The sequence below is a fragment of the Amphiura filiformis genome, chromosome 8, assembly GCF_039555335.1.
Source record: "Amphiura filiformis chromosome 8, Afil_fr2py, whole genome shotgun sequence".
Lineage (NCBI taxonomy): Eukaryota > Metazoa > Echinodermata > Ophiuroidea > Amphilepidida > Amphiuridae > Amphiura > Amphiura filiformis.
In genome coordinates this window covers 30972205-31218654 of record NC_092635.1, presented here as the reverse complement: position 1 = coordinate 31218654, position 246450 = coordinate 30972205, and the positions used below count along the sequence as shown (strand labels likewise).

General features: G+C 36.8%; 4 protein-coding genes across 4 annotated transcripts; 3 read left to right on the top strand and 1 right to left on the bottom strand.

Annotated features, from left to right (window-relative positions):
- Nucleotides 1-9031: 9031 nt before the first annotated feature.
- LOC140158948 (echinoidin-like) lies at nt 9032-10376 on the top strand. Its single transcript, XM_072182238.1, has one exon. It carries the CDS (start codon nt 9173-9175, stop codon nt 9791-9793), a length of 621 nt encoding a protein of 206 aa, XP_072038339.1. The 5' UTR covers nt 9032-9172; the 3' UTR covers nt 9794-10376.
- A 9390-nt stretch (nt 10377-19766) lies between these two features.
- Nucleotides 19767-21365, top strand: LOC140159484 (uncharacterized). The gene has a single exon (XM_072182973.1). The coding sequence runs from the start codon at nt 19767-19769 to the stop codon at nt 21363-21365; it is 1599 nt and encodes a 532-aa protein (XP_072039074.1).
- Nucleotides 21366-41563: 20198 nt separating this feature from the next.
- Nucleotides 41564-186790, top strand: LOC140158947 (sodium/calcium exchanger 1-like). The gene is given in 21 exon segments (XM_072182237.1): nt 41564-42162; nt 48598-48879; nt 48882-49360; nt 115980-116077; nt 125188-125247; nt 136091-136189; nt 137752-137766; nt 154907-155046; nt 158772-158871; nt 172383-172413; nt 177008-177157; nt 178319-178481; nt 178704-178827; nt 179031-179160; nt 179700-179790; nt 180352-180427; nt 180572-180694; nt 181642-181717; nt 182259-182412; nt 182801-182982; nt 183703-186790. Coding segments are annotated over 20 exon segments (2673 nt in total). The 5' UTR covers nt 41564-42162; nt 48598-48623; the 3' UTR covers nt 183829-186790.
- A 24514-nt stretch (nt 186791-211304) lies between these two features.
- On the bottom strand, nt 211305-233200 carry LOC140158946 (uncharacterized). Its single transcript, XM_072182236.1, is given in 8 exon segments — nt 211305-212263; nt 212266-212926; nt 212928-213449; nt 214747-214860; nt 226143-226369; nt 230106-230181; nt 230184-230285; nt 233023-233200. Coding segments are annotated over 8 exon segments (1824 nt in total). The 5' UTR covers nt 233035-233200; the 3' UTR covers nt 211305-212153.
- Nucleotides 233201-246450: the final 13250 nt, after the last annotated feature.

Here is a 246450-nt window from a genome sequence, read left to right as displayed (position 1 = left end):
ATCAAATAATTTAGATTTTTTTAAATTGGCGATATAATACAAAATTATTTGATATCAGAAGGACAATATTCGTATTCAGAATGTAATTCTAAATATCTGATGTGCTCTTATGCCCCACAAAAAATACTGTGCAAACGTTGTTCCCCGCAGCCCCTAAACCTTTTCCTAACATCCCAACCGTCACTTGAGCTACAATCCTCGCAAAATGTAATTGAGACATGCATAATGGCCTTACGAGAGGCAGTCAGTATGTTTTAAGAGTTGACTCGTGACGTCATTTGTGGATCGTTTTCATGGCATTTCTCAATGATTACATAAACACTGTACCTTTGTCTTTCAAACAACACATGTAAAAATTCTATCACACACACGATTACGTAACAGCATTAGCATAAAATCAATGGTCTAGAGTCACCTGGTGAAATTGAGGCGTTTTTGTTAAGGGAAATAAGAGGCTGAAATGAGGTATTGTTGTATTTTCTATATTTTCTCGGGAATTAAAGAATGGAGAATGCTGCCTTTTGGAACAGTAATAGAACACAAACTACCAGTTCATTAGACCATGTTTGTTGGGCTGTAAAGGTTTTAGTTTATTTAAAATGCGTGGTCAAATATGTCTTATTTTTGACAAAAACAAGGCTTTTCTTTCTTTAAAAATCTTGATATTGCCAAAAATAGCAAACGTGGAAATTTAAATTTTTTGCCAGTTCTGTTGACTAATCTCCAAACATTTAAACGGGAGTCTCCTAGAAAATATTTGAATCCGTGATTAAAATATAACTGTTATTGTACCATTGTTACATTTATACAAAAAGTAGTGGTACAAAGAGAGAGGCCATCGTTTGAATGAGAAATTTATTTTTAAAACTTTTCTGTTCATTTCAGGTTGAGATCATCCATAAAAATTCATATGAATATTAAATTACAATTTTCATAGCATTTTGTAATATTTTAGGCCCTATATACATGGAATTTAGCAATTTTCGTGCATTTCCACCAATTGTATCAGTCATCCCACCTGCGCATGCCCAGATTGTTGTTTCATTTGCACCAGTTATCATCGCACTGAGTCCCAGCTTTCACACGTGACCAGTCATTATATTTTAGTCTGTTTCATTTTGGAGATAATTAATGTCATTTGTAATAACTGCTTTTTCATTTTCGCCATTTTTGCAGAATAATTTTGCTTCCATTAAAGCCCTAAAATTGTTGACGTTTCCAGACATCCCATTTCCACCCAACTTTAATGGCAAGTCTCATATTTTACCAAATGCAAACGGAGGACCTAGTGTTTATTCCTGCCCAAAACTAGCCATATGCACCTTGTACTTTTGCTGTTTTCGGACATTGTAAACACGTGTTTTTTCTGTAATTTAAAAGGCCCGCCTTTTTGCGTGATTTGGCAGTGTCCCTAGTATATTGATTTTATGCTAATGCTGTTACGTAATCATGTGTATGATATATTTTTTACATGTGTTGTTTGAAAGACAAAGGTACAGTGTTTATGTAATCATTGAGAAATGCCATGAAAACAATCCACATATGACGTCACGAGTCAACTCTTAAAACATACTGACTGCCCCTCGTACTTCCGATATTTCCTTACTTCCGATATTGTTTAATGCTGAAGATTTCTTTGGTGTCAAACTTAAACCTTTTCCTAATGTCCCAACCGTCCTCATTTTCCACCTATCAATATTGGGTGCCACTAGGCTAGGTTACGTGTTTTTTGACGAGCATGTGCATGGGCGTCAATCCCATAGGACAGGGGGACGTGTCCCCCACCTTTCGGCAAATTTACCAATTTTTTCCTTTCAGCCACTTTTTGACAATTTAGGCCGATTGCCCCCCCCCTCACACATTTGAATCCGGATTAGCGCTTATGATTGTGGGTACAATTTATGAGAGTCATAACTTACCTTGCATAAGGGTGAATATTTTTCCATACTGCGGTATAAGCTTATCTGCAATCGTTCTGAGAAACACTTCATTACGAATGGACAGAATAGTACCTATGAAAGGCCAACCAGTTGGTCCTGGAGGAAAGTTAGCAACTGGCCATCGGCGTTTGTAATACTGAATAAACAAAACAGCTACGGATAGAAGCACCAACAGGCCCAGTAACTGCAGATTATCCATGACGAATTAAGAGGGAAATAGCAAGTGAAGTTGTTAAATATCAATACAGCTGAGCTAAGTGTATTTATTATATTATTGTATTATTGACATTGTCGAGCAAATCATCATACACTCAGAACGATTTTTGAATATACCGCGCTGCACTGATATGTTCACGCGGTACCTCTTCATTGAACCATATCATGCTGCTTACATGCACCTGTAAGATTACTATCTTTGAAAAGACCAGTATTGTATTCAATCTATGATTGCAGACATACACAGGTGATGAGTGTAACCTGCTTGTAGTGCAGCGTGATATGTTCAAAATTGTTTTCACCTATTGCTATGGTAAGTAATCCGATTAATTACGTAACTTCGCCAGCGTATTGAGCATCCTTTTTTGTTCTACATAGTCGTCCTGGAAGTCGATCGATACATGTTGAAATCAGCCAATTCTGAGATACACCTTTTTACAAACGGACTGCAACATCTATTCATATATTTAAATTATTCCGATTAGACCGTAGAAGTTATGTAATAATCGGATTAACTACCATAACAATAGGTTAAACTATTTTTGAATATACGCTGGCGAAGTGATGTAATAATCGGATTAATTACACAGCAGGTTGCACTCATCACCTGTGTATGTCTGCAATCATAGATTGAATACAATACCGGTCTTTTCAAAGACATTAATCTAACAGGTGCGAGTGATCAGCATGATATGGTTCAATGCAGAGGTACCACGTGAACGTACCAGTGCAGCGCAGTATATTCAAAAATGATCCATGACTGAAAATAAGCTCTACAAAAATAAACATTTAAAATAAACCCGAGTCTTGCATATAGGCCCATCTAATTATCAGATTAGCTTGCCATTGTTTTAATGAATAGAATAAATTATCTTTGCTCCAATGCAATTCTTTTGTATATAAAACATGATTACCAAATCGCCACTTGTACGCGCCTCATTGGGAGATATTTGGCTATTTCAGACGCTCGTTTCATCGCCAATATGAAAGACTTTTGCTTATAACTTGGCAACATGGTTAGTATATATTTCAATGCAAGACTATTTTTACGAGCTACTTACGCCTAGGCGTAAGTGCGTATACACCAAACACAAGTCAATTGAAGCAGCACAATTTACCGCGAATTTAGGACCGTAAAATTTAGACTTTTCTTTTGTCTAGATTAGCACCCAACCTCTCGTCTCAAGGTTTTATGTCAAAAATTAACATAACTTACCAAAACGAAAACTGAAATTCACGAGCTTCAAATTATTAGTAACTAACAAAAGGCTAGAATAAAAGATTGGTCACACCTGGGAGGCTACCACTTCAGAATAACAATGACTTACAAAAAACAGATACGGATACGGAAACAGAAACTGAAAAGATAAAACGACGGCATGTATATCGCACTACTCTACGAGCGTGTTTATAGTGAGCCATATTATCCGGTATTTAGCAGTATAATCTTTCCGTATACAGCTAACACGCTCAATGAGCAGGATGCACTCATCACATGTATGCCTGCAATCATAGATTGAATACAATACCGCTCTTTTCAAAGATTCTAGATTCTAATCTACAAGTGCAAGTGATCAGCATATGGTTCAATGCAGAGGTACCGCGCACACCGTCATCGTTCCTATATCTTCGTGTCAAAAATTGCCGTGATAGTACGATGAATCCTCACGTTTTTCAACAGCTACGCATGGTGATTTTGTTCGAGATAGGCCGAGCGACTCAGGCTAAGCATACAATTTTGAGATTTTGAGAGCCTGCCACATATTGTTCCTATTCTATGTTTTTACGATTTTCGCATGATCAGTATATGGCTGGCCGTAACCGCCACAACGTGATGGAGCTGCTACGCGTAGCTTACTTTTCGCTTCGCGGAGCTAAATTGACCAATCATGTTAGATCTTTTCATTACGCGGAGCCAGTGGATGCATCCTCGTTCCAGAGAGAGAAAACTCTTGCCAAAATTAATATTTACTATGGGGATTTTAAATGAATCGAATGTAAATAAACCACGACCAGTTGTACAGGATCAATACCATTGTTTGATTAGTGTAGGCCTATAGCCAATGTTACCTTGCATGCATGTGTCATGTGTGTGGCGTGTTTGTTTGTCTACTGTGTCAGGCCAGGATCACTGACACACGGTACTGATACTGTCATACTATCACGGTGATCATATTGTTGAATGTTGTTGACATTAAAATAATCATGATGCAGTCATGTCTACAGTAGAATTCACCACGACCTTTGAAGGACTTAAACCCCATTAAAAGCTATTAAACCAAGATAACACTCGATAAAAACAGCTCAACTATGTTACATCAGATCTTCTCTGGTTAAATACACACTGCACTTGTGTCTGTTTTACCTGTGCAATGAGCAATGAGCTGGTATTATAGTTTCAGTTGGGTGCACGATTATAAAGCGAACGCAAGGTAACAATACTGTGTGGGCGTTTGTTTACGAAATGAGATAATAGTCTGCTTATTGTTAACCAACGTTCTTGAAAATGAGAAGCACAATGGTTTGCAGACTTAACACGGTTTAGAAGTAATTTCTTCATATTTTTTGGTGTTATCTGTCGTTTACATATCCTTCCTTAAACACAAAGTACCAATATTTCCAAACACCTAAATTAGCTAAAAATTTAGGACATGTTATCAAAACTATATTTTCTAGAATTTCAGAGAATACTTTAAATATTGGCCGGTTATTTTTTACACAGTGACGTCAACTAGGCAATGGCCTATACTTCTTACATACACTATTTGTAGAGGTCACGCGTCAATGGTGAGCGCACTGAGTATTGTGTATAGGAAAACGGACAGTAACTACAGTATGTATGGCCTACTACTAGTATATAAATTAAATCCGCTTCAGTCTGGTAGTGTTTTAGAGCGAGTGAGTTTCTGGTGGATTATAAGGGAGAGTGAGGGTCTGGGGAGTGTGGTCCAGTCTGGTGGTGTTTTAGAGCGAGTGAGGGTCTAATAGGTATTTGAGAAAGTGAAGGCTTGGTAGGGTATTAGAGAGAGTGTGGATCAGTCTGGTGGTGTTTCAGAGAGAGTGAGGGTCTGGTGGCGTATAAAAGAGAGTGAAGGCTTCGTGGGGTTATTAGAGAGAGTATGGGCCAGCCTGTATTAGAGCGAGTGAGTGTATGGTGGAGTATAAGAGAGAGTGAGGGTTTGGTGGGGTATTAGAGAGAGTGTGGTCCAGTCTGGTGGTGTTGAGAGTGATTGTCTACTGGGGTATAAGAGACTCAGGCTTGGTAGGGTATTATGTGTTATGAATATTAGGCCTACATGTATATCAATGGAAAGCTTAAAACGTGCTTTCACATGGTGCTCACTGCTCACCAAGTTTTCGTTTGTGAATAGGGAAAGGATTATAGGTGTGGTCACGGGCATAGATATTCGTGTTTGGTAAAACACACAACTGTGCCATCTAGTTCATGTTGTTTTACAAGAATCGTGTACCGTTTTGGAGCCAGAGGTTTTGGACTAGTGTTCCAGTAAATGGAAGCTTCCTGCTTGACTCTCCGATGTATGGTATGAAAATCTGAACATGCAATTTTGTAAACTGTTCCCGACTGTTTCGACCTTGTCTTTGTAGAAACAAAGGTCTGACGTAATGTCTGATGAGGTCTATAGGCAGTTGGAACGCCTGCTGTGTTGAACGCTCTACGCAGTCGTTCAGAGGTACCTTCAATGTATAAGGCAAGGTAAGGGTTAAGGCCCTACTCGGACACAATTTTCTGCGAGTTGGATTTCAAGAAGGTCCAATCTCTGTATCCACAACTACGGAGCGCTGACTTGATGTGCGATACCTCCTCCACTTTATCTGAAGGATTCGTTACTATGTCTCTTCTGTGCAACAGCGTTCTGATAACGTATGAGAGTACTGGAGAATGCAACAAATGACCTTCCCAGGAGGGTCCTGGAAGCTATCCAGATCAAGAAGTAAGGACCTTCATTGAATTAAGACACAGGTCAGATTTGGAACTAGATCCTGTGTGGGACAACCAGATCAAACCCAACGGCACCAGGAGCAGAAATTGTCCGACTTCGGTGACGTCATCTAGTGTGTTGCCATCTGATCAGGTTGGTCTCTAACCGTTTCCAAGAAAAATATCAGAACTAACAACATCGGCTGATGACGAGGAAGTTCCTCGAAAGCGTTCCCGGTAAGCGAAATAAACAAGTAGTGTTGAATTCAATTTAAATTGTTCTCATTTAATTACCACTACTAGTATGGTCGTTGAAGATAAAAAACAGGTACTACCCGGAAAAAAATGTTAACAAGCTGATTTTTGCACCAGATAAGTAGAATGCATTATAGAATAACATATCCAAAATCCGCAAAAATCCGCCATGGGGAATTTGTTTTATCCAAGATGGCCGCCAAAATGACCGCCATAACATATAATTTGTTGTATCTCAGCTTCTGAAGCAGATATGATGATGCTATTAGTGTCTTTGAATAGGTGTAAGAGGTCAGAGAATTCATATGTGAACATATCTAGAACACTGATGTCTTCATTCACACTAAAATCCAAGATGGCCACCAAAATGGCCGCCATACCATATAAGCTCTGTACCTCACCTTCTGAAGCAGATATGATGATGAATTTAGTGAGTTTGAATATGTTTTGGAGGTCATGTATTCAAAAATGCAATTATCTATAACACTGATGTCTTCATTCACACAGCAATCCAAGATGGCTGCCAAAATGGCCGCCACCAAATGATATAATTGGCTATATTTTTGCTTCTGAAGCATACATGAAAATGACTTGCTGTGTCTTTGTTTAGGTTTTAGGGACAAAAAAAATTATTTATTACGTATATAACGCACTGAGTCTTCCCTCACACTTGAATCCAAGATGGAAAACCAAAATGAATATAATTATACATAATTAGCTCTCGCTATATACTCGTATACTCTGAAGATGATTTTAATCTATCGTAGAATAGGTTCTGGGGGAATAGGTTTTAGGGGTCATAGATTATAATTTTGCTATTACTTAAACACTGCAAGTATAATCTCCTCAGCATTTCAGCAATTTTCTCCCCTGCAATCCCCACAAGCTGTAAGACACTTAAGTCCATTTTTGCGACATCAACATCCGTTACTTCCACAAGGATTAATGTACTGAAGGAGAGTTTACACTTGTATCGAACAAACTGAAGCAAGCTTTGAGGTGCTGAATCCAAATCTGTCATGACTGGTGTACATGTACTCTCTGATGCAGAGAGTTTCCAACCCTATTGCTCTTGATCATCAAAGTCATTGGTTGTGAGCTTAACCCAAAGTACTGCTCACCCGCTCCGCTTGCAAATGATTCTGCAGGCTGTGCAAGTATGCCGCTCTTTCAAGCTTCTGTGCATTAAGAGATGCCTTGTTTGAGGATACCACAGTGATGAATTTAGCGAAGCGTGGACCGTTTAGAGAATCATCTTACTTGGCACCATATAAGATAACAAACAATCTGATTCCGGCTTCACCAATTTTGTTCTACTGTCGCCTCAAGATAGCTGCTGTTCCTCTGTTTGATCTAGATTGCATGATACTATCAATGGCTTTCAAGTATCCACCCAGCAACGAGATGAACTGACTTTTGTTCTTCTCAATTCGACATATAGAGGTAAATCTGCTGGTTGTGGTGAGCCTTCATAGATTCTGTGAGCTGGATATCTGCACATGTTTCCCCCACTCTTCTCTGGTGCTCATCATCGGGTCTTTTATTGACGGACCCTGCAGTGCATAGCCATCAAAAACAACGCAACAGTTTCCATATCTTGAACACACATGATTGACATATTGCATTGCTACATCTTTTTTTACTCCATTTTACTCCAAGGGCGCGCTGCCATCAAGAACATGCATAAGTTGCTCCCTTTGCTAAGACGATTTCACAACATTCAGGCTTTGCTAGTTGCGCTTTCACTGGTTTACGCATATAGCATTCTCCTTCAATAGAGAAGTGGGAATTGTGGCAAGATCATAGTCAGAATATGGAGTCACGCTGTCTTTCCGCTGTACTATAGCTACAAGGCATGAAAACAGATGATTTAATATGAATTTTCTGTTTATCAACCTGAATTACTGAAAGCAGATGATCTAAAGACCGCACTTGGTCACTTCTTTTAACTGACGCTTTATTTGCGGATTTTGGATATGTTGATCTATAATGCATTCTGATTGTCTGGTGCAAAAATCAGCTTGTTAACAATTTTTTCCACGTCAAAATGTTCAATGACCAACTATACGTATGAATCTGCAATTCTACATGATCATGAACAACTCTGATGAACAACAGTGTCCACAGAACCAGCATAACTTACCCAGGATAGATAATTAACCTTGTCAAACAATAGAAGAAATTAAAAAAATTGGAGTAGATATTATTTTCATGATGCCCCTCGACTTCCAGAAAGCTTTTGATTCTGTGTCACACGAGGCATATGAGACTGCTGCGAAGCCTTTAGCATTTTGAAGACATTTCCGATCGTTGCATCTTGGCAATTGATGTCCATTTGACTAACTTAGATACCGATAGATAATACTTTTGATAAATTTGTAACATTCAAAAGATTATTCAATGGACATAAACCCTTTTCACGATGTCACCAAGGTAATAAAACACCCTGGCGTAGCAAACTATTTCGTCACTTGAACTGTTTATGGAAGACGACGCGACGGACAACTAGAAACTATTTTTATGAAAATAGGGGACTTTTCAAGTTTTAACTTAAAAATTCACGAAGTGGAAACACAACAATTATCTTATTTGGCCCTTTTATAGTCACGTGTGACTTTGTTTGTCTTGTCACACAGGGCCTGCATTGTCATTGATTGTACCATTGTTTGATTAACCGTATGCCTTAAGAACCCAAAACTACCGCACTGAGCAAGTGGAAGATTTGGTGCGGCGTAACGCTTATCGCTAAAACGCATCCATTTAGCTGAACTAGCCGTTATTTTACAATCACAGGGAGATCTGTATTACGTTTTCTGCCAAAATGACAAGTTTACTAACAGTACTAACACTTGCAATCGTAATTGCAATCTTAGGTCTATCTGAGATTGCTAGTGAGGAGAAAATGAGAAAGGGTGCCAGTGCGACCGCTAACGATTCAGAGCAAACCAGTGTTGGAACCTGTCCACCACTTTGGACGCGATTCCAGAACAATTGCTATCGTTTCTACGGTGGACCTGCGGACTGGGAATCTGCTGAGCGACAATGTCGTGAAACCTACCACTGTAGTGGGGAATTCAGTGCACACCTGGGGTCTATTCATGACTTTGAGGAGAACAATTTAATTTACAATCTCTGGCAATCTTCTTTAGTGGCAGGCTTGAATGAATCTGCGTTTGAGCCATTGGCGAATAGAGCGAATGGAGTGTGGCTTGGTATGGAGGATCGTGAGAGTGAAGGTAATTATACATGGTCTGACGGTAGCTCCGTTAATTTATATTACTGGGTACCGGGGCAACCAACGAATAGAATGATTGATGATACCGGCAATGGAGAAGACTGCATTATGATGTGGAAGACAGAGATGTTCAATACTGTGGACAAATGGAATGATGCTCCGTGTTACTACCTCTTTCCTTTCATTTGCAAAATGCCCACCGAATAACGCAGTATCGCAGTATACTAAAATAACACCATAAGTTATGGATGTTACAGAATTGAGCTTTGACTAACTTTATACTGATTGGAGCTGTAGCCTATTTAGTTATGGGTGTTACAGAATTGAACTTAATCTAACTTTGTACTGACCATGCTGACTGTGGAGTGGTAGCCTATTAAGTTATAGATGTTATACCGAATTGAACTTGGACCTTCTGACTGGAGTGAAACAGAATTGAACTTGGACTAACTTTATACTGATTGGAGTTGTAGTCTATTTAGTTATGGATGTTACAGAATTGAACTTTGGCTAACTATATACTGACTGGAGTTGTAGCCTATTTAGTTATGGGTGTTACAGAATTGAACTTGGCCTAACTTTATCCTGACTGAAGCGGTAGCTTATGGAGTCGTGTCGAACGTGTTACACATACAACTATATAATAAATCTACAAAATATAGTTTTGAAAAAGCTGTCACTTCTGAATAATTTTGGCCTGTGTACTGCCACATAAAATAACAACTTGATTCAGGTCCATGAGTGGTTACAAATTGGCTATGTGGTTGTCAGAAGGAATGCAAATCAATAAATGTGACGTGTCATATCAAAAGGAGACACTTTTGGGCAGGAATGTAAATGGAGAAATATCCAAAAATCTGCCGGTGGGAGATTTTTTCACAATTTGAGTTTGTTGCGAATTTGTGATGTTATTAATGTTAAAAATATTGTCTGGTAGTTTCAGACCGGAATATAACTGGCATCTCGTAGTTTTTGAGACATTTTTCAAATTAATTCCTATTCTCAACATTGTCAATAATATTTTTAAAGGCCGATATCTCAATTTCCAATTTTATAATACCATAACTTCCGAACTCAATATCTTCGCTTAGGTATGTCCGAGTTCATTGGAGGAAACGGCGTTGTGGAGCAAAATATCTCTATATTTAAGATATGTAAAAAACTCAAAATTCATAACCTGCCCAAAAGTGTCTCCTTTTGACATGACACGTCACAAATATGAAATAAAATGCAGTGGATGTAGCAGTAGCAAACTTGGTTTAGTATTTTATTAAAGGGTGAAATGGAGAAAATGAAATGCTTATGAGCTTATAATTATCATGTAAATTTATATCAGAATTTATTTTTGAAAAAAAACTTACAAGTGGCCGAGTTTATGTAATACATTCGCACAATGCGCACCGTAAAACGAATTAAAACTTTATCACAGAAAGATAGTTAACTGTTGTGGTTAAATGTGTTCAGATAATGAATGGCAACGGGGAAGTATATGCATATGGGCAAGAACACCGGTTAATGAAGTACCGTAGAATTCCGTCTAGAAGCATATATGCCTCTAAGCGAGGTTTTTTTTTAACGAAAGATATGAAAGGCCAATACCCTTCTCAAAAAACATTGCAATAGATTGGTCTTACAAATATGTGACGTGTCATGTCAAAAGGAGACACTTTTGGGCAGGATCGTGAATGGAGATATAGCCAAAAATCTGCCCGGGGTGATTTTTTCACAATTTGGGATTGTTGCGAATTTGTAATGTTATTAATGTTAAAAATATTGTCTGATAATTTCAGACCGGAATATAACCGGCATCTTGTATTTTTTGAGACATTTTTCAAGGTAATTCCTACTCTCATCATTGTCAATAATATTTTTAAAGACCGATATCTCAGTTTCCAATTTTATAATACCATAACTTATGAACTCAATATCTTCACTTAGGAATGTCCGATTTCATTGGAAAAAACGGCGATGTGGAGCAAAATATCTCTTTATTTAAGATATGTAGAAACCTCAAAATTGATAACCTGCTCAAAAGTGTCTCCTTTTGACATGACACGTCACATATACATGTTTGTACAGCCGCCTTTATCAGTAATATAGTTGTTCAAACTCCAAATAACGTTTTTGTTGAGAGTGTCTGCCTCTTGTCTCTTGTGTCAAAAAAACCTCGTTTAGAGGCATATATATGCTTGTAGACGGGATTTTACGGTATTATTAATTGTCCTACTCGACATGAAGGCATGTCGAAAGTGCACGTAGCAATCAACGAAATAATACAATGGGTTGATTGATAGTGCTGCCGCAGCGCTTCACTGCTGAAAAATAAAGCACATAAACTTTGAACTTTATTATTTCCATAACATAATATTTACTTGCAAAATTAGTTAAAGCTTGGTAAGGCATGCTTCATAGAAATAAAACTGTGCGTCTGCAGTGCATTGTCCATCTTGACTGTGACAATAAAACTTTATTTTGGAGCACTTCAGTAACGAAAAATCAAGTTTGTCGCCAAAGTGCGTTTTCCAAATCGAGCAATTTCAACGAAAAATATTTTCGTCTGCCGATGACGCTACCAAGGGCGCTTACTATCACTTATACCGCTTTTAGGGAGTGTTCATAAATACTATGGTGGGGTGGAAATATGGGGGATCATAAAATTTTGGGTCCTAAAAATGGGGGATCAAAAAAAATTCAGTCCTTAATAGGGGGGATAAAAAATAATTGAGGGTAAAAGTCCAGGCTAAAATGTATGAGAAGGCATGCACATTGCAAATCTTTTAAGCTTTGCGCGCATTTGTACCATAAACTAAATTTGAAATTAGACTTTAAGAATTTTTCTCTAACCCCATCCCCCAATGTCAAAAAGAAATCTGAAGAAAAGTATTGAGGGCGCTATACCCTTCGAAGCAGCTTAAAAGTATTTACTTGTGTACTCTTAAGCTTCAAATCAACAAAATGTGCGCGCTTTACTGTTTGAGTGTTTATGACTCCAAACGGTAATGTTTAGCTAATGAGTTAATGACCATAGGCGTAGATCCGGGGGAGGGTACCCCCCCCCCCCCAATACTTGATAGGGGGATGGTCCATACAATTAATCACCCCCCCCCCCCCATTGTTGATGTCTGTATTCTGAACCAAATTAATCGCATATTTGGACATATCAACCTAAAAAGTCCCAATATTTTTGCGCTTCGCACGAATTCATTCCAGTTTAGTACCATAGTTCATCAGTTAAAGGGGCATTTCGTGATCCACAGCCTCATCCCCCCACTTTTCCCAACAAAAGTTGAGATTTTTACACCACTGGATACCTCTGGCTACATAATGTTTATGTACCAAATATTTCTTGCAGATTAATTCGTTTAGCAAAAATATCGCCAAATTTGAATTTCGTTCTGGTGCACCAGAACGAAATTACAACACATTGTCTATGGAGCAGTGTAATACACATAATCATGCATAACTCGCAAACGCAAAATCGGAATCAACTGAAATTTTGGAAATAAGCTTTTTTCGTGGATATCTACTGAAAAATGTCATAAAAAGAGGATGCTAGGATCACGAAATCCTCCTTTAAGCTTCAATATGGCAATTTTTTGCGCGCGAGGCTTTGCGCGCATTTGTACCATAAACTAAATTTGAAATTAGACTTTAAGAATTTTCTCTAACCCCATCCCCCAATGTCAAAAAGAAATCTGAAGAAAAGTATTGAGGGCGCTATACCCTTCGAAGCAGCTCGGGGCTGTGTCATGGTGTGGGTAGGTATTGTATATTATAGCCCGGGATTATAGCTAAGCCCAATATATCAACAACAGTAACAAATATGCCAAAACCTGGATTTTGAAGATTTTTACGATCCATCCTGATATGAGCAAATCACTGAATGGTCCTTCGTTTAACTGCAATCAGTACAGAGAAGACCCTGGAGAGAAGATCTTCTCAGATCAGATCTACGGAAGTAACTAAGAGCCATGCGGTTCACTTTGTAACTCAGGAAGTCAGGATCTTGTGATCACGAATCCCGACTTCTTGTGTTCCTGACTTAGCCAGTTTGAAATAAAGAAAAAGTAAAGATATAAAAAATCAACTTTTAATTGACGTCTCTAGATCAAAACAAATGCGTAGAAAACGACAAGCTATGTTTTAAACGAAAACAAAAAAGCCTCGGGGGGCAACAGTGGTCAAATTTCATACAACAGGGTTCAAATTTAAAAATTGCTTCAGATTTTGTCCAAAACAACAACAAAATATTCCTCTGGTCATAACGATTTAGAGAAAGTATAGTTTGAACTATCTGCGACTGCGATATAGGTCTACCGCCTTTGCAAACAGGTTTGGCCGCACATACAGAGGTCAGAAAACAAAAGCGGCATGGCATTTTTATTTCAAAACATATTATTTAAATCTTGGTCAAATGATGACTTCCAGATAACTTGTGCATAATTTATTAGCTAGCCGCAATACATTGCACAATTAATGGGCATTTATGCAAATTAGCTCATTAATTATGCAAATATGCCAATTAGATGGCGACTAGACAGTATAATATTATAACACATTAGAAACACTTTGACCAAGTTACATGTAAGGCACAATTTTTGCACAGCGACGTAGGGTTGTGGTGCAAGGGGGCAAGGATACAGATTGGCACACACCCCCAATTCGCCAAGGGTGACATGGCAACATGGCAGTAAAGATTCTTCAGACTCGCGAAAAAAATGGGATTGAAAATGAATACTTTGTATTTAGGCCTACCGATTTGTCATCTAGCAAGGGCGACAACATACGTACATAGGCCTATAATGTGAAATCGGGTTACACCAAATTACCTTTTTCATTCAATCCAGCATTCGCCCGAGGTAATTGGTTATCAGTACGGGCGGGAAAAAAACAACATTACTATATGAATCATGAGGAAAAATAATTAATTGAATGGGAAAATCCAAAATAAGATACCATAGTTTCAAAAGTTACACAATAAACTGAATCTAAACCAAAAATTGCGGAATTTCAGATTTGGGGATATGTGTGTTGGTATTAAAGTTAAGATATTGTGTGCATTTGCGTGAGGCATTTTTGATGCTCGTCATTAGATATACATACACCAGCTGTAAGCAAAACCTCATTGAAGCAGGTTATAAATCAGGTTTGATAATTAAGAATTGAGATTTTTAATTTGTCAAAACCAATTGAAGAAACTTTCTTGTTGATAGTTTCGTCAGTGAACCACCTGTCATTAGTGGATCATCACAACAACAACATTAATAATAACAACAACAAGCTTCGAAAAAGTCAGTGTTTCAGTGCCGAACTTCCGGAAAAAAGTTAAAAAGCAAGTTAAATTAAAGGTGGGTAACCTGATTGACAACCACATCCCCCACTTTACCCCATCAAAATGCAGATTTTGGTATCAGGTGAAAACTCATATTTTTCTCATTAACATACTGAAATTAGGCATTCCAAATCGGTGTATTTGTGAAGAAATCCTTAAAAAACTGTCGAATTAGTCTTAATTGCGGTATACCACGTTTGTGACTAATTCAACAGTTTTTTGATGATATCTTCGGAAATACGCCGATTTGGAACTCCTAATTTCAATATGTCAATGAGAAAAATAGGATCTTTCATTTGATATCAATTTATTACAGGATCATGATGGTTATCATTAATAAAAACACCATAGACTACCAGTATCATGCCGTATAAATGTCAGCAATTCCATAAGGAATTAGTCACATTTACAAGGAATATTTAAATGTTCTTTTTGCATCATCGACATTTTATGTCACAGGCCTACATAAAGTGTAAAGAATTTGATTTTCCAAATATATCAGGTCACCTTCCTTTAAGTTAAAAACTTTCCAATGTATAACCCCTGAGTTGGATTAATTTGTGCACAATTAAAGGAGTATTTCGTGATCCTAGCATCCTCTATTTATGTCATTTTTCATTAGATATCCACGAAAAAACCTATTCCCAAAATTTCAGTTGATTCCGATTTTGCGTTCGCGAGTTATGCATGATTATGTGTATTACACTGCTCCATAGACAATGCGTTGTAATTTCGTTCTGGTATACTAGAACGAAATTCAAAATTCACGATATCTTTGCTAAACGAATTAATCTGCAAGAAATATTTTGTACATTAACATTATGTAGCCAGAGGTTTCCAGTGATGTAAAAATCTCAACTTTTTTTGAGAAAAGTGGGGGGATGAGGCTGTGGATCACGAAATGCCCTTTTAACTTTTGTCCACATCCCAATATTTTCGGTGACCATACTCTCTCGGTCTGTTACCATGGTTACTCGCGGGGGGGGGGCGATTACTAAGCAGGCATAAATCCCAAAATCCATGCATAGTAAACTTTCATTATGCCGAGATATGTTGCATTCAAGATCATACGTTATTTATTGAATACTTTACTTGTGATAATCATAGCTGTAATTTCCAGAGTTCATCATGACTTCAACTGACAATGCCTTCATCATAATAATATATTTGTTATTGTTCAAAATTCGACAATAACGTAGTTTTAGGAAATTCCCAATTCAGCGTCAGTTTGCCACAGCTGATTGAACAAGTATGGTTCATTATATAATTTGGTCTGACGTCTGTAATAGTCTCAATGTCAGAGGCACCTTTTCATAATGAATACCAGTGTCACCCGGTCCCACACACCCCCTGTCACAATGCCATATGGGGATGAGTTTCTGAATTTGGGTTCCAGGATATGCACCTTATATCCATACAATAGGTACGAATTGCCAAGGTCATGTCTTTGTCACCATTTTGCCGACACAATATTATTATTACAGGACAGCACTACTTTCTGTATGAAAGGGCAATGCGTCAGCTTGGCTAAGTTTAGACTGGGACTATATATTTTCAGCAGTGTGTTTTATGAAGGAAGTAAAACATGTTTTACATTGGAATCAACTTCAAGTACTAGTTACAGGTGAGTGTTTACAAAACTTTGCATGCGAAATGAGATTTAAAATGACGGATGCTGACTGAATATGCAAAGGATCCACCAAAAGTATGGTTTTGTTGTTGTTGTTACTGTTGTTGTTGTTGTTACTGTTGTTGTTGTTGATGTTGTTGTTTTAATATTCTCTCAATATTTGCACTTATAAAGCATACTTGGAAGTGCCATCATTCATTGCATGTACCGTCAAATTAGTGGAAACAATCAATTTTTGCTAAAGAATTTTGGGGCAAATGTTCAGGCAGGTTGAATATACTACTAAATGGAAAAAATGTCCACCTAGCTAACCTGTTGTTTACCTCACTGCAACCGTGACCACCATAACGATTCAACATAAACATACAGTATCAGCAGTAAAGATAGTAACTTCAATACCAGTATATGCCCGATTTTGAGTGAAATCTGCCGAGAAACATCAGGTGAGATCTTATTACTAGAAACATCAGGTGAGATCTTATTACTAGAAACATCAGCTGAGATCTTATTACTAGAAACATCAGCTGAGATCTTATTACTAGAAACATCAGGTGAGATCTTATTACTAGAAACATCAGGTGAGATCTTATTACTAGAAACATCAGGTTAGATCTTATTACTAGAAACATCAGCTGAGATCTTATTACTAGAAACATCAGCTGAGATCTTATTACTAGAAACATCAGCTGAGATCTTATTACTAAAAACATCAGCTGAGATCTTATCACTAGAAACATCAGCTGAGATCTTATCACTAGAAACATCAGCTGAGATCTTATCACTAGAAACATCAGCTGAGATCTTATCACTAGAAACATCAGCTGAGATCTTATCACTAGAAACATCAGGTGAGATCTTATTACTAGAAACATCAGCTGAGATCTTATTACTAGAAACATCAGCTGAGATTTTATTACTAGAAACATCAGGTGAGATCTTATTACTAGAAACATCAGCTGAGAATTGATTAGACCTTTGAAGTATAATTATTATAATTATAGTTACTGCTTTCTTCAAAGTCAGCATCACCGGGCAACCATGCCACTACGCTAACAACATCAGTATTCTTTATCAGCAGTAAATAAAGTATATAGTAGTTTCATTAACATCAGTATTAACAGTAAATGTAGTTACTTCATCTACGCCAGAATCGACAGTAAATGGTTGCTCTATTAACATCAGTATTAACAGTAAAGATAGTTACTTCATCAACGCCAGTATCGGCAGTAGACAGTGCTTCATTAACATCAGTATACAGTAAAGATAGTTACTTCATCAACGCCAGTATCGGCAGTAGATAGTTGCTTCATTAACATCAGTATTAACAGTAAAGATATATATTTCATCAGTGCCAGTATCGGCAGTAGATAGTTGCTTCATTAACATCAGTATTAACAGTAAATATAGTTACTTCATCAACGCAAGAATCGACAGTAGATAGTTGCTTCATTAACATCAGTATCAACAGTAAATATAGTTACTTCATCAACGCCAGTATCGGCAGTAGATAGTGCTTCATTAACATCAGTATTAACAGTAAAAATAGTTACTTCATCAACGCCAGTATCAGCAGTAGATAGTTGCTTCATTAACATCAGTATTAACCAATGTTAACAGTAAAGATAGTTACTTCATCAACGCCAGTATCGGCAGTAGATAGTTGCCTAATTAACATCGGTATTAACAGTAAAGATAGTTACTTCATCAACGCCAGTATCGGCAGTAGATAAGTGCCTCATTAACAACAGTATTAAACAGTATTAAAGATAGTTACTTCATCAACGCCAGTATCGGCAGTAGATAGTTGCTTCATTAACATCAGTATTAACCATGTTAACAGTAAAGATAGTTACTTCATCAACGCCAGTATCGGCAGTAGATAGTTGCTTCATTAACATCAGTATTAACCATGTTAACAGTAAAGATAGTTACTTCATCAACGCCAGCATCGGCAGTAGATAGTTGCCTAATTAACATCGGTATTAACAGTAAAGATAGTTACTTCATCAACGCCAGTATCAGCAGTAGATAGTTGCCTAATTAACATCAGCATCGGTAGTAGATAGTTGCCTAATTAACATCGGTATTAACAGTACTAAGGGGAGGCAGTGTTAGCACTGCCGAGGAGCTTAAAGTTACCCTTACCAGTACCTTTTGGTGCTGGGTTTCCCATGGGTGTTTCTATCTATCCCAATGGGTGCTCCATTTAAGGGTGGAAGGCAATGGCAAACCACCACCTTTCACTTTTTTTTTTTTTTTTGCCATGTGGAGAGGGCTGGTTCTTTACCAGAGTGAGGATGCGAGCTTCCTCTGCCTCCCTAGCTCATTCCTCTCTGTCACTCTTTCTGCAACTTTCTTCTGACTAATTTTATTTGTTCTTCTTTTTCGTAAGTCAGTTTGCCAGGATAGGTAAGCCAATTTAGTTGGCTTTGTTAGTTGTTCCATCATTCATTCCTCGGTTTGTCTGGGATACCAGGCTTTATCCTACTGCTAGGGTTAGAGGCGCCTGATCCTTGGGATAATCATGACTCAATTATTGATTTCATTCTGGGGTACAGGATACAGATCCCCAGTCTGAAGGTGACGGCGCATCCCCACATGGACGACACCCTATTTCTTTGTGTTGTCAGGTCAAAGCTAGTGTGGGCGCAAACTGGTATTGTGACTATCTCTCCTCTCTTTTTTGTATATATATTTATTTATCCTATTATACCACTTCTCCCCAGCTATGGGTTAAATAGACGTTGTTTAAAGCGTGTCAACGACATGGCAGATGAAACATGTGGATACAACACATGGTACAATGGCTTTCACGTTTTCGTGAACAGAGGCGCCTTGTAATATAGTGACAAGAAGCGGCTGCTGACCAAACTGCCTAACAAGCAGTACCGGAGTCCCAGCTATGGGTTAAATAGACGTTGGTTAAAGCGTGCCAACGACATGGCAGATGAAACCTGTGGATACAACACATGGTACAATGGCTTTCACGCTTTCGTGGACAGAGGCGCCTTGTAATATAGTGACAAGAAGTGGCTGCTGACCAAAGTGCCTAACAAGCAGAAATAATATCGGAGTCCCGAGGACTGCGGTGAAGCTGCGACTGGCCCAGCAAGCCGGCAGTGGATTTAAATCTCGCTCAAAGTAACTCAAGGAAATGTAAACGGACAGATTCAAACGGACAACGACCTGGAAACGGAAAACGACCTCGGACTAGAACAATGGAAAGAATAGCCACTTGGAATGTCAGTGGCTTAGGTGACAAAGAACCAGAACTTGTTGAAACAATGGAAAGATACAGAATCAACATCATGGGAATATCAGACACCCGACGAAAGGAATATGGGATGAAAGAAATCCACAACAATTATGTCCTCATATGGTCAGGAGTTGAAAAGAACAAAAGAGCCAAGCATGGAGTTGGTTTTGTTCTGCACCCAGAAGTTGCAAAGAACATCACAGAGACAGAATATATTTCAGAGAGAATCATGAAACTGCAGATAAGACAGGATGGTAAAAATACAACATATATCCAAATCTATGCACCATGCAATGATTCATACACTGATGAGGAAAAGGATGACTTTTATGATCAGTTATCAGACATAATCCAAGGGGTAAATTTGGATGACAACCTATTGGTTATGGGAGATTTCACCGGAAGAGTTGGAAACCAGAGGACACCATGGGAAGCACACCTCGGCCCACACAGTGACCACAATACCAACAGAAATTACAACGGTCAACTAACACTGGAGCTATGTGCTCAGCATGGACTGTTCATCACAAATACATTCTTCCAACACAGAAAAAGTCAAATTTACACCTGGTATAGGTGGAACGACCTAGAGCAGGCATCACAGATAGACTTTATTCTTGCTAGGAAATCACACCAAAGACATGTAATAGACTCCAAAGCCATGCCCAACATACAGGTGGACACTGACCATCGTCCAGTGATGTTGGAAACCAGGGCACCACACCAAATAAGAAACAGGAAGCTGAAACCAGTGACAACCACTATCAACTGGAAGAAACTCAGAGAGGAAGACACCTGTCAAGAAATAGAATTGGAGATGGCACAGAAAATGTGTGACAATCTTTCAGACCGGAAAGGTACAGCAGAGGAGGAGTGGAACTTGTTCAAAACCTCACTAACAGATACGCTGAAAGCAAAGTGTGGGATAAAGAAGGCAGGAAAAGGTGATAAGAAAGGAACTGCATGGTGGAATGACACAGTGAAGGAAGCCATCAAAGTAAAGAAGAAACTCTTTAAGCAGTGGTCCAGAACGAAGTCTCAGAGTGATTATGACAAGTATAAAGCAGCAAGAAAAGAATGTAAGAAAGTAGTTAAAACAGCTAAGAATGCATCTTGGCAGGAATATGGAGAAAACCTAGCAGAGAAATGTGAGAAATCACCCAGAGAATTCTACAAGGCTGTGAAAGCTGTCAGACAAAGGGACGAACCTTTTGACCCCACATCACTGATAAATGATGAAGCTGGAAATCCACTCACTGACCAAGAAGACATAAACAACAGATGGGAGGAATATTTTGATGGTCTCCTCAACTTCAGGGGTAGTCAACGCTCCCAGGAACCCTTCAATCCAGGTTTTCCTGATGAAGAGGAACCCTCTATCTTGGAAGATGAAGTTCGAGCTGTTGTGAAAGAAAGTGCCAAAAATAAAGCAGCCGGTACTGACGATATAACAACAGAAGCCATCCAAGCATGTGGGGATGTTGGAATCAAGTGGCTTACTAGAGTCTTCAATGCAGCATGGGAGGAGAGAGCAGCACCTGATGACTGGCAAAGGCGATAGTGATTCCTATCTGGAAAAAGAAAGGAAGCAAGAGAGATTGTGAAAAATACAGGGGCATCTCCTTGCTGAGTCACGCCGGCAAGATGTTTGCAAAGATCATAGAGAGAAGAATTCGACCCCTTGTGGAGCTGCAACTAAGTGAAACACAATTTGGCTTCAGAAAAACAGGGGATGTACAGATGCCATTTTTGCGCTACGACAGTTGTGTGAAAAGTGTATCGAGTTCAACCAGGAGCTGCACATGGTGTTTGTAGACCAAGAAAAGGCTTTTGATCGGGTGGATAGAGAACAGTTGTGGGCTGTAATGGAGGGCTATGGTATAAGAGGTCAACTGCTAGATAATGTCAGAGCTCTATATAAAGACAGCAAATGCATGGTGAGAACCAGAAGTGGGCAGTCAAAGTGGTTCCCAGTAACATCAGGGGTACGTCAAGGCTGTGTGCTGTCGCCACTGCTCTTCTTGATTTATATGGACAAGATCGCCAAGGAAGCAAATCCAACTAGTGGAGAAATAAATGAGCTTCTCTTTGCAGATGACCAGAGTCTCATCCACAAGGATTCAGCAGGACTTCAAGACCATACCAACAAACTAAATGCAGCTTGTGAGAAATATGGCATGAAAGTCAGCATAGCCAAAACAGAGACTATGGTGGTTAGTCGATTACCCAAGGATACTGACATCACCATCAACAACAGCAAGCTTAAACAGACAAAGGAGTTTAAGTACTTGGGAAGTATATTTTCTGAGGATGGAAGTATCACCAGAGAAATAGAGACACGATGTCAAAAGGCCAATAATATTATCTACCAACTAGGCCCGCTTCTCACACATCCTGCAATACCGATGGATACAAAAGCAAAACTCATCAATGCCATATTTTTCCCAACTCTCTGCTACCAGTGCCAAACGTGAACTCTCAACAAAAGAACAACCCAAAAGCTCATCACCTGTGAAATGAGATGCCTAAGAAGAGCAGCTAATAAGTCAAGGAGGGATAAAATCAGGAATGAGGATATCAGGAAGATGGTGGGCACCACACCAATCACAGAATATGTTGCAAAACAACAAGTTAGATGGTTCGGTCACCTTATGCGAATGGCCCTAGCTAACCTGTTTAAAGAAAATAAAACAGCAAAACAACAGGAACTAGGGCTAGAGGAAGACCAAGGAAGAGGTGGGCAGATGGAGTAAAGGAAGTACTCGCAAGTTATGGGATTCCCATGAGTGAGGCTACCCGACTCGCCCAGGAAAGAAAGTTACATTTCCCCACGACGCTATGAAAGGCAAAAGTGGTGGATTAAAGTAAAGTAAGTATTAACAGTAAAGATAGTTACTTCATCAACGCCAGTATCGGCAGTAGATAGTTGCTTCATTAACATCAGTATTAACAGTAAAGATAGTTACTTCATAAACGCCAGCATCGGCAGTAGATAGTTGCTTCATTAACATCAGTATTAACAGTAAATATAGTTACTTCATCAACGCCAGTATCGGCAGTAGATAGGTGCTTCATTAACATCAGTATTAACAGTAAATATAGTTACTTCATCAACGCCAGTATCGGCAGTAGATAGTTGCTTCAATAACATCAGTATTAACAGTAAAGATAGTTAATTCATCAACGCCAGCATTGGCAGTAGATAGTTGCTTCATTAACATCAGTATTAACAGTAAATATAGTTACTTCATCAACGCCAGTATCGGCAGTAGATAAGTGCTTCATTAACATCAGTATTAACAGTAAATATAGTTACTTCATCAACGCCAGTATCGGCAGTAGATAGTTGCTTCATTAACATCAGTATTAACAGTAAAGATAGTTACTTCATAAACGCCAGCATCGGCAGTAGATAGTTGCTTCATTAACATCAGTATTAACAGTAAATATAGTTACTTCATCAACGCCAGTATCGGCAGTAGATAAGTGCTTCATTAACATCAGTATTAACAGTAAATATAGTTACTTCATCAACGCCAGTATCGGCAGTAGATAGTTGCTTCATTAACATCAGTATTAACAGTAAAGATAGTTACTTCATCAACGCCAGTATCAGCAGTAGATAATTGCTTCATTAACATCAGTATTAACAGTAAAGATAGTTACTTCATCAACGCCAGTATCGGCAGTAGATAATTGCTTCATTAACATCAGTATTAACAGTAAACATAGTTACTTCATCAACGCCAGTATCAGCAGTAGATAATTGCTTCATTAACATCAGTATTAACAGTAAAGATAGTTACTTCATCAACGCCAGTATCAGCAGTAGATAATTGCTTCATTAACATCAGTATTAACAGTAAACATAGTTACTTCATCAACGCCAGTATCAGCAGTAGATAATTGCTTCATTAACATCAGTATTAACAGTAAAGATAGTTACTTCATCAACGCCAGTATCGGCATTAGATAGTTGCTTCATTAACATCAGTATTAACAGTAAAGATAGTTACTTCATCAACGCCAGTATCGGCAGTAGATAATTGCTTCATTAACATCAGTATTAACAGTAAAGATAGTTACTTCATCAACGCCAGTATCGGCAGTAGATAATTGCTTCATTAACATCAGTATTAACAGTAAAGATAGTTACTTCATCAACGCCAGTATCGGCAGTAGATAATTGCTTCATTAACATCACGGCCCTGATTTGGTAAAACGATCTAACTTGAAATTTGGACATTTTGAGATAAATGAGGACGCTCTTTCCATTGGTGATATCCTCAAATCACCACCGTGCTTCATTTTATGAGATGTGTTTAATAGTTTATTTTATTCAAAAAGAAAAACTTCAAGTATTCAAACTTAAAAGCTCTTTTTCTCGATACATCGATTTTCAAGTTAGATCATTTTACCAAATCAGGGCCGATCAGTATCAACAGTAAAGACAGTTACTTCATCAACGCCAGTATCGGCAGTATAATAGTTGTCTACAGTTACTTCATCAACGCCAGTATCGGCAGTAGATAATTGCTTCATTAACATCAGTATTAACAGTAAAGATAGTTACTTCATCAACGCCAGTATCGGCAGTAGATAATTGCTTCATTAACATCAGTATTAACAGTAAAGATAGTTACTTCATCAACGCCAGTATCGGCATTAGATAGTTGCTTCATTAACATCAGTATTAACAGTAAAGATAGTTACTTCATCAACGCCAGTATCGGCAGTAGATAAGTGCTTCATTAACATCAGTATTAACAGTAAAGATAGTTACTTCATCAACGCCAGTATCGGCAGTAGATAGTTGCTTCATTAACATCAGTATTAACAGTAAAGATAGTTACTTCATCAACGCCAGTATCGGCGGTAGATGGTTGCTTCATTAACATCAGTATTAACAGTAAAGATAGTTACTTCATCAACGCCAGTATCGGCAGTAGATAATTGCTTCATTAACATCAGTATTAACAGTAAAGATAGTTACTTCATCAACGCCAGTATCGGCAGTAGATAATTGCTTCATTAACATCAGTATTAACAGTAAAGATAGTTACTTCATCAACGCCAGTATCAGCAGTAGATAATTGCTTCATTAACATCAGTATTAACAGTAAAGATAGTTACTTCATCAACGCCAGTATCAGCAGTAGATAATTGCTTCATTAACATCAGTATTAACAGTAAACATAGTTACTTCATCAACGCCAGTATCGGCAGTAGATAATTGCTTCATTAACATCAGTATTAACAGTAAAGATAGTTACTTCATCAACGCCAGTATCGGCAGTAGATAATTGCTTCATTAACATCAGTATTAACAGTAAAGATAGTTACTTCATCAACGCCAGTATCGGCAGTAGATATTTGCTTCATTAACATCAGTATTAACAGTAAAGATAGTTACTTCATCAACGCCAGTATCGGCAGTAGATAATTGCTTCATTAACATCAGTATTAACAGTAAAGATAGTTACTTCATCAACGCCAGTATCGGCAGTAGATAATTGCTTCATTAACATCAGTATTAACAGTAAAGATAGTTACTTCATCAACGCCAGTATCAGCAGTAGATAATTGCTTCATTAACATCAGTATTAACAGTAAAGATAGTTACTTCATCAACGCCAGTATCAGCAGTAGATAATTGCTTCATTAACATCAGTATTAACAGTAAACATAGTTACTTCATCAACGCCAGTATCAGCAGTAGATAATTGCTTCATTAACATCAGTATTAACAGTAAAGATAGTTACTTCATCAACGCCAGTATCAGCAGTAGATAATTGCTTCATTAACATCAGTATTAACAGTAAACATAGTTACTTCATCAACGCCAGTATCGGCAGTAGATAATTGCTTCATTAACATCAGTATTAACAGTAAAGATAGTTACTTCATCAACGCCAGTATCGGCAGTAGATAATTGCTTCATTAACATCAGTATTAACAGTAAAGATAGTTACTTCATCAACGCCAGTATCGGCAGTAGATAGTTGCTTCATTAACATCAGTATTAACAGTAAATATAGTTACTTCATCAACGCCAGTATCAGCAGTAGATAATTGCTTCATTAACATCAGTATTAACAGTAAAGATAGTTACTTCATCAACGCCAGTATCAGCAGTAGATAATTGCTTCATTAACATCAGTATTAACAGTAAACATAGTTACTTCATCAACGCCAGTATCAGCAGTAGATAATTGCTTCATTAACATCAGTATTAACAGTAAAGATAGTTACTTCATCAACGCCAGTATCGGCATTAGATAGTTGCTTCATTAACATCAGTATTAACAGTAAAGATAGTTACTTCATCAACGCCAGTATCGGCAGTAGATAATTGCTTCATTAACATCAGTATTAACAGTAAAGATAGTTACTTCATCAACGCCAGTATCGGCAGTAGATAATTGCTTCATTAACATCAGTATTAACAGTAAAGATAGTCACTTCATCAACGCCAGTATCGGCAGTAGATAATTGCTTCATTAACATCACGGCCCTGATTTGGTAAAACGATCTAACTTGAAATTTGGACATTTTGAGATAAATGAGGACGCTCTTTCCATTGGTGATATCCTCAAATCACCACCGTGCTTCATTTTATGAGATGTGTTTAATAGTTTATTTTATTCAAAAGAAAAACTTCAAGTATTCAAACTTAAAAGCTCTTTTTCTCGATACATCGATTTTCAAGTAGATCATTTTACCAAATCAGGGCCGATCAGTATCAACAGTAAAGACAGTTACTTCATCAACGCCAGTATCGGCAGTATAATAGTTGTCTACAGTTACTTCATCAACGCCAGTATCGGCAGTAGATAATTGCTTCATTAACATCAGTATTAACAGTAAAGATAGTTACTTCATCAACGCCAGTATCGGCAGTAGATAATTGCTTCATTAACATCAGTATTAACAGTAAAGATAGTTACTTCATCAACGCCAGTATCGGCAGTAGATAGTTGCTTCATTAACATCAGTATTAACAGTAAAGATAGTTACTTCATCAACGCCAGTATCGGCAGTAGATAAGTGCTTCATTAACATCAGTATTAACAGTAAAGATAGTTACTTCATCAACGCCAGTATCGGCAGTAGATAGTTGCTTCATTAACATCAGTATTAACAGTAAAGATAGTTACTTCATCAACGCCAGTATCGGCAGTAGATAGTTGCTTCATTAACATCAGTATTAACAGTAAAGATAGTTACTTCATCAACGCCAGTATCGGCAGTAGATAATTGCTTCATTAACATCAGTATTAACAGTAAAGATAGTTACTTCATCAACGCCAGTATCGGCAGTAGATAATTGCTTCATTAACATCAGTATTAACAGTAAAGATAGTTACTTCATCAACGCCAGTATCAGCAGTAGATAATTGCTTCATTAACATCAGTATTAACAGTAAAGATAGTTACTTCATCAACGCCAGTATCAGCAGTAGATAATTGCTTCATTAACATCAGTATTAACAGTAAAGATAGTTACTTCATCAACGCCAGTATCGGCAGTAGATAATTGCTTCATTAACATCAGTATTAACAGTAAAGATAGTTACTTCATCAACGCCAGTATCGGCAGTAGATAATTGCTTCATTAACATCAGTATTAACAGTAAAGATAGTTACTTCATCAACGCCAGTATCGGCAGTAGATAATTGCTTCATTAACATCAGTATTAACAGTAAAGATAGTTACTTCATCAACGCCAGTATCGACAGTAGATGGTTGCTTCATTAACATCAGTATTAACAGTAAAGATAGTTACTTCATCAACGCCAGTATCGGCAGTAGATAGTTGCTTCATTAACATCAGTATTAACAGTAAAGATAGTTACTTCATCAACGCCAGTATCGGCAGTAGATAATTGCTTCATTAACATCAGTATTAACAGTAAAGATAGTTACTTCATCAACGCCAGTATCGGCAGTAGATAATTGCTTCATTAACATCAGTATTAACAGTAAAGATAGTTACTTCATCAACGCCAGTATCAGCAGTAGATAATTGCTTCATTAACATCAGTATTAACAGTAAAGATAGTTACTTCATCAACGCCAGTATCAGCAGTAGATAATTGCTTCATTAACATCAGTATTAACAGTAAACATAGTTACTTCATCAACGCCAGTATCGGCAGTAGATAATTGCTTCATTAACATCAGTATTAACAGTAAAGATAGTTACTTCATCAACGCCAGTATCGGCAGTAGATAATTGCTTCATTAACATCAGTATTAACAGTAAAGATAGTTACTTCATCAACGCCAGTATCGGCAGTAGATAGTTGCTTCATTAACATCAGTATTAACAGTAAATATAGTTACTTCATCAACGCCAGTATCGGCAGTAGATAATTGCTTCATTAACATCAGTATTAACAGTAAATATAGTTACTTCATCAACGCCAGTATCAGCAGTAGATAATTGCTGCTTTAACATTAGTATTAACAGTAAAGATATAGTTACTTAACAACGCGAGTATGTTGGCAGTAGATAGTTACTTCGTTAACATCAGAATCAACAGTAAAGATAGATATTTCATCAGCGCCAGTATCGGCAGTAGATATTTGCTTCATTAACATCAGTATTAACAGTAAAGAGAGTTACTTCATCAGTATCGGCAGTAGATAGTCGCTTCATTTAATAAAAATGTCACAAAGAAATCAAATCATTTGAAAACTTTCGACAAAAATACAAATTGCATCTTATCTCATCTTACGATTAATTATTGGAGCTGGTCTTATGTGTCCTGAGTCTCTTGTTTTGTTTTGTTTTTGTTTTTTCTGTCTTATAAAGGGGGGTAGTCAATGCTGGCCTTATTTGCTTTTCGATCATTCTCTCCATACTCGTTCCATTTTATATTTTTGTAGTGTGTATGTATATTTAATAAGTTTTTTTTATTTTATTAAGATGGTAACTTCCTCAACACCAGTATTGGCAGATAGTTGCTTCTTCCATATCTATCTGTATCAGCAGTTGTTACGAGTCGTTAATGACTCGTGGCCCAAAACAACCTTTACCCAAATTCACTTCAGAATGTACATCACAACGTACTGTTTGATTAAGTTAACAATATCTGAATCTTTAATCAAAAGTAAAGTATGATTTAACATTAATTTTGGTGAGTGAACATAAATACATACAACCAGTCTGAATCAATCAAATACACTGTTGAGTAATGTTACTTAACCAGCGAAGATGTTCAGGGAAGTTCTTTATATTCTTTGCATGTAAAATCCTCGCACAGATGACAATCTCCAAAATGGTGGTTTTTCACCTTTCATGCAATTTCTAATGGAAAACATGCCTGCCTCCATACAGTCCCCTTGTTTCCACTTACATTGACAATATAATTATTCCTTTCATAGACGCACTTTGACGTATTTTTGATCTTCTCCGTTATTACTGGAGGGCATAAAAAAGAAAATTGTTTGATTGGCGTAACATAAAAAAAATTAGGGTAGGTCGGTCGGCAATTAAAAAAAAATTCTACACACATTTTAAGCGGTAAATTGCGTATGATAAAGGCCTTGAAACTTTTTTGTTTCTTTTCTTTTTAATTGAACTTTCTTTTTTAATTTGTTTAAATGTTTTTGCAAAAAACAAATCTAGGGTCGGGCCTATTTTTAGGGTCGGTCGGGTTACGCCAATCAAAATAATTTCTTTTTTAGGCCTGGGCCTAGTACATTGACTACATTAGATATGCCTGGTTCGCAATTCAAATCATCCACACATGTATCACAACCCTCTATGTCTCCCACAAATTGATTTGCCATTCTCTGGAAAGTTGCTGGCGCATTTTTCAAGCCGAATGGCATCTGGTGTACAAAAAGCCGAAATATTTAAGCACGGTCTGTGCATGGAGGTATATATACCTCCATGGTCTGTGAGTGAAATTTGCCAGTACCCTTTTAAAAGATCACATTTTGCATTCCCAATTTTGTCTCTGCAATCATCAGTTCTTGGAATGGGATACGAGTCTGTCTTTGAATCTTTGAATGAACATTTGTAGCTGTATGAACCATCAGGCTTAGGAACAAGGATACACATGGTGAACTCTATTCACTACTACTTGGTTCTATAATATCATTCTCTAGCATATAATATTAATCTCATTTTTGAGATGTTCATTTTCAATGGATTGACTCTGTAAGGATGTTGCTTGATTGGTATTGTATCATAAACATCTTCTGCATCTGCTCTACTTGGCCTATCAGGAAATATAATTATTGTCAAATTTGTAAATCAAATTTGCAATTTGACTTTGTTGGTCTTGAGAAAGATGACCTAACCTTTGGTCTAAGTTAGTAAGCACATCAGAATTGTTAAATTTTACATTATACTCTTTGCGCCCCAGCTCATTATTCTGGTCAAATGTGACATCTCTAACTTTGTCTACATTGGCGAGTTTGACTGCATCGGCATGTTTGTCTACATTATCGGCATGTTTTACTGTACACACAAGTTTTGAAATGCCACTGTTACTTCTTTCAACATACTCTTTGAGCATAATGTGGCATAAATCCCCGCTCTTAAGTCTACCAGGAGTCTTGATAACATAATCTACTTCACCCATTTTTGACTCTACCTCACATGGGCCATGATATCTGGCTTGTAATGAGTGTCCTGAAATTGGAAAAAGTACCAGAACTTTGTCCCCTGATTTGAACACTCTCTAGCATGTTTATCATACCATTGTTTAATTTTGGCCTGACCTTGTTTCAAGTTTTCTTTGGCGATATCAGTGGCTCTGTTAAGCCTATGCTTAAAATTTGAGACGTAATCCATTATAAAGTTGATATTTGATTACTCATTGAGCAACTTGTCTTTCAACAACTTTTTAAGGGTCCGCGTACTGTGTGTCCAAACACTAACTCAAAAGGACTAAATCCCAAAGTTTCCTGAAAAGCTTCCCTAGCAGCAAATAATAACTGAGACTAGTAAACTAGTCTCAGATAATAACAGGTGTTCTTCCTTATCCCAGTCCCTCTGAAATTCCAAACAGTATGTCTTGATCATGTTTTTCAAAGTTTGGTGGAACCTTTCTTGTGCACCTTGTGATTCTGGATGGTAAGCACTTGAGGTATACTGCTGTATACCTAATACATGACCTTCCGGAGTAAAGTTTGATCCTTGATCAGACTGTATGGACTTGGGGTGCCCCACAAATGTGAAGAACTTGTTTTTTCACTATAGTGACTGCTTTAATGTGTCTCAAGGGTGTGGCTTCAGGAAAGCGTGTTGACGCGGACATAATTGTCAGAAGGTATTGGTTACCTGACTTAGTTTTTGGTGGCCAACACAATCAATTTGTTTTGTTTCTTCTAGTTTCAATGCCCTTTAACTAATCTCTTTGAGCTCTGGGTCATTTTGTTGCTACAGAATTAGCTTGTCATGACTTAATGGGTATTTTATGGTTTCCCCAAATTGTTCAAAAAGCTATGTCATTTTAGGGGTCTTTTTATCTCCTGGAGAAGAGGGAAGTTATTCTCATTCAACTTTGACACAATCCCTCATTTCAAATATATAGTTTTGGTTTCTCTTTTGTTCAGAAACCAAAAATCAAGGGATTAAAAAGTAGAGCTGATCTGATCTGCAATCATAACACTATTATGCTGGGAGGACACAGTATAGGGTATATAACCAGAAGTATACAATAGCCTATTGTGCTAACATAATTATTATCATGATTGATATCGGAAATCTATCCCGCGGACGACAGTTGATGCTCTCTGTCGAAGGTAGGTGGCATATTACACTCACGAGTTCTAGGCCTAGAAATCATATACATGCGCGTATACTGAAGGATGGGGTGGGGTGGGGGAATTTGTTTGTTTGTATGAAACATAAACGATGCATGGAGATGATTTGATTATGAATTAGTTTATTATCCCCAGGAAGCACAACCCATACCTCTTTAAGAGGGGCTCCTCTCCCTATATAACCACCTCTTTCCTAAATTACCCCTTTCCCCCTCCTCCTCCCCTACATTCGATATCTTCATCTCGAGCTCTCCTCCCCCTTCTCTTTCACTTCCAATGCTCTCTCTCATATGTTTCTCTCTCTCCCGGCCCATATCCCCTTGCCCTCCAACCCCCCCCCCCCCACACACACACCCCAATCTTCTCCCCTCTATCTTCTACTTTTTGCAGTAAAAATTGCTTCAGTAAAAGTCATTAGGTTATTAGAGGTCATATAATGGCCTTCCATCGATTCTGGTACATGGGATTAAGGACATGAATCGATTTTGTTTATAGCACCTATACAATTACAGTAGTGGCTCCTTTTGTAATGTCGAATGCAAATATTTCGATGGTCTATATATTTTCACAGTGAAATCAGCTTAGGCTATTTGGTAGTCTCAAGCCAATGCCTTCAAACTAAATCAATGCTTTCAAATGTAGACTGTTTTGTTCGACTTCTCTGCTCGTGAATATTGCACTGCGAAATTTAAACATTTCTTTTGTATACTTAGATCAGGTAACTCGAAAATCCTGTAATTTTATTCGTCACACCACTTATAAGAAACTGAAACCAAAACCGAAACTACCTGTCACAAATGTTTAGTTTTAAACAAAAGGTAGAAACAAAGAGTTCGATATCTTGTGATTCAAGTGGTTAGGCAGGACAATAGGAAACCACGTGACCAAAACCAAAACCAAAACTAAAACTATATATTTGAAATGAGGCAATGCGTCTTCCAAAATGTAGCCTATCATCAATTTGGTTTTCACTGTCCTGAATTGTTTGTACGGAGGCATTCTACTCATTGCCCGTGTAACTGCACATGCAGGAAACAATCTTTATGGGCGGTGGACTATTATATTATCACCAAGGGATACAACTCCCTGTAACACAAAAGGTTCAAATTCTTCACACACTTTGTCTGTGTCACTTCCCTTTTGTGAGGATTCTTGTTTCTTGATTTTACTGACTATTTGTTTCTTTGACCCAAGTGACACTGCACATGGCTGCTGTTTTTGTTTAGCTTGTAAATTCCGACACTGGGTCACTGTATGTCCTGATTGATTTCTTACAGTAATTGCAAGTTACTTGGATTTCAATTCAGTCCCAGCTTTTGTTTTGGTACCTGAACCCCATAAGGTCCCTCTACCACCAGTACTATGCTGTGAATTAGACGGAGGTTTCCCTTCTTGTGCACACCATGATTTGCCTTAGGATGGATATGCTTCTTTGAATAACTTCTGTTATGGCTAAAATTACTTGTATCTTTAAATACAAACTTGTGAGTTAAGGGATGTGGCTATAGGAACAAAGACCAAACAAACATATTCTTGTTTACGCCGTAATATTGTAGTATTTCAACCATTTTACAACTTCAGCTGTGTAACTTGCAAAAATTCCCGCTAAAAGTGGTTCTTTGAATTTTTTAAAATACATTAAAAATCGCATTGGACTTTTCGTACTGATTATACTATAATGATTACCTGCCTATAATGTTCTGATCACACTATAGACTGGGATTATATGTGACCCCATTGCCAGGCAATTTGTTCCTATTGTTCCTTGTCTGGAAAAATTCAGGGACTGTGCTTTTAAATAACCCGCCAGAACACAATAAGGCCATTGACCTGTGTAGTGGTCATACGTTGTTCATTCGACCATAAAAGATTTCTAGTCCCTCAGCAACTCATTAAAAATGCGTTGCATCAGGTCAGGGATTCTATTATAATAATTCTAATCCTTTCTTTGAGGTGAATAGATAAAAGAGAGTTCTTGAAAAACAGGTGTGATGTTGTAGATAATATATTATCATCAAAGTTGCTGGCATATAGGACATTTCGTGGAAGTGGCGCTTACTATATATTTCTTGTAAACACAATCTAATGTGGTACTCGCTACATGGAGAAGGTCGGTCTGCAAATGTCCAGTGCATGAAGCTATATAGTAGAGATATTATAGCTTCATGTTCAGTGTAAATCAATTAAAATACTATAGCTGGATATCAAAAAATCGTGATGCATTCCTTCTTGTTATGGACGATATTAATTTTGATATTATTGTGACAAAATCCATTCCCTTCTCAATTGATTAGGCTCCAGTCTTAGGCTTTCTTTTCTAAAAAATAAATCCTAGGGCCTAAAGGCAATTAAATATGGGCTAAACCCATATTCGGTATGCGGAAAGTTTTCATAGTCATCTATTACCTATACCAGGGGTCCGCAAATAGCGTGGCTTCCCGAGTGGCGCGAGGCGCCGTTTAGATTTAAAATAAATAAATAAATAAATAAATAAATTCCCATGTTCTCCGTGTAAAGACAGGCTAAAATAGTGCAAAATATTGCACCAAATGGCGTCATTTGCACCTCAACTTAAAAAACAAAACGATAACTTCACAGGGGGCACCCTCTGACTCCCCGGCCGTGCTAAAGCACCGCGAAAGCTGCTTCGCAGCCATTGAGTGGCGCTTTTCAGTCTTTATTTCATGTGGCGCTTCAACAAACCTATTTGAGGAAGCCTGACCTATACCAGTTTTCACCCCGATGTGGCAGTGACGTCAACACGTTGAAGCAGCTGTTTCGCTCGCGCATCTATGCGGCGTCTTTAAGCGTGTGCGAGTGTACATCAGCGCTTTGATCGAACGCTAGGGAGTGTAATGAAATTCATACAGTGCTGATGTCACTGCCATATCAGTAGCCTGAATCCTTCTGGCCTCTAATGACGGCGTCTTTTATTTACCCACAATCCGTCACGTTGCCTTATTCACCAACAGCACAACCCGATGACCGTGCGTAGTTGTTGAAAAACTGAAGGATCCAGTCTACCACATCAGGGTGAAAATGGTATAGCTTATCGCAAACCAGCCAAATTTGTATATGTTTGAATAGCTATAGAATACCCGTGAATATAGTGTCAGAAACTCTCACACATCTTGGGATAACCTTGTCATTAATGTGAGACTGAAAGCAACGCCATTTTGGGGATATATTTGAACATTGCGAGGGAAAACATTGCGGTAAAAGTAAGTTAATCATGAAAATCGTTTAATTCTAATAATATCAACCAGTAACGGACACTTAGCCAAGACTATGTGAGAAGTTTGGGGTATGTAAAGCATTTTCTTGTTATAAAAAACAAGGAAAAAGCAGTCCAAAATTAAACAACTCGATATTTAAAGAAAGTACATTTTGAGAAGGCCTACGCTGGTTCTTTTAATTCTAGTTCAAAATCTGTTCATCACCTGCAGTCCGATTTGGTATCTATGGTTTCATAAAAGTATTGGGAACTCTTTTTATGATATTTTGGTTTAAAAAACGATACTGTTAAAAATATCGGTATTTATGCCAGCGACATTTCTATTATGTAAAATGCATTGAAAATTGTCGGCTAAAAAGTGCATAAATTAAAATCGCGAACAGTAATAGAAACAACAACTATCTACATTCCAAGCGGAAACGCTTTTCAAAAAACATACCACCTTTTTCGGGCAATCGCTGAAACCGAAATATGAAATTCTAGGCCATCTGTAAAAAAGTGCGTGAGCAGAAATGACCATGAACTTGGGTCACCGAAATAAGTGTTTATATTGGTGTCAGGCCTTTCATAGTGATACAACAATTAGCCCCCAATAATGGCTTTCATTTGAACCGTTATTTGTTAAACTGTGATTTTTACTTTTTGAGAAATCAATGAATGTATCAAAAAACTTTTCGAAAGTCGATTAAAAATGGCCTAACCCGTTAAGCCATAGTCATCTGCCATTGTTGTTGCTTCATGTGAAGTTCTAATTTTGCAAGCACTTTCATCCAGATGAGTTTTAATGTCAGCGTGTACACATCTTTTGAATTGTTCTACAAGAACCAATTGCCTAAGTTGGACGAAATCATCTTTGAATACTGTTGAGCCAATCCACCTGTCTCGTATATGAGTTTGGTCTGCTTGCTTTCTTGTTTCTCTAAACTTTTGTCTGTATTCTTCAGGCACCAGCTCATAGACCTACAAGGGCTGCCTGATTGACTTCTTCATAATTATTTAACACTTCTCTGTTGTTATAAACTCTGTTGTTATACTCTCCCTAGCCGTCCCTACAAAACTTACTTTATAACAGTAGGGTCCACTGCTCTTTAGGCCATTTCAAATTTGTAACTATCTTTTCAGAGAGTTGAAAATACTTGTCTACTTCTTTTTCTTGGAATTTAGTCACAAGCTTAACATACTTTGTAACATCAAATCCTGAATTTGAGGAGAAACTTGATGAGTATTTGTCACCTTGTTTTGCTAACTTCTCTTTTTTAAACTTGCATTTTTTTTTTAATTTCTTGTTCTTTCAAAATATGTGCTTCCATTTGCAATTTCTGTGCAGCCAAATCCATCTTTTGTTTTTCCAAGTTCCAATTCCCAAGTTCCAATTTTGCTACTTTTCCTTTTCTTCCGTTTTTAATTTATGCTGCTTTTTGTTTTCCATGTCTACTTTTCTTTGTTGTTTAAGAGCTATCTTTTCTTGCTTTTCAATATCTAATTTTTTGCATATATAACTGCAATTGCATTTTCATTTTTTCCATTTCCAACTGAATTTCTAGTTCTTACAATTTTACTGCATCCCGACCGGTTTCAGTTTGAACCTCTTTTTTTCTAGTTCAAAAGAGATTCCTCGAAAACCTCTTCATCAACCAAAACATCAATCGGGCATTTTTGATCCCTCGTTTTTCTGTTTAATTGCTTTACTTTCAAATTAAAGTGTTTTGCAAATTCTAGTAATGCAGGCTTTTTCAACTCATCAAACTTCTCCCAAGTTATTTATAGTTTCAAGAAAAATTTTCAATGCAGTAGTTGTAGTCCTTGCCCCTATAATATACTTATTATATCTTACTTGTCACCAATGAGCTATAATTTTTGAGAAAAATGCAAAAATAGGCACAAAATTGGCCAGGGGTGTAGTACCCCCTTAAGTTAACAAATTATATATGAATATTTAATCAAAAGTGATTGTGAACCTGAGATTATAATCTGATCTACAGGCCAACTTGAAAATTTCACGCCCCCCCCCCCTCCCCCTCCAGGTAAATCCGGCCCTGGTTGTGTCACAGGTCGAAGATGAGCAAGAGATGATGCATCAGAGATAGGGTGTGAAATATTGCCACTCATAAAACGTAAGATTATAATTTCAATTTCATAGTTATTAATACCTGGATGAATGATAATGATTAAACAATAATTTTGGTAAGTGAACATTAATGCCTACAATCAGTCAGAATCATACACTGTTTAGTAATGTGGCTTAACCTGCAGCCTTCTTGTTGTCGACAACTACGTTCTGATGTATTCACTTGTCCTGTGAAGATCACTATTCAGCGAAGTCCACTGAAGACCTTTATATCCTTTTCATATAAAACCCTTGCACAGATGACAATCTCCAAAATGGTGCTCTTTTCACCTTTCACACAATTTCTAATGGAAAACAGGCCTGCCTCCATACAGTCCCCCTGTTTCCACTTACATTGACAGATGTTTTGTTTCATAAACCAGACTTCAGCAAGTCGACAGAAGAAAATATTCCTATCTTGGAAGAGGTACGCACTTTGACGTATTCTAAATCTTCTCCGTTATTACTGGATAGTAGTACATCGACTACATTAGATATTCTGGTTCGCAATTTCCTTTCTTTGAAAATATATGGACTGTAGGCTCATTAACTAGCCAACAACAACACTGTCATAAACTCTGACAAAAATCATATAGGACATTTTCTTACATACTAAACACCAACAATGCCCCCATTCTATTAATAGCCCATTACTTCATTCACATCTTCACAACATATGACGTAATCTGGAAATTCCCAAGACTAATTATAAACATTAACCTTTCACATTACAACACTTCCTGGGGAATGCCAAAATGATGTCATATCCACTTTACATTCTCGAGGATTCCCAATCCATAAATAGTCCTGACTTTGTTTACTGTGATGACCTGACAAGGTGATTCCCAACTTGTAAACAAAGACAAATGATCAAATTAAATTACTCAGGGCACATCACTTAGTATAGTTACTTCATCAACGTCAGTATCGGCAGTTATCTACTGTAGATAGTTGCGTTATACTCAAAATAGTTACTTGTCAAAATAGTCACCAAGTTCAGTATCGACAGACAGTACAGTAGTTGCAGCATCAGTCATGTCAGTAGCAAAGATAGGTACTTCATCAATGTCAGTACCAGCAGTAGATAGTTGCTTCATCAACACCAGCATCAGTAGTAAAGATAGTTACTTCATCCACAACATTATCGGCAGGAGTTTGTTGCTTCATCAGTATAGCTACTTCATCAACGACAGTATCGGCAGTATACACTCATAGAAATGACATTCGCCTTGTTGGCGCAATTCAAAAGGAGTAAGTTTGGACAACTCAAAAATAGTGTAAAAGTTGCCAAAACAAAATTCATTTTAGTTATCCGAACTTAAAAAATGCTGAAAAAGCTCAAAAAGTTCCGTCAACTAATCAACTTTGTTGGCATTACTTAAAAAGTTGATGTAAGTCGTTGCGTCAACTTGTTAAGTAATGCCAACTTCTGAATTCAAGTTCAGGGAACTTAGAAAAATAAACAAGGTTCAAAGAACTAATTAGTTGAGTTATTGTAACTCAACATGTAAGTTGATGTAACTCGTTCATATAAAGTTACTGGTACTTATTGTTTTGAGTTATTCCAATTTGGTACTTTGGTACTTAATTCACGTAATTGGATCATTTTCTGCACAATTAGCAGTATTCAAATATTTATTTTTGTAATCAGTGCAAAATTTTGTATACTATAGCACACCTCTAGAAAATTATGCTAACCTAGGCTAGTTTCATTTTCTGAGTTGTAACAACTCAATAAAAGTAAGTGCAAATAAGTGCGACCAACATAATGATATCGAGTCAGCGTTACTCAAAATTGTACGCGTTGGCATTACTCGGAAAGTTGACGCAACGACTTACATCAACTTACTGAGTAATGCCAACGAACAATTTCTATGAGTGTATAGGTGTTTCATCAACATCAGCATCAGCAGTAAAGATAGTTACTTCATCAATGCAAATATCGGCAGTAGATAGTTGACTTATCAGCAGTAAAGATAGTCACTTGATCAACGTCAGTATACGGTATGCAGGAGATAGTTGATTTATCAACATCAGCATCACTAGTATAGAGATAGGTATTTCATCAACGAGAGTATCGGCAGTATTGCTTCATCAACATCAGATCAATAGTAAAGATAGTTACTTCATCAATGACATTATCGGTAGTAGATAGTTGCTTCCTCAACATCAGCAGTAACGATAGTTACTTTATCATTGCTTTGGGGGGACCACAGGGTAAAATTGCACAATTTTGTGCGCTTCACAGTGAAAACTTTTTAAGGACGCACGCAAAACCCATCACAACATCGACATCAGTATCGAGAGTATTGATGGATGGTCCTTACTATTTACTCTGACTATTTCCGTGGAATACGTCGCTTTGTACGTGCAAATGATGACAACAATAACGCGAAAAACTAATTAACCATTACAAGAGAAATAAAGAGACGGCGAAAAACACGTGCAAATAAATGAGCCGTTGCATAAAGGTTTATTTTACGTTAAGGCGTATCGGAGAGGAGCGTGACCTAACGGTGAGACAAATAAAGCTGACACACAAGAGGAATGATATAGTTTTTTTTTATAAAGGAGATCACAAGGCTTGATATAAGGGGTACATTTGATTTCCGCCACATTTGCATGATTTTTCTTGGTAGGGGTAAAACGCCAATACATTCGTTTTGATATTATCTGAAGAACCACAAGACCTGTGGAAATATAAATGCGATTATCGCCTTCTTCGACTCGTTTCCTAGAGATCAATGTTTTAATATTAAGAAGTAAAACTGCAGCTGTGTGCAGTCAAATGGCTAACTAGATAAATATGGCTCGAGCCATCCCACTCGCCTTAAAGTTACCGTTATGCATAGGTGACACCTATTAGTGAACTTTTGATTTTGAATATAATAATTGCTGTTACCTAGAAACGGAAAATTAAAGTGGTTTTAGTCAATCAATCGGTTCTAGTCGATCTCCTTGCCCGGGTCTCCTTGATTGTGGTTGTTTTATACCACTTTTCAGCGAACTTTTCATGTGTCTGTCTGAATTCAGACTTTTTCATAGTTATTTATTTTCAGCCCGTTTTTGTACTTTTTACCCAAAGTTTACGCGCTATTTCAGATTTTTTTTCACGGTTTCGTGCTTGTTGAGTGTTAATAAGTGGCATAGCTGTATTACTATACTTGAAATAATTATGTAACGATGTAACCTTATAGATCTAGAGTTCTAGACGACACGTTCTGTTATGAATCATGCATGCATACAGGGTGTCCCAAAATAATAACGGGTGAATGGATTTGGACACAAGTCGAGAAATTCTAGGCGTCAAAATCCAAAAATTTTAAAAACAGCGTAAAGCCCATCTTATTATGCATCTTATACGCTCATTTGACTTGAATCGGTTGACTGATTTGCGAAGAAATGAGCGATTAGGCCTAATAACGCATACGTCAACTCACTTCATTCCAATTAGCTTAGATTATTGGTTTTTCTAAAGATATTTGAAAAAAAAATGTGGTCAAAGTCATCAAAGAAAAGTGTTAATACAAAAGGCTCAAAATATGCTCGTACCCCCTAAATTTTAATGCTCCGACGCGCCGCCACTGATAGCCAGAGAGTTGATATTAATTGCCATAAAGCCGACACTGATATCCTAAAGGGTTCGAGTTATCTACGGTAGATAGCAATAATTCGTCCTAATGTCCCAAATGCACCGGAATTAATACTCTACCGTGACTTAGGTTTCAAGTTAACTTCTTGGAAAATAGTAAGATAAGAGTTTGTTTTCTGTAGGGGCCTGAAAACTCAAATGCAAAATGCGGGTTTTTTTTCCTCTCTCCTTTTTTCATGTTTTTAGAGTTAGGATGTACGATCATGCCTCAAATCACTAGAAAAATACGAAAATTGAAAGTTTTAGGAAAATTATATATTTTTTTATACCGATGTTTAGTGATTTTATATTGCTTATAAACACACTGTATGAGAAAAAAAAACCTTTCGAATCTTTTATCGTAATTTTTTCTTACAAATATAAATACAAGCATTTTTTTCTGGATTTCTCAACAACAACAAAATAATAAAAAAATAAAGAAATTCGGTAGAAATAACAAAGACGAAATGCGCGGGGCATTTTTTGTTTTGTATAGCCTTATCCTTATGAAATAGTTTTAAATACCGGGTATGACAAAACCAATAGGCCTGTAGGGGTAAAACAAATAGGGCTATGCATTGCTATTATTAGTGTTATTATTTTATTATTATTAGTATTATTATTATTATTATTATTATTATTATTATTATTATTATTATTATTATTATTATTATTATTATTATTAGTGTTATTTGTTTATTATTATTACATTATTATTATTATTATTATTATTATTAGTGTTATTATTATTATTATTATTATTATTATTATTATTATTATTATTATTATTATTATTATTATTATTATTATTATTATTATTATTATTATTATTATTATTATTATTATTATGCCTATTATTATTATTATTATTGGCCCCCGGTATTAATATTTTATTATACAACGCAGCATTTAATATCGTTGCATTATTGTAGTTGCGGTGGCGCACGGACATGCTGCTTGCAGGCTATGCAGCAAAAAAGGTTTGAATTTCACAGTCAGTGTGCAATGTGCTTCTCGTCCAGCTTGAAGTTCCTCGATGAAGCAGCCAGGTCCAACATCACTTACATGACGTCACAACTCCTTGGCGACCACAAGATTGTATGCCAACAATATTTCACTTCATCTATGTTGATCGCGCTATTGTAATCAAGATATTGCTAATCGATGACTATTGGACCGGCCTTTTCAGTGTCATTTACTGATGGATTCGCGTGTATGTCTGCATGTATATTGGAAGAAAAATAAACTCATAGGGAAACTGCAGCTTGTACGCCATGGTTGAATGTGAGAGCTTACGGCGTTTCGCTCCACTCGTCTTATTTACGGCGTGAACAGTTTTGCCAGGAGTTATTCATTCCAAAAACAGGGTGACTGGTAATTTTATTTACAAGCCGTATAAAAAACATCGAACAATACATCTTTTATCATGTCTCAAAACGGATTATCATGGTATTCGGATCTAACGAGTCTAACCTACATTTTACGTGGATTAAAGGATGATACGCGGATGATACTAACTTCAAGATAGTGCCGTCTACTCAAGTGGGTTTTACAATTACAAAGTGTTCTTGAAAAGGACCAAATTAACGTTTGGACAAGGTATGTTTATAACAGACATTTGTCATTATTTCCCCATCAGAAATCTTCCAGTCCAAAATATTGAGAACCCAAAATACTGACAGAGATAAACAGCACGAATCATGGATTGATCATCAGAAAATGTTTGGTTGTGGGATGCCACATTTAAACCAAAAGTGGGGCAATGGCAGTGATACTAGTACAGTAGCCCCCCCCCCCCCTTACCAGGTAAAATAATGCCCCATATGTGGCACAGTGGTTTAGGATTTGCCTCTTGTACATGAGGTCCTGGGTTTAATCCACAGCAATGGTAACTTGCTGGGGTACTGGTTTGGGAAATATTTGAATTGGCAACATCTATAGATTTATAAATCAGACATCCTCTCTTTATAGAATGTGTGTACTCCATCCACCTTGGAATGGGGGGGGGGGGGGGCATCAGAAACAGTCTAGTTAAAGAGGCATTTCGTGATCCACAGTCTCATCCCCCCACTTTTCTCAAAAAAGTTGAGATTTTTATACGGTACCACAGGAAAGCTCTGACTGCATAATGTTTATGTACAAAAAATTTCTTGCAGATTTAAATCCGTTTTGCAAAAATATCGTAAAAAATTTGAAATTGCACACAGTGTCCTATGCACATAAATCATGAATAACTCGCAAACGCAAAATCGGAATCAACTGAAATGTTGGAAATAAGCTTTTTTCGTGGATATCTACTGAAAAATGTCATAAAAAGAGGAAGCTAGGATCACAAAATACTCCTTTTACAAAGAGCCATGCCATGTCCGTGCATGTAGCTCACAGTCCGTTTCAAAAAGAGTAAGGCATTAAACCCTGTCCCAATCCCATGTGTTGTTCGGATATTCACACATGTGCACTGTTGATAGGTTGCTATCCTGAACGAAGTGATCTGATTTGGATATTTATAATGGAATTGGGCAGGGTTTGAATTGGTTTAAAAATTTTGCGTAGCAGTTTTTGGCTAATTCCTCATAATCAAGATACTTACATATACTAAAGCACTATAAAAAGTGCTATACAAATGCAAAATTGGGTAGCAGTTACTTCAAAATATGGAGCAAACTGCTATGCGATACAGCCAAATTCGAACCCTGGAATTGGGTTCTCCTGGATTGTCAGCAATCCAAACAAACTGAAACAAAACTGAAATCATTCATTTGGTATATCCCCATCCAGTCATCCCCATCTAGCCCATGTTTCAATCAATTTTGAGATCAATGCAAAAATTACATTACACAATGACCAATTTTTGACCAAAAGTGGCCTAAAATAAGGTGACTATTTTATGCCAGAGACCAAAACACAAGACCCCTATTTACAGCACGTCCCTGTATGGTAATGTGTATTAAGGGGGTACTACACCCCTGCCCAATTTTGTGCCTATTTTTGCATTTGTCTCAAAAATTATAGCACATTGGTGACAAGTAAAATATGTATATTATAGGGGCAAAGACTGCAACTACTGTACTGAAAATTCAGCAACTCAAAGCAGGTAGTTATTGATTTATTGATCAAATATTGGTTTTCCCTCATTTTTGACTGTAACTCCACAACTATTATCTGTGCTGAAATTCCTGTGCAGTAGTTGCAGTCCTTGCCCTTATAATATACATATCTTACTTGTTATAATATACATATCTTACTTGTCCCCAATGTACTATAATTTGTGAGAAAAATGCAAAATGTGCACAAAATTGGGCAGGGGTGTAGTACACCCTTAAATATGAATCTAGACATTGTCAACTCTTGCTAAGATGTTTTAAAACCTTTTGCTCATATGTTATTAGATCTGTTTATCAGTATCACAAATGCTAGTTTTGCTGGCAGTGTAAATTACCTTCTTTAAGAAACATGTTTGCATACATTTTGTTCAGTATCCCTAGGAAAGCTGAGTACACATACATTTTGCACTCTGTACTATTCATCTTCCCTAAGATTGGCAAGATGCATCAATAATTTTCCCCTTTATCATATTTAATCACAAAGGGATTCAAGTTACAGTAAAATGATTTTTGCACAAGCCCGTTTTTTATTTCATACATTTTAAAGTTACATAGGAGCAAAATCAAATGTTTCAAATGCTTGTAATTATAATAATCATCATAATTATTGCTAATTATAATACTAGTATAAGCAGTTTCCTTATGAAATATATTCCTAATTTATAAAAAATGACCCTTTTTTGGCCTTGTGATTGAAATGGTGTGATTCTCTCCAGAATCTGTCATCTAATGATGTCTTAAATTTAGCTGCTGAATTTTTTCTTGCTTTTGTCTTAATTTTAATTACATTATATGCTGTAAAATAATGCTAATTCTACCAGCAAAATGAATGATAATGTCTGCAAATGTTTCAGTAAATGTTTCAGCAATAAATGAGCTGTTGATAAAGGAGCTGTTAAAATGGCCATGCACTGCTCCTTGTCCATTGCTACAAAAAAAATATCTAGTACTATTATATTGTATATTAAATGTGTATTTTTTGCAACAAATTTTGAGTTGCTTTGCTTGCAAGTGGAGCTGAGAGCTAGGAATTTCTGCTAAATTGTTCACAAGCTTGTGACAAATGATCCTCCTGCAGGATAATAAGATTAGAAGACCTTTTGAAGGATCAGAGTGTTTAAAATGATTAGCATGATTGTCAAGCCTTTTACAACGCAAGGACCATGCCCATTATGACAAGTAAATTTTGTATCATACCAAGAAATGCAGCCTTGATACACTTTTCTAAACCAGTCACATAACTATCATATTTGATGAAAATTGTACACTTTCTTCCGGGACTTTCTTTAAGGTGGTACTACGACTACACTCCTGATAAATTTTGTGACTAATTTAGCATTTTTCTCAAAAAATAACTACACACTGCAAAGAAAAGTTATGTATATTTTACGTCTCTTTGGTCAAAAAAGGTCCAAATTTTGGAAAAAAAGTCCACTTTTTCAAAATCCACCCCTAGTCCAAAAAGGTTCAAATTTTGAAAAAAAGGTCCACTTTTTCAAAATCAGCCCCCCCCCCAAAAATAAATCCTGGTTACGGGCCTGTCCATAAGATGAAAGTTCATGGTCCATAGATATTAATATGTATAGCACATAATGTATTGTGAATTTGGTTTAGAAGAAATGAGAATAAATCCTTGTTGCTATTGCTGAGCATGTTGTGATGTTGTTAATATAGCTTCAAGCAAGTAATTGATCAAGCTAAAAAAAGTTGTCATCAATTAATAATGTTTGATGGTTGATGCATCATTACTGATGGCCCTTCCATTTGTTTGCCTACCAATCTTCATAGATTTTGACCTGATTGCATCATTAAATCAAATTACCACACCACCATTGAAGATAGCAGCAAATATTTCCTATACTGAATCACATAAGGTGGTACATATGTGTGGACTGTGATAGCTGTACAGCTAAGCTTATTTGACTGATTTGAAATGATTAATTGTTGGCCCCAATTTGTTTGCCCAGGGCACTCAAGAATCTAAAAAGTGGAGGGAATGGATATCATTTTGTTTCCAAAATTTAAATTTTTTTAAATTTAAACTTAAAAAGCCAAAGGGAAGAAGCTTATTGCACATTTTGGCCAATTTTAGTATGTTACATCCCTAATCATGCATTTCATAGTCCAGCCAGGACTGGTCAAGTAATGATTATAATATCTAGAATCACTTGTCATGATGTCAATGTGGTAAAAACACTGCATTAATTTATCTCTACATTTGTTCATTAGTGGTGTGTCAAATCATTTCCACATCAAGCAACTATAAGTGACCTTGAGTATTTCTTTTCCGTTTTTTAATATAAAATTGTACAAATGTATGAGATTTTGTGGCACTGGGGAGTGAATCACACTGGCTGTGTTATAGATTCAAGTGTCTTTTGCATTAGGTGATGCTAGGTGAAAATTTGAATAATAATTTGTAATCTTGTCAAAGGGATGTAGTTTGATTGTTTTCTACATTAACCCCCTGAGCACTACCTGCTGATCTAACATTGCCTCTGATTGGTCAGTTACATTACATCTTCACTTTATTCACCAATCAGAATGGAGCTTTGCAAATAATTCACCCCAATTTTTTTGTGTGGTGAAATTATTGTAACAATATTGCTGATTGGTCCAATTGTTTTATCAAATTTATGGAACTCATTTTAAAAGATTGTACATTAGGCCTAGTATAGCTTTAATGAGAAAATCACATTCACAAAATATTGTGGGATGATCATCTTCATTTTGATTTAATGACATGATACATAAAACACCAAAGAAAAGTGGTGTTGTTTTTCATATTTGATTTAAATGACTGCATTGGCTTGATGGTATCATATCTAGTTCAACAGCTTAAGGAGTGAAGTGATTTGTGCCAGTTCTTTAATTTCCCCATATAAGAAGGCTTATTCTGACCCTCCAGAGGTATTAAAGTATCTCTAACCTTATTACCACACTCTAATCTATTAGTATTAAATATTTAAAATGTAGGGGATGGCTTTTTGCAGAGCTTAATTAGGGTAGATAAATGAACTATGTATTATTCATGACTATTATTATACTGTATAAAATGTGAGCATGCAAAGTGGAGTGGTTGCAATATACACTCGTAAAATATTGTAGGTCATTTCATGCTACAACTTGTGAACATTATTACTTATACAGTCTTGTATATGGACAATATGGACAATTTTTAATGATTATATTTATTACACCCATTAATAAAACTCATCATCAAGTTAAGGCAAATTGGATGGCAGACTCCATGTTTGTGCAGTTTTTTTAGCCATTTAACTAAAAAACTGCAGTGTACATTGTACTTATATTAATACAGTTAAAATTAAATAGGAAATGAGTCTAGGTTGCCAATAACCTCATTCATAATGTCCATGCACCTTGGAAGTTCTTGAGTTAGAACCAATAATATATCAAAACAAAATGTTTAGGGCATTCCCCCCTCTGGAAGTGACACCACTTATCAAGCCTTCTCTTTTATAGCCCCCACCACATATATTTCTCTTGTGTGGCAGCTTTATTTGTCTCAATAATTGATTGTAAATTCTGCTAGGTCATGCTTCTCACAACAAAAGACACACCCTCATTAATCTCCTACACGGGGGTGTGAATTTCAAATTTATTGCCCTAAAAACAATTTAGGTCATGTCTACATAACGGGGTGTATGGATTTGATCTGGAATGGCCATTGTTTTGTTACTCTTATTTCCCAAATTTGATGTCTTCAAATTAGAAGTTTTCATTGATTTGTATGGGTCCCTCCCTGCCTGAACATTTAAAAAAAACACTATTCAGTGATGTTCTCTAGAGGTATCTTATGCATCATACAAAATTACTGTCTACTGTATGATAGCATGCACAACACAGCTAATTGGCCAAGATAGGAAGTGGGGTTTCTGTCATTTTACATCATTATTTCAGTTTGAAGTGACCATAAAACTTTCCTGGCAGTTGTTACTAATATCATTTTGTAGTTTTTGGCAAAGAATAACAAAATTATAATTGTATATCATGGCTTCAAGGCTTAGATCTGCACCTACAGTATCATAGCTATCTACAGAAGATAGCAATTTCTGTTTTGTGTGGTAGGATAATAGTATCAGCATACACATTGATACACAGTGTCATATTTTCCCAACCACTATTCTTGTTTGGTTGACTGAATTGCTTTAATTTTGATAAATCAAACAGATCTCACCTTTATCTTGTTTACAAAATATCTACACTTGAAATTCAAGACAAAAATGTTGCTAGCTGACCAATGTGCAGATATATGGAGCAGACACTCCATTGATTGAAATGTAATGAAACCATACAATGCCTATGGGCAGTGAAGCCTATATCATCATCATTACTCCCCGCATCTCTTCGGGGATGTGGAGGAATTCCTGTTTAGCTTCCCATGAAATATTAATGTATCACTTTGATAGAGTGAGGCACATCACAGGTGCACAAGCTGAATGTGTGGAGGGACAACATCCAAGGACAACATGTCCTACTTTTATCAAAAATACCTGGACAAAATTCTGGCACAAAATTAGCCAAGTTGCTGTGTACTGTGTATAATATCTTTCTTTAAGGTGGTACTACTACACCCCTAGCAAATGTTTTGCCTATTTTTGCATTTTTCTCAAAAATTATAGCCAGTGCAGTAGTTGTAGTCCTTTGCCCCTATAACATACATATCTTACTTGTTTGTCACCAATACGGTATAATTTTTGAGAAAAATGAAAAGATAGGCACAGAATTTGCCAGGGGTGTAGTACCCCCTTAAGTAAATTTTGTTGCAACCATTTTAACCTTGTTGTGTGCCATTTAAATCACATCAATGAGAATTGCAAATTCCAGATTCTATAATTATTCATTGTAAAAAAAATATGTGTTATTTTTATGATAGTTTTATTTTTTATTTTTGTTTTTATCTCAACAGATTGGTAAACTACCATATCCAAGACGATGGCAAACAGAGTCTACCATTACAGCAATTTTTCTCGTGGCCAAGTTATTGAGTGGACCACAGGTAGCATTGAACCATGCAAAAGTTGGCTTCTACTGCCCGCAGAAAACCTCTGGCCAGAATGGTTGAGAGGAATTTTATACCTTGCAGCGATGTTGTATTTATTTGTAGGAATCGCTATTGTAAGTGACGTTTTTATGTGTAGCATAGAAGTAATCACAAGCAAAAAGAAAAAAGTCGTCCGATGGGATCCGGAGAGAAATCAAAAGTGGAAAGAGAAGTACTGGTTTGGAACGAAACCGTTGCTAATCTGACTCTGATGGCGCTGGGAAGCAGCGCACCGGAGATCTTACTGGCCGTCATGGAGACGTCCTTACACATTACAGAAGAACCATCAAAGAAAGATAGTCTGGGAACGTTCACCATTATTGGGAGTGCAGCATTCAATTTGCTCATGATAACTGCCCTATGTATTCTAAGTGTGCCTTCACCTCAAGTAAAAAGAATTAAAGAATTTGGTGTGTTTATGCTAACTGCTGCATGGTCCATATTTGCCTACCTTTGGATCTTAGTTGTAACTCTGTGGATCTCACCAGGACAAGTAGAAATTTGGGAAGCATGGCTCACATTAGGGTTTGCTGCACTTCTAGTACTTACTGCATATGCTCAGGACAGTGGCTGGTGGATTAAACGCACCAAAGTGAACGGGACTCCACTTGAATCAACTAGTCACGCGGTAAGTAATTTTATCTTCAGCAAGACAAAAGCTCCTGCAACCCAATACCCAGATAAACCTTTCACAGTTTCAAATCAAGCCAACTGACCATTAAGCACAAAAACACAAAATGTGAATAGCATTTTTTTACTGGCAAAGCATTTTTAGTCAAAGTCATATGGTTGAGGAATATGTCTCAAGAACCACATTCAAGGGTTCAATCAATCAATCAATCAATCAATCTTTTATTTTTCATCAATCTCATAAAGCATACAATGTAACAACAGAGGTAAATTAAATTATTGCACATTAACAAGTATTGATGAAGGCAGGTACATCACAAGGCCAAGAGGCCTGAAAACGATGTACCACCTTATAACATATAATTATAATTGTACATTAAATAATCAAAACATTAATTATACACAAAAACATAAAAAAACATACAAAGAACCCATCTTAAGTTATAAAAATACAAATTAAAGCAACAAATAATTTAGCAGTGTTTGTGTGATAATACATTATGGTGAATTGTATACAGAGTCGGCAAAAACAAGATATTATGAGATTTCTAGACAAGAAGGCCACATACGCAGTAGCTGCCAGGTGTTAGATTTGGCATGTTAAAGCACTTGAAAGAAAACATGTAGCATAGGGCAGCTATTGCGAGGTCTTTTGGCCCTGAACCCTCTAATCGTTGAATTTTGTAAAAATCTCTGTAATGAGGTCTATGTGCTTCTTTTCACGCTGCTATACCATAGCTATGACTGCAAATTTTGATAGCAAATTTGTGCTATTCCAGTTGAAATATATATACCCCCTATGGAAGACAAGCCTTAATCTCTCACACAGAGGATGTAGATTTCAAATGGAGGCACCCATTCAGGTAAACCCATTTGAAATTCATGCTTGTGTGGATGAAATGCTTTGAGCATGTTTTAAACAGATTAATTGAGTAGGGTAAAGTACACGGATCACTATGCCCTTTGTTTGGAGCAAATCGACCATACGGTTTCCATAATACATCAATTTATATTTTCTTTGTATCCTATTGTTTTTGTCAATAATCAATATAGTTAATGAGCTAAAAGGACTGGGAAGGCTCATTAATATGTAATTGCTAAAAATCAATGCATAAATGTTCAGGGTACTTTTATTTTGCATACTTTTGCCTTGAAACTTGGTCAAAGTATTTCTAATATGTTCTAATGTATTATAAAGTGAAGCCACCCTCTAATTTGCATATTTGCATAATTAATGAGCTAATTTGCATAATTGCTAATTAATTATGCAAATATGCAAATTAGGGGTGGCTTCACTATATAATACATTAGAACATATTAGAAACACTTTGACCAAGTTTCAGGGCAAATGTATGTAACATAAAAGTACCCTGAACATTTATGCATTGTTTTTTAGCAAAATATTGGCAAAAATTATATGTTAATGAACTTCTCCAGTCATTTTAGCTCATTACTTTATTGATTATTGATAAAAACAATAAGATACAAAGAAAATATAAATTGATATATTTTGAAAACCGGATGTCCGATTTGCTTCAAGCAAAAGGCATAAGTGTGCTTTGCTCTACTCAATTAATCTGTTTAAAACATGCTTAGAACACTTCCATAATGCCTCCAATACCACAATAGGTCTTCCATATGGGTGTACATGTACAAAATGTATGGATTTCAAATGGAATAGCCTAGCAATTCAGAAAACTGTCAGGCAGATTTATCCCTAAGAGCTCCTAAGTGCCACCTTCTCTTTCAAATAATTTAGCTGAATAGCCTCTGGTTTCTCCCTGTAATTGCTTCTGATTTTGACATGAAACTTGACCACAAGATCTAAAATTACACAAACTATCTATAGATGCAAATAATGTACATTGTAGAGTGTGTTTTAAAGGCCCATTCAGTGATTTGCAAAGAAAAAAGGATCGTAAAAATCATCAAAATCATCAAAATCTAGGCTTTGGTATCTTTGTTAGTGCTAACATAGCCTGCTTGTGGTTAAGCTGAAAGTGGTATACTAAATACAGTCAAAGATCTGTAATTTCTCTACTTCAGTAGAGAAATTATCTACATGTATAATATTTGAATTGGACTTCGTTTGTTTGCTAAATTTTCATTTCAAAAATGCCTAATGACAATTGTAATGACTTATCCTTCACTTTTAGGAAAATATACACAATTTTTTACACTTTCGATAAAATCACTGAATGGACATTTAAGACTTTGCGACATCCACACACATACATATAAGTATAAATTGTTAAGCATAACAATGTTAACTCTCTAAAAGTATCTTGGTTGATCAGAAGAAACCTATCAACATATTAAGCCAATCCATCATATAATGATCAATAGCATGAAAATGCATTGCGTACGAATGCCATTATAGCGAGTTTCCCGCACACAATACATTGCCATTCTGTGAGAGGAAATTAATTGTGGCACATTATTATTATGGAGGCATTAGCGGTAGTTTGCATAGGATTACCTAGCCATTCATTACCAATCATTTATTGCATGTTAGACTGATTAAATGAAGTAATGTCTACTTGAAGGCCTGGCAACTCACTAGTTCATTAAAAAATAAATATGCGTAAAAGAGTTAATTTGATGAATAATATACAGCAGTAACAGCATATTTCTATTTTATATCATGAACTCATACAGGCCTTTAGCCAGAATATATTTGAAGGGGTAGGGCAGGCTCAAAGGTAACCTTTTGTGAAATTTTCCTTTAAAAAAGAGCTAATTTCAATGTTTTATCAAGAAAAGTGTACATTTTGTGAATTTTTCCTTTTTTTCAATTCCATTTTTTACAGATTAAGTTTTTGGTTTAACTTTCAGGTTAAGTTTTTGGATAAAAAATACGATATATTGGTTGAATCTCAATAGCTTGCCCATTGATTTTCCAGTGACCTGACAATGCATGTGCATTGAACGGTAAATAACCATGTGCAAGAGCAACACACAAACACCCTGATCAGCTCAATGATTTAATGCGAAAAAATAGGGCAAATGTTTTCATATGTTGGTCTGATCACTTCCAGGCTATGTATATTATCACTATCAGCACACCCAGATATATCATACTCTTTACAAATCTAATTTTTGAGGATTTTGTAGATTTTCTAATTTAGCACTAGCAAATCACCCTTTAAACACATTGTGCATTAGCTACTTGTTTCCACTTAAAAACTTGCTAAGTTGGTTTACAAAATTGCAAAAATCCGATTTTTGGTGATTTTGACTAAATTTTAATGATGTTGTAGATTTTCTAATTTAGCAAATCACCGAAAAAATCCAAACCGGCCCCTTAATTAAACATATTATGAATTAGCTGCTTGTTTGCACTTAAAAACGTGCTAATATGTTGGTTGGCAAGGAGCACCACTTCAGAAATCTTGTCAAGGAGGTGTACAAGTGGGCAACGCCAATATGAAATAAAGTTGTCGTCAATTTCCTTTGTATTTTCATGATGGTAAATGGTATTCACTGGTGAATAGGACACTTTAAATGTTTGATGTATCAATTATACTATACATAAGTTCTTCATGGACATGAATAATTTTTTGTAGGTAATAAATTTTGTTCACAACATCATAATTCAAGTTGCTTCAGAATATTGATAATAAACACACATTACATATGGTTTCTGCTGTATAACATACATGTATTATTAGAAATAAGAACACATTAGAATTGATTTCTCCTATTATTGATGTTGTGTTGGTGCTCCAGTTGATAAATATAACACAGACTCAAATAAATTTTTACTACTTTCCAAGTTTTTTTTGGTCAATTATTTGACGTCATCTAATGATTTTGTTATATAACAATTAAATTCTTCGAAATAGCAATCAAACCAGGTACAATGTTGAATATATATCTCAACAATTGCACGTAGCCCTACATGGAGTAATAGACCTTTTCATATCAAAGTTTTTCGCAGCTGTTGGGCGCAGCATTTACGCTATCTAGTCACGTGGTTGTGCTTTGTGTAATGCATGTCACCGGTGTTCGCTTATGTGCATCTACGCGAGCGTATTATGATGCGTACATACCTGGTGCATGTGACCTGGTTTCCAAACATTACCGAAGTTGATTGGAAAAAAATCCTTAGAAATAGCAACTTCACTACTTTTGTCTTGGGAAACACTCAAAAGACCTGTGACATCCTACAAAACTAGTTTTGGTAGAAGGCTGATCCCGTCCTTCCTGCTTGCATGTAATCATTGGTAATTGTAAAATGTAATTTTGTGAAATTGACAATTCATTCAAATATTTTACCAACCTACTTTTTACATAAATCATGTTTGTCGACAACTATCCCATGATGCATAGCAAACTAGTTTAAATTAAATAATGCCACTGTTTTGGTTGTTTTTCAACACTGGCATAGCGTGGGTAATCATATTTTGGGGGGCACTGACCATGATTGGGGGGCTCCAGGTCTGATGGGCGGGGGCACAAGCCATTTTTTGGCACTTTAAAAAAACTGAATTTGACACAAACAACACCAGAGGTGCCTAATCAAGCATACGATATGATATTGAAATAATATCTATAATATAATATTATATGAAAAGCCTCTGTGACATTTGATGTTGAATTAGTAATTTTCATTCTGTAGAAAAAGTGGTTGTCAAGAGTAATTTGTTGTGAAAGGCTTCTCAGATCTGTGTTCTTATTTGAACGCTAGTAAGAGTAACGAGTTATTTAATATTCCCGTACTTGAAACACTAAATTAGCATTTGTATCTTGCTTTTTTTTTCTGCATGAATGTAGCCCTATTCACATACTACTACATGTATACTGTGTATATACATGTATGTGCCACATATTGAAATGGGCTATTCCTGTTGAAATCTATAGACCCCTATGGAAGACATGACCTTAAACATGTTAAATCTCTCACACAGTGGGTGTAGTTCACTCCCTGTGTGAGAGATTAAGGTCATGTCTTCTGGTGGGGGTGTATGGATTTCATCTGGAATCGCACAATGTACCCAATGCCCTTGAAGTGTACAATGTACTCTGAAGAAACTACGGTTTCTTGTACTTATTACTTGAAAACTCTATAGACTGAAATCATAGATTATCAAAATGCTGAAATGAACATTTTTGATTTTATTGAAAATGGGGAATTGTCAAGATTTCACAATATATTGTAATCCTTTTAAAGCCTAAGTTGAGCAATTGGTTACCATGGTTACAGCCTTTTCCCAGTAGGCAGGGGCATAGCCAGCTTTCTTGGTCAGGGGGGGCAAAATAAAAATTTTGGGGCACAGACAAAAAAATATGCAGTTGCATCATACAATACATAGAGACTGCATGTCTTCGAGCTTCCCGAAAAGGGCCTTATTGGGATGATGTGCGCGCGTAGCACGAAAAAAATGGTATTTTACACTATTTTCGCCCATTATCCGGATAAAAAAAGGGCTTTATTGTTACAATGTGCGCGCGTAGCGCGGAAAAATTTTGTATTCTACACTATTTTGGCCCTGAATTTTGCTAGAAAAGGGGCTCCTTGCCCTTTTTCTTTTCCTTTGCCCTCTTTTTTTTTTGTCAGAGGGGCACTTTTTCTTTCATTTTTTGTCAGGGGGGCACTCTGCCCCCCCTGCCCCCCCGCTGGCTACGCTACTGCCAGTAGGACCAAAGTGTGTTTCTGACTTTTTAACACACAATTATATAGAATCATTCAGGCCCCAAAAAAAGAAGAATGTCTGTCTCAGTAGGGAAGTGATCTATCTCACTTCCCTGGTCTCAGACACCAGCGTGTACGTGTTTGCCGGCAAACGAGGACACACACAAGATTGTTCACTCTTAACTGCGGACTTAGCTCCAACCGAGGACCGTCCTCAGTCTCAAACTGCTGCAAAAGACCTCAAATGCATGCTAAATGCATTTGAGCGATATTTGCTCAAAACCGCGGACCATACGGGTAAAAACTATAGTTCGCAGTTGATAGCTAAAATTCCATTTCGTATCATAAAAAACACCATACACACGTCCGCGGTTAGATAGCAATACAGTGTCCGCACACTGGGGTGCGCATTGCTATGTGAACTCCAATTAGCATATGTCCCGGGCGTATGTATATATGTATGCAAATTTTACTAAGTTTCTGTTTTTGAATATCAAAAAGTACATAAACATTGTGCCTTGACTGCAAAAAAAAAAAAGAATAACTAAATATCGCATACATCGTATAGCTCATTTTCAAAAGCATAGCACTTCGCTTTTTATATGTGTCAGAGACAGACTTTCTTTTTTTGGTCCATCTTGTCCTTGAATATTAATTTCCATACAAATAATACAAGATGTGTTGTTTTGTTTACTCATTATCTCTTAATTTAGCTAATTAAGAACTAATCAATTACAGAATGTCTTTTGTGTTCTTCACAAACAAATGCTAATGACAAACTGATAATTGGACAAGACGGTTAAATCAGCTCCGTATCCTTGACAGTTGGATTTTACCATGGCAACAGATCACTTGTCTTTAACAATATGTTGACAGTTGCTATGACAATATTTGTTCATCAGTGGATTATAATGAACCTTTAATAGAACATCTTGTTTCTGCTTATTTGCTAAAATATGCTGTCCAATTTCATCCGTGTATGTGATGTATAATACCCAGCAATGTTTTGAAACGTTAAAATCTTGTTAAAAACACATTTTAGGTTTGGTCAAAACGTTTTAACATTTTAAAAACATTTTATATGAAAAACACTACAACAACATTTTAAAAATATTGTCAAAGTGTTATTGCAAAATATTTCATCAACAATTTTTAATGACATTATGTTAGAATTTTTTTCATCAAGTTTAAAAAAAATTATGAATATTATTAAATAAAGAAATGGAGCTCAAGCAAACTAGTATTATATTAAGGAGAGAAAAATCAGAACTGTTTGGATTCGAACCAGCGTGCACTCACAATTACATAGGCCGCCCTATATACATGCAATATTTTTGTTGCAACAAAACATACCTTGGTGTTTATTATGTTTACTGCTTGACTCTTTAATCGTTAAGAGAATGCGATACCATAGGTGACGATAAATAAGAAATAAACATCCTGTTCTACAGACCCGACAAACTTGCTTTTTGCATTTTGCACATTTTTTTAATTGGACAATATTTAAAATATGTTTGCAAAGAAAAAAAATTAGGGTCATTTAGCCTCTTTCAGATAAAAAAATCCCAACTGACCGACAGAGAGTACTTGGCAAGTCCGTCCACCCGTAGAACACTAGAACAGAGGTTTTGTCACCGTATCTTGCTTCTGGCAGGCCTGGCACATTGGAGCACTCTGTATATTTATATTGTACTGAACCTGATTTGTTTGTTTTTTCATTTTAGCCTTTTGGTTGGCCCCCACTGCAGGTAATTTCACCAGTTTTCAAATCTTGGATACACCCATGTGATTGATGAATAAAGTAATCAAAATATATTTTATATCATTATTAAAAGGAAGCAAAATCATTTCCATTGGCTTTATGCATGATTATTGTCTTATGCAAGCATTAATCAAATTTGTTTGATGTTTTATGTGTACACAATTACCCATCTTGGATAATTTTGCATTTTACTACATGGTATGAAAACAAATCAGGGGTCTGTTTTTTCTTCGCTTTAGAGGAAACAATGTTAAAAGCTTGCAATGGTTATTGACATGGAAATAAGTACTTCCTTTATGATGACCACTTAACATTGACATGAAATCAATAGATAATTATCTCAAACATATACAACTAAAGTACTTCTTGTTTGGTGCTTTTAAAACAATTTCTATAAATAATGATATGTGTCCTTGATTGACAAGTATGAGATCTCTTCCTAAATATTGCAGATAATGATCATGATGATGAGGCAAAATATTATTTTTTGCCGGTAAATTTTTTTTACCCTCTGTTACTGACCAAAATTCTGAAAATTTGCAAAAATGTTTTTGGAAATTTTACAAATGAGAATATTTTAAGCCCTACCAACTGTACAAATGAGAATACCAACCCTAATTTTTGAATTTCAGGGAAATGGATGCTTTTTCACTTGTTTTATCTTATAAATGTGTTATGCTAAAATGCAAATTGACAATTCAAAACAATTTAGAACACAAATGTCTGAAATATTACAGTACATGCATACCATGGAAGTAATCCTCTACTTACATGCCCATACCAACCTCTCTTTGTAGTGGTGAGAATGAATGATTGCTCTGAGAAGAAAAAATCCATCATTTTACCATTGGGAACACATACATTTTTCGCAATGCCTGATATTAATGATATTAAATGTAACTAAAAAATTGAAAAGAGCATGACAAAAACTGTCAATTAGTATTTTAGGATTTTTTCCAGTTGGGCCTAAAAATAATTGTTTGATTTGTGTAACTCGACCGACCCTAACATTACTGACCCGACCTTTTTTTTTTTTTTTTTTTTTTGCAAAATAAATAGAAAATAAATAAATAAGTTCCAAGGCTTTCATCAAATGCAATTTACAGCTTTAAAAGTAAACACAAAATTAATCCCTACCTACCTACCTTTTTTTAATGTTATGCCAATCATATAATTTTTTAGGCCTTATCTGGATATCACAGTATATCAGGATGTCAATTTGGTCCACTCTTGTTGACAAAGAGTAAATATTAAAATTAATGTATTTTTTACACCAACACACAGACATTGTTATTTCAAGTTCATTAGGCCGTATGCAGACTTTTTATTAGACATAAAATATTGGATGTAACATATCTACGTTATTTAATCTATTGCCATTCTATTTCCAGTAATGTTTAAGTTCTAACGAATGTTTGATGACGTAAAATCGATAATATATTTCTACCAGATATTATACGTAACATATTATCGATTTTACGTCATCAAACATTCGTTAGAACTTAAGCATAACTGTAAATAGAATGGGACTAGATTAAATAATGCACGGAGTCTGCATACTGCCTTAGCCTGAAATCATGTGTTGAGCATGTAGGTGTAAATCTAAGTGTTTGATTGATTTTCAATTTGTTGAAGACATCATTTCACAATTTTATTTAGATCATATTTTTATTGAAAATATATAGCTGTTGAGAAGAGAAAGGTCAGGTTGCACATTTTATATAAGCAAAAAAGAAGGAAGGTTTGCCTCTACTATGGTTTCAAAGGAGATTGGAAACGTAATGCGATATGTGGTTTTTTCCCCGAATGATTTTCGGACTTCTTTACTTCGCTGGGTAATTTATTTAAAACAGCCTAAAAAAGGAAAAATGAGAAGAAGTTTGATTGAATCTGACTAAGGGCGATGATCCAGCCAGGGGCATTAATCTGCAAGCTTTACTCACTAGGCTATCTCTCTTAATTTTCTGAAAAAGGAAAAATAAGAAGAAGTTTGATTGAATCAGAAAATTAAGAGAGATGGCCAAGTGAGTAAAGCTTGCAGCTTAAATGCCCCTGGCTGGATCACCGCCCTTAGTCATACTAATAAAAGTAATTGCCATTTTGAGCAATTACATTACTTATTAAAATATACCTTAAACTTTTATTCTGATGCCTGAAACTTTATTTATATTAAACATCTTATTTTTGAGTTTTACTGTTTTACATTATTTTTGGATATCCTAAATAAGAATTTTTTTTACACAGATGATTTACATATCGAAATACAGTACCCCCATCACTAAAGTCAGTCTTGGCATCATGGTTGTGTTTGTTCTGGGTTCTGTTGAGCAACTAAGTAGCATTCTCTTTTCAACCTTAGATGCCATGTTATTTAATAAACTGAAGAAAAAACAAATAAAAGTAATTAAATTATAGCAGTGTTTGAAAAGCCAAAAGGCCATATGATGTCAAACTGCTGTTATGTGCTGTAGCCTGGGGATACTCAGTACAAATAAAGCATACAGGGATGTGCCATAAACATGGTTTGTATTGTCTGCCATTTGGTTTACCAATATGACCCCTGTTTCTATGCCCAGGCCCGTACGCAGGATTTTTTTGGGGGGGGTGCTGATTTTGAAAAAGTGGACTTTTTTCCAAGGGGGGGGCGATTTTGTAAAAGTGGACTTTTCCCCAAAATGTGGACCTTTTTATGCACGGGCCTGTCTATGCCAATTATGTTATATGGATGGGCCATTTTTCAAAATGTCCTCAATTTTTTTCAGAAATTAGACTCATTTTTGTCTCATACATAGCCAAAATGTTCAAAATTTACGAAAGATTTTGGGTAAAGTTGTAAATGTTGGTAAATTTGGTTTAAAGTGACCACTAATTTGGACTTTTGGAATATAAATGGGTCCAAATTTCTTTGAAAATTGGTATAACCAGCTATGGGTCCTCTGCGGCACATCCCATCCCAAACTTGAGTATTGGCACCTTCCCTGGGGCTATAATAGCTTGCCACCCATTTAATTCTACAACACACTGATATGTACAATTATGGACTGTATAAATTTACAGTACAATGTACATCATTTGCTGATTTTAATTGAAAAATAAAATTGCTTGAGCCTTGTAGAATAGGGAAAACGTATTGGATTTGTTTAAAGCAAATAAGGTATATGTTTGCTTAATAGCAATGTAGCCAATAAAATGCTCATGTTGATACTTTGGTGTGTCAATCATGCATTGCTACCTATCACATCAAAATGTCAGTGATGGTTAGGCCAATTTTCGTTACAATACTGGTATATTTTTAAATTTTGGTAGTCATTTAACATAACATAACTTAACATAACAACGGTGCTTAATATAGCGCAATACCAAAAATATGAACATTGCGCTTTACAAACATACAAAAATAACAACAGCAAAATACATTAGAAAATATATGTTTTAAGACCCTTTTTGAAAGATTCAACTGTGAGAGCAGTCCGTAGGGTAGCCGCTAACTGGTTCCAGAGGGTTGGACCAGACACACTAAATGAACCATCACCAATTTTTCTGTTACACCTGGGGATGACAATTTAACAATGTTTTGTACATGTGCACACAAAAAGCAAATTTTACAATAGGTCTTAGTAAAACTACTAAAATTTGCTAAGACTATCCCACAATGCATTAGGAAGACCAATGATATACAATTCATAGGACAGGCAAGGACATTGTTTCATATTATATTATTAATATCATGAAACATTAATGTACTAGTCTATACTCTGAATATTGATTAGGTCTGTGATGTCAGATATTGATTGCGACTTACCGAGATGTCACTCACTGCTTGCCATTCGGGACATGCAGGCCTTGTTTGTTGTAAAGTTTGATACGTTTTATTGGCTTGGAATACCTTACTGGAGAACTCTAGCTTTGAATTTGCACAGGAAAATTATGCTTTTGAAGCTAGAGTTCAAAGCTATTTTTTTTAGTAGATCATATTGACATTTTTTGCAATGCATGTTATATTTTGATGATATTAAAATTTGGATGATAGTTATTTTGACGAGTCTGTAGTAAAGGATTCCCATTTTGAACAGGCTAACATTAAAGTTGGAGTGTAAATTTAACAACATGATTTTTGATGCGATCACCCATGTTGAATTTCAGTGGGGTAAACAATTGCATCATTTCTGTGAACTTGCTGTGAAAATTGTAAATTTTGTTGTTGTTTTTTGTGGGGGCAACTGGGAAGAAAGATCTGACTGGGAAGCATTTCCCCCATGCCCCTCCCCTCTGGCACCATCATTGCTTATAAGGCCAATGATTCATCTCTTACTTGTGTCCAACAAAATCAAAACTCTGTATCTGCAATTGTGTTACTTTATAGATACTTCATTTTTTTGTGGGAGGCATACCCACCCCAGCAAACACACATTTTACAGAAAAGGTTTAAATGTCGAGTTATATAAAGGGTATAACATGATGCAAAACATTCTAATAGAATGCTATTTAACTGTTAACAAAATATTTTACAAAAAATCTTTATATAACCCGACATTTAAATCTTATTAAACCGTGTATTTGCTGAGGACTTATTCATTGAGTTCACTTCAGTTTTATAATATACCTGAGTCTCTAGTGATCCGAATAATGGGCTATTCCATTTAAAATCCACTACCTCTGTGGAAGATTTTGGAAATGTCTTCCACAGGGGGTCAGGGTTAATCATTTTGCAACCCATACTCCCCCTGTATTATGGCTTTACCTATATCTTTTACAACAGGAGTGAGTATTTCAAATGGAAGTTACCCAATTGTCTCTTCTATTCAAAACTCATACTCCCTCTGTGGAAGACTTTAGCTAAATCTTCCACAGGGGTAGTGTGGATTTTAAATGGAATAGCCCAATTACGGCACCAAAGTATTGAGAATGAAACAATGATCTGTCAGTGTAATCATTCCTTGGCTATTTATTTCTACTTCATTTCCCTAAAAGCCTGCATCCATTTGCCATCCAGTGTCAGCTGGCCGGAACTTGAGTTAATTACCGTACTTATTACCAAGCATAGCCACGCTGCATGCAACGACTCGCGTCTCAACATCTTTATTAAATGTTATGGTTTCGTGTGGTGTCAAGGTTCGGGCGTATCTGTATCAACCTGTCGTGAATTCTAAGAAAACAAAATACAAGATCAAGGTTAGCTTCTGGTTAGGTTAAGATTTAAAAATAAAATAAGATGCTGGCAGTGATCTTATCAATTTTAATGATTTTCTTGGATTTTCTTTGGAACTAAATTTTACTGTTTTTCTTGGAATTTTAATGATTTTTTTTACTAAATTTTACTGTTTTCTTGGAAATTTACTTGGTAAGAAGTAGTGAAATCAAAAGTTGGTACATTTAAAAAAATAAGAAGTAGCAAAATCAAAAGTTGACGAAAATCTTTTTTTTTAATATTCTACCTTCAAACCTCAATGTTTGTTATTGATGTGTTCAAGGTAAACCTATCGTGATGTATTATAAGTTTTGTGAAATTTGTTGTTTACTATATGGTGGTGTCTACATTTTTGATAAATAAGTCTAGAGGTACTTTAGTGCAAACACCACCAGGTCATGCTCCGCCAGTGGCGGCACCGCAGGGGTGGGGGCATGGGGAAATCCCCCCAGTCAGAACTCTTGCCTCCCTGTTTCCCCCAGTAAAATCCCAAAATTAGAAAATTTCCACTTTCTGCTTCAACCTGTCTTAAGTTGAATGGAATCATATCCAAAGAAGCATGAAAATTGATGAAACTGTCAGTCCTTGAGTGTCAGGTCATTTAATAAAAAACAACAATAAATAAATAAACAGGAATAAATATGGAAATTACTTTTCCTACTTGATGATACTTGATTTTTAAAGGAAACATAGAAATATTTTGTTTTTATTTTGTACATCTGGGTATTTTGTTTGATTGGTTAATATCAGTATTACTGTTATTTGTATATTAATATGTCACTGTTGATGAAAAAAGTGAGATCACTGTTTACTGACAACCATACAGAGAAAGGAGCTTGTGACTGTATAGCTAGCTGTGTGTGCATACACATGCGTTTGTGGGCATACATGCACACCAAGCATCTGCAAGCATTGGGCTCTCAATCTTAGACATGCTTTAAGGCATCTGTGCCTGACTACATAGGTGGTTGTCATGACAACAGCAAGCTATACCTGTAATAGACCAGGTATAATCCATATTGAATTCGAGAATGATAGATTTGTCTTGGTCGCTTGTTGATAATGCTTTAACAATTGCAATTGCAATATTAACATGATTAAGTGCCTGGAAAAAAAAGAGTCTTGGATCAGTTTGCAAAATAACTAAAATTGGTGTAACAAGCAGAACAAATATATAATAAAATTGGCATTTATTAGTGCACAATTAGATTGAATATATAAGAATTTTGCACTAATGAAAATTTTGGCTGCGTTTTTTTTTTTTTTTTTTTAGGCCCTGGGAGTTAGACAGTATAAAATAAGATGTTTGTGATTTATGCAGATGATAATTTGATGTAATTTGAGTTATAATTAGGGCCAATTATAAATCAAATTGTCATCATTATTTTCATGAAATGAGATTAGACCTATTATTGAAGCCAGAGATAAAAAATACTACACCACTGGCTAGCTATACTGCACCCAGTATACCTAGAGTCCATTTGGCTTCCTAATATCAGTACTTTGTCAGAGTTGCAGACAGGGATACAAAATCCCCGGTATCGTGGTACCGGCGTTCCCAACAAAAAAATCAAGAGTCGCAGAAAAAATCAAGACGGGAAAAATTATTTAAAACATCCTAATCTTTAATATCATTTTTCTGAAGCTCTAAAAATATTCTGTGAACACTACCACTCGTGAAACATTTTCTGCGAACTTGGATGATACCTGATAAATAAAAACTAAACGCCATTGACAGGAATGAATATGTAAACAAAGTAAAACAGATATACCGTGTGTTGATTTTAATTGCGTATGACTCGATTTACTGCAGTCTCTAACGCTGCTGCGTCAATATGAACTCCAGACCAGACTATCGTACACTCCGCTGGAATCCCAGAAAGTAACATCAGGTAGATTGATGGAATCATTATAGAAAACTGAAAATTAAATATGCCTGACTTCAGACTGAGTTTGCTTGATCACACCACATATAAAATGGTCACTCAACTTAAGTAAATCATAGTTAAATGGTATTATCTGAAGATGTTTACCCACAATGTGACATAAATGTTGTTAAAAAGTAAAAAAGTAGTGAACTGCAACAAGGAGAGATTGTAAGTTTTGAAAATAGTCACTCATTGGGATGGTCAACCAATTCATTCAATTTTTATTATTTCAATAATTACTAGTACTGTAACAAACACCACAGGAGCTAACTGTTTAAGGAATTGAAAATGCAAATAGTCTCCACTCTTCAGAATGCTGATTTTTGCCCATAACAAATCCACTAACCCCTGGCTGGACGGCACTGGGGCGTCGCTCCTGGACCCCACCTGTTCAATAATTGTGTTCAATAATTGTGTTCATACTCGCGCTCCGGCTCCACGCTCGCAGAAAATATTTCAAACAACAGTTCACGTTCCCAGAAAGGAAATTATTTTTCGCTGCCCTGGTTGCAGATGTGCTACCTTTGATCGCACATGTAACATCCCATGACAGTTTTTTAATTTAATACTGCACAACTGAAACATGCACATGACTTCACTCTCTCGAGGAAGCCAAATGGCTAGTAGCTTAGTTATATCAAGTATAAAGTGCCATAAAGGCACAAGCAAAAGCTGAGAAGAGTGACCCACCACCAGGGTTGCCAAAAATGTTTAGCTTGATTCACCAAATATTTGCCCAATTTGGTTCCCATTGGACAGGAAACTATCAATTATTGTGGGGGAATGTTCATATTTGGTACAAATTTTATGGACAAGTAAACTGCCCACACCAGAAATTTCTTCAGGAGAGTGGTGTTTGGGGTTAAAAATCAATCAATCAATTTTGCACAAAATTATTTCAAATAGTGGTAATTTTTCTAATTTTGTGTTTTTACTTCCGGGCATGAGTTCTGATCGGGGGATTTTCCTTTCCAAGCCCCATAGTATCGCCACTGGTTGTGCAGTAAATGGTCAAAAGTCAAAGGGGAAAATATCTAAAGTCACCTTATTGAGATACCAAATAAATGGTGGGTATTGTAACCCTGGTGATTACACACAGCTACCATGAGCCACATTATTGTTAATACTGTAATTAACAAATGTTATATAGGCTATATATATGTAAATGTTCAATGGGTAGAATTATGTCTTAACACTCCTCTGTATCTCCTTATGTTATATACATCACCAAAACAAACAGGTGCCAAATAGTCCATATTTGCCCACTTGAAGTCAAACTTTTGTTCCTGGTATTTGTTCTGTAACTTCTCATATTTGTTCTCTGACTTCTCCTATTTGATTAGTGTGTTATAGAGTGCTTCAAGGATGGAGAAGGAACAGTTTATAACAAATATCACTTGCCCCTTGATAGTACCCTTAATAACATCTGCAGACTTTAAGGGATCTGGAATGAGCGTAAAGCGTTTCGACAGTATTTTTGTGGGACATGAGAGCACATCAGACATATCGAATTGCATTCTGAATACGAAGAATGTCTTTCTGATATTAGATAATTTTCATTTTTTGAAATTCACTATATTATACAAATTTTATGACAAATTATTAAAATTTGATATTTTTCACATTTTTGATATATAACAGTCCTCGAAGTAAATTTGATAAATCTAATGACATATTCTTAAAGTGTATGTAGCTGGGAGGAAAAGCCGACGATCAATTGAAAATTTTGACCTTTCATATTGAAGATATGGATTTTTTTTCCCACAAAGACCTAATTTTTTTTGTGTGTTTTGGGAAAAAAATCCATATCTTCAATAAGAAAGGTCAAAATTTTCAATTGATCATCGGCTTTTCATCCCACCTACATACACTTCAAGTATAAATCATCAGATTTATAAAGTTTACTTTGAGTACTGTTAAATATCAAAAATATCAATTTTTAGTCATTTGCCATAAAATGTGTATTACATTGCTAATTTCAAAAAATCAAAATTATTTGATATCAGAAGGACATTCTTTCATATTCAGAATGCAATTCGATATGTCTGATGTGCTCTAATGTCCCACAATAAATACTGTCCAAACCTTCATACCCCATCCCTTAAGACCTTCATATAGCACAATTTGTATCACTGTCTTTTATCAACATAATTCATTCCAGGCAATGGAATCAATACAATGGTTGTGCTCATTTGAATGAATTTGTGTAGATGGTTGGTGAGTGTATTCATGAAGATGTGCGCTTCAAAATCTGTAAGATGCAGATATTTTTTGTGGGATATCAAATTTTGGCAGAAAGTGGAAATTACAAGTGCTTCACACACACACCCCTGCACACTTCCCTATCATATCAGTGGATACACACACATTTAAGTTACCATGGTTACTGCAGACTTTTAGTACTTTAGATTTACCCATCACTCCACTTGACTCGACATTATTAATAATCTCAGCTCTACACCACTGATCAGCACACTTGCAGATATTACAAGGGTGGATGACCGCAGTTTGCATGTGTCAACTGTCAGTGTTATATAATGCAAATAACAACAACAACAATGCACTTATAAACATGGTGCCTAATGCCAAAAACATCCTCTAGGCGCTTTACAGGAATTTGAAACTACAAATTCGCTGTCGTAGTGCACATTAGAATATGACCGTTGCTAGATCAACTGGCTCACGCTTTGATACGAACCACTGATCGAAATGATCACAACACAAAGCCTATGGCAAATATCAAAATTCGCAACAGATGTATGAGCCCAGGCTTGGAGTAGTAACCAATGGTAACTAACATGCACTACGACAGCAAATGGAAATAATATACAGATTTAACAACCAATAGAAGTCTTAAAAACTTCAAGTACGCAACATGCGCAAGAGTAGGTGTACATCCCATCCCACAAGTCAACCCAAGAGGGTCATATAAAAAGAAAAGGCAACGCAATCAAAAGCATGAACATCACAAAGGCTCATTGACTCAGATCAGGACAACTCTGAGCGCAAAAATTGCATTAAAACTGTACACCACACAGATGCAGTAACTATAGACTTTAGACATCACGTTTTATTTCTTGGTGATATTTATATGATAAAGAAACATGACCTTGTGAAATAACAAAAAAACATTGGTAATGTACTATTGGGATTAATACATGATTGACTATATTTTTTTGAATTTTGGAAGATTACAATAAGCATGTCATCAAATCCTCTTAAGTTCCAATTGAAGATATACATATATTGGAAATAATAATGACATATGAAACATTGAGACTAGGGACTTATTCTTAATTCAGGTAGCCTTGATGCATAGTCGCTTTGTTGTGTGTGAAAATAAAATGTATTTCATTAAATTTGATTGATCTGGGGTGGGTGGTGATGTTGGCTGATTGTATTCATAATATACAGTACTGTATCAGAGGTTGTTTAAATGTAACCCCAGAATACATTGCAGCCACTGACAGCATATCACACTGGGCTCCTGCTGTGCATGGTCAAGGTTGTTATACAACAAGATAAGCTATGTGTCTGCATGCATGCATGTGTAAGAAAACTTTGCTGGTTTCATCCTCTTTTCCCAAGCATTTAAAATATCTAAAATTGTTTTAAAAACACACGACTTTTTAACTTTCTTGGTGGCAATGTATCCACAAACATTAGCCGTACCCAATTATCAATTCAAAACATAAAAGTCGCGGTGAATATTCCATCAAAACTACTGGTTCTTATTTTGTACATAAATTCGAATGTGAAATGGTGTTGAAATGGCTCCTTTATTACATTGCACATAAAACCATACTGCATGCTGGGATTACATTGAATCAACCTCTGGTACTGTATAATTTCTCTTCAGTTTAGTGCTTACATTAGAGTCAACCATAATAGTGCCTAAGAAGAATATTTTAAATACGTTTTAATTCTTATTACGTACTACATGTATAGGTAGCAGGATATGAAGTGATGAAATTCTTCTTTGGTTACATAAGACGTGTGGGAGAATTTTGTTTACACAAAAGAGATGCAACCTTTCACAGTTTCTAGCTGTTTTAATAATGCATAGTGGTGTAATAACTTTGCTAAAGTTATACAATTTCAAAGCTTAAATGCATAATGTACAAATGCTTTAAAATGAATTTGGGAATTTGTTTTTTTTATACCTGATTGTTTGATACATTTGTTATGTTTACACATGTCCCAAATTACAGCTATTTGTAATCGGCCAAATTTTGTTGTGATTTTTCGAAAACAGAGCAATTTTGAAGTACTTCCCAATTGGAATTGTAGCAAGATTGGGCCATATTTAAGAATAAAATCTTCACTCTGTGCATTACAATGCAAGAAAGAGCGACACTATTAAATCATGTCAAAGACCTTTAGATGTTTTGCTCACATACAATATGGTTTTAGATACACATATCCTAAAGCTTGAGCAAATTTACACCTCCCTTTCAGGTGTGTAATTTGGGGCAATTTGGAGGCTAATTATCTTCCTCTAGGCAGAGTTCTTGTTGGCTACCAAAACAAACGGAGCACATTGTGTTAATATGTTATCTACTAAAGATATAGCTCTTATGTTAGTTGTCATTCATGAGGTTACTATAAGATACAGCATTGTGTTTGTGCACACATATCGACTGCTCAGTGCCAGAGGTGGGTAAGTACAATAGCTGCCCAGTGGACAATTTACACACAGTATATTGTACTTATCTGCAAGGCAGATACCCACGGCAGTCGATATGCTATCTACTGAAGATAGCTCTTATGTCAGTTGCCATTCATGAGGTTATTAAAAGATAGCCCATTGTCTTTGTGCTCATATGATATTTGCTAATGATAGCACTTACACCAGTAGCCCATTGTTTTTGTGCTAATGTGCTATTTACTGAAGATAGCACTTACCACACTTTACATTTATGAGGTTAATATAAGATAGCCTACTGTATTTGTGATAAGATAAGATAACCCATTGTGAATGTGCTTATTATGCTATCTACTGAAGATAGGTCTTACATAAGTCTTCATTCATAAGGTTACTATAAGATAACCCATTGTCTTTGTGCTTATATGCTATCTACTGAAGATAGATCTTACACAAGTCTTCATTCATAAGGTTACTATAAGATAACCCATTGTCAGTGTGCTTAGCTATCTTTAGCATAGCTCTTACATAAGTCTTCGTTCATTAGGTTACTATAAGTTATACCATTGTGAGTGTGCTTATATGCTATCTACTGAAGATAGCTCTTACACAAGTCTTCATTCATGAGGTTAATATAAAAGAGTCCATTGTATTTTTCTCATGTGCTATCTACTCAATATAGTTCTTATGTCAGTTGTCATTCATGAGGCTAATATTATTATCAAGTTAGCCTGCAGTGGCGGCGCTACGGGGTGTGGGGGGGACAAGGGGGCAATCCCGCTCCCCCCAAATATTTTTCTTGCCCCCCCCCCCCCCCACTTTTGAGGCAAAACCCTCAAAATTACGTAAATTTCCATTTACGTTTGGTGCCGCCACTGTTAGCCTCTTGTATTTTTTATCATACATGAATGTTATCAACTGAAGATATATAGATATCATGTCAGTCATTCACAAGGCAACTATAGACTTAAATAGGAAAAAAATTGTTTGTTTTTTAGTTTTGTTTGCTTTTTTATTAAATGTTGCATTTTCTTTGCCTAATTTATAGGAAATCTCTGAAACAAGTATGATGGATCGCAATAGACATCAATTTAATTTTTTTTAAATCAATCCAGTTAATGCAAATAAGTTCTATCTTTAAAGCGTACAATGTACATATTGTATACATAATGGGAGCAAGTCTAAGTAGGCTTGATGTTTGATTAACCGATATAATATGACACTTGATGATAATAGTGGAATTATCTTACCATAATATTAATATAACTTTGATTACATACAATAATGTATTTGTAATATCTCAATTTTAATGACACAAAATTGTTAAGTTATCCAAGTACAGCAGGTGGGTTTGTAGTACTGACTAGTATTATAAATTACATTTTCAGCTGCCCTTATTTGGCACAACTAAGAACAAATTACAACAAATTATTTAACCATGCTTTCACAATTGATGAGGTAGGGGGAGGATGAACACATATTTGAGTGGGATGGGGGAAATCTTAACTTTAAGACACCTACATGTATATACAAATTGCCAGATTGTTGCAATCATGAGGGGTTCTGATTTATTAATAATCCACCCTTTCCTCCAACTTATTATTAGAAGTGCCCAAAAAACCTATAAAGGTTCTCTGTCTTAGGTTTTGACATAATTCTGGGAACAGAATACGCTATAATTTTACAGGGTGAATCATTATCTTAGAGCTTACATATCAACTGCTCAGTGCCAGAAGTGGGTAAGTGCAAAAGCTGCCCTATGAGTGTGAACATTTGGCAATTTACACACAGTATATTGTACTCATCCACATGGCAGCTAGCTACACATGGCAGCTATTTCATTTCAGGCACTATATGTGTGACAAGTGGCAGTCACTGGGTGAACTGTGTGGCAAACTGCTTCTTAAGATATGGATGACATCTTGCATGAAAAAATAAAGAACATAAAAGAAATTATGACTTATTTGTGCTTATATCAGTTTCAACAAGCGATCAATTTCAACAAGCGATGACTCAAAATAAAGGTGATCAAATTACATTCTACTTGAAAATATTATCTCATGTTTGATTTTTCCTGCAAAATCCACCCTATTTTCTTACAATTGTTATATGAAACAGCGAAGACTCATGAATTTGAACACAATGATAGTCTGCAATCAGATGTTATCATGTTGCTGCATTTTGTTTACAATACGGGCTGAATTATTGAAAAGTGCAGCGTTACTTGTGCTAAAATACTACACAAATATCTGATAACTACGCATTTACATTTTAGCAGCATATGGAACACATTTGAGACGCTATAAATTCAATGATTATTGAAATAAATACCACACAAAAAGTCCTCGCTTACGTTTCCTAAAATGAAAATAAACCTGCGCATGTTGTAACAATTTGATTGAAACAGTCAAAAAAGTTTGTTAGCTCCAATTTGATACCACATTTGCTGCCAAAAGCTAAATAGACAAATATTGATAGCAGTATATGGAATCAGTGGCTCCGGAACCGGGGGTAATTACCATTGGGGCCTCCCCAATCATTTTGACCAGGCACCATTGGGCCCCCCAATATTTAACATCTTCCGGAGCCCCTGTGAATGGGTTGCAAATTAAAAGGAGCATGCTGCAGAGGTAAATTGTAGAGCGTGGCCAAGTCTACTCCCCATTCCAGAAAAATACAGCACTAATTTTTTGGGATTAAAAAAATATTTTCCAAGTTCTTGTAAATGAAACATAGCTCAATTCTAATCTTTCATTTAGTTCTAACTGGAGATAAAAGAAAAAGTTCTCTATTTTACTAATTTCTTGAAAAAAGAGCCAAAAACACACATTTTCGGGTCACAGAAATCACAGACTTGGAACAAGTCTAAGCATTCCAAATCTTGAGTATATGTCGAAATTTTGCTCTAAGTTTCACTTTTTTGTGTTACTTTAATTAAATGGTTGGTTATAAGAATGTCTTTTCCAAACTTTAGAATGCATAAACTAAAATTAGTCTTAGTACAAGTCTTTGGGCTTGATTGGCACAGCATACGAAAAACACACTAAAAACACATGTTTTTGGCCCTTATTTCCAAATTCCCCCAGTCAGAACTCTTGCTCCCTGTTTCCCCCAGTAGAAACCCAAAATTATGAAAATGTCCACTTTTTGCTGATTGTTGTTGATTGATTGTTGTTGATTTTCCCCCCTGAATCTCACTTCCCCCTCCCATGCCCCCCTCCCCGAAAAAATATTCCTGGTGCCGCCACTGCATCACATACACATGCAAAAATCTAATATACTGTGGAGCACGGCCTCTCTTCAATCCCAATCTCAAGCAGATATAGCTGGGTGAGGAAGTTAGGCCCCCATAACAATGTGATGCGTGGGAATGGGTTGCATCCTGCCGACATGGGGTGCAAAGAAGGAAAGTGTTTGCAGACTATATAAAATCAATGGCACTGAATTTAATACAAAATACAATAAAGAAATATAATGTGTGTCTATGAATCAGTTCACTGTAGGTTATTTGGCACAGTATAGAACTGGCTCAGTTTGTAAGATCGTTACGCAATTGAACAGCCACCGAGCCTGTCAGGGAGGGTCCGCCACATTTGCACAGGACCAGTGCTACATGTAGCATTAAGATTATTTGACTGCATAAAAGGTGTTTTTTTAATTCTCACAAATTATTTGTTGACAAAAACAAATTTCTTCTGGTCCTAACATGCTGTATATAGAAGTAATATAGCTTTTCATGTTTGATTAATTTTATCCTATTTTTGCATGGAAGATGATTTTTCAGAGCAGTTTGATCCCTCAATTTGGTACATTGAGGACTGTCATGTCATTTACCATCCCATTACAATCAGAACTGTTACCTAACAGTATGTATGCATATACACTGTATATGCATTGTACTCCTGCTTAAACATACTCATGACAATACTGTGTTAATTAATATTCAAGCACATGACTATTTTAAAACTATTTTATCGTAAATCAAAAGATTATCAGTTATACATCCGATGAATACATTGAAGATCTAGGACAAGTTGATGATGAGGAGGATTATATTGGTGAATAAAATATTCAAAGCTTGTATTATGCTCTACAATTTCATATTTGCAGATTTAAAATTGTAATGCAAGTATGAGAGCCTCATGTATCTCTGTGATATCTATGTGTGCCGGTTACCTCAAAATCAGAGAAGATGTCTTACCCTTCCCAGAATCCTTTGCAACATGATGCATCGCCTCATTTCATCAAATGTCACACATTTTACTTCGTACACATTCCTCTTGTTTTCATGTTGAGAATAAACTGGCTAAACATGGGTTGTTAACAGGTGCATAAGCAAGAGCCTCAGGGGCCCATGAACAAGGAGCAGAGAAGGGCCCTTTTAATATCTCTTTTATCAGCTCTTATATCATTTTTGCTTTTGCTTGGGGCCTCTGAACCTTTGGGCCCCTCGGCTTCGTCCACCCTGTCCACCCGGTTGCTATGCCCTTGGTTGATAGTGATGAAATAAACATAATTTGCAAGCTCTGGATGCGCTCTCTTCGTGGAGGTACGTTTTGTCACTATCAACCCATGTTGCACTGGATAGCTCAGTTACAGATTATTGAAACGGAAGAAATGCATTGTGGGAGGTGTAAGATTCTTCTTTGCCACAAAATATTGAGAATGATAAAATGTGACAAAATACCTGCCAGGCTCCGATAATGACAATTTGTGCTAAAATATGGGAGGCTCTGACAATCATTTAATAGGTGTCTGTTTAAATAATATCATGTCCTGCCTTTCTTCCATGACGTCAGTTAACCTGCATCGGGTATTTGAAAATTGATCTGCAGTTCATGTAACTAGTTAAAACTATTGACATCTACAGGAGTTGTATTGAATAATGCCACAGATGAATAAAAGGAGGGGTTAAAGGCATATATTGGAATGTCATCTTTCCCTGGGTAAGATCTGATACCAGGCCAGCCCATGGCCAGAGGGTAACATGAGTAGGTTTGTTTCACCTTGAAGGCAAGGATAGTCTTGCTAATATGGGCTAACTTTCCCCTTGGCCATCCAATATGCCATGAATTAGTAGGACTACAACTGGATCTATTGGTCAGTTTATACTCCTATTTCCAAATCTGTTAATTTTATATGGGCCTTTAAGGTATTCCAGTTGAAATCCATACACCCCCTAGATGGAAGACATGACCTTAATCTTCCACACAGTGCGTGTATATTTCAGATGGGTTAAATGAGTGTTGAAAGCTATACCCCCTGTGTGGGAGATTAAGGTTATGTTTTCCATGGGGAGGAGTGATTTCAACTGGAATAGCCTGTTATTAGTTAGCAAAGAGTATGTAAAATGTTACTATGATTGTTGTATGGATAGAATAAGGTTAACATGTAACGCCAGGATTGATAAAACTTAAGCTTACTTTGGAAAAAGTTCATTATGGAAAATCTTCTTTTTAATAGTGAGGTTTTTTTTCTGAATGTTTCAAATAAAAATAGAACTGTGGAATAAATGCCCCTGAAAATGAGATGTGTGTACATTTATCATACTGGAAATACACAGGTTTCCCCCATTTAACCTAAAAAAGTGTTGTTATACCTTTTGGGGCTAGTTCAAGAGCTGCAAGACTCAGCCGATTGTTTTTGCTTTACAAGATTTTCTTTAAAAGCAAAAGGTACTTTTATGCAATTAAAATTCTTTCTCTTGTTCAAAAAGTGAAATAAATAATGGAAGAGAAAGCTTTTATAGGTAAATTGACATGTGGCAATTTGAGAGAATTAAAAAAATCATGCATGGTTAGCAGGAGCGTACCTGGGCCACCGAGCCAGTGGGGAGGGGGGAGGTAAAATTTCCAAAATGCTCCAGTGACATGCTACTAAAATGACTTGACTGTGACAAATGCATGCATAATTCGCAATAATTTGCAATTTTAATGCTAAAATTTGTCAAAATCAGGACAATTGTGATCTAAAACTAAGCCAAAAGAAGATATACATTACAACTTTTGGTAAAGTTTGTCACAGTATTTCGAGTCAAAGCGGGCAACTTGCACCCCTGCCCCACCCCCAGTTGGTGTGCCTCTGGTGGTTAGCATTTGTACTATTTACTCAGAATCATCTTTTATTTGTGCTTGTGTCCAGTGGCGGCACCAGGAAATTTTTTTCGGGGGCATTAGGGGGGAAAAGTGAATTTCAGGGGGGCAAAATCAACAAATTTTGTGCAAAATTACCGCTAAAAGTGGAAATTTTCGTAAGACTCAGTACACCGGTCAATCTTACCGCTTCCGATGTTGATTAAGATACTTCTTGCATCGATCCCGAGATGCGGAAAAACCAATAGTCCTTTTGTCCCACATAAATGAATAAATAACAAAACCCCCGATCCCCGAGTGGACTCACCCATTCGGTGACGCACACACGATAATCATCCCTTATCCTCCTTGGTTTCTAGATGAGATAGACGTGTGGATTTTTCTTTACCAACGCTAAGTATCAGTACGAACCAAAGGACGAGATATACAGTTTGTTTGTTACACTGAGGTAAAAACCAACCAGTATAGTCGCTAGGGAGATAGTTTTGACGACATTTTTCGGCTACGAATGTGACAACATCGCTCCAAAAACTTAGCTTGTATGTGTGTTTCCGCTCATATACGGGGACACGTTTTCAAAATGGCCGCCTTAGGACGCCATTTTATTTTTGTTCTCACGTAAAACAACTATAGCAGACTAGTAAGTTACAATAGATGTTTGTACAGTACTGTGTATACATGTATGGTGAGTGATTATCGCTATGTTTATGGTGTGCTCTATCGTTATATCTTTCAGTACGCGTCTGATGACGAGTTACTGCTAAGAGTTCGGTGGGTTTCAAGGACCAGCCTGACAAATCTTCCCCAAAAGGTTTTCAGTTTTTCATCCCTTTGTATATATATTTTTATATCATACCACTACATCAGCGCCAGCCACTGTGCGTGTGGGTCTGTTTATTGGGCTTGAGCTTGTGTTCGGGGGTAGTGCTGTACGCCCCGATTACTACAATGTCTAGGCCTTGTCAATCATGCCCTTCCTTGTGGCAGAGTGGGACCGCATCCACTCTGCTACACCCACAGGGATTGCTCTAAATCAAATAAGTGTGCTTCCTTTTGCATAGGCTTATCGGACATCCACGTCGAGGATTTAGAAAGGAGCGCGCGTGTAGGTCTTCGACACAGACAGAAGGCGAAGACTAAGAAACAGAAGCCTACAGGTAAGATTGATATGGTAGGTACTAGCGCGGACGGCAAGGGCCACGCTAAGGTAACCTCTGGGGCTCCGGTCCCGGCAAGCAGGCGGACCCTCCGGGACTGCTAGCGAGCCCGAAGGCCTAGCAGCCAGCGTAAAGCACTGACTTAACGCCTAAGCTAGTAGCAGGCAGCAGGGCGGTACTTGCCCCTAACAGGCGAGTACCAGTCTACCAGTGAGATCTCTAGCGAGCTTCTTGCAGGTGGACACCCGCTTATTGCTGGCTAACAGCGGGTCTAGCACCCATGAAGTAGCCGGCACGGACAGTATGCCAAGGGTACCCCGGACTTGCCTGGGTTGCATCCTAGCATACAGCGTGCAGCGGACTTGCCTCGGCCGGTTCTGTAGCACGCAGCGTGCCAGTGGAACCCCGGCTTGCCTGGGTTGATCCACGGCACGCAGCACGCTTTCGTTCCCCGCAAGGGTCGTAATGAAACGCGATGCATGGGTTTAGCAGAGACGATACCGGGCTAACGCTTCAGGTGTAGTCTTAGCAGAACCAACTGGGGTTGTCACACGGCAGCGTTCCATGGTGGGACCGCCGAGTGATTCCCTGGGCCTTGGAATGGCTGCCGGCTGTCCTCCGGGACTGGCTAGCGGCTATACCGGGGTTGGGCTCGCAGTCTCTCACGGGACAGCGACCCAAGTGCAAACAGTGGCAGCTACCGAGACGAGCCACGGCTTGACTTCAGTGGTAGCCACTATGCACGCGCCCATAGCTGCCGTGAGTGGTCCGCCACACACAGCGACCTTGGGCGAGGCTCAAGAGGTTAGGGTAGGTAGTTTGAACAGCCTGGCTGATCAACAACCCACTTATGTCCTCGAGAGCCAGCAGAGCGTGGTGATCCATTACAGTCAATGGGTCAATTACCCTCTTATGATCGATCACTATCTATTCAGCGGAGCATGGCTCCATTGATTGATACTGCCTATTCAGGTAGCGAGGTGACGGAGCGAGGGTATGCGCGCTCAGCTACCCGAGATACTTGGCAAGCTCCTTTTAGCCAAGGGACAGCCAGTATAGCGGGTACCCATACACACGGCTTGATCCTCTAGCGGGAACGCTGTGAGGCATGGGTACAGTGGTACGCAGCCGGGAGCCCTACCGGGCACCTACGCTACAACCACGCAGGTACCGCAGTATTGCGTCCTGGTTACCACAGTCTCTGTGGCAACAGGGGAGGCGGTACTGGTACTGCTGCTCCATGGGGTTTCCCTGGTGGCGGATCCTTTCAGGGTCAGCTACCAACAGGGTATGCCCGTGGTATCCGCCGCAGGGTGGTTTCTTCCACGGTCTACCACCGTGGCAAGTGCCGCCTAGCGTTGGGCAAGCAGTACCACCAGTTGTTACCCAACCCGGGCGGCGAGTGGCTAACCCTGATACAGCTCAGGGTAGGCCGCACACTGCTATGGCTAGGGCGACAGCAGCGAGAGCGCGGCGGATCCCGGGTGCTATAGCTAGCATCTCGGGGTCTAGCGGAGTACTCCTCTTCTGCTGGTGTTCAGTTGGCTAGCCACACGGTGGCGACACCTCCCTGTCCACCTTCAGATGCCGTCGTCAGATCTCTTCCTCATCAGAGAGTGAGTCAGAGTCTGAAGGCGAGGGAAAGGAGTCGGAAGATGAAACCAGTAGCGACTCACAGTCTGATGAGACTGTGCAGCTAGCTTCAGGTATCCTTCCCCGCTTCCCGTGAGGAACTCGCTAGCAATGGTCTGCCTGCGGACACCGCTGAGGTGATGAGCCGTGTGGCCCAAGGTTTGGGCCTGGCTTTCTCTCAGGAGGAGTCCGTTCAGGCGGACCAGGGCATCTTTTCAGTAGGATGCCCAGCTAGCGCGCCCACACAAGGGTCGCCTGCACTTGCATTCCCCGGCGGACCTCAAGGGTAGGTTTCAGAGGGCTGTCAGGCTCGCTGGAGCTTCGACGCCCGCGTGCTTGCACGCTTCCACCGCGTGTTTCGCAGGAGGACTACGAAACCTACCTCAGGGTCCCTGACATGGATCCAGACGCGTTGCTAAGCGCCTGCCGCTAGCTGCCAAGGCGCACGGGTCGTTCTCCCCCAGTGGGAGGAGGAGCTAAAGCTCATCGATAAGCGAGCACGCCGCTATCAGAGTCTCTAGCGCCGCTACCACGCTTGCCGAGCACCTCGGTAGGAAGGTAGCGAACCACCACGGGCAACGCCGAACTCTTCCGCATGAGGTTAATCTGTTAGCGGTGCTAACAGCTAACCTCAACGAGAGTTCTATGGGCCTAGCCCATAGGATGTCATCTCGCCGCCGGAGAATGCCTGTCTGTCCCTCCAGTCAACTTACGGCTCCGACTTTGCTGAAGCAATGAAGAAGTCAGACTCGGTGGGACAGGGGCTACTTTGGACAGGCCTTTGCGCCACGGTGGAGGACCGGGCTAAAAAGGCCACCAATGAGAGCACTCTGAAGAAGTCAGAGGCTGCCCTGACCAAGGGAAGGGCAGTAAGGCGAAGAAGAAGCACAAGAAGAAGAAGTCTTCTAAGCGCTCTTCAGCGCCAGCTCCGCTTCAGCAGGACGCGCACCACAGACTACACCCGAGCTCGAGGCTACTCCAGCACCTCCCAAAAAATCTGGGAAGCGCAAGAGTAGTGCTGGATCAGATGGCAAGCCCCCTAAGAAGAGCCGTTCTTCTAAGGGTGGCAAACCAGATCGGTCCTGAGGGCACGGCGGTCGACAGTCCATGCCGGCAGGTTTGGACTTCCCACAGGGATTCCCCTGTGGGCGGCCGCTGTGACACGCCCAGAGATGGCATGCCATCTCACCGGGCGCCTGGGTATTGTCAGTGGTCAGTGGGGTTACAGACTGGAATTTACCAGCCACCCCTCGTGCGCCTGCACGATTCAGAGGTCCACGGTAGTGCCGCCAGACGGCCCCCAGCGCCGGGCACTACTGTCAGAGATCACTCAGCTTCTCACGAAGCAAGCGATTGTCCCGGTCCACCCCCTTTCACCAAGGGTTTTGGAGCACTTTTTCTGGCTCCAAAGAAGACCGGCGATTGAGGTTCATTCTGAACCTCAAGCCGCTGAACGAGTTCATCAGGCCCAAGAGGTTCAGAATGGAGACTCTCGCCGGTGCTAGCCTGCCCCATCAAGGGTATGTGGGCGGCATCGCTAGATCTCTCGGACGCATATCTGCATGTTCGATCGCACCTCAAGATCAGAGGTTTCTACGCTTCAAGGTACAGGGTCAAACTTACCAGTTTCGATGCCTGCCATTCGGCTTGTCCACCTCCCCAGAGTGTTTACACTCCTGGTCAGGGCGGTGGCAGCGCATCTGAAGCGCAGGGGAGTCAACATGTGTTGCTACCTGGACGATTGGTTCATTTACGGACGCACTTCCCCACTGGAGACACAGTGTCTCGTGGAGTTAGTAGTCCGTGACGGTGCGGGACCTGGGATTTCTGATCAACGCCAAGAAATCCAATTTGGTCCCGACGCAGACACCACTATTCTTAGGGGCCCAGATCAACCTCAAGGAGGGGAGCGCGGCGCCCTCACCCGAGAGGGTGACGAACATGGCGAGGTGTGCCCGACTCTTGGCCGAGTCAGAGGGAGCACCCGCTGTGGCATGGATGAAGGTTTTGGGCCTTATGGCCAGTATGGTAGACCTCGCACTGCACGTGCCGCTTTCACATGAGGCCTATACAACTACACCTTCTAGCCTTTTACAGGCCCAGTCGTCACCCAATATCCCTCGCGGTTCGATGTCGGAGATCGCGCGAGAGGAACTCTTGTGGTGGATCCATCAGCCCAATTTGACTCAAGGTGTCAGGTTCCTGCACCAGCGGAAAAGGCCACGTAGTGACGACCGACGCGCCAAAACTGGGCTGGGGGGCCACATCCACGGGACTCAGTCTCGGCCTATGGTCGGCCACGGAGACGGAGTTCCATATCAACCTTCTCGAACTTTGGGCAGTGGAGAGAACTCTCCAGCATTTCGAGAAGGTGATCGTGGATCTCATATCGTTGTCCAACGGACAACACAACCGCGGTGGCCTACCTCAACAGACAAGGGGGCACAAGGTCACCACGGTTGTGCCTGCACGCACTACGCCTGATAGGGTGGTGCAAGGCCAGGCAGATTACGTTGAGAGCGATGCACATAGCGGGAGTCACCAACATCCTCGCGGACGATCTATCACGAGGAAAGGTGTCGGGACCTACAGAATGGTCCCTTGCTCCGCAGGTCGCCCAGACGATCTTCGAGGTGATGTACCACCCCTCGATAGATTTGTTCGCATCTCATCGCAATCATCAGCTGCCGGTGTACTGCTCGAGGGTCGCAGACCCACAGGCATTCGCCGTGGACGCACTATCCGTAGACTGGGCGGAATGACTGCTTACGCTTTCCCCCTGATCTCACTACTCGCAAGGGTGGTGACCAAGATCGGGAGGGAGGATTGCAACGTCATTCTGATAGCACCGTTCTGGCCGAAACACCTGTGGTTTCGACCGATGGTGGATCTACTAGCGGCACAGCCGCGAGTACTCCCCGAAAGTTATTAAATCTACTCCGGATGCCCGGAGGAGAGGTACCAAGTCTACCACTAGAGCACCTGCAGTTAGCTGCATGGCCCTTATCAGGGAACGTGCGGCGGAGGGAGGCTTTTCATCAGAAGCTGCTTCTCTCATCGCCGGGGTAGACGAGAGTCTACCCTCCGTGACGTATAGTCAGCGCTTTGGCTCCCTACTACGCATGGTGCGATGAGAGAAATACAGCTCCCACTAGAGCCTCTGTGCCTCTAGTGGCAGATTTTCTGACAGAAAAGTTCAGGTCAGGACTTCAGCAGGCAACGATAGCCAACTATAAGTCAGCCATTCTCTCGATTCATCGGGATTTGAAGACGGGTCGACTATCAATTCAGATGGGTCCCTAAGTCTTCTTCTCGACGGTATGTTCAACGAGCGCTACCGAAAGGAAGGTGGTCCCTCCATGGGACCTCAACACAGTCTTGGAGTATATTAAGGGTCCCCTTTGAGCCCCTGTCAAAAGCGACCCTTAAATACGCCACTCTTAAGGCGGCCTTTCTTCTGGCGTTTTCGGGACGGCGCTGCTCAGAGTTGCACGCAGTCTCAAGTCAGCCTCCGTGATTACTAACAACGGAGCGACGCTGTTTCTTCGCCCGGATTTCCTTGCAAAAATGAGCGGTACATTCCGACACTCGCCCTCTTCCTCCCCAGTATTGGGCAGGGTTCGTCAATAGCCGAAGACAGGTTGTGGTGCCCGGTGAGGGCGCTTACAACACTACCTTGGCCGAACACAAACCTTAAGAGGGGCTCATGACCGCTTATTTATCACTCACGCAGAACCGCACGGTCCAGCCGCTAAACAGACTCTGGCACGGTGGCTGGTCCAGGTGTTGAGTGGACTCGGGGCGGCAAAAGACGCCGCCCCAAGGCCCACTCAACCAGATCTATCTCATCTTCGTGGGCCTACCATAGGGGGGCCCCCATAGAAGAGATTTGTCAGGCTGTGTCTTGGAAGAACCCGTCGTCCTTTTCCACGGTTTACTACAAAAACGTAAACCAACCACCAGGCGTATAAGTTCTCCAGGGCTATTCTATGGAGATAATATGGTGGTTGGGTATCAGGTGTTTTATGGACAATCAGAATTCCAACATGGTAAGAACCAGTGTTTCTATTTCTAACCACTGAACTTTCAGTTCAGGGGTTTTTGTCTGTTCACGTAGTCTTTCTGTTTCCCGGCCGTTCGGGGGGGAAATGGTTTGACCTCGCGACTACCATGCTACCCACTCTCCCGATCCTTATCAGATGCTGGCCTAATCTTGTACCTCCATCCGTCGGTTACTTGCTAGATCGATCTTTCAGATGTTGATGCAAGAAGTATCTTAATCAACATCGGAACGGTAAGATCGACCGTGTACTGAGTCTAGTCCCAAACAAAAATGTTTGGTAGACTCATAACCGTGCGATCTTACCTTTCCGATGTTGATTATCTCGACCCGCCGCCCCTACAAGTTTGGCCGAGTAGGGGCTGCCCAAGTCGGATAAGGGATGATTATCGTAGGTGACGTCACCGAATGGGTGAGTCCACTCGGGGATCGGGGTTTTTGTTATTTATTCATTTATGTGGGACAAAATGACTATTGGTTTTTTTCCGCATCTCGGGATCGATGCAAGAAGTATCTTAATCAACATCGGAAAGGTAAGATCGCACCGGTTATGAGTCTACCAAACATTTTTGTTTGGGACTATTTTGGGTTTTTTCTGGGGGCAACAGGGGGAGGCAAGAGTTCTGCAAATGCCCCCATGCTCCTCCCCCCCTGTCTGCATTTTCTTTAAAGTATGCTGTTACACTGTAGATTGAAGCATAGCATAATATGCTTGTGTGTCAAGGCGACACAATGGTAACACTCTCTCACCTACAGAGAAGCAATTTGACGTCACTACCAATATTAAGGTGAGAACCAACCAGTGTACATTAAAAATTGAAGAAAAAACACCAATAACTGTCAAAGGCTTGAACTGTCACCTTCATGCATCATTCATGGCTTATAATAGTATAGAAAACCAATTTTTCCAGTGTATTAATGTGCTGGAAATATAAGGCAATTTGCGTGCCACAGTGCACCAAGCCGCTTTGATAAAGCCATGAGATGTGTGCGTCAAGTGTTATCTCAGAAAGTCTTAAAGCTTAATTGTTATTTAAAGGATAAAATCACAACTGTATAATGTGCTTTAAGATTCTATGCAAATTATTATATCTATAACAAATAAAGCAAATTGATCAAGCAACAGCAAAGAAATGATGAGACGTCCTAGTTGATTTACAGTCATCAAGTTCTTTTAAAAATTCGCCTAATGGTGCATATGGGCTCCCTTGACATAACTGGAATTTTAGGCACCACTAAAATTACCCTACTGTAAAATTCCTACCAGCTAATAAGGGCACAAACCCTTAGTTCTTGTTGAGATTTTCAAAGTGCTCTCTATCATTTTGTATGTGATATAATCTCCTACGGCAATGAAACCCATTTGCGCCATTAGGCGTTTCTTTAGTAAGTTATTCCATTGTCCAGCATGCATGCCCAAATAATGCTGCATTGTTCGTGGGTTTGGGAGAAAGAGATCCCTTTCTTCCAAGGTGTCAGTGAATTGAAATTGAGTAGTATGCAACGAGAAACAGAGGAGTGAAAGTGTATAGTGACAGATCTAAGATTTGAATGGGCGTAAGGTTCTTTCTTTTCCTACTTCATTTTCAGATATGAGATATGGCTAATTGGTGTATTTCAAAATTAAAACAGGGAAAATATGACACAACATCCAATGGGGGAGTAACACAAAATATATAAACAGAGTTAAAAAATTATATATTTTGTATTACTCCCCCCTTGGATGTTGTGTCATATTTTCCTGTTTTTAATTTTATCCATTGCTAGTGTGACACTGTTGTATCCTTTTGGATCCATCCTTTGGTTCCCTGCTGGTCAGTTGGAACAGATTTTCCCTGTTTTTATATAATTGGTGTATATCAATATAATTTATTATTAGCAAGTTTTGAAATAACTTTTAAAAGTCACCCTTATTTGCAAGCAGTATAGTATATGTGACACGATCTGGTCCATGGGGGCCAAATTTGAAATTGAGATAAAGGCAAAATATGGAGTAAAAAACAATAAAATACATAAGAAAATAGACACCATAAACCTTCATACTTTGGAACCAAGTATGCTAGACCTTTGGTGTTTTCAGTATATGATAGCCTAATGTTTGTATAAGGTAATAATGCAAGTAACTCAATTTTCAAAAATGCCTCCTTTGGCCCCCATGGACCAAATCATGTCACATATTACAATTTGAAATTACTTGGTACTCTAAGTCGGTAAACATGAGTAGGATTTAATCTTTCCCTTATGAAGTCTTTTTCCCTAGAATAGACCCTTTTTAAAGAAAAGACTCCGGTGTATCCTGTCTAATAATGATTAAATGTCATAGCGTAGGAGTAGTATGAAGATCCACATGCCATATGGAAGTGTTACTTCCAGGAACTACCAAAAATACATGAAGTATGCAATAACAAACTCTTTAAATAATTTTTTTGGTACATAATTGTTTTATTACCTCCATTTACCATCTATCAGAGTTGTACAAAAAAAAAACTTTTTTAGTTTAGTACATTTGTAGTATATGAGCATTTGTGTTTCTTCTTTCTGCTATCTACTGCAGACAGCACATTTCTTCCAGGCATCCACTGAGAGGGGCCATTCAAGTATGATAGTGTAAACATGCATGCAGGACAAATTTGTTTCAAAACACCCATGAAAAGGCTTTCGCCCTTCCAGCAAAATACCCCTAAACAAGAAATTTTTGCCCCTTGAGCAAGTTTATGGTCAAAGTGGGAGCACATTATACACAACACATTTGACATGATTTGTTGCAACTCATACTGTCAACATAACCACATTTTATGTAGCATACGATTGGCCCCATCGATCTTGATACTTCGCAAGTGTTTATGCACAGTGTTCGAAATATGCCTGTCCGTGCACCCCATCACTTAAAGTTGAGTCCCCGCCCGTGGGTTCACACTTTCTAAAATGCTATGCTAAGGATACCTCCAATAGCTGCGAAATCAGCCTTATCATACATTTTACATTGCATATTTTACATCTTGTGAAAGTCTTCTAGGTTTTCTGGTGGAGTAACTTATGTTGTCACACAGAGGTTGAATTAAAGCTATTAACCCAGGACAACCAAATCTAATACTGAACTGAACAAACAAAAATACTCTCAGTGCCATTAATTATTTGGAGAACAACCAATATGTACAATTCATTGAATTCAGAAAGCTTTACATAAAAATACACATTTCACAGTCTTGACACGGCCAATACATAAATAAATAAATCCCTCGTTAGTTATAAAACCAGCTCAAGAGTAGCAACTGGGAATTCCCCATGCCATAATATCATATAAACAACAGCTCAAAGCGCACGTAAACACATCGCAATAGCTAGCATATCGCACTTTGTCGTAGTCTTTGTCTTGTATCATTTTTGAACTACACCATTGTATCATTTATAAATTACACCATTGTCACATTACAATGAAATTTTCAGATAGTGGTAAAATTTTGTAATATGATTCGATAGGTTTGTACTTTTTCTCCTCCTGAAATATTGTGTAACAAATTTGACATTGTATTTTATCACGTACAAATGTATGTTAATTTCCTAAAATATTATGTAACAAATTTGACATTGTATTTTATCACGTATGTTAATTTCCTAAAATATTATGTAACAAATTTAAAATCATTATATTTATCAAAGTTTTGTGAAGAAGTTGGTGGCTGTCTGCCTGGTTATATATTATGAGCTGTCAATCTTCAATACGCGGATTTAGGGTTTCTATACCGGAAGTCAATTTGTGCCGAAATTCCTTCCCACAATGCTATAAGCGTTTTGCATAACAATACAGTTCAGAGGTTAATCCATCTCCTTTGTTATGCAATACACATATGGCATTGTGGGAAGGAATTTCGGCACAAATTGACTTCCGGTAGAGAAACCCTAAATCTGTGTATTTGTTTTTGCGGAGTTTTGTAAAACACTCAAAATACAGACAAGCAAAAAATCTGACAACCACTTTCCCCCCTTTAATTCGAACATGTGGTGTCATGCCCGACAAAACCATTTTTATGTTAATAATTCTCATCAAAAACAATCTATTTTAGATTTTGAAGGAAAAAAGAGAATTATTTTGAGGTAGCATAAGAGATTTTTCATTCAAAATAACATTATAAATCTAATTTAGTTATGATTTGGATAAGTTTGTTAGCGTTCAAACTGATGTTTTATAATGTGTTTATAATTTTATTATGTACATCCAATCGTGAAAATCTATAGCACAACCCCTAAAGCATTAGCTAAACTGGCTACATGTAACTATGAACCAGTAAGCAATCAATTAGATATCTTTCCCGTTGATTTGTAAATTATTATATAGCAGATTAAACTTCCCTTGGAGCTGTCTGCCGAAGAGCTTTGGGAGCTAGAACACACACATTATAAACAGACGTGAAGTCACCTGATTTCTGAGCCTTTCTAGTTTATGATTGAATTACTGAGGAATACTGAATCGTTTCCTGTATCCAGGGCCCCTGATAAGCGTGCATTTCATTGTTGATATTGTTCATCTTGCAGTAAATTTGCTTCTAGCTACAAAAGCTATGCTCCAATTTTTTGAAAACTTTCTCTTAATTATCTTGATTAAAAATAGTGGTGAGTTAATGTGTGCAGGGCAAGGTTCATAAACAGGAGTTTGTGAATTTGTAATAGTTTAAGCTTAAAAGAAGAAATAAGACGTGGTATGGAAAAAATGTTGAGAAGGATAGCGATGGAGGATGTGAGTGAAGACTTCTTATATTATGAGATTGATTTTCAGTACAAGAATTTGATGATCATGATCAACATTTTCGTATTGCCACCCATAGGCTATCTTATAATTTAGATTTTAGATTAAAATATCGAGACTGGAAATTTGAATGTTTTTTTTGTCCTTTTAACCCTCCCCACAAGTGTTGACTGCAGACGACAAGTTCCAAATTTTCTTTAAAAATTCAAAAATTTCAGAATTGCATGACTTCATGACCGTATTTGGAATCAACATGAAAAATGCATTTAAATGAGTACAAACAAGCCCAGTATTGGTTCAGCGATTCTTGAGATAGCTCTTGATATCATGTTGAGAACATTTTCAAAACTTAGGACTTTTTATGTTGAAGCCTATGGCCAGCATGCAGAGTATTACAGTAGCATCACCTGTTGCCTGTGGTGGGTTCACTATGCTTCAGTTTGTCACTAATGCCTAGCATCCAGCATTCTGCATATGCGGTGAATAATTTGTGCATGACATCTTTTAGTGCACTGACTCGTAGAATGACACACAACCCCAGGCTTACAGGGTCCACAACAAAAATAGTCCGTAAAAGCGACTGGTTACTTCAAAGCTACATTTTTTCAAGACCGAGACCTATAGGTATAGTCGTAAAAGATGAAAAAAAGGCATATGGTCAAGGCTAAAATTTTGAGATGCAAGCCATCAAATGGGATCAATGTTTGAAATCGCATGAATTATTATTGACCAAGTTAATATATCTAAAACTAAAAAGCCTCAGACATTTTCCAATGTGATGCAAAGAATTTCAGCTCAAATAGTCCATGTATAGGCCCTTCGTTATCATTTGATAACAAATTTGGCCGAGACATGATTTTTCATAGGACTTATTTTTCGCAATTTGGAGTGGGGCACTGCTCAGTCTGCTGCCATTTCAACAGGAATGATTGCTATTGCATCATCTGCTAGATTTTCAGTGGACTCTGTAAGCTGCAAAGGTGTGATTTTAAACTGTAAGACCTATACAGCAAAAACAGTGTTTAGAAATTGAGGAAAGATTTTAAAAAGTTTAAACTGTTTAAAACCTGTCCCCGATTTAAAAATGTTTAACACTTTAATCTTTACGTCGCGGACTTCGCGTTCACATCACGTAGGCGAACCAATAGGGAACCAATAAAAATTAATACCAGTATGTGGCATGCTATAATTTATATAATGTATGCTTTTCTTATTAATTTTGCAATGAAATATGTTTCTTTATATTTTGCTTCTAACTTTGACAAGAAAACTGGTCAAATTAGGTTTCAAAACAATTGTACAACTTTCTGCTTTGCGATAATCTATTTATATTGTTCATAAAATACTTTATATATAAGAGATGTAGCATTTTAAAATGGTAAAGGAAGTTTGAGGCACCCTGTAAAAAGGTACATTTTGAAAGCCAAAAATCTTTGCTCATCCTATTGACACTCCAAATTAAAGCGTCCATTTGTCCCCCAAACCAATGCACGATTTGAAGGCTTATAGCACTACCCCTAGTGTCCCCTTCACTATTCTACCTGACATAGTTTGACATCACACATCAATTTATTTATCAAGTAGGAACAATGTGTATGTCAGACACTTATCAAGGATAAATGCCATCAATTTAGCCAATGTTTCCGACAGGAAGGAGGATCCTTCACTTCTATGCCAGATTCTTTATACTGTCAGTCTGGTATCTCTTATATTAAAAAAAGCATAAGAGGCACGGTATAGAAACTTTTAAAGGAAAATCATAAGGTAGTGCCGGCAGATTACCTTATTCCTAGAATTAAGTAGTCCTCTAAGATTTTTGGCAGTCGGCAGATATAAAATAAGATTTTAATGGTGCCCACAGAATGCAGTGATGCACTCTTGAGCCAACAAGATTCTCCCCTTTGAGTAGATATATATGAAGTTATTTAGTTAATGATAAATTGCTATTAGAGTAGCATTGCAACTTTAAATGTATCCACACAGTGAGTATTACATGGAAAACACATTTTTGTGAGGAAAAAAATAAACATTTCTTGCTGGGCATGAAAATTCGGACAACTTGGGCTATTCCATTTCATACCCCCACATGGATGGGGGAAGACATGACTGTAATAAAATAGTGAATATTCTCAGTCATCCAGTCGTTAAAATCACAAAGTTTTGAATTAAATCAAATACTGGAACTTACAACTTGCTACGTTGCGTCTGAAACCATCAGACTTCATCAGGCAACTGACCCGCTGGGCTGGTCATGTGACACTTTGAGACTGTGTCACATGACTGTAATCATCCACACAGTGAAAGGTGAATTTAAAACGGGGTTACCTGAGTAAGTGACTCTTTTTTTTAAATCTACAGGGAGATTAAGAACATTTCTTCCATAGGGGTGTATGGATTTTGACTGGTATAGCCCATTATGAGTGACTTTTAGTGGAAAGTTACAAGATAATGAATGTGCTTGCCTTTAAAGAAGAGAAAATAAAAAAATGATTCTAAGATTTCACATGGATAGTTAAGTGTATTTTTTCCTAAAAATTTAAACTTCCTATAAAAATCTCACAATATTCTGATGATATTTGCATTAGATGATGTCATGAATAGCAGTGGTGAGTGGTTGCTATCTACTGAAGATAGCATATCTGAAATACCTGGCTGCTACCCCAATAAATCTGTAAAAGACTTCTCACTGTAAAAGATTCATCCGTGTGTGTTCAGAAATTGACAGTGACTGTAATAGAGTATTTTGATGGATGTTGATAGCACAGGCTGTGTGATGGGACTCTGTTATATGTATGAGGACTAAGATATTCCAACAATGGCTCATTTTGCTCATTGCTCGCTTCACTTGCTATTCGAGGGGCATCACGGTTTGTGAACAGGGCTAGTTCTAGGATGTTGGTTGGCAAATATGGCTCAACATGCTTGCAAACAGGAGGAGGAATGGGTGGGCAAGAGCCAAAGACACTATTGCTTCTTAGGTGCTGTGTTTAACAACCAACATGCTTTAAAAATACTTCAAATATAGATTATTTATAATTATTTTTCTCATTGTTGTTTTTTAGTGTGTGATGACCCATCCATAACTTAGGGGAAATAAGGGAAATGATTACTTTTTTTGGTAAAACTAACTAATTACAAAATCGTGTAAAATTGGAAAAAGTGAAAAAAAGTTGCAAAAACCATGGATTCTTGCAGGCTTAAAATCCTATTCAGTGATCACAGTGAAGGTGTAAAGAAATTAAAATTGTTTATAAATTGCCTAACAGTGGAGAATAAGTCATTCAAATTGTCATTAGATAATTTTTGCTATGAAAAAATTGACTAAAAAACGAGGAAAACTAAGTTGAAGTTACAAATTCATGTAAAATGTGTCACTTTATAATACATGGCTTTCAGCTCAACCACTATAGCAGGCTATGTTAGCACATCTATAATGACACTTATAAAGGTGCCAAAATCTGATTTTGATGATTTTTACAATCCTCCAAATGAGCAAATCATGAATAGGCCTTTAAGGGTACACAATGTATACAGGGTGGGCCATTAAAAAGTTCACACTTTTTTGATGGCTTATTTCTCAAAAGTGCAAACACATATTGAAATAAGTTGAACATATTTGTAAACCTCTATGTCTGGACTGTCATTGCTGAAAAGGGCATTAACATCCATGGTCTAATTACAAAATGGCGACCATTTAAAGCAGAGAAGTCAAAAACCACTTTGCACACACGTAAGTCAAATGGAGCGGATGATCACGCGATATATGGTGGTCGCTGGTTCACACCACAATGGATTAGGAACAAAGGAAGAAAAATAACAGTACGCATGAAAGTTCTGTCAATATTTCTCTTGTAAATTAACCATATTTAAATAAATATTTCTTTTTCAAACAGAATATGTAGCCTTCCAGTTGAACAGAATATGTAACAGTAGCTTTAAATAATCTGCGCAGGTAACGCTTGTTTGCAGTCGCATTCTAGATAATGTGCATAATTTTATACCCGAGTCTTCATGATGGTTATTGCACTATAACATAAATCTTATATAGAGATATAACAAGATAAATTTATAAATAGGTGTCAGGAATGTCTCTCCTTCTCTTCGGAAATTATTTCTTCATATAGACACATGTAAACCGTAGCAGTGCTTCAATGGAAACGAAGTTATTTGTCTCAAATTGTCATGAAATTAAAAATATTGCACTAGAAAAGTAAGAATACAAGTAAAATCATATTTGACTCTGATAAAAATAGTTCTGTTCTTCATTACTGCTTATCATGGTTCCATAAAGTCACGATTTATGCATGCCACAGTGAAAATGCTTCTGTCTTTAAAGTGTTCTTATCGCCCTTCAACGTGGCCTACTTGCTCGCTGAATACAAATCATCGCACGATCGCACATATGGTGAACTGCTCTTGAAGTAACCCTGGTGCGCCGGATCCTTGTGAACGATCTGTAATACGTCTCCTCAGCTCCCGCAAATTCCTTGGCGGACCTTCGGCATACACAGACGCCTTGACATCACCCCAAAGCCAGAAGTCCAAAGGCGTCAGATCAGGACTCCTCGGAGGCCACTCCACATAATGTCCAAGGCCGACAACACGATGCGGAAACAACTCCTGCAATCTGTCTCTAACAGCGATAAGCGATAAGACGGTGGGCTGGCGCTCCGTCTTGAAAGAACCACGCCCTGCGGATGGCCCTGTTTTCGCTTGCTGTCCAAATATTTGGACCAGTTGAGGCTCTAGTTGATCATTGATTATGTCGAGGTAAACGCTTTCCATTTATGTTCTGGTCAACGAATATCGGTCCTATCAACCGGTTGTTTCCTGTGACGTCTGCGAGAACACTAACTTTGCGCTTTGTCATGTGGAACGTTAAAAGTAAAGTCTCTCGGAGGATTGCCTTTCGTGCATACATCCGCACGCTTTTGAGAAGAGACAGACCGGCCCATTTGAAAGTTTGCCTCGTCAACAACAACAGCGGTATCAAGAAAGCGACGTGTTTCTGTTAACTAACCAGTTACAAAACTGAAGTCGCCGATTTGGATCTCCTGGTTGCAGTCCATGACGCTTTAAGGATCTTGTAAGGGTGCCATTCGATATCATGAGTGATGAGTCGTCTGAACGTTGTCCTTGGAATATGGGGACAATTGTTCCGTCGAGTACTCAATCTTGGGTTAGCTTGCAAATCCCTTCTAACATCGGCAATGTGATTGGCTGATCTTCCTGTTCGTGGTCTCCCACTGTTAGATTTGTTCCGATTGAGAACAGTTCCATGTAAGTGAAACTTTTGTTTAATATTATAGATGTGTCGGCGACTAGGAAGTCTGGTATTCGGAAACTGGTTCGGCCATGCATTCAGGACAGAGCGCACCTTTCCGGTTCTAGAAATTTCTTCCTCGATAAAAATTTGTTCCTCCTTTGTAAACTGTCGCATTTTGAACAGCACGAATCACCTCAAAGTACTTACACGGGTATCTCTAACATGAATGACAAAAACGCACGCAAGGCATTTTAAATTTGAAGTTCCCTCCAAAACTAGTGTATTTGTTATGTAAATGAGCATGTCCAATCAGCCTTTTGTGTCAATTTCACAGGTGAATGATTTTCAAACAGTAAACAACTCATACACGCATGAGTCCGATGACCCCGCAATGACACTCAAGTAAATGCATATAGAGTCATCAAACTTTTTTAAACTTGCTTAAGCCTAAAAACTTAATATGCATGATCATTGTCTATAGTCTTACGTGTGCAAAGTGGTTTTGACTTCTCTGCTTTAAATGGTCGCCATTTTGTAATTAGACCATGGATGTTAATGCCCTTTTCAGCAATGACAGTCCAGACATAGAGGTTTACAAATATGTTCAACTTATTTCAATATGTGTTTTCATTTCTGAGACATAAGCCATCGAAAAAGTGTGAACTTTTTAATGGCCCACCCTGTATTGTTGGTCGAAACAGCCAAAAAATTGATTTTCATTATCTTAATCAATATATTATTGAAAAATAACACTTTGATGTTTTGCAATAGTTCATTCTACAAATGATATACTTGCTTGATTTATTGTTGTTAATGAGTTATGTATGTTTTACAAAAGTGTTGTTGTTTCAGCCCTCTTTACAACATCACTCAAGAACCACAGGACCTACAAAACTATATCTGTGATATTTGAATTCTTCTACACACTCGCTATGAAATGATCAATGCAATTTTTGTCAAAGTGCACTACTATTCGCAAGATGCTGTGAACTACCAAATCGCAACAGTTTAAAATAGTTGATAACCTTAAGTAATAACCCACCCAATAGTCAAATAAAGCACTTACTGGATTAAAAAAAATTCTACAAAAATAAATCTTTCAGTACCATTACCACTTTAGAGACTCAGGAGTATAAATAAGATTTAAAAAAAAAGTGATATCTCTATAGATACAGTTAAACTACTAGATTAAGTTGAGTCAAATTAGAAATCAATTAAAGGTCAGATTTGTATTGTTTTTGATACAACTGAATTCAGAGAATTTGCTGTAGGTTATGAAAATATCTTTGATGTATTAACTTTGAAAATATTAAGGGATTTATGCAAGATTTATGCTATCTGCAATAGCTGCCCTACAGACATTTCACACTTTCTGCATTCGATATTGTACACAATCTGTAAAATATGACACATAGCAGCTATTTCAGATAGGGTCTTTCTGCATAAAACCCCTGGGATATTTTAGAAATAAATTCACTTGTGATGCAGTCAATCAATTTAGTCAGATTCCTACTTATTCAATTTTAACTTTTCTCTACGTTGATTAAATTACACATGGTAAGTTTGTTCTATTCAATTGCACATCATTATTTTGCTAAAATTGACATCAAAATTGAATAAAAAGCACTAACCAAGAGAAAGTGGGGGTCAGTGCTTGTATGTATATATATGAGTTTGACTGTGATTAGGAAATAGAAAGTCTCAAAGCTTACAAAGATTTTAAAATCTAATGCAAAATGTATTTTTTTCCTACTCAAACACAGTTAAAATAAGATTCGCTTTTTTGATTCTGGTAAATAAAGTCTGCATTAAAAATAGTAGTTGTTAAATCATGCTTATAGCTTCAGAACTAATATTTGTTTTTACAATATTTCAACATAATAAGAAGGATGATTTATTTACGCTCATTTTGATACCAATTTGTCCAATTTTGTTCAATATTAACAATACAGCAGGGTTTTGAAGGAAAATTACCCGAATTTAAAAGTTAATGTCAGAAGATAATGGCAGGCTTATGTGCTACAGTGCTGGCATAATAACCATTGATCGCTGAAACGACAACTTTTAAATTCGGATATTTTTCTTTAAAAGCACTACTGTGTTGTTAATATTGAACAAAATTTGATAAATGGGGTATCAAAATGCGCATAAATAAATCATTCTCCTCTCTATGTTGAAATATTGTGAAAACAATAATTAGTTCTGAAGCTATAGGCGTATTTATAACAGCTGCGTTACTTTTTGTGCAGACTTTATATGAAATGTGATCTTCATAATTATATGGTGTTGTCTTTTTAAAGACAGTTCTTGTTTTTTGTCAAACTCAGTTAAAATAAGCTTGAGATGCTTGGAACTTTCAAACTTGCATTCTATATACATAATGAAATATTTTCACTTATCTTATGTCAAAATTAAGCAAAATTAGGATTTCTGTTAACTTTCATTTAAAATTTTCTTCACATATAAAATGGTGAAATAATGCTAGTGTTTGGAAGGTTTGCATTTCAATCATGTGTTAAATTCACAAGAAGCAACTGCGCAATCCTAGCTCAGCCTCATTATAATATTAGTCGTTTAGTATCTGATGATTGGCAAATTTACTTAAAAAAAGATGACCCTTTTTACTGTTACAGTGTTTTTCTTTAGTCCACACCCAGACCGGGGTTGTGAACAAACCTTACAATATGCACATCAACAATTTTCAGTGAATTTTCCTTTTATTTGCCACTTGTGTACTACAAAAAAAAAGTTACATAATTTTATAAGGATTGAATTGTATACTACACATGAAAAGAAGTAAGCGCTTCTTTAAACCTTTTCTGAATAATTGTTAAACTCTGTGTTCTGTAAATAAAGGTGTAGCGGAATTTTACATATTATTGATCTGATAATTGAATTGAATTTGTGTAGATTGCAGATATAATGCAATTCCAATAATCTATATATTTCATTCTTTACGTCTGCTGTTGTAACAATGTAAGTCATTAGAAATAGTTGCTCAGAAATAGCCCTCTTCCTTACCCCAGCAACAAGAAACATGCTATATTTAGTTTTATTTACTCTATTTATTTTCACACCTTTTGGACATGTTCCGCTAAAATCCATACTCCCCCTATGTAAGGCACTAAAACCTTATTCTTCCAAATTGGGAGTGTGAATTAATGGGGTTACTTGAATAGGTGACTGGCTTTATTCTTGTTGTAGTATGTGCATTGTTATACATATATGAAACATAATATTAGACATATATAAATAATTGTTGCATATAAATAAAAGTTGCATGTGTAAAGATGCTTCACATGTGTATAGTGTCTGAATGTAAAGATGGTCATACTGGGGCATAGACCTATATATTAGCAGTTTCATGCATAGTGGCACGACGCATGATAATTCAAATTGCTGTCGTAATGATTATGTAATAACTTGTTCACACTTAGAAGTGCACTCCTGTGCATTTGTATCAACATCATTTTGATTGTGGTTAGCATAAACCCGGGGTCACTCAGCATACCAAGTGGTATGCATGCTCGCCCCAGCACCTCAAAAATGGACCCTAAATGGCATAATCAGTGTAGAAAAATTTCACCCCTTATTGGCGTAAGATTCTGTAAATCTTACCCCTAAAATATGGCGTAATTCAGCGTAAGAAACTAAAATAGGCCCCTAAATGGCGGAAATTCTAAAACAAACCCACTGAAGTTGAAAAAATATACCCTAAACGTCGAAACTTTACCTGAAAAGCACCCATTTTTCTAAAAACGTTGACGCCACCAAAAGGCCAAAAATCAACCCTTTTTTGACGTTTTTGGGGACGAGCATGCGTACCACTTTGGTATATGAGTTACCCCCTGGGGCATAAACCAGGTAATCTGTGAACCAAGTTATAACATCAATATTGCCAAAAAATTGAAAAAGTTACAGATAAATGACAGTATCCACCAAATATCTACATACACCAAACAGGTGACTCCCTGAAGGAATATGGGATGTTCCACCCAAATGGGTTGTCCTTTTACAGGATATTCCTAAACATGTGTTCACATTTTCACATGAAAATCTTTAGAAATTCAGTACAGAATGCCAATGGGAAGCCCCGATTTCTTATACTATTATTATTATTATTATTATTATTAATCAACACTTATATGGCGCTCTAAACAATGAGCACAGCACCTTACAAAATAAAATACAGGCAAAAAATGAAGCAAGAAACAAATAGGCCTACATGTACAACCAACATTAAGGATACGATACATGATTTACCGACAAGTGACTCATTTTGGAATGCGATCGTGAATTTTGAAGAAAAAAAAAGTTCCCACAGGCTTCGTTGGGATTCGAACCAGCGATTCGGAACTTCCTTTGATTACGCGTCTAGCGCTTTACCGCTCAGCCACTCTGCCACGGTGGCAGTTGAGTGGAGGAGTGTAATGACAAATGATAAATCTCATAATGCCATCTTTAGCCTTTTGTTTACTAAAAAAGACGCGTTTTGTAAAGATAGATTAGCCGTTTTATGCATAAAGAGCACGAATGTTTGGGAAAGGTTTCAAACAAATAGTAAAGACACTGATGTGATGATGAAATTGCGTAAGTCGGGAAATATTCTGCGTCGCAATGTTTTGTTTTGGTTTTAGGAATTTGACCTTAAAATTTACGACTTCATGACATTATCATTAGAAATCAACAAAAGATATTTCAACTTCTCTAGAATGTTTTGTACATGTATGTGAAATAGCTTCAACAATGGTTCACTGCATAATGGTAAAAACATCCTTGACCTAAAAAAGGGCAAGAGGTACCATATTAATACCGATTCAGGCTAAATTTAAAATTGATATAACACGTTTGTTTTTTGTCGATTACAAAAATTAATTTTTGTCATATAAAGAAATTGTGTCTGGCGTGAATTACACTACAGTTTTTTATTCTTAGGGCTCTTTAACTTCTTCAAATAATTTTTTAAATGATAGAGTGAATCACCTGGCCCTCTATAATTACGCACAAAAGATTGAGTCCCCTTAACATACTATGAAATCAGTGGTTTTAATTCAAGTTATTCCTTATTTTAGTGACAGTCTAGCAATGTGTTTGTGTGTCCCATATGGAACCAAACATTTCATTAAATTTGGAAAAAATAATTTTCATTTTTGTTATGAAATGTCTGCAATGATTTGTTTACATTTATACAACAACATGACCCATTTCAATCAGCAGTTTAACTTGGTGGGGAAATATAAATATTCCGGTCTGAAATTAGATTTGTATCTTGATTTTGTGATGCCTTGGATGCCATCCCTATAAATAATAATAAAAATCATATCCTCATGCAACATAAATCACTGTGTGGTGTTATTTGATCAAATTGGTCTTGTTTTGGTCATGTTTGTGTGTTTGTAAGTATATTATCTGTACATATAGCCATATTATGTACTAAGATTCTCATCTTCCCAGATGGACCTTTGTCCAGTGGCGGCGCCAGGAATTTTTTTCCGGGGGGGGCATTGAGGGGGCAAAGTGAATTTCAGGGGGGGGGGGCAAAATCAACCAATTTTGCGCCACCACTGCCTTTGTCAAGAGACAAATGGCAGGGTGGATCTACTTGTACATAGGAGCAAATACAGCTCATATCCACCACTAAAAAATGCAAAACAAGAAGGAAATAGACAACAAAGAGGAGGAAAAAGAAAAAGAGAAACGAAATAATGTATAGCGGCAAATTATCATGAGAATTGTCTTTTTGCAGTTAATTTGAGAATCCCAAATTTAACCCCATGAGAACTACCTGCCGATTGGCCAAAATAAAAATTGTGTCCAATTTTGAACCAATCAAGGAGGGTATTAATAAGGTCATCTGCAAATGCAAGTTTGACCGTAAATAGTTTAAAGCCTAGTTATAATTTGCAATTGAAATGAGCATTTCAATGAGCATTTCAAGTTATAAACCAATCTGAAATGCTGTTAGATGATCAGTAGTGTCCATGGGGGTTAAAAGCCTGCAAAATAATACCTTTACCCATAGGCTTTAATGTGTAGCTGTTTGTAATCCTGAATATAAGAAACCGCAAAACTGCTCCTTAACTTCGAAGTGCTGGGCGCACACTGGGCCTGGATCAACCCCTGAAGGCAGCATTTTACCAATTTAAAAATGAGAGCCAGACTCATCTCATGGTTGCTATGCAATAGTTTAACAATTAGATTTTCTAGTCCTTGATGAAATAATGACCATTGCCACTTCCTCCATTTTTAAGGTTTGAGGGGTTTGAGTTCAGAGATAATGGTTTCATTGACCCTGATGATGATGATGACACCCTGAAGCAAAGTGAACAGTGTAACAATGTTCAACAATTTTTTTGAAAAATATGTTTGAACACTTGTCGTAATGTGCATGTTCGTCTTACCACAGTGTGTATACCTGGGCTGAAGCAAGAGGGCAGCCAGAGAGGCTATGGCCACCCAAAATCACGGGATGGTCATAACACATCAAAAGGACTGACCTCAGACACGATTGACAGAGTGACACACATTGGCAACATAGGCATTGGAATTAAAGTCATAATGTACGATCTTATAATATGAATTTGGTTAATTTTTTTCAAACCTGATTTTTTTGCATATTTGTAATGTTTACACATGTCACAACTTGCACCTAAATGGAATCAGCCAAATTTGTTGTGTTTGTAGGTAAACAGCAAAGTTCGACATAAAGTCATAATTCAAGAAATTATGACTTTATATCCGCCCATAAAACTGCGTGTTAAACGGCCAAAATAACAAGCAGTGTTTCTTTCACGTTACCTCGTTATTTCAGCTCAAAATGAACAGAAACCATTCCCGATCATTATTACTAGTATTATTTTAGCATTTTGAATATATAATGACAAATTAAAAATTTGAAGGAAATCGTACATTAAGCCTTTAAATAGTAACTTTATTTTGCCTCATATCATTTATTCGGCACAAAATTAAAGGTGGATATATTTGAAAGTGAAAACTAACATTTTGTGAAAAAGAAATATATTAATTAAATCTAATTCTTGTTGAAATGTCACAATATGATATTAATATACTGGTCAATAAAATTTGCAGCACTTGAGACTTGTAATAAGTTATTGTCTAGCGGAAACATGTCTATTCTATGTATGTTTAACTCTCTCCAAGCGGGTGTCAACTGCAGACGACAAGTTGAAAAAAAATTCAAAAATTTCAGAATTGTAAATTTTCATGCCCATATTTGGAATCAGCATGAAAAATGCATTAAAATGAGTACAAACAAGTCTAGTATGGGTTCAGTGGTACTTAGGATAGCTCTTGATATTTTGAGAAAATATCTCAAAAAATTCGGACTTTTTATGTTGAAGCCTATGGCTAGCATGCAGAGCCTTGTTTCCGTATGTCCTACAGCCATTTATAGACACACATGCCTTCAAATGCGTTATTACAATTGTCTTCACATAGTAACGAAATACAAATTATGTTTGCTCAGTAGGATGTTGAGACTCGCTCTAATAACACTCAAAGTCAACACAGCTAAAGCAAGTTTGTTTTCTAATATTTTGATGGAAGTAAAAGCATCCTAAAAATAGACACCGCTTCTACACAACGTCATTGGAAGTACAGGATATAATGTGCTTCACAGGTTTTTTACAACATTTTATTGTTTGTGTTTCTTTAAGAATAGATCGATGTGTCAATCATAGAAATGTCAAGTAATTTCTACTTTTCACAGGTAAAAGAGTGAATTTCCACTCTTTTAAGTTGTTGAACGAAGGACAACCCGTTTTTGAGTGGAAAATACTCGAAACTGAAATAAAGTACATTTTATTTAGGCAATATTCACTCTTTTGAGAATATACTACTTTTTTCAAGTGACATTTTTCCACTTAAAAAGAGGTTGTCCTCCTTTTCACTCTTTCACTCTTTTTTTCCACTTGGTGTACATTTAGAGAGTACAGTGCAGTTATTAAAATAGGCAAAAATTTTTATGTAACAACATTTTTTTTTCAAATCTTATGAATTCAAAGAATTGATCAATTCATGGTAGGTGTTTCTTGTTATTAGTTGTTTTAAAAGGTTTCATAATTTTAAGTAACAAAATGTTCAATAAGATTTTGATTTATACTATAATCAAAGTTGTCACTTAAAAAATATAAATAAAAATCTTATTGAACATTTCGCAGAAAAAAAAACTATAATGTCCAGTATGAAGCTTTATCTTAGTGCAACCTTCCCCTATTCTCTGCAAATCAAAGTTGTTACTTAAAAATATGAAACCATTTAAAACATCTATTTCAGAAAAAAAACTATAATGTCCAGTATGAAGCTTTGTCTTAGTGCAACCTTCCCCTATTCTCTGCAAATCAAAGTTGTTACTTAAAAATATGAAACCATTTAAAACAACTATAAAAAGAAACGCCTACCATGAATTGATCAATTCTTTGAAATCATAACATTTTAAAGATGTTTTTTGACGTATTCATACTGATCAATCATTTTGTGTTTATTTCACTCAATTAAGTATTCTATGGAGGCGTTGTACAAAGTTACAATCAGAAATATTTATCAGAATTTCAGAAGTGAAATTTCACTTAATATGCGTGAAAATGATGTAAGTGGCCCAGCTTGTTTTATTCACGATTTAAGTAATCGGGCAAATTTTTTAAATGAGAGCAATAAATCAAAAACTGAAATACTTTGGGTTACAATTACTTATTTCTAAAGCCATGATTTTTCTGTGTTACAAAATTTAAATTCCGTGTTACAAATTGGACGATTCCGTGATTTTCCGTTTTACATTATAAAGAACTGAAAAGTGCATACATTCCCATACAAGCATGTTTTTAAAAGTGTACTTTGTCTTATATAATTATATGTACCTTTTACTGTAGTCTCCCCTCAACATCCCCATTAAAATTAAGCATCATCAATTGTCTTGTGTGTACTTCCGATAGCTGTATCGGACAGAATCTTGCATCGTAGGCCTAGAATAAATGCTAGAATGGATTGTTTAAATGGTTGATTACTGCTAAATTATTCTTTTTTTTCTTCTTTTTTTGCAAATTAACACAAAAGTTAGACATTTTACACAGATTTTTACTACTTTCTGGCATTTTCAAATTTCCGTGAGCAAACCCCGAATTCCGTGAAATTTTCTGTTTTTCCGTATCACAGAGAAATCATGGCTTTACTTATTTCTATATATCTCGTCACTCTGCTATGATAATTGCCTACCTCATTTTTTATAGTTTTGAGAAAAAGTACAAAATTTGGTTCAAACATGACTATAAACATATTTATTCACCAATCTTTGGACAAGAACAAATGGTAATGAGACAAAAGGAATTATCAGAAGCAACTAGGCCTACATATCTAAATTCAAGCATCTTTTAAGATTCAAATCATCAACAAATTTGAATTAAAGGAGTATTTCTTGATCCTAGCATCCTCAGTTGATTCCGATATTGCGTTTTCGAGTTATGCATGATTATGTGTATTACACTGCTCCATAGACAATACGTTGTAATTTCGTTCTGGTGCACCAGAACGAAATTCAAATTTCACGATATCTTTGCTAAACGAATTAATCTGCAAGAAATATTTTGTACATAAACATTATGTAGCCAGAGGTTTCCAGTGATATAAAAATCTCAACTTTTTTTGAGAAAAGTGGGGGATGATGCTGTGGATCACGAAATGCCCTTTTAAGGTTGGTCTGAACCATGGCATGTTTTTAAAATGCCAAATTCCAGTTTTCTTGAATTCTATATTTATTAGTCTGTGTACTTTAAGTTACAACTGAAAAATTTTGGCTTTTTAATTTTTTACCAAATTTCTATCAATTTTTAATTATGATGTTTCCATCCCCCTTTTCCATCTGATATCGTCCACATGGTCAATGGCGGGAAATCTTGCTAATCTCGTTGCTAACGAGTGCGTATTTTTGCCTCGCGCCCGATGCAAAAACGCAACAAGCCGGGTGCATTTCCCTGTGCGCTCCACCCTGACAGTGTATCTCGCGCAGAGCCTCACAACAAAACATGATCGAAAACATGGCCTACTCAAATGCATTCAACAAAAGCATGATTGCAATCTACCACGATAGTTGTCTCAACACACATAACAAATTATGATCAAATAGGTTGATGACAAGATTTGAATGAATGGACTGCACTGCACCATGATTACGGCAAAGGACACCGGTTCAAATCCTTTGTTTGGAGCCAATCAATAATTTCAAGCACAACATATACATATGTCATTGTGTCTGTGAATGTCAATGTAATGATGTTACGTATGAATGCAGACTAAAACAGCAATTAAGATCCATTTTCTAAATCCTTCAAACTTTGTGGAACCGTTTTCAATATTTTCCAGTGGTGGCTAACGGCTATGTTGACCCAGGAGGTCAAAAAATTGGCCATTTAGAGCAACCTAGAGCAATTAGAGCAATCATTATTAATCATGAGGATTTAGAAATAATGTTATAAAATGCCTATTGGATTGTAAATAAAATTACATTATGGGATAGGAGTTTTACAAAGGAATCTTATCTCAAATAAAAACTTTTGTTTTCATTGTGTAGCCTAACATTAGCTTTGTCTTGTGGAAACACATACTTAGAATTCAAGTGTCTGGCTGATTAAGTCGTTGCTTACGGAAAGGAGAGCTATAAATAATGTTATATAATAATAAAATGTCTGTTTTCTTAATTCATTTAAGAAAATCAGGTGTTAAATAAAAATGGCGTTGTGGGAATCTTTTGGGAATCTTTTCTAGAAATTATTTGGCTGAAAATCAAAGCTTTTGTTTTCAGGAACATTGACTTTAAGTCTTATGGGAACCCACACACATATATTTAGAATTCAGGTCTTGAAAAGTGTCTGGCTAATTAAATCGTTGTTTACAGAAGGGGCAGCTAATATCACTAGGATCCACAACATGCTCATCTGTCAGGGGAACAGTTCTTAAACCCCAATACATTTGTACATTCATTGAATGACCTTTGAAGATTTGGGTACAAAAACTCATACTCTGCAACTTGAGGTCAAATTTTGCACTATGATTATGTATTTGAGGTTATTGGACTATGCCATTGGGATGAGGCTCTTGTGGTCCATAGTGTATGCAGCATGGATACAGCTAAGAGATAATACGTGAGCAGAAAGTATTTTACGTAACGTAATTACCCTCCTCCAGTTATATCTTTATTTTCATTCAAATCCAAACATTGCCCTTATTATTACATTATATACCAATGTTCTTTTATATTCTGTCAACTATGAGACACACCCTTTGTGTGTCCCACCGGTACATCCCCACCCTGTCCTCTGTTACCCACAATCCCCCAGTCTACCTATAAGTATAACATGTGATTCAATCAAGCAATATGAGTCACTTTCAAGTAAAAAGCTTTTATATTTTTCACTTAATATGCTTTGCCATGCTGCAAATTCCCTTAAAAATTTGACATACCATTTCTAAGATGTAATCTATTATCTTTAAATTGCTCAAAACAATATAATGCATAAATATGTTGAGAGGTTTAGGGCAAGAAGGTTCTATCAGCAATATAGCTGCCATGTGTCACATGTATACATGTGTACAGTATCAAATACAGAATTGTCAAATGACCTATAAAGCAGCTATTGCAGGTAGTGCCTTCTTTTGCCCACATCTCAATCAATTACAAGCTATCAGCAATAGCTGCCATGTGTCTTATGTTTACATGTGTACAGTATCAAATACAGAAATTGTCAAATGACCTATAAAGCAGCTATTGCAGGTAGTGCCTTCTTTTGCCCACATCTCAATCAATTACAAGCTATCAGCAATAGCTGCCATGTGTCTTATGTTTACATGTGTACAGTATCAAATACAGAAATTGTCAAATGACCTATAAAGCAGCTATTGCAGGTAGTGCCTTCTTTTGCCCACATCTCAATCAAATTACAAGCTATCAGCAATAGCTGCCATGTGTCATATGTTTACATGTGTACAGTATCAAATACAGAAATTGTCAAATGACCTGTAAAGCAGCTATTGCAGGTAGTGCCTTTTGTTGTCCACATCTCAATCAATTACAAGCTATCAACAATAGCTGCCATGTGTCATATGTTTACATGTGTACAGTATCAAATACAGAAATTGTCAAATGACCTATAAAGCAGCTATTGCCTTCTTTTGCTCACATCTCAATCAATTACAAGTCAAAAGACTGACCCCTCTTTCTTGATTATATGCCATTATGCACATCACAGTCATGACCATAAAATAACAGCACAATAATACAAAATCACTAGTACATGTATGTTGGGTGGAGTAATTTCTTAATTGAAAATGCGTTTTATAGAGTATACATCTCTATTTGAAAGTTTTTACGTACACGCAATCAAATCATAGACAGTGCACGATTTGAGGTTGACATGCGAGGTACTTTATTTCAACACAGTCATGTTCAATCAGTGATAGGGGACCTATTCCTAGATTGCAAATGTGCTTGGAAGAATATGTGACATGATCAAAGGGAATGAGTCACATGTCGGCAATTTTCAATTAGAAATTTCTTACATCATTTTCTGGCAGGTTATAAATGCTACATTTTGATGCAAACCCCATCAAAATCGAACATATAGTAACCGAGTTATGAGCAATTTATCAATGACTGAAAACAATATAAAACAGAAGAATATGAACACTGTTTTTGCCAATATCTCAAAAACAATATTGGCGACATCCTACTCATTCCCCTTGATCATGTCACATATGTTTCAGGCCTTGCAGTTTGAGGCGAGCGATCGCTCTCGCTCGCCCAAACTCGATTTCTAGCGAGCGATTTTCCACTTGCCATATACATTTAATATCACTTGCCGCGCATCTCCCAAAATCTACCATCGAATCAACCAATTTAGTATTTAATCGATTTTGTTCCCCCTCCAAGCGGAGAAAGTCAAAAATTTTACCGCGCTTCACACGCATTTCAACATAAATACATAGATACTGTTTTAAGACCAAAGCTTTACTTGATCATACCCAAATAAGTGATATTTGTGAAAATTCGACCACTCGCCTAGCATCATGCTAGCGAGTGATTAACCACTCGCCTTTAAAATCTAGACGGCAAGGCCTGATGTTTTGTATCTTCCATCTGCTCAATGTTGTGGATGCAGACATTATTTCTACTCAAACATCAAGCGAAATTATTTTGTTTTGTGTTGATTTGTTGTTTTCAAATTCATTTTCCATTATGCTATCTTCAGTAGACAGCAACTTCCCTCAGGTGGTGATCCAGATTGGGCTATTCCAGTTGGAATCCATACACCCCTATGGAAGACATGAGCTTAATCTCTCACACGGGGGTGTAGATTTCAAATGGAGCCAGCTATCCAGGTAACCCCACTTGAAACTCTCACTCAGTAGCTGTGACTTCTTCAGGACAAAGTACCTAAGACTGAGACATGTAGGTTGCCCCTTGCCTACTGGTGGCTCTTGAAAGAGCTGTTCACTGAAGGCTGCCCCTTGTCAACAGAGAACAAGCAGACCTCACCTATCTGCTAATGCAAAAGGTTTCGTGGCTCATCATCAGCCTACTTCAGGGAGAAGACGTCCTCAAGTTGGTGCCATAGATATAACTAAAACATTATGATTTAACAGAAACCCATTGCAACATTCAATGACCACAAACAATCCATCAAGAATCTGGAGTAAAAGGAGATTTTTTCTCTAATGCATTAAAATAAATCAGAAGTTATTTTATAATATTAACAAGTGATGGATTTATTCCTTGATGCAGTGAGTAAACATTTTTCATATAGATCCTGACTGTAAATGACTTGTGTAATAAATATAGAATATAAAATGAAACTCCTTTCAATCAATTGAAATAATCTTCTGGTAATTGATATAACTTGATTTTGTTTCATGAATCTACTTGCCGGAATAAAACAGTTCAGTTCACTATTATAAAAAACTGAAATTTGAAAGACACTGCTGCTGCCAGCAACACCACCAACGCATCCCTAGGACACCCATTTATTGATTGTCTTGATGAACTATAAATCGGGAACATTAAACAAATTATGAATTAATTAAGGCAAAAATTAGGTGACCTAATAGAAAACTAAAACCAATATCCAGATTAGTGATAGATGATAAAAATATACAACAAAGACAACATTAGTGAATCAAATGGAATTATGATGTGTTTTGCAAGTCATGGAAATAATAACTTGAATTTTTCTAAGTGACATCAGTGTAGCTGTAATGCTCTACATGCTGGCCATAGCAGTCAGCCGCCTGCACAACCAATTCTTTAGAAATGCTTAGTCGCGCTAAAAGTCGATCGATACATGTTAAAATCAGCACAATTCAGAGATACACCTTTTTGCTATGAAATTAATTTTCTCGGTCAAATATAAAGCAATATATTTTTTTTCTTTATTAATGTCAGTTAAAAACTTGGTGCTTGGATATATATTTTTTTTAAAATCCTGGTATTAAAATTAAGCATCAAATTGTGTCTTTTAGTGTGATATTTTTGATTTTTATAGGGCTTGAGTTCACCTGCGAGATTTTTACGGAATTGGTTTTTTAGAGTTTCAAACTAATATAGTTTGCTAAAGAAAGATATTTCCCACCTCTGTAACGCATACGTGTGGGTCTATATATTATAGTTTTGTCAGAATTTCCGCTTTTATTCTACCTTTTTCCCTTCATGATGCGAAAATGTCAAACTCAGTACTTTTATCTCGTGAGCAACCAGCTGAAATAGTCGATATTTTCATTGTTGTCATCCAGGGCAATTTTCCATTGAAAAGCAAATATTGCCCGACCAGCGATTTAGTAGCCCAAATCCCCAATTGGGTTTTCTGGTAAATGAGGTGAATTTTAAAATTTTGCTCCCGTGATAGCCTGCAATTTCAATTTATATGGATTCCATGATTATGAAAACCATTTTGTCTGTCTGTTTGTTTGTTTACCTAGGTTAGTCCGTATTTTCTCTTAAAAGAGACGCACGCTTGAGGTCCATGGGAAAATCCACGGTCCAAACCTAGAAAAATTAGCGTGTTATTATACGGGATTTTAATCTTCTGTCCTCCAGGTGAATTTTGTATGACCTACCCCCCGCCCCCATCGCGGGTTGCCATTTTCATTACACCCTTCAGACTTGTGTTCGGGTTTGTTTTTAATTTGACATGTAGGCGATACCTAAATGTATAGCTATGCTATATGTTATTATGTAATATCATGTACATGTAGGCCTATGGGGTGGGGTGGGTGCACAGGTGTGGAAGTTTATAAAACCTATTAAATAACCTTAAGGGAAAAAAACATTTGTGGCAACAATAAGCCTTGCATTGAAGTCATATGGTTAAAGTGTGTTGAGTACCACCCCAAAGTTTCCTACATACACCCCACTACCTATTTGGGCCCCGCCTCTAGTGCAAGGAAAAAAGAGGAAAAGGAGGAGAAAGAAGAAAACAGAGAGAGAGAGAGAGGGAAGAGAGGGAGAAGAGGGGCTGAGAGATGGAGAATCCATACGATATGCAATACCATACGATTATATTCAATAAGCCTGGCAAAAATTGTCTATTTGGGCCCCGCCCCCTCTCCCCCCCCCCCCCCCCAAGTGCAGGGAAATTTGGTGGATTTGGGCCACCGCCCATACAGACTTGCCCCCTTGGAAAAAATCCCAGCTCCGCCGCTGTGATCAGTTGGAGCGCTATATTAGGCCTGGGAATTTCGTTGCTATATTGAAGTTCTGGCAACACTGTACCCATGCCGGTATTCCTATTAAACCCAGGGATATCGATCCACAATGCTAGTATCAGCCTTAGATTCCAGCGTTGATTTTGAAAAACTTTTCAGGCGGGAGTGAAAAGTGGTGAAATCAAAACGGAAATTCTGACAAAACTATGATATATCGCTAACGGGGATGTGCGTTAGAAAGTTGGGAAAAATCCTTCATTAGCTTAACTATATTACTTTGAAAAGCTAAAAGGTTGATCCAAAAAAGGCTCATGGACAGAGTTTAAGCCTATCAAAATCGAAAATCTTACACGAAATGACTGAATTTCACGCCTAAGTTTAACACTAGGATTTGAAAAAAAAATACAGTATCAAGCGCTACAATTTGACCTGACATTTACTGAAAAAATGAAAATGATTGCATTTTATTTGGCCGAGAAAATTAATTTTACATTGAAAAGGTGTAACTCAAAATTTAGCTCATTTCAACACCAAATTCGATCGTTTGTATTGCCTCATTAAATGACTGAGTGAGCCTTGCAGAACAAAAGAATCGGTTGTCCAGGCTGCTAACTGATAGGCTGCAACATAAAAAGTTTGGGGATATTCTTCCAAAATCCCAAAAGCTATCTCAAGAGCCACTGCACCAATACTAGGCTTGTTTGTACTCATTTTAATGCATTTTTCATGCTGATTCCAAATATGGTAATTATGCATTTGTACAATTCTGAAATTTTTGAATTTTTCAACAAAAATTGGAATTTGTCGTCTGCAGTCGACACCCGTGTGGAGAGGGTTAAGCATGCAGAGATATAGAGCTCAATTTAGATAGAGCGTGTTTTCCAAATTGGACTTCCTTGCTTCAACAGTTTCTTGTCACTTGGGACAGGCAACAATCAAGTTCTAATATTCCTCTCTCTCTTAACAAGAAAAAGCAGGTCCTGACTAATTCTTATGTCAAGGGGTTGGTTACATTAGTACACTTTGTAAATATGCAACAAATCCTGGCATCAGTGCGTAGCTGGGATTTTTGTTGAGGAGTCCCATGAGGGGCAGGCCATGCTTAAGAAAAAAGATAAGGTCACACATATAAGATAATTCTATAATACAATCGTTGTTGGGCCCGGTCGTTGGGCAGGAAGAACCTCCTATGTGTCATTGGCCCCTGAACATGTTTAAAGCAAAACTTCCTATGTAACCTTTTGGCAGTTTTGTTTTAAACATGTTCAGGGGCCACAATCACATAGGGTTTTTTCCTGCCCAGTGATGCAATATTGCATGATTTTTTTAAAACAAATTCCCCTTTGTACAAATACACAAGTTGCAAAGAAACAGCTCTACTCCATGCATGCCTGGCATTTGGGTTCAGCCGTGACGACGGTCGTCTGAGTGTGGCTTTTGAAAGGGCAGCTGGGAAAGATTTAAAATATACACAACTATGAATTAAACAATATAAAAGCTGTAATGTATGATTTGTCAAATATTTATAGTTCTTTACCCAAAATGCTGAAATGATAATAATAACTGTCAGAAAACTTGTCTGTCCAGTTTTAGCTGAAATTGTGAGATGATAAAATGAAAGAAACCCCACTTGCTGTTTTGACCATTTTACATGGAGTGTTCTGTGGGGGACTTCCATGTTGTTATACAACTTTATATCAAAATTGCTTTGTTGACCTACGATTACAACAAATTTACTACTTCCATTTAGGTGTAAGTTGGGACATGCGCAAGCAATTTTGTAAGGTTGTACATTATGGCTCGGCATTATGGCTTTAAAGTAACCTGTTTTTGAAAGATCACAACAAAAGACACAAACTGAAACTCTGTATACTGCCCATCTAGCACCACCTTTAAAGAAAGTAAACATACTTAGGCCTATGAGACCATTTTTGGACCATAATGTACAAAAGGACCAGTGATTACACTGACAAAATTTCATCGATATAGCTCTTTCAGTTCTGGGTGATTTCAAAACTTTTGGATACCCCTCGTAGGGCCTAATCTGCACATTTTAATTTCATAGCCCCAATATTATTAGAATATTACTGCCATGTTGACCTTTTGAATACTCCAGTCAATGCTACATTACATTCTTCACATGACTGGTTTTGGATGACAAGGTATTACAAGAATGCAACAATTTCAATTAGTTTAAGTGCATCTTTTTGGTCTTCATCTCTTTTCATTCAAAACGTCACCATGACAGCATTGTTTATACCAAAGTTAAAAATAATGCACATAATGCAGTTTCTTTTTAATCTATTTCAGCATTTCAGATTGAGCATTTGATTCACAGCATTTGAGATGTGGCACAAAATAGTGTTATTAAAACGGCAATTTAGAGAATTTGAGAGAAATAGCCAATTCCACGGGGTAATAGCCAATTGCGAAGAAACTTTGGGGAATTTTGTGGAAACGGACTAATTTTTGCTGGAAAAGAATAGTGCAAGGTTTACAGATCATTTTTTGTAAACAAAATGGTAGAAAGCAAGTATTTCAGTTTGCAAAGATCAAATCTTATTTCGCAGAAAAGGGCAAATTACCTGGCGCAAAAATCATTGGGCCTTGGGCATAAAAATAGAATGAATACCAATAACACCATGTGATAAGGCGTAAGGGTTCAGTATATTCTATAGTTATTCTGAGATGTGGTATTTTGAAAAAGAGGAAAGTTGTTACATGTTGTCACTGGGCGGGAAAAACCTCATAATGTACTTTTGGCCCTTGAACATGAATAGAGCCTCAGGGGCGGATCCAGGAATTTTTGATAGAGTGGGCGCCTTTTGGTCAACGACAAAAAAATGGTGTTAAGGGGGTTACCCCCTCGAAAACTCAACGGTTTTGGCCCAATGTTTGCTGCTCATGGCCGAATTTGTTCATTTTTTATTTTTCTTTTCATTTTTTAAATTTTAAGTTGGGCGGCGCCTTTGCTAGGCAAAAATAGAGGAAGCGCGCGGCCGCGCCCCTAAATCCGCCCCTGAGCCTTGTACGTGTAGAATTTATATTGAAGAGTTTGCTTCATCCATGTTCAAGGGCCAAAGTACATGCAGGAAAAAACTCATTTACTTTTAGCCCTTGAACATGGATAAAGCCTTGTGAAGGTGTAGACTTTATATTGAAGGGTTTGCTTCATCCATATTCAAGGGCCAAATGTACATACAAGGTTTTCCCCATGCAGTAACGATGTCATAATATACATAATTATATAATTTCAACATGCTGCATGTTTCTACTGGGAAAAGGTTGGCGGGTAGGTCTAATACTGTTTAGTTTAGGGTGTTACTGGTTAATGTGCTCAGTAGAAGCAGATTGGTTTGGAGTGATGCGGTGTTGACACTCGGCAACCGTGATCTACCTCTGGAGGTAGACCGGGTATTTTCCTCAGTGGAAACACGTTCAGTGTGATGGATAACGGGTTTACCGGATGTCAACTTTGCAAGGTGACAGTAAATAAATGCAATATGTGTGACACAGGATGACCCAAGGTCATGAAAACAAAATACAGTACTTCCGCCCTACACCAGATCACACGATCATTTACCGGGTATCAGTAGAAACGTGGTGGTTGGTCATCAAACAGTTAATCGGTTGACGGGTGTTAACCGGAAAGAAATACTGTGTGCCCAGTGGAAACACGCAGATTGTTAGTGGGAAAAATACATGGTTTCAATCTACAAATCAGATATATAGGCCTCCCTACAATGTACACAAAAATATTACAACAAATATAATTATTATTGAAGGATATTCATTATGTATACAAAGTAATCACGCCTTGCGGAATTGATGCACGCTGCTCATAATTCCATTTGCCATTTTAGAAATAGGTGGGATGATTCGGAAAGCAATTAGTCAGTGGACACTAATGTTTATTATAGATATTCTGGGAAGTGAAATTTTAATATTACCATATTTATTTTTGCAATGTTTTGGATTTCCCCTTGGTGACAAATGAAAATTGTACAAGGCTTCATTAGACAAGGACAATTATATTGTATTTGCTTGACATTTTGTGTCAGTATTAAATGGAGGTGGATAGTTAAGGAAGGTACAGTGGGAGGGAGGGGCAGGCAGTGGAAGCAGGACCACAGCCAGGATTTATTTTGGGGGTGCAGGGAGCTAAAACATGACCTTTTTTTTTGTGAATTTGTCCTTTAAAAAAAAAAAAAATTTTGAGGGTTTCTCTAAAACTTTGGACCTTCTGTGAACTTTTCTTTAAAAAAAGAGCTGATTTTCAAAGATTTTACAGAAAAATTATTTTGACATTTGTCTGTTATTTACAATGAATATCAGACACTTCCTGGAACTCCTGAAAGTAGTCCCCTTTTTTACCAGTGACATTTTCATTTCTCACTTGTAACATTATGCAATCTGAAAGTAGTCCCCTTTTTTACCGGTTACTTCTTCATTTCTCACTTGTAACATTATGAAATCAAAGATGACAGACATCTGATTGAACAGATTCATCAGGATCGGTATAGTAAACTGGTTAACAAAGTTCTTTGTATCTGATCCAGAATGTTCACTTACTTGTGTACGTTTCAACAACAGCTGTTGTCTTTATCAACACTTGATGGGTAGTGACTGCTATTGGCAACCAGCATGAACAGTTCAGAGATGATCTTGACAGTACCAACTCTCTTTTTTTGATGAGTTCCTGACCAGGGATCAAGAAACTCCTCGAAAAAAACAGACTGGTAACTCCAAGATCAACGCTGGAACTACTTTCTAGCGCCGGTTGCCAATAGCAGTCACTACCCATCAAGTGTTGATAAAGACAACAGCTGTTGTTGAAACGTACACAAGTAAGTGAACATTCTGGATCAGATACAAAGAACTTTGTTAACCATGACAGACATCTTCTTTCATGTGGCATTGACTTATAAATGCCAATTTCCATAAGTCAGTGGCATGTCAAGGTACGCAGCAGTCATTGCCGGTCATCCATGTTCTTTTGAATTTGAGCTGGATTCTTGGCATCCATTAGTTTCCTTGTATCACTAGGATGATAGGATCTACAACATGCTCATCAGACACTTCCTGGAACTTACAATGACAAGTTGTGATTTGAATCTCTTTCCAGTAGTCCCCTTTTTTTACCGGTTACTTCTTCATTTCTCACTTGTAACATTATGAAATCAAAGATGACAGACAGTTCTTTCATGTGGCATTGACTTATAAATGCCACTTCCCATAAGTCAGTGGCATGTCAAGGTAGCAGTCATTGCCGGTCATCCAATGTTCTTTTGAATTTGAGCTGATTTCTTGGCATCCGTTATTTTTCCTGTATGGGGGAGGAATAGCAGACTTTTAGACAGATTGACAGTTTATTGGCCGTCCTTCAGGGCTGTTGTTACTTGTTATGAAATCATGAACCTCATTATGTAGTACATAAGTAAATGTATGAGTGGGAGGGTATCCCGGGGAGGGTATAGATTCTGAGAAAATTTGAAAACAAAATTAGTGTCTTCAATAAGATGAAAATAATGTGATATATTGAGTATAGTAAAGAGAATGTTGGGTTTCTTTATTGCTCAAATTTCATGGCGCACTGTTGCAATATTTCAAAATTGTTTCCCCAGCATTGGTTGAACATTGAGCAGTTTTACTGTTAACTAGGCTAATATGCCCTTTAATCCTCTGCGTGCTAGCCATGCGCTTCAACAAGAAAAGTTCAAGTTTTGAAATATTTTCTCAAAATATCAAGAGCTATCTTAATAACTACTGAACCAATACTAGGCTTGTTTGTACTCATTTTAATGCATCTTTCATACTGATTCCAAATATGGTCATGAAAATTTACATTTCTGAAATTTTTGAATTTTTGAAAAAATTTTTAAACATGTCGACTGCAGTCGACACCCGCGTGAAGAGAATTTACCTCTTTGCCCGGGCTCTTTGCAAGTAGTATCAAGTAGGGAAAGATTTTTGTGTGTAGATAATGAAATACAAAGAGAAGTTTACAAATAATGGGTCTCATGACCACAATGCATTAGTGAAAGCTAAGTGGCTGTTGAGACTGTTTTTATTATTCTAAGTTTTGTTTTCCTGCAAAGAATGGGCAATTCCAGTTGAAATCCATACTCCCACTATGGAAGACATGAATAATCTCCTACACATGTAGGTGTGTGTATGTCAACTGGAATAGCCACATAATCTGTATTTTTTACAAAAATGGATTTAACGTAAGTGTTCTTAAATGGATGTAAGTTAACTACATGTAGATATGCCATTGGAGGCAAGGGAGTTAGGGATGGACATCATTTATTGGGTCATTTTAAGCCCAAAGATGTTTTTTTGTATGTTTATTTGGGTTTTTTTTACTGGAGATGGCAATGCTTGATTTAGCAATAAGTGATGGAGAGTAGTCTAGGTCCTACCATTGGTATGGACTTTAATTTATCTAAACTTGCATTCAAAAATAAATCCCATTACAACTTCTGATTGCTTTTACATATTTGACATTCATTTTTGTGTGAGTTGTGTAGCAGTGCCAATGTATGAGTAAAAGGTTGTGCAATAATTATGAGCCCGGGGGAATGCTGCCACTATACATATGATTTTTGGCATTTTTTGTACTTTTAAGACCATTTCTGACAATCCCCCCCTACCGCGCGCCTTGAAAGTTGTTTTGCCCCCCTGAAAAAGTCCGGGCTATGCCCCTATTATTATGGACAACCACCTCAATCAATATTGCCACCTTATCAATACCAAGTGCCTCCATCCATGTGTTACTATTATTACCAGTAAGCAAAGACTTATACTTGATTCCGGAAGCACTTACAAATCACTGGGCGTGCTCTGCATAACGCCTGCTTGTTTCTTGTTCTGTTTGCTGCATGCAATATGGCAAAATTCAATTATCTTTCACTCAATTTAGCCGTGCATGACTCGGACTTCTTTTCATAGGAACATTGCAGTCACGTAACTGTTCAGGTCAATAAGAATTGGTACACAGAATGATACGATGAGACAATTAAATTTGTATTTGAATGTTCTTTATATCAATACCAAACATTAAAGTGATGGTGTGGGTGTTTTTTCAGTTGCCATGACGATGTAGCTTATTTGGTAAAAATGTGTCCGTTTTTGCATGTCACATTTGAAATATCGTGCAGTAGTACTCAAGAAAAGGTTAAAGATGTACATATTGTTGGAATTATTATCTCCAGTGGCTCACTTGATGGCGATCAAATTAATGAAGATGTTTCTATGTTGTCATGGCAACTTGCAGTGTTTATTTATGATGTTAGATGAATTTTGATGAATTATTTGAAATTTGTTGGCCATTAGTGGTTTTAAGTATTAAAAAGGTTGTATAACCTTGAGACTGGCCAGAGAAAAATATCTTGAAGAAAATATACTCCTGTTTAAAAAAAAACCCTTCTCTTCCTATTGATGAATTTATGACTGTTCTCACAACAAAAATGTTCACTTACGTGAGCTTTCGGCTTGCGGTCGCTAAGCCTTTTTCAAACTGATGTTATTGATCTTGATGAGTGTCACATGACGAGTTGTTGTCAACAACGCCATGTGACAGGATGTTCCGCAGACGGGTGCCAGGTCGTGGTCGTCCCTTGTCCTTGTTCAGGTTGCTGGGGTGTCTGTGAATATTAATAGCTTCCCTCACTCCTCTGTTGTACCAGTTGGAGTCTTGATCCAAAACTTTGACATTGTTCCAGTCGATGGTGTGTTTGGACGCTTTGACATGTTGGGCCACAGGGAGGAGGTACTACTAGGTCTTGGTGCTCAGCTAACCTAGCTTTAAGTGAACGTTCGACTCTCCGACATAGGCAGCGTCGCAGTCAGTCATCACAAGTTATGTGATAGACTGTACCAGATCTTTGATCTGTTTTGGTCTTGTCCTTTGGCGCTACCACGTGTTGCCGGATGGAGTTCACGGGTTTGTAATGAGTCCTGATGCCTTTAGCTTGGAACAAGCGAGCCATTGTCTCCGACACCCCTGGATGTAAGGGAGGACTACATTACCCTTGGCAGGTGGTCTATTTTTGTTCTTCGCTTTCTGAAGGTCTTGTTGCTTATTGTCACTTACATTAAACACCCAAGGCTCGTACCCACATTTCTGGAGGCTTTCTTGAATGTGATTGAGTTCTTGTTGTTTGTCTTCGTCCCAGCGTGATGATGGTATTGGCTCTGTGCGTGAGTGTTCTCAACGACACCCAATTTATGCTGGAGGGGTGGTGGGATCTAAAGTTTAAATATTGATCCGTGTGGGTCGGTTTCCTGTACACACACACACGACAATGAGCCATCCGGATGTCTACGGATCTTGGTGTCCAACATAGCTAAGGAACAGTTCTCCTCTCTTTCAATGGTGAACTTTATGGCTTTGTTCACACTGTTGATGTGTTCGGTGAACTCATTCACGTGATCTTGATGCATTACCGTGAGGGTATCATCAACATAACGATACCAGATCTTCGGCTTATGAGGAGCGGTGTTAATGGCCCGTTGCTCAAAGTCCTCCATGAATAGGTTTGCCACGATAGGCGAAACCGGGGAGCCCTTCTCTTCCTCTTAGTCCAAACTTCAGTTTATACATGTATGTATGAATGTGATAATGATTGGTTGCAAGATTCATAAACTTTCATTCTCTTTAATTATTTTTTAATCATTTTTAATCATTATTAATGATTATTTTCTCAGTATATGATACTTGTGAGTGTAAACATATTTCAATTTTGAACATTAGACCAACTTTTACTGACATTTTGTTTTTCTTCTTCTTCCCTTCTTTCAGAATATTCGTGTAATTAATGGGAATTTAAAACATCACGGTTCAGTGATACATGGTGTATCAAAAGAACTAGAAACACTAGAAGCAGAAAAGACAGCAAGGTAGGTGCACTTACAAAAATGTTTTTGTTTGTTTGTTTGTTTGTTTGTTTGTTTATGGTACACCCACTGACTCAAATACCATGTTATTCGGTATGATGACTCCTTGGTTTAATTTGTGCCACCTCATAGTAAAATAGCTATTTGAGATTGTTGATATGCTGATATTGCTATTGATGAAGTTGCTATCGACTACTGATGCCAGTATTTAGTAACTATCTACTGCTGATATTACTATTGATGAAGTAGACATCAGTTGCTGATGCCAACATTTGGTAACTATCTACTGCTGATATTGTTATTGATAAAAAAAAGCCACCAAATGCTGATGCCATCTACTGCTGATATTGTTATTGATGAAGAAGCAATCGACTGCTGATGCTAACATTTAGTAACTATCTACTGCTGATATTGTTATTGATGAAGTAGCCACAGACTGCTGGTGCCATCTACTGCTGACATTGTTATTGATGAAGTAGACATCAACTGCTGATGCCAACATTTAGTAACTATCTACTGCTGATATTACTATTGTTGAAGTAGCAATCAACTGCTGGTGTGATCATTTAGAAAAATTGGGTGGGGTTTTGATGATTTGACCTGCGATTCCATCCGTAAATTTGGGCAACCCAAGAAGTGAAGACACATCAGGCACTAATCACTTTTCCCCTGAACTTTTTTTTTGTTTGTGGCTAGAGATAAATTAGGCAATCAGACAAATTAAGCAATCAGCATCAGAGAAAGTATCCATAAAAGGAGTGACAAGTAAAATTTATGACCGCAATTTAACCTAATTTTATGAGGCTATACTCTGAAAAAAATGTAAAAGTTGATATAATATTACCAAATTTGAAAGATTGGATAAGCAGGTTTGACAGGAAGCCCTGGATTTTCTACCCAACGCTGCATGGATTTCATTTCAGGAAATGGATGTTAATCATTAAATTTTATTATGCATAAAATATTATATGAAATATACATCGCACAAAAAAATGGTGCTGCCAATTTTCTGCTTCGGTAATTTTACAATGGCGTTGGCCCATAAATTGCACCTGGCGTTCGTTATGCTGTCTGCCTAGGGTTATACAAGGCAGGTACGGGATTAGCATCGACATTTTATTTGAAGCAACTTGATTTGAATAACGGATCCTATGATTGCAGACATGCACAGGTGATGAGTGCAACCTGCTTGTAGTGCAGCGCGATATATTAAAATATTGTTATACCCTATTCCCGGACCCTATTGCTATGGTAGTTATCCGATTATTACATCACTTCGCAATTGAACTACCTATTCCTATTTTAAGAGCCCCCTGAAGTCTTTTTTCTCTGCTCCCCCTTGTTGGCAGTACTGCTGCAAAGATGTCCTGGTAGACTTTTTATACTAAGGATGCTTTGGAAGACTGTCCCTGCCTTTGATGAACATTTTGAGATAAACATGTACATGTGGAGATAAATTGTGATGTGTCATGTCAAAAGGAGACACTTTTGGGCAGGATCGTATATGGAGAAATAGCGACAAATCTGCCCGGAGGTGATTTTTTCACAATTTGGGATTCTTGTGAATTTGTGATATTATTAATGTTAAAAATATTGTCTGATAGTTTCAGACCAGAATATAACTGGCATCTTGTATTTTTTGAGAAATTTTCAAGGTAATTCCTACTCTCAACATTGTCAGTAATATTTTTAAAGGCCGATATCTCAATTTCTAATTTTATAATACCATAACTTACGAACTCCATATCTTCGCTTAGGAATGTCCGATTTCATTGGGGAAAATGGCATTGTGGAGCAAAATATCTCTATATTTAAGGTAAAAACCTCAAAATTGATAACCTGCCCAAAAGTGTGTCCTTTTGACATGACACGTCACAATTATACAGCACTATTTGAGCTGGTCATGACCGGTTATAATTAGATGTTAAATACAACTCTAACAAATGAATCCATCTACCTGTCCTTGCATTCCAGGTATTCATAGCCATGCAGGCAATAGTGACCGATGTCCATTAATTAGCTTTTGCCACATCGTTATGTACACTCAACGTTGTTAAACTTCGCATTCAATCTAAAATTACATTATTTGCTCATTAACATTACATCATTGAGCACCCCACAATAGCTAGTATATAAATAGCTAATGTAATTTAGTTATTGTTATTTTTTTTACAAGAATGATGATGATAAACTTGCACTGGTTATTTCCAAGGTTATTGTGTATTTTATTTGTATGACAAGAAGTGCAGTGTACATTATTACAACATTATAACAAATACATCACAGTGGTAAAAGGTGTGGGGAAAATGGTATAATTTAGGGGTTTTACAGGGGTGTGTCCAGAAAACGTCAACCCAGAGGAACTCCGCCCACCCAGAGGCAGTGGTCACAGGTGGTGTACTTAGGATATTTCCAGAGGGGAAGGTGACAAAATTGGACTAAAATGGTTCAAAAAGGCCAAAAAATCTAATTATCGCAGCAACCACATCTCACAGTGGCGAAAGATGTTTCATAGTCGCTTGCCACGGTGACAGCTTCCCTCCCCACTAGGCTATACCACTGCACAGAAGACAAGTGAATGCAATGTGCCCAAAATAGGCTGATTTTGCATAATGGTATTTAAAAAAAAATCATAACCACCCTTCTGGGCACATCACTGATCATTCTGATTATATACTTTCAACTAAACGTAAATCTTTGTCCAAAAAAAAGACGATTAAAAAACAATGATTTACAATATTATTGTATGTCTCTATGTGAATGAAAGTTAAATACAGGGTAATCAAAAGATTTGTTGCTAAGCTGTTGTTTTTAAACTAAAATTAGGTAGACCTACATTCCCATTGTATATGACTGTAACGGAAATGAATCAGATCATTGTGACAAATTAATTCTGCAACCTTCTTTGTTGGATTTCCATCCATCAGCCTCCAGTTGGATATCAGGCATGTGATCAGTTGCGACAGATAGGGAGTAAAGTTTGAAGAAAAAAAGTTTTGATCTAGGCAGGTGATAGCTGCAGCATCTCTGATCACAAACTGACAATAACTTAATCCTGTCTGGCTTCAACCAGTTTAATCAATGTCATATCACCAATTGACATTTAATCCGATAACTATGAGAACTAGCTGCTGATTGGTTATAAGAAGACTATTACAATTTATTGAGCCAATCAGCAACATGGTAAGAGTGGTGGTAGGGCTGAAGAGGAATTTTAGAAGCTGTACTTTAATTGGTCACTCAGATGAATGTGTTACATAATGAACCAATTAGATAAGCTGTAAGAGAGGCAGTAGTTGTCAGGGGTTAACATAGAATGTCTTCTGCACATGATAACATGATTACTAAATTGAATGTCACTATTCATGTAGCAGTATTATAGAACTACATCCGCTTTTAGCCAATGTGACATTTGAATATGAAAGGTAGCCAGAAACAATATCCGGACTGCTAGGAGGAAAATAGCTTTCACTTTATAATCATCTTGTCTGTCAGAGAGGAACATTTCCAGATTAAATACCCTTGTTTAGATATTTAATCCATTAATGAATAAGCTAGAAGTAAATCTTGGAAATTGTTTTTTTTTTCTCAGTACCTTGAATTCTTTGGTATAATACTATCTTTAGTACATATTTATGAGCATATTGTACTATTCCAGTTGAAATCCATACCCCTATGGAAGATACAGCCTTAAACTTCTACACAGGGAGTGTGAATTTCAAATAGGGTTACCTGAATGGGTGACTGCATTTGTAGACACACATTGCCCTATGTAGGAGAGTAAGGTTATGTCTTCCAAAGGGGGTGTATGATTTTCAACTGGAATAGCCCATTGCTATCTTCAGTAGATCATCAACAGTTTATCCTGATAATATTGATATCTTCAGTAGATAGCTCATAATAATATTATCATGAATTATTGCACTTATTTCTATCTTCAGTAGATGACTCATTGTGATCACATATAGTCATTTTCAGTAGGTAATTGCTATCTTCAGTAGAAAGCACCCAGGATATCATGAACTCATTCTCTTCAGTAGATAACTCAGTGTTCAAAATGAGCACTTATTCTCTTGTCCTCTTGTCCAAAAATCACTGGTACACCATATTGAGCTATGTACTTATCCCCTGGACAACCACTATTTGGATTCTTTGCACTCAAAAACATGACATAGGGTAGGACTACCAATTATCGGACAATGCCAGTTATCGGACGATTACATGGTTTGGACCATGTGGAGTTGTTTCTTCAAGTCAACGTGAATTTATATCGCATCAAATGAAAGAACGGATACTTACTGCATTTAAATGGCTGCCTTGCAGCTGGTTCCGTTTATTATTATTTCGCAAATACGAGCGAGAATGGACTGAGTATGCCTCTTTATTACCGTATTAAAAACATGTTACTTATGAGGTAGCGTAATTCGGCATGACCAATTTGTGTGGGTCTTGAGCTTTTCATAATTTACTAAAACTGATATATTTTTATTATTATGTTTGTAAAACTGTGTAGTTTCTGCAGCAACATCTGACATAACCGGTTGCTAATAACGCTTCGGCTGAATGAAGTGTCCGATAATTGGCTTGTAAAATCTCGCGCATGCCCATTACGGACACCCTCTGGCCTTCATATATAAACAGTTGCCAGCCAGCCGGCGCTGTATGTCAATTAACATGTTGCACTATGTTAGGTGTATTTTAGTTTATTTTAGCTTAGTTGAGAACGCAAATAGGGTTTGATGTTAAGTTTAAGTTATATTATAATGTTATGATTAAAATAGTTGATGCGCCTACATTATACCTAAATGTAGTTTGCGGTGGGGAAAATGCCACCGTGAAGTATCAGACAATGTCCAAATATAACCCACAATCATGAAGGAATAGACACAAGCTTAACTGCATTTGGTTGAGTTGAAAAAATAGATGTGTGCCGTTAGTTTTTGCGGGTGTCCGGTAACTGGCTGCGTAGTGTCCGATAACTGGCATAGGCGTCCGATAACTGGCAAGATGCCTCAATGTGGTTTTCAATCCATATATCTATAATGGCTTGTCTCATCAATTCAAATTTTATGTTACATTTAGGGCTGTCTTTGGTCATTACGTGGATGTTCTATAGTTGGGAAAATATTCTTCAGTTTTTTAAATATTGAGCAAATTGCTTAAGTGTCCGATAATTGGTAGTCCTACCCTATATATTTTTGGGGACAACCAAAATGTTTTGAGGAAAAGCAGAATTCATGCTTTAGTTGTCCTCGGAACAACCTCCATATTTTCCTTATTTCGGACACTGAGATAACTCATAACAAACATGAATGTGTTATTTTGTTATTTACTGCTATCATCAGTTGCTAGCATATAACAAATCAGAGATTTCTTGCTATCAGCAGATAGCTCATAACTTATAATGTATCATGCACCCATTGTTATCTTCAGTAGATAACTCATAATGATCATGAACACATTGCTATCTTCAGTAGATAACTCATATTAATCATGAACATATGATTTTATAGTGTATGTGCAGAATTTTTTTAAACAATATAATTATGTGCATGCTTGTAGCAAAATTCTTAAAATGACAGTAACATAAATTTATTTCTCTAGTTGTTTGGCCTTGGAACATCAAATAAAATGATTAAAACATATTTGTAATCAGTTGCAACAATTATTTAAAGCAATATTATAACATTTTCAAACAAAATAGATTAGCATTTCTTTGCCATAAAATGTTAGCTTTTACTGTCAGATATATCCCCTTTTATTTTTGAGCCGAACAACTACGGCAAAGCAAAGAAAATTGGAATTTACTACCAGCGCACATGTCGCCAATACGTACCACTCCTTCGGTCATGTTGTGGTACGACCCTTTGTTGTGTATATCATCGTCCCTCACGCCGTGTATGTACTGTGTGTTATGAACATCGTGTATGCGTTCGACTAATAATTCCATCGTAATAATAAAGCGCCCGGTTCGGCGTTTTATTCAAAATCTCGGATTTTGACAAAACTACAGCACCTAGAGTCTTGATTTTTGCAGGGTATATTGGTTTAATAAAGTACAATTTAATCGTGTAAAAAAAGGAATTTTAAAAATTCAGTGAGGGCGTCTTCCTCAGCAAATGTTATAATATGGCTTTAATATAGGTCAATTTTATCATAATGGCTTATTCTTTTTATAAAACATGTCAAGTATACATTGGCCTCTCTGCTCATGTTTCTGGATTCCCCTGCCTTGCTTGTATATTTTTTGTTCACACAGATGATAAATAAATGTGTATTAGTTACAAGGTCTGTAGAACACAAAAACATTACTTTTTAACGTATTCATGACAATGATGAAAAACGATATACCATAGTAAACCAATATGAGTTTAAAAACAACACAAAGCAACTGCGAAGTGAGGAAAATGTGTGGCTCCATAGCAACGAATCCCTTTCAAAAATGGAAAAGTGCAGAAAAAGTACAGCTCCACAGCAACGAATCCCCACATATAAGTTTAAGTCACACATACATTCTTACTACATATGTTATCTTATACGGAGTGAGTTAATAGAATATAATGTAATCAATCCGTGTTTTCAATTCATCTGAAGAGTAGCGGTCCTTTGTGACCAAAAAAAACTAGGGCTTGTCACATCGCTATGCAACATTAACAACTAAATCTGCCAATTCACAAGAGGTGGGTACATTTCAGCGGTTGCTTCAATACCATATCCCAGAATGCAATGCAAGTTATGATTGCAGCCATCAAGCACAAGTTTGAAAAGGCAGAGAATTATGTTCAGTGTGTTTCTACTGAGTATATGGTTGATGGGTAATTCGGGGTGATATGAGGAATACGTGGTGACAGCCCCAGTAGAAACAGATCAGGTTCCGCAAATAAGTTCATAAGGATGGTCGGTAAAATTTGGGTTGATTTTACGTACCTTAATGACAGTTTCGTGCTAAGACTTATATAGCACTTTCTCAAATTGACTAACCAATTCCTGTGCATCGTCAGCTGCTTCTGGATGGAGCTGGCATAGATGGCGCTGTTAGGACTTGGTTGTAAATATGCAGAAGGAAGTAGTTCCCCTCATCTCTGTTGAGTGTTTTGGCCCCCTCTTTATTATACAGATGGCTTCTTTTATGTGTCTCCTCTTCCTGTTTTGTTCTCTGTCTTTGATTTGTGACTCCTCCCCACCAATTACAGGTTCACCGTCAACTGCAGGGTTTTCTTTAAGCATTTTGCTGAAGGGGTATTTTCAAATTTGTTGGACCCTTTCAATTGTGAATTTTTACTCTGAAGGGGTCCAAAACATTGCCCAAGGGGTATTTTTTTATTTTGGAAAACCGTTTTTACCAATATTGGGTGTTTCTATATTCAAATCTTGTAATATTTGAACGTGTACGTTTTCAAGATTTTGCAACCGTTGGATTTTGAACGGTTGGGATTTGAAGGGGTCTGCAAAGTGTGTGAACGCGTAAATACACGTGTTTTGTGCGTTAAAGTAAACCCTGGTCAACTGTCAACCACATTTTGAGGTGGTTAGTAGTGCGTAATACACGGTGATGTGCCCAGTACAAACAGTATAGTCATGATAGTATGGGTGATAGTGATAATAATAGTGACAATGACAAAAATCTTGATTAATGTATCTTCTAAATGATCATTTTCATGTTGGCATGTTGGGAAGACATTGAATTAATCACTTGGTAAATTTAATTACACTTTGATGAAAATTACCTACATTTAGTGAGAATTTTGTGTGGATAAAGGCTGCAAGGTAAATATGGATGTATGATTTTGCAATAAGCTGTATGAACTCTTTGGTTCTGGTCCCGGGAGCAAATTTTCACATAACCAAATTGCACCCCTTAATGGCGAAACACATGCAAAATCCTACCCTAAATGGCATAGCACATGCAAAAACCATACCCTAAATGGCATCAACTGAGGAATATTAAATTTATACCCTAAAATGGCGTAAACAGGGAAATGAGCTAATTTGATACCTAAGGGGTCTTTTTGATGTTGCAGACCTATACTAATGACAACATGCACAAAGGAAACAAGAATCAATTAAAAAGTGGTGATTTTTATCAAATTAGTGCAAACTCACTCATACAATAATATTACCAACCCTAAACGTCTAAAGATTTGGCTGAAAAAGGACCCCTAAATGGCGATGCCTTCTGAAAAAAGTACCCCTTTTTCAAAAAGATGTCGACGATGCTGTGCGGTGAAAAACATACCCTTTTAGATGTTTTTCCTGGACGCAGGTGCATAGTAAGTCAAGTAGTGAGTGACCTCCCGGTTCTCGTCCAGAAGATTTTCATGAATTGATGTGAATATCACAATAATTGCAATTTAGAGAGCACGATTTTTGTATAAGAAATTTGTAATTTAGAATACAACTGCATCCTAAAAAGGTCAAACACTATAGTGATTTTTAGAATCGCTTTGTTAAATTACATTGTGCTGATTACTTCAACTATTTCACAAAAATTGTGAGCTTATAATTCAAATTGAAAATGCTTTTTGATTAATGTGTCGAGCAGTTAACATAACCTTTGAAAGTGCGATCACAGGCCAACAGATATTTTACTGGAATTATTGGAGCTGGTTATCATGTGTTTATGACAAATATGACCTATTATTATCAAATTATGTTCTATTTATGTACACTGATCAATACTATCGGGAGCACTTAGCACAAACCAGCACAATAATCAGTATTATCAATAAACTCATTTTTTAGAGTTTTTATAATAAAATAATTATGCTATAGATTTTTTGTTAACGATTTTCTTTGCAGAGTGTCAGGCCCATGCGCAGGATTTCATTTGGGGGTGTTGATTTTGACAAAGTGGACTTTTTTCCAAGGGGGGGTGGGGCGATTTTATGAAAAGTGGACTTACATCCCAAACGCTCGCAAATTCTGAAATTTTGGAACTTTTTGTATTCTTTTCCAAATTTGGGGGCTGCATCGCACCCCCGCACCCACTCCCTCCCCTCCTGCGTACAGGCCTGCAGAGTGTATACCTTTCAGCTGCGATGCCAGGTCAAATAATATTATTTTGTAATACATATTAAATTTGTAACATTAATTATATTTTTATGTTTTTACAGTACCATCAATCTTAAACATGCAGCTACCACAGAAGAGATGAATGGTCATGGCAATGACATGTAAGTTGAATATATATGTGACCAGATCTGATCCATGGGGGCCAAAGGTGGCAAATTTGAAATTGAGATAAAGGCAAAAATATGGAGTAAAAAACAATAAAATACATAAGAAAATAGACATCACGAAACTTCATAAGTTTAGAACCAAGTATGCTAGACCTTGGGTGTTTTCAGTATATGATAGCCTAATGTTTGTATAAGGTAATAGTTATAGTAACTCAATTTTCAAAAATGCCTCCTTTGGCCCCCATGGATCAGATCGTGTCACATATGTGACCAGATCTGATCCAATCAGGCTAAAGTTGGCAATAATGAAACCAAGATGAGGTGGAAAAACCCAATAAGAAACATAAGAAAATGATCATATAAAAGGCAGGATAAAAGGAAACCAAGTATTCAAGAGACCTGGGAATTCAACATCAATATTAAAGTGTAGGGATTTCGCAAGTTAATAATGGTAGTAGTAAGTCAATTTTCAAAATTGCCGACTTTGGCCTGAGTGGATCTGATTGGGTTTGTGTGTTTTCAGTTAACCAACTCATAATTACCATTCAAACCTGTTTGTCATCCTGTTCTGATTTTGTTGTGCATGTAAGAATAGCGTTCTTATTTTACAGCTGCTCAAGTGAACAAACCAAAAGTATGATGAAGTTCTAAAACAAAAGTGCTTTCATTAGGAGCCTGACCCCCTTCCTCCCTCCCTGTAACATAAGTGTGAAATATTGAAAATTCCAACCCCAAAAGCCCTGTAGACTAAAATTAATGAACCCATCACAAGCTTGTTAATAACTTTAGGAAGTCTTACGCACAACTCAAAAAATATTGCATTTTCAGTGCGAAATCACACATCTAGTGCAAGTCACAATATTGTAGCATGATGGCAGCCATCTTGATTATCCAGGTTAGGGAAAATGTCGTAGATGATATTTACACAATACTGAGGCCTAAATTAAGAATTATTTCGGAAGTATAGAAAATTTGTCCTAATCTCCATTCCTGGTGCTTCTTGTTTACTGAGTATCATTGGGCTATTGAAGTTGAAATCCATACACCCTTTGTGAAAAACGTAACCTTAATCTTAATTTTAAATGCGGTTACCTGAATGGGAGATTAAGGCGATATGTCTTCCATGGGGGTGCATAGATTTAAACTGGAATAGCCCGTTGACATTATATCATCAACTAATGAAAGACAAATATTTGAATAGATTCCCTGCTGTCTGACCATAGCTCATGAAGAACTATTTATATAAAACACCTGTTAGATTTCATTGAATAGATTCATTAGGTTTGAAACGATCCTCTTTTAAAGACTGGAAAAGAGACTAAGAAGCACCGGAAATCAGTTTCCTGGGAAAGTGGATCAGATGATCATATTTAGTCGTACCTGATGAAGTCCTCCGAAGTGAAGGACGAAATATTGTAGTGAGTAATAAATTCACTTGGTTTTGTCAAGTAAAATGAAAATATTTATTTTAGATTTCAGTTGGGCCATTTCGATTGGGTCACTAAATGGCCCAACAGCATAAATTCAACATAACTACACATGATAACTTATTATCGATTTTACATTGTCAAACATTCGTTAGAACATTACTGGAAATAGAATGGGAATAGATTAATTAATGAAGACATGTATCATATATCTAATATTCCATGCCAAATATACTCAAGAGTCTGCAGCAGCCCTTATGAGTTAACATCAAAATCAGATGCCTGATGAAGTCCAAAGTTTTAGATGCCTTGAACATAGCAAAGTGAGTTTCAAATTTTAGTTCTAGACGCAAAGTTCCCGGAACCACCGCTAGGTGGCAGCACACAACGAAAGCTTTGATGGAACACCTCAATTACTTTCATATGGAAAAACCAGGTAATGCTCTGAGATGCCTGAGATATCTATGATGTAGCCACAATTTTGACATTGTAGCGCATGGAATGCCTTAGGATGGTTTCAAAAGGGTTGGAATCGCTGATACATATACGAAACAGCATAGATCTGGGCCAAAAAAGTGCATTTAATCAACAGCCGGGTATACCCCCCTTTATCTGGCCTGATGCCACCAACGGCATCTATCTCTAGTTCCGAAAAACTCTGGATGAACACCAAGATATCAAAAGAAGTAATTAAACAGACTATTCCAGTTGATCCATACATCCCCATGGCAAGATGACCATAATCTCACACACAGTGGGTATAGATTTTAAATGGACCCCCCCCCCCCATTCAGGTAACCCAATTTAAAATTCATGCTCCCTGTGTGGAAGATTAAGTTCATGTCTTCCATAGGGGGTATGGATTTCAGCTGGAATTGCCCAATTCTGTATTTCATTGCTCTCTGTGGTGTGAAAACAGCCGAGTCTCGATCACAAATCATAACTACAATTATATTTTTGTGAAAGTTTCAACACACAATATGACCAAGAATATTGGAAGTGAACAAAATACTTCCTTCCATATCCCATGCCATTTTGAAAATAGATATTGACTAAAATTTCTCCTCCCTCCCACACACTGAATGTGGGATGTAAAGGCCTTATAGCCTACTGTAACAGGGTGCTCCCATGGGTTAATTCCAAGTAAAATAAAACCTGCACAAATGGCTGGCCTAGCTCAGGGGCCTAGCATAAAGTGTAGAAATGTGTGGTGCTGTCTGCTAGCTTGCTGCCCATGTTCTGATATGATAAAAGAGATGTAGGATTTCTGTCAAATTTAAATTTTGTTATTCTGTACCAAAAATGAAGCAATTATTTTATAATTAATTATATGGGGTTTCTGTCCATTAAAGCTGAAATAATAAGATAAAATGAGGAATCCTCACTGGCTATAAATATAAAGGTCATTTAAAGCTATTTAACATGGAGCTCTATGGGGATGATTTAATGCTGTAATTACAACATTAATTCAAAATCACTCTGTTTTCTTACAAACACAATCAATTTGGCTGATTCCATTTCTAAGGTGTATGTTGGGACATGGTCTGGTTAAACAAATCAGATTAAAAAACCAAAACGTTTCATTTTAACAGATCGTGCCTTATGGCTTGAAGGACTTGCTATCTGCGCAAGACATCTCAATTGACTATATGTTTTAATCCTGACCTTGGTTATTGTTGCTTAAGTCTGTGATGCACTTAAAGGGATTCTTTAATTTTGATTAAGCAATAGAGTTGAATGTATTGTAATCGTTTTGTCATAAAGCAGCAGTATGGAACTAAAAGTGACCTGGTGCCATCAATTTCTTTATTTAAGATGAGCTTACTGGCATTGTTGGTAATGAAAAAGTGAAGACATTTGTTAGCAGCACAAGCAATAATATTCTATAGATTTGTATCATCATGCCCTCTGAATCTTGGTTTTTGTAAAAGAAAAAGGCAAAGGTTAGTACACTTGACCGTGGCTTGGTAAAGGCCAGGAGGAACTATTGATGTGGAGGAGATGACCAGTAGTTTCATCTAGAACTGGACATAAACTGGGAAAAAATCATCCATTTATGGAAGTTTTATGGGAATTTACCATGCTCAGGAATAGGACCTGATAGAAACATCTGAGAAGATGGCTGGCCTGGGATTAGAAAACAACAACATACATAAAACAAAAACATAACAACATGAGCATTTTGTTTGAGCCTGGTCCCATCAGGACCCAAGCATGTCTCCACACGGAGTGACCGTTTAAACAAACAAACAAACAAACAAACAACAAAACAACGGGACACTAGGACACTAGTGTGATGAGGGGCCAAGCCACTTATTCCTAGAACTGAAAAGGGAATTCCCCTTTTGACAATCCCAGGCCCTGTTCCTGACTATGGAAAATTTGTTTTGTTGCCACTACGCTGAATGAATATGCTGTAGTGGTGTCACAAGCTATGTCACTGCTAAACCAAGACTCTAAAAAGTTAACTTTTTATGTCAAAAATGACACTATTATTTTACACGCTAGTCTCGGATGTGTTGTCATCCCCAACAGGAGCCTGGCTAGCTAACAAAAGTTACCCTCTGCAACCTCTTGGGAAGTCTAGAGATGTACTAGTACCTCATTCACCTTGAGGAGGCCCACATTGCAAAATCTGTGAATGCTACTTTAAGATCCCCAGGCTGAAACCGGAGAAGACACATTGTGCGTGGGACAAGAAATATGAAGACAACGGTGCCAAATTAGGTCACTTATGAGTTGTTTGTTTGAAGAAAATGCATGATGATCTGAAAACCTGAATCCATTAAATTGAGCAAGGCATAAATAAGGCTCACCAGAAATTAGTCTGTGTTATTATAAACCAGCATTCATAATAATCTCATATCAGATGGTGAAGTTCAACAACCTCAACTCAACAAACAGAGCTCGAAAGTTGACTTCAAGTTGTGGAGTATGAGTTTCTGTACCCAATACAATCAAAGGTCATTCTATGGATGTAGAAGCCTGTTAGGGTTAAAGAACTGTGTACCAGTGGATGAGCATGTTAGATCCTAGTGAATGGTGAATAATTTGAAAAGGAAAGTAGGTTGCCAAACCCAGTTCCATGATTAGATGATGTAATTTATTAGGTTAAAAGCTTATTGAAATCACAATTGACTTGTGTTGCTTACTAATTATGTTAACCTCTCTGTGGATGGCACTTGCAGTTGGTGATATTTGATTTTATAATAATTTTGTAAAAAAATAGTTAAGGTTGTAATAAAATTATTATAAAAAGAAAATTAGAATGTTAGAGGCAATGTGCAATTTCACAAGGTTAACATTACAATGGACTCAGTGGATCTTCAAAATAACCCTTAAAGTTTGGATCTAAAAGTATCTATATATAACCTGGTAATTCTTTATTCTTATACCGTAAGTCTTTAAGGCCCATGCCTAATTTCCCTTAGCAATGCTAAACTCTTGAAAGGATTTATAAGGTAGAATATGGGCTTGAGAGAGCTCAATAGATATAACACTGTGAAATCCATAAAATTGGCTTGTCATGATGCATTGAGACCTAAATACAATGTACCCTTGACATTTATTTTACAAAATCTGAAATGGAGTGATATTTGGTGTCTTTTAACTTAAAAGGGCATTTTGTGATCCACAGCCTCATCCCCCACTTTTCTCAAAAAAAGTTGAGATTTTTATATCACTGGAAACCTCTGGCTACATAATGTTTATGTACAAAATATTTCTTGCAGATTAATTCGTTTGGCAAAGATATCGTGAAATTTGAATTTCGTTCTGGTGCACCAGAACGAAATTACAACGCATTGTCTATGGAGCAGTGTAATACACATAATCATGCATAACTCATGAACGCATAAAATCGGAATCAACTGAAATTTTGGGAATAGGTTTTTTTCGTGGATATCTAATGAAAAATGACATAAATAGAGGATGCTAGGATCAGGAAATACTCCTTTAAGTAGTATGCAACAAAACAGTGTTGGTATATTTATCATTTAAACTGTAAGCTGATCAATAATTCCAACAGTTCTTATACCTTTAATCCAAAATGCATGTGGCTTACAAAGTAACTTGAAGACAGTATATTTTCACACACATTGCTATTTGAATTCTACATTGTTAAGGTGATAAATGACGGCCACTAAAGTACTAACATTTTTATGTTAAAATGACCCAGACTGTGGTTGATTTAACTATGAATATGGTTAAATAAAACTGACCCATAAAAGGGTTAATATTTTGGCCACATCGTTTTAAGTGTGAAGGCTCAGGCACAGGACATTCCTATCAGGAGTTTAATAATCCGAGGCTCTACCACTGTGCCACACAAATGATGCATACTATGGAGAACCGTTTAGACATCTACGCTTTCTTTTTCAAATAAATAATTATTTTGTGGCTTGTATTTGCACCATTTATCTGAAATCCTTGCATAATTTATCGTAATGTCTTAAGCCTGATTACGGTAAAGCACTTAGTGTCATTATATAGAATGAAGGAAAACGTTAGGAGCAGAGATATACAATGACATTCTACATGAGCATGTGATTTGCAGATGGGAATAGTTTTACCATCCACACAGATGCTGGGCTATTCCGTTGAAATACGCACACCCACTACGGAAGACATGACCTTAATCTTCCCCACAGGAGGTAAAGATTTCAAATGGAGTCGCCTTTTCAAGTAACCCCTTAGAAATTCACACTGTTTGATTAAGGTCATATCTTTTATAGGGGGTATGCACATCAACTGGAAGATCCCATTATTGGCTCATGTTATGAAGTAATTATTGAAGTGATTGGAAGGGTTTAATATACTTTTCTCAACTTAATAATTGACGAGCTGAGGTGCACAATGCAAATACAGGATGTGCCATCTTATTTGTGTGTGTGCGTTTTCTCCTGTTGTTATCGATAGTGTTATTGATGGGAAGGAGTGCAATGCAGGGGGCGAGAACCCACAAATATTGACAAAAAGGTCCACTTTTTAGAGGGAAAATGTAACAATTTGTAAATTATAAAGAGAAATTAACAAAGGGACCCCTTATAATGATAAACCACCTGTACAAAAATAAAGGTTCCTCCAAAAGATTGTGGAACATAATATCTGCTATCTGTTGTGAAGATTGCATGATACAAGTATTAGTTGCTATCTACTGAAGATAGCATGATACATATATTACCTGCTATCTACTGAAGATAGCATGATACAAGCATTAGCTGCTATCTACTGAAGATAGCATAATACAAGTATTAGTTGCTATCTACTGAAGATAGCATGATACAAGTATTAGTTGCTATCTACTGAAGATAGCATGATACAAGTATTAGTTGCTATCTACTGAAGATAGCATGATACAAATATTAGCTGTTTTCTACTGAAGATAACATGATACAAGTATTTGCTGCTATCTACTGAAGATAGCATGATACAAGTATTAGCTGCTATCTACTGAAGATAGCATGATGCAAGTATTAGTTGCTATCTACTGAAGATAGCATGATACAAGTATTATTTGCTATCTACTGAAGATGGCATGATATAAATATTAGCTGCTATCTACTGAAGATAGCATGATGCATGTATTAGCTGCTATCTACTGAAGATAGCATGATACAAATATTAGCAGCTATCTACTGAAGATAGTCCATTTTTTGCTTGTAAGCAAATTTATTTTAGAAATTCTGCACAGCAACCTGGCTATGCTTCTGCTCAGAAGTAAGCATTTTGAAAAAGAGTGAAAATAGGTTGTGTACACAAATGACTGACTTTGTATAATTGTGTGCATGGATGTTATCTGTTTTTGTGCCATGGTAACCAAGATCACAATGACCTTTTTTTGAATTAAGTACTGGTTTAAACTGATGGTAAAACATTCATGTAGTCTTGTTAAATATGCTAAAGCTCTAAATCCTCAACAATGACAAACTGTTATGTTACCCAAGGCAAATAGATAAGGCTGAATATAGAAAATATTAAACTGGAGATATTATGTATCTTTGCACAATATGTCAACTCTAAACCACTCTGATCTTACGCAGAGAAGGTATTGTACATTTCCCACAATGCATTTCTTCCCTTACTGATTTGCTATGCAGTGCAAAATGGGTCGATAGTGACAAGAAATACCTGAATAGAGGGTGTGCAATTTGATGTCACTCATGACAGAGTCATCCTCATTTTAAAAAAATGCAGTCCTCAATAAGGTGTCACAGGGCAATTTGCACGATAATACAATAAAACAGGTGATAGGTGTGGAATCGATCTAGAGACCTGTCCCTCTGTGCTGCCATTTGTTATACCATTCCGGTTGGTTTATTGCATACACTCTATTGCAAGATTTGGATAAGCTCTGAGGTATTTTTGTCACTCTCAATCAACCCATTGCACTGAATAGCAAATCAGCACAGAAAAGAAATGCATTATGGGAAGTGCAAGATATCTTCCCAGGATCTTACGATTAAGCTAAATATATCTGAAATTGGTAGCAATAGGTTAAATGTGAAGCATAAGCCTCGGAAATTCTCAGTTGGGCATTGTCACATTTACGATACATAACAATACAAGATTTGTACCACACACATATCCACCCTGCAGGGCACTCAAGGCACAAACTAGACAAGAACAAGACAGTTGTCTTTGCCATCAATATATCAAAGAGAAAAACTTACAGAAAGGCAGAAAATATAAGTGATGAAACAATGTTAAGCTCCATTCAATCATTTGTTGCTGTAACTGCATACATACAGACACCCCAACATTTATTTAAATATCAAATCTAATCCTTATTAGGTACCTCTTTATCTTATTACTTTTAGTACATCTAGAAGTAAAAATCTAATTTTTGATGATTTTTGTGATTTCTTGCTTTTAGTGAATGTAACATAACCTTTCAAACACTGGTAATATTATCGAAACAACTTTTAAGTTGTTTCGATTAAGTTGTTGTTGACTTTTAAGTTATTGTTGACTTCTCCATAGTTCACTTGTAGGCCAGTAAAAATCAGCCCCAAAATCTCCACAAAGGTCAAAATAATTGCAACATGATTAAAATTCTTGGTCAGGACACCAAAAGCTTTTCAATATTAAATAGATATGTTGGTTACATGATTATTGAAACAAGGTTACCCTTACTGAAGCTCTTCCAACTTAAAAAAAATATGCTCTTAATTTATACTTCTTGCTTTGTTATTAATTTTTGGAATCATCTTAGGGGGGAAGATATTGTCATAATAAGGCCTGCTGCACACTATAACCCCAACCCGACTCATGTTTTTTTTGTTATCGGAAGGGAAAGAAGAAAAGAAAAAGAAGAGAAGGTGATGAAAAATTCACTTGGTATGCTCGGGATTCAAACCTGGGACCCCTAGCATGCCATGCAGAAGATCACCGATATGTAGCCGAAGAGGTTACGCTGCCCGAGCAGCAATCCCTGGGTATATATGACTTGGGCTGATTGCGTCATCAAGTCATGTGGAATACATGTACGCATAGTGGTTTTAATAGTGAGCTTTAGTGAGACCTGGTTGGGTTAGGGTTAATACGTAATAGAAATTGTCAGGGAGTTTTCCCCCACTCTAATTAGAGATACTTATTAGCACAGGGGGTGTGTCCTCTGAGCCTCAAGTAAGTTTTCTTCTCTTGACAATAGATCAATTTTTTGTAATTTTAAATGTTCATCATCATACTTAGGCAAAAAAAAAATTGTTTGGTTGCCCTTCCAAGACAAAAATTGGAGGGTTGGTAGGTAGATCCTTTTTTTTTTCTTCTTTTTTTTCATGAGCTCTTCCTCCATTTTTCCTCCATTTTGAAAATGCTAGTATTGACAGAGTTTTTGGACAGGATTTAAATGGAAATACTTCTTATTTTTAATCAAATATGCATTTAATAAATGAAATGAGTGAATAACAAATATAAAATGTCCTTGATACTGTCCAAATTTAAAGTTTCTTTTAAAAAAGTGATTGAAAAAAACAAACAAAAACACACCCAAGATATCTGATATTTTGGGTCGGTCTCTAAGGGCAACCAAACATTTTTTTTGGCCTTATTATCTAGATGAAAAATGTTTTAAATCAACACAAACATGCAGACCTGTTTAGCCAGTAGTTTTTTGCAGAGGGTGCTGAATTTCCAAAATGTGGTCCTTCTTCCCAAAACAATTCACTTTACAGGCACAAAGTGGACTTCAACCCCCCTAAAATGGTCTTTTGTGGCTATTTTGGAACAGTATAATATCACAAATTAGTCCCTTTGTTAATTCAAATGAACCTTTTTGTCGATTAGGGGGATGTGTTGCACCCACACGCCATAGCCACAGATCTGCAAACATGTCTTTCATTGATTCAGTGGTTCTTGTGATAGGCCTTCATAATGCACATTGCATGCAGTGAAACTTTACTCTAAATGATCATCATGATCTGATTCCTTAATAATATCATCAAACCAGTTTACTTGCTCAAGTGGGGTATTATTGGTAATAAATTATAACTAATGTTGATGTATTATGCAGGTGGTGATTTACCATTATAGTGCAGCAGGATATGATTGTATCTGCATAATGAACTTATATTTAACATTAAGGTTGGAACTAATTCCATGCCTACTTGTCGTCTGCATTCGTAAATATCCAAACATGTATCGTGCTATCTTCCGTAGATAGCAACTAATACTTGTATCATGTTATCTTCAGTAGATAGCAGCTAATACTTGAATCATGCTATCTTCAGTAGATAGCAGCTAATACTTGTATCCTGCTATCTTCAGTAGATAGCAGCTAATATGTGTGTCCTGCTATCTTCAATAGATATGGCAGACACAATAGGATGGCGCTGCACGAAGTGGGTATAGGCTTTTGAATTTGCCGGGTTTTACCCAGATTGAATACTGCCCTCCTATTGTGTACGCCATATTTCGGAAAGGCTAATAGATAGAAATTAATGAGCTAATATTTAGGTGTTATTACACTGTATTCAGTAGATAGCACCAATAATTTTGTATAATGCTATCTTCAGTAGATAACAAGTAGACAACTGATATATTTATCATGCTATCTTCAGTAGATAGCAGCTAACATTTGTACATTATTATTTTGTTAGTGCCACCTCTGCATATCCGCAGGATTGCTATGAAATACTTTTCATTTACACACAAAATCTGTGATTGTACTTTTCTGTCTCTTAAGAGATATTAAAGAGTAAATATATTTTCTACTTACAATAGTGATTTATCATACCCATTAGGCAACCTCATAAATCACATAGATAACTGTTTAGAAGATAGTATCAAGGGACGTCATTTTTTAATCAGAAATACGTACGATTCATCTGAACAGAAAATAGTCCAATTGAACTATGATTAAAGCAAGGTTGAATATTAACAATATGTTTTTGTTTTTGTCTATTCCCCAGTGTTCTAAGGGATTTGGAGGCAGGAGAAGTTGGAGACAGGCCTGGGTCGGCAAATGCAACATCACTATTAGAAGAAAAATCACAATTTGCAAGAGCAAGGTAGGGTGCAATCTTTAAAATTAGAAGTTACAAAATACTTGTGTTTTTGCAAAACGAAAGATTTGAACATGATATTCAGTGATATGAAGATGATATTTTTTATCTTAAATATTTTATTCATATTATTCCACAGGGAATTAACTCCTTGAGCATTACCTGCCGATCTAACATTGCTTCTGATTGGTCAATTACATGATATTTTCACTTTAATCACCAATCAGAACAGAGCTTTGCAAATAATTCACCCCAATTTTTTTGGCTTGGTGAAATTATTCTAACAATGTTGCTGATTGGGCCATTTGATAATGAAAACTTCTTTTTGGCCAATCAGCAGGTAGCTCTCATAATGGATTATGTATTGCAAAATACCTGAATACACAAGTTACAAGCATGGTACAGCAAACATAAAGAAAAAGGCAACTAAATATGTTCTCTGTTCTCAAGAGAGAGATACAAATCCACTAGTACAGGCATTCTCAATTACTTTATCCCAGGGCCCAAATAATATTATTAAGAAGTGCCCAAATGGCCCGGCCAAATGGTGCAGGTGCAGCACAGAAGCTCCCAAGTATAGGCATTTTATCACTAAGTAACTTAGCATGATAGCATTAATAGCATGATTAGACCAGGTAGATACATAGTTCTCTTATGTTCAGCAAAGAATAATTTCAAAGTTAATTGTACAAATATTAATGCTTTGTTAAGGGAGCGGTCATTATTTACTCTGGGGGAATGGAGGTATTTAGGGTGAAACACAATTTTGTTTTTTAGAAAGAGGGTGAATATAAAATAAATTTCCTGGAAATAATCAGCCCAAAATTTTTTGTCTTGTAAGTCATGAAAGGGGGACATGATTATTTTTTGTTGAAAATATTTGAAGTTCCTCCATTCACCCCTTGGCATAAATTGTGACTGCTCCGTAATTGATAATGAATGATAAAAAGAGAGCACAATAGTGAACTCAATGTGGTTTTAACCTCCAGGATTATATCCCCAGTTGGTTCAAAGTATGGCTAGAATACTTTGATTGGTCAATGGCAAAAATGTGATTTAAAATGATTTGATTTAAAATGATTTTGTAAGATATTTGTTGCAATGTTCATGGGCTGCATGATAAGTTGTTGTGTGCCAGACCTGGCCCATGTGCTGCCTATGAAGAATCCCTGCACTAGTAAAACAAATTCTATTTGTGCCATCTGATATCAAAAGCCTGATTTTGAGAATCATTCATAAAGATACAAAATCATCTAATTGTTTTATTTTTGAAGTTAAAAATTTTAGGGAAAGAATGGAGAATGGATATCACTGAAAAAATAATTCATTCAAAGTTGTTTTGAGTTAACATATTTTCTAGAATCAAGGTGGTAAAACTGATAAAACTGACAAATGTCATTTTGTTCCAAGGTTCATTGGTACATAATTGCTTTGAGTAAAATTTTACCTTATGTTTTATGGTGTATGTAATACTTTTCCCTCCCTTGTTGGCACGTTCTTAACTGAAAACTTGTTTCTTCTTCTCTTTTATTGTCATACTGTTTCAAACTTTCCTTTTGACAATAAAGCATCCATAGAAACAGGTAAACCTATTGCATGTGTACACAGCAAAAACAGTTGTGTAAAATTTACACATTCTATGTATAACATGATCTTTGCTATATGAAATGGGCTGTTCCATTTAAAATTCACACTACACCTGTGAAAGATGTTAGAAATATCTTCCACAGAGGGAGTATGAATTACAAATGGAATGAACACATTAGGCAGTTCCATTTGAATTTCATACATCCTCTAAAAAAGATTCAACCTGAATCTTCCACAGAGAGGGTGGGTTTCAAATAGAGTTGGTTAATGTGCTAATTTTATTTGAAATTCATACTCCTGCTGTGGAATGTATTTCCAAAATCTTCCACAGGGGGGGTGTGGTCTTTAAATGAATCAGCCTCATTAATCTCATACATTGATGCAAAATTACTGGTTCTATATGTATATTACATAGTATTGTTGAATTTTATGCAACATTTATACACAACCAAACAAGAACTAAGCCCCTTAGTATAGAGCATGCAGAGACACTGTGGAATACAAAATAACTGCATGATGCATGGACCTTGAGATTGCTCACTCTTGTAGTAACATTTGACACTGTTGGTTTGTTGACAACATCCTGCTTTATTTGTATGTTTTAATTGTTTTAACAAGATCAATATGGATAATCAAAATGTTGTGACAGTCATTTTGTATGTGGGTGTGTGACATGTGGTCGGTAACTTTTTTAGAATTGCAGCCCACCCATCAAACATAAGAACGTACAAGAAACCCAATGGTGACTGCACTGAACCCTGCTCACTACTACACTACCCCAAGTATATTCAATGTGTACAAGTCCGATACCAGCCACCTGATCAACATGGGAATCCAGCATGTTGTTTTTTACCATTTTGGCGTAAAGTTGTGCTGATAATTACTGGCAAATTAGTACTCCGCTAACCTCTGGACTCATAATATTGAGTAATTTAATTCCTGAACCAATCAAGAGTACACTGTAAAAACAGTGTTTAGAAAGTGGTGGCAAGAATGTGTTTAGAAATGTTATGTTTAGAGTAAGGATGTCAGATGTTTAGAAATTAAACACCATCACTGACCAATGTTGAGAAACTTGACACATGATGTTTAGCTTTTAAACATGTTTACAAAGTGGTGGCAAAATTGTGTTTAGAAAAGTGTTTAATCGCTAAACACTGTTTTTACAGTGTAATCTATTCAGTAGATAGCAGCTAATACTTGTATCATGCTATCTTCAGTAGATAGCAACTGACATGATATCTTCAGCAGATAGCAGCTCATACTGGTATCATGCTATCTTCAGTAGATAGCAACTAACATGTTATCTTCAGTAGATAGCAGCTAATACTTGTATCATGCTATCTTCAGTAGATAGCAACTAACATGTTATCTTCAGTAGATAGCAGCTAATACTTATATCATGTTATCTTCAGTAGATAGCAACTAACATGATATCTTCAGTAGATAGCAGCTAATACTTGTATCATGCTATCTTCAGTAGATAGCAACTAACATGTTATCTTCAGTAGATAGCCGCTAATACTTGTATCATGTTATGTTAAGTAGAATATTGAATAATATAATTGCATTAATAAGAAAGCATTCAAAAACCTCTTGGAATTTAAAAATGGACCCATTTGATTATATCACATTTACGATGCAATTCATAGTTGTTACAAATGTGACAATTTGGTTGATACAAATTCACATAATTTCATTCTTGTGTGCTAAATAAACAAATGATTTTGAAATCAGACAATTATGGGATGCTCAAAATAATGATATAGGTCAACTCACAGGGGTGAACTTCAGTGACACAGATTAGTGTTAAGATCAGAACTGTGCATCCAAGGATGAGAGTAGGTAATTTTATTATTATTAACAGGAAGTCCATTAGGTAAACCAAAGTGAATGAACACCAAGGTCAGTGCAATGCTAAGAAATATATTATTTTTGTTGTAACGGAAAATTGGCAAATTAATGGACTCTCTGTCAGGAAATGGCCATGCCCCAACAGTTGCATAATATTATTTAATGGGCTCTCTCTCAGGAAATGGCCATGCCCTAACAGTTGCCTAACCGTAGTATTTGAATTCACCCAAATCATTCCCCAACCAGTTAACCAGTTGTGCCAGGACATTTTGTGAGGGTGGAGGGCAGAAATTTGCTTTCCATGTGAGAATTAGTTTGGCCCATTATTACCGGGATATCTGCACATGCAGTGCACAAAAATGTTGAGTTTCATATTTGAAGTGCAAGTTGGTACAATTGGGTTCATTTCACGCAAAGTGTATGTGTGAAAATGTGTTGCCTAAATCAAGGTGCTTACCAATTGTGTGTTAAACAGTACTAAGGATGAGGAATATTCCTTATTATTTTTTTCTTAGAGTTATCAGGTACCCCCTGCCCCTTCAGGCACACCACTGTCCATAACCTAATGTTAAGGGTTTGGTGATGAAGTATTATTTTGTCAGTCATTTTGGATTGGTGGATGTGATCTCTAATTTGAGCTTTTTAATACAATTATGAATTAAGTGAATTTAGCACACATTTTAAAAAGTAATTTTAGCTTTCAACATGAAAATTATTTAAGTATTTCCAAGTATGTCATTAGTGGTATTTATCAATAAACATCTGTATTTCTCACCCAGTAAATTATTCCACACATAAACAAATTACAGGTATTCTAGGCACTTATCAATGCAAAATTATGAAACATGATCTTCATCTGTGTCGTTGTCTTTTTAAAGACAGTTCTTGTTTGTATTTCTGTGAATACCCTCCCATAAAACCCTCCTTGCCAAGTTTGTCTGTATACTAAACCTGAATTTGATTGAGCCATAAAATGTAAATAAACATACTACAATGGACTGCAAAAAGTTTGAAACTTGTGCACACACACCCCCACACCCCTGTTTGTAAATACCTTGACTTTAGGAGGATCTAACCGAGGACATACACACCCGTTCTTAATCGACACACCGTAGACCTCACACAAAAACACCAGACAACTTACTATCCAACCGAGACCCGTCCTATACCGCCTATGGGGGACCTATCTTATATGCTATCTTATATGCATATTTGCATCATTTACGTCATCCTGGTCATAGTTTCAAACTGAGGACGTCCTCGTTTGGAGGTGTGTCCTCGTTTTACGGTGTGTATCCATATGTAGGTCCTCGTTTGACAGCATTTACAAACACCAATGCACACCCACCGTGCACTCCCCTACCTACCACCAACTTATGCAACTTGTGGCTTTAGCATGAAATTAACAGTATGATGATATAAACCCTAAAGTTCACCCTTGTGGAATTAAGGCATGTTTTAATTGCTTGATCTCAACTCACTAATTCTTGTATAATAAGCATTCTTGACTTCTCAATAATAATGTTCAAATGGAGTCATAGATGCTTGGTAATTCCGCAGAGATAGATGTTTAACCTGCTGAAACTAACTGTTTAAACTAACTGTTTAAACAAACCGTTTTAAAACACAATTATTTTCCTCTGTGTTGAAAGTACCTCTTGAGTGATCATGGTGATGAAATTAGTATTTATGACCACATTCATTTCCAGAGCCACCATTCCACCAGGGGTTATTTTAATAACATGAAATATTCAGATCTTGGTATTCATTGAGATATCGATTATCGATCAAGAGATTGAAATTTCATCAGCTCAGAGTTGAGACCATGTTTGCATATGTTGTGTTAACATTGGCAATGTTTAGTCATACTCGCTGAGTAAATACATCACATGGTCATCCTACGTTGCCCAGCTTTACCTTCGTCTAGTCTCCTCCACAGTCAGTTTGATTCCACTCACTCCACACAAACTGTCTGCAGACAATAACATTGCGAAAAGGCCTTTTTGGTGGCTGAAATCTTTCCTACAGCGTCATCAAGCATGACTTGAAACGAAGGCTTTCATTACTCGGCTGCTTGGTGCTACAAGTCACAGTTTCTTGAAGCATATTGAATCCAGCACCTTTTGGAGACAGAATAAGTTATGGTACAAATGAGCGTGTAAAATTTTGCCATATTGAAGCTAACTTGGTGAAATGTTGCAAAAGTGGAACAAATTTGTGTCAAGAGCACTTTTTTTAGCTAAAATGGCCAAATATGAGTGTATTTGGTCAGAAACCCCCACACAGGCATCACCATCCCCCTTAATAAAATATTATCCCCTCCCCTATCCCCCGGGATGAGTCATGACCATCAGTAACCATAGTCACATGTTATGATTATATCCCATGATAGAGTCCTGTTTTTTAGTGTTGAACTTAGAGAAAAGTTCCTGGATATATCTTCATCATGTTAGATCTCTATAGCCAATCAGAAACAGTGTTATACATTCAAATTGGCAGACATTTTGTGTGGAGAGCAAGCAGTATCAAACTGGCGACTAAGGAGACTATCCCTCATCTTGGTAACGATTTTAGCATCAGTATACCGCACATACCCTAACCAGCATCATTCATCCATCAATAAAAGTATGTCAAGACAGTCCAGTAATTGATCATCATGCTTCCAATGTCAACAATGTTGTATTTTTTTCTTCTTCTACATGCTTAGATTTTTTTCTTATTCATGCATGTCTCTGCTAATCGAGTAACATAAAAATCATGCTTTTCATTTTCATCCCTTTCTTACCACAATTTGCTGCATGTGCATTTTATAAAATTTCGCCATGCAGAGCATTAGCTAGGTGAGTCATTAGGACTTTAATTCTGTGGATTTTTACGCAACCTCCTCCTTTGATCCTTCTTGCATCTAGAGATGATAATTTGGTAGTTTGTTTTACTTTGCTTTTAAGGCAATATGGAGGATTTTCCTGAACAGTTTTGTTACCCATTTAATAAAAACAGGTTTGTGGACAGATAGTGTTTGAGTCTTTTGAGGAACAACCCATTATAAATTGAAACTTTCTGAAATTAGTTGCTAGAATGTAATAAAATTTTGTTTGCTTTTTGTTAGGCAAAAAAAAAAAAAGCTTTGTCTCAAAGCTTGCGCGCACGTTGGTAAAATCCCACAATTTGATCTCAAAATACCATGAAAAAAAGTCGGGAATAAAAAAAAAATAAAAAAAATCGCATTTCGCATTTGTTTTTAAATTTCTTGTGAGCTTTGAGACAAACCTTTTTTTTTTTTGCCTTATAATAATTGCTGCAAAGAGACCTTTTCTTCAATTTTGTTGTAAAAAAAACAACTTTTGTAGATGGAATCACCAACTGTTTATTGCAATTACAAAATTAATTTGAAGCTTGAAAAACCAAAACTCTAAACCTATATTATGAGCAAATCATTTTCAAAAAAATGCATTTTTTTTCCTTTTAAAGAGGCTATTCACTATTGATTAGTTCAAATATCATGAAACAGTTTGATCATTCAGCACATTTTAATGAATACATGATTTGGAATTGTTTCTCAAAAGATTTTAAATGCGACTATCTTCAAATTTGCGTTTACGTAACGTGGTACATGGATATTGTCAAACTTCTTAATTGCCTTAAAGCACCTGTACTAATGACCCCTCCTTGTTTTAACCATGCTAATTGCCATATCTTAGAAATTGAGTTTGTATGCAAGGCAGGCAGAAAAGAATGAAAATTCCCTTTAAAAGGGAAAGGTTGCAAACATGTATAATTTCTTGTTTCAATTCATGTTAATTATAATTTCCTTATGGGAGTACTATTGTTCATTACCTTGAACCAAAGCATTTATTTGATTAAAAGAAATACACTCTTAAAACTCTGGGTAAATTTACTTACACTGTTAAAAATGTGGTTTAAAAGTCAGTTAAACAACCATACATGTATTTAACAGGTGAACTAAACAGCATTCAAAAAAAAAAATTAAACAGTTGGTTTAAAGTTCTTAAACAACCTGTTTAAATATGTTAAACAACTGATTGGTCAGTTTACCCATTAAACAAGATTGCTTGAACTTTTAATGGGAGATTTAAAGTCATAATATGACTTTAATTAAAACGTGCTCTGTTGTCCTAAAAATACAATGCATTTGGCCGAATCTGATCAAGTATGAAACCAGTCTGGGTTCTGTGTCAAATGCCACATGGATGAAATTATTTCTTGGTTTATTTTACCCAATTTTTAAAGGGTGTATTATAGTAGCTTATAGTACCTAACATCTAGTAGTAGACCAAGAGTATTATACTGAATGATTTAAACCCTAGTGAAATCTCTTTTTTTTATTATTAAAAGATTTGTGTGTATACCTTAATAAACTAACCTGCATTTTGTGTAGCCTATAATCTGTAGATATTATACATATACGTTCCAGCTATGGTGACACCTCTTATGTCACGCTGGACAGATTCCATTTACTATCAGAGGAGGTTCTTGTGTGTGACTGCAATTTTATAGCAGTTAAGTAAATCTGCAATCCCAGCCTTGATTTGCTAAGAATTAAATCAAATCACTCAAATACCTCTTCAAAAGTGGCAGAGGTGTCCTCCAAGCTGGACAGAATAATAACAACAATCATCAGTGATAGTGCTACAAAAATTGCCCATTTGGGAACCAAATCCCCCCCCCCCCCCCTGTAACATTTATTTTGTGTTCAGATAGCCCTGCCAATGTTTATAATATTATTTTGATTTATGTAAGTTTTTAATATGTACTGATTCAGTACAGTTATACCCTGCTTACAGTAAGTTTGTTTTGAAAGAAATATACTGGGGTGTCCTACCTTAAGATTATGTTTTATTTGGGTAACCATGGTAACCTTCTGCATTTTCTTTCATTGTTCATAATCATTTTCATAGAAAAATGTTGCAGAGAAATTAAAATAAATAGATACAATTTTATGCTGTTACAGAGAAATTGAAATAAATTGATAGATGAAAGTAATTTAAATTAAACTTCAACACAACTTGTTTATTTTGCTTACCTGGAGCACTTTTGAGGAACTCCACGGCCAAAACAAACAACTTCATTGGGTTTTTTTCTCTCTTTATTCCTTCATTTTCCCCTTCCAATTGTCAAAAAGCACTTGGGCATTAGGGTTTAAGCTTTTTTGCTTGCAATAAATCATTTTAAAAATGCATCAAGAGTATATTTTCATTAATGGTTTTCAATATAAAGCAGGAAAATTGCTTTCAGAATCATAGAATTAGTAGAATCTTTCTTTTTTCAATTTAATGAGTTTTCTATGAATTGCTCATTAACTGTGCTTTCAATCGATCATTCAATCAATCGATAAGCTTGTATAACTGCCAATATCTATGGAAACATAACAAACAATGAAAAGATAAATATAGGTAAAACTGGAAAGTAAAAGAGCAAAGTACACTAAATCTTTTTTTAATGTAATGAGTTAGAATTTCTATGAATTGCTCATTAACGGGGTTTTCAATCAATCATTCAATCAATCGACAAGTTTGTATAACTGCCAATATCTATGGAAACATAACAAACAATGAAAAGATAAATATAGGTAAACTGGAAAGGAAAAGAGTGGGGAAACAGGTAAAAATACAGACTAGACCAGGGCGGATCCAGGAATTTTTTGATAGAGGGGCCTTTTGGTCGATTTGACGAAAAAAAAATGGTGCTAAGGGGTTACCCTCGAAAACTCAACGGTTTTGGCCCATTGTTTGCTGTTCATGGCGAATTTGTTCATTTTTTAAATTTCTTTCATTTTTGTATTTTTAAATTAGGCCGGCGCCCTTTGCTAGTCAAAAAATAGAGGGGGCGCGTGCCGGCTGCGCCCTCCCCCCCCCTAAATCCGCCCCTGGACTAGACGGTACACAGAGGGGAACAAAACAGCAAATGTAGGCAATTAGAAGTAGGTAACGGTCGATAGCCAAAAATCCAGGTCAAAAATTACTATAGTTCCACAGAAGTGCTAAACCTGCAGTATACTTGTCAAATACAAGAAAAGTTCAGGGAGTCAGGTGTATAGTAGGCCCCTAATTTGTTCTAACTTTCATACAAAAGGAACTAGTCGTTTGTATTATCCTTCAAACAAATATCACTATCATATTCAATATAAATATCATGTAGGGGGGCCTACTCCTTGCCCTCACCGATTTTGGGAGATTTTCAAATATTTTTCTTTTTCTTATTTGCTCCCTTACTTTGTTTCTAAAATTGTTACGATTAAAAGACATGTTAAGAAGTTTTTGGTTATCATTTATAAACATATTGCAAACACTTTCTTCCAGCTAGGGGTAGGGCTTTGGAGAAATAACAAAAATATTAGAGGCCTCCCCATTTTTATGATGTGTTGACAAAGTGTTTGCAGTTGCAATATTACACAGAAATGAATAGTAAATTTCTAACAAATTAACAAATAATAAGGGCCTCCCTCGCCAAATTTTGAAAAAGTCTGGATGATATGGGCCTCCATGTTATTTATTTTACTTGGCCTTATACCATGCAGATAAGGCCTTGATAAGATGCCTACTCATATCACTATCATTCAATTATACCATGCAGATAAATTCATACAATAATACTGAAGACGTGTCCAAAAATGGCTTTAATTAGGTTCTAATTTCACAAATTTTTGGCTTTTTCAAACTAAAATTTGACATAATCATAGTGCCAAAATGGTCCACCAAATGGCTTCAATTAGGCCTTCATTTTTCAAAAGTTTCTCACTTCTCAGGAGGGGCACATCCCCCAGGCACCCCCTACAAGCTGCTGTCGTGTTGTAGTATCAGTGACAATATAATTGTCTTTGTGTCCCTCCCCCCACTTTCAAAAACGGATTTAGTCCAAACTTGTCCAAGATGAACTCCTGTCATTATAAAAAAGTCTATCCCACTATTTTTTTTATCAAGATGTGAAAAGTAAAAAAGGTGATTCGCCCAGCATTGCCAGATGTAGTTTTGTAAACACACTGAGGAGATTGTATAGGTATTATTGTTTTCATTGCGTCACTAAACAATTATTTGGGTGTAGTAGTTTATGCACGTAATACGACTTCCTTTTGGCAATTTTCAACTACAATGTACATCAAAACTGTTTATTTTCATTTTATAATCAAATAAAAATGTTATTATTAGAATTGTGAACCTTGTCAGCAATGTGTTTTTACTTGAAACATTTTGTGTTTGTTGGCTGATTAGTCCATCAACGCTGAAAGGCAATGATAAAGTTATACAGAGTTTTCTTTGGGTATGCTCACGCCAAAGCAGGATACCCGGAGCAATGTGAATTAAATCCTGAATGAGTTTTTTCTGTTCAAGCTGTCATCAATGTATACAGGGTAAAACTATCTTGAAACTGCACACACAAAGTATCATTGCACATAAATAAAAAGACTTTCTTTACAAAATAATAAGATAATTAATTAATTTACAACACTTTTAAGTTGAAATTGTCTTATTAAAATAAGGCAATTTCAGAGCTCATAGGATGGATAAATTTGTTCTTCACATTTTGATACCTTAATTGTAACTAATTTACAAAAGGTAGAGTTTCAAAATTGACAAATTTTGCATTGACTTTCCCAGGCCCGTACGCAGAATTTCAATTGGGGGTGCTGATTTTGAAAAAGTGGGCTTTTTTTTTTTTCCAAGAGGGGAGGCCAATTTTGTGATAACTGGACAAAATTTGGACCTTTTTTGTCCAAAAAAAAGCGTAAAAAACCTGATTTTTTGCTCACTACACTCGCATATTCTGAAATTTTGGGACTTTTTGTATACTTTTCCAAATTCCTGAGAAGTTAGAAACCTTTGGAAAATGAAGACCCAATTGAAGCCATTTGGTGGACCATTTTGTCACTATTATTGTGTAAAAGTTTAGTTTGAAAAAGCCGAAAATATCAAATTTGCGAAAAGACGGCCCAATTGAAGCCAATTTTTTGGACAAGTTTTGATGTATAAATTTGTCTGAATTATTGCTTTATAATTATGTACCCATAAAGTTGTGCACGCAGGGGGTGTTTGAGGGGGATGTGCCCCCTCAAAAGTGAGTTGAAAAATATTATCTACACAAAATGGAAAATACACAGGGTTTGTGGCAGCAAATCTCTGCTGTACCTTTAAGCACCTTAAGACATTGTGGGCATTTGTATATTGTTTCAATAGTAACCATTCAATATGTAGTTTAAATATACATGTTAGTCCTCAATCATTTGGACAGTCTTATTTCAGAACCATCACACTTATAAATAGGCATGTTCACAGGAGTATGAACCTCAGGGGTAACCACCAAATGACTTTGAGTTGTGTCCACATGGTGGTTGTGCCAGTAGAAACCCTGAGCTACACCTACAAGCTACACCCCAAGTGTGCTTGAGGTGTAGTAGAAACAGAAATTAGCCAATCACTAAGCACACTTAAGTGAACCTTTGAATGAAACCCACAAAATAATGTGTCCACATGGCAACACCTCCAAGTATCCTCTGAGTGAGCTTAGAGGTTCACCCAACTTCCTAAATATCTTGGGGTTTCCCTTGGAGTGTCAAACCTCTAAGTACATCCACACATCCAATACCCCTGAATCTGATTGAGCCTTTAAGGGTTCTGATCCTTACCCTGTTTACCCTGACTGTCTGCCTTCCATGTACCCAACCCCCTAAATATCTTGGGGTTTTCCCTTGGAGTGTAAAACCTCAGACCTCTAAGTACATTAACGGGTGAAACCCCTGACTGATTTATTTATTTAATCTTTCTTTATTCTGGATAGCTCTTTCAATACATATGTACTGGTCTCCCAAGAGGTCCAGATAACTGTTACATACAAAATGTTAACAAAAATAAGTATACAAAATTACAAATAATACATATAACATATTGAAAAACAATCATGCGATTATGAATCTTACTTAAACAATAGCATTTTTAAACATGTGCAGACTCAAAGTGTCATAATCTAAGCGCACACCAACTGGAAGGTTATTCCACAACTTAGTTCCTCTATAGTGAAAGATACGTTTACCCAGAGTGTTCTTCCAAAGTGGAACAACTAAAGTTTTTGAAGATTGACTACGGGTACCTTTTGTATGCATACATTCGGTAAAAATAAATTGAGAACTCAAATAAGACGGTGCTGAACCTTGAAGGCACTTAAACACTACAACAAGAAGCTGATTTTTCCACCTTTCATCCAGTTTTGTCCAATTTAAAGATTTCATTAAGTCATTTATTGGAGTTCTTATGTCAGCAGCCAGCAGAATCCTTGCTAATCTATTATGCAGTATCTGAAGAGAATTGGATAAATGAGCACTACAATTTGACCAAACAGTACTGCAATAATCAAAGTGTGGCATTACAAGTGCATTGGCGAGCATGTTAAGTGTTCTTGGAGGAAGATAATATTTAACTCTGCGAATAATACCAATGCGTTTGGAAATATTGGATGATATACGATTAACGTGACTGTCCCAACTTAGTTGTGGATCAAACACTACACCTAAATACTTAAATGAATCTACTCTATCCACAACATTATTTGCATATGAAAGTGAAATATTATCAAAGTTACCAAGTAAATGACTAGTACCAAATACCATAAGCTTAGTTTTTTTGAGCCTTAAGAGTTCTAACCCTCCGAGTTTCCTCAGAGTGTCTGCATCCCATGTGGACACTATGGCAGGTGCTAGATAATTATTGTCTTTGTATACACAAAATAAATTACAGCAAAATATTTTTCAAAAAGGTCGTTGGTATTACTTTTTGTGAAATTTAGACAGTAAAATGTTGAAACTCCCATCAACAGCGGTGGTACATTTAGATTTTTTCTTTAAATCTCTACTCAGGGGATGACTTGAGCAAATTCAAATGTAATGTGATTTGATAAATAAATAAGTATAGAAATTCATTTTTACGTTTTTATTCTTTAAGGGATCTAAAATGAGCGTTTATTGCGTTTCGACAGTATTTTTTGTGGGACATGAGAGCACCTCAGACCTATCGAATTGCATTCTGAATGCGAAGCATGTCTTTCTGATATCAAATAATTTTCATTTTTTGAAAATCACAATATAATATAAATTTTATGACAAATTATAAAAATTTGATATTTTTCAAATTTTGATATATAACAGTCCTCAAAGTAAATTATATAAATCTAATGACATATTCTTAAAGTGTATGTAGCAGGTAGGAAAAGCCGACGGTCAATTGAAAATTTTGACTTTTCATATTGAAGATATGGATTTTATTCCCAAAAGACCTAATTTTTTTTGGTGTTTGGGGGAAAAAATCCATATCTTCAATACGAAAGGTCAAAATTTTCAATTGATCGTCGGCTTTTCATCCCACCTACATACACTGTAAGTATAAATCATCAGATTTATTAAGTTTACTTCAAGTACTGTTAAATATCAAAAATATCAATTTTTAATGATTTGCCATAAAATGTGTATTAAATTGCGAATTTCAAAAAATCAAAATTATTTGATATCAGAATGATATTCTTCGTATTCAGAATGCAATTCGATATGTCTGATGTGCTCTAATGTCCCACAATAAATACTGTCCAAACGTTCATACCCCAGCCCTTAAGGATTCATTTTGTTCTATTTCACTCTTTCAATTTAACTTATTTAATTTAACACTGTGTGGGCACTTTATATCATATAATAAAATTGTTTTGAGAGAGGCAGATCCCCTGGCCTCCTTTCCAAAAAAAATAGATTTGAATAAAATCAGGAAAAATGAATAAAAAACTGTTCAACAGTGAACTAGCAACCTTATTTAATTCAACTTTTAAAAATTGTATGATAGTAGGTGAAATGTTCTATGAAAACTTAAAGCCTATCTAAAATTAGGTGCATAAAGTGCATCCAACTGTATTAAATGATGAAATTGAAATTTCTTTCCAATTTATCAAAAATCACATGCAACAGTGTATAAAGTCCATAAATTGTTAGTAATGAATGAAAGGTTCTGTGAAGAAATATAAAATTAGATGCAAAGAGCCACAAGAACCTGCAAGCTAAATGATGAAAACAAAATGTGGGATGCTAGGTGAAAGCTTTTAAGGAAAATTATAAATTATCTGCTGTCAAGAACCTCCAAGAAATTTGCTTCAAGTGAGCCTCCAATATGGTGAAATGAATTTCCCCCACAAAATATATGAAGTGTCACATAAGACAGTCATGTCTAAGAGTATGTGTACTAATATCTACATTTTTTAATTTTTTTTTTTTTTACAGTGTGATGCAACCAAAAAATTATAAGTTGAAGGTTCTAGCATTCAGGTGTACTTTAGTACCATAAAACCTTGTCGACAAGCATATAGAGTGCTTTTGGTTAATCCTGGTGCCATCCATTGACAAAATTATACACTGCAAAAAGCGTGTTTAGGAATTAAACACTTTTCTTGCACCACATTTCTAAACATGCTTGATTCCTAAACCCTATAGTGGCAGCCAGCCCTGATATATAGCTACTAACCGCTCCATCTCGGGGCACTTGACGTGATGGGGGTGTGCAGACAGTGCACTGCAAAAAGTGTGTTTAGGAATTAAACACTTTTCTAAACACTATCTTGCACCATGTTTTAAACATGTTTAAATGCTACACATGTTTAGGAATTTGATGGGTATGTGTTTTGGAATTTGACATTGGTTTTTAGGAATAAAACACTTTTCTTGCACCATGTTTCTAAACATGTTTGATTCCTAAACACCAATGTCAAATTTCCTAAACACAGCCCATCAAATTCCTAAACATGTGTAGCATTTAAACATGTTTAAAAACATGGTGCAAGATAGTGTTTAGAAAAGTGTTTAATTCCTAAACACACTTTTTGCAGTGTAACATTATGGAGATTGAGCAAATAAAGTACCGATACAAACAAGTGCTATTGTACGACCAATCTATTGTATTGGCATATTCATGTCTGTTTCATTTTAATTTAGCTTTCATCAAATGCTTGTAGACGGTATACAGTTTTTTGAACTCAATTTTGAATTGATTTTGCCCCTACCCTCCAAAATATATAAAGTGTCACATGCAGGGGACCTGAGTGGCAGTGCCAAAGGGGGTATGGGGTCATATTCCCCCACCCCATTCTTGGGCTTTTCACCCACCTGCCCCTCCCTCGTCAAAATAAGAAGTTTGAAAATTTTAAACTTTTTAAGTCAAAAATGCCACATCTTAAGCAAATTGGGACAATTTTTGTCCCCTTCCCTTAAATGATCCTGTTCCCCTCCCCCCACAAAAAAAAAAACCCAAAACAAAATCATGGTACCAGCACTCAATGCCCACAAATTCAGAAATAATAATAAGTAACAAAGATTCTTTGAACTAAAATCTAAAATAGATAAAGTAAAGAGCTAAGTATATATACTTGAAGTATGAGCCGCCAAGTATAAATCTAAAATTAGATGTAAAGAGCTTCTAAGTATATATAATCCAACTGATGACTTGGGAAAAAATTACAAATATAAATGTATTATATAAATAATGTAAGTATAGCTATAAATATAGGACAATATAGAAGAAGAGGAAATGACACTGATGGCATCATAGAAATATAAGAAACGTTATATGACAAACCCGAAGGAAGTCGTCGGATGAAGATGATGAAGTAGATACTGAATGCAAATTATGAAAGCCAAATAATGTAGTCGTGAATGTAGGGGAAGTAATATGTGGCGCAAGCATGAATGCAAATGAATGATGATGTGTAAAGTGTAGGGATTGCATTTCAAGCTGGTTGCTATGGGGTTTTGTGTGTGTTTGTTGCATTGATGTGTTTTGTAAAGATTTTATCCATGCATTTATATTTATGGCAAAATTTTACACCCACCCAGTTATTATGAGTGTACCTACAGCTTCCATTTCATGCCTAGTTCATACTTTTTTTATTTGACGTTGAATATTTGATGCAACAAGGGAAATGGGTGTTCAATCTATTTTAATTCATTTTTCAAAAATATTGACAAAAATAAAGTATTCAATAACAAATATTTTGATGGGTACTTTATTTGACGTCAAATACAGGGTGTCCCAGAAAAAATTACCGAGCAAATAAAATTGAACGTAAGTCGAGAAATAGACATCAGAATCAAAAAATTTAAAATGTATCGCATAGCTTATTTTGTTGTGCATCACATACGAAAATTTTATTTGATTCGGTTGACTGGTTGCGAAGAAATGAACGATTACATAATGTGTGCATCAATTCAGTTCATTCCAAGTTTGATTAACAGACGCTTTTTTCATACTCGCTCACCGCTGCCTAAAGTGGGTGTAGCTCATTAAATTTAGTCCATATAATCTATTTTATAATCGGACGGTGTTATGTGATCCATGCTTTCACTGAAGATGAATAACAGTTTGTCCGTAAAACTTTGATTTCTGCAATTGAAAGCTTTTCAACTTCAATTCTTCATGTTGTGCAAATGTGTTATATTATTTTTAACTTTCCAAAGAACACTTCAGACAAGAATAACAATGATCAAGTGCTAACAACTTTACGTGTGATTTTTGAAACCAGCATCATTACTGTCAAAGTTTTAAAAGATTTAAATTTTGCATTACAATTTATTGGAAATATAATAAAAACATTTATGTGTGTGAGAAATTTTTATGCAATAATTCTTTATGCAACATTAACGAAAAATATATATTTACAAGAATCGAGCATCATCTTACATGCAAGCTTTCATTTTCAATATCGTGCAGGTTTTCAAATTTGAACAAAACCTAATTAAATGTTTTGCAAGAAACAGATTGTTTAAAAAACGAGGATTTCACAGAAGAAAATACGAAGCCCATTGACAGTTAACAACTAGTGTGCATTATGTTGAATGATCTTTCTTTCAAACTTGGAATGAAGTGAATTGACACATGCGTTATGTAATCGCTCATTTCTTCGCGATCAGTGAACCGATTCCAGCGAAATTAGCGTATGAGATGCAGAATCAGATGGGCTACATGCTGATGTTTAGATTTTTGGATTCTGATGTCTATTTCTCGACTTACGATCAAATTTGTTGGCCCGGTAATTTTTTCTGGGACACCCTGTATAATTAATTTATCATGAATAAAAATGACTTGAAACTGATTGAATGACAAATACTTGTTGTATACTAATAACGGATAACCATGGTAGAGAATGTATGCTTGGGAGTATATGTCCACCCTCCCTCTTCAATGTCAGTCAAGTCTAAGCGTGTACATTAATCATGTTAGCATTGTTTTGAGAAGAATAAATATATACACTATTGTTGAACATTTTGCTCAGTAGTTATGCCATAGTGGGCACATTAATTTTACTCCCATTATATTCAGTCCCCTCCCCCCCCCAACACACACACACACACGAACCCACACACTTTCCCAAGAAAAAGGAAAACAAAGAGATTTGTTTCTTCCCCCCCTGTTTCCGCATTGCACCTCAGACCAATTCGCCAGCGAAGTGGTTACATAACTCCTTGGTAACTGGATCACGCAACTTTTGGAATTGGTAGTACATGCCATAGACTTTGTGTTGCGATCATTTCGATCGTGGTGCAGAACTCAGCGTGGTCCAGTTGACATGGTGATAATCGGATTACACATAACACTTCGCTGGCGAATATGCTGGCATTGCCACTGATCTGAATGTTCTTCATGCATACTGTAAAAACTCGTTAGTTAGCATATGTGCTTACTATTGAGCGCTTTTAAATACATGAAATTGTACTAAAGTCTAGCACTTTACCATCTGAGCTAATGGGGTTGAGACACACATTTGCAGGTTTGTTTGTTCATATATAACTATGTGTATCGATGATTTGCTCAAAACCCTTTACACTTTTGTGGATGGGGCGCTTCATGTTTGCATGTTTTAAAAGCGCTCAATAGCAAGCACATATGCTAACTATAGAGTTTTCATGGTATATATATATATGTAGCTTTACTATTCATCGTAGCTTTTTAGGTTCTGCAAACATAACTTAGTTAACTATGTGTATTAACATACATGTATAATGTGAATGTAGATTTGCATATATATAGAATATGTAGATGCAGGGAAGATACAAGGAGCTGTTGTTCCTCATTTTAATTTTAAAGTATGTGAGTTGATGTAACAATGCATATACCCAACAATACTTGATGAACTATTTACCAGTTAATATTATTTGAAAATAGTCAGTTTGTTTATTGTTGATGTTTTCTTCTTTAATAAGTTATAACTACTAAATATGTGTACAATTTGCATTTAACCCAATATCAGATTTCGTCATGCTGCAGTGCGGTCTATGCTTGGCGGAAGAAAAAAGCATGCGCAAGAGCGGGCACAGACACCGAGGTTGAGGGCACTTGTGGAAAAAGTGCGGGCAATGCAGCAGGAAGCCAAGGCTGTTGTACCAACAGGTAAAGATTTATATATTGTCACAAAAATGGGTTATTCTAGTTGAATTCCATACACCCTGTATGGAAGACATGACTTGAATCTCCCACACAGGGAGTGTAGACTGCAAATGGAGTTGCCCATTCAGGTAACCCTGTATGAAATTCACACTCCCTGTGTGGATGATTAAGGTCATGTCTTCCATGGGGTGTATGGATTTCAACTGGAATAACCCTATATCTAGAGATCTAAACTTAAAAAAGAAGATATCCTTTTAGCTGTAGCATCCTCACAATGTCAAGCGTGTGCTATATATGACTTTGTTCAAAATAATATGTAATTTCCAATTTCACATTATCATAGTCTTCCATGTTGAACCAAAGTCACATGCAAGAAAGTATGTAGTACGGCTGCCTCATGTTAGAGAAGAGAATAAAGGTATTGATTTTAGCCGCTGGAGTGCATCTATTATCTCATATAACAATTAACATGCGACATCATTATTTTAAGTAAAATAACAAGACAAATCCGAGTTGTTTTACGCCAAAAATAATGATGTCACATGTTATGTGAGACGATATAGATGCACGAAAGCGGCTAAAAAAATACCTTTATTCTCATTCTTAAACACTTCAATTCAAATAAATATATTAATCATAAGTATACCAAATTTTAATCAAAATAAATCCTACATTTTTACAAGGAATTGCCTAGAGCTTATAATCGATCAGTTCTGTTGTTGCTATGCATCTCAAATACGCGTACGGGTATCGCGTCAACACGCACACCCTAAAGTGTGTGATATCATATCATATCACACAGGTAAGAACCAATAAGATTACAAGAACATTCTCAAGTGTTTAAGAATTTGAAATTGTATTTGCAGAGATAAAAACTTGATAAATGTTTATCTCATGAGGCCTTGTTCATCAGATGATTAAAGTTGTTCCATGAAGCAAGTCACATTACCCTCAGACTTAACGGGAGACTTAAAGGAAGTGTCCGGTAATCACAACATTAAGCCTTATATGTTAGAAAAATAATTATCAAGCACTAATCACATGGTTTTATTTCAAACAAACTCATATTAACCATAAAAACGAATAAAAACAGCCATCTCTCAACACGCGATATTCAAAATTCCTGCGCCGAAATTGTGTAGAGCAGTGACGTCCAAATAGTTCAATGAAGCCTGTCGACAAATGAGCACAAATAACCATGGCGTCACTGCTCTAGAACATTTTGCGGGAATTTTGAATATCGCGTGTTGAGAGGCGGCTGTTTTTATTCGTTTTTATAATTAATATGAGGTTGATTGAACTAAAACCATGTGATTTGTGCTTGATAATTATTTTTCTAACATATAAGACCTAATGTTGTGATTGCCGGACACTTCCTTTAACACCTTATCAGTGCTACAAATTTTACAATGACTAAAGGCAGCTCTTGCTGCACTAACATGACAACAACATATATTTGATGAAATCTCGTACCATGAACTTCTGAGATGCGTGCATATTGATGTCATTTTTAATTAGAGGCAAGACATGCGAGTATTTGTTGCTATGTTACCCGATATGTCTCCTTGTCAAATTTGTCAAAGATATACTTTTGTTAATTAAATATTGCTGAAATTGAAATTACCTGTCTGTCATAAATTAAGAACACATGGATTATTACAGAAGCTCAACACATTTAGGTGGGAGGTGTACTAGTGTTGGGTGTTTGTCAATTCCGTTTTATGGTATGTTTTAAAAGCTTTATTCAAATTAATATTTAATTAATAAAATGACAGTCATTTTGTTGAAATGTCAGCCTTTCTTGAAGTGTTAAGGGCATGTCAATCATTTGCTAAATGTGTGTTTTATGTGTAAAATTTCTGTGCAATCTGCGCGCAAATTTTTTGCGCGCAAATTATTGGTCCCTGGTTATTGGTAAGTTAGTTAAGAATGTATCAAAAATGATGCAATGATTAAAATGTTGCACTTAGGGACTTGTATTGAAATATCTGTTCTATTCAACCCAGGTAGAACTTAAACTAGACATAGCTTTGATCTAAGACCCTGTTCACATTAGAAGATTTCTTCATTTGACGAAGATAAGTTAATCTTGATTAACTAATTAAGCATGCGTACACATTACGCTGAACAAAGATCGAACAAAGACATTGCACTGTACACATTTCATGAAAATTAACGAAGCTCGAATGAAGCTATTAACGCCCGGCTATTATTTAAGCTGGCGAAGGTCACTTGTCACATGATCACTTTCCTTCATCGAACGAAGTGAGCGTACACATTACAAAATTAGCTTCGCCGAACGAAGTATTCCTTCGTCGAAACAACCTTTTTAGCTTCGTTGAACAAAGCAATTTTAATCTTCATCAAAGGAAGAAAAGTGCGTACACATTAGGAAATAAACGATTTTTAATCTTCGTTCGAGGTTCGTCGAAAGAAGAAAATTTTCTAATGTGAACAGAGTCTAAGACCACATAGAGAACTCTGTCTTGGGTAGATGAGCATGTTGGAGATCACAAATAAATTCATTAGTGCTTAATGATCATGATCAGCAACACTCAATTTGCAGCAGCTAATATATCATTATTGTCATGACAACATATCAACTCTGGTAATCATATTGATTGGTATCTTATATTTTTAGCTATGTGGTAGATACTTTCACCTATATCTATATATACATATATGTATGAATGCTATTGGGTAGTGATCAATTATAACCAATTAAGCTTTCATTAATTAACCTTTAGGGAACTTAATTAATTTTGATTTGTCTATGTGTGAATGATTGCAAGATTTTGTGTGTGCGTTCATGTTCATTTTATTAGTGCATGTATTTGTTAACTTTTAACAGGTGTTCATCATTTTGTATCAGGCCAAAAAAAAGAAACAAGTTAGTTTCTAGTAGCCCACGTGCATTGCATTATTTAGGCCGTTTTTTGCACATTGCATTTTTTAACATTTGTGCTCAAAAATTGTTAAAATCAAATAAAAAAATAAAAAACAAGATCAATGGGGCTAGAAAAAGTTACATGATCAGCGAAAGCAACCAGCAAGCAATGAACATGTTATAATCACAGGGTTAACTTATATGGCAGCGACAAACAAACAAACAAATTGTGAAGTGGTTCCGGTTGTGTATTGTAGTTTTTTGTATTGAAAAAATAAATTTATTTAAAAACCGCATTGCGTGTTGCTCTTTTTTAGACTTGTGCTGCTAACTTTTTTTTCTGGCCTTACAACATGGTAACATTGTGTGTAAGGGGTCCGTATGCACAAAAGAGTTAGACCGGGTCTAAAGTTAGACCTGGTCTAAGTGGAATTTAGTACCAGGAGAAAGGACATTTTCCTTTACATTTTCCTAAGTTAATTTGTATTATTTTTGAACTTTGCATTTAAATCTTTAGAATTTGCTAGCAACTCTAGGAAGGAAATAAGAGTAAAGGACCATTCCTGATGGAACTAAATTCCACTTAGACCAGGTCTAACTTTAGACACGGTCTAACTCTTTTGTGCATACGGACCTAGGGCTCTAATTAAGTCAAATGGAACATTTTTATTGGGCAGAAGATACAAGAGAATAGAAGAAGAAAATCATTATCACTTCTCCTCAACCTTTCCATGCTTCCCAAACTAAACATTAAAAGTGTTGCCTTGATCTGTTTTTCAAGTTTAGAGAGTATGTTAAGTGACATGTTTTTCTCTTATTTTTGTCTGTCTTTCATTCTCAGAGGAGCTCAAAGGGAAGTTCACATTTGCCAGATCAGCATATCAAGTGTATGAGAGTGCGGGTAAACTAGACGTGGATGTCTTATTTCACAGGCGAGCACCGTGAGTAGCAAAAACAGAGTTTTGTTTATTGTGCAATAGTGTTTTTATTAAAGTTTTATCAGACTCAGTACACCGGTCGATCTTACCGTTCCGATGTTGATTAAGATACTTCTTGCATCGATCCCGAGATGCGGAAAAAACCAATAGTCATTTTGTCCCACATAAATGAATAAATAACAAAAACCCCGATCCCCGGTGGACTCACCCAAAAGGTGACGTCACACCATATGATCGCCCTTATCCTCCTTGGTCTCCGACTGACACAGACGTGCCTATCGATTGTTTATAGCACTGTGTATCAATTTCTCGACCAAGGCGAGATATACGGTTGTAGTTTCACACCTTAGGTAAAACCAAACCGGTATTGTTCGACTGAGGATAGTTTTGACGGCATTTTCTGACGAAAAAGTGACAAAAAGCGATCCAAAACTTAGCTACATATCGTGCCTCCGTTTGTATCACGGGACACACGAGCAATTCAAAATGGCGCTTCGTTGGCGCCATTCATTTTGTTTCCCACGTAAAACAACCATTGCAGCCTGTAAGTTACAATAGATGTTTGTACATACACATTGTATTTCATGTACGGTAGGTTATTGTTGCTATGTTAGGGTGATTACTCTATCGTTATGTCTTCATTACCGTCCAATAAGGCGAGTTAATCAGATATTCATACGGTGGGGATTGGTAGGGACCCGTCTGACATTTAGTAATAAAGTTAGCCAGTCCTTACTTTACCACTAACGTTAGCGACCAGCCTCCGTGCTCAGGTTTGCTTACTGGGCTTGAGTCGCGTGTTGGGGGGGGGGTAGTGCCCCCCCTCCCTTTCTCCTCGCTTCGCCTCGGCCCTGTCGGGCTTGCCCTTCCCTGGTGACGGAGCGGGACCCACACCCGCTCTGTTTCACCCACAGGGAGTGCTCACGATCTTCTAGATGTCTTTCTTTTGCTTAGGACTCTCCGAGTTCCAGCTTGACGATTGGTATAGGCTCCGTCATCGCCATAAGACGAAGAAGAAATCTACCAAGGGCACTGGTAAGGTCGACACGGTGGATTCTGCTGTGACAGCCCCTATGGGTCATGGCAGGTCTGCTTAAGGGGGCTCCGGTCCCCGGACAAGCAAGCGGTTCCTTCGGGACTGCTAAGCGCGTCCAAAGGCTCAGCAGCCAGCGAAAGCACTGACTATACGTCGGAGCAAAGTAGCAGGCAGCAGAGCGGTAACCACCAGCGAAAACCCTAAGCGGGTTTGTAGCAGGAGGATACCAGTCCTCTAGCGAAAATCCTCACGGGTTTTTAGCAGGAGGACACCCGTCTGTTGCAGGCATATCTACAGGCTCAAACAGCCACAGTAGTAGCCAGCGACGGGCAGCATGCAAAGGGTACCCGGGCTTGCCTGGGTTGAACCCTAGCATGCATGGGTTCAGCAGAGGCGATACGCGGCTAACGCTGTGGGTGTAGTCTTAGCAGAACCAACTGGGGTTGTCACACGGCAGCGTTCCATGGCGGGACCGCCGAGTGATACCCTGGGCCCTAGAATAACTGCTGGCTGTCCACAGGGACTGGCTGGCGATTATTCAGGGGTTGGGCTCGCAGTCTCTCACGGGACAGCGACCCAGGTGCATTCGGTGGCAGCTACAAAGGCGAGCTACGGCTTGACTTCAGTGGTAGCCGCTATGCACCCGCCCATAGCTGCCGTGAGTGGTCCGCCACACACAGCGACCTTGGGCGAAGCTCTAGAGGGTACAGTAAGTAGCTTGAACAGTCTAGCTGATCAACAACCCACTTATGTCCTCGAGAGCCAGCGGAGCGTGGGTGATCCATTACCGTCAATGGGTCAATTACCCTCTCTTGATCGATCACTGTCAAATCAACAGGGCATAGCTCCATTGATTGGCGCTGCCTATTCAGGTGGCGAGGTGATTGATCGGGGTATCTGCACGCTCAGCTACCCGTGGTACTAGGCAAGCTCCCTCTAGCCAAGGGACAGCCGGTATAGCGGGTACCCATACTGCGGCTTGATCCTTGCGGGGCGCAGTGAGGCATGGGTACAGTGGTACACAGCCGGAGCCCTCACGGGCACCTACGCTAGTACCGCGCCGGTACCACGCCAGCACACAGCGTGATCCCCCAAAACAGGGAGCGCAGTGTGGCGAGGGTACAGCGGTCCACAGTTGGGAACCCTCACGGGTACCACGCTGATACCGCACCGGTACCGCAGCACTCGCCTTAGTCGCCACAGTCTCTGTGGCAACAAGGGGAGGCGGTGCTGGTACTGCAGTACCATGGGGTTACCCTGGTGGCGGATCCTTTCAGGGTCAGCTGCCGGCGGGGTATGCCCGTGGTACCCGCCGCAGGGTGTTTATTCCACGGCCTCGCACCGTGGCAAGTGCCGCCTAGCGATGGCCACGCAGTACCAACATCAGCTGTTGACCAGGCCAGCCGGCATGGGGCTAACCCAGATCTTGATCAGGGTAGGCCCTGCTGCTAAGCGCTAGGACGACGGCTGCGAGAGCAAGCGGACCCAGTGGTGCCATGGCGGATACCTCAGGGTCTTGCGGGAGTACTCCCTCTTCTGCTGGCAGGTAGTCGGCGAGCCACACAGTGGTTATGCCTTCTTACCCGCTTTCAGATGCCCGTCCTCAGTTACCGTCATCATCGGAGCATGATACGGATACTGTGGGCGAGGGAAAGGAGTCGGAAGCTGAGTCCGGTAGTGACATCACTACAGTCTCCTTCCCCGCTGCCCCGCGAGGGGAGCAACAGCACTGATCTTCCTCCGGACACCCCCTAAGGGGGAGTCCATGGAGGAGGACCAGGGATCCTTTCAGTAGGATGCTCAGCTGCTGCTTCCTCACAGGGGCGCCTACACTCTCATTCCCGGCAAACCTCACGGGTAGATATCGTGGGGCTGTCGAGCTCAGTAGAGCTATGGCGCGCGCGTGCTTGCACGCTTCCTCTGCGTGTAACGGGAGGACCACAGGACCTACCTGAGGGGATCCGAGAGGGACCCAGATGTCGTCAAGCGTATCACGCTCAGACAACATCTGAGCTCTTCCATGCAGGTGAGCCTATTAGCGGTGCTAACAGCTAGCCTCAACGAGAGCTCCATGGGCCTAGCCCATAGGGTGTCCACTCAGCGCCGGGGAGGGGCGGCCACTCCAATCGCTCACGCGATGGAAAGGCAGGGTCCTTTTTCTCTTTGGATGCTTCTGCGCCACGGTGGAGGACCGTGCAAAGAAGCTACCAACAGGAGCACTCTGAAGAGGTCGGAAACTGCCCTTACCATGGGTAGGAGCTCCGACTTCAGCAGGCCGTGCACCACCAACAGTACCCGAGCCCACTACCTCTGCAGCACCCATTTCTGGGAGGCGCAAGGGTAGCACAGGAACAGCTGGCAAGCCCGAAGAAGAGCAAGCGCTCTTCCAAGGGAAGCTAGGCAGAGCATTCCTGGGGGCTCAGCGGTTTTTCCACAGGGGATCTCCCAGTGGCGACCGCTTATGGCTTTCACCCAGAGGTGGGAAACCATCTCTTTGAGCGCCTGGGTATGGTCAGTGGTGAGTGGGGGTTACAGACTGGCAACCCAGTCTCCCCACATTCATCTGCACATTTCAGAGGTCCACAGTAGTGCCGTCAGACGGCCCCCAGCGTCGGGCACTACTGACAGGGATCACACAGCTTCTCACTGAAGCGGGCGATTGTCCCGGTCTACCCCCCGTTCTACGGGTGATCTTGGAGCCAAAAGACCGGCGACGGGAGCCCCATCCGGAACCGCAGGCTGTTGAACACGTTCTTCAGGCCCAGAGGTTCAGAATGGGGACTCTCGCCTCGGTGCTAGCCTGCTCCATCAGGGGCATGGGAACAGCATCGCTAGATCTCTCTGACGCCTATCTGCATATGCCAATCGCCTCTCAAGATCGGAGGCATCTGCGCGAGAGGAACTCTGGTGGTGGACCCATCAGCCCAATTTGACCCAGGGTGTCAGGTTTCCTGCACCCCGGTATGTCACGTAGTGGCGACCATAGCGTCAAAAGCGGGCTGGGGGTCCACATCCACGGAGACTCCGTCTCGGGCCTATGGGGGCCATAGAAAAAGAGATTCACATCAACCTCCCTCGCTTACGAAGAGGTGATCGTGGAATCACATACCGTTGTCCTGACGGATAACACAACCGTGGTAGCCTACCCCAACAGACAAGGGGACTCCGGCCACCACGATTGAGCCTGCATGCACGACACCTGATAGGGTGGTGCAAGTTCAGGCAGATTACGATGAGAGCGATACACATCGCGGGCGTCACCAGCATCCTCGCGCACAATCTGTCACGAGGAAGGGTGTCGGGACCAGCAGAATGGTCCCTTGCTCCGCAGGTCGCTCAGACGATCTTCAAGGGGATGTACCACCCCTCGAAAGATCTGGTCGCATCTCATCGCAATCATCCACTGCCGGTGTACTGCTCAAGGGTCACGGACCCCCAAGCATTCACCGTGGACGCTCTGTCCATAGACTGGGGAGGGATGACAGCTTATGCAGTCCCTCCGATCTCACTACTCATGAGGGTGGTGGCCAAGATCGGGTGGGAAGACTGCATTGTCATTCTGCTAGCGGCAAGGCCGCTGGCACTCCCAGTACCAGATCTACTCCGGATGCCCGGAGCGGAGGTACCAGTCTATCACTAGAGCACCTGCAGTTAGCTGCATGGCCCTTACCAGGGAACACGCAGCGGAGGGATACTTTTCATCAGAAGCTGTTTTTCTCATCGCCGGGGCTAGGCGGAAGTCTACCCTCCGTGACGTATAGCCAGAGTCTGGCTCCATACTACGCTTGGTGCAATGAGACAAATAGCTCTCCCGCTAGAACCTCTGTGCTGCTAGTTCCGGAGTTTCTGACAGAAAAGTTCCAAGCAAGACTTCAGCGGGCCACTGGGGCCAGCTATAAGTCAGCTGTCCTCTCCATTCACCGAGGTTTCGAGGCGGTCGACTATCATAGCCGATGGTTACCTTATTAGTCTCACGCCTCGACGGTATGTTCAACGAGTGTCTACCAAAAAGGAAAGTGATCCTCCTAAGGGATCCCAACACAGTCTTAGATTACTTTAAGGGTCACCCTTTTGACCTTCCGTCAAAAGCGACGCTTAAATACGTAACTCTCAAGATGGCTTTCCGGTTTGGCGTTGGCTTCGGACGGCGGTGCTGAGTTGCACACGGTCTCGAGGTTAGCTTCCGTGTTCACAAACACTGGAGCGACACTGTCTCGGCGCTCTGTTCGCGCGACTAAGAACGGGCGCGGCGCACACCGACAGTCGTCCCTCGCCAATCCCCAGGGCTGGGCAAGGGTCGGCGGAAGCCAAAGATAGGCTGGGGTGTCCGATAAGGCGCTGCAGCACTATTTCTTCCGAACACAAGCCTTGCGAGGACTCACGACCGCATTCATCACCCTTACAGAGCCTTTCGGTCCAGCCGCTGTCGCAATGGCTGCTCCAGGCGTTGGTGGGGTCCGGGCGATCCCGAAGGTTTCGCGTCCCACCACCCACTCGACACGAAAGCTATCTCATCATCTTGGGTATACCGTTCGGTTGTCCCTTGAGGAGATCTAGCAGGCGGTGTCCCGAAGCCACCTTCGCCCTTCTCTACGATACTTCCGTTTACGTTAGTAATCAGAGACGGGGCGGGAGGTTTACCGGGACATTGTTCGGGCGATCATAATACGGTGGTGTACGGGTACCAGGTTTTCAGACTATACAGAATACTCAGCATGGTAAAAACCAGTGTCGCTATTCTTAACCACCAAACTTATTAAGTAAGGAGGTTTATGTCTGTGATCGCGTGGTCTTTTTTGTTTCCCGACCGTTGGGGGAAAAATATTTTCTGACCTCGCGAAAACCATCGTTACCGCCCCGATCCCTGATCTGATGCTGACCAATCTTGTACCTCCATCCGTCGGTTACTTGCTAGATCGATCTTTCAGATGTTGATGCAAGAAGTATCTTAATCAACATCGAAGCGGTAAGATCGACCGGTGTACTGAGTCTAGTCCCAAACAAAAATGTTTGGTAGACTTAGAACCGGTGCGATCTTACCTTTCCGATGTTGATTATCCCGGACCCCGCCACCCCTACAAGTTTGGTCCGGTAGGGGATCCCAAGTCGGATAAGGGCGATCATATGGTGTGACGTCACCTTTTGGGTGAGTCCACCGGGGATCGGGGTTTTTGTTATTTATTCATTTATGTGGGACAAAATGACTATTGGTTTTTCCGCATCTCGGGATCGATGCAAGAAGTATCTTAATCAACATCGGAAAGGTAAGATCGCGACCGGTTATGAGAGTCTACCAAACATTTTTGTTTGGGACTATTTCTAACTATTCTTACATTTCTTATAAAATATTTACACAAATGTTAACATTATAATGAACATCTTTGTGCTTTGTTTACATTATTGTAACCAGGAAATTGTCATTGCTGGGCAAAAAATTAACGTCATTACATGTAATTCCAAAGTGTCAACTTGAAGAAAATGTCCAAACACGTGCACCTTCTGATACTCCCCTTTTAACTGTAAACTGCTTTTAAGTGTCTGTAATTAATTCAAACCAATTCCACTTTCTAGGTAAATTCTGTTAATTTGAACCATTTTTTGTGACTACATCGAGTGCTTATTGTATTAAATTTGGTCAATGATTTGATACAGAATTCCTTCTTCATTAGGGTCGGATTCAATTTTCATTTTTGGGGTGGGGGTAAATTGGCAGTTAGTACACACAAATAGCATGCTTTTGGTATGACTGTGCAGATTTGGCTATAGTTTGTTTGGCTTATATAAGGCGGAAAAATAAGACTCATAACACCATGTATTGATATAGAATGGCATGCACGCAGTTGGGCGCAATGCTTAGGCTAGTTGTGCATTGCATAATACGTGACTGGCGCACGCTTACGTGAATTTACGCTAGCGTGAATTTGGACTTTATTGATGTCCGCAGTAACAAAAGCCAAATAATTTCCGCTTTATATAAGCCGAACAAACTTTAGCGCTAGCACCTCCTCTAGCTGGACTGATAATAATAATATTGATTATTGCCTTAAGTTTGAATGAAAAGCAACTTCTCCCTGTATCTATATATCATAATATTATGTACTCATCCAAAAACTATGTATTTCAAGGGGCTAATAGTGCAAGACTGCCCTATCTACAAAAGCTGCCCTATAAACATTTCACAATTTCTGCATTCTACATTGGACATATTTGATACCTGGCAGCTATTGCAGATTGGTCTTCTTGCACTGATTTGCAGTTTTATTCAAACTTAACAAGTAGTGATAGGAAGTTTGGATTATGGAGGGAAGATTTGGTTTCATGCGGTAACAAATCTTAAATGACTATATTAGAGTAAAATGAGTGTTGTTTAAACAAGACGATATTTAGATGAATGATGACACTTGAGAAATGTCAACTTGTGCACAAACAAACATGTGTGTTTTTAGCCTTATTCGAAAACCGCAATATCAACAGAACTGCAGGCGCAATGTTTCGCAAGATCCCCTTTGAGATGAGCATAACTGTAGTAAATAAAAGTCCGTTATTTTTTTTATTAAAAAGTAAGTCAAAAAGTTAGAAGGCTGTTGCGTGGGCATTGCTGATTTAAACGTTGGAAACCTGTTGCAATAATCATAGTAGAATTGTCCCGGGAATTGTATTGTTTAAATTAATATTAAGCTCAATACCAAGTAGTGCCAATTATTACAATGGTACATACACAAGCTGTGAAACTAGAAAAACGTGACGAGCTGTGAAACTAGAGAACGTGACGAGAAGTCTTTTACTTTTTATTATCAAAATGCAAGTCAAAAAGTTGGGAATACCTTGGAAATCTGTTGCCGTAATCATGAGTAATGAGCTACTGCTAGGAATATTGTCCTGGGAATTGTATTTTTAAATTAATTTCAAGTTTTTAATAGTACCAGGTAGTGGCAATGAATACAATGGTACATATACAAGCTGTGATTTGATATGTTATTGAATGCGTTGTCATGACATTTCATCAAGTAAATGATTCTTCAATCATCCAGTTCAGCTTGATTTATTTATTATATATTTGTTTGTTTATTTGTTTGTTTGTGTGCTTCCTTGTAAGTTTCCTGTGAATACAGTAAACATAACAAAAGCGGAGCATTTGCAGGGCTATGTCTCCAACTAAGTAGCTCAAGAGAAAAGGATTCTATGCAATACGCGGATTTAGGGTTTCTCTACCGGGAAGTCAATTTGTGCCGAAATTCCTTCCCACAATGCAATAAGCGTTTTGCATAACAATAGATACAGTTCGGAGGTTAATCAATATTCTTTGTTATGCAATACATATATTGCATTGAGGGAAGGAATTTTGGCACAAATTGACTTCCGGTAGAGAACCCCTAAATCCGCGTATTACAAGAACCCAACATGGTTCTTTCTGGCCTGTACAGAACATGTTTCATATCTAAAATGGTTCATTATGGCCTTTGCAGAAATATTTTAATTCTTCATAAAACTGTTTTAAGGTGCTACACTTTGAACCTTTTTTTTCTCATATCCCACAAACCTGGAACATGTCAGTAAATTATGCAAAAATACATGTTGGTATATAGGCCTACTTTTAGACTAGATCTACAGAACTATACGAGCAAATATTTGATATCTGTGATCCCATCTCCAAGATGAGTAAAACCATATATTTAGGACTTTTCTTAATAATATATCACAAATTAAGTCAACAAGTTTAAAAAAAAGGTCTTGTTTCCTGAGTGTAACCTTGATGATCTTATAGAAACATGTTGCCTTGATTAGCTACTACTAGGACTATGTATTTTTTAATTAATATCAAGTTCAATAATTATTCCAATGAGTGATTACCATGGTGACATATACACAAGCTGTAGCGTAAACCATAGAACGTGACTGGCATTATTATGATTTGATCTTGTGTGCAGCTGAATGTAGCATGATGCAGAGTTTGCGATTCTTTACACCTATGCTAACGTGAATACCAGATAAATCAATCCAAAATAACTAAATTTGGTATGTCTCACGTTCTTTAGTAATGAGAGGAAGCTTATATCACACCTGCAACACACTACAATTGAACAGGAAGCATTGTAAGATTTGGTTTTACAAATCTGGCAATTTAACTTAAGGGGGTACTACACCCTTCGATAAAAATGTGTCTATTTTTTGCATTTTTCTCAAAAACTAATAACACACTGGTAACAAAAGTTATGTGTATTATAGGGCAAGGAATCAATTACTACACTGGAATTTCAGTGACCCAAGACAAGCGGTTCGTTATTTATGATAAGAAATAAGGTACCGGTAGGATGTACCTCATTTCCTATCATATATATGGAACCGCTTGTCTTGAGGCACTGAAATTTCAGTGTAGTAATTGGATTCCTTGCCCCAATAATATACATAACTTTTGTTACCAGTGTGTTATTATTTTTGAGAAAAATGCAAAAATAGTCTAAAATTTCCACAGGGTGTAGTACCCCTTAAAGTCTTTAAACACAATGTTTTTAGAGTAGCCAGGAATTCATGCTTCCTTCATCAATATATCACTAAGATGAGTAAGATCTTCGTTTTTATCCTTCAAATTTATTTCTTATACATTGTGCAATAATCCTCTTACTATAACGTTTAAGAAAAGAACCTATACTATTAGGCCCCAGCTTAGCCTTGGGCACTTCACAAGTAATAGAAATAATATCAATATGCATTTCCGCATGTAATGTCATTGATGATACCTCTAATACATCTTATTGTATCTAATGCATAGCTGTAATGAGGCTTACACTTAATTTTTGCTTCTACAGTACTGACGCGAGTATAGTCCCCACATCCTTTTTTTTCTTTTTTTTTGTAAGTTATTTATTTTTTCAGCTTTGGAGTCAAGAGTGTCCCTGGACCTAGAGCTAAATGCTAGGATCATTCATGGTTGATTTAAAAAAAAAATGTAGGCCTATGTGTTTTGAATAAATTTGTACTATATGTATTCTATATATTCTTCGAGTATAGTCCCACCTCCAATTTTGAAAAATGTTCACCCAAAACCGGGGTGGGACTATACTCGAGTCAGTACGGTACTTGTATGTTTCTCATAAAATTTAATAGATAGTTTTTGTTATTTGTCAAGATTACAGTTGTATATCGAGGGCTTTGAACCAGAACTAGCTATGTCCATTTGTTTTCTCAATTACATGTTACGCATTTGGACGGTTAACTCTGCCCTCCATAAGAAAATGTAAGTGACTTTGGGGTATATGCATGGTCACTTGCATCTAACTAACTGTTCAAGTAACCATGCATATACCCCAAAGTCAGTTGCATTTATTATGGAGGGCATAATTAACCGTAGATTTGTTGCCGAAATGAGTAACATGAAATTGAGAAAACAAACGGACATAGCTAGTTCTGGCTCTAAGCCCTCGATATATATATTACCTGACTTCGTTAAAACGGCTGTTAGTGTAAATTCTTATTTAAAAAAAGTATTTCATTTCCTCCAGAAAAATAATAACAATTTAAATTTAATTTAAATCAAAATATTAGTAATTTATTATTTCGTCACTTCAATATTTGCAAGTTCCCCCCTTCTAATTTGGGCTCTTTGTCGCTTGTGGCTTCTGGATTTTAGAAAACAAGAGTTAGTTATGTAGCATATTTTTTTCTGTGTCTCGTCATTTGCAGTAGAAAAGGAGGTCAATAGGCTCAAATGAAGCAAAATTCAAACAAACTGTATGTAAACATGAAGGCAATTGAACATGTCAAATTTGCTCAGAATGATGTGCTCAGTATATTTAGTGAAGAGAGATAGAAAAGATGTAGAAACAAAAACGAAATGATAGAAGAGGGAAGATAAGTAAGAGAAAGGTGAAACAGTGGATTAGCCAGGACTTTTTCAAAAGACGGTGGAAAGGCAACTTATAAGGGGGAAATTTTTGATAAATATTATAAATGGACTATAAAAGTACAAAAATGGCTTAAATTATCAGGGTGACTGCATCTGGGGGTGGTGGTGGGGGGTGGAGGGGGATACTGCCCCTTGCTCTCTCTTGGCTATGCCACTGAGTTGACAAATGTAGGGAAAGAAATGTACAGAGAGGAAAGGAGAATTGAATTTGATTTTGATTTTGATTTGAGTTAATTCATGCATATCATTCAATTTACAGAGTTCACATTAAAAAACATAGAATATAAAAAGACATAAAAATTACATTTCAAATTACAATATCGCTCATTCTACAAAATCCGGTGCCAATAGCCTTTTTTCCATTCTTTGGTCCACAAAAACTTTGACGAGCATTTAGGGCATCAAATATGTTGTTTTTCTGGTAGAACTCAACGAGATCTACACGGACATATATAGTTTTCCATACTTTAAATGCTTTCTTCAGCCTGATTAACCCTTGCAAAGGCTCAAAAATCGCTAAAAATGCGTTTCCACAGCTCAAGTGTCACATCTAACCCTGAATATTTTCTTTGAATAAATGCGATTTCTTTACATATTTGTTGTTTTTAATTAGATAACGCACCATCATATTGTTTATCAACATTATTTTTAGTGATTAAAATGTCTTTGTGTAATTCTAAAATAAATTGCACTTTCCACCAAAACGCTGTGAGCTACGTTACCCCTTTTTAACACACGTTATTGGAAAGAAGTAAAACAGAGGTTTCAATGTAATTTGCGGTTTTTGAAAGGAAACACTCATAGGTTTTTAAAAATCACAGTAAAAATCGTGATGCTGTAGCATTTTGGCATAGAAATGTTGTAAACATTGAAATTTCGACCGACCATGTTAAGATTGGTGAGCTACGTTACCAGGATTCTATAGTATGCACTTGTATTACATGTACTTCCTAATAATATGTGAAAGCTACCAGTGGTCGAACCCCATTTATATTAGAATTAACCGACATAACGTTCTAACGTTCGCAAATCACATTAAAAACATTAAAAACCAGTGAACTACGTTACTGTGAGCTACGTTACACACTCATTTAAGCATCTTCAAAACTTCTATGAAATGGTGAAATCTGTTTTACATTTCACTCAAGTGATCTTTAATTTGCTTTTTATGACCTTGGATTGAGTAAAACCAGCCCATTTTATAGTCGGTAACGTAGCTCACATTGCATTGAGTTTTAGTGTTAAAAAACATCATGACTTCCTGAAAGAAAAATATGCAAGTGGTGTTGGCAATTTTTTACATCTGAAAGTAGTGATACATTTACTTTTAAAAAACACAAAAAGCAGGTCTTTTTGAACAACTTTTATTTTTTCAATTTTTTTTGTGGATTGGCACCGGATTTTGTAGAATGAGCGATATACAATACAATGCAAATATGCATAGGATAACCCTCCAAGCCCTAAGAAGGGCTTATTTCCAAAGGGGTCCTTTAAAATTTTTAAACATTGAAGAGAAAGAGCGAAAAGAAACGGAGGGAGAGGAGAGTTAACAAAAGAGATGGAGGGAGAAAGGGAAGGGAATGGGAGAGGGAAAGAGGAAAAGAGAGAGGGGAGAAAGAGAGAGAAGTCACACATCATATAGTCATAAGATAATGTCAACACAAGGTAGTGTTTCCTGTTGTTCAAGTAGTAAAGCTAACACATGTTTGAGGTTTATTTCATGCCACAGGGCAAATACGCTGAGCTCTTCAGCCGCCTGTATTATATGAACAGGAATACTTCTCAGTAGGGTAAACTTAGTTGAAGTGGGGTTTTATGAAAGTATCAAGAAATAAGATGCCAATTTATTTGTGACACTTATTCTATTATGCAGCTCAAACAAACAAAATAACATCAACTTGGTAAATTAACACATTTTTTTGGATGAAAGATTTAGAAAAACTAGAAAGAAGTGAGAGAAACGAGAAGATAGGAGAGAGAGATAGAGCGGGAAGAGAAGGGAAAGAAATGCACAGGAAAGAGAAGAATTAAGGAAGAGGGAGGATAGAAATGGAGGGAAAGGAGGGGAATAAAGGAGAAGGAGTGATGGTGGGAGAAAGGGAAGGGAAAAGAGAGAAAGAGAAACCACATTTTATTGGCAACTCAAACAAACAAACAAACAAACATATGCATAAGGGATCACACACTAAACCAAGTGCCTAAGAAACCAAAAAACCTTCTTAAAATTTTAGAATTGTAATATTTTAAATATTTTTATGCTTAGATACTGAGAAAAACATACACAGAGTACAACTATCACAAAAAATGGGCACATCGGCCTTCATTCCAAGTTTTTTCCCCATTTTAATGCACCTGGTATGGTCATCGAATGGAAACACTGGTTGTTATTTCTTCAGTCAGATAGGGTTGGACCTGATTTAGTGGTGTGTGGTCTCATAACATCAACTTGTAAATGAACAGGTTTTAGTTATTAACATTATGTTTACAAATATCCTTGTAAAAAAGTTCTTTTCTGTGATTTTACTTTTCAAGCTTTTCTAACTCAAAAGTTTTCTTTTTGTTGGTTCTTTGCAGAAAACAGTTTCCAGTGAATGGGAGTGTAACAGTAAGTATTATAAGGAGTGCAAGATTGCCCTATCTGCAATAGCTGCCCTATAGACATTTGACAATATCTGCATTCTATATTGTATGCATTTAAAAATATGACAGCTGGCAGCTTTTGTGGGTGGGACCTTCTTGCACAATTTTAATAGTCTAAAAACAAATAATTGTTTCTTTCATGATTCATGATATAGAGGTATCAGATACCACAAATTTACATCAGGTGTATTGTTATCTACAGTAGAGCATAAGGCATATTTTACTATCTACTGTAGATAGCATAAGGCATATTTTACTATCTACTGTAGATAGCATGATGCATATTTTGCTATCTATAGTAGACATACTGAAGCATATTGTGCTATCTACTGTAGATAGCATGAGGCATATTTTGCTATCCACTATGATAGCATGAGGCATATTTTGCTATCTACTGTAGATAGCATGTGGCATATTTTGCTATCTACTGTAGATAGCATGAGGCATATTTTGCTATCTACTGTAGATAGCATGAGGTATATTTTGCTATCTATTGAAGATAGCATGATGCATATTTTGCTATCTACTGTAGATAGCATGAGACATTATACAAATATATACTGCCATGAGAGGTTCTGGTTAAAACTATGGGCCCGAGGTGAGATCAATAATACTATTTTATAGTATTAATTGATCTCAACGAGGGACCATAGTTTTAACCAGAACTTCGAATAAAGGCAGTATGTATTTGTTTTATATACTTCATTAATATGTTCTTTGTTCATTGATTGGTTAAAAGAAAAATTATTTGACGTTTTGACTCTCCAGCTTCTATCCTGAGTGAACAGCACGATCAATTTAAGCACAACCTATATTTTGCCCTTCAAAAAAATCGAATAGGCTAAAGTCGTGCTAACCAATTACAGCAGCGCGAAATCACGCTATATGGCAGTTTCAAGGCGTGCGTGAACTGTTCCGTCAAGATCGAACAGCAAGCACGCCGAAGGCATGGTCAAAAGTACTATTTACGGCTTGGAGGTACTATTTACGGCTCATCCGGGACATTGAAAATACTATTTACGGCTTAGAGGTACTATTTACGGATTGGGGTACTGATGGTAGAACTATTTTTGGTCATGTGATCCACTTTTAACCAATCAATGAACAAGAATATATTAATGAAGTATATAAAACTTGCTATCTACTTTAGATACCATGAGGCATATTGTGCTATCTACTGTAGATAGCATGAGGCATTTTGCTATCTACTGTAGATAGCATGAGGCATATTTTGCTATCTACTGTAGATAGCATGAGGCATATTTTGCTATCTACTGTAGATAGCATGATGCATATTTTGCTATCTATAGTAGATATACTGAAGCATATTGTGCTATCTACTGTAGATAGCATGAGGCATATTTTGCTATCTACTATGATAGAATGAGGCATATTTTGCTATCTACTGTAGATAGCATGTGGCATATTTTGCTATCTACTGTAGATAGCATGAGACATAATTTGCTATCTACTGTAGATAACATGAGGTATATTTTGCTATCTACTGAATATAGCATGAGGCATATTTTGCTATCTACTGAAGATAGCATGAGGCATATTTTGCTATCTACTGAAGATAACATGAGGTATATTGCATTAACTACTCTATAAAGTACCAGGTAAATGTGATACCAGAAATGGCTTTTACACAGTTGGTAGGGCTCCATTTCTTATAGGATGAAACTGAGAAAAGACTTAAACTTGCTGTTTAAGAAAATATATAATTTACATGTCATAATGGCATGCACTCTTCAGCATCAAGAAATTTAGGCACAATCTGACAACCTCAGCTCTTTGTTTTTCTGTTGATTATAATTCACACCTTCAAACCGAAGATTTTAATCTTAAAAATCTTATATGTCATAATGGCATACACTCTTATGCATCAAGAAATTGAGGCACAAACTTACATATGACTTAAAAGTCATATATTATGCACAATGACTGCAATCATAGGATATGAGAGTGACTAGTCTAGTGAGGAAAGTTAACAAAATTAATAACACAATCGCTCAATTTGGCCTGTGATTTTTTTGCAGCCGTGGTAATTGCATTTTAGCGGCCATTTGTGCACCAAGCTCAAGGTCATTCATTCTACATGCAAATTAATTAGATTGACCATGACAGTGGATGGTTTCATAACATATAAATGAATCTGTATTGGTAGAAATTGCTGGGAACAAGTGCATGAGTTGAAAACATTTTCGAGTGTTTCAGCTGTGTACCAAAATTAATCAAAAGATGAGGATTATTCAAAAAGATGAGGGTTATTCAAAAGGTTCTCCTTCTGCAAAACAGGCATTAGGCCAATAAAATAAATTGTTTGGTTGCCCTTACAAGAAAAAATGTGGAGTATCGGTAGTTTGATTCTATTTTTATTTCTGTTTTATGGAAAGCCGAGTAATGACAAATGTTTGAACATTTTAAACGGTAAAACATTTGCCTTTTTGGACTGAATTTTAATGGAAAAAACTTCTTGTGTTTAATCAAATATGCATTTAAATGCATAAAATGAGTGCATGATAAATATGAAATGTCTTTGAGACTGTCAAACTTAAAGGTTTCTTTAAAAAAAAAAGTGATTGGAGAAAAAAAACCTGACCCAAGATTTCTAATTTTTTTCAGTCGGTCTCAGAGGGCAACCAACCACATTTTTTTGGCCTTACATTGAATCAATTTAGGGTTATCTTTGGGATTTGATGAAAGCAAAGTTAAAACTACTAAGATGATTTGTAATAATTGTAAGTGATACTGTAGAAAGCAAAATATATCTGATGCTGTCTTCAGAAGATGGTAAATATTCCTGTTGCTGTCTTCAGTAGATAGCAAAAATGCCTTGAATCTATTTAACAATGTACCCCAAAAATTATATAATTATTCAGTTTTTTCCTCCAAGTCTATTTTGGCTTGTAAAGGCAAAGACAAATACAGTAAAACCTCGTCTACAAGCATATAGAGTGATTTTGATGAAAGCTAAATTAATCCAGGCACCATCCATCAACAAATTAGACCATTATGGAGTTTTAGCAAATAAATTACCGATGCAAGCATATACAAATAGTACTATTGTAAGACCAATCTATTGCATTTTAATATTTATGGCTGCTTCATTTTAATATCAAAATCACTCTATATGCTTGTAGATGAGGTTTTACTGTATGCTTGAAGCCTCTATTGTATACCTTATATAGAATAATTCTTAGAAACAAGCATGCATTTCACTTTCAATTAAGGCTTTTTTTTTTCAGTCTTATTTTATTGGAATTGAGAGTCATGAAAACAATGTATTGAAGCTATTCAACAACATACCCAAAAGATAAATAAGAATTAATGGTTATGTTTTCCCTCCCAAGTCTATTTTGGCTGATACATCCCTAAAATAGGCAGAGACAAATATTATACTTGAACCCTTATATAGAATAATTCTTAAAAACAGGCATGTCACTTTCAGTTAAGGGTTTTATTTTTTCCAGTCTTATCTGAATTGAGGAAGAGACAAACAATACCTTGAATCTATTCCACAACATACCCAAAGAAATAAAGCATAGCTAAATGGTGAAGTTTCCCTTAAAGTGGAAAGATAAAAAACAAGTTTTCCCTTAAAGTTCATTTTCAATTTATTCTTGGAAAATGAATAAGCAAGAAAAGGTGGCTCACACACCTTGGTCTGGGGCGGACATTTTAAAAATGAATTTAGAAGAGCAGCAACGACATCACTTGCATAACATTCCAGCATACATCATATGCAAAATTTGAGTCCGTTTTATTTTAGGACCATTTGTCTATAACTGGTCTTTACATGTAGCCCTATGGAGAGAGTGCCTGTTGAGGGCGCTATAACCCCCATTTTAGGAACAAAAATGTGATTTAAAAAAAAATGGACTTGTGCGAATTTTCTAAAAATTTCAGAGTATGTAGTATGAACATGTAGAAATATAATCAAGTAGTTGCCCTACCTACTCTTCTCCGAAAAAATAAAAAGTCCTATACCTCAATGATAATGAAACCTAGTTATATGATATATTTAGTCACAGCTCTACCATTTTTCACCCTGATGGGGCAGTGACATCAGTTTGCATTTATTGGGTGCAGCCTTAAATCGCTAGCGTTCGCTCAAAGAGCTGGTGTAGGCCTACACACACACACGCTTAAAGACGCTGCATAGATGCATGAGCGAAACAGCTGCTTCAAAGCGTTGACGTCACTGCCACATCATGATGAAAAATGGTATAATAATGGAAAAATAAAATAAATAAATAATGGAAATGGTAGTAGTCACTATGACCTAGTAACATTGGATTATGCTGTCCTCAAAAGCAAAAACATAAATAAGGAAAATATGTAAATACGATTCAGGCTAAATTTACATTAATTACGTTAAAAGTGCTACGCTCACAAACCTTTGGAATGCTCCAGCTTGAAAATGCAAATTATCAATTGATATAAGATTAATTAATAAATAGTTGTAGCAGAAGTGGAAAAAAATATAAGCCATTCCTTAAAATATCAATGTATGAATTGTTGGCATAATAACATGTAATTTTTATTTGTAATCATAGGAGAATGGGAATGCATTAACATATGAAGTTCATGATGATGAAACGGGACCAGACAATGACTGCATCAACAGCGTTGTGAACGTGTCTTTTGAAACAAGGGAAGGAACTGCAAAACCAGAGACAGAGTTCAAATTCACGCAAGGGACATTGGTAAGTTGATTCAGTGACAGACCAATACTAACATGGGGGGGGTAGAGGGGAGGTTTGAGATTTAGGGAACACATATTTGTCCTTAGAGAAAGGGGAATATGTTTTTTTATTGAATTTTTTGTAGCATAAGCTGTGGATAGTTATAACAGCCTCAGCTGCTTTCAAATAACGTACAAAGTAACAATGGCGGCACTAGGAAATTTTTTCAGTGGGGAATTTAGTGAATTTCATGGGGGGGCAAAATCAACAAATTTTGTGCAAAATTGCCACAAAAAGTGGAATTTTTCGTAATTTTGGATTTTACTGGGGGGGGCAAGAGTTCTGACTGGGGGCACTTGGTGCCACCACTGCGAAGTAATGATAAATATTAGTGTGTCCCAATAATTGTCACCAAACTTTTTTCATCCCCAGTAAAAATGCAGTTTATATATGTATACTATAAAGCAGATATTGTGGTTTTATTCCATAGGGCAGACAGAAAATCTCTTGATTCCCCTAAAAGCAATGTTATAAGATACTAAGATTAGCTCGATAGAAGGCATTTATTTTTCTTTAAAAAATTCTGATTTTCAAAAGATTATGTACTCTGATGAACTTAAATCAAAGAAAATAATAACTTTAATAATTTGGTACCTTTTCTCACCACTTCTATATTCAATTACTTAGAAGTGGTAATTATGATATTTAAAAATCCTGTCGATTGGTTTTGATTAATTAATGTGTGGAGTTTAAATATGAAATATGACCAATGGTTTTGATATTTGAAGGCCCACTGATTTTTATTTTGTCACTGATATTTTAGAGCTTATTTTCATCATTCTGTTACCAAGAAAAGTTCAAAATTTAAAAGCATAAAATATTTGACTGATTTTATTATATTAAGTACTTGTTCCTCCTCCTCCTCATCCTCTTCCTCCATCTCCCACTCCTTCTTCTTTTATTTTGTCTTCTTCTCTTTTTCTCTTTGTTCCTTCTTCTCCTTATTTTTTGTCCTCTCCTTCTTTGTCTTTTCCTTTTCTCATCCTTCTTCTCCTTGTTCATCATCACCTTTTCATTTGGTGTACATCCACTTCTTTATCTGAAAAATATTTTTTACTATGATAATTATTCAAATCAGTATTTTATTACCATAAATATCATAATTATTTCCAAACATCCAAGGTATTCAAAGAGACGGAATGGCGTAAGACCATCTCAATACCCATCGTCAACGACAACCAATATGAATGCGATATGGACTTCTACCTCATCCTCAAGAATCCTGATGGTGGGGCTGGTCTTGGAGATCCCAGTGTTACCAGGGTTACAATCATTGATGATGATGGTGAGTAGTACCTACTATGAGCAGTAGGCCGATATTTTTCAAGTGTCCAAAATTATTGCAAAATCAATTGGACCAAATTTTCAATAAATTGTCAATTTCACAAAAAATTCCCTCAAATACCACCCTGTACTAAAGAATTCTCCCTGGGTGTAATGTAGCTTAGATGAAATTTAATTATTTCTTGCCATTTTAAAATTATTATCTATTTTTGTTAACTTTCAGTTCCTGGCGAGTTTTCATTTTTGAGCCCCAATTATGCAGCGGACATGGGAAAAGGAGTCCTTACAGCAGAAGTTGTGAGAACAAAAGGATCTGATGGTAACGTCACACTGCAATATACAACCATGTAAGTGTGTTTGTTTGTCTGTTTGTTTGTTAGTTTGAATAGTCCTACCATGCAGAAAGGTACTTGGATCCTCATTTGAGCATGTCCAGTTCTTCAAGACCTTATTTCTCTCTGATTCACACTAATAGTGTACCAACCCATCAGCAACAAATTGGAAATGCAGTTTTAGGAAAATGATTTTGTATTTGTACCTTTGTTTACAGCGATGGTACAGCTAAGGGGTGCGAGACACTCACAGATGGAGCTGACTACATCACAACATGTGGAACACTGTGCTTCAAACATAATGAAACCTCTAAGCTGATAGATATAGAAGTTAACAAAGAAACCAAGGTAATAATAATACTTTCATGCCAATATTAAATTATATAAACATTTTGGATTTTAAATTACAATAGTAATTCCATGAATTATACAGGAAGTACACAAGCATATTGACCCTAACACTATAAAATCTTACAAGGAAAACCACTGTTTGTGCAGCTCATGTATCACATCAATTTCAATAATATACTTCAAAATATAACGAGAAATCGAAGACATAAATTATATAAACACATTTATAGGTATCTAAGGTGTCATTATACTTGGCAACCGCAGGTTTAAAATGTGGGTCACGTGTACACTGAAAGTAGCAAAACATGTGCTGGTTATCATTAGCATCAATCTGTCTTGAATGGGGGGGGGGGGGCAATTGGCCTGACACTGTCATAACAATGGTTCATTATAAAAAGGAGGCTGTTTTAAAAGTTCCATCTGAGTCCATAGGAGTTAACTTTTCTTAACAAGTTGTAAATTAATTTTATGTTTGTACAAACAGAGGAAGAGGCTAACGTTTGTTTGTGTTTGTGTTTGTTTGTCAATCTGTTCAGGGCTCCAAAAACTTTGTGATCACTCTAAGGAATCCAAGTGTTGGCGCTAAACTAGGAGAACATTGTGCAGCAGTGGCTAATTTAAATAGTGGTATGTATACCGTCTTTTAATTATGTATATAATCATTTATTTTCATTTCTAATTGATATTTTCCAATCAAGGCTGATATTTTAGTAAACAAAGTGTTGAGGATAATATTAATTTGGGTAATATTTGAAGAAAAAAATAAATTTACTGGACATTAAAGTTGCATGGAGAAGTACAAGTCTTCACATTATGATTACTATATTGTGGATTTATTTACCATGGCGTAATGCACAGGACTAGTCTGAGTGAGGACTCTTTGGTTCTATTTTCTTTACCTTTTACCTGCACATTTCTTCTCCCAAATGGAACAGGTGTGCATTTTAAAATGAATATTATTATAAAAGTATAAATGTTTATGGATGATACACTATGGACCACAATAGCCTCGTCCCAATGGCATAGTTCAATAAACTCAATTACATAAAGTTTTTGTACCCAAATTTAAGGTCATTCAATGAATGTGCAAATGTACTAGGGTTAAAGAACTGTGCCTTGATAGATGAGCATGTTGTGCATCCTAGTGATATAAGTTAGTCATTATATTTACACATTTTCATCTCACAGATGACCTTGAAACCAGACTAGCTAATGTCTTGGATGATGAAGGAGAACAGGAAACATGGGGAGAACAAATTAAAGGGTAAGTTGCCATGACAACAGGGATGAGAGGAGAGCGGGTGGGTGGGGGGGGGGGGGGGTATAAAACAGAATGGCCCATTACAGGAAGCATATTTGAAGGCTAAAATGCGGCATATAATAATTATTTGTTGGTTTCTATTTCTAGGGCCATGACAGTTGGAGGAGATGTAGATGAGAACGGCAAAGAGATACCACCAAGCAAATTGGACTACGTCCTCCATTTCATCACATTTTTCTGGAAGGTCCTCTTCTCATTTATGCCACCCTGGTAAGTTAGAGTCACATACTTTGACTATGGCAGCACCAGGATGCTTTTTTTTAGGGTGGGGGCAAAGAGAAATATGGGGATGGCAAAAATCATAATAGTGCATAAGAACTATTCTTTATTGGATCTACTAAATACACTTTTCAAACCAACACAGCCACAATTAACTTCTATATTATATAGATCTCTCTTTAATCGTCATTTGGTCCTGCACGTGGCCTCTTGTTATTGAATGTATGTCTTGGAGAAATCTGTGCAGTCAAATTCTCAGTAAGCACTTAAATTTTTCCGCAAAACAAGACCTGGTAAGGATATATGAAATTGGTTCTCTTTAATCAATCATTTGGTCCTGCACGTGGCCATTTGTTAGTAGCTGTTAGTGAATGTATGTCTTGGAGAAATCTGTGCAGTCAGATTCTCAGAAATGGTACATAAAGTTTTCAACAAAAAAAGACCTGAAAATGATAGAAAGTTGATTCATTTTCTGGGGTGTTAATTAGAGCAAAATCAACAAATTTTGCACAAATTTCAGGTTTTTACTGGGAGGAACTAGTTCTGACTGGGGGTATTTTCAACCAAGATGTTTCAAAAATGCCGATATTTCCATGCTATCTTGTGTAGTAAGCTTACCAAGTTGCCCACATGGTCGATAATAGCGTCAATAATTGGCGAAAATCTGGATCAGAAACCCGGAAGTGAACCAGAAGTCAGTGTTTCTAGTTCATAGTTCGTCATTTTAGCGTGAGTTTTAAGTTTACCTAATGATTTTAACGGGAATTATCGTTTTAAAATTGACCTTGAATAAACGCCTCCCTTGGGAAAATGTAACGCCTCGGGGGCGTTTATTTGATGAAATACGGTAGGTATAACTATCTCCTACAAGTGACAATGTCTCTCAAATGCTCCAAATAGATTCCTGTCTTGACTGAAATGTTTTGTTTGTTTTGCAGTCATTATGGCGGAGGCTGGCCGTCATTTTTCATATCATTAGGTTGGATTGGAGCTTGTACAGCTGTTGTTGAACAGGTAAGGACTACTTGGTTCTATGTGTGTTTGTTTGTTTGTTTGTTACACCCCATGGGGCTCTAAACTTTGGGTGTGGGTGGGGATGTGCGGCTGGGACTCTGAAAAACTATCCTACTTTACACCAAATTTGATGAAAAATATACTCAAAATTATACACATTTTTGAAAAATGCCTTTGAAAAGTTACGAAAAATTTGCACTTTTTTTGAACATTTTTGGAAAAAACACCCTTTCTTAAACCATATTTTTCATAAATTGAGAGCCATCAAAATGGCTGAAAATGTTTCCTGAATCTGCCTACATGTGTGCCAATAAGAACCCTCTGGTTAGGCTTTTCACAGTGAATTCTTAGTTTCCGGTTTCAGGTTTCAAAATGGGCATGAGGTAACATTTAATTATTTGAGGTAAAATTACGGTTGCATTACCGTATTGTTTCCCGCAATATTTTTCATGCAACCTGTCACAAAATATTATATCCATGTTCATGTACGTTGAAATTGATGCAGGCCCAATACACTAATGTTCTCTCAATTTTCTTCTAGCTTGCTGGCTTATTAAGTTGTGTGATGAACATTGCGCCAAGTGTTGCTGGGATTTCAATCATAGCATTAGGAACCAGTGTACCTGATACTTTTGCCAGCCGCAGTGCAGCTATACAAGATACAAATGCAGATGCAGCAATCGGAAACATTACAGGTGAGATTAGCAGGAAAAGTTTTAAAATATTAGGATGTTGAAGGCCCCCAAGTTATTATGCCAGCTGATGCCAGACATCCATGTCCATGACCCCAGGTTGCGATGGTCTGTGAGATCCCATGACCTAGCAGTGGAGGTCCCAAGATCAAACCTGGTCAGCCATGAAAAATCATTTCTACCATCTACTGCCAAATTATGGAATTCTCTTCCTGCCCAAATTCCAACCATTAGATCGAGGGCCAGCTTCAGCAGGGAGGTTAATCACTTTCTGGGTGCTTCCTCGTCAGCAGCTTCTAAATTTTTTTTTTTTTGTCTCTGCTGTTATGCCATATCGTAAAAAAAATAAGATTCAGTTGACAATTTTGTATTCTTTGGTTTTTTTTTTCAGGAAGCAACAGTGTAAACGTCTTCTTGGGTCTAGGTCTGCCTTGGATCATGAGTTCTATGTACAACCACTTCCATCCTGATCGTAGAAAGTTTATAATCGGTACAGAGAATTTAGATCTGGGAGTCATCAGCTTTATTACTGTAGGGAGTGCATGTATCATACTATTGATAATAAGAAGGAAGGTAAGATATCCATTTTTTTGAAGCAAAATATTTTGTATTTCAAGAGGAAATAAGCCAAATCAGCATTGGAAGTTTGCAATGCATTGTGGGACAGTTTTTGCAGGTTTTGGGACACTTTGCCCACTGAGCTATTGGGAAAATTCAGAAAAATTGGTTTTTCGTGCATACAAAATATAATCTAAAATGTTTTACAAGAATAAAAACAAACCCCAAAAACATTATTATTGAATAAATTAATTATTTAAATATTTTTAATGATAACATTATGACAATAATTAATTAATTAATAATGATTACAGCAATTTCCCTGATATGTCCGAGGTCAAAGTGTCCCAAAACTGCTCTCAAAAACCGTAAGTTATAATGGCGATTGGGCCTATTATCACGTACGTATACTTTTTTGAGTTTAGTAATGACATAGGCACATATTTCGCTGATTGCATTTTCACAAAAAAATAGCGAACTGTTCAATAAAGGGCTCATTTCCATTTCCTTTTCTTTCTTGGATTGTCATTTTGGCGGGTGGCCCCAGCTTTGGATCTGCTTTTCAACTGATCTGCATTTTGATGAGGGGGTGAGACCTTTTAAGGTTCTTTTCTTATGGTGCATTAATTTGCTGCAATACAAAATTGCATCGTTTTTTATCATTGTTGTTGTTGTTGTCATTATTATTTAATTATAAAAACATTTCTTGTTTCTTCTATTTTTCTATCCATGCAGGTAATTGGTGGTGAACTTGGTGGGAAAAAAATTTCCAAAGTCATAACTGCTTTATCCCTAACACTACTTTGGCTTATCTTTATTTTAGTATGTACTCTGAGAGCATATGGTATACTTAAATCATGAGGAACTTGGAGGAATCATAAGCTTGCTTATTTTGTATTCATCATTAACCCAGCCAACCAGCTAGCCAGGACATCATGGAATCTGACAGTGTAAGATTGGTGCATATAACATTGTGAGGTTAGAGGTTGCTAGCTGGGTTCCTTATTCTTGAAACGTCCACAGATATATGTATTCAAGATATCAGTCCGTACAGTGTGAGACAGCGGTTTAGTATACTTGACAACAAACAATACTAACTGACTATAAATATCATTATTGTGTACATGTTCTGACTAAAAGTTCCATCCTATACTCGATCTGTGTATGGTTTGCCATATGAGAGGTGAATGTTTCGAGGTATAGCCAGTGGCGTAGCCAGGGGGTAGCTGCCCCCTGTGAGAAGTCTTGCCCCCACCTCTTGCCACCTCTGTGGGAGGCTTTTTTGTCATTTTTAGCCCATATTTGACCATTTCCGTCAAAATTTTCCCCCATGGAAATTTGCCTTGCCCCCCTCTAAAAAAGTCCTGGCTACACCACTGGGTATAGCATACAAACAAATAAATACACAGACTTATTTATATGCAACTTGTAGAGTCAGAGATTCCAGGACCTGTTGTGGAGCACATTAATAGAAGACGGCTCTACCATGGCAACAAGGCAATGAGGAATACTGGAAAAGATGGAATCAATCCAGACATCAACCGCCCTCCTCAGCTCAGTAAAGGCTGATGTGATATATACTTGTATAACTCTCAAAGCCATCTAATATGTTAAGGGTTGAGAACCAAAGCCTTAACTCACAAAAGAATCCTTTGTGAGTTAAGGCTTTCTGGCTCTCAACCCTCATGTGTACATCCATAGCGGAATGATGTACCTGTTGGCAGCTAGATAAACTTCCTTTGTTAGTGGCACCCAAGCAAATTTTAATCTAATTTAACATCCTATTATTGAAGGGAACAAAACCAATCAACCAGTAGAGCATTCTTAAACCATATGACTTGGGGATGATTTGAATTGACCGCTACTTGAGAGGAGTCTGGTATTTATTCCTAGCTATGTAAAAAGAGACTTGTAGCAACCGACAAGGGCATACTTTTGATATGGATGTACACATATTATAATCCTATGATGTGTACATCATCTGCAGAAATATTCTGTGATAACATCATGTCAACTATTCAGATGGCTATAGTCAATAACATGCATGCACTACATCTTTACTATGATCTAAACATCCCATTCTCTAGGGGACATAGTTCTTTAACCCCACCTTGCTTGTACCAATAGAATGGTAAAAAACTCATACTCGACAACTTAAGGTCAACTTTTTAGCTATGAAGGTTATTGAACTATGCCATTAGGAATTAGACAATTTTGTCAAATTGGTCCATTTTTATGTGACATTTTTTCACAGCAGTCTTCTACTCTACTCAGCAAATACCAAATATGTTCTTAAACATTTTCAAAACTGTTTTTTCTTCAAAAAGTTTTAAAACATTAAAAGATTAGAAAAAACACATTCTGTATCAAAATTGTAAATATTATTTATGTTGTCAAAATATTATTGAAAATTTTTGATCTGAGAATTTTCTTGCAAACAATATTTAAAATGATCATTTTGTTAACACTTAAAAACACCTTGTCGCACTAGGCCCTACATTGTGGCAACTTTTGAAAATGCTATGAAAATGTTTCATAACCTTTATATAATGCAACCATTTTGAAAATGTTACCAAAACATTTTGTATTTGCTGGGTAGTTTAATATAATCTGTACCAGATACGTGGGAATTATCCTTGTACAAAAATAAATGCTTACAACATTTGGCAAGTGCTGTATACTGCTTACATATGCACTAGACCTGCTGCACCCCTGTTACAGGGTGTGCCTATTTGGTACTAATTAAATTATATATAAACGGGATGATTTAAATTATTTCCAGTATAGAAATTGTGTGACGTATAAGCTTATTATAGGAAGAGTGGCAGACAAGGCCCTTCATATTTGATTCAAATATTTCCCCTCAAATTATTTCTGTGGTAACTTTTTCATTATTTATTATTTTCTGAAGTTTCAATTTCAGGCAAAATGTGGAATTTTAAGACATAAGGTTATTTATTGAAGAATTTAATGATTTGCTTGTGGCACGCTTCAGCGGATGTATGCCTAGTACGGATTTCAGATTGTGTACTGCGTCAAAAAAGTCCACAAATTCAGGGGATTTTGACTGCAAAAACATACTTTTTTATTCCATTTTTTGAAACATCTCAATAGTTAATTCAAATGTGGATATTAATTTCAAATGTGGGGGAAACAACAGGAAACTTTGAATCAAGTGTGAAGGGCCTAAAGAATTTTATGTAAGATTCTTGGAGGGCAAGTATTCTTGCTGGAATGAAGAGATGAATATTTGACTTCCAACTTGAACAAGCCCATGGTGCTGAAGGTTCTAGATGTTCATTCATATTGTCCATATATGGCAAAGGGATGTATTGCTTTAACTCTCTTCACGCTGGTGTCGACTGCAGGCGACATTTTTCAATTTTTTAATTCAAAAATTTCAGAAATGTAAATTTTCATGACCATATTTGGAATCAGCATGAAAAATGCATTAAAATGAGTACAAACAAGCCTAGTATTGGTTCAGTAGTTCTTAAGATAGTTCTTGATATTTTGAGAAAATATTTCAAAACTTCAACTTTTTCCGTTGAAGCGCATGGCTAGCACACAGAGCTTAAGGATAAATTGAAGTTTGGAGTGAAAGGGGAGGATAAGTCTAGGCCACATTAAATATTTGTTGCAAGATATGCTAATTAGGTAGCTCATTTGCATAATTCAAATTGAAAGTGAAGGATTAGTCAAGGCCCCTTAGAATTAGATCAAAAATTTCATGTGAAGCCCCATTCAGTTGTATTGATTTTAAGTGTTCATACTGACAGAAACCTGAAACATTACCTGAAATGTCAAATTTGATTCTTGTTAAAGGAAGGTGACCTGATATATTTGGAAAATCAAATTCTTTAAAATTTATGTATAACATAAAATGTTGTCCCTTTGAAGCATTCATGCAAAAAGAACATGTAAATGTTCCTTGTAAATGTGACTAATTCTTTATGGAATTACTGACATTTTATACAGTGTAAAACTGGTAGTCTACAGTGTTTCTATTAATGATAATCATCATGATCATGTAATAAATTGATATCAAATGAAAGATCCTATTTTTCTCATTAACATACTGAAAATAGGAGTTCCAAATCGGTGTATTTCAGAAGATATCATAAAAAAACTGCTGAATTAGTCGAAAACGTGGTATACCACAATTGAGACTAATTCGACAGTTTTTTGATGATTTCTTCGGAACTATACCGATTTGGAATGCTTAATTTCAATATGCCAATGAGAAAAAATATGAGCTTTCACCTGATACCAAAATCTGCATTTTGATAGGGTAAAGATGGGGATGAGGCTGTCAATCAGGTTACCCACCTTTAAGTGGCTTTTGATCTTTTCAGGTATGTTAGTACACCAATAATTATTACAAACAATGTAAGGATCTGGTGGTTTGGATGTTTTTTAGACTTTCTTATTTTAGTTAATCACTTATACTAGTGCCTTTCTAAATGTGCAAATATATTACTTTCATGTTGAGATTAATGTAAGAAAGCTTCGAATCACAAGCGTGAAACTTTAAACACACAAATTTACCCGTTTACAGTATTCTTATCTGGCTCAAAAATGTATTTAAAACATTTAATTTGGAATCATGTTCCTGGTTAAATATTTTAGAAAAGTGGAATAGCATTTTTGGAGCTTATGCTTATGCATTTTTGCAATGTAGTTTTCCTTGATGTAGTGGAATACATCTACCTGGCTTTAAGTCTGAAAATTGAATTATTCAAAGAAAGAATGTATGATGTTGAGGAAAAGTATAATAATAACAATTATACAACCTTTTGCCAAATATGGACTGAAACTGTTAAGGCAATAAATTTAAATATCACTTTATGTGTTAAGATATTTTCTTATGATAAATTTAGGGAATATGTTTCAATATTTTGACTTTGATTGTATACAAGTATGTAGATTGTTTTACCTTAGTGGCAAATTATTACAGTTTTGATTTTAAATGTGAAAAAATCAGTGCACACGCCCTTTAATTTTTTCACTAGAAGAACGCACAACCCCATAGAAGGAGTGCGTTGTGATAGGGAAAAATTTAAGGGAAAGTGCATTGATTTTCATCATTTGCACATCAACAAAATCATTAACCTCATTAAAACTATTATTATGATAAATGTATTTTGTTATAAAAATATTAAAAAATATCAAAATCAAAAGTAACATAAAAATCAATCATTGATGGCCCAGAATTGCTAGCTTTCCTATACATCAGTGATGGCAATGCATTGAGGCAGCTGTTTTATGTCAGAAGCCTGCTATTTAGCTTTATTCATTTCAAATTTCAAATCATACTACAGGTGTTATTGTGTTATCTCACAGTTCATTTGTTATAATGATATTTGGAAGATTCACAAGACTCACTCAAAATTCAAAGTGCCAAATCCTTGCAAAACCATTGAGTTTTTGCAAGGAAATAATAGTTATTTGAAATGAAACGGCTCAAATGTGACATTACAGACAGAAGCGTAGCCAGCGGGGGAGACAAAAAATGAAAGACGAAAGTGCCCTTCTGACAAAAAAATGAAAGAAAATATGGAAGGCAAAAGAAAACAAAATGGGCAAGGAGCCCCTTTTCCACCAAAATTCACCCTGATCATGGGCCAAAATATTGTAAAATACCAAAGTTTTGCACGCTACGCGCGCACATTGTCACAATGAAGCCCCTCTCATCCAGATCATGGGTGAAAATAATGTGAAATACAAAATTTTTGCTTGCTACGTGCGCACATTGTCCCAGGAAAGCCTTTCTTGGAAGCACAAAGACATGTACAGTCTCTCTAAAAACAAAATCGGTATATGTATGTATGTATGTATGTACTGCAACTGCATTTTTTTTCATCTGGCCCCCTGAAATTTTATTTTGCCCCTCCCCCACCAAGAAAGCTGGCTACGCCCCTGATTGCAGAAGATTATCTATATTGGGCTATTCCAGTTAAAATCCATATGCCCCCTGTGGAAGACATGTCCTTAACCTTCCACACATGTAGCATTAATTTCAAATGGGGTTACCTGAATGGGTGACTCCATAAATCTACACACTATGTGTGGGAGATTAAGATCATGTCTTCGATAGAGGGTGTATGGATTTCAAATGGAAGAGGCCTAGCCCATTCAGGCCTCAAAATTCCTGGAGGCCATAAATGTCATGGAGTCCATTGTCCATTGGTCTTGGCCTTGGTGCCCTCAACTTCAAAGCATTCTTCATGGCCCTTAGCTCATTGGTCTTGAAAATTAGTGCCCTTGAAAAATGTGAATTTTGAAACCTACCAACATCGGTATATAAAGAATGCCCAAAATTATTTTTGTAGTAGTTTTAAACTAAGAATATGTTGCGCAAGAACTGTCTATGCCTATTTATTTTTGTTTCAAAGTGTTTCTAGCTATTTTATCTGAATTGCAATTTGCACTAATTACATTTACAATGACACCAGATTGGATGTTGTTATAGGTTAAGTTTGTATTGTTAGCTCAGTGGTGTAGCCAAGATTGTTTCAGGGGAGGCAAAGGGGAGAAGGGGGACAAAATTTTGTCAAAAATGGGCAAAAAAGGCTTACATCTAGAATTTCATGACAGCCAACATCCTAGGGAGCTTTCTCCTTTGCTCCCCCTTTACTACTTGTACTACATTACTGTTATTATCAGAGTTAATATTGTTAAATTTAAAGCACTACCATTGGAGAAGTGGCGGGGCTACGGGGGCAAGGGGGGCATTTGCTCCCCCAAATATATTTCTTGTCCCCTCAATTTGCCCCCCCCCCCACACTTTTGAGGCAAAAGCCCAAAAGCGTAAATAATGTGGTTTCTATGTAAATATGTGACCATCCACCACGAATGGGTTCCAATGTCGAAGAAATGGATAGAAAAAAAACCCCAAAAAACAAAGGATTTCCCAACTCTTTTACTTACTGATTTTTACTAGCTTGCAAACAAGCAACAGGGATTATATCAATGAAAAGTTTATGTTGAGGACAGGTTACATGTCCAATATCTCAACACATGAAAATGCTGAGCCTGTTTGTTGTGGATGGTCATATGTGTGTATTTATTTTCTTATGCACATGTCCATACTATCTATGCATTCCTTCTAATTACGAATTCTAATTAGAATATAATGAACAATTGTAAATGTATAAATATTGATTTGTATAATGGTGAGTATCAAATATTATTTTACCAATACGGGATATCGTGTAATACTTATTATGTAGATGTAATGGCAGGCCAACAGTTGGTATATAAGAAAGAAATTTACAATCATTATACATGAAATAGAAAATAACATGATATATAAATATTGACATGTATGTTAATGTTTGATTGCATCATTATATTATCATGAAAAAAACACATGATATATTTGGTAAATAGTACTAATTACGTTAATTGGTATATGGTTAAAACCAAAATTAGCTCAGAAATTATCAGTAACGTAAGATATTAGTGTTGGTATATCATTGCCATCATTTTCCAAAGCATAATAGCTTTCTCAGCTCTTACGACTTTAATACTTCTGTTACTAACATTGTAAAAGTACATCTGACTTTAGTTCATTCTTCTGAACATGTAGAGTAAGATACTGGCAAAATCATAAATTGTTCACCACAAAGCCTCATTTTCATCATCATCATCATTATTATTGTACTGGTATAGTGTACTTTATCACTGATGTTGTTCAGAATGTGATGGGACAGACTAAGACATGCATTGGGCTACTTAATCCACATGTGAATTTCAAATAGGGCTACCTGAATGGATGACTCCATTTGAAATCTACACCCCCTATGGGAGATTAAAGTTGTGTCTTCCATAGGGGGTGTATGGGTTTCAACTGGAATAGCCCTCTGGTGGGCCAACTATGAACAGCATGACTGTTGTGTAAACTCAGTTGTGTTATTTTCATGTTTTTGGCCCAAATGTTCAGTAAGCAATTCCTATCATTTTAACAGTGAAAGGAACCTTTTTTGTCCTCTCATGTTCTTAAAAGAACCATAAACGGATTCATAGGGCACTCTGAAGAACCATTTTGGTTCTCTGAAACTCATGGAGAACCATTATTGGTTCTAAAAACGGTTCTTATATTTTTATGAACCTTTTCAACCTTTAAGATTCTTAAAATTTAGAACCCTTTGGAGAACCAAAACTGTTTAAATGATTTTCAGAGAACCACATAATGAGTTCCTCAGTGTCCTAAGCTCCTTTTATAGTTCCGCTGATGAACTTTCCTAAGAACCTTCAAGGCTTCACTTAAGGACAAAAAGATTCCTTCTGAACTTTCTTTTCTAAGACTCTAAGACACATTGGGCACAGTCTGTACACCTAGTGCACTTTGTGTATGAAATGACTAATGCTTTTGTCATTTACACAAACATAAGTTTTGACTTTACTGATGGGCAAATTAATATAAACCAAATCATTTTTGCCTATGTTGAGAAAAGCTTAACTTGATTGGGGCTTGTGATTATAACTTTTGTGTGTGATATAGTGACACTTAATGTAATATGTAAAATTGCATGCAATATTTTGGTATTTTAAGTGACTAAACCTGTGTCACAGGATTAAAGAAAATGTATTTTATTATGTATTTATTATTTATAAATGGAAAATGAAATTTATACTTATTTATATATAGTAATATCTTGAAAGTGGTTATGTTGTACACTTATAAAGCTTTATACCTTGTGAAAGTTAGAGATATTTTGCATACAAAGTTGATAGTGATAATTGGTCCATCTGGTATGTATCAACATTTAGTAAGACGATTATATTATTAATAGTTAAAATGTCGGTTCTGTTAAAATTAAGATTAGCTGTAGCCACACCCTGCCAATTAGTTTTTTGTTCCATGCACATTAATAACCCAATCATTATTATTTGCATTATATTATCAAATTAAACCTATATTTATACAATTGATGGATATTGACCAGGTAAATTTATTTAATTAGCTACTTATTGTGTCATACCAGAAGTATACTAGGCAATCGCAGAGGAGCGTACCATTTTTTAATGATGTATCTCTGTCGCTTGATCAGAAAAATGGCTACCGATTCATTGAACAGAAGTCGCTTGCATCATTGCATACCATAGCATCAAATCAAAGTTTCTAGCCACATTACAAGCTACAACTGAACACTGGTAGTATTTTTACAATGGCTACCAGACCAGTGATTGATCAGCAGTTACTTTTTGATGCACTCTGTAATTGCAAGTATTATTTGGGCTTTAGAGTGTGCTCTTAAATTGATGTGCACTTTTGATATTCTTATTGTTATTTCAAATGCACATAAATAATTTCCTGATATCCTAAAAATTAAACAATTTATAATATTATGTAGATGATTTCATTTTTACTTGCTGTGCACATGAAAGTAGATTTTTTCATTTCAAAAACATTCTTAATTATTATGCTATGTGCTGTATGTTACATAGATTTACATAGGCTCTTCCAGATAAATTATGTATATAAATTCAAATGTATAATATGTATATACTACATCAATATATATATTGTTATCATAAGAATTAAACATGTAATAACTGATACATGTTTTCTTTATAATTATTTTAAATGTTCCAACGGTTATCTTTTTGCCTCTCTCTTTTTAATATGATGTTGAATGAATATGTAATGCTTTAATAGGTATCGGCTATAAGATTGTATATTAAACTGTACATAAAATATATCTAAGAAAAGTTTACATATGATACATGCATCATGAGAGATGAACTGATGGCTAACACTGAATAGCAAGTGTTAAATAAAATGATGTAAGGCCAGGTAAAATAAATAATATGTATATCGTCCAAACTTTCTCAAAATTTGGTGAGGGAGGCCCCTTGTTAAAATTTACCATTTGTAAAATTGCAATTGCAGAGGCTTTGTCAACATTATCATAAAAACGGGGAGGCTCTAATATTTTTGTTATTTCCCCAAAGCCCTACCCCTAGCTTGAAGAAAGTATTTGCAATGTGTTTATAAATGATAACCAAGAACGTTTGTACATGTAGTTGCTTCGCAGCCATTTTATAAACAAAGTAAGAAATTTGAAATATAACAAATATGTTTGAAAATCTCCAAAAATTTATGAGGGTGGTGACTATATCAATGTTATTTATTTTACTTGGCCTAAGCAGCAATGAGATGATAATAATTATGATATGACCCATTAACATATGACCCATTTACTTTCTTATATATAAATTTAAGATATGGAAACCAACCTAACAATAAAACTTTTATTTTGTATACACTTTGCTGATAGATCTTTATATTCCATATTCTCTGTTATTAAAGTCCCCCTCTAATAAATGCCATAAACCATTTTTTCAACCAAACTGCTCCATAAATGCTGTAAATACCAGACCTGCCAACTGTCCCTCATTTTGAGGGACTGTCAGTCATTTGGGGTTTACCAAAGTGAAAAAGAGGGACAGTCCTGTTTTCTGAAAATTTCAGTGATGGCAAATTGAAATGTAAGAACAGCAAAAAATGATGAAAATTTCACTTAAAAATTTTGCTATAGCATTCTCTTTAGTCTATTGTGATAAATTCAGACCTGCAAAACCTTCTCTGAATTCTGAAAGTATTGCACACCTCAAGTCTTTGACTTTGTTGGTACCTTGTCTGTGTACATGTACAAGGTTTTGGTCTCAATGTCCCGTTTTCTGACTTTGGTAGGTTTTCAGGTCTGATAATACCATAAGTACCTGTATTTTCGAACATGAGATCGCCAATTTCATGATATCCATATGTGCGTCCAATGTTATTGACCGTGTTTACAGTATTTGTAAAAATTCCGTATTGTTTGTGGAGCACTGCAGCACTACCAGACGGTACTTGGGACGGTACTAGCGATGTTTTAATGGGAATTATCATTGTAAAAACACCTTAAATTAACACCCCTTCCCCTTTTTTGAAAATGCAAAGCCCCTGAGCGTTAATTACAGAGAATACGGTATTAATATTATCGTCATTTTGGTTTATAACAGTATTCTGACTTAACAAATGTGTGAAGTGACATGCTGTTGTTTTTAATCTTTGATATCTTATGTTAGAAAATATGTAGAGAAAATTCAAGAATTCTGGATCATAGCATTAATTAATAGACAAAAATCTATAATAGAGCATACTCTGGTATCCTGTAAAGCACAATATTTTCACGGCACAAAATTTTGTCGATTGGAAAAAACATTCATTTTAGTGGCATGTAATATTCGTGAAATTGATACATTTTCTTAAATGCCTAATAGGAAAAAAGAAATATTAAATTCCATGTCACACACAAAATGTGAGAAACTTTCATGCACATGAACATGTTATGCTTTACAGTGTATCAAGTTACATTTCTCATTTTATGTAAAATATATTTTTTACTTGCCAAGTTTAAGTTATTTTTCTAACTCTGAGCAGGGAAGTGCTCTGAGGGAACAAACCAAAAACACTGATGATGTAAATCTTTGAAAAGGTTCATCAGGATTTCTTAGATTTTTTAGATTCATTAGTAATAGTTGTCATAAAAAGTTCTCAGTGAAACGTCACTGCTATAAAAAGAGGATTTTATGTGAGAACTTTTACTTAATATTAATTAACATTGATTACAAGTTTCTCATATTAGCTTACTTTGAAAAAATATCAATGTTTGCTTTGCTTGTTTTTTGTTACAGATGAGGAGGGGTCAAACCAGTTATGTTTATTGGGATGTTGTTTTGTTCCCTTAAAGAATTAACAATAAATTCGTGTCTGGTACTACTGAAGCATATTTCCCGCCAAATTTGAGCTCGGATCGGAGAAAATTTATTCTTTACTTCAATAAATTTAAGGTTAATTTTCAATTCTAATACAAAAGAGCTATCAGAAATGTGTCTTATTTGTTTTGGTATATCGAAGTATTCAAGTTAAGATTTGACATAATTGAACATAGGTGAATTTATAAAGAACTTGTAAAGCAACCTATTTAAATAAAAATGCAATAACATGGGAGCAATCTATGTAAGTGGTAGATCTATAATATTTTTCATGTTTTCCCTTGTAAATTGAAGTGTGTTCATTACATAAATGATGCATGCATTATTATCCCGATTATCATTGAACATGATCAAGCTCATCAGTTAAGGCATATAAAACAATTATTACCTATATGTAGTATGTGCTGTATGTTTTGAGCTTAAAGGTGAAATGGATGTGAGCATAATTGTTTTGCCTACATTGTGACACACCAGAATATGTGACACGATCAAGGGAAATGAGTCAGATGTCGCTAATATTGATTTTGAGATATTGGCAAAGAAAGTGTCAAAATTCTTTTGTTTTATATTGTTTTCAGTTATTGATAAATTAATGCAACTTCACAAAGAAAAGTCATATCAACATGGGGTTTTCAGTTTCTGAAAGCTCTAAATGTCCTCTTGAGAAAAATATGTAAAACTCATTTTCGACTAGGGTCGACATGTGACTTATTCCCCTTGATCATGTCACATATTGGTAGGTCATCATGCATGTCTAACCATCAACGGGTGATTGTATTTTTATTATGAGAAATAATAGATATTAAAAATATTCTATTTAACATATTATGTTAATGTTAATATGGAACTACTGCCAATTGAATGATACAGACTATTCATATATTACATAATATAATGGTAATCTATACACATCTGGTACATATCTATTATTATGATACTCAGTTGTATAACGTTACGTCATATATGGACAGTTTGTTATTATGATGATCTGTATTCTCTCTTTATTATGAAACTTGAAAATTGGTGTTTTACTATTATGTACTTGTACCAGCTTATTTTGAATAAAAATTACTAAGATAATTCTACTGGTATTGTCCTTTTTATTTCATAAAACAAGACATATTTTTGTTTCTGGGTTTCATAAAGATTTGCAAACTGTAAAACCAAACTAGATGGTACTATTTGTTTATTTGTGTACCTTGGTTGAGAGAAACACATTTGTGTCCATGGAAAATGCATGGTCCAGACTCAGAGAGGATATCTTACACTTCCCACAATGCATTTCTTCCCTGTACTAATTTGCTAGTCAGTGCAACATGGGTCGATAGTGACAAGAAATACAGGGCTATTTCACAGCCAGTTTCTGTCGTTCATGACACTTGTTGTTCCTTTCTTCAATCAAGCAGAACCAACAACTCGCCTGATTGGCTACAACTTTCCATCATAAGTGCATTTGTGGTACAATCCATGCTCATCAGGTGGATTGTTATGCTATACTGTCGGAGGGCCATCGTGCGCGTTTTCCGTTAAAGGTCAAATTATTAACGTACGCGACCTTTGCAAAAATGACCGTCGCACTCTTGGGTATGCTTTTTACCTTTCCGCATGGAAAATTTCGATTTGAAATGTATCGTATTATGTGTAGCCAATCATCTTGGGCAACTTACAAATGACTTGTATTGAAAATATCTTCACAATTCTCTACTTTCCATTTTGTCTACTTTTGTCGTTAGAATTTGTGATTTTTTGCGTTTGCTTTACCTTCAAATTTATTTTTTCGCTAAGGACTTCTAACCCGGATATTTTCTGTCTTAACGCTTTAATCATTCTAATTTTTAGCCAGACAAGTAATTTCAACCTTTATCTATCGATTAGTCTTTGTCCCAAATTTTGAACTTAAAATTCTAAGTTGTTATAATTGTTTAAATTGGTTACCCAGATTAGGCCCATCCACGAAAATTAAGTAAACAACTTCATAACAATAGCGCGTGACTTGACACCATGAGCAGTACACGCAGCGCAACTTTGTTGCGCCTAAGCGCGTCATTCATCTGCGTTCAGTAAATACGCCGCAGTTTAACACTGCTCGCATGAACTTTCTCAATGTTGTTGTCGCATGGCCTACTGAATACTGGTATTTTTCCGTCTTGTAAAATACCCTTTTCATCCCGGCAGGTTTTTGTCTTAACCAACCAAAAATCTTGATTTTTTAATATGAGGATAATAAGCCATGTTTCTAATCATATGCAAATTCCTGATTTATGAACTCGCACCAGTTTTAAAATATAGTAGTTTTTGTTACTCTTTTATCTCAATTCATGACAAAAATGTGTGTTTATGTGCCAATATCATATTCCTTGCAAAGTTACGGTATTTTTTGTGAACATATATGGAATGTTGAAAGCCTTTCTTGTAGTTATTTATAAAATATATAGCTATTAGGAGTTGTAGAGAGAATTTTGGGAGCTTTTAAAACTGCAACCCAAACCAAGCAAATTTGAATTTTCGTTGTGTGCGTATTCATAGCGTAGTTTAATAATAGCGCGTCAAAGTTGAATGGCCCTCCAACTGTATACCTGTTTATGATACATCAGGGTCATTGACCTGGGGATGATGCTTAGGGTTACATTTGTGTCATGCCAGTGCATAGGGTTATGAAATGTTAGGATGTGTTATTGGAATGTGCACACATATGGGTCATTGACCTGGGATGATGCTTAGGGTTACACCTGTGTCATACCAGTACATAGGTCACTATATGTATTAGGTCCGTTTGGCTGAGTTTATGTCACTGGCTGGCAGGAACTGGTGGGGAATGGGAATGAGTAGGAGCTAATAGAGGTTGTGCATATGACATATCATCCCGTAAATATGGTGGACTACTCAAATGCATTCAACAAAAGCATGACTGCATCTACCGCGACAGTTCGTCTTACACACATAACAAATGCACTTCGATCAAATAGGTTGATGACAACATTTGATTGAATGGACTGCACTGCGCCATGATTATGGGGAAGGAAACCCGTTCAAATCCTTTGTTTGGAGCCAATCGATAAAAGCATGCATGCTGGCTTCTATTCGCTGTTGTAGTGCACGTTATGCCATTTTTGTGTTGTGATCATTTCGATCAGTGGTTCGAAACAAAGAAAGCGTGATCCAGTTGACCTAGCAACGGTCATATTGTAACGTGCACTACGACAGCGAATAGTGTTTGCAGGGAGCTCATCATTTTGGTAGCAATGGCAGATAGTATGGCAAAAATGTCATATGTATTTGGACTACAAATTGGTAATAAATTCATCTTGACCATTTCAGTTAAATAAATTTTCTGCTAATTCAGATTGGCTCATTATACTTTAATATCTCTGCTACCTATTAATTTCAAAAATCAACTACCGGTACGTGCATGTAGTTAGGAATTTCATGTGTTGGACTAATGTTTTTGTTTTTGTGAGGAACTGTGGGCTTCGTAAGACCTTTTCAATTTTACACATCACAGCAGGGAGAAAAGAAAGGCATCTCACACAACTTTCTGTTCACACAATGTATGTGAATACTTTCAAATACATTTATTGTTCAGAGTTCTCCAAATAAATTAAATCTTTTGGATTCTCTACCACACAAGATGGCAAGATATATACAAGTTATGAAAAATGGCATTCCATATTACAAATTGACCTATCTCTCTCTGTTTTATTCCCTTATAGAAAAATACTTGTACTATACTGGTCCATTCAGCAATGCAAGTAGGTATTACAATATAGAGGTTTCCTTAATAGAATTATGTGCAAAATGTCCAAGCAGAGCTGCCGATCTTCTAAAACACTTCAGTTTTTGAGTGTATACACATATGTACAATAAAGACAGCAAAAGTAAAAACATTTTGGCATCATTATTAAACGTGAGGTAAAATGTTGGCAGCTCTGCCCGAGATAAAAACATTCTTACACATACCATAACTGGTTGTTTGTTATTTCTCAAAGTTTTAACAAAAGAATGTAGCATTCTTAAAATATGTTCAAACATGTTACTCTCCCAAGTCGTCACATTTTGAAACCAGATATAAGAACTGTTTAGGACCCACTCTCAACCAATCACATACACTGTTATAGCACAGGTTTGTATGAACTGTTTCTGACCACATCACATGCCATACAAATATTCCTGTCATTTGAAAAATATAAAAGGCAAATCAAGACAAAGATTATGGGTAAATGAGTCCATCACATTCCCTATGCCAGGGATTAATTTACCATGTCCAAAATGGTCTGTTCTAGACCAGGACTAAAATCTAAATAATCTGACTGACCACAAATCAATTATGGCAATTGACAACATTCTTTTGCTTGGAAAATGTCCATTTCCACTTTCAGAACATAGCAAATCTTAACTAATACACACAAATATTCAGGTCATTTGATTGGTGGATACTATATCACATGCCATAAACTATTCCCAATCCTATCATTTGATTGGTGGATACTATATCACATGCCATAAAATATTCCCAATCCTGTCATTGATTGGTGGATACTATATCACATGCCATAAAATATTCCCAATCATGTCATTTGATTGGTGGATATCACATGCCATATAATATTCCCAATCATGTCATATGATTGGTGGATACTACATCACATGCCATAAAATATTCCCAATCATGTCATTTGATTGGTGGATATCACATGCCATATAATATTCCCAATCCTGTCATTTGATTGGTGGATACTATATCACATGCCATAAAATATTCCCAATCCTGTCATTTGATTGGTGGATACTATATCACATGCCATTAAATATTTCCAATCCTGTCATTTGATTGGTGGATACTATATCACATGCCATTAAATATTCCCAATCCTGTCATTTAATTGGTGGATACTAGATCACATGCCATAAAATATTCCCACTATTTCACAGCAAGGAAAACAATCACGAAATGGGTGCAACATGAAAAAGTTAATACAAAGAGTGACCACTGCCCTACGATAACATCACCGCAGGGCAATAGTCCCTATTTATGCTTTTACATTTTCCCCTGCCGGCATCGGCAGTACAACAGCATGACCTTGTTGACACTGCTTGCTCTCATTGGCAGATATCCCTTGATTGGAGTTTGTTTGCATGTTTAGCATAAAAGAGTATATGCTCGTTAATCAGGAAATGGTGCAATTTATTCTTCCCTCAGTGACTCCAGAGAGTGTGTGCCTACTATTTTATAGTAGGCATACACTTTCCAGATCACCTTTGCAGCATAAAGAGCAGTCAATATTTGTATCAGTACTCCCTTACAATGACTTGAATATAGTATAGTATAGTACTTAAATTCATTCAATCCAATAAACAAGGTTTCCAAATAAGCCGGTAAGCTTAACCTTATATCATCATTTTGACCTGTATAACAATGAATGCTAACTTAACCATCAGCAGTGTACCCTGTCTCCAAATGATTATTAAAAAAACTTGATTGAAAGACAGAATAACCTTTCACTCTGCGATAATATCATTAGTAAAACAAACCACTTAATGAATGTACACTAATTACTGTAAAGCATAACATTTTCATATGCCTGAAAATTTTCATGAATGACATGTTTTTGCAAAAATCTCATGCTTGCACAATTTTGTTTAAATTACATGGAGCGAAAACGATGGTTCTTTACAAATCGCAAAATGTCATGCTTCGAAAATATTTACAATTACCGAATAGGGTGCAACTTGTTAGACTTCACTCAGTCTTGTAATAAGACTAGTAGAGTTGCGCCCTATTCGGAAATCGCTCCTGAAAATATTGTGTTTTACAGTAATTCCAAAGTCAGTCATTTATCATGATAATCAAGGCAACACATATAAAAATATTTAGTAGCAAAGAATATTTCAAAATTTGTCAAAAGTAAACCAAATTGTTTTCGTTCACACCTTATAAATATGTTGGCTATTCTCGAGTGAAAGTAAAATCAATGAATGATACTCTAGTCTTTATATCTCTAAGGAATGATACTCTAGTCTTTATATCTCTAAAAATCAAACTTAATTAAGTAAATTTATACACCTTCGTTTTTTAAAAGCAGGCATTCTACTGCGTCTCGTCTCAAGTTGAGAGAAACGCCATGTTGGATTTTGTAGGGGCAGACTCGAATCAGTGCATTTACGTGGTTGCATGTGTATACGTCCTGCGGAATTAGGTTAGTGTATGCGATTTGAATCTACCACTACGAAATCCAATATGGCATTACTCTCAACTTGAGACGAGACAAGACTATGGACTATTAATACTTCTTGTTATTTTTGCAAAGTTAATAAGCAGCATTTCAGGTTTTTTTTTAACTTTCGCTTCATACAAAATTGACGAAGTGTTATTATAGCACAAGTGAAATGCTCTAGGCTTGGTGGGTACAATACAGCAGCACAGTAAAAGAAATCACTTTTCAGAACATAATAATTTTCTGATCAGTGTTAAACTACAACTATATTTATGCCACCTGCAACCACTGATTAAGAGTGATAGTGTCATGACATTCTTCTTTCGTTTGCCTGAATAGGTGCATATTTCGCTGGTCTTAGTATGGAATCACGTGCATGAAGTTAATCGTGCATAGTGGTTTGGGCAGTTTGTTGGTACAGTTGCAGCGCAATCACAAATTCATGTCACTACCAAATTTGAGGTGAACCAAAGAATAGGTTAATGGAACACTGCAGTAATTTACTGTCAAGGTTTAATTTCACAAATACTTGCCCAGCATCTGAACATTAATCCAACAAGTTTCCATAATTAACTTATTTTTCTGATAGCTTGTTCCTCAAGAAACTAAAAATGAGTTAACAGCCCATGAAATTGTGCTCCGATGGTGATGCACACACGTTTCCAAATGTGACATTGCCAAGTTCCGTACAGATATAAAGGAGGCAAAACTTCTTGTGGGAACATTAAAGACAATCTCATAACAGACATTATTAATTCATTATAAAATGTATTATTTGTACCTATTCATTATGATAATCTCGCTTGGGCAGTTATCGGCACCGGGGGGCATGAGGGGAAAATGCCCCCCAGTCAGAACTCTTGCCCCCTCCAGTAAAACCAAAAAATTACGAAAATTTCACCTTTTTGCGGTAATTTTTGCGCAAAAGTTGTTGATTTACTCCCCCCCCCCCTAAAATTCACTTTGTCCCCTCAATGCCCCCTGGAAAAAAATTCCTGGCGCCGCCACTGCGCTTGGGTATGTCTCCATAATGATAAGTCTCCGCTAGACTAGATAGTATTGTGGAGACTTCTCATGAGAGGGATTAACGCAATGCATGACAAGACCTCTTGTACAGTCCTTGTGGGGCCAGTTTGACATGATATAAATACTACATGTAAAATCTATAAATAAATATCTCTTATCTGGAACGTAAAATCCAGAAAAAACTTACGCTTTGTACATGCCACTAAAATTGATCACTTGACAATTCTCATATTCCCTTTCCATCCTTATAATATAAGGCAGTGACGTTGACATGTGATACAGACATGGCAATTTGCTGTGCTTCATCGTAATCAATAAACTAAAGAGCATAGATTAACAGAACTACAAATCATCCACATAATTTGCAAAGTTCCAATGGTTTCTACGTAGGTCTCAAATATTCATGTGAGTTCTTGCCTATTCATCTTTGTTCCAAATGCACATACTAAACAACTTATTGTTCTATTGTATTGTATTGATACTGCTATTGCACTTTGGGGAGTATAATCAACAGCTAATAGACACACGGTACACAACAATTTTATCATGACTACTCAGTAGAGAGGTGATCATATTTGCCGGAACGGGTTAGGGTTAGGTTTAGAGTTAGGGTAATGGTTAGGGTTAGGGCCGTGGGGTCACTCATATACCAAAGTGGTACGCATGCTCGTCCCCCAAAAAGTCCAAAAGGGTTGATTTTTGGCCTTGTGGCGTCGTCTACGTTTTTAGAAAAAAGGGTGCTTTTCAGATAAAGTTTCAACGTTTAGGGTATCTTTTTTCAACTTCAATGGAAATGTTTTAGAGTTTACGCCATTTAGGGGTCCATTTTAATTTCTTCCGCCCAAGTTACGCCATATTTTAGGGGTAAGATTTACAGAGCCGTACGCCAATAAGGGGTGAAATTTTTCTACACTGATTACGCCATTTAGGTCCATTTTTGAGGTGCCGGGACGAGCATGCATACCACTTTGGTATGCGAGTGACCCCCCCCCCCCCAGGGTTAGGGCTTCCGGCAATTACGGTCATCATCACTGCTTCATTAAATGGTTGGCTGACATAATGGGCTATTCCAGTTTAAATACATACACCCCCTATGCCAGACATGACCTGAATCTTCAATACAGGGAGTGTGAATTTCAAATAGGGTTACCTGAATGGGTGACTCCATTTGAAATCTATACCCCCTGTGTGTGAGATTAAGGTCATGTCTCCCATGGGGGTGTATGGATTTTAAATGGAATAACCTCTGTTTCACCTCACGTTTGGTAGTGATGTCAATGCTTTTACGTAATTGCAATAAAATCATGCCGGCAAACCGCTCTTGTGCACACATTTCTACACTGTGCGGGATTATGATAGCATGCAAACAGCAAAATATGCACCCATTATAGTAAATTTGTGGATGATCTGTACTTCTATAAATCTATGCTAAAAGTTGTCCTTGGTAACAATGTACATCTCAGGCAAATAACTCATTTACACAATAAAAAAAGTAATTACTAAAACAAAATAGTTAAAATGCTACAAAACAAATACAAAGTAAGTAAACTATAAAGCACAGGATGATTGAAATATTAACACTAATCACATTTTGCCTTTTTCTAATAATAAGCAGTAACATGACCAGCATTTTAAGCCTGCCATTACATTGTGTATTTATAAATATAAATAAATTATTTGGACCAAACTGTAATATCAACCGCTCTAAACTTATTTTAAAATATGACTGCATCAGAGCACAGATATTGGAACAATATCTGTGATCAGAGACAATAGGCAGACTATATTTAGCTTCAAAAACCCCAAAAAGGTATCCAAATTAAGAATAGTTTGCCATATCCTGGTTGTTTTGCTACTTAGGTATCATGAAGAAGGGTCAATCCATTTAACTCTAAGGACCTGGACCTATTTTGCAATGTTACCTATGCAACAAAACATTCTCGTTGGTGCAAACTATTCTTTATTTGAATGTGTTTGCAAGAGGAATAATTTGAGACAATTTTTATCAAAATACAGAGCATTTATACGTTTTGACCCCTGTGTAAGGTGTATAAATTTGACATTTACCTTCTTGCTAATAACTTAAGAACCATACATCACAGAAAGGTCAAGCTATACACCAAAGTGGGTTTTTCTAGAAATAGTTTATGCACTCATTAAAGGGACTTTTTGAAATGCATTTAAAAAACGGATTGCAATTTTGTTTACCTTTTGAGCAAATAATCCTGGCCTTCATGCAATAACTCAACTTTTGACTGTTAGTTGTTTACTGAAGGTAATGAGATAGATATTTATAATGCAAGTTTTGCTATACTGTTTTCTAATCATACATCTAAACGGTAAACTCCAAATATGGGCAGTGATAATTTTGATCCGCTGCAGTATTCTCAGCATCAAAATATTATTTGTGTTCTGCTATTGCTTTAGATTTCAAATTCAATAGCTTTCAGATTGTCGAGCTTTTAATTTGAGAATAGATGTTCAAGTACACTTTTTTTTGTCCAAAATGCCTTTTAGTCCATGAGGTACAGAGTACAGGGTGTCACAAAAGCCTCTTTACTATTTTATGATAATATATCTCCAGTAAATTTTACACCAATAATTTAACATTTTGTAAAGTCAATTTGGTACCAAACTTGCTTCTTTTCCTTTTAATGGTAAAATTGTGAAAAGTGGACCTTAATAGACAAATCATTCTTTCACATGGAGAAAGGAGTTATATAATAACTAAAATGTATAATTGGTAAATTCCTGCTACTATGCACATGATTTCAGTGTGTCAAGCGAACCTGATAGGCCGTGTTGGTCCAACATTTTGATGTATACTGATTATACAATGAATATCATATAGATTGATTGGTGTGGTGAATGGTGGTATCTGGGAAAAAAAACCTGTAAACCTATCAAAAACATGCTATATGAAAAGTGCTTAAGTGCGAGTACCTAAAATGTAAAAATAATTTTGGTAGTTAAACCCCATGCCAGAAATTACTCAATCCCAATTTCAGTTAAAAATGATAGGTCACAATTATACACACACAAACGAAAATCATCTTCAAAAAAAAAAAAAAAATCCCCGCATAATTTACCTAATTACTAGGTTTCTCCCCAAAATAATGTTAATATGGTAAATTTCTTGATGTGCACAAATAAATCAAGATAAAATAATCGAGGGAAATAAAACATCCCAAAATATGGCAGTGTTTAAGTGTAGCATTCATACCACCAGCCTGAGATAAAATTTATTGTTTCCAAATATGTATTGGGCTATTCTTGTTGAAATCCACACACTCCTATGGCAGATATGACTAATTTTTCACACAGGGAGTGTGAATTTCAAATGGGATTACCTGAATGGGTGACTCCATTTGAAATCTACACCCCTGTGCAGGAGATTAAGGTCATGTCTCCCGTAGGGGGTGGATGCATTTCAACTGGAACAGCCCACTTTATCAATGACATGAATGAAACACATTCAAAATATTTCTCATCTCAGCTAGTCAGTTAAGCTAATGTGCATTGAACTGGGCACAGCTTCAAATCATGAACGTTCGCTCAAAGCGCTGGTGTACACATGCAATCGTTTAACAGGTGTCCTTTTACAAACAAACTGCCTTGTGCATTGCCGTAACTGACTAGCCTAGATGATAAATAGTCTAGTAATATTCAATCAAATAAACAATAACCATATTGATCATGACAATTTCTTTGAGTTGCATTGAAAGTTACTTTGTTAAATTCTCTTAAATCATGGCACCATCTCACACATGTAAAACATTTTGAAGGTTACCTAAAACCACACACATGCACCTTGGGCCAATATCTTTGAAAGAGTATTTTGTGATCCTCACATCTTCTTTTAGTGACATGGTTGAAAATTGAAAATGTTCTGTTGACCCACAAACTTGACAAATTAAGCTTGAAACAAAAACCCCACAATTTCATATTATAAGATCGTACATTATAGCTTTAACTGAACATTAACATTATAAAGCACCAATAACAGCATAGATACTGTTCAACATGCAATATTTAGCACACATTACAAAAGATGATAAATAAAACTAAAGATGACTGAAAAGTCATCCAACACACAGCATTATTGTGGAACCAATACAATTAGTTGTGAAGTGGAATACCATACACAATTTCTAAGTGGGGCAAAAGTGTTTGTGGAATAACCCACGTTAACAATCGCATCCTACGTAGTGGGAAAGTTCAACAATGAACACAAATGAAATCCTTTTCTTCTGGGACAAATGCGGACTAAGTATGCAAAAATGTGCAATTTTACACTATTTTTGGCAATGAAAGGTGAATTTTTATCTTTTAATGGGTTTCAAAAAGTTGCATACTGCAATTTGAGGTTGATTTTGTTCTGCTATTTTGAGCGGAGTGAGGCAATTTGTCCAATCAATATGCCACTGATTGAATGACCTGATTTTGAAAATATTACTTTTTGTTAAAAAAACCTGTTTTCATGATTTATAATGACCTGATTTTGAAAATATTACTATTTTATAAAAATATAACACACAAAAAGATCGAATTGAATGCTCATTGATTCAAAGTCAAAATGTGAAAAACGGAAAAAGTAGCGCTTCTTTCTGTTGAGGGGGGAGGGAGGAATCATTTAAAATGTACAAAAATGTGGAAATATGAATGCATCAACCACTTAAAATCATACTTGACATTAAAATATGCAAAAGTTAGAGCATTGTGTGTCATTTCATATCATATTTTCTGATACAAAATAAACTGTAGACAAATCTCATTAATAACAGCTGAGAATCAATGGAGCATAACCAATAAAACAAGATCATTTTCAAATAAAAAATAATCATGCATATTATTAGCATACTAGAACCAGTACTTTACTTATTTAAGCTGGTATGTATAGTCATACATGTAAAGACATGTAGATTAAAAAAAAGGTGAGAGTAACCTAGGTCAAATAAATCATTTGCATCTCTAGTTGCAACAAATATTGATGATTTAAATCATATTTTTATCATTATAGGACTTATTGGTTGCAATTATTTTTTATGTGATATTAAAATTTTGGGTATAAATTCAACTTTTTTGGTAAAACAAGGATATAAAAAGAAGGAGTACATAAACTAGGCACAAGGGCCCCCGGGACAGAGTCATGAAAAAAAAAAGTTTGCATAAATGGTAACTGAATTAACTGTACAAATTTAACAAAACTAATATTATATTGCAACTTATTATGTTTGCTTTTGTACATCCATTTTCAAGGCATATTAGGACACTTCTGCTTTTTTTTTGTGATGAATTGCTTTGTCTGTGACAAGGTATATAGCCAACTACAATTTGGTTCACCTCAAGTTCGGTAATGACGTACGTGCATATTTCGCTCGCCGCAGTATTGAATCGTGTGGATAAAGTTAAACACTCACACGTAACGCGCACAGGATCAGTTTGTCGGCACGCGAAAAAGCATTGACGTCACAACCCAACTTGAGGTGAACCAAATTATATATGAAAGTTTACAGGATATGGGACAAATCACTTGATTACATCAGACAACATCATGAAGCATCCAATTCAATCTCCAATTCACAGATGCAAATGTTTCATTACAAAAAATATTGCCATGCCTAGTCTATCACCCACTATTACTGTTTAAAACATGTTATACTCTTATGTGATAAATCATTTCTTCTGATGTTTGTGTAGCTGTTTACGTAATAATTTACTGTTTATCGCATAGCTCTCAAGTTGAAAAAATTGAACTCGGGTGTACTTATCACATCACGAAATAGCATTTTTTCACATAAAATTATGGCTGAATGACCATCATGGCAATATATTTGTATCCACAAATACTATAAATCAGGCCTAGTGATAAAATATATTCAGTATGTAATACCACTTAACATACTATAACTGAATTGTATTGGTTCATTAACATAACATACTTTACATGTGCTTGCTTTCAGTAAAACTGCTGTGGATAATTTCAGATGGTTTCATACATATTGAGATGTACGGTAACATAAAAACACTGGACAAACCACTTCAGGCAATACTGCATAAATGCTGATGTACAGTCTGTGCATGTTTCCATTGCGACAAATGATGCTGGTACAATTCTGGTTTACCCTGCGCACCCTGTGTTTTCATTACAATTCTGGTTTACCTGCGCACCCTATTTTTTAGGGTTAGGATTAGGGTTAGGCCTAAAAAAAATTGTTTGATTGGCGTAACCTGACCGACCCTAAAAATAGGCCCAACCTAGACTTTTTTTTTCTTATATTTTTTGCAAAAAATGAATAAAAAAATCAAAAAAAGATTAAAATTTTAAAAAAAAATAAAGACCTACCCTAATTTTTTTTCATGTTACGCCAATCAAACTATTTTTTTTTTAGGCCTTGGAGTTATACTTGTATGCAGGGTATACCAGAATTATTCCATGATGCCTAGGCCCTAGCAAATTTCCTACCCAGATGATTAGTTTTGTTCATTCTTCCTCTTGCACAGTAAATTGTGACAATCACTGCATGGTAGAAAAACCCTGGGGGAAATTATCGCAAAGAAAAATGCACGCAAAATACCGGACTTTACACAAGCTTTAACCATATCAGTTTCTAAAGCTTTTCCTTAATCTTCCCAAATGACATCTTTCATTCAAGACTACAATGGGATTGTCTTCATACCTGCAAGAAAGTTACTATGCCATAGTCAGACGTTTATTTACAGGGTGTTTTTCCGCTGAGACAGAAACATTTTCAATTCTTTGCACAGTGATTTTTGATTCTCAACTGGTGAGTTTTGTGGCTCGGATAGCATGCAATTTTCCAACCAAACGACCAGCTTTGTTTGGGTCTTCGTTCTTCTTCTCAATATTTTCTGTAGAGGAATAAGCACTGTGTCTGTCGCAATGGAAAAACACCCTGGAGGACATCAAACTATAAGTATTAACCATAAGTATTTTGGATACCCTACAGAAGTACTGCCTCCTGTTTCTATCTGTTACAGTGTTTCTGATTGGTTCATTAACAAATACATTCATATCAGTGACCAATTAAATTATTTTAAAGTAAACCCAATCCTTATCAGCCATTGTAGCTGATTGGTGCAATAAACTATAATAGCCTTCTCACAACCAATCATCAGGTAGGTACCATACATGTAGTACTCATGGGGTTAACAACATATTTCATCTCTCATCAGACACCAGATGTGCCATTTTCATAAAATTATGAATCAAATATGTAAAAAACAAAACAAACAAAAAATTGACCATTATGTACTTCATATAAAAAAACAAGTAATTTAGGAATCACATCCTTCATATAATATATTTGTACAAGCATTGACCTAATATAATGATCAGATTGCTACAATCTACAAAAATTAATTGCTAAAATATAAACTATGATAATAGTACAAATCTGTTCCAATGTACATATGTATCAGACATCGTAAGCTGTTTACATGCCATATTTTCAGACTTTTTAGTGCCACTGTATTAACGTTACTGTTCCCATCATGTAAAATGTATTGCTGTGCAGACTGCAGGGTTAGTTTCATCCCTCAATGCAAGAATCAGTTATTACAAATGGATTTTGCAAGTGAAAATCACTTGATTCACATCACAGCAGCTGAGGGGACTATCCCATCATGCATTGCAGTGTGTCAGCCTGCATGCTCCATAGCAAATGTATACAAAAAGAAGTATGAGCCACTTAAATATTGAGAGCTATGGATAGTTTCACAATACTTCAGGGGTCATATTTTTTTCAAACAAAGGTCTAAGCACCCCTGATTTAAGCGAGGGGTTGAACGTGAAGTGAGAGGTTTTGTGTACACGTTCTATGGCACATATACATGGTGCTGCAACGCATGATGGGATACTACTTTCAGCTGCTGTGGATTTTTGTAGTGGTATGTTTCTACTGTGTACAAATTAACAAATACATCAACCTAGATTCACACAAATCTTTTGATTTACAGAAATCTTTTCATGAGAATCTGTGAAAATGGGCTACTCCAGTTGAAATCCTTACACCCCTATGGAATACATGACCTTAATCTTCCATACAGGGAGAGTGAATGTCAAATGAGGTTACCTGAATGGGCGAATCAATTTGAAATCTACACCCCCCTGTGAGGGAGATTAAGGTCATGTTTTCCATGGGGGGGTTATGGAATTCAACTGGAATAGCCTAATCCATTCCACTTGTATTCGAATACTACTCACGATTCGAAGAGTATATGGAAGTGATCAAGGACCATTAAGCAAACATTTTGATGAAAAATCAAACTTATGATTGAAAGTGACTGTTGATGTCAAGCATGGTAACTAATAGTATTTCTTGAAAATATCAAAATCTAATGATAAATTGGCATTGGTAAAGGCATGTGCTTTACAAAGATTTGTTCACATAACCGTTCAGCATGTGATTGGCAAAATATTGGACTGGTTACGACACAGACACATTATAGCATGTCACCTGAATGAAATTTAAGACCATTAGTCTCCAGAGGAAAGTAATCTCATCAATCATATTTTTGATATACTGTACACCGCTACATTTTAATCAGGAGAGCTTCTAAAAGTGTATTTGGAGTTGTTTCCAAGCAGAGATGTAAAGACTCATCTTTTTAATATATGATCATTATAATGGGAAAAGATAGCGAAGTGCAAAACAATTTACATATGACGAGATATACAAGCTAAACTATTAAGTTTAGTGTTATCAATTTAAGGAATCAGGTGGAGACATTTTCATGACCCGTTTGAGCACCCATATCACAACTTGATTGCACCAATACTGATAGTCCAATATTTTTAAAAACTCATAGCGAGACCAATAAATATTGGGCGTAAAGCATCCAATTTTATCATCATTATGTGTTGTATCCAATATTTTCACATACTTGGATTCATCAAAACATAATAATGAACTAAAAGGTACTTAAGATACTGTAATTGTTGTGGTTGCAAATTGTAATTCTCTCCACAATGTGCTTTTGTTTGCCAATATTTCATGCCAAAAAAACCCCCTGCAAAATGGCTCCAATGGGTGACGTGATTTGGTGACTATTTGATTTTGAATGTTGTAGTTTTCTGGTGCTGAGTATTCCACTGCTTATGGATATTAACATGTTACTGATACTGTTTGAACCAAATCTTATGCGAAATGGGTTATTCCACTTGAAACCCATACACCTCCTATGGAAGACATGACTTTTTATCTCACATACAGGGGGTGTAGATTAACGGAATCATCCATTTAGATAACCGATTTGAAATTCACACTCTCTGTGTGGAAGAGTAACAGCATGTCTTACATCGGGGATTTCAACTGGAATAACATAATGGTATTATACTTCTACATAATTACAGATTTCTGTACTAACAATGATCAAGTCCCTTTCAATTGATCAGGAAGGTGCCAAAATCTGCCTTAAGAATGGTTCAATTGCCATTGTAAACTGCTTAAGGAGAACATTGACAAATGTTTGAATGATGGGTCAACAACGTATCTGTAATATATTTGAACCTTGCAATGCAATGTTTGAACCCTACTGATATACTCTTTGGTATATTATAATATACTGGTCACATTTTTTTCTCTTACAGCATTCAAGGTGACATTAACCAGGTCAATAGTTTTTTATCAAAATAATTTTGATTTTAAAAACAACACCACCGTGAAAATTTAAACTTGGTGTCTCCGAGAATTAGTTCCTTGTAATTTATAATAATATATTTACTTAATATAGAATGTTTATTATTTCACAACTTGGAGATCCAGGTATTATCCCACCCCCGATTCTGACCATATTTCATGATAGAAAGGGTGGGACTACACATGTATACTCAGTACATGTTATGAACAACAAGCTACAAAAGTTTGTCCGCACAGGTCCTGTGAGATTTCTAGAGTTGCTTTCATATTTTCAAATAATTTGGATTTTCATTAGAAATCTTAAAAAAAAAAAAAAAAAAAATAAGCTAACCGTGAACTGGTTCATATCACCTCTATTCCTCTAAACAATGTTCTTAAATTTCTTGGCAAGAAAACAGCTTTCAATATATCAACATCAACAACACTTGTTCTTGGCAAAATAAAAAACATCAACAGCTGGGTTGCACAGATCCGCTGCGGCGCTTTCTACACGTACACTACATTTCCGTCGTACCATCTATGGTAATGGTAATACACACTCTTGCAACTTCTTCACCGTCGTCTTATCAAGACTGCACAGATCAAAATCAAAACTATTGTCTGAAATCTGAAAGTGATCTGTATCCCTATAAGATCTACTATCCTCTGAATCTGTTCTCGACTTCTAAGCGACATCAGTTTTCGATGTAAAAGCACTAGCTCGGTTAAATACTCATGATGACTCTGTGTTTGTGATTTTGATTTTGAACTGCTGCTGCTCTCTGAAGTCCTGGACTTCCGTTCTGTTTTGGCATTCTTTTTAGGTCCATTACTGCTACTACCTTTTTTACTATTACTCTTTTCTTTTGTTTTCCCCTTGCTGTCTTTCCCCCTTCCTTGATCTTTTTCTCGCTCCCTTTCTCGTTCGATACTTGACGACCTACTAGAGCCGCTATCGTAATCTTTGCTTAAATTATTGGATACTGAGTGGTGATTGCTAAAGTCCGATTGGAATGGTGCGACGATGTCTGGATCATCAAAGTCATCGTCGTTTTCATCTATTTCATGCATTAAGGTATTGAGAGCACCTTTTCCACCACCCCTTGGTAATGATGAAAAGCTAATACTTGAACTGGGGCTTGGAACGTCCATATCATCATCGTCCCCAGGTGCTCGCTCATCTGTGCTAAGTTCTGCATCGAATGGCGGCAACACTTTAGGAGGCGGTTCTTTCTTGTTGTTTTTCGACTTACTCCTATCAACAACAATCTCAGGCGCAAACAGATCATCGTTGATGTTTTTTTTTACTATTCTGCTTGGTAGCATTTTTAGATTTACTTGTTTTGCCTTTTCCTTTTGTTTTATCTCCTGAGGACTTTTCTGAGGACTTATCACTTTGCTTCGTATTGTTTTTCTCCTTGGCAGATGTACTTTTTTTCCGCTTTTTTGTTCCCTCTTGAGAAGTCGCTGACCCAGAGGATGTTGGCGGTGGTGGTGGTGACGATGAAGGCGGTCTTTTTCCAGACCCCTTTTGGGTTACTTTAGAGTTCGATTTAGACTCTTTCGTAGAAGTAGATTTCAGGTCTTTGGAGGCAGCTTTGGCTTCCTTAGATGCAGATTTACCTGAAGTTGATTTGGGCTCCTTTGTCGTTGATTTGGGCTCCTTTGTAGTTGTTTTGGGCTCCTTTGTCGTTGCTTTGGGCTCTTTTGAAGCTGACTTGGGTCCCTTGGAGGCTGCTTTGTGCTCCTTCCAGGCAGGTTTGACATCGGCTGGTTTGGGTGGTTTCCCTGAGGTGCTACTGTACTTCTGAATGCTACTGTCATCTGGCTCTTGCTGTTAATGGAAACAAAAGTAAATTTTAAAATATTGTGTGTTACATGTTTTTAAATAAACAAAACATCTAAAATATCATAAATTTGTAAAACTTTTAACATGCGAGGAAAAAACAAACAACAAAAAAGTGATGTACACACATATGATCTTCATCAGGGTTGCTAGACACTTTTAAATTTTACATTTCATGACTTTCTCAAGACTGAATCATAACATTCCAGACTGACAGATACTTGAAATCAGCATCTGACCCCACCCCCTTGTTCAGCCCAACTTGCCTCCCACTTCAATAAACAGACAAATGAATTTTGTTTTGTTTTCTCTTTTATGCTCATTTTTACACATTTTGCATTCTTACTTTCTCCTTGAAAAGATTTCATGCCTTTTGGCCTCTTTGGAATTTTCATTTCCAACAGTACTCTAGGAAAAGAAGGGGAGCCTTTTTCATTTTCTTCAGATGTGAGATTCTAAAGGATAAGCTTCCTAAAGTACTACAAAAAGACTTGGAAGTGATCCTTGTTCTCTAATAAACTTAATTATCTGTATCAAGTTTTCCTAAAGCATTCCAGCATCTTACATTTTTTGAAAAATCTATATAAAAAAATCTGACAAATCCCAAAAGTTGAGGTGGGAGGGGATGAGAACCAAAATATTAATTTTATATGGCCTAATGGATCATACATACCAGGATTCTTATAATGCAACATTGAAACTTACCAAAATTTTAACACACAAAGCTTATTATAACAAACTTTGTGCCTGACAATTTCCATCCTTAATGCTGGTTTCATACTTTCCTGCCACTTCCCGGTTTGACAACAATTTTGCTTCAATGCACAGTTGCACCAAAAATGCTAGCGGTAACTAGCAGCAAGCCGATCAACCACCCAATGCTTTGCCCAAAGCGGCATATCCCTAGGAGTTGAATTCAAGTCAACACGGGAGGGGTGCTGCTCTAGACGTATGAGAACAGAATGCAATTTTTGGCCAATGAGCAAAGAGCGGTGCTTGGTCATGCCGCTGTCGCTTAGTGGTGTGCTGCTCCGCTTGCAGAGAAGTGCAAGCAGCATGATGAAGCGTCATACCGCTGAAGCAGCAGAAAGTATGAAACCATATTACCCACAATGCTCAGGGGACACCCCCTCCATAAATGTTGTGGACCAGAAAGATGAAAATGCCTTCATATTTCTTATCACTTACAACATTCATACATTCTCAAAATAAGTTGATATGTTCAATTGTGTACGAAAAAGTTGTGATACACCTGTCCAATTATCTACAACAGTTGGTTACCCACCTTGATTTTGCAAGTCTGCAAACTTGAACTAGCAGAATGTGGCTTATATGTAGATAATGATGTTGGCTTGTCTGCATTGTGTGAAGGTGAACCATCTAGCTCTAATATCCCAACCTGGAATGCAACATATATATAAAACAATCATGTGTTAGATTCAATGATGCAATCACAAAATTAAATATTCTTGCCAAGAACTGTGATACTATATTGGACATCATCGAGGGCCTCTAGTGGCTTGCATAAGTTGGCCACCCCTGTTAAACTAAAAGGGTTATTAAGGAAAATTTTCATTGAAACAAAACCAATTAATTTACTCACTATTGACGGTTTCGCCTATCATGGTCGACAAGCATCATCAGAATGATGGATTGGACGTATCCCGACTGTAGAGTCAATATGGATAAGGAGAAGAGGAACCAACGTCATGAACAGAGACGAGGGAGCCCACTACCTGAGTCACGCGTATGATCCTCTCATGGATGTAAATACACCCTCTACAGTCGGGATACGTCCAACCTGAAGTAAGGATCATCCATCATCATTCTGATGATGCCTATCGACCATGATAGGCGAAACTGTCAATAGTGAGTAAATTAATTGGTTTTGTTTCAATGAAAATTATCCTTAATGTATCTACAAACCTGATGAATCTATTCAGTGATAAAAGGGTTATTTCCACTTTATTTGGCTCTCAAAAGTGTCACTTTTGGAAACCAATTTAGGAGGATATGGGTACAGGCAAAATACCAAGAACTTCCCCTGGAGCCAGGAAATCTATCCAAAATAGTAAAATTTAATTAGTTGATTAATAACTTCCTCCCTGAATGTAAATGTGCACAAATTCCTTTTAGAAAGAAAGTCCAATGGCAACAGAGAAATGCAATGCTCACATAATCCCCTAGCAACAGAGAAATACAATTACTTAAAACATTAAAAATGCAGCAAATGTCATTCATATCGTTGCTGTTTCCTTCATAAATATGCATGATTTGCTTCAAGATTACCCAAAATGGGCATGGCCAACATCTTTTTTCCAGTCTGCCAGAGACTAGGTCCAAATTGTCTACAGACCTGTCTGCTTGCCTGTAAATAGGCTTCTTCCTGTATACAAACTGGGATGTCAATAACACCAATATTGGCCACTGAATAAGATACTATGTGTATATAATAACACTAAATGTTTCTTGACTTGACACATGCCCAGAGCATTTTTACATTTCCATTGCGTCACAAATGTCTTTATTAGAGATAGTCGTGAAGTATGAGGGGGAAAACACAGCTTCACGTCTAAAATTACAATTTCAATTCCATCATTCATGCGTTGCGATCTAATGACAGGAGTATACAAGAACCAACTGCTTCTCATAAATTCTGTGCACAGGATGTGTATTAGCTTAGCAATTCTATAGTACAGGAATCTCTGACATAATACATTCCCTGCGAGTACTGAGCTTGAAAATTAACTGATAAAAGACATATTAGAACTGAATTTGTGAGAAAGAAATTGTGACACTAATGTGTTACTCTTTTTATGCAAGACATGTCTTATTTGGGCAAGATTTCAAGATAATTTCCACCATCCACCACAAAAAATTGGATTAGGGTTAGGTTTTAGAGTCAGGATAAGGGTTGGGATTTAGGATGGGTTTGGGTTAGGATTAAGACTCAGATTGGGATTAGGAGGATTAGGATTAAGAGATTACGATCAGGACTGTTGTGGAGGTAGTGACCATTTTTCAAAAGTTGTTCCTTGAGACACTGATTTTTTTTCTGATTTTTTAATCCTCAATCTTTTTTCAATGTAACTGGACAAGCTTTGCGGTAAGGACAAAAAAAAAGGTTGGATTGGCGTAACATAAAAAAATTAGGGTAGGTCAGTCGGGATCTTATATAGAACGTATACTGGCACAGAACATAGCTACAAAGAAACTGACCTCCACAATCTGTTTTTGTTTTTTTGTTTTTTGATAAAACCATAGAAATGTGAATGGACTTGAAATGTTTTCTTTTCAATAATTTTTTTAAAAAGTGGGAAAAAACATAATGTGTATAATTTTATGTGCACAAGTTTATGCTCCAAACTATTTAATTAATAGATGCAAGGTGTTAGCTAAAAGATACTGTTTTGGGTTGAAAATGAATGCCTACAATGAGGCTAATAATAAATGCGCTCTATTTGGGAAATGCAATGCACACAACTCATTTATTAGGTCTACATATTATTTAATTAAATATTTTTTAATTAATAAAGAAATATTCACAGCAAAACTGTTCTACATTGGGTGACTTTGCATTAAATTGTTTCAATGCTCTCATGGTGCAGGGGTGCGTACGTATTTGCCGACAAACGAGGACACACACAAGATTTTTCACCCTAAACTGTGGACCTACTTCCAACCGAGGACTGTCCTCGGTCTCAAACTGCTGCAAAAGACCTCAAATGCATGCTAGATGCTTTAAACGCTATTTGCCTGAAACCGAGGACCACACGTGTAAAAACTACCGTCCGCGGGGTGATGGCTAAAATTCGTTTCAGTATTATACACACAAAAAATCCGCCATTTTAGTCCACGGTTAGGCAATGAAAACATCATACACACATCCTCGGTTAGATAGCAAAACACAATGTCCACGTTTGGAGGCAAACACAGACGGGGTGTGGGGTAGTGATGTGGTCGGCACCGTTTTTTATTGTCGACATGTCGATATAATTCGTATACCGACGTCGACAGTGTGTCGACACATAAAAAAATTTTTTTTAATTTTCAAAAAATATTTTTGGCCAGAAAAGCAAGTTATAAGCCCAAAATGACTTGTTATTCAAGGTTGGAAACCAGAGAAATACTGCTACTCAAAAAAAAAAAAAATGCCAATTTTTTTTTACAAAGTTGAAAAAGTTGTACATTTGAATTACTTTTGTTTCTATTGAACAGCTAGCAATGCATACTAATTCAATGTGTCCCTGACTGTTCAATAGAAGCAAAGGTAATCAAAATGTACAAGTTCATCCAACTTTGTAAAAAAAAATTTTTGCTTTTTTTGAGTAGCAGTATTTTTCTGGTTTCCAACCTTGAATAACAAGTCATTTTGGGCCTATAACTTGCTTTTCTGGCCAAAAATATTTTTTGAAAAACTAAAAAAAAAAAAAAAAAAAAAAAAAAAAAAAAAATTGTCGACATGATTTTTTGATGTCGACATGTCGGCATACGTGCCGACGTCGACATTATGTCGACATAAGGCATGTCGACCACATCACTAGTGTGGGGGTGTGTGTGCTCTACACACACAAGAGGGTATCACACTGAAACACATCACAGGAATGCAGCGTTTTAATGCAGATGCCACTTCTCGTGTGGAGTCAACCATTGTAACTCAGCTGCCAAAATATCCCATACACCTACAACATAGGCTCAGCCTACAAAATCCTAGGAACAGAAAATCCATCACATGATTCAAGTTTTCTAAATGACTCACAGCTTTTCCTATAGAGATAACACGGAGTGAACTCCCAACAGAGGAAAAAACATTAATGACTGTTACCATGTATTTTGACCAGTCTAGAGCAAATAAAGAGGAAATATTTATGACGACCTAAAATGTTGTTCATCCCAAGCATGCAGGAAACAAGTAATAACAGTACACATGCCAATTGCAACATGTTTCCATGCACTTAATTATTTTTATTGATTTTGAATATATTACCTCCTGGCTGTCATTGCAAAGCATGACAGTTTTCAGTTTTGCCCACTGGAAATAAAACCACATTTTAGCGCAATATATGTGATGTGATATATCGAAAGAAGACACTTTTGGGCTGGATCATAAATGGAGAAATAGCAACAAATCATCCCTGGGGTGATTTTTTCACAATTTGGGTTTGTTGCAAAGTTGTGATGTTAATAATGTTTAAAATATTGTCTGATATTTTCAGACCAGAATATAACTGGCATCTTGTATTTTTTGAGACATTTTGAAAGGTAATTCCTACTCTCAACATTGTCAACAATATTTTTAAAGGCCAAAATCTCAATTTCTAATTTTATAATACCATAACTTACAAACTCAATATCTTCACTTAGGAATGTCCAATTTCATTGGGGGAAAACAGCGTTGTGGAGCAAAATATCTCTATAAGATGTAAAACACTCAAAATTGATAACCTACCCAAAAGTGTCTCTTTTTGATATGACACGTCACATTGTCATAAAATATATTCAATTCATGGAAGTTATGCCTTTTCCATATAAAAAATCTGTGTGCGCCAAAATTTTGTAGATCTTAACTAACTACATGTAGCCATGAAATTTGCCGATTTCATTTTTATTATTCCTTTTTAATCTTCTTTACTGTTCTAGTAAATATTAATGCACTAGATTGTCTTTCACCATGGCTATTGCTTCAGTTTCTAGCTGGTTTTTTTTTTTTTTTTGGGGGGTCATAGTGTGTCCTTTTAATTTGGTCCAAACCTTACTTTGAATCGTATATTTTCAGCCAACAGAAAAATTGTCCTATACATGGACGAAAAAAAAAATGTGTAGACACAATATCTTTAGGACCAACAAATTTTACACTAAGTGTATTTAGACAAAACAACATTGGACCAACAATATTTGAAAAATAAAACACCACATTTTGGAACAAAATGATGTACACCCACTACATGATCATTCATCAACTGTAATTCAGATATATCCCCATTATGCATGACAACCTCGTCAGCCTCGCAGGAACATTTCACATCCCTATTTTAAAGTGACATGTCATCGTCATATATTCAGCTTGTTTTCATAAGATACAGCAAGCAAGACAATTTACTCCACTCAAAGATCTATTTTAGAGAGTCATGGCCGTTCACTGCAGTAGGGACATTTCACACCTTATGTAACGTAATATGTCTCTCATATCCTTATCTGTGATAGTCTGTGTGTTGACAAAGTAACAATAAACATTCAATATGCTAACATTGATTGCTAATATAATTCTAATCGGAAGTAAAGGTGTTCTTACATGTACTTCATAATTTTGTGAAATTAAGAATACCAAACAATTTTTTTTGTCCATTTTGATATCATTAGACACAATGTGACTTACGTTTATTTTCCCCCAGAAACCCAATTATTTTATTTATCTGACAAAAAGGTAAAATTTAAGAATGAACAATTACCGTATACGATCTAACTAGTGCCCCTCCCCTATTAAAAAGGCCCTACAAAAGTGACAACTGTCTACATGTACGTGCCCCTCTTTTCAATGTGCAGTGCTTGAACAAATCCAATTGGTCAAATGTCAAATTTACATTAACACCATGACTTAATAGTATCATGACTGATTTTATTCATACACTTGAATGTTTATTAACCTTAGGAGGATTAGGATTAAGAGATTACGATCAGGACTGTTGTGGAGGTAGTGACCATTTTTCAAAAGTTGTTCCTTGAGACACTGATTTTTTTTCTGATTTTTTTATCCTCAATCTTTTTTCAATGTAACTGGACAAGCTTTGCGGTAAGGGCGGAAAAATGATGGTTTGATTAGCGCAACAAAAATTAAAAAAAATAAGGTAGGTCAGTCGGGATCTTATATAGAACGTATACTGGCACAGAACACAGCTCCAAAGAAACTGACCTCCACAATCTGTTTTCGTTTTTTGTTGTTGTTTTTTGATAAAAAACAGAGAAATGTTTGCGAAATGTCCATTTTGATATCATTAGACACAATGTGACTTACGTTTATTTTCCCCCAGAAACCCAATTATTTTATTTATCTGACAAAAAGGTAAAATTTAACAATGAACAATTACCGTATACGATCTAACTAGTGCCCCTCCCCTATTAAAAAGGCCCTACAAAAGTGACAACTGTCTACATGTAAGTGCCCCTCTTTTCAATGTGCAGTGCTTGAACAAATCCAATTGGTCAAATGTCAAATTTACATTAACACCATGACTTAATAGTATCATGACTGATTTTATTCATACACTTGAATGTTTATTAACCTTCCCAATTTGACTTCCATAATTTCATTGTTTTAATACGGCCCCTTCCCCACGGCTGACTTAAGTGCCCCTGGTACTATGTTGAATATGGTACATGTAACTACAAAAGCACTCTGAAGGAGTGGATCCTCTAAATCCAACTCAAATCAAGTCATACCGGTACTGATAGTAAACAAGTGTAATTTTAGCAACACCCCAAGTTCCTAAGGAACATCAATGATACAACTATAAAAAAAAAGATATCAAAAACCTGTATACAGCACTATGGTTGAAAATTTTGTAAACGATGATTGCTTTACCTGACATTTTCAATTACTTTTGGAGCCTTCAGCTTGTTCTTGCTATTAATGTTACCAGATATGTTCACCCACAGGTGTTCTTTTGAACTCAAAAGATACACACAAAACTACATAAACAAAAACATTTGGAGGGGAAAATAGAAGCTTTACCCTGTTATAGACAGGAAATCCTACAATGAATGTACATCAATATGAGAGTCATTTCAACTGAATTTGGTTGGTATTTTGTTCACTACCGGTACTGTTCATCAATACTATGCTTCCTCATCAACTTTCTGGTACAGTAAAGAGCCCACAGGTACATTAGTTCAATGTTCGAAATAAGCACTTATGCTCTTGTCTGATTGTTCAAAAACCACTGGGGACAACCATGATGAGCTATGCACTTGTCCGACGGACAACCAACTGAGTGTTAAAAGGTGCCAGTGACCGATATCCGTATAATCAGAATGGCAAGTTTTGAAGCTAGCGCAGGTTTCTTAATCTGTAGCTATGGGTCTTCCAGAGCAAAAAAACATCCAACAAATATGATTTTTACACCCAAATATATGACACATTTTAGGTACAACTGAAATGTTTTGAGGATAGGACAAGCAGAATCTATGCTTACATGTACAATGTACTTTTTCGGGCACTGCATCAGTTTGTTTGTCTGTTACATGTAGTTTGTTCCTACATGTAGTGCTTATAATACAAAACATGTTCCCATGCACCTGATTTTTAATAAAGAGAGTCTGGCATTATTTCAATGTTTTCAATGTTTCAATTATGGCAATGTTTTCAATTCAACATATTGAAGTCAAAGATAAAATTATTTTACTCATTCCTAATTAAACACATCAAAGAGAAAGAAGCCATATCAATAAAAAAAACTTTCCATAATAATACAAATTGCATATATCGTATCTTACATTTACAATGAACTCCTGGAACCCATTTTGTACATTATGTTATAGTCTTTCTTTCTTAACTTTTTTTTTTTCATCCTTTTTGCATATCTCATAAAAGGAGGGTGGATTTATTGGACTTTCGATTCTTCAAGGGCTTCCCCTCCTTTTCTTATTTATACTTTTAAATGAATTTTTATCTGTTTCATGATAGTAGTGTGTTTTAAAAATTTGTATTTTGTCTGTTTTCTTGATAATGTAAAATATATTATGTATTTCTTCTGTTTTTATAACAAAATAAAGGGGAATTGAATTTTATCGTATTTTCACACATCAGGACAAACAACTAAAAGCACAAGAAACTGTTTTCGGCTGCTACAACATTATATCAGTGCATTTGCAGATGATGCAACTATTCCCCCAAAGGCGTCTGTATCTATTTATAGTAACACAACCAACTTAAAATAGAATTGATGTCAATGCGATTTCTCTGTCGCCGTGTAACAATCTCTTGAAACAGAATCAACACACCTACTACTACGAGACCTGTGGAACATGTTCTCCTACACTGTAATTTAGCGCTTGCTTTTTAATTCAGTCTCCCCGTAGTGAGTGACAATGCATTAAGTACAGTAGAAGTGGAATTTTTTGTGCTATATTTATTTTCATGCTTTTCACATTACAAGCTGCTACCGCGAAAATAACAACACACAAATATATTCCTTTTGTCAGTTTTGTGTATAGGTCAATGTAAGGAAATTTATAATTGCAAATTTAAAAACAAAGCAAACAGTACAAAATTGGGAAAACACAAAAAATTAATTTTATGAAAATTTCAACTTATACAGTAAATCATGACATTTGTTTGAAAATAGGACATTTTGATGAATTTGTCCATGCTGTGACTACGTGAAATAATTAATCAGTCTTGTACATTGTACAAGCAAATATGATTTTTGTCTGTGATGGAGTTTATCAAATTGTTTTAATAAAACATTAATTTGGCACATGATAAAAAAGGAGGAAAACAGAACCACATGTGCTGAAGATGTGTGACTACATGTAGATCAACAGCCTCAACCCCCGATTTTCTACCTTGATCAAAACTGAGATTTTGATCAGGTGGTGGTCGCTGTGCATTCTCTAAATTCAGTAAATTTTCATCGTCAACCGTGTAATTGAATGGGATTATTTTGAAATTTTAAAAAGCTTGAAATGTCACAAACAAATAGGCCTATGTTAATAAATAATATAAACTAGGCGGTTACCCGTATTTGGCGGTTCTCGGCTGTCGCGATTACCTGGCTGATGGTGACTGTACCCACCAAGTTTTATGCCCATAGGACAGTTTTTACTAATTTGACCTCAGATGACCCCTTGTGACCTCGAAATGACCTTCCAAAATTTGGCGCTAAATGTTGACTGTACCCACCACGTTTCATGCCCATACAACAGCTTTTAGTAATTTGACCTTGGATGACCCCAAAATGACCGTCCAAAAATTTGACTCTAAAAGTTGACTGTACCCACCAAGTTTCATGCCCATACGACATTTTTTACTATTTTGACCTCAGATGACCCCTGGGTGACCCCGAATGACCCCAAAATGACCGTCCAAAAATTAGACTCTAAAAGTTGACTGTATCCACCAAGTTTCATGCCCATGCGACAGTTTTTACTAATTTGACCTTATATGACCCCTAGATGACCTTGGGTGATATTGGCCCACTTACAGAAACAAACTTGTTCTGTCTGAGGTCTAGATATGCACCCCCCACCAAGTTTGAGGAACGTGCGACCCCTAGTCTCCGAGAAAATAATCGGAAAACAGTTTTTACTAATTTGACCTCAGATGACCCCTGGGTGACCTTGACCCACTAACCAATACAAACTTGTTCCGTCTTAGGTCGAGATGCACCTACCCACCAAGTTGTATGCCCATATGACAGTCTTTACTAATTTGACCCTCGATGCCCTCTGGTGACCTTGACCCACTAAGCAATACAAACTTTTTCTGTCCCGGGTCAAGACGCACCACCCGTCAAGTTTGAGGAACGGCGACCCCCAGTCTCTGAGAAAAACAGTTTTTACTAATTTGACCCCTGGATGACCTCGGGTGACCTTGACCCACTATTAACCAATACAAACTTGATCTGTATGGGGTCAAGATGCACCCACCCACCAAGTTTGAGGCGTGCGACCCCTAGCCTCCGAGAAAATAGGCGGACAGACACACAGATAGACAGACAGATATACAGACAGATAGACGATGCGTATTATTATATAGATACAAGCTAAAACCGTTGGGGTTCGATAATGAACCCCACAAAACTAACCGAGTATGGAAAATGCCATACGGCCAGGCGGTTTCACAAGTTGCCGGCTCTATCATGCCACTCGCCGCCTGATTTTGATATCAAAAGAAAGCTCATATTTTTTCATAAACCCAGTGAAATTTTTGCCCTGATGTTATGAATGAAAAAGTAATAGCATTCCCAATTGTGGTATACCACATAATATGGGCTGTTCTGAAACATGTTTTTACTTCTAATATCAAAGCCACTAGTTCAATTTACCTCAAAACTGTGAATCAATGTGAGGTATACAACACAATATGAAGAAATCTGACAATGTATTATTCGGCTTAATAAACACTCCCACATATAAATATTTTCAAGATGCACTCAATTCTCTTTACAGTTATTGTCAAACATGGAATCTTGCTGTTAACCCAAGCAAAAAAAAAGTTGAAATATTTTCTCATGGGAAGATCAGAAGACCATTATTCCACTATGGTAATGAGAACCTAATTGTGTGTGATGATTATAATTATCTCCGGATAGTTTTTAATTATAATGGAAGGTTTAAAAAAGTATTAACAATCAAGTCAGCCAGGCAAGGAATGATTTTAAAAACAGTTAGTGAAACAATTGACATAAATATCCATTATTCTCTGCCATATTCTAACTAATTTTAAACACCCCTCCCTAAAAACAATTGCCCACTCAGAATTGTTCAAGTGATGACATACCATAGTCCATGTTCAATGTACCTATACAACCAAATTCCATATCATATGTCAAAATAATATGACCATCTGAAACTTCCAGCTAAGGATTATGATGATTTTGACTTCAAATACGCCATATTTTTTTAATGTTTTATGTTTGTAAATTTCATATATAGTAAGTAGTGAATTCCACTTGTAAAATTCAAAATTTATGAAAAAACAAACAAACAAGAACACAAATCAAAACAAATAAGAACTTAAAATTCACCTTGGAAATTGTTCACTTGTTGCACAACAAAAACACAATTTCAAACAAATGTAAAACACAACAGCAATGGCAACATAAGGACCAATATCAGATTTCACATCACATGCAATGTGTCTTTCACTTTTGAAATACTTGAAAATCAACTGAATATCAATAAATATAATGTATGTAATTGTGTATGTATGTTAGTGCAAATTCAGACAAAGCCAACTAACCAACCAATATTTGTGATAATATGTGAATAAATCTAACTGAAGTGATCAATCAAACAAACAAAACAGATTTTAAAAGAGAAATCCAAACTTAGTGGCTTGTAAGTTTTGTAGTCTGGCTATTCAGGGGTTATTTTTACGAGTTACCAGCACGACTGGTTCAGAAAGTCAGGGTATAATCATGTAACATTGGTTACAGTAGATATACATGTATGTAGATGGGCACAAATTCATGAGAGTGGAATAAATATAATCCTAGACACAAAATGATGTTAGTTTAATGCCATAAATGGGTACATATCTACCGGCAAGATACTGTAGGTACATGTACATGCCTGAAATTTGTGATTATTACCCTTGAAGTCAGGGATGGCGTTAACTCAGAACTGGGGGGGGGGGGGGTGAATCACTCACTAAAATTTGTAAGCTTTTTCACTCATGAATTTTGTAACTGCAGTAACTTTTCACTCCCGAAATAATTATGAGAAACATTGTGAGAGAAAGTCTGTGGTTGATTGACAAAATCTGTTCAATCACTAAGTAGCAATTAGCCTATATAAAATGATAAAAAATTGGTCACTCCATCTCAAAAATATTTTTCACCTCTAAAATTTCATTGGTTTTCATATGAGTTGGGGGTAAAGTTTGGGGTGAAAAATTCCTGACTTTCAATCCTTATTGCTAACCCTGCTTGAAATAGATCTAGAAACATGCATGATACTAACCCCTCCAGCTTTGATGAGCTTTCTCCTGAAGTCTTCCGTCGGGTTGTTGAACGTCAGCTTCTCACATCGGATGTGGTTCACCGGTGGCTGTCCTATCACATGTAGGAACAGGTCATACTGAAAGATGACTTTCTTTGGCTCTTCTTTGTTCTTGAAATAGACTTCAATTGGCATAAGGAAACCAGCATACCCGGCTTCTTCAACTTGAAATGGGTACTCCTTGATGACTGGTAATAAAAGAGATCATGCAAGATGATGAATGTCACTACATTGTGAACAAGGGATTGTTCAACATTTTTGCCCTGGTTTTTATTAGCTCATTATATACAAAATCGTGGTGCTTTTTTTTTGGTTCCAACCTTCAATAACAAGTAATGTAAGGTCTATAACCTCTTTAAAAAATTATTAAAATTACATTTTTTGGGGGGAAATTAGCAAAAATATCGTGAAATTTTGAAATTTTACGTTCTGGTACACCAGAACGAAATTACAACACATTGTCTATGGAGCAGTGTAATACACATAATCATGCATAACTTGCAAACACAAAATCGGAATCAATTTGGCACAGCCATACATGGAATAGCCACAATACAGCTACTTGTATTGCAAATGCTATTTAATAGGTGTATTCCTTCTGCAAGTATTTTGAGTTTTTTTTTTTTGTATTCAAAGATAATTTTTTAATACCAATGATTAATTTATAAATGTGACACGATCTGGTCCATGGGGGGCCAAAGGAGGAATTTTTGAAAATTGAGTTACTGTAATTATTACATTATATACTACACATATACAATAGCTTATCATTCACTGAAAACACCAAAGGTCTAGCATACTTGGTTCTAAAGTTATGAAGTTTTTTGATGTCTATTTTCTTATTTAATTATTCTTTGTTTACTCCATATTTGTACCTTTATCTCAGTTTCAAATTTGCCGCCTTTGGCCGCCATAGACCAGATCGTGTCACATATTATATCTACACTGTGTATAACTGAAAATGAGAGTCATGATGCAGTCAATGATTTTGTTGTTGGCAAAAACACAAACAGCAGAGGAAATATTTCACTTAAAAATCCCATTGACTTCTCATGAGTCCGGTAGCACATTCAAAAGTTTTGCATGGGTATATTTTTACACTGAAATATACATAATGAGAGAGTGCTCTGTAAATCTTTCTCAGAATCAGCCTATTGTACAATGTACATTACAGTAGACAATAATCAAAATGGTCAACAACCCTGAACCCTCACATTTGATCTGCATTATTTCAGATATTATACTATTTCCTGTGAATCATGGGCCAGATATAATAATAAGGCAAGAAAAATAGGTGTAACACTTACCCTCCACAACTTATCCTAAAACTCACAAATATGGGTCAAATGTTTTGGGGTTTTTTTTATATTATTTTTTAATACAGAAATTGCCAAAATCTCAAGTTTTCCCCTTAAAATGACAAACTTTTTTTTGTGATTTTTCCAATTTATTTTTGTGGATTTGGAGAGTCTATTTTTTTTTAACGCAAAAAAAAGCTCATTTTTTTAGATTTCCCCCAAAATGTCAAAAAACGCATATTTTTGAACCAAAATATGCAAATTGTGTCGCAAATAACGCTATTGCGTATTCCTAGCAGCCCTAGTAATAAACTATTTTGTTATTGAATTAATAATGACTAAAAAGGTGACACAATTAAAGACACTTTGACTTCAATACCCAATTTTTGCCACCCAAACAGCTATATCAATAAGTCTCTTGATATGAATGACCATCAAGTGGATTCCTGATTGCAAACCACCCATGTGAAGATTGGGCTCAAGTATCTTGATCTGGGTCTCCTTTGTATTTTGTTTTATGAACAAAAGAAAAGAAAAGGAACCCTCTCCAGGGGCACTAAATAATTCCCCATTGTTACTGGCACTTGAATCCCAGACCAACTGGCCAAAATCCAGGCACTTCTGGTAGGTGAAGATACCTGAAGGGTTTCAGATGTATGAGTTCATTTTTAAATCTACCATATAAAATGTAACGGATAAAAACACAATTTTGGAAGCCAAAACACGCACCTCATAAAAAAACTGATTACCAAAAAATGATTCACTAAATTTGTTTTAAAGTTAATAATAATAATAATAATAATAATAATAATTAAATAATACAACAATTCTTTAGTTTTATAGCGCTTTACACCAAAGTCCCTTAGCACTTAAGGAGGTATTGGAGGCATTATGGAAGTGATCTAAGCATGTTTTAAACAGATTAATTGAGTAGAGCAAAGCACACTTATCAATATGCCTTTTGTTTGAAGCAAATCGGACATACGGTTTTCAAAATATATCAATTTATATTTTCTTTGTATCTTATTGGTTTTATCAATAATCAATAAATTTAATGAGCTAAAATGACTATAGAGGGTGTAACAATAAAATTTATACAATTGCATTTTGACTTCTCAGGAAAAAACTAAAAGAGTTACGGCACAAATGTTATATGCAATACAATCACCAATATCTTGGCTAAAAGAAGACGTTTAGTTGGTTTCTTTACTAGCTTGGGTTCAAAAGTTATGTTCGATAATCAAATCGTCCAGAAAACGTGTTGGGCCACTTTTGCCATGTTTGCGTATATCAAGTTTGAACCGCGTAGATATGCTTATCGTGCATTAAGCATCAAAGAACTGACACAAAAGAATTATAAGTGGTGTGTCTTCATATAATTAACATGAATTTAATAATAATATGATATTTCTTTAAAATGAAGTCATGAAATTATCTTATAAATAAAGTAATTTCTCATATGCCTGAGATATCATTGGTAAAACTGAGAACAGTTTTTGCATCCATAAGTACAAAACAATAAAATTTTGAAATTGAGTTCAGCTGGGCTTCTAGCTGTTCTGGGGCGACCACTATTGCCAGAATTTCTGTTAACAAATTCTACATACTTCTCATACAAATATGTATTATTGTATGCCTTGATGGAAGACGTGAGTTTGGAAAATGAGCTACATGTATAAACAATCTTTTGGTTTCAGCTGCTTGACTCCATGTGCTACCGAATGTCACAACCATAAAAATACGCTCTTCCAACATGAATTTGGGTTGAAGGTGCGTTGAGCTGCAGGCACGATTTCTAGTAAATGAGGTTGTTATGTCAGTGCTTAGTTGTGACTTTCAAAAACTCAAGGAGATATTCTATTATGTAATCATTTCTACCATTTCGAATACCCATTGTTTAAAACTACTTATCATAAGAGTACCATGCAACTGGTCCATGGTTCAACTCTTTTCAGTCACTTTTTAACACTTAGACAAAAGTGGCCCAAGCGGTTAAGACTAGGTTACATAATTGGCCATATCATCACTTGTATACCATCGATTTTATTGGAACAAAGCTTGGCTGTTGGCTAATGAAATTATCTGGATAGACATATAAATATCAAACCAAAAAATAAGCGGAAAACTTGTGTCATTCTATTTTCAAAATTGTACAAATTTTATTGTTACACCCTGTATAATTTTTTGTCAATATTTTGCAAAGTATTTCTAATCTGTTCTAATGTATTATATAGTGAAGCCACCCCTGATTTGCATATTTGCATAATTAATTAGCATTTATGCAATTAGCTCATTAATTATGCAAATATATGCAAATTAGAGGGCGGCTTCACTATATAATACATTAGAACATATATATTAGAAACACTTTGACCAAGTTTTAGGGCAAAAGTATGCAAAATAACACTTGACACAAAAAGGGCTATAATAGATTCCAGTTGAAATCCATATACCCCCTATGGAAGACATAATAATCTTAATCTCCCACACCCGGGGGGGGGGGGTGTACATTTCAAATTGAGACACCCATTCAGGTAACCCAATTTGAAACTCGTACACGGATAGGGATCATAGGGTGTATGGATTTCAAGTGGAATAGCCCAATTTGATCCAGCCTCAAACTTACCTCTCCTTGGCTTGGCAAAACTTTCATGAAGTTGAAACACAACTTTGTCGACAAAGTGGTGAATACTGCTCTCATTGCGGGCCCTCTGACAAACACAGTCCAGTCATGTGTGAATCCTTGGGCTGTGGGCTTATCTCGAAATGTAGCCCTATGTCCCAGCTCCAACTTAACTTGAACAGACTGTAAGTTGGAGAAAAAAGTGAATGAAAGAGCTTATTATAAACATTGCATGCTCAGTCTTTTCGGTACTGAGCCAAGTATACTACAGTGTATATGGGGCACGGTGGCTCAGTGGTCACGGCCTTGGACTCATAATCTGAGAGCTTGCTCGACGTGCGTACGTGAGTTTGATTCCCCGTCCCACTACCGTGTTGCGCCCTTGGGCAAGGCGCTTTGCCTCGCTTGCCTCACCCCACCCAGGTGCAATGGGAAGCTGTCACAGTGTAGTCACAGTCGTTGTAATGATGGACCCTGCGCCACTTGTAGGCTGTAAACGTGGTTCCGACATATTCTAATGATGGCGGAATAAATGTAAAGCGCTTTGAGGCTGTTTACGGCATAAAGCGCTATATAAATATCTACATTTAAAAAAAAATTTATATGGCCATTTTTATAATAAATCAGTGATGTAACATCGGTCTCATTATTTGGTCCAAAATTATTCCAAAATATTCAAAGAGTTATCGTCCTACCCAATTTTTACATCGCAAGACGGCGCACACAGTCTCTTTCCCACCCGGGTTTCTGCCGTTCCGAATACTGGATGTTTGTGATTGTACCACATGTAGTATGAGAACGAGACTATAGTTTGACAATTGCATGATAAACAATTCTGCTGATGTTCAAATTCGGATGATAATTATTTTGTTGAGTCAACTGTTAACTGAACTGCCTATTTTGAACGTATTCTAAAATTAAGTTGAAGTGCAATTTTAAAAACAATTTGGATGCGATTGCCTGTTGTGATTGGCTGTGTTTGATACTTTCAAACTTCCATTGATTCTTCTACTTCTACGTGATAATCAGCAAAGTCCAAAAGTCTGGATTTAATGCCGATGACTGGTGTAGGCACATGTGCGGTATTATATAGGTGCAAGTAAAAAAGGCGCGAAGATTTAGATGTGACTTGCAACCGCTCTCTTGAAGACCTCTGGTGAAGGCGAGGTCAAGATGTTATCAGGGAGGGTGTTCCACCAGGTGACTGGCCTAGGGAAGAATGAGTATTGGTAGACTTGTACTCTTGCTGGAATGATCTGGTACTTGCTTGGATGAAATGACCGGGTTTGCTCGAGAAGTCTAGCCAAGAATTTGCTCAACGATAGCTTCACATTCTAGGCTAGAGATCATTGCATTCAAAATCTAGTCGGATTCACTGATGCATGACACCGTGTAATGCTTCCGTCAATTGCAAGCCCGGCTACCAGGGACCCGGGCACTGTAGACACAATACCCGGGACTGTCACCCTGAAATTACCAGAAATTGCCTTTGGTAATCTCCCTGGGGTCCCTGGTAGCCGGGCTTGCAATTGACAGAAGCATAACAGCCTTGAAGGCACTACGAGAGTTAATCAGCCCGGCTGACATGGGCGGGGACAGTACCGGGGGTTTCACCCACAATTTGTGCCCGGTACCCGGGACAATACCCGGGGCATAGCGGGGATTTTTACAATTGCCTTTGGTAATCTCCCCTGCTACGTCCCCGCTGTGCCCGGGTCCCTGGTAGCCGGGCTTGCAATTGACGGAAGCATAAAGCAATGGAAGTTCAGAAGTAAACACAGCCGATCACGACAGGCGATTGCATAAAAAATGTTGCTAAAATTACACTTCAGCAAAATTTTAGACTGTCCAAAATCAGGCAAATCTTGCTCAAAAAATACAGTTGACTCATCAATCGAAATAACTTTCATCAAAATATCAACATTAACAGAATAAAAAGCCTCCGGTGCAAAAAAATTGTGATAGTGAAGAATCAGTGAGCATGTAAAGTGGAGCCCTAGCTTTCTCAAGTAAAAGGTTACTTTCAAATTTTCATTGCGATGTGATTTGAGATAGCCAACAGCTCTATCCATGTCCCCCATAAGAAATAATATCCATCACCAGTGCAGTGGCCTGGATCTCGCTAGGCTTGAGGATCAACTTTCGTTTTAATCTAGAACTCTAGCTTCGAATTTGAACACGATAGTTACGCATTCGATGCTACAGTCCGTTGCTTGTTTTTGGTCGGTCAACACCGACATTTTTGCAACAGATGTATTCTGGTAATGTTGAAATTTGGATGAAATTTATTTTGATGAGTAAACTGTCTCTTTTGAATCAAGATTGCCTATTTTGATGAGTTAAAAATTTTGTTCACATACAATTTATTATTTTACTTTCAGCAACATTTTTGATGCGATCGCAGGCTGTTGTGATCGGTTGTGTTTACTTACTTTGGCTTTACACATACACGGCATCATCATGCTTCGGCAAATCCGATTAGATTTCAAATGCAATGATCTCTAGCTCATCGGTGAGCAAATTTGTCACAAGCAACTTCAGTCTTCTCAGGTTGAGACTCGGCAACATGCAAGCTCAATAAATCATTCATCATGCAATTTGAAATTGAATTCACTTTTTTTAGTTCTAAAAAAAGGGCTAAATTAGGATTAGGTTTGATGTTTACAGGGTTAGGGTCAGATTAAGAGAAGGTTTACTATATGGTTTGGGTATGAAATAATAAAACCGGCCTTGGCTGCCGGCTAAACCGTGTAAACCAAGGACTGGACTGGGACTGGACATGCCTGAATGCCGAATCACTTTTCGAATGATCATGAACAGTGATGAAAGTTGAAACGTAAACAACACACAAAATCTGTTGCTTTTTAAAGATTCCTTTTGTGTATTTTTCTTTCTATTAGTTCTACATGCAGCTACTCACTTGCGTTGTCATCTTGACAGCTGAGATTTATTTTAACGATCCAAAAGCCACATTTTCCATTGATCAGAAATCTTTCTTCTGTTTCGCTCTGATTCCATTGCTCATGAAAATGGCGACAAATTTGCTGCACGTCCCAAAATGCAATTGTAGAACTTAAAATGGATCTCTCAGAAGATGGTGTCGTCGTTCTATGAAATAAAAGTAATAAATCGTAATAACAAAAAAAGCAAATCAATTGCTCAAATATAAAATTTCAAAATAGTGGGAATTAGAGGAATGAGTTGGGTCTTAACAGGCTTGATATTCAGTTAACATGATTTGTTACTAAAATGAATACGTTATAAAGAACATAAATCATTGCACATCATTACCATAAATTATAGCATACCAAGCTCAATACAGACACATAACATTGCGCATCAATGGGGAAAGTTGGTTTCTGTTATGAGGCTAATCGATTTTCGCTGTAACGAGCGGTTGATGCTCAAAAGTTATTTTAGCCTCGTTTACAAGTTTGATGGCTGCTAAACATTCTGTGTGGCAGCAGCATGCGCATGCGGCCAAACCCTGGCCAGCCGGGAAGGGGGGGGGCAAAGAAGAAAAATTGCGAAAAATGGGACCTAGGCCTACGCTACGTACACTGCAAAAAAAATTGGTTGAAATCATGTTATGCGACAGGCGGCACACACCGACACCGCCTGGCTAATAATTATTTGGTGCAGAAGGGACACTAAAATGAATACACGGGATCGATACACGTGAATTGCTATGCACGATTTTGATATCAGACGAAAATCTTCTGATACCGGGTTAGAAAATGATGAATATCTCCGTCATGATTTTTTTCTCAAGAAACCAGATTTGGTCTCATAAACTTGGAAATACGTGTTGAACAGATATGATAGTCGCTAGAATGCGCTTTGAAAATTGGCCGTGCGCTTTGAACTCAAAATTTGACCATTTTATATTGCGTTGGTCCTGTTATGGACTACAGCGTGCAGCGTGTAGTACAGCTGCACTCACTGTAGGCAGTATAAAAGTCGATGACCATTGACCTCAATGGGGTATACAAGCTTAATCACGCACAACCAAGATCGATTACCCGGCTATTGTGAGTAGCCTTAGTTATGTCCCTCGACTAATTATTAGTTTAAAAGAGCTTTAAAGGTTTGAACCAAATGGCTAATCGTGGCTGTGGATTTAACCTACCATGGCGATTCCTGCCATGAAGATATAGGGTCGAAGACACTGTGCGGCATAGGACACGCAACACGGACGTACGAGGCTGGCGAAGATACAGGGCTGACAGCCCCATTCACAATACACGGTTAGCGATTATAAATGGACAATTAACATACTTGCAGTGGGGTACTTTGCAGAACCCCAACGGTTTTAGAGTAAGATAATTTTGCTTTGACACCACATAACAAATTTAGAATTGTTTGTGAAGATTTCATGATTATGTGTTAATCCAATGGCGACGTCTAAAATAGCGATATCGCATCCACCATCATCTGTTATGCGACGTGTTTTTACTTTGTTGATTAAATAATCTTACCCTATAGCAAAATGTTGTGTGTTCGTTTTTTGTAATAAAAATAAGAAACTTCCCCACCGGGGATAACATTCCTCATACGACCTGGATCAATATTCATATTTTGGACCCTTTCTTATCTCGAAATGCCAAAATGGACATAGGCCTGTCTCGAAATGCCATGAAGGTCAGTGGCGTAACTTTGGGCCAGGGTGCCCCTGACCAAGGATGTGCATAGTCCGACGTGTATAGGACAGTGGCGTAACTAGGGGTTGTGGCGCCCAGGGCTATATAATGGCACCCCTCCCCAATTCTTGGAGCGGAGCTTGCGAAAACTTGCGAGGACCAATCACGCATTAATTTGTGGTCATAATGAAGTTGAATATCGGTCTTAAATTGATCTTTGAAATGATTTTGTGCCGAAATGCTGAAAAATTTGACTTTCATCACTGGATAGGGCGCACAATCGACGCTGAATTTGTTAATTTGGCGCCCCCTAAGGGTGGCGCCCAGGGCACGTGCCCCTTCGCTACGCCACTGGTGTAAGACCTATTTTATAAGGGAGTGTTCAGAAATACTCTGGTGGGGCTGGAAAATATGTACTAGGGGGGTCAAAAAAATTTAGGAGTTCTGAATAGGGGGGTTAAAAAAGTTTTGGGTGTATGAACAGGGGGGGTTAAACAGTTTTTCGGCACGTAGAGGGGGGGTGTAAAAATTGTTCACGCGCTGCGCGCGCAAACGTTCCCATATTAAACCAGAACAAAAGTACATTTGATCCAGTGTATAACTTAATTTTGAGGTTTGTGTCAGTTCTTTCTGGTCAGCTCTTTAAATCACTGAAAGCTGCAATATCTTTGCTCTTCTTTAGTGTTGACAATTTTTACAATAATGTTTCATGTAGTACAGATTATTCATTTATTAATTATTATCACTGATATTTACAACTAAATCATGTTGCATTACAATTATAGGCGGAGGAAGCTTGGAGAACCGGGGTACACATCCTCCCCCACTAATTTTTTTCCATGGGGGACATCCCCTAAAAATCCTTAAAGAAGAAAAACTAAAGCAATAATTGCCATGTACAACTTTTTTAGCACATCGAAAAGCACCATGTTTTGGTCCCAAATAGGGTACAATATTGCAAAATTTTGCGCTTCACGATCATGCGAACTGGCCCATCAATTTAATAGCAAAACACACCATTTCGGCAGTAGTGTAGACAGGGGGCGAAATAGACTTCTCCGTAGTCCACTTGCCATTGTGCATAATACCTTTGCATTTTTGTACCGGGGCCAGCAAAGTTGGCCACGGTACTTATTAATTGGATCAAGTTTGTTGTTGTTTCTAACTTTCTGTTTGATAGTTTATGAATAAAACAGAAAATATTGTCAAAAAATGATCAAGTTGTCATAGCAAATAGAAATACCAAAATTGGTGTGTGAAGAAAGCAGAAGTTTTGTGTTGATTTTGCATTACTAAGGTAAAATCAGTATATATTTTAGGAACTTTCTTTCTAAATTGAAAATTGGGCAAATTCGCTGGTCCTCTTACCATGCACATTGACCTTATTAGAGTATAAAGTGCAGGGGACAATAAAATACTCAGTAAATGTGTCAGTGTGTGGTCATCATGTCATAGTGCTTTTCAAGCAGGGTCAAGGTTATCTAGCAGCGATCTTGCTATAGGTTAATGAAAATGTTTTGATGTCATTACACATCTATTCCAGAAAACTTACACATGAAAATTAATTGGCAGTTGGTGGGAGATAGAGAATAATTGGCAGGACAATTGGTTCTACATTTAGAGAAAGGCGCTATAACTGATAATAGCGATATTAGCGCTCTTTTTTATACTAGACGCAATTGCGCTATTTTGTCATTCGTTTCTACACATAATTGCGATAATAGCACTGCTATTATCAAAAAGTGCTAATTTCGCTATTATCAGTGTATTTTTTAGACTTAGAAGAAAATCAGTTTGGTGAAAATGGCTCTTAGACAAAATTGCGCAATTATGCAATTTTCACTTTACCCCACCACTCAAGTGATAATAGCGCTATTTCGCTATTTTCAAAAATGGCCTTAAGACAAAATTGCGCAATTTTCACTTTACCCCACCACTCAAGTGATAATAGCGCTATTTCGCTATTTTCAAAATGGCCTTTAGACAAAATTGCGCAATTTTGCAATTTTCACTTTACCCCACCACTCAAGTGATAATAGCGCTATTTCGCTATTTTCAAAATGGCCTTTAGACAAAATTGCGCAATTATGCAATTTTCACTTTACCCCACCACTCAAGTGATAATAGCGCTATTTCGCTATTTTCAAAATGGCCTTTAGACAAAATTGCGCAAATTTTTTGCAATTGATTCTACTATTTTCAAAATGGCCTTTAGACCCACCACTCAAGTGATAATAGCGCTATTTCGCTATTTTCAAAAATGGCCTTTAGACAAAATTGCGCAATTTTGCAATTTTCACTTTACCCCACCACTCAAGTGATAATAGCGCTATTTCGCTATTTTCAAAATGGCCTTTAGACAAAATTGCGCAATTTTGCAATTTTCACTTTACCCCACCACTCAAGTGATAATAGCGCTATTTCGCTATTTTCAAAATGGCCTTTAGACAAAATTGCGCAATTTTGCAATTTTTTCACTTTACCCCACCACTCAAGTGATAATAGCGCTATTTCGCTATTTTCAAAATGGCCTTTAGACAAAATTGCGCAATTTTGCAATTTTCACTTTACCCCACCACTCAAGTGATAATAGCGCTATTTCGCTATTTTCAAAATGGCCTTGCGCAATTATGCAATTTTCACTTTACAAAATTGCGCATTTCGCTATTTTCAAAAATGGCCTTTAGACAAAAATTTTGCAATTTTACTTTACCCCACCACTCAAGTGATAATAGCGCTATTTCGCTATTTTCAAAATGGCCTTTAGACAAAATTGCGCAATTTTGCAATTTTCACTTTACCCCACCACTCAAGTGATAATAGCGCTATTTCGCTATTTTCAAAATGGCCTTTAGACAAAATTGCGCAATTATGCAATTTTCACTTTACCCCACCACTCAAGTGATAATAGCGCTATTTCGCTATTTTCAAAATGGCCTTTAGACAAAATTGCGCAATTTTGCAATTTTCACTTTACCCCACCACTCAAGTGATAATAGCGCTATTTCGCTATTTTCAAAATGGCCTTTAGACAAAATTGCGCAATTTTGCAATTTTCACTTTACCCCACCACTCAAGTGATAATAGCGCTATTTCGCTATTTACAAAAATGGCCTTTAGACAAAATTGCGCAATTATGCAATTTTCACTTTACCCCACCACTCAAGTGATAATAGCGCTATTTCGCTATTTTCAAAATGGCCTTTAGACAAAATTGCGCAATTATGCAATTTTCTTTACCCCACTCAAGTGATAATAGCCCACCACTCAAGTGATAATAGCGCTATTTCGCTATTTTCAAAAATGGCCTTTAGACAAAATTGCGCAATTTTGCATTTTTCACTTTACCCCACCACTCAAGTGATAATAGCGCTATTTCGCTATTTTCAAAAATGGCCTTTAGACAAAATTGCGCAATTTTGCAATTTTCACTTTACCCCACCACTCAAGTGATAATAGCGCTATTTCGCTATTTTCAAAAATGGCCTTTAGACAAAATTGCGCAATTATGCAATTTTCACTTTACCCACCACTCAAGTGATAATAGCGCTATTTCGCTATTTTCAAAATGGCCTTTAGACAAAATTGCGCAATTTTGCAATTTTCACTTTACCCCACCACTCAAGTGATAATAGCGCTATTTCGCTATTTTCAAAATGGCCTTTAGACAAAATTGCGCAATTTTGCAATTTTCACTTTACCCCACCACTCAAGTGATAATAGCGCTATTTCGCTATTTTCAAAATGGCCTTTAGACAAAATTGGCAATTATGCAATTTTCACTTTACCCCACCACTCAAGTGATAATAGCGCTATTTCGCTATTTTCAAAATGGCCTTTAGACAAAATTGCGCAATTTTGCAATTTTCACTTTACCCCACCACTCAAGTGATAATAGCGCTATTTCGCTATTTTCAAAATGGCCTTTAAACAAAATTGCGCAATTATGCAATTTTCACTTTACCCCACCACTCAAGTGATAATAGCGCTATTTCGCTATTTTCAAAATGGCCTTTAGACAAAATTGCGCAATTATGCAATTTTCACTTTACCCCACCACTCAAGTGATAATAGCGCTATTTCGCTATTTTCAAAATGGCCTTTAGACAAAATTGCGAAATTTTGCAATTTTCACTTTACCCCACCACTCAAGTGATAATAGCGCTATTTCGCTATTTTCAAAATGGCCTTTAGACAAAATTGCGCAATTTTGCAATTTTCACTTTACCCCACCACTAAAGTGATAATAGCGCTATTTCGCTATTTTCAAAAATGGCCTTTAGACAAAATTGCGCAATTTTGCAATTTTCACTTTACATCACCACTCAAGTGATAATAGCGCTATTTCGCTATTTTCAAAATGGCCTTTAGACAAAATTGCGCAATTTTGCAATTTTCACTTTACCCCACCACTCAAGTGATAATAGCGCTATTTCGCTATTTTCAAAAATGGCCTTAAGACAAAATTGCGCAATTTTGCAATTTTCACTTTACCCCACCACTCACGTGATAATAGCGCTATTTCGCTATTTTCAAAAATGGCCTTTAGACAAAATTGCGCAATTATGCAATTTTCACTTTACCCCACCACTCAAGTGATAATAGCGCTATTTTGCTATTTTCAAAATGGCCTTTAGACAAAATTGCGCAATTTTGAATTATTCACATTACCGCACCACTCAAGTGATAATAGCGCTATTCCGCTATTTTCAAAAGTCGAAAATGCGTATCTGTCTGACCTAACACGTAGCGGAATCGAAATGCGTAAACATTAGACGTAACAGTTCTGCACCCTTGCGATGGTCCAGAATTTCGAATCGGCAATAAAAATATCCGATCTTTCCGATCAAAAACACAAAGTTACAAGTTTAAACATACTATTGTATTGACAAAATACAATATTGCCAAACAATAAAGAATAGAACTTTCCACGTTAAGTTGTCACATTATTGCAGGAAATACGGTTACCAAACATTGGGAAAGTTCGCAATGCAATTCCCATTCGAACGTGTGGGAAACTGAAAGTGCATTATAATCGGCTGCTGCATGTATGTTATTAAGAAAAATAGAAACACATTTTGGCCGTAAATCCCCAGATGTGAAGGAAATGCGTAACCATCAGACCTAACACGTCAGACCTAAGAGTTCACACTTTCTTACTCGCCCTGCGGGGCTCTTCCGTTTTGGTCCCACTTGGAGCACGTTCTCGAAACGTTTCCGCTGCTGCGTGTATGTTATTAAAGAAATGAGCAGTTCAGTTTCTTTCTTACCTGCGGGGCTCTTCCGTTCTGGTCCCACTGGGAGTATGTTCTCGAAACGTTTGGGCTGCTGCGTGTATGCGTAAACGTTGAACAGTAGAATGAAGAGGTAAAGTGAAATTCTCAAAATGTCTCAATAACAGTTCGCACTTAAACTGCATAAACATCAATTTCTTAAGAAAGACCTAACACATCAGACCTAACAGTTCACACTTCCTTACTTGCCCTGCGGGGCTCTTCCGTTGTGGTCCCACTGGGAGCATGTTCTCGAAACGTTTGGGCTGCTGCGTGCATGTTATTCAAAAAATTAGCAGTTCACAGTTTCTTTCTTGCCCTGCGGGGTTCTTCCGTTCTGGTCCCACTTGGAGCATGTTCTCGAAACGTTTGGGCTGCTGCGTGTATGTTATGAAAAAAATTAGCAGTTCACAGTTTATTTCTTGCTCTGCGGGGCCCTTCCGTTCTGGTCCCACTTGGAGCATGTTCCCGAAACGACTAACACATCAGACCTAACAGTTCACACTTCCTTACTTGCCCTGCGGGGCTCTTCCGTTGTGGTCCCACTTGGAGCATGTTGTCGAAACGTTTGGGCTGCTGCGTGCATGTTATTAAAAAAATTAGCAGTTCACAGTTTCTTTCTTGCCCTGCGGGGTTCTTCCGTTCTGGTCCCACTTGGAGCATGTTCTCGAAACGTTTGGGCTGCTGCGTGTATGTTATGAAAAAAATTAGCAGTTCACAGTTTATTTCTTGCTCTGCGGGTCCCTTCCGTTCTGGTCCCACTTGGAGCATGTTCCCGAAACGTTTGGGCTGCTGGGTGTATGTTATTAAGGAAATTAGAATCTGGAAATTGCAAAATGTAGGGCAAAATTGCGCCATTTTGTGGAAATAGCGGAATAGCGCAATTATCACTTGAATGAGGAGGTAAAGTGAAAATCTGAAAATTGTGTCATTTAGCGCAAAATTGCGCAATTTTTTTGAAAATAGTGCCCTGCGGGGCTCTTCCGTTGTGGTCCCACTGGGAGCATGTTCTCGAAACGTTTTGGGCTGCTGCGTGCATGTTATTAAAAATATTAGCAGTTCACAGTTTCTTTCTTGCCCTGCGGGGTTCTTCCGTTCTGGTCCCACTTGGAGCATGTTCTCGAAACGTTTGGGCTGCTGCGTGTATGTTATGAAAAAATTAGCAGTTCACAGTTTATTTCTTGCTCTGCGGGGCCCTTCCGTTCTGGTCCCACTTGGAGCATGTTCCCGAAACGACTAACACATCAGACCTAACAGTTCACACTTCCTTACTTGCCCTGCGGGGCTCTTCCGTTGTGGTCCCACTTGGAGCATGTTCTCGAAACGTTTGGGCTGCTGCGTGCATGTTATTAAAAAAATTAGCAGTTCACAGTTTCTTTCTTGCCCTGCGGGGTTCTTCCGTTCAATGTAGGGCAAAATTGCGCCATTTTGTGGAAATAGCGGAATAGCGCAATTATCACTTGAATGAGGAGGTAAAGTGAAAATCTGAAAATTGTGTCATTTAGCGCAAAATTGCGCAATTTTTTTGAAAATAGCGGAATAGCGCAATTATCACTTCAATAAAGAGGTAAAGTGAAAATTTGAAAATTGCGCAATTTAGCGCAATTTAGCGGAATAGCGCAATTATCACTTGAATGAAGAGGTAAAGTGAAAATCTGGAAATTTGAAAATTGCGCAATTTAGCGCAAAATTGCGCAATTTTGTTGAAAATAGCGGAATAGCGCAATTATCACTTCAATGAAGAGGTAAAGTGAAAATCTGAAAATTGCGCAATTTAATTGCGCAATTTATTTAGCGCAAAATTGCGCAATTTTTTGAAAATAGCGGAATAGCGCAATTATCACTTGAATGAAGAGGTAAAGTGAAAATCTGGAAATTTGAAAATTGCGCAAATTAGCGCAAAATTGCGCAATTTTGTTGAAAATAGCGGAATAGCGCAATTATCACTTCAATGAAGAGGTCAAGTGAAAATCTGAAAATTTATCATAATTGCACTATTTTCATCATAATTGCAACGTTGAGTTCATAATTGCGCTAATTTCAAAATGCAGTTGATAATTGCGCTAATTTCAACAAGTTATTGTCATATTTGCGCTATTTTCATTGAGCATTGTGAAAGATTCATAATTGCAATGTTTAGTTCAAAATTGCGCTAATTTCAAAATGGGGTTGATAATTGCGCTAATTTGGAAAAGTTATTATCATAATTGCGCTATTTTCATGGAGCATTTTGAAAGTTTCATAATTGCAACGTTTAATTCATAATTGCGCTAATTTCAAAAGATGGTTGATAATTGCGCTAATTTCAACAAATTCTTATCATAATTGCGCTAATTTCAAAGCCTCACATTGATAATTGCATATTAGCAGTCAGTGTTGCTATTCTGTGTTAATATCGCTATTGTCAGTTCCAGCGCCTTTATGTACATTTAGGAGTTTCACATGATAATAATAATATGTTAGGATAGAAGAGGGTGTATGTTATGCCCTTAATCAAAAGTCTGGTATCAAAAGCTATTTGCACACATGATAAACAATTACCTTCTTTTGGATAAGTTGATTAACTTCATATATTTTTGTCTATAATATTATGATGATATACAGAAAAATCAGAAATCAGTAAAATGTAGCTTTGGTGCAGATGTAAAAATCAGAAATCAGTAAAATGTAGCTTTGGTGCAGATGTAACGAATTATGTTCCTACGTATATCACTAGTCTTTAACCATGCTATAAACAAAATTAATACAATAGCATTGGGTTTCAGTATGTGTAGGCCTATAATATATTTGTTGTTTATATATTCCAAAAATAATTATTCTTGATATAGTGTTTAACATTCTGTGTGTTTAAATTTTCAAACCAGATTGTTATGAATTAATCTATACTAAAAGATGCGAATGTTGTTTGCTTTTACAAATTTCATTTGTGCAATCACAATTATACTATATAGACAGTTTTGACGTAAGTATAGTGTGAGAGAGAATACAAAACAGAGTGTAACATAAACTATTGGGCAAAATCGCCAATTAATTAGCTTCCGAAATTCTTGAGGATGTAGAAGGATCACATTTGGTACCAAATGTTTGGAATCTATTCCATCTTTTTTCAAATTTATGTAACAACGTAAAGACTGATGTTGAAAGAATAGCAACAAATGGAACTTGGCTCAAAATGTTCAAACAACCACAATCTTTACACTTAAAAATTATTTTTACTGTATATTTATATTTTAAAAAAGAAAATGGTTGTTACTCAATGTAATCTACTTTTTGTTATATAATCTTCACATGAAATCATTCCTGTCCCGGTACATCCCTTTTTAAAGGGTTTTTTATTAAAAACTCCGATTGTGTGCACAATTGATAGATTTTCCTGATCTATTCAGTCACCGTACGCCCTCTGTTAGCTTGATACCCATATATTTTCCGTGAGTATAACGTGAGCAATTCTCCAAAATAAAACAGACTGCTAGAAAATCACTGGTAGGCATGAAGGGAGCCCTCTTTCACAAAATATTAAAAAACAAAAGTAAGGCAGGACACAAATGATCACTTAGAATGCCAACATCTAGGGCAACTATAGATTTGTTTATAGACTATTTATTACATTATAATATCGAGATTGATAACATAGGCCTATTTCTAAATTTCTCAAAATTCGACTATGGCATAGTCTAGGGGCGAAAGGGCCCCTAACAAAAAATGAAAGAGAAAAGTGCCCCTCTGACAAAAAATGAAAGAGAAAATCTGGAGGGCAAAGAAAAGGAGCAAGGAGATCGACCCTTTTCCGGCATAAAAATTCAACCCGATCATGGGCCAAATTAGTGTAAAATACAAAATGTTTGCACGCTGTGTGCGCACATTGTCACAATAAAGGCATTTTCATCCCATCATGGGCGAAATACACAATTTTTGCACGCGTTTTGTCCCAATAAAGCCTTTTTTGAAGCTCAAATACATGTACAGTCTCTCTAAAAAACAAAACCGGTATATGTATTTGCAACTCTGCAATTTATTTTCTCGTCTGTGCCCCCGAAATTTTATTCACCCCCCGACCAAGAAAACTGGCTACGCCCCTGTATTTTGGGCTAAAATAGTCTTGTTTTTGCGCGCTTCGCCGCAACAAAAAGTCCCAGTAAACATAGTCGTAGATCCGGGGGGATGGCACATTCAATCATCCCCCCAATGTTGACGCTTGTATTGTGTGTTTCTGACCAAATTAAGCTCATATTTGGCCATTTTAGCCCCCAAAGTACAAATTTGTGCCCGTTTCGCGCGTATGTAATCCACTTTCACATCGAATTTCATTCGTTTAGCTTCCAAATGGCAAAATTTTTAGCGTGCTACTAAAAATTCCCGTGCTACTCCACAATTCCACATTATTTTATATCAATGACATGCGTAAATTTCATTACACTTGAATACAAATTTTAGTATCATTAATGCTATTTGAATGGTAGTAGAATTGAATTAGTAGAATGGTACATTATGATGGGGGGGTCAAAATAGTTTTGAACCTATATGAGGGGGGGGTCAAAAAGTTTTAGGTCCATTAAGAGGGGGTCAAAAAGTTTTGGGTTCGCGAAGAGGGGGTTTAAAAATTTTCAACATGAAAAAAATATTTTCCAGCCCCCCCACCAAAGTATTTCTGAACACTCCCTAAGTTAACAGACTACATGTATGCTCTCTATCACTATCACTATCACACATGGCGCACGAAAGTCCATTGACCGTACCGCGCCGCCCGAAAAATTTTTTCTGGTGGGTCAGTTAGTGCAGAGAGTTGATATTATTGAGAGGGCACTCTATTCACGTGGTTTCTTTTCCAACGCTAAAAGATCACGAATTTTGGTGGTTTGCAAATGAAAAGTGTCCGCACTATCGATTGATTACGTAACTGTTATGAATAATTTATTAGGTTTTTCAATGCAATCGCCTCGACCCATTAATACATATTATCTGTATCATCAAAGTACTTGGAATAGCAATCCGGTGAGTTCACTGAACTACGCCCTAATACTGATGGAGTTTTAATGGCGTTTAATGGCGCTAATCCTCTCCATACACAGATGAACAAATACAATAGATGAAGGTCAACACGTATGACCTCCTATGTGACATGTTATATGTGATGTACAAAAACCTGAATATCATAAAGATCAGTATTCGTTTGTGCATATGAACTGCACATTTACGTTGCTAGATATTACTCATTATATATAATGACAAATATTGGTATTATGACAATACGGTATATACATTGTATATAAAATGACTAATAGATCCTACTATCATGGCGTCAGGTCAATGTTCATCATACCCCGTATGTTTCTTAAAATTCATTCATATTTGAGACAAATTGCTGTGCCAATTTTATTGGTGCACAAGTAGATCCGTGTTTTTTTAAATTTTAATTTCCTTTTAATGAAAGAATTAAGGTTTTCCACTGCACGGGGGCCACAAGGGTGATACTAATTTTAATGCTATATTTTCAAAACGAATACGTGCTCCCGGTTGGCTCTATAGCGATTTCACAGAAAAGGTATTTCTAGTGCAATGCAGCGTCGGACTCTAGCTGAGAGCGTAGCCTAAGTCATTCTGGACTCCAAAAAGGGCTCTCCATACACAAATGAACAAACACAAAGGAGGGTAGTCTCCTCCGTGACCAGCTTGATTTCGATGGAGCGGAACCAAATTGGCTGCGGAGGAGACGGGTCATTTTTCCATGCAAATTTTTCAGTGTCAGCCGCCTGGTTAGTGGACTTTCGCTGTTAATCTTTCTTGAGCGATCATAGTCTTGAGTATATAGTTGCTAACTAAGAAAAAACAGGTCCTACTCGTCGGACTATGGACATGGTGCAAAGCTAATCAATTTTGGCCATAGACCTTCTCCAAAGTCTTTACTTTTGAAGATTCGTCACTAGCTGTAGTGATGTAGCTAGGGGTTGTGGCGCCCAGAGAAAAGAATACACAATACCAGTGGTGCGGGCACGCAATAATGTGCATACAAATTTCGTATAGCCTAATCAAGTTGAATTTTGGTCTTTCAAATGACAATTTATGTGCTATGCGCGCGAAGCGAGCGAAAATTTTGTGTTGAAGGGGGCACCCAAATGAAGAGTATAATTCTATAAATGGTGGGTAAAGGTTTCCACTTCTTTCCTATAACAAAGTATTATCGTGTCGAAATGATATCCGGTCTGCTGATGGGTGCCCCTTAGCCCGGGTGCCCGGGGACGCGGCCCCCAGAGCCCATAGGAGTCACGCCACTGCTAAAAATTAATGCATGATTAGTCCTATTTGCGCAAATTTTCGCGCGCTCCGCTCCAAGAATGGAGGGGTGCCATTATATATCCTTAGCCCTGGGCGCCACAGCCCCTAGCTACGCCACTGTCCTCCGCACCCGATCTACTTTCGCCCCCGGACACCCTGGCC

Coding starts and splice junctions, on each gene's coding strand:
- LOC140158948 (XM_072182238.1), top strand. CDS start 9,173: ATGACAAGTTTACTAACAGTACTAACACTTGCAATCGTAATTGCAATC.
- LOC140159484 (XM_072182973.1), top strand. CDS start 19,767: ATGGAAAGAATAGCCACTTGGAATGTCAGTGGCTTAGGTGACAAAGAA.